This window comes from Chanos chanos, chromosome 6, assembly GCF_902362185.1.
Source record: "Chanos chanos chromosome 6, fChaCha1.1, whole genome shotgun sequence".
NCBI classification, from domain to species: Eukaryota; Metazoa; Chordata; class Actinopteri; order Gonorynchiformes; family Chanidae; genus Chanos; species Chanos chanos.
The window spans coordinates 22,142,613-22,430,970 of NC_044500.1; the positions used below are offsets into that span (position 1 = coordinate 22,142,613).

The 288,358-nt window shown below is 40.9% G+C and overlaps 6 protein-coding genes and 1 pseudogene across 6 annotated transcripts; 2 read left to right on the forward strand and 5 right to left on the reverse strand.

Annotated features, from left to right (window-relative positions):
• Positions 1-35,972: 35,972 nt before the first annotated feature.
• On the reverse strand, positions 35,973-109,921 carry b3glcta (beta 3-glucosyltransferase a). Its single transcript, XM_030778621.1, is given in 16 exon segments — positions 35,973-36,440; positions 36,964-37,108; positions 37,676-37,795; positions 38,297-38,396; positions 39,419-39,532; positions 42,826-42,895; positions 46,444-46,575; positions 47,738-47,801; positions 48,426-48,562; positions 50,178-50,289; positions 50,565-50,641; positions 66,669-66,752; positions 66,754-66,779; positions 92,875-92,914; positions 103,940-103,986; positions 109,785-109,921. Coding segments are annotated over 16 exon segments (1,485 nt in total). The 5' UTR covers positions 109,834-109,921; the 3' UTR covers positions 35,973-36,272.
• A 4,725-nt stretch (positions 109,922-114,646) lies between these two features.
• Positions 114,647-135,600, forward strand: hsph1 (heat shock 105/110 protein 1). The gene is made up of 18 exons (XM_030778160.1): positions 114,647-114,753; positions 114,978-115,035; positions 115,170-115,310; positions 122,034-122,156; positions 122,477-122,576; positions 122,669-122,802; positions 122,883-123,127; positions 123,551-123,779; positions 124,748-124,854; positions 125,002-125,135; positions 125,428-125,639; positions 126,036-126,137; positions 126,416-126,553; positions 127,049-127,174; positions 127,954-128,061; positions 128,464-128,583; positions 134,551-134,712; positions 135,418-135,600. Exons 1-18 carry the CDS (start codon positions 114,647-114,649, stop codon positions 135,598-135,600), a joined length of 2,529 nt encoding a protein of 842 aa, XP_030634020.1.
• A 2,163-nt stretch (positions 135,601-137,763) lies between these two features.
• On the reverse strand, positions 137,764-170,469 carry wdr95 (WD40 repeat domain 95). Its single transcript, XM_030778161.1, has 30 exons — positions 170,233-170,469; positions 164,764-164,829; positions 164,164-164,394; positions 163,872-163,957; positions 158,988-159,080; positions 158,547-158,592; positions 158,404-158,450; positions 157,978-158,095; positions 157,703-157,784; positions 150,674-150,917; positions 149,867-149,972; positions 147,152-147,303; positions 146,774-146,876; positions 146,162-146,268; positions 145,999-146,078; positions 145,763-145,820; positions 145,621-145,666; positions 144,200-144,259; positions 143,943-144,108; positions 143,415-143,580; positions 142,953-143,151; positions 142,426-142,446; positions 141,909-142,026; positions 141,735-141,793; positions 141,329-141,467; positions 141,168-141,207; positions 140,955-141,043; positions 139,375-139,556; positions 138,105-138,208; positions 137,764-137,947 (listed from the first exon to the last, which is right to left on the reverse strand). Exons 1-30 carry the CDS (start codon positions 170,467-170,469, stop codon positions 137,764-137,766), a joined length of 3,429 nt encoding a protein of 1,142 aa, XP_030634021.1.
• Positions 170,470-178,782: 8,313 nt separating this feature from the next.
• On the reverse strand, positions 178,783-180,831 carry tex26 (testis expressed 26). The gene is made up of 6 exons (XM_030778162.1): positions 180,823-180,831; positions 180,565-180,718; positions 180,304-180,388; positions 180,017-180,179; positions 179,588-179,744; positions 178,783-178,811 (listed from the first exon to the last, which is right to left on the reverse strand). Exons 1-6 carry the CDS (start codon positions 180,829-180,831, stop codon positions 178,783-178,785), a joined length of 597 nt encoding a protein of 198 aa, XP_030634022.1.
• A 5,810-nt stretch (positions 180,832-186,641) lies between these two features.
• On the forward strand, positions 186,642-189,755 carry hmgb1b (high mobility group box 1b). The gene is made up of 5 exons (XM_030778622.1): positions 186,642-186,733; positions 188,167-188,326; positions 188,612-188,757; positions 188,850-189,024; positions 189,185-189,755. Exons 2-5 carry the CDS (start codon positions 188,180-188,182, stop codon positions 189,308-189,310), a joined length of 594 nt encoding a protein of 197 aa, XP_030634482.1. The 5' UTR covers positions 186,642-186,733; positions 188,167-188,179; the 3' UTR covers positions 189,311-189,755.
• A 65,384-nt stretch (positions 189,756-255,139) lies between these two features.
• On the reverse strand, positions 255,140-256,064 carry LOC115815199 (olfactory receptor 2AT4-like; annotated as a pseudogene).
• A 21,965-nt stretch (positions 256,065-278,029) lies between these two features.
• Positions 278,030-279,007, reverse strand: LOC115815201 (olfactory receptor 4Q2-like). Its single transcript, XM_030778164.1, has one exon. The coding sequence runs from the start codon at positions 278,999-279,001 to the stop codon at positions 278,030-278,032; it is 972 nt and encodes a 323-aa protein (XP_030634024.1). The 5' UTR covers positions 279,002-279,007.
• Positions 279,008-288,358: the final 9,351 nt, after the last annotated feature.

Below are 288,358 nucleotides of genomic sequence, written 5' to 3' on the forward strand. Positions count from 1 at the left end.
ATTTACTCAGAGTAAACTGTTAGCTTGTCCGCTGTGAGATGAGAGTTTACTCACAGTTTGAGCAGTTTGTGAAGCCCACTGAAAGCATGGACAGACACAGAGCTGATACAGTTATCCTGCAGAAACCTGCAAATGAATACTGTGGGTCAGTTTACAGGCCTGAGGGTTTGTTTTGCAAACCAAAGCTTTTTTTGAACTTGTCTTTTGTCTGTGGCTTCACCAGAGCTAGCTGGATTTGCAGTGAGAACAGTGAACTAAAAAGGAAAAGGAGATCCTGAGCATTTAAGGGAATCAACTTAGAAATGTAACCTCTGACCTCTGCCACTGCTGACACTGTCTCCTCTCTCTCTGAGTGTGACTGTGTGTGTGCGTGTGTGTGTGAAAGAGAGAGAGAGAGAGACAGAGAGTTAGAGGGGAAGCTGAAGGACTAATGAATGAATCAGAAATTGCCTGGCACAAATTTAGTAAGTGTCTGGGACAAGTGGAAATACACTGTCTCTGATATCTGATATTTCTCATGTTTCTGATTTTCTGATTTCAGACAGACAGCTCATCGCCTGTTCCAAATAGACCTGGAAAGGCTGGGAGATTATGGGGTATTGGAACATGTCATGAGCCTGAATGCAAACCACTGACGCTTCAGTGTGAACCACTGACGCTTCAGTTCACTCTGTAGTGTAAAGAATGCCTTATGGTTTAAATGGAAGCAAATTCTGTGGACCTAAGATTATTAACAGTGAAACAACACCCATGTCGCTTTATCTCCACAATAAATACAATAAATAGACAATAAATACATTCCCCAGTTTACTCTCATCATTCTTCAGCTTATTTTATGACAGTCCATCAGAATATAAATGACTTGTTTTTCATCTGAGAAGAGGACAACACACCACTGTCTGAGCTGATCTCTGTGAGCACATGCATTGTCAGATCTATTAGCTCTCCTTCATTCTTCACTTAATGAAGCTGTGGGATCGAGGAGATGCTAACATCGCTACTGAGACAAAGAGACTCTCAGAGCAAGTTTCCCACTGGATGACAAGTGAGGTGGAACTCATTAACAACTAGACTATGAAAATGGTACACATGCACACACATAAAACACATGTATTTAAATAAGATATAACTGGATCAAATGATTTATGCTCTGTTATTCTGACTGGTAAACTGAGTCAAATGGTTTAGGCTCTGTGTATCTGATCAGTCCACTGAGTTAAATGGTTTAGTTTCTGCGTTTCTGATCGGTAAACTGAGTCAAATGGTTAAGGCTCTGTGTTTCTGATCAGTAAACTGAGTCAGGACCACACCAACTCCATTACCTAGCTTGATGGCTAAAAAGCAGAGTATGACTAAGATTTCAAAAACATATTGTAAGTGGATAATAGGGACTCTACACCATTCAAAGCTCTATTCAAAACACTCTCTAAAATAAGTGTAGCCGGGTGGACATGGGTAGAGACTGTTCTTGGAGTGGTTAGACAGTAGGGAATGAGTACTGAAGAGTAGCTGTTTCTTTTTGTTGAGGTAGTACTGTCACTTTAAGAGCAGTTTAGGAGTAAAGCCCGCGAGAGCGCAGTCCTCCTGTGTTGCATCATGCAAAGCAGAGCGGTAGAACCGGAGTATGAGGGGTGGAAGTAACAAAAATTAACTGATAAAATTGGAGGCGATTAAAATGCATGTGAATTGAAAAACGGAGCGGTAAAAATGGATGTGAAATGAAAAATAGAGTGATAAAGTATCGAGCGATTTTTATTAAAACAGTCGTGATATGATGAAAACAGAGCCAAATTTCATCATTTACATGCATCGTTCATCATTAACCACACAAAATTGCCATTTATCATTTAAGGAAAGCAGCCTCAAGGGTGGAAGAAACAAAAATTACCTGGTAAAAATGGAGATGATGAAAACGCATGTAAATTGAAAAACAGAGCGGTGAGAATGGATGTGAACTGAAAAATAAAGTGACAAATTGTCACTTGATTTGATAAACTCGACTGACATTTATCGTTTACAGCAAGCATTTTTGTTAATTCCGTTTATCGTTTACAGCAAGTAATTTTTGTGACTTCCGTTTATCGTTTACAGCAAGTAATTTTTGTTACTTCCGCTCAAAATGTCAATCACAAACCACGCCCACTGACGAACTGATCGAGTTTCTGGCTCTCAATTTGCAGGCCTGCTTGCTCGTGATCTGCTCACGCGAGAATTTATATATCGCGGCGCTTCCGCCTCGTGTCAGAAGAAGTATGTTGACATGGCCGCGGCGGATCGGGAGAGGGAAGTGAAGGACTTTATTAGACTAAAACTTCAGTTCTGCAGGAACTCCATAGACAGCCTTTCTACTACTAACGATGTGCTTCACTATCACCTTGACTAGCTTCTATCATTTATTGAAAACGCGCAAGCAAGCGGTCTGGAAATACATCCTAGACTAATGGAGCTAGTTCGTGAGGCCGCAGCGGAGGTCGCCCTCCAAGACTTGCCTGATGAATGCAATTATCAATTCGACGTGTTACCTGATAGGAGAAGAGTAGTAGGGCGTCCACGCCTTTACATTTCTCCGGAAGACCTGGAGTGGTTTGTTAACTGCGGCTACTCTGCCGTGAGCATAGCCCAGTCCGTCGGGGTTCATCCCAATATTATCCGCCAACGACTGAATGAGTACCAGCTCGGGAGACGTCATCAGTACTGAAGCATAAGCGACGAAGATCTTGATCGTTTAATTCAGGGGATATTATCCCAATCCCCAAACACAGGATACAAAATGATGACAGGCCATTTGCACTCAGGGGGACACAAAGTGCAACAGCAAAGAATCAGAGAAAGTATGATCCGGGCCGACCCTGAAGGTGTGATACAGCGCACACTAAACCTCTCCGTGATTTCAAGGTGGCACTACTCTGTACCTGGACCGTAAGCTCTGTGGCATGTGGACGGAAACCATAAGCTTATCAGGTAATGTACCCCTGTAGTTGTATTTTCACATGGTTCTGTCTTGCTGTTAGATGTCAGTACGAACTCAGTCACTTACTACAGGCTGGTTTAAGGAGTAACTTATTAGCCTCTGATTATTAGAATCTCTAGTAGGTCTGTCCCGAATACCACTTTTGGGGCTCCGAAGCTTCGGTAGTAATCAACAGCGAATATTCGGGGGGAGGGGGGACTGGGTTAAACATAACTCAGGAAACACTCGGCACACATTTCTCCGTTCTCGGCTGAGTCGGACGGCATAGAGCTCCAACACGTGTCTTTCGGTTTAATTACAGGCATTTATTGTTAAGGATTCTGTTATTTCGTTCCAACCATTTCGTCTTGACATTGTCTCCCCTTTAACGGCCTCACGGTTCCGTCACCATGCGTTCGGCTACTTGGGTAAAAAACATGTTGAATTTTCTTGGTCAGTTCAGCTACTAGGCTAATAACTTGCGGAAGCCTGAAGGATTTAGGTGATATAAACTCAGGTCTCTCATTGTGGCCGAGTCTTCAACAAACGCCGGTAAAGTTAAGTAGTTAAAGCAAAAAAACGCCTCAGCGTTTCTTGGAAGTTTTACGCTATCTCCACATTTTAACAGTGCAATTAAAACGTATAAATATAGTACAAGAATGTGCTGACAGTGTGTTTTGCATTGCGCCCAATTTAACATTTATCCGACTGTTGTTGATGGCTTGCTAGGCTTCAGACAGGGCTACTTTGTTACAGCTACAGCCACACTTTTCTCAGAAACCTGACGCTCAGGCCAGTGAGGGAAATGAGCTTTATGGTATTTTTTGAGCTGACCCCAGAGTTGCATTACCAATAATGTGTTTTGTTTTGACAGATGGGGCCTGGTAATCTTTGGAGGTATAGATGGATTCAGCAGGAAGGTAGTATTTTTTCGAGTTGCAAACAACAACCGTTCAGACACTCTTCTTGGCATGTTTGAGAAGGCAGTTGAACAGCATAGCCTACCATCACGAGTACGAAGTGACAAAGGAGGAGAGAACCGAGGGGTGGCAGCATATATGATTGAAAGAAGGGGACCTGGGAGGGGAAGCCATATCACTGGCCGTTCTGTACATAATCAAAGGTACATAATCTGTTCTGTACATAATCTGTTCTGTACATAATCTATTCTGTACATAATCAACTTATAACATGCATTCTCAAACCTGTCTATTGTAGGACGTCATGTATCCTCTGGAAAAATAGATAATCACTGATTACCTTTCCAGGTCAAGCTGTGTTCCAATATTCAGGAATGTCTCCCTCTACCCACACCAGCAAAAAATCTGTAAGGAATCTGCGAAAACATTTCAAAGGGTCAATGAAGCTTACAAAGTTAGTAAAAGTAGATCAAGATAATGAAACCACCCAGAGTACAGAACAAATATGAAAGCACAAAATATCTATCTGGTTACTCTCACCAACTTATCCAATAGCCAACCTAACTACCATCCAGTTGTCTCTTCTTCTTCCAACTAACCACAACTATTCCACCTATCAATAGTCAACAGAATGCATTACCTATTTCTTATCTTGTTTGTATTGTTTTTATCCTGTGTCCTTGTTGCCGTAGTCCTGTGAAGTCCTCCAAAAAGGATAAAAATCCTAAAAATAAGGGAGACTCCCTGGAAAGAAGGGAGTGTGGACATTTATGTGTAATCTACTAACAAATTGCAAATCTTTAATACCTTAACAGAATCGAGAGGCTGTGGATCGATGTTTGGAAATGCATGGCTGGCCTTTACTACTGCCTGTTCCATCACCTAGAGGACCAGAACCTGCTAGACACTGACAGTGAGCTGCAGTTGTTTGCACTGAATCATGTTTATCAGCCACGAATTCAGCAGAGCCTTGACAGGTATATGAAATTGCAATAGCAGAGAATGTAGTTTGTATAAGTATTCAACCCTCTTGCGTCATTGTTGTTGAACAGCCACACAGGCATAAATTTGTTCAACATTTCATAAGATGCCCAGATGTCATCTTTAGATTGTGTATAGGCATTTTGGACAATATTCTCTGTTAAAATTTGTTTAAGTACACATTGATACAATATTTCTTAAACCCTTTATTCACAGGTTTTCCTCTGCTTGGAACTCACACCCATTGTCCTCTGAGGGTGGGAGGACTCCAAATCAGCTGTGGCTCTCCAACCCACCAGCTGTGCCTGAGACCAGTACCACTGAGGTATTTTCCCTGATAATGATACAATTGACATACACTAACAGCAGTACTGAAATGTGTAATCAAGGGTTATTCTATAGTAAACTGATTTATATTTTTGCTACAGGATAACACTCTTCCAGATTGGATGGCTGATCACTCTGCAGAGGAGCAGGTGCCATACCAGATCTTCATCCACCCAGCTGCCGTGAACTTGACTGAAGAGCAAAAACGTCTTCTCAACAATCTGGATCCTTGTCGCGAGTCAAACAGCCATGGGATAGACATTTATTTGGAGGTTCTTGATCTACTTGGAAACTGATCAAATGACAGCTGCATCTCCTTTTTTGGGGGAAGAGAATTTTTTTGTTGGAAGTATATGGCGCATCAAAAACTGCATTTCCTGTTACATTTTTGTTGAAAGTATATGGTGCAGGCCCCTTTTTTTTCAAATTTTTATTTGTTTATTTTAAACTGTAAGATGCTGTCTTTACAATGAAATTGTATTGTTTTGTTTGAAAGATTACTTTTATTTAAAAAAAAAACAAGCAAAGAGAGCAACAAGTGGAAAATTTTAAATTTTTGATTCAAGTCCATTGTGTCTTTACTGCTATTCTACAATATGGAAAAAACTTAAATGTGTGGGTCAGAATCTTAAGTCATTAACAAGTGAACATTGCTCTGTCCTGGAATGATTTTGCACATACTTTGTTCCAAGAGTTGCTATCACATAATTTGAACATATAGCTAATTCATAAATTTGCATTTAACAGCTGCCAAGCAGAACATTCAACATTTACTGGTTGTAAAAAACTTCATTAATTCCAAATGACTTTACGGGCCTAGAAAACACAAATTCTGAAGAAAATAAAATAGATCAATTGTCACCGTCATACTTCTGTCCATTGTTGTTGGCCCCTGTATGAGAGGAACATTACTGGCCAAAACCTGACGATTTTGTTTCAATTGTGGCCTTCAATGCCTTTAACATTCTATGTAACATGACTGACATGGAACGACCCCTTCAACAAAATAAATCACAGCAATCCAAAGCCATACTGATTGACATTAAGTGCCTCCAATAGCTTCTCTTTGAAGATGTTGAACTCCCTGTGACATAGTGGGACCATTAGGTGCTCAAAACAAGTTTGAGATGTGAAGTGGTCTTCTGAAGTATACACAAGGGAAAGGCTCCGTGGCAGCATCTCCCACCCTGTCCAGAACTTCAAAAGTTCATTCAGAACTTCTTCCCCAGCTAGAATATAATTTATACAAATAATCAGTAAGCAAAGTATTTAAGATATTGAGATATGTTTTAGTTTAAGCTAAGTCATCCTCTTACCTTCATTTATGAATGTTCTCATGAAGCCTGAGACTAGTGCGGCTTCTTCCATGTTGAAGTCTTGTTCATCATCTGGGGATGGCCAAGCAATTCTCTCCAGGAGGAGCTGGAAATAAGTGGACAAGATAAAAAAAAAAACACACACACACCAAGGTAAATGCAAGGGATGGGGCAGTTGGAATGGTCAAGGCTAGAGAAGCAGGGTTGTCTGAAGGTTGTCAGTTCAAATCCTGTGACAAGCTGGAAATATCTCAGTGGGGAAAGAAAACCCGTCCTCAACAACCAAGTAACACCCTGTCCATCTTCAATCACTATCACTTAGGTAACACTACAACTAAGGAACATACAACTAACCCCCATCGCATCATGTGGAACTGCTCAGTGACAAACAGGACTGTGGCTATAGTAACGCTTTTACCTCTCTGTCAATGATCTGCTCGGCAGATCTTGGAAAAGCCAGCAGGGACACATTTGGATTGGCCTTGATAAGTTCACTGACACCTGTCTCTTGGAAACCACACTTGAGTTGGAGTATTTCAGTCTTTCTTTTCTCAAATACCTTTGAGAAGCAGCAGAAACAAACGATTTAATATATACTATAAATAAATAAATAAATATAAATAAATGTACAAGTAAACTGACTGCACAATGGTATAAATATCTGAGCAAATTCTATTTTCTAAATTCTAATATTTGCGGAGGAAAAATTCAGATTACTAATATCTGCCAGCATTAATAAAAATTGACATTTACTTGTATTGCACCTGACTGTACAGCTTTCAAAACCACACAAAATGTATTGCCAAGAGGCTCTTCTTTATACAAGAGAACAAATTAATTTCTTTTTTTTCCTATAACTTAAACTCAATATATTAAGTCTTTCTGAGGTTATCATAATCCACAAGCATTGACAATATCGGTGAATTATCATTATCTATCATTATCATTATCTAAGAGAAGGCAATATAACATTTTGGGCAACTATTGGCAAATGACAATGGTAGCCTAATATATATTTTTTCGGCCCTAATGAATACCCAGTGCATAAGCATCTTCTCAGCAAGCCAGAGCCTATTCTCTGCATCAGGCCCTGGTAGACCACAGTTTGCTGCTTCCTGGCAGATTTGATTTTTTGTGTCCTCTGTAATAGAGTCTGTGCCCAAAAGCTGATGGGGAAACAGAAAGAAACAAAGAACATGAATTTTAAGTTAAGTTTAAACTTAAGACATGCAGAGCATTTTTAAAAAATAAAATGTCTGCCTGTAATTGGTAAGGTTCCAAAGCAAAGCTCACTATTCATACACCATAAGCCTGGGATAAAATTGTCGTCTTTAATTAAAAAAATTCAGAAATGTGGGCAGCATTAACTCAACTTTGCGACAGAAAAGCCAACACTCTCCCAAGCCAGGCAAGACCTCACTATTACTAATGATAACTTAGGGGTACGATGACCCTTGAGGAACACAGACTACACAGGGTAAGCATCTTTGTTGCGTTCAGCGTAGGGTGGAATCAAGCAGCTTTCAGCAAGCAAAGACATTTGAGTTGCTAGTCACCCTTTGAAAAAACTACAGCATGAGCCAATTCTGGTTACACTACCCCGATAACATTTTTTTGGTGTGTATGTGTGTGCCCATTGTTTCCTTGGGAATTAGGGGATTTATGACTGTTAGAAATATTTATCAGTAAAAGCTGTGTCTGACAAGGGAGGTTTACATTTCATCCACCAGCCTCCTACCTGATGCTAGTCATGGGCACTGATAGGTTTTCATTGTTTCAGTATAAACGCTTGCCACGGGTTAATCCCATTTCAACTTCAATATGGGGGGCTTGACATGACTACATTGTTGTCTTACTAATAATGCTCAACTTCTTTAACTGAACAGGGCACTTTCTCCACTTCCAATTTTACACTGAAAATGTAACAATAATAGTTAAAACTGATCATTTCAATCATGCTCCTGACATCCATATCAGGGCAATCTTCTGGGCTAACAGGAGCTGTCTCTTCATCCCCATCAAATAAAACATGAACAAGTGCACAGCTGAGGCCAGAGAGGCGGGGACCCTCATGTAAGATACTGTGGCCAGCAATGCGCCCTGCAACAATGAACAGGCAACTGTCTGTTAAAGCTTTGGAGGGAGTGGGAAGTCAATGGTCTCTTCCTCCTTCCAGTAGTTTGGTCTTGTTGCCAGTTCCTTCAAACACAAAAAAGCATGAGACTTTTGTACAACCCTTAGTATGCAGCCCAGAATCTACAGGGCTTATAAAGGATCATTCTGAACTCTCTCAAATCCCTTCAAGGGGTGAATATTTTATATATACGTTCTCAAAAGGCCTACATCTACTCATTACAATCAAATCTTTACTTACCACCTCCAAAATTAAGACTCAGTCCATTCTGTATGCAGTCCACTGCAGTTGACAAGAAGTGTCTATCCACCCCATCCCCTGTGGCCCCATCCCCTGAAGGAAATAAAAAAATCTTAAGGACATTCATCACTGAATACTTCTTGAATAATACAGGCAATAAACGGTATCAGTAATGTTCACCTCCATATAGGAAGACGTCAAGGGGAGCAGACCACTCTTGCTTCTTCTTGTAAAATGACACAATCCCTCTGTCCCTTTCCTCCACATCAGCAAGGTTGACTCTCGTTCTGAGAGGAGGATCATTGATGTGTTTATCCCTCTTATTGAAGCAAAACTCCTTGAGAGCTTGCTCTGCAGCTAGAATAGAATAATCTGGATCACGTACTAGACAAGAAAAACATCAGAAGGGAACTTAAACACTGATAGATGACCCCTTAATTTTCACTTGAAAACCCACTTATGCTATCAATACATTCCTATATCAAGATATATATCTGGCATCTCACATAAATCTTTCCTGTTAGCAGACCTCCAGAACCTTGTATGTTTATGGGTGCCAGCATCCCTAAGTCAAAGCATTGCATACATTTGTACCTCACCTTGAACTTCATTTTCATCTATCTCAGTGGTCTCAAGACGACTGATCCATGCTTCCTCGACAATATCTCGCTCCACCTCTACCTCTGTATGTCAAAAGTAATTGCATAATTTAATTTAACAATACAAGCAGTTATTCATACAAAAAACAGACAACGACGATGAATTAACATCGTACCACAACCAAGTAAAGTTTTACAATTGTCAGCTGACCTGCATGAAAAAGCATTTGCAATTATCCTCAGCATTTGTTTTAATGTGCTGGGAAAAGCTTGATTAGCTCTTGAACAAATGACATAACTGATAGCACCTTTGTAACACAATATGAACGCAAGACTTGTAATCCCCACTGAATCATAATACCTAATCCAGAGCCCCACTGACCTCTGTTCTGTTGGTCCATGTTGTCATTCATGTTTCCACTATAGGATAGAAAGAAGATGACCCCAAGTTTAATGATCTTAACTGATCCAAATTTCAACCATCGAGTCTTAATACTGACATGCAGGTGTTCTATTTGCACATACGTTTGTTGGTTCATTTGGCAAGTCGTAGCATGTTGGCGTATTGCATCTCTCGAGAAAGATTCCATGCAATGTATGCACTTCACTGTAGCAGGAGACTGGACCTAGTGTAATATTAATTAAAGCTTTTCAGTTACATTACAATTAGCACACTATATGGGTTGGACCAACTGCTAGGACCAAAGCAGAATGCAGAGCAAGATATTAGTCTAATGACAGATTAACCTGTGCAAGGCTGTGGGAGAGTACAGTAATATAGGTACACCAGTAAAATATAACACCTATTTGGCACCCCCTTCCCTATGTATATATGAACGTGTGCATGCCAACCCATACCAGGGCCACAGTGTTATCCAGATCTTGTTGAAGAGGGCGGATATAGATGATTCCAGATCTGACACAAGCCTGCTCTCTGATGTACTTAGCAGAGTATCCCGAGTCTGGATATTTGACAATTTCCAAGGCTTTGCTTTTACCACCAACTGATTTTAAGAGGTCGAACCCTCCCCCCTCCTTAAGTTTTGGAAACTGCCCTATGAGGGTTTCTTCAAACTCTGCTGAATCTCCATCCCTGTCTAAAGAAGACACAATAAAAAAGACAAGAGAGTGAGTCATACTTCAACTGTTCGCCATTGCTACTGGATTTTTTTTTTTTTTTTTCTGGATTTTTTGAGAGGCTATATTATATCAGCCACTTTGAAAACCAGACTACTATATACCTGGAAACACAATGCAGGCCATGCCCAATCCTGCCTCGGTTAGCTTTGCTTTCTCAGCAGATGAAGACACTGCAGAGGCTTTGACTGAAGAGGCTTTGACTGAAGCAAATGTGTGAACCCAAGGGATGACCCTGCTCTTGACCAGGGCTGATCTAGCCCTTCTCTGCTGGACCGGGTAGGGGTGAAACAATCTGCTCACTTCATCTGAATGAAAAAAAAGTTTACAAATTTGTTGTGATACATTTTTTCAATGGATTATAATCTTATTTGTTCACTTATAGCAATCATAATATTCAATATGGAATCCAGTGTATAGCATGTTATACAGGTTGAGTATCCCTAATCCAAAAATTCTCCCAAATCCTAAACTTTCTGAGCACCGACATAACGCCAGAAGTGGTTAATTCTACACCTGACCTCACTTGCCCATGTGGGACTCTGACGCTCTGTTGGCACCAAGATATCTCATTATGTATATTCAAATACAGTTGGTGCTAGATTGGATCAGCAGAAGGGATGGGAGTGACGCTCTGCTCCATGTCAGTAAAGCGTTTGCATGCCTCTGATTGGCTAACCCTACCATTTGGCTGTAATCATATCAGGTGTAACAAACATCTATAAAATAAAAACTCAAAACTTGAACTTGCTGACGAGCTAAGTTACTCACAGGCTTACTCAGTATTATACTTTATACTTGCATTTCTGGGTCTGTGGATTGGGCTTTGCTGTGTCCCACGCCCACGTCCAGCAGATGCAGATGGCCTTGGTGGTAGCTGGTCTCTCCCACCTCCAGCAGATGTCAATGGCCTCTGTGGAAACTGTTCTCTCCCACCTCCGGCATCTGTTGATGTCTGTGGTAAATGCTGTGCCCCATCTCCTGCAGAGTGGATGTCCACTTGGACAATCCTTATTGCTTCCTCCAACAGCCCTGCCACTCGTTCCCTGTTCATTGCTGAAAGAGAACACAGAAAATATTTTACAATTTATTTATTTTTTCAGTGGTGATGACCCTGACATTACTCTAGCATTACATGAAAGGGCTGTGAACATGAAATTGGGACAGGTATCATAATTGTATATAATTAAAATTTCTTTCCATAAGTGCGTTCTCTTGCTCTAACGTTAATAATCCTCCATCTGCAAATACAGTATACTTAGCTTAGCGTTTAGCAACTAGAAAATCATTTTTAAGCGACTGGTGAATTTATGTCTTTAGCAAGTCTGAAAAAAGTTGCGTCTCAACGTGTCCTTCTGCCACTGGCCATGGGTGTCAGAACCTAGCTTAAGTTGACTAGCTAGCTTAGTTATGTTGCTGATTATGAATTAACTCAATAAAAATAACTCCACTTGCTAGCTAACGTTACCCAGCTTGTTAAACAGGGTAACCACATTCGGTGAAACTGTTTTTATCCGATAGCTGTCAAACTTACAGACCGAACAACTGCTGAGTTCGTGGCCATGTTCGTGACGCCTGGCAGTGAGTTCTGGATGGAGGAAAAAAATTTCCCGCCTTACGACTAATTTATAGCTCTGCGTCGAATCTACACCGTAGGTTCTGCGCAGCCACGTACCCCCAGTTGTACCCTGACGCGCACCTCCCCAGAAATGAACAAACGATTCCTCCACTTGGTAGCATCACCCTTCTTCTGCCTCAGTCGGTTCAGTGGTCGTACACAAAATCTCGTGCGACGTTTTCTCTCTTCTCTCCATTGCAGTAATTTCAGTAAAAGTGACTGTTGTTTAACATTTATTAGCGCCAACTCCAACATGATCCAATTAATTTCACAAGCCCAACGCCCTCAGCTCCCCCTGCAATTGAGAGCCGAAAACTCGATCAATTCGTCAGTGGGCGTGGTTTGTGATTGACATTTTGGGCGGAAGTAACAAAAATTACTTGCTGTAAACGATAAACGGAAGTCACAAAAATTACTTGCCGTAAACGATAAACGGAAGTAACAAAAAATGCTTGCTGTAAACGATAAATGTCAGTCGAGTTTATCAAATCAAGTGACAATTTGTCACTTTATTTTCAGTTCACATCCATTTTCACCGCTCTGTTTTTCAATTCACATGCGTTTTCATCATCTCCATTTTTACCAGGTAATTTTTGTTACTTCCACCCTTGAGGCTGCTTTCCTTAAATGATAAATGGCAATTTTGTGTGGTTAATGATGAACGATGCATGTAAATGATGAAATTTGGCTCTGTTTTCATCATATCACGACTGTTTTAATCAAATCACTCGATACTTTATCACTCTATTTTTCATTTCACATCCATTTTTACCACTCCGTTTTTCACTTCACATGCATTTTAATCGCCTCCAATTTTATCAGTTAATTTTTGTTACTTCCACCCCTGATACCGGAGAGCTAATGGGTTGCTGAGATCGTAAAGGTGTTAGCTGTATGGGATCCCCACCACACTGAGGGCAACACTGAGCAGCGGGGCAGCGTAAGTGGCGACAGAGTATACTGGTGAAAAAAATCATCTAATGCTTATTGTGTAACTTTTAGGTCGTGCAATGCGTATGTTACAGTCATTCAGTGTTTGATGTTCGAAGCTAATCAACGCAAACTGCACTGTATTATACCGTACTTTTGAAAACAATCTGTTCATTTTGTACGGCCGCTGTCTAATTTAGAGGGGAGACAGAGTGCCATGCTAATGTCCGAGTGTGAGCGTCTTAGCGAGCAGGCTGCACACTGGAGCGAGAGTGAGTTCCTGATTCTTTTTCTGATAAATTGATACTAAGCTCATGGAAGAATGTTTGAAAAAGTATATTTTGTTCATGAATGTATGTTTCCCAGTGAACTAATGTACTTTATGGTAGGGTAACTGTACCAGTATAATTGATTGTGTTGTACTTCTATTTTCTTTCTGTATTTAGAAATACGCCACTACTGTTGTCTGTAGACCTATTACATTTTTAAAATTAATGCTGTACTCCGTTGGGTGCAGTCGGGGAATAAAAGAGCCACAAAAAAAAAAAAAAAAAAGAATTTTGTGTCCGGTCCCCTCATTCATGGCCAGGCCACATAAGTTTCCAGTTCCAGCTCTGAAAACGTAAAGTAACTTATACTGTGTGTTGTTTTAGTTGAAATGGATCTAAACCAGTGTGTTTTACTGACTTTCGAGCAATAGCATGAGTCTGATATAATGAGCCATAGAACAGGGCTGCTATAAAGTCAAATCTGCAGCAAATTACCACATCATAAAACAGTGCTAGATTTCTGCCAACTCAACTTTAATGAAGAATAATAGAATTCAGCTTAAATCTTAATATGTACCTCTTATTCCTGCTGAAAACAGCACAGTAACCATATGTTGGGTCTTTATGGAATTATGAGGTATGGCCAAAGATACTTAAGGCATGACAGACAAGGATGGATGGAAAGGTAATTTGTGAGTACTCAAAGTCTATGGAGTGAATTGTAAGTAGTGAAGGAGTCCTCACGAAGCTCCCAGATCTGGGTTACTCTTAAGGGACCTGTACAAGACACGACCGAGATTAAAATGCTCTTATCAAAAGAGTTCAGCAAAAATACCAAGATCCTGATTTTGGAAATGAGCATGTTCTTGCCTCAGATTAGAACGAAAACTGAAGACTGTTGCAACAACTACACAAAAAATTTGTGTAATATTTGATTGGACTTAAAGTTGTTTTTATTAAAGTTTGTTTTTTTTGAGTTCCTGTTCATCATTAGTAAAGACATACAAGTTCGTAACAATAATAACCAGCAGTACTAAAAATAACGAGTGGAACATTTAATGGTTGTAGAGGCCGTGATTTATGTGTGTGTAAGCTGGCAGTAATTCAGTGTGAAGCGCTGCATACAGAGAGGTAACATTCGGGGACAGCTGGGGGAGTGTGCCTAGACACAGAGCTGACACACTGGCACTGCTCAGGGGTTCTGCTGCAGATCTGTCATTAAACATAGACAAAACCAATCTATCAGTACAGACATCTAAACAAAAAAGGACAATTTAAAAAACAGACATTCAATTCTACTTCCATGGCTTACATTCTGTCAAACAAGAGAACTGAGCTTGTCACTCACAGCAGTCTGCGGCAGTGCCGTGTGTGTCATGTGAGTGAGAGCTCTTGACAGTCTTGTCAAAGTCTTGCCCAGCCTCTGTTGTCCCCTGTGAAGAGGCATCCTACAGCTGTCCAACACCACAGGAAGAGAGGTACTGTACACACACACAGAGGACACACACATATACAAAGTAGCACACACACAAACAAAATAAGTTTCCTCCACTTTATATGGCAGTAAAAGTAAAAGAATGCAATACTCCACTAATCTGAAAATGCTTTTCAAGTGGAATTGCAAATTTTGTCCCACTTTTGCTGTTTTATTTGAATCATGCTCATATTAAGTCTCACCCATGGCATGGTAATGCATGTTTTCTCTTCTCCTGTCCTGAAAAATTAAACATTTCCATATCAGCTCCAGACTCTGATATCTGACATTTACATTTCAATGCTTGATGACTAGTTGACAAAATGAAACAGGTGTGTAAGTAAGTATGTGTCTGTCTTACTCAGATTATGAAAAATAGTCATAAATACATATGCAGCAGACATTATTTCTGAGTGGATCATTTCTAAGAGGTCCTGTAAGTAATCGTTACTAACTGCTATACATCTACACTACTCAGGACTTCCCCTTAATGCATCTGCTATACATCTACATTACCCTGGACTTCCCCTTCATGCATCTACTACACACCTGCACTACCCAGGACTTCCCTCATTCATGCGATCCTACTACAACACCTGCACTACCCAGGGACTTCCCCTTCATTGCATCTACTACACACCTGCACTACCCAGGACTTCCCCTTAATGCATCTGCTACACATCCACACTACCCAGGACTTCTTCTTAGGGACACTTTTATACCCATTGCTACGGTGAACGCTGGCTGGGAGAGCTGGGTGTACTCAGCAAACTTGTCTGCTGTGCCCAATAGGCCCCAAGGACACCACATTCTTGCAAGCGACTACGCCCGTAAGGATGCATCGGAAGTGGTGTGACAGGACAGAGTAGGCTCGCTATCTGGGGAGGCGGTCTGGCTGTGTATGTAAACAAATTGTGTGCCAGGACACTGAGGTAGATTCCCAGCTCTGTTCACCACATGTTGAGTTCATGGCTGTGAAATGTGGACCTGTCTACTTGCCATGGGACTTGACATTGATTGTTATAATGGCAGTCTATGTACCCCCGACCGAGAAACTCTGGCTGACTGGGGAAGTCCACTCGCTGTTAAAGATCCAGATTGCCGCTTTCAGATCCAGAGACACTGCAGCGTACAGACTGGGCAAAAATAATCTGTACTGCGGTGTAAGAGAGTCGAAGAGGAAGTATGTGGCAGAATCTCAAAAGTCACTTTACAGACAGTCAGGACACACGCTGCTTGTGGCAAGGTTTCCAGACCATAATAGACTAAAAACCTGCTCCTCAAACATGCCATAGTGAACCCTCCTTTTCAAACATGACTCAATAATTTCTACATGCTTTTCGAGACCTTTAATAACACCACAGCACAGGACCTGACACCAGCACCCAGCGAACAGGTATTACAACTGTCTCCAGTCAGGATGAAGAGAGCCTTCTCTAATGTTAATCCATGTAAGGCTGCTGGTCCATATAACATACCTGGATGCATTCTCAAGGACTGTGCAGAACAGCTGAAGGATGTCTTCACAGACATCGTTAACATCTCCCTCAGCCAAGCAGTAGTGCCCACCTGCCTCAAGAGCGCAACTGTCATACCTGTGCCTCAAGAAACCAAACCCAGTCTGCATGAATGACTTCCGTCCCGTGGCTCAGACTCTAATGAAAGTGTTTTGAGCAACTGGTCAAGCAACACATTAAGGCCCACCTGCTCACAAATCTGGACCCCGTTCAGTTTGTATATAGAACTAAACCAGTCCCACAGACAACATAATATCCACCACCCACTACCTCACTCTGTCCCATCTGGACTCCTCATCGACTTCAGCTCAGCCTTCAACACCATCATACCACAGCAACTAGTGGAAAAGCTGAGGTTGCTGGAGGTAGATAACGTGCACCTGCAACTGGATCTTGGACTTCCTGACACAAATTGCCGCAGACAGCCCAGAGTCAGCAGCCACACATCAAGCACTATTTCAGTGTAGCACAGGCTCACTCCCAGGGCCTGCATCCTGAGCGCCCCTGCTTTTCACCCTCCTGACCCACAACTGTACTGCCAGATTCAGGCAACAACCACATCATCAAGTTTGCTGATGATACTGCTGTTTGTGGGTGTCATAAGCAGAGGTGATGAGTCCAGCTTACAGGACCGAGGTGAGGCAGCTGACAGCGTGGTGAACAGACACAACCTCTCCCTGAATCTTGACAAGACCAAGGAAATGATCATCGACTTCAGGAATGCCTGCACATGGGCACCACTCCCCTGCTGACCACAGACGGTGCGGCCGTGGAGAGGGTCAGTAGCATCAAGTTCCTGGGAGTGCACCTGGTGAACGATCTGTCCTCGACCACTAACACCATGGGCGATCGTCAAAGAAGGCCCAACAGTGGCTCCACCCCCTCCGGAGGCTCAAGCAGGCCAGCCTACCCACTCCGGCCCTCACCACCTCTACATGGGCACCATTGTGAGTGTTCTGACCTACTGTGTCACTGCCTGGTTCGGAAACTGCACAACCTCCAACCAGAAACAGCTGAACAGGATAATGAGAACAGCAGGGAAGATCATTAGCTATGGTTACATGCACGCATTTTTATCATTCGGACTGAAATCATTCCGATTGCTCATTCCAAATGTACTGTTTACATGAAAGCAATCGGATGGTTTGTGCGCATTTACATGTCCACAAGCGTAGAATTGGAATTAATTGTAAATGCGAAGAAAGAAATTACCTTGCGCCATCAAAAGACGCTTTACTTTCAAGTATTGTAAAGAGCCAGGGCAGCGATAGCTTTACTTCAGGTCAGTGATTTGATCAGTTTAATTACTTAAAGCAATTCTAACTTATAATTATAATAATTAGCCTACAACATCTCTGCATGGAATATTCTCCAAACTTCTTAAACAGCTCGTTGTTGCGGAATTTGCACCCATCTAGACGCTCGACTATTCTTAATTCTATGAGAATGTTTAACACACACGTGCCTAAATTCTCGCACTGTCTGCTATGTTTTTTTTAAACTCGGTCTGCATAGTGAAACGTCAATATGTCATTACTTCACGTATTGAACATTGCGTGAAAAGTTCCAAGTGCAGAAGACAATCTGATTGAGCGTTTACATGGTTAATATTTTCCTATCAAATGGATTATCAGAAAATCTACACTACGTCTTTCAATCCGATTGAATTCTTGATCAGATTGGGGTATTTCACTCCAATCGAAGTGTTTACATGAAGCATTTTCATCCTGGTTGAGCTTGAATCTGATTAATAAACGGAATATTAGGCTCCATGTAAACGCACCTATTGGTGCCCCTCTCCCATTCCTGCTGGATATTTTCAACCAGCACTGCGCCCACAGAGCCCCCAGCATCATCAGGGTCCCCGACCACCCCTTCCCACAGCCTAGTTTTCCCTCCTGCCATCGGGGAAAAGGTACAGAAGCACCCGTACCAGGACAACAAAGCTTCTAAACAGCTTCATACCCCAGCCTGAGAGGATCATGAACACTCCATGAGCACTCCTTGAACACTGATCCAATTAGCCCTCCATAGGATCAGACAGACACTTCTGTTACTAGTGGAACCCTATCACGCTGCACCTGGCACTTTTTGCACTTTTGTATAAACTAAAAGACAATTTATTTATTGACAGTGCATGCTGCTATTCCTCCTCCATATACACCTTAAAAGACATGCTGCTATAACAACAAGACATGCTGCTATTCTCCACCAATGCTTCAAAGACAAATCTACAGTACATACCTTATCGTAAAATATACTGTTAACTTTCTGCTTTCTTGGTGCACAATGTGGATTGAGTTGCACTGGGTATATATTCTGTGTGTATTATACACTATATAGATATATGTTGTTTTCATTCTCCTTTAATTCTCTTTTTGAATTTATGTACATTGTTGGTATAGGAGGAACAGTATTTCATTCTTGATTGTACGCAAGTGCATGAGAAAATGACAATAAAGGAATCTTGAATCTTGAAATTTGATATTGATATTCATGTTGATAACAATCTTCACACAGCAATAGCTTGTACTGAAGACTTGATTTTTTCTGTCTCTCAAACTGACATTTACAATTTTATTTATTTTCATTATTTTACTTATTTTTACCTAGAGGCTGTTCAGAATCCACAGCGTGTCTTTCGGACCAGTGTAAAAATTAACTGATCTGTAAGCCCATTTCAGCCGCCTCAAGATATTTTGGTTGAACTAGACAGGCCCTTTCAATAGCTGCTTCTCCCACCGCACCGCTACATAATATGTGCATACTCACACACAGCTCACGCAAACACACTGTGATAATGAGAAAGGAGAGAGGAGTTTATAAAAGTCATCCTAAATCAATTTTGCCTAAATGCAGACAATAGTGCCACTGACCACAGTAGTCTTCATCTCTCCATTTTGGCAGTCCTCATGTCCTTTACATTGTAGCTCCTGCTGCAGACAAACTGACACATTACGACAGGGGAACTGGCCCAAAGGACACTCATCAAACACTGGCTGCCTGGCACCCAACCCCATTGCTGAGAAGAGCACACACATCACCTCTTACACAACATCACATCAAATAAAGAAAATCAACAACGAGTAGTACATACAGTGTATGATACACACATCAAAGTCCTGATAAGCTATTATGCCGCTGATGTGCTAAAAGATTAAGTATTTGTATTTGTGTGACCTATACTAAAGTATAATTTCACAAGATGTTCCACATGCTCATTTTATAGCAGGCAGCAGGCTGCTCCTCTGATATTTCACCTCTAAAATAACACGTGGCCTAAAATTACGACTTTATTCTAGTTAAATAACAACTTTATTCTCGTTAAATATGACTTTATTCTCGTTACATAACAGCTTTACTCTCATTAAATTACTACTTATTCCCATTGCATAAAGACTTTACTCTGGTTAAATAGCGACTTTATTCATTAAAACTTCATTCATCATTAAATTACAATTTATTCTCGAAATATCAGATTTTTTTTCTCTCAATGTGGCCCTGATACTCCATCATAGAGCAAAACCTCATCATTAGCTGCTAAAATCTAGGCTATTACATAACATCTGTAACCTGTAACATCTGAAAGTCCGCTGCTGCCGACTTGAAATCAAACGTGTCTGATGCGTCTTTGCAGCTTGCAATACTGTCAATAGGCTGTTTTGCTGTCATAACACAAATGTCCTGTTTAGGGATAGCCTACGTTATAGCTACGTTCTATATGAGCATTATTACCGGACATTTTGACCAGCAACTTTTTAATTGATTGGGTTTGTTTATTTTTTTTAATTCAGTTTTACCAGGCAAAACTGGTAATCACCGGCAAACCCTGCAGCGAAGCTAATGTATCGTTCTGGGCAAAGCAGCGAAGCTGCTGGAACCCTATTATAATTGTTATAAATCTTAGGGCCCGAGCAATGAGTGGTGTGAAGGCTCTGTTGAAACTGTAGTGTTTATTATTATTATTAGGGGCCAAGCAGCGAAGCTGCTGGAACTCTGTTGTAATTGTTAGCATTCTTCACTCTCATTATTGTTTCCACAATGGGAGTCTATGGCAACACCTAGAACCGTATGGTAAAAAGTTGTGAAATTTGGCACATTGATAGAAGACAGTCCAAGATATCCAGGTCCCAAAATCCATGCGTCCCTCTAGCGTCACCAACAGGCCAAATTTCAAGGTACATTTGTGCCATAACTTTTGAACCCTTCATTTTAGATTTTGAAAAATTCCCGAAGCCTCTAAAACAGGAAGTGAGCCTATCTCAGTAATGCTTGCATGGATTGATGCCAAACTTGGTACACCTCATTGCTAGGTAGATTACTGAGTACCCACAAAGATTCATGAAATTTGGCCACATGGGGGCACGATACCAGAAAAAACATAATAATGTATTAAAGTACTCATTACTCCAGGACATCCATGCCCACTGATCTTGACCCCAAATGGGGGCAAACTTGGGCCTCTGCCTTGCTCCCGGAACGCTGGCTCTCCCTTGGGCCCTGGACACCCACTCTTAAGTCTGAGAAGTGTCATCTCCACGCCTAACGCGACTTACAGATGCCCGGCCGCCTGGTAGACCAAATTGACAAGCAGCTAAGCTGCAGGCACCTATTGTAATTGTTAAAATTTTTCACTATTGTTATTATTAGGGGCCAAGCAGTGAATCTGCTGGAACCCTATTGTAATCATTACAATTTTTCAATATTGTTTCCACAATGGGAGTCTATGGCATCCCCTAGAACCCCTTGGTGGATTTTTTTTTAATTTGGCACATTGATAGAGGACAGTATGAGGTATCCAAGCACCAAATTTGGGGTGAATCCATGCATCCATGTAGCACCACCAATAGGCCAAATTTCAGAGTACATTTTGCTTATGACTTTCAAACCATTGGTCTAGAACAATCATCTTTGATTCCCCTAATCCATGTCTTATGTGAGTGAAATGGACTATGTTGACCAAAACCACCATATTTATTTGAACTGTTCATAAACCCTACCTTTGGGAACTAGTCCTAGACCATTGATCCTATCACCTCCAGATTGGTACACATCATCTGCAGAGGAGCCTGAACAAAAGTTGAATAAAGAATTTTGTTAGAACATGGCTGCTGTTGTCCAATGAACTTCAATGTTAGAGTCTCTAAAACAGGAAGTGAGCATATGTCAGCAATACTTGCATGGACTGATTGCCAAACTTAGCACACCTCATTGCCAGGTGGAGTACTGGGTCCGCTGCAAGATTTGGTGAAAATTTGGCCACATGGGGTGCTATACCAGAAAAAACACATAAAAATGTTTGAGGTACCTGTTAATTCAGGAGGAATGCAGATATTTCAACCAAACTTCTTGTGCATCATTGCAGCAAAGAATCCTAGCTGAGAAGTTATGAACCCTCTATGTGGGCCATTTTATTTTTCAGTTGTCTTGGTATTATCATTTTTTAATTTTTGTCTATGGCAGGCCAAAGAAGCCTTAGGTGAATTTTGGTGGAATCTGTCACCCTCATAGGGAATACTAGGTTTCAGTGTGTCTGTTCACCCTGTGATGGGCTGGTGTCTTGTGCAAGGGTTGCTCTGATTACTTGTCTACCTAGATGTCACATCTTCGAACATTTAGGACTTTGAAGGAGGCGCTACTGACCCATATTCGAATTCTGAAATATTAATTTCTCGCCTGAAAAATGTTTAAAACATTTGGTGACGGAACAGTCGTAACACGAAACTTACAGTTATGTGGTAGCTCGCCTGCCCCCATTGCTGTTATTTTTGTGAAATTTGGGTGAAATGCATTCCGGGAAACATGACTCCCCAAGTCCCCACAGGTCACCTCCTGATGCATCCTTGATAAAACCCATGAATGGAGAACACATATTTGATCTGTTCTTGGCTAGGTGTGAACTTGAAATGGAACAGTACTTTGGCCGTGACAGTCCCTTTACCCATGCCCACACTATTCAACATATCAAAAATCCCTTCACAATATAAAATCACGACACTTGTGACTTCATGTACACCAAATCTGAAATGAATATAGTGAACCATCTAGAAGCACCATAGTCGACATGGGTTAAATAATTCTGCATCATGCATGGAAATAAAGAAAATTTGTGAGATGCATATTTACACAGCACAAAAAAGGGGTCATGGTACTATTGCAGGTTACATGACCAGGTGTTGTGTAAAGATGTGTTAGTGTATGCAGTTATTGGAAATAATGACATTTACATGTTGTAGGAGCCAGATTTGAGTTTGAACTTATTTCCCTTAGGAGACTCTTATCTTTGCTTAGATTCACTGGCCTTTGGCTGGATTTAACTTTTGGTCACTACATATGTGAAGGCTTTCTTTTTTTGGTAGTTGTATTTAGATTCATGACACTGATAGTCTATAATTGTCTAAAGACACACAATGAACATTAATTTAACAGTAAAATTTGTGGTTGTTCGCCAATACTTCAGCAAGTCATTTGGTCATATTTTGTGGTTTTGTGGTGTAGGTGGGGAGTGTTCAAAAACAATTGCACATAGTAATTTAGAAACTTTTAAAGGCAGTTACTTTCACTATGCATTTAAGCCTATGTATTTATACCTGCGTGTGTACAAAGGAAATGGTTAATCTAAAAAAAGCCCACCTGTTCGTGGTACTACTTTTGCTTGGTTCACGTGAAAATGATTGTGTTAAAAAGACTCGAATCCTTTTAGCTGTTGCTATGACCATGTAATTTGGCACACGCATCAGGATGTGAGTGCATTGTTGGATAATGACATGTCACAGATCGCGAATTGCCAGAGATGCGAGGGCCCGCCATAAGCCGCTGTGGCTATATTTGATTTTGTTTTAGCGTAATAATGGCAGCATAACTTACATTCTTCCATTGCTGCCACTGTTCTTTACAGACACACTGACTTATCTCCACTAAGAGCAAAGATTTATTCCCACCTCTCAGTGAATTGTCTTCCCTCTCCTTCAACTTTGTCTTTTTTGACATTTTAGGTTCACGACAAAAAAGAAAAAGATTATAAAAAACAACAAAAAAAACAACCGATAGTTTCCAGCTCTGTGGACTGTGTGTGCACAGCTGACTGAACTGGTTATGCATTTTGGGAGTTAATGAGTATATTTCTAATACTGTCCTAATCTAAAAATCTTAGTTGTGCCGTCTGCTACGGACCGTATCAGAATTATTTTTTGTTAAGTTCACACAGGCCACATGAGATAAGGCAGTGGGGCTTGAGTTTGACTCTGGTGCAAATATCAAGGGTTTCAGACAAATGGCAGTAGAGACTTATGTTTACCGTATATTTAGAGATATTTCTTGTTGGTTTTACATAAACTAAGGGAAGATTTCTCTGTAAGAGCCTGAGGTTAGCAGTATTCCAACATCCAGTGTTTAAATCAGTTGTTGTTTCTTGGCCCCATTGAATGGAGTTGATAGTTTCTGACTTGACTTGACAAATGTTATGAGATAATCAAAGGCTAGAGTCCAGTCAGTTAAACTTGACAGTGAAATGTTTTTATGTATGTATTTATGTATGTATGTGGTGTTTTCTAGGGGTCCTGGTACACCTGAGTCGGGGTGGTGCCGAAGTACAGATGTTTGCTCCTAATGTCAATCAAATGCACGTGATAGACCACAGCAAGGGCCAGCTGGCTGAGAAAGAAACCTGGTGAGTCTTCTCTTGTGTTCATGTGATCATCTCCTCTCTGTTACTTCGTCAGTTTTAGAGCACTGGCTGGACATTCAGCTTTTGGAGATGTTTTCCTAACCAAAATTACATTTATATTTCACTCTCAAGGCAACAGAAATCACAAAAAACATTTGAGAATTGATTTGATTGCAGTTTGAGTGTCCTCCCCATTATGACTAAAATATGTTAGGATTGGTTTTCAACTATTCCGAAGAAAGAGGCAAAATTTTGATGACAGGAATGGGCAGCCATTCTTATAAAGAGTTTTGAAGAAAAGGTTCAAGTGCACTGGTTTTATTTATGTTCTACTTGGTAAACATTTTTGTTTATCATGTGGAGCTCTTAATTCATTTCATCCTTTGGCATACCAAAATGGTTGCACGGTCATCAACATCTAAAAAACTTTGAATAAGTGACCTTCCGTATTGAATACCAACTTTCTGTATTCCCTCACTAAAATTAATTAACACCTAGTAATGCTATGCAAAAGGGTATCAAAGTGTGGGCAAAAATAGGCATGCTAATGTCATCTTCCTGGCAATGATTCCATAAATAAATAAATAACCTTTTCAAAAGACCGCTCATTATTAGACTCTTTGTTAGTTCTGACTTACAATCTCTGTGACACCAACACTCAAATGGATAACTAAAAGTCAGCTACTTTTCAAACGTGAATGTGTCCATTCTGTGCCCAAGTTTGTCACTGGCAATAAAAAAAAATCAGTAACACTCTGCTAGAAGTAATTTACGCAACATTTTTGTATGGTCATCACCAAGGCTTCCAAGAGTGGGACCAAAAAGCGATATTTTCCAAGACCCATTAGGAAATTTTTCTGTAGATTCACTGGATTAACAGCTGTGGCATTCAACACGGACCCTTCACCATGTCATGCTTATCATTTTTATAAAACGCTAAATAACTTGCTCTCTATTTACTAACGCACTTTCCTTTCCTATCACTTTCCCTTTACTATAAATATAGATCTCTCCATCTCCAAACTTCTGTCTCTATTTTTTTTTTTTTTATTGCCGGTACGTCACTGGTTACCATTGACTGGAGCAGGCCACCGTAGGATATAGGAAGGTGTGATTTCCTGCTGCTGTGAGGGAAATTTGAACCAGCATTGTCGCAGATATTCCCTCCAGTCTACGACGCATTTACTCTCCTTTTGCTTTAAGTAGGCAGTAGTTCAGTATGCGAATACTCGTTTTATACGGCTTTGAATAACCTGCTTCATACCGAAAAGGATTATCAGTGTGGAATCATAGTGGTTGGACTCCTCTGTGGATTGTTGCCCCGACTCCTCACTCTTTCTGCTGCCTTTTCCCTAGTTTTCCCAAGGTTACTCTCCCTCCGTTAGTAATTCGGTTTGCAAGGTTGGCAACCATTTCATTCATTGCGGATACTGTTGGATGAGATACGTGGATTCTTCACGGAGAGTCCAGTTTAGGAGTGATGAACGTTGTGGAGGTCGTAAAATCCGTAAAATTATGTATTGTGTTCTGTGTTAACCGACGTCTTGTTTGTTACCATTGGTTTTTTTTTTTTTTTTTTTGGTCTTTTCTTTTTTTGTTGTTGTACAATACATATTGTTACTCTTCCACCACGCATTAGACATTTCCACCAGACCAACCTTTATGACCCAATTGGACCTTTAAAAACCTGAAAAATATATTTAATTATTGGACCAAGGTGTTGTAATTTTCTCTAATCTGTTTTCATTTATTTTGGAAATATTGCTTTGAATTTTTGAAAGCTGTATGGTTACTGCCCTGAAATTGAGGCTAGCCGCGACAGGCTGCATGTGAATCTAGGCCTACTAGACAACATATGCCAGTCTGGTAGGGGTAAAAGTGGCTAAAATTTTTTCCTTCTTCTTCTCTCTCTTTCTCTTTCTCTGTGACGCTTTTAGAGGGCATCTGGCGCCTGTAATGACTTCGTCTCCTCCCGCACCGTCTCCAGCCATTCAGCGATCGGCGTCGCCGGTTTACTTATCATGATGAAGAGACGCCTGTCTCTTCATCATTCACACCTGTGTTCACTTTGCTTTCCCTGATTCTCACCTCGTTATAAACCTCACTGTTTCCTTTAGTCGTCGCGAAGTCTACACTTTCCCAATGTGTATTCCTGAGTGCTCTGAAAGATTATTCGTTCATTCCTAGTGTTGTCCTGGTTCTGGTTTACATTCCAGTCTAGTTTGCTTTTCTGTTTGTTTTCTACTAGTGTTGCCATCTGCATTTGTTTGTATTTGCCCGATTCACACTAAAAGATCCATCTCTGCACTTGCATCCGGTTTCCTGGTGACTTCGTTACAGCGCCCAACTAAAAACAGTCTTCACAGTCGGCCGTTTTTAGCGCTATACAGCTCGACAGATTTAAACAGATTTATACAACAGGTTTAAAACAATGGCCTTATTAGATAGGGTTTATTAAATATCAGGGTTTTACCCCTTTGGTTGTGGACATCCAGATCTGAAAGCAAAGCGATATAATGAGTATATCCAAGGAGAATGTTACGTCGGTTTTGACTGATGTCGTTGCGTGGTTTCAATCGAGTGGTTGGTCCGTCCTGGTGCGCACGCTCAAGGCACAATGAGTATTCAAGCGAATGAGTGCGTGAAGCCCGCGGTACATCCAAAATATCCTGAGCTGTCAGTAAAATATCCCTTAAATCTTGTCCGACTGACAGTGGCTGTAGATGGAGGAAGCTTCTAAACTGTAGCTTAGGTGATAATGAGACGTGCACAGAAACTTGGATACTACGAGGACAGTTTCAGCTTGTAGCAGTTCAGCAGTGGCTATAATTTCAGGTGTCAGGCCATGGCATTCTAGTCTAACGGATGCAGGACAAATGCTGATACAAATATCTTGGAAAATCAAACCCAGCACCAAGCAATCTGAAAGAGTTTTCTGGTGTTTTCTAGAACAATAAAAAAACCCCAATAACAACAAAGAAAAGAACACAGTCCACAGGGTAGTTAACTAATATTTACATCCAATACCCGTTAGACCAGAGGTAAGAGGTATTGTCAACTGCTCTACGTACGAAATAAAAGGCCGCCATACCAAATCAAACTTCCCCATTAATCCATTCAGTGTGTAGCTCATCTTTTCAATCTTAAGAAAGAAACATGATGTCACAAATCCACCTGCCGGGGGGGGGGCGTTCTTCCAATTTAAAAGAATGAGATGCCTTGACAAGAGAGAAGAGTAGGCTTTGCTGTTTAATTGTGCTGGGCAAGATCCTCTGATGGTGCACCAAAAAGTCCAAGAAAAGGACAGGGTTCAATTGTTAGACTTATGATTTCTGAATAAACTTAAATATAGAGGACCAGAATGCTGTTAGACTTGGGCATGGCCAAAATGTGTGGTAAAGACTGGCAGGAGCTTGCTTGCATCTGTCACAGTTAGGACTAATCCCAGGCAGAATTTTAGAAAGCTATACCTTAGACATATAGAGCCGACGTACAATTTTGAACTGGATAAGACTGTCTCGTACAAATGGATGAAGAGTGAATTCTTTTAAGTATTTTATGTCTATCCCCAAATCCGCCTCCCAGTTTTCCTTGATTATTGAGATGAACCTTCCATATCAAATATAGCTGTAGAAAGCCTTGTTATAATTCTCTTAACCTACAGGTTTGGTTTCTAGGATTGAATTCAAGAGATGTTTTGGTGTTGGGGAGGGAAAACTGAGTAAACTGATTCCATATAAAATGTCTGATTTAGTAAATATCGGGAAAAAATTATGGGCTGGTAGATTAACCCTATGCTTAAACCATGGTCAAACAACATGCAAATGTCGTCTTTATACACATCTTAATATTCAAAACTCCCTTTCTGAACCGCTGATCAAATGTATTATCTAAGAGGGAGGCTGGGAACCAGTGATTGGCTGCAGTTGGGGCATACATAGACATGGAGACTAAACCCATAGTGATTATCCTAAATTGGGACCAAATTTTTAAGGAATGTAGCACCACAGGTTCCGGCAGGTCTGGGGTGTATACAAGGGAATTGAATGAACACAAAAGAGCAGAGAGTGAAATCTGACTGCAAGAGCTGGATTCAATTTGTAACCAGGCAGGAAGGTCCAAGGTGGATGTATCCCATAGTCAATATAATAGGCTTTTGATATTTGCAGTGCAGTAATATATTTGAAAGTTTCGTAGAGCCATCCCGTCAGGCATCTTAGGCCTTTGTAAAAATAATTTCCAGATCCTAGGTGTTTTACTGTTCCAAATAAATTATGAAATAAGACTATCAAGCTTTTTAAAGAATGCTTTTGTGAGAAGGTATGGAATGAACTGAAATAAATACAGGAATTTTGGAAGGATGTGTATTCTCATTGTGTTTATTCGTCCGGCTAGTGATAAGGGCATAGTGGACCAGCGGCTAAGGTCCTGCTCAGTACATTCCAGAAGTGGGGTAAAATTGGCCTTTAACAGTTGAAATTGAGATTTAGTAACACACACAAGATAATTAAACTTATTATTTGTTACTTTGAAAGGTAATGAATGAAAAGAGATTTCACTGGCAGCTGTCATAATGGGTAAGAGTTCACTTTTGCCAAGGTTGAGTTTATAGCCCAAAAATCTACCAGATTCTTTCAGAGTATTGAGAATATGTGGGATTGATGAGAGAAGATCAGATATATAGAGCAGGACATCGTCAGCATTAGGCATGTCACTATACCAGAAATTTAGTAGTCAATACCAATACCAGTAAAATTTTGCGATTCTCAATACCCAATTTGATACCACGGTAAAAAGAAAAACAAAACAATAAATACACATTTTTTTCATTAAAAACATTTGAACATTACAAAAAACAACAACAGTGGCATGTAGCCTTCAAGTAGTAAAGAGTCTGAAAAGCTTCCCATATGGTTGGCGTGTATGTGTTGGCTGACTTTGCTCCTGCCTCTCCTGGTCGACATCCTCATCTGGCTGATACTGTGAAAGGAAAATTATGTTATCAAATGTAGCTCAATGACTGTAAGAAAACAGCGGAGGCTGCACACACAATGTACTAACACACATACACACCTCTATACACTCAGACCGCAAGCAGTAGTTTAAATTTACTGATATGGTGACGGAGCATTAGTCTGGAAATATTGATTTAAAATGTTAATATTATATTTTGATGACAGATGACAGACTGAATGGTAAGACTACTACTACAAACTATGGTTACATTACGTTAGCCTAAACACGGTAGCCTTCAGTGTGTAGCCATTGCAGACGTCTTATGGAACATAGCTGGCTACACAGCAATGCCAGCTGTCTCAAACAAAAATAATGGTAATGTGTATTCAGGATAAGGACAACAAGGATTACCCTTTGGATGCATTGTTAATGTAACATGAATTGAAATTCACTCACCCTGAATGCTTTGAATAAATCTGGATGTCTGTCTTTTGAGGTGCTTTGCTAAGTTGGAAGTGTTTTCCTCCTTTCGTCTGAAAAGTTCAATGGCAACGTTTGCATACTGGTTTATTGTCAATTCATTTTTAATCCTTGATGATCCATCTCGAACGCAAAGTACTCTTACTGTTTATCTTTTCGACTAGAACACTTGTAGGCGTATATGCTGGTCCCATCAGGCCTGGAAGAATTGCATCCCTTGTACCCATGGTTGGCCTACTGTAGAAAAAACGAGTACCGTCACGTTTTCATAATTTTGGTATCGACTTGGGCACCAAAGTATTGGTTTCATTGTGACATCCCTAGTCAGCATACAATGAGATTTTGTGTTCCTGGTTGCTCTAAAGACTTCCTTATGTCTGTACAGTGCCTAATGGATGCTAGCTAGTGGGCTCAGTAACCAATGCGAAAAACAATGGAGATAGAGGGCACCCCTGTCTAGTCCCACGCAGAAGAGGAAAGTATGGTGAATATGTGTCATTAGTTCTAACTGAGGCTAAAGGAGAACTATACGACAGTCTGACCCAGGAAATAAAAGTGTCACGGAAACCAAACCATTGGAGAACATAAAACTAATAACCCCATTCCACACAATCAAAACCTTTCTCAGCCTCTATTTTTGATCAATCCTGTTTGGCCAGAGGATATAAGAGTGGGCAAAACGGACTCAAGACGGAGAGCCAACGTTGAAGTCAACGTTAAGGAGACTTATCAGACTGTAGGAGTAGTAGTTAAGGGGGTCCTTGCCTTTTTTCAAAAGCAGGGATATCGATGCCTGACGTAGGGCTGGGGGAAGGCTCATAGATTAGATTCAATCATCAAATACAACTTTGAGTAAGGGGCTCAGTTTTGGAGACAATTTCTTATAAAATTCTGTAGGGAAGCCGTCCAGACCTAGACACTTCCCACTTTGGATGCATGTAATAGCCTTGTTTATTTTATCTAAAGTAATGGGGTTTTCTAAGGATTCTCTAAAATCTTCATGCACAGTAGGAATATCCAGGCCTTCAAAAAAGGTATCCATTAAACCCAGATCAGTGGGGTGTTCAGATGTATATCAATTAGAGCAGAAGTCACAGAACTTTCTGTTGATATCCAAAGGGTCTGACAGTAAGCCTGTCTCTGAGCTAATTTGGTCAATGACGTGAGTGGCAAATGTATGTCTCAGACTGTGAGCCAGAGCTCTACTTGGCCTCACTCTGTGTTCATAAAATATGTGCTTTGCCTTTAGTAGGGTCCATTCTGCCTGCTCTGTCGAGAGCATTTCACATTCAACCTGATGCATCACTTGTTCTTTATACAGCTGTGGAGTTGGGGTGATAGCATAAACTTTATCTACTTCTGAAATGAGCTTCAATAGTTCTATTTGTCTAGCCATCTGCGATTTATGGACAATCGCATTGTAGGAGATAATCTGCCCCCTCAAGTAGGCCTTGAGGGTCTCCCATAGCTCATTGTTTGAGTTCCAGAAATATGTCTATATGTGTATTAATAAAGGATAATAAAAGACTCATCAGACAAAAGAGGTAAGTCTCCAATGGAATCTATTGGATTTGCTGTTGGGGAAAGTCAATTCTAGCATTAAAGGTGCATGGTCAGATATTACTATACTCTTATAATTACACGACTGTAACAAAGGAAGTAAAGTCCTGTGCAGGAAAAAAATAATTTGTACGTGAAAAAGTATGATGGACAGGTGAAAAGAAAGAATACTGTCTCTTAGCAGGGTACAGAAATTGCCATGGGTCAGATATCACACAGGACTCAGAAAACTCTTTATGCACTCAGCCGTGTTTGATTTAGTGATTATTCTATAAGAAGATCTATCCAATAAAAGGTTAATTACACAATTAAAATCACCAGATAAAATCAGTTGATGGGTGTCTAAATGTGGTATAGTTGACAGAAATTTTTTTCTATGAATTTAGAATCATCCCAGTTTGGGGCATAAACACAAGCAAGTGTCACAGGTCCGTTATGAAGTTTACCCACTATGATAACAAAGCACCCATTAGGATCCAAAATGGTTTCAGATGCTACAAATGGTACTGATTTGCAAATCAAAATCACAGCCCCCCTAGCTGCCCTGCAATGGACTGGCGACCTGTCCAGGGTGTTTCCCCGCCTTTCGCCCTATGTGCGCTGGGATAGGCTCCAGCACCCCCCGCGACCCTAATCAGGATAAGCGGATTAGATAATGAGTGAGTGAGTGAGTGAGTGAGCCCCCCTAGCCATACTCTGAAAGTGTGCATGGTATACTTGTCCAGTCCAACCCCTCCTCAGGCTAATATAGTCTGAGCTATACATACGCGTCTCAGTAAGGAAGGCTATATCTGTTTTCAAGTGCTTAAGATGGGCAAGTATCTTGGAATGTTTAATAGGATTATTAAGTCCCTTCACATTCCAATTAGAATAGGTACTTGACTGCCCACTCCCCCTAGAGGGTGTACCTGAATTAGCCATGGTTTTCTAGATACATGATAGACACAGTATTATGCCCAGTTAATATCAAGTGTAATAGCAGGTGGTGTCTATGACTCTGGCGCAAACCCCCATAACAGGAAAAAACATGTACAAGTGGATGGAGTAAAAAACAGCAACAGAGAAAACAAAAATACAACATTCAACAAGAAAAAGACACTTAAGCCCCCATCCTGCAGCACTACCCCAAACGGTGCATAAACCCCAGGGCAAGGTGCCCAAATTCACTAGCTCGGGTCTCTAGCTAAACCTTAACCAACCAAAAACTCAGCAGAAAACAAGTGTAAAAAGATAAGTAAGCAGTGCAAAATACCATGTGCTATAAAAATAAAAAACCTTTGGCACTATAATGATTTTTTAAGAGGGAAGAGAGACATACTTTATATTGTTAAATAATACAGTAGGCAATACAGTAGGCTATCCAGCATAAGAAATACAAACATACCATGTGGCATGCAAATAACAGAGTAGTGCAAGAAAATTAGACACTGTTATGGTAAGTGTAACAGAGAAGGAGATTGTTTAACACTTTGTGATACTGAATAATACTGTGTAAAATCTTGTATATTGTTTGAACCGACAAATTGTAAAATGCATTGTGTGAACAGGCTTTTACATGGCCTACATCATACAACTGTTTGGCACCACGTACTAGATGCTGCTATACATAAACCACACTTGTGAACGTAAAGCCTCCAAATTCTCAACAATTATGAAACAGTAGGCTACAATCATTTTTTTCACATTTAAACATTTTTAAATGTCTAAACCAGACAAATCAACTTTCAGAAATAGTGATCTGGTTAAACCATAACATGTTACATATCAGATACATTTAGGGGCCTTGCCCTACACTTCGAATTGTTTCAAGGGCAGCTGTTTGAGTATCCATTTTTGTGCTCAACGGTTCAATCGGCATCATATTCCTCTCTACGGAATCCGGGGAAAGTACATCAACTGCGCTGGCTGCCTCATTGCTAGCAGTAGCTGCAACACTAGCTTGGCCAGTCTTTTTGGTCTTGTCACGAGAAGCCATTATTAAAGTATAGGGTTACTGTGTATATACGTTCTCCCCTCAGCCAATTTACTTCACTAACCTTGTTACAACACTATAAAAATGGTATATTAATGAATTTTTTGTATTCTGCATGCTAAAATTACGGTTTAAATAAAAATTGCATGCAGAGCTCAGGACCCCACAGCCTCACATTTTGAAGGTCAAGCGGAAGTGCCATTCGTTTCTTTTATCTGCAACCACAGCCTCGGACATGGAGGTGCTGATCCTCATCCCAACTGCTTTACACTCGGCTGCAAACTGCCTCAATGTGTGCTGGAGGCCACAGCTTCATGAGGCCAACAGGACCACATCATCTGCAAAGAGCAGAGATGCAATCCTGAGGTCACCATATCGTCACCATACCCTCCACCCCCAACTGTGCCTTGAAGTCCTGTCCATAAAAATCATAAACAGAATTGGAGACAATGTACAGCCCTGGCGGAGCCCAACATCCACTGGGAACGAGCTTGACTTTGTCCCAAGAATGCAGACACAGCTCTCACTGCAGTTGTACACGGACTGAATGGCTCACAGCAGTGAACCTGGCACCCCATACCCCCGCAGCACCCCCCACAGGACACCTCAGGGAGCATGGTTGTAAGCCTTCTCCAGATCCACAAAACACATGTAGACTGGATTGGTAAACTCCCACAATCCCTCCAGTATCTGGACAAGGGTGAGGATCTGGTCTGCTAATCCATGGTCAGGGTTGGAATCCACGTTGTTCCTCCTTAATCCGAGGTTTGGCAGTCGCCGGAGTCTTCTTTCCAGCACCCTGGAGTAAGCTTTCTTAGGGAAATTGAGCAGTGTGCTGTGCCCCTCCTGAGTCGCCTGACAGTTTGCCTGAGGCCAACTGAAAGTTCTTCTCCGTGGTCTCCCTGAACTCCTACCATACCCGAGTTTTTGCTTCCGTGACAGCCATCCCTGCTGCCCTTTTGGCCTGCCAGTACCTCTCAGCCAGTTCCGGAGTCCCCTGAGCTAGCCAAGCCCGGAAGGCCTCCCTCACCGATGGCATCTACCAACTGGTCCTTGGGTTGGCACCACAACAAGCACTGACAACCGTCTGGCCACAGCTCAAAGCTGCCACTTCAACAATTGAAGCTTTGAACAGGGTCCATTTGGATTCCATGTCCCCAACCTCCCTCGGGATCATTTTGTCATTTTCATCATTTTGTCCATCGCTCTGTTTGGCACGTATGACATCAGGGCCATTACTTGTAAAATATTTGTCCTCAAGAGGGTAGCGTGATACAGACCCTAACAGGCAATGCTGGCCTTGATATGTCACTCACAGGGGAGGGTGTCTGCCCCTGCTTCTCACTTCACAGTAAATCTAGCCAATAGTGTTCCAGGGCATTCAGACATGATGCTATGATTCTGGAAAGGCGAGATACCAAAGGGGTATACCAACAATGTCATTGTCACAAAATATTTTCATAAACATATCTGGATAAATACGATATTTAGTTGATTTTGTTCTTTTCACCTCTTGCCTTGCTTTGTTAAACATTAACTGAGCACTCAATGAGAAATTATGAATGATACTTTTTGTTATAGAGGAATAAGATTAAGGAGGGGGACATGTAATTACTGAGGACAAGTAAATGTTATTTATATATGTAAACACATAAATAAATAGATAAATGAATCTGATTGGCCTCCTTTGCAGCAAGCAGCTAAATGTTGTGATGTTGGAAACAAGCCAACGAGGTGCTAATCAACCTGCCTAAATTTCACATAAGCTTACACACACTCTGAGATTACTCACACTCTTCAGATTTCAAACTGGTTAAAAAACACACAGAAATAAATGACCAATAAAATAAGTTTAATTATCTGACAAAGAAAATATTCTTTTTAAATGCAAATGATTTAGTGGAAGAATAACACATTAAATGAGAAAGCATTGTAATTTCCAAAAACCCAGTCTTGCACACATAATGCAACCAAGTCTTTTAAATAGCATTGTCTGACACAGTGAACACAATAGACAGTGGTTATATAATCACATTACAACACTGACATGACTGTTGAGAAATTGTCTAGCTAAACTGTCTTGGTGCTTAGCTGAGTAACATTGGGGGAAGGGGGGGGGCAACAGGAACTAACAACGTTTCTTCCTCCTGAATTCAAACCTACCTCAGGTGCACATGGTCCTATAGGTTAACTTGAGTCTCGTCTGACAGTGCAGAGCCTTTTGGCAGTGGTGATGAATATGCCATGTGACAGCTGTGAAATCTTTTGTGGCTGATTAAATATGTCAAGCTTCTCTAGACAAGAGCAAATCCATGCTGCTCATTGCAGACTATAAACCATCAGCTCATACTAACCAAAGGCTGATTGTAGTATGAAAATAACTTATGAAAACCTAATCTGTAAGCAAACACCAGATGATGCAGCTCAAATTCACAAGCATCATTTTCTTCATGAAACTGATCAAGAAAACGGTTAATTTTTCAAACATTCAACAAACACTCAGCAAACAGCCTGCCCTTCTAGAATCTGTCAGGTTAGATTAGAGAGGCTCTTCATTTCACATAGTGTGACTGCTAAAATAAGGCAACTGGAGAGCTTGTCATTAATGGCACTTTTATAATAAAAATAGTACATGTAACCGTACAAGTGAAAGAAATTTTCCAAAAAGAATCTGAATCTTGGTGGGCTGAAAGCACTGTGCAAACTTTAGAGCAGGTTTCAGAAACAAGGTGCAGTAGTCTGTTCACAGGTGACTTTTCTCTCAGGAGTGTCTTTATTGAAACGCATGCAGTGCTTTTCATTAAACTTGATCTTCTCCAAAAGTTCATGTCTACTTGCTCTGCACTCTGCATACAAAACTAAAGCAATCACGCCTGTGAGTTAATCTTCATACAGACATGTGCTTTCAAACTCATTTTTTTACACATTGCATTCTGCCCCACATATTGAATGGACAATTCTTTTCCAACAAATATCAAATGAAACATGCTGTTCTCAGTAAAACTTGATAAAGGAAAGCCTTTTTGTATTCTAAAATAGAATGTGCAGATTCACATATTGCAAGTTTTTTTTGTTTTTTTTTTACAAAAATCAAAGATAAATACCAACAGTATTACCATCGCACACGCCTCTCTTTCTCTCTCTCTCTCCCACGCGCTTTCTCTCGCATGTGCGCATGCACGCAGGCACACACACACACATACATGCACGCACGCACACACAGTCACTATAACTCCTCCCTAATCCTTTTTTGTAGTCCATCTGAGCTTGTTCCATCGGTGTCATCCAACAGCCACTTGTGAAAGATCGCTATAGGGTCAATGTTCCAATGTTTGTGGAAAGAGATGGGAATCTGATGGGCCAGGAAGTCTCTAGAATAATCATCTGGTCGTGCCTGTAGTGCAGGTGGGAACAGAACAAACAAAGCTCTCCTTTAAATTTGGCACCTGAGGTTAAACTCATTGTGACACTTCAAATTCAGTAAAAATAAATCATGCAAACAATGGTTGAATCTGCCCTGATAGCAATTTCATTCTATATGCTGGCCAGAGGATGATGGGCTCCCCCCTATTGAGTCTTGGTTCCTCCCAAGGTTTTTTCCTCCTATTCACTTCATTAGGGAGTTTTTCCTTACCACTGTCTCCATGGGCTTGCTTACTGGGGGTTTAGGCACAGATCTCTGTAAAGCTGCTTCAAGACCATTTTTGATTGTAAAAAGTGCCATGCAAATAAATTTGAACTTGGAATGGAGCTGGATGAGAGAGAGGTATGGTGACAGCCATAATGTAATGATGAACTGTGCAGTAAAGGCATCTGCCCTTTCTCGTCTCATCAGCCTGACTGTGTTGATACACGGTCATACAAAAAAAAACCGAGATCACATGTGGCACGATTTTCAGAGGTTGTGTGTGTGTTACCTGGTGGAAAAGAGGGCTGTGTGTTACTGGAAGCCTAAGAGCATTAAGACACATCCCTAGAACCATGTCATCTGGAGCGTCGTCACTGTAGCATTTACAACCACTGGCCAATAGTTGAACAACAGCCTCTCTGCTGAAAACCATACTGCAAAAAAGAGGGGCAAACTTTAGTCATTTTAAGACACTTGCAGCAGTAGGACATTCCGAATATTCATGTGAAACATATGGCCTAAGGTGGCTACTGCATTACTGGGTTTTATCTTAAATATTTTTTCATGTACAGATCTGGCACACATCAGCTTATGACACTGGGGCCTTTGACTAATAATAAAGTCCACCATTTGGAAAATATGACCATGGTCTTGTTGCTAAGGAATTTCATGTTTGGTTATAATGCACAGGTCTTTCATTTACTTGAAAAGAAAAAAAGGAATTTTAACAATCTGTAAACTGACAGAATGTTCCAAGGAAAATCTTAGGGTGTAAGACATTGTTGATATTTTAAATTGTCCAGTTGCCAAATTTAAGCCCTGCTAGAAAACCGGTAGAAAGCCAGGGTAATTTTTAAAACATAAAAGGATTAGTAATAATTTCTTCACATTTTAAAATTCAATTTGTATCCATTTAGCTGTGCATTAGTACATTACGGACACATGATCTAGAACAAACAGACCTTTTTCAGTCACACAAACACATACAGCAAAATACTCACCCTCCTCCTCCTGTGATATAGCTATAGCCGCCCTGTCCTAACCCATAGCCGTAACGCTCGCCCAAACTCACTGGCTCTGTGGGGTCGTAACAGCTCAGCAGAGCCCCTAGCCTAGGGAGGCTGAGGAAAGAAGCAGTGTAATTTTAAAACTCACCAGGAATGACATTTAAGTCAGAACCAAAAGCAAGACTCCCTCACTTCCCTGTCCTAACAGCTCCCACACTGACACTAAGAGAAGCTGCTGTTTCTTCGTTGTTGCTGTTGCTAAGAATGATGCTCTACAAGAAAAACCTTATAGTGCATCCTCTGTACTATCATTACAGATTTGTAATATGCTGGAATTGATTAAAGTTAGTGCTGAAATTAGCATCCAAGAAAAACTACTTTGCCAGATTTTAAGAGCAATATTATGTTAGGTTTTTTGTTTTTTGCTACATTTGACTGTTACAACTGTGTTGGGTCTTATAAGTGCACATTACAATTTGACAATATTACTGTGAATATTAAAGCAAATTACTGCAGTTACTGTGCAGAATACAGCATCACTGTAACTGTGATTTATTTTATGAAAGTATATTTGTCTTTTTCGTTTGAGATGTGGTCATTACTGTTCCTGCTTACCTGATCAGGGTGTCATCATCCACAATTAGCAACCAGTTGGTTTTTGGAACGGCGTCACTCATGTACCTCTCAAGAATGGCAAATGTTTTTCCACAGTGGCCTGTCAGAGAAATTACACTACACATCAACACGTGGATCTAATATATGTTCAATTTCACACCATACCACACGGCATATTACACTAAACACTTGTCCTTTTCTTCTGAAGCTGCATAGTGTCCACCCAACATTTGTTAACCTTTAGTGTTCCTTTGTAATTAAAGTTGCAGTTGTATAAACTTTCTCTTTTCCCCCCTTCCTTATCTCTTTCTATCACTTTCAGTCAGCCTCTCTATCTCCATCCCCTTTGATCCCAGTTCTCTCTTTATGGCCCAGACCTCCCTGTGTTCAGGATCAATACAGAAACCCCTCACCGTAACACCCAACAGATACCAGGCTCGATGTTTTGGCACAGCAGCCCCCAGACCATTTGGTCAAATGCTGATAAAGTTTAATTGCGAGGGAAACTAGATCACCTCGTGAGGTTAGTTCCTGGTGAGAATGGAATTCGAACCACAGACCCAACCTGCATTTCTCCACTCGGGCAAAAGAAAACTTAAGACAAAAGAAAAGTTAAACTCATCAACGTAACCAAAAACAAAGGTGTTATTATGATTTGCCTTGGAAATCAGAAAAAAATTCACCAAATTGAGTTTCGGTAAATGCACAGATCAGAACTCCTTGACATGGACTCAATGTCCAATAACCAAACACATGAATAAACATTCAGGGGAACTACACAGGCACACCACGTACCCACAGACCTCTGTTACCTCAAATCAGAGAGAAAAAGAGCTGAGACAACAATTCATACAGGAGGTCAGCTCTTGGCAGGATCACTGAGAAACGCTATTAGCTACTTATAAACAATTAACTATTTAAATGTCAGTTCCTGATTGTGTATCATGTTCAGATAAAAAGGTGAGGCCTTATTCTACACCACGTGACCTTTTCAGTGTTTCTTTTGTGGTTTGAGATGTATGAATGAGAGACAAGGCATGATAAATTCAGAAGCGAATGCTAAATGTTTAAAAGTGTAAGGAGAGGGTCCTGTATCCGTTACCTAAGTGAAAACAGTCTTACCTCTGTCTGTGTTAGGTATACCCAGGTTAATGGTAGGAATTGAGGGATCTGCATGGTCGCTGTAGTATTCCAACAGTGTGGCGTGTTTTTCCCATGTCTGCTTCACCACAGGAACTAAAGCAGGAACATAGATTGTCAAAGTTACACTGTTAGTGAGTGATTCAGCCCTCTGAGGACCAAGGACAGGGCAACTTCAAAGAAACTCAACTCTCATTGTAAACATATATCTTTATCACCTTCTACCCCTTGGCTGAAGATTGGAACCGAACACATTGTTACAGAAATGAAATTAAAGGAAAAAAAGCTTATGGAAAGGGGGGGGGGGGGAGACTCCATTACCTTATGATGGAATGAAACTTTTAGCTTCAACTTTATATACAAAAATATAGAATTCACTATAAAACTACTAGTTATGACTGGTGTTCAGTCTCACAAATTAAAAGCTCCTGCGCTTTTGCCTTAGAAACATTCACTAATGAAGTTTCACTTATGAAGGTATTCAAAGCATTCTTGCATGCTTTTGTTTTTTTAGCTAGTGAACTGGTGCACCCTTCCACACATTTTTATAAAGAGCTTCTGATTTTCTGACAACAGAAAAAGATTAACATTACCTATTTCTTTGACATTGTGAAGGTTACTGAGAATCTTTGAAGGGTTATTGTGCTATAATATATCCACAGAAGATCTGCATTATGACTGACTTTTAATGTATGACAGTAACTGTAAGATGGTACACGTTAATGTCTTTCACCCTTGCAACTGAACATAAAGTTCTTTTAAGAGCCATTTCAAGAGTCTGGTGGTGTTGAGTATAGGTTTGCTCTTTCTTTGAATCTGATAATTAGTTAAACATTAATATAAATGTTTGGAATGATATTTACTTGTATTGCAGTTGCAGTTAACGAATTACCCTCCCTGCATCAGTAGTTTAGATGCATAGGATACCCCCTGTCTGATATTGTAATGGAACATTCCATTTCACGTTCTTGGATGTGAGTATTGAATTAACAGAAATAAGATGGTAAGGTTAGGAGTGACAGTTTTCTGACTGAAATTCTAATGAAACAACTGTAACTTGTAATTGTCAATACTGAATTGGTAAAAGTTTTTTTGCTTGAAGATTTTTGTTCTGAGAAGTTTTTCGCCTCATGCTTGTTACAAGTAACCTGCTCCGTAAGTGGCAAATGGAAATGAAAAGAATAGTCGCTACAGTTCTAAAGAAAAAGAAAAAAAAAAAAACACAAAAAGGAACTATACACCTCAATAAAAATGCCATAATGTCAGTCTGGAGAAACTGCATTTCTACAGCAGTATATTTTGAGAATTCATCTTCTCTTCCCCTTAATGCATTTAAACTATTTTAAGTGATTTGTGACAATAATTATGATGATCAGTGAGATCAGACATGAGAAGTATGTCAGTTCTATCCAAGCGTAGAAGGATTGGAAAATGGTTCCCTGAGTCAGAGCAGCAGTGCTTTATCTGTCTCATTAACTGTGAATTGACATCTGGTACTTAGCAGTTGCCCTGATGCAAACGCCATAGCGACTGGAGTTCTGCCTACACGGGCAGCCTTCCGAATGTTCTCCATCTGAAATATAGACCTGTATGAGGACTGCTGAACCCCCCGAACCTGCAAGGACTACATACCTGACCTAAAAGGAACAATTCTCCAAGCTTTCATCTTTTTGGCATCATGCTCTTGTCTTAAAGAGCTCTATAGACTGGTTCTCTCTTCCCATTCCACAAGCCCCCCATTTAGGGTTCTAGTCTTTACATCATTAACATTTTAAAGTTCAATGGAATTACTACATAATGATTTTAAACAGATCATATCTTATAGTGGGGGGACAGCGGCACAGTGGACAGCACTGTCCGCCCACAGCAGGATCCCTTCTGTGTGGAGTTTGCATGGTCTCCCCATGTCTGCGTGGGTTTCCTCTGGGAGCCTCGGACTCGTGAGCTGTCCAGGGTGTTTCCCCGCCTTTCGCTCAATGAATGCTGGGATAGGCTCCAGCATCCCCAGTGACCCTAATTAGGATAAGCGACTTAAGATATTCATTCATTTATTCATTTCCTATAGTGTTACTTTTCATTTTAACTGGCAGTAAAAATGCTGGCAGAAAAATTGCTAGCAGCATGATTCTTTAGTGGAAGGCTAGATAATAGTCTCTTATTTCAAACTAGGGATGCTAATGTTAGCATCTTATATTTCTGCTATCATAGTCAGGTCAAAGCATTGAGGACCCATAGAAATTCTATAGAAATGTCTAATGGAACCTTTCCTGTAAAACGGGGCAAAAAAGAGTTGTTGAGTTAATATCTACCGTTTCTGATCTAGATTTGCTGTGATAATACACTCAGGTGGAAATGCGGCACGACAGAGATACATTGTTACCAGTTGGTACCACACACTACAATGACCTGTAAGGCACTGAACACTTAGACTGGGCTCAGAAAAGGAAGGCTTAAAATCCACATTCAACAGCGTTAGAAATACTATTTTTACTCTCACAAAAGCCCATGGTGACAATGAAGGCCAGCACTGTGCTAATAAGATTCATGTCTATTGTAACACAGCACTAGAACTGGAGTATCAGGTCCTACAGGACATCCAAGCCTGACTCGTATCAGTCACATTCAAAAGGTGTGGCCATTGGAGAGGGCTTTCTGCTCTGTCCCATTTAATTATTGATACATTTAGGGATGTTGTCTACACAGAATATGAACATCATGCAGGACATGAAACTGTAAAATTAAAAGTAACTGAACTTTGTGTTGGACATTGTGCTCTGTTGTGAGATCATTTGTATGTCTCAGCTACAGGAAACAGTCCTGAGGGCCGTGGGCAGAGTCAGAACAGCATGTTAGGGGTTCACTTCATGTAGATGTCATGTTGCATTCATCCCCAGTCTATTATTTCTGGGAAAGGAGAATCTTGTTATCCTCCTTTGACAAACAAAGCTGCCATGTCATAGGCAAGTAGTGTCATTTCAGTGGTTACTTAGTTACTTAGATCGCAGAAAGTGAACATTCTATGACGCCTGCCTACACGAGACCGTTTTACTGAAGGCTCTGGCCTATAAACCAACCAGACCCCTGGCCCTGTGCAGGGCCTTTCATTCTTCTGTTACAGTCGGCATTCTGAAAGTCCCATCATCTTTGCATTTACTGTGGAGAGACACTAGTGGGCCATCAGCTTCCACACAAACTGTCTCACCGGATCAATGACACTATTACTGATGCCTGTTGGCTGGCAAATCCTACCCTCGGGAATGTAACTTCATAGAACTTAAATTCACAACAATGTTATTAAACAAATACCTCTGTTTAACAGACCAGCACCAAAGCTGTGCTCATCAGAGCATGTTGAGGAAAACACGACACTCAAAGAAGATATAACTCACCTCTCTCAGAGTGGAACTTCTTACATGTTTTCACAGCAACAAATATATCATCCCTGTTGACAGGCTTGCCCTGAAAGGGAAGGGATGAGTAGTCCAGGTTTGGTATGCCGCAGCATTAGAGGTAAGTCTAACTGAGCACACACATTCTTATGACTAATGCTCACACAAGGCTATGAAATGTTTCACCTACAGAGCAAGAATGCAAAGCTTCTTTTCACCGTTGTTCTTTGTTCTGTCCAACCTGAATACACAGCAAAAGGCTACTTCATAAGAACAATCCCTAATAAACCAATTGTAAACAAGTAGTTTATCATCATACAATAAATATACTCTCTATAAAAGTAAATGATTTGTGAATTAAAATATATTTCATTTAAAAAAAGAATGTGTGTGTGTGTGTGGGGGGGGGGGGGTGGTTGGTCTGTGGCACATGAGGGTTCTTCTGCAGTTACACAGCACATGGGGATCAGACACTCCTATAGACATTATGATACCACTGGAGTGGATAAAATACAAGACTGGATATGCATTATGCAAATCCTCCAGTCATTACTGCAGGCTGGCCTGGGTCACTATTTACTACTAAGAGTTTCCATACTTTATTAAACATCAGTTTTATGGCGGTATGATTACATTAGGCACCAGAGAGACAGTTTGATTGTGTGATTTTCCAGTAATCCAATACTTCCACTATTTCTCCTTGCACAAAATGTCAAGACATTAAAGAACTGCTGTAGCAGACAGCACTAGTGTGACTACTTGGGACACAATGAAGAGAAGACACGGGATCCAATTCAATTTTAACTTCTGAATTCTCTCAGTCTCTTCTAAAACTTTCCTACAGTCTGGTAGAAAAGGAGGGAGAGTGTGTGGAAGACCAACTGCTTCTTTCCTGAGTTGTTTTGTCAGTTTAGGAATATCAGAACTTTCCAGGACAGATTTTGAGCTGATTTGTTCCTACTGATCATAAATGGCAATTGTCTGAATATTCTGAACACAGATGTCAGATTTCTACACCAAGCTCTTTTTGTCAGACTCTCCTGTGGTTCTCAGTGCCTGTGCCTGAGAATGGCCTCAAGCTGTCACAGAAACCACTAATGAATATTGTCCGTTTTAATGTGAGCCACCTATCTCTCTCAAATAAAAGTGAAACCAGAGAATAATGAGGGTTTCTTTATAATAAAGTCTCCAGCTTTCTGACTTTAACTGTGTTCCTTCTTATTGAGTTATCACAAGAAACCTTGACTTATTTAGCAAGGGACATGGAAAGTAAGCCTCAATACCCGGGGATCACCGTGTAGTCAGTCAGATACAGACCACAGACATAGTCTACCTGTTTTACACATTATTGACTACATCATCAGCCAGTCACTTGTGCCATATGAAATAACTGAAGGAACCATTCTGGTGATTCAGTGTCAGATGAGAAAATACAGTGAAAATCATTTTTATAAGATAAACCTGACATGGAAGAGTATTCCTGTTTAAAGGCAAGATCTGGCCCAATCTAGACACAGGAGAGTTTACCAGCATTCAATGTTCAGTCTCACTCCAGTCATCTGGTCTTAGACACTGGATTAAACCTGGGTGAACATGCCTAAATTATTTAATCCGACGGTAACACCCCTGGGTTTCTTTACTGTAAATGGAAATGCCATGCCGAAACACTGCTGTATACTATACATATTTTGAGCTGAAGCACATGTCTGTAGAGCCTACCACTGCATGGTCAGTATGACTACATCTTCAACTGAGCTATTAATAACTTCAGAGTAAAAAATAACTAATATAACTAATTTAAGAGTAAAATAAATAAATAAATAAATAGTAAAGAAAATAGATAGATGTAACAGATATAACTTAGAGTAAAGAAATATATATAAATACTCTTTAGAGTAAAAAAAAAAACCCAAAACAATATAGATATAACTGAGTTAGAGTGAAAAAAGACACTCCTTTTAGAATAAAAAATAACCTACATAGATATAACTAAGTTAGAGACAAAAAACAACCAATATAGATATAACTCATTTAGAGTAAAAAAAAACAAAACAAAAAAAAACAACATAATGTAGATATAACTGATTTAGAGTAAAAAAAAATACTCTCTTTAGAGTAAAAAATAACCAATACAGATATAAGTGATTTAGAGTTAAAAACAAACAAACAAACAAAAAACTCTCTTAAGAGTAAAAAAAAATAACCAATTGCAGTGTAGCAGTCATGTGGAAGATAAAAAGTGCACCACTGATGTACAGAGTGGGGTGCTTTTCAAATGCCTTCATAGTCTAATATCTGCAAACTGCACTGAGGGACCTTGCCTGCGTAGACTGTAAAGTCAGTCTACCTAGAGAAAACTTCACATCTATCACAGAATTCAGCTCCACCTACCATGGTGTTCTCCACAAGTCTGGTAACTTATGTTTATTACTGTGTGAACAACACTTTCATATAACGCTTTTCTGATCATAAAACAGAGTCGGTGAAAAGTAGGTGAACGTCTTGACACTGTTTAATTGTCAGTAGTACTACTATAGCGTTTTCAGCCTCAGGACTGCAGTACTATTTCTCTTTATTTTACTAAGTTGAATGACAAGGATTATAGTAGAGAAGTGTTGGGGGATGGATAGAGCAAAGACACTTTAGTAACATCCTCACACTTCTCTAGGTTTACATCCCAATGAAAACAGGTACACATCTCTATGAAAATAGACCAATGAAAACAGGTACACACCTAAATGAAAACAGACCAATGACCAAATAAATAAATAAATAAATAAATAAAATAAAAAAGGGGGTACTAAGGGTACTAGATTTAAAAACCATTTGAAATTAGTGTTTCTTTTGGTATTTTCTGCAATTGTATTATCATTATTCCAGTAACTCAGTTTCATGAGAGCTTTCGTGCTCATATTAGGGAATATAATGTGGATAAACCAGGTCCGAGGATAACCAGCAGATGTGGATGACCATGGTCTAAATTGAGACTACAGGCAGTTGTTGAATGTTCAGCACAACCTTGGGTAAGAGTTGAGAAAAGAAATGGGGCTGCAGAACCGTAAACACAGAGAGGGTGACAGTGAAAGTCATTTTGTGCTACCATGAGGCTGTTATGATGCACATATTTTTAGGCATAAAGAGGCCATGAATGGAAAACTAAGTTGCATCCCAATTGTTCAGCCATTTGATTCTATGCTGATTAAATAATTTCCCTGGATTTGAATGTACCTTCATTATCTTCATAATGTATCTTCATTGACTGTCACTGCATCAACATTAGAATTTACAGCATATCTAAATATTTCGGTCATACACATCTTCTGCTTAAGTATACAGTGTTATCCTGTCCTCTCGTATTACCTGTAATGTCATGCTAGGAAGGCGTGATTTCACTTACATCCATATCTATATCACTCTCCCCCAGTCTTTTTATTCAAAGTACAGAGACTGGTTTACTGATATGTGTGTTAAAGAGACTGGTTAACGTATATTAAAGAAGGTGGCTTTTCATCAGGCATGTGCTAGGATTTCTTTTCTTTTCTTTTTTTAAATAAACAGTTATGATTGTGTGTCAGTGAAAATGTTCCGCCTGATCAGTGCCGTGCTGAGGTTACATACACACAGCGGTGAGTGGGAGCTCAGAGTGGTGGCACAGTTCTGGGCTTGAGGAGAGTTCTGCAGCTCTGTGCACAGCTCTGGGACAGCAGTTAACCGTGGCCCTTTTCCATCCTCCCAAATATACAAGGCCACCTAAAAACAACACACAGCTGTCATTCATACATCACAACAACATTCAGTTCACACAATCTCTCACCAGCTTGCATGAAACACTATAAACAAAGTTAGGGCTAGAGTGGTGCTCTTATCATGGGGTACATTTCACAGCACTCTGTCCACACTTGTTCATTTCTCAAGCTGATTCCATTATAGAAATTACATGACAAGACTGTCAACACTTTACACACTTGTTCATTTCTCAAGTTGATTTCATTATAGAAATCACATGACAAGACTGCTAAGTGTGAGAAATGCTTAAGAAAGCACAAATTTACTCTCAAAATGAATTCTCCTCTCTCTGTTATTTTCTCTGTTTTCTCTCTCTTTCTCCATGCCAAATGGTATTACCTTTAAAAAATATCACAACATTAAAGTCTTTTTTTTCTGTTTTCTGAATATGATCTGATGTCAACAAGCAGATTAAAAACTGGGAAAACAGAGTGATTCTGCAGCACTGTAAGTCTACGTGTATATGTATGTGTGATGTGTACGGTAGAAGTCTATAATATGTAATCTGTGAGGCAGAGAGTGGGGCCAAAGAGTTAGAATAGCCAAGACGGAGCAAATGTGTGAATGCTATTTTTTCCCTGAGTGGTGGCTGAATACACATGAGGAAGGGAGGGGTTTTTGTTGCTTGACAGATAGAGAGAGAAGCTACAGGAACAAAGTGTCTCTCAGCTTGCAATGTGAGGGGACTCAAATTAGCATTAAACAAAATAACGCTGTTTCTTTAGTTCTATATCTTTAAAGAGCACAAGACCAAAACTGTTTATGTTTCAGTCAAACCCTCAGACATACAGTGACATAAGAACATCTTAAAATGTTTGAAATATGTGTGCTGAAGAATTAGAGATTAATGCATAACAAGAGAACAACAAAATAAAAAAATAAATAATAATATAGAACTATATTTTAGCTTTGTTTACCACTGATGCATTTTCAGCTGCATTAAATGTGCATTAACAGTGTTGTATTGCGTGATTTACAGATAAGCTCTGAGAGGGTAATTAAATTACAGGACAGTGTGTTTCAGAGCCCAGCACTGAAACAATAAGTCTAAGTTTTACCACAAAAACCCAGTGTAATCTATAGCGTTTTTGTCTGAAGTGTCTGCACTGCTACATTGTTTACTCACCTCATGTTTTAGATCAATGGTGAAGTCAGATTTTAATGGCTCCTCTTTTACTTTATTTGCAAGCCTGAAAAATCAAGCCAACAAAATAAAAACAAACAAAACTGACTTCAGAGCAACTTTCAAATTGTTGTAGGTTTTAACAACAGTTAAACATTCAGAGTTATTTTTTTTTTCTAAACCTTGTAACCTGATTTTCACAAGCTTGACATCACCAACTACATTGTATTAACTCAGTGTAATGACAACTACTAGGAAATGTACAGCTCTTAATTATCTAGAGGTCTGATTGGACCAGTGAGTCCAAGAATCTGATTGGACAGTGAGTACAGGGGTCTGATCGGATCACTCCTTCTAGAGGTCTGATTGGACCATTGAGTCTAGGGGCCTGATTGGACCAGTGAGTCTAGGGGTCTGATTGGACCACTGAGTCTAGGGGTCTGATTGGACCACTGAGTCTAGGGGTCTGGGGCAGTTCTTGTAGCTCTTTGGAAGACAGAAGTTTTACCCTCAGTGTTAATAAAACAGAGACTCCATAAAATCAGGGGTAGCATGAGACTTTAGAAGGGAGGAGATGACCTCAGATGTCTGAATATTTTTAGAGCTCTTATGCAGGGACAGTTTACTTTGTGTTTGGCAAACTATAAGTGAAAAAGGAAAACACAGTCATGTTTTGGGGTTCAAATGTGACCTGTTGATGAGAGGGATGCTCATAGCCCAGCCTGCGGTGAAGTCAGGGTACTTAAACTCTGTCGGGTTCTCGGCAAAGGCATAATGGTGAATAATAGTAGACTCCTCATCGTGCAGTGGCTTACCGAGAAACCACTCCTGCAGACAGAGCGTAAGTATCATCAAGCAAACCGCTCACTATTTCAAGGCCATATCAGTCTTCCTTTCAGCCACTACAAAGGGATGAAGGAGACACACTCTGCAAGGTTTGGCACAGGTCTGATCTAAATTATCAGTATAAATGATAAATGAAGTTTCTACCAAACACGCACAATATTTTGAACTTGATAAAGTAAGAGAGAGAGAAATAAAGACTTTGGGGGAAGAGTTCTACTATAGCCTTGATGTTTTTGAAGGTATTTTTTAACATATATACAAGCATGATATGAAAATGTTATAGGCATGCACAAGGCAGATATAAGCATGTTAGCAATAACAAACGATTTGTACACTGTCGCAATTCTGAGTCATTTTACTACGATGTTAGGCTCTCAGTATATTTTTGTCACCAGTTTGCTATCCTACACGAGCAGCATGTGCTTGTTTGCTTTATTCATTTGCATATAACAGACGGCATCCAGAGTATTCATATAAGCAGATGTACCATATGTGTCCTGACTGCCAGACACAGTCAGGAATAATACACGAGACATTTCTCTAAAAAGATCTCCTCTAACAGTCCTGTTGGAAAAGAGAATTCCAGTCACATTTGTCACAACTTCAAACACAGCAGCAGTCAAAACATGGAAAAACAACACAACACTTAGATCTCTGATTTACTGTCATTCCTCAGAGAGGTTGTGTAACCATGTTTTGCAGACATCAATAAGCCAATACAAATTTTATAGGAGCTAACAGCTACTAAGAATCTGAATAACAGTAATCCTGATGCCAAACAAATCATATGCATTTCTAATAATCTAAAATTTTAGTAGCTTTCTGTTTGGATGACTGGTTTGGGTGGGTGTTTGAAAAACTGTGCAATTACCAAGAAACCCCCCCCCCCCCGCCCCCCCCACAAAACCACAAACTGTAAAGTACTTATTGATTTACAGCGTCTCATATCCCTGCAGTGCTGCACATAGTCAGATTAACACTGGCCTGTAAATCAATGCCTCAGACGGTCCTAAACTTCTCCCGCCCTGGAGTTATTGCCTTCATATAATTAACACAGATAGTTGCAGTTTGCACAGACGTTAAACAAACATAAGAACAATTCTTAAAATTTGCTGTGTAATTTAAAACCATGGACAGCTGCATTGAGCCCAGTTTGAGTCATCTGTTTATTCCAAATTAGTTATGCAAAAACGCACAGCGATGCCTTCCCAAAGCCAAAATCAAAATCACTGCAGAGTTTCTCTCACATCTGTGCTGTAGGTAATAAGAAATCATTAGTGCATAAGGGACCCCATGGAGAGGCAGTCCAAGTGTGAGAGCAGAGAGAAGGATAGGACATCTCTGCCTGCCTTGTAAGCACCGGCAATGAATGACCTCATTTCAGAGTACTGATCCACCTCCCCAGTCAGAGAGGGCCAAGAAACTTTAATCACTACGGAAGTTTTTGCATCCCTCACCATGTATGAATCAGGCATTGACTGGAACATTTAGATGGCTACCAAAAAACAAAACAAAACTAAACTAAACTAAAAAAAAAACTGGCAAACTTCACCACATTAATGATACATGAGTTTGATTGAGGAGTCATCTCACTCACTTTCTTCCGATCATACTTTTGAAGAGCCTGAAGAAGTTTGGCCACATTCACATTGGTCTCTTCTTCGAGGAATACAATCCAGGAGGAGTTTCTACCGAATGAGGACGACAAGCTGAAAAAACATAGGTATATTCAGGAGCTTGACAAGTCTTGCTTCAGATTCTAATTCATCCAGTATCAGAAGAATAAAAATCACTGAAGCATCACTAAAATTTATAAAAATAAACATTCAGATCTGGTATAGGATATATTAGCTGACCTAAACTTGTAATATTTTTATGTAAAAGATAAAACTAGCCTCATGCAGTAAAAACTGGGCCATCTGGATCAGAGCCTATTGTGTGTGTATCTGTCGGTCTGTGAGAGGATGTCTTCCAGGGCACTCACTAAGGCAACAGGGGCAGGATGCTCCAGTTACATTCATTGTCTGAGAGTTCATGAAGAAGCAGAACCACAGGAGGACCCTGAAAAACACAATCAATTGTCAAAACACATGTATATTCATTGTAGTTTTATTACCTCTCTTAAACACACTCTCATCCATGGGCTGTCACACTAAAACTTATGTTAAAAATGGATGGACACTTAGGTGAAAGACAGTAAATAATGACATAAAAGCAATAGTATTACATCATAGCATTATCAGCACCATCACGGCTGTAAGGTGTTCTGGTGTGAAACCTTGTTCCTTGTTTGAACAAGACAAGCATTCAGCTGCCTAGTAACAGCTGCCTAGTAACCTAAGACTTCAGTAGAACATGCAGCCAAGGGAATTTTTTCATATTCAGCAATAATTAAAATAATTAAAAACAACCTGGCAAAAATGGATGAGACAACAGAGTTCAGCGGAGCCATATTCAAATTGCCGCATTAGTGAAGCATATCATTGAGCAAAACCAAGAACACGAGAACACAGCATTTTTCATGCATTCTTACCATCTGAACATGTAAACATGTTAAATACTACTACTACTACTTATACAAGTTTATTTCGAGCCCAATATCACTATTTATAGTTTCAAAGGGCTTTATGTGTCCATAACAAAGTCAAATCAAAAATATAGCTGCAAGTAGCCATATGGGGGCCAAGCAGCCCAGCAGGGCACAGTCAACATGGCAGCTTGATCTGATCATGTAAAAAGCATGGCTTTAAGCACTACCAGCAAGTTTTATGACAACTGATCCAACATAAGAATCACTTTTGCTATAAGAGACACACATAAGCACTTAAGGGGAAAATATATTTTTGCTTATTACAGCGCCCCCCAGAGGTCAAATGACAGAAAATGTTTTGCACATCCTCAGCACAGAGACCTGAGTCGACATACCAAGTTTGGTGCTAGTGCATAAAAGCATTAATGAGATATGCCCGTACTTCATGGTTGGCGGCTTCGCCGCTGATTTTGATCAGCTGTAATGGGTTAATGCTTTCGTCAATTGAAAAGCCAATGAATAACTTTTGTTAGGCTTGCTCTGAAGATCATCTCTGCCAATTTTGGAGAAGACTGGACAAACTTTGTGTCCTGTGAAAAATGTTTAAACTTATCTATAAAATGCAATATGGCTGCGACAATTATTAGACTGACATGACAAGTTGCTATGTCTCAGCCTTGGTACCTCCCACAGTATCACCAGACATGTGAATCAGTTACTTAAGGCAAACATATCAACAGTTATTGGCCAAAATGCATTTTTGCTTATTGCAGCCCCCCCCCCATGGTCGAATGCCGCAAACTTTTTTGTGCTGCCTTAGAAGGGGGTCATGAGTCCATGTACCAAGTCTGGTTTTGAGACATCAAACCGTCACTGAGTTATGGCTATACTTCCTGTTTGGTGACTTTGCTGTCGAGTACGAATGCAGAACAGGAAATGGTAACGTGTCCAGACCTCAGTATCAAAAAAGGCATGACTTGAAATAACAATCATGATTTTAGACCAAAGATAGAAGGAGTAATGAGCAAAAACATGTTTTTTCTTATTATAGTGCCCCCAAGTAGTAAAATGGAGCAATTTGTTTTGGACTCCGTTTGGGTGGAGTCCTGAGTCAGTCCACCAAGTTTGGTGTCAATACATCAAAGCATTGCTGAAACATGAGCTCACTTCCCTTTGGCGACTTCGCCGCCGATTTCGATTGGCTGTGACGGACAAACACTTTCCTAAATTGAAAAGCAAACAAAAACTTTTTTGAGGCTTGGTTAGAAGATCATCTGTACAAATTTTTGGGAAGATTGGACAAAATTTGTGGCCTGTGAAAACTTTTGACACTGTTACAAAAAATCCAGTATGGTGGAAAATCCAATACGGCGCAAATTGATCTGACTGGGTGCATTAAACTCAGTTTGATCCATGGAATCCAACGGTACCCCATTTTTGAAAATTGAGCACGCGGTTCAAAAGTTGCTTGTGTAAATGCACCTCTAAATTTGACCTGTTGGTGGCACTAGACCGCTTGAGGTGCAGACATTCTTACTGGACTCCCCTTAGGTGGGGTCTTGAGTCAGGCTGCGAAGTTTAGTGTAGATACATCAAAGCATCACTGAGATATGGGCTCACTTCCTGTTTGGCGGCTTCACTGCTGAATTCAACTGGCTGTTATGGTCGAATGTTTTGGAAAATCAAAAATCCATCTGATAACTTTTGTGAGGCTTAGTCTGAAGATCATCCGTTACAAATTTGGTGAATGTTTGTCTGAGGAGTGGTGAACAAAAACACACTTTTTTACGAAATCCAAAATGGTAGAAAATCCAATGTGGCAGAAATTAACATCACTGATTGTGATGACCTCGGCTCGACGCAAATAATCCAGGATCACCTTATTTTTTAATTTTCCTCATATCCATCAAAAGAGTCATGTGTGAATGTGCCTCCAACTCTGACCCGTTGGGTGCTTGATGGGCAGATATGAAACTTCCTGGATAGAATCAGGGTGCCAAATTTCACAACTTTTCACCATACAGTTCTAGGAAATCGTCGTACTTAGTGTTTGGCGACTTTGCCGTCGAATATGATTGCACAACAGGAAATGGCAACATGCCCAGGCCTCAGAATCAGAAAAAGCATGACGTCAAATGACAAGCATGATTTTAAACCAAAGATATGAAGAGTAATGAACAAAAACATTTTTTTTTTTAGTATAGTGCCCCCAAGTGGTAAAATGGGGCATTTTTCTCTGTATTCCCTTTAAACAGAGTCTTGAGTCAGTGCACCAAGTTTGGTGTTGATATGTCAAAGCGTTGTTGAAATGTGAGCTCACTTTCTGTTTGGCGACTTTGCCACCGATTTTGATTGGCTGTGACGGACGAACGCTTTTGAAAAGCAAAAATCCACTGGGTAACTTTTGTGAGGCTTGGTCTGAACATCAACTGTGCCAAATTTGGTGAAGATTGGACAAAGTTTGTCTGAAGAGTTGCGAAAAATCACTTTTTGATAAAATCCGATATGGCGGAAAATCCAATATGGCAGATAATGACTGCATGAGTGCGCGTTGAACTTGCCTTGACCCATGGAATCCAATGTTGCCTCATTTGTGAAAATCGGACATACAGTTCAAAATGTGCATAAATCTACTTCAACTTTGACCCGTTGGTGGCGCTAGAGTGCTCAAGCTGCAGACACGAAATTTAGTGAGGAGAATAAGGGGACTGTCCTCAATCAGTGTGCCAAATTTCACAACTTTTTAGCACATGGTTCTAGGAGCTACCATAGACACCTTAGCCAGAAGAAGAAGATGATGATGGAGAAAAGGTAGAAACACAATGGGTGCCTACGAGGTTTGCTGCTTGGCCCCAAAAAGAAAAAGAAAAAGAAAAAGATGGAGAAAAGGTAGAAACACAATGGATGCCTATGCAGCTTCGCTGCTTGGCCCCCAAAAAGATGATGGATAACAGGTAGAAATACACAGCTGCTTGGCCCCCAATGATGGAGAAAAGGTAGAAAAATGATGGGGGCCTGCTCAGCTTTGCTGCTTGGCCCCCAATAAGAGGACCTTAAAATCTGCCCTTGCATGAATTGGGAGCCAATGAAGGGGAGCCAGGACAGGTGTAATGTAGTCAAACTTCCTTGTTCTGGTCAGGATTTTGGCAGCAGCATTCTGGACCAGCTTAAAACTTTTGGTAATAGAGGCAGGCATTCCAAAGTACAGAACATTGCAGTAATCGAGGTGAGACGTGACAAATGCATGAACAATGGTTTCTGCATCAGCCATACTTAGAAAGGGCCTAAATGCAGTGATATTACAGAGGTGATAAAAGGCAGTTTTGGTTGTGTTTTTGATATGAGTGACTAGCGAGAGACTAGAGTCAAAAATCCACCAAAATCACCAAGGTTTTAGCTGTAGAGTTTTGAGAGATGATGCAGTTGTCAAAATTTAGGGTAAGATCACTTAAAAGATGCGTATGCATAAGGGAGCCAGCATTGACCAGCATTTCAGTCTTGCCTGCATGAAGCATCGGGAAATTCGAAGACATCCAACCCGTAATAGCATAAAGACACATCTCAAGGTTAGCCAATTCAGAGGGGTCATTGTGCTTGATAGGTAAGAAAATCTGAGTATCATCAGCATAACAATGGAAGTTAATGTTGTAACTATGAATAATGTTACCCAAAGGAAGCGTGTAAATCAAGAACAGAAAAGGGCCAAGTTCATGGTACTCAGAGGTCACATTATTATGGTGGACACACTGCTTTCTCACAGAGAGAGATAAGATTTAAACCAAGAGAGTGACAGGCCACGAATGCCAATTTGATTTTCCAGGTGAACTAAAAATATAGTATGATCGACCGCATCAAATGCTGCACTCAGATCAAGCAGAATAAGAATAGAAGTAGCACCAGTGTCCATGGCTAATAAAAGATCATTAGTTACTGTAGTAAGTGTGGTTTCAGTAGAGTGAAAACACCTGAAGCCTGACTGAAATTCAAACTGACTGTTAGAGGATATATGGGATAAGCTGCTACATTTGTTATTAGAGATCAGCCTATAATTATTTAAGGCTTCAGGGTCAAGGTTCAGTTTTTTAAGTAAAGGCCTGTTCACGGCTGTTTTAAAAGCGGAGGGTAAAACACCAGATTTAAGTGACATATTTCGAAGGTTAAGCATTTTTGGGCCAAGCACTGAGAAAAGCTCTGTGTAAAGTTTATCAGGCAGGGGGTCAAGCAGGCAAGAGGTTGGTTTAGCACAGTGCACCAATTTGTATATTTAGAGAGATAGAGTTAAATTGAGTTAAAGGGAGCACATCCTGATTAATCTTAGGTACATTGATGGAAAGCGTTCAGGCAGGCTGATTTGATAGACTAATTTTAATATCACCATTAATTAAGTTTATTTTTCACGAGAAAAATTCAACAGTCATTTCCAGTAAGAGGGCTAGATTGCAGGGAGTGATTCTGGGTAAGTTTAGATACTGTGTCAAAAAGGAACCTGGGATTATTTTTGTTAAGATTAATGATTTTAGAGTAATAAGCAGATTTGGATGTGGAGAGGGCGCGTTTATAATCTACCAGGCTGTCGTGCCAAGCAACACACCTGCTTCAACGTGCGGGTATCATCATTAAACCAAGGTGTTGAGTGTTTACGCCTGTTTTTTATAGTTAATGGTGCTACTATATCTAATACATCAGGGAGGGTAGAATTTATAGGCTGCTGTCCGTCAAGTTGTTCAAAGACCCTTGCTGATCGCTGAAAGAGTTGAGAGCAGTAGGAAGCATGTCAGCGAGTGCAGCAGAGGTGGAAGCATTAATGCAATGACAGCTAAAAACTGTGGTAGAGACAACTGGCATGAATGGGAGAGGTACATGAAAGGTAATAAGGAAATGTTCTGAGATGGCAGCGGAGTATGGAGAGACGACAACGTGAGAGATGTGTAGTCCGCCAGCTACAATAGGATGTAAAGTGTTGCCACTGAAATGAGTGCATTCATGGACATATTGGTTAAAGCCAAAAGTGTCTATAACAGCTGTAAAAGCTTTATTAAGAGAATCAGAACTGTTATTGATGTGGATATTAAAGTCCCCCAGTATCAGGATTTTATCCGCTCTAGTTAGAATAATAGAGATAAATTGAGAGAACTAATCTAGAAATTGACTATAAGGCCCCAGGGGTCGATAGAGCACTACTATGAGGAAAGATGAGGTAGTGCAGAATTGTTTCATGGAGAGCAGCTCAAAAGAGGCAAAATTAGGTAAACTAAGGGTGTTAGGAGAAAATTTAGTATAGCAGATTAGAGCTACACCCCCTCCTTTCTTTGTTGCCCTAGCAGCATAATAAAAGGAATAGTTAAGGGGTGATGCTTCTTTTAAAGGGAGAAAAACATCTGGCTTTAACCAAGGTTCAAATTATGTCAAGGCTAAGATCATTGATCAGGTCGCTAACCAGCAACGCCTTGTGTGAAAGCAATCTAATACTGATAAAACCTAACTTCAGTGTTACCGGACTTACAGTGATCATATCGGAGGAGGGAGTCAGTTGAATTGGAACTAAGTTGCTACAAAATATGGTCTGTCTGACTTTAGACCGAAGTGAGCTACCTGGGCGTGAAAGTACAGCAATGGGAAAAATTTCTCCACTAACTGAATACCTAGTCATATTAGTTTTCTCATTGTCTCAGCCAGTACTCCAGCTCTTTTGCCCCACTTCCTTCTCCAGCGCTGATTACAAGGTGTAACAGGTAGGCTAAACAATTTAAATCTAAACAAATGGAAGTCTGCTGAGCCTGTTGAACACTTCTTGGCTATAAAATGCATACCAATTGTAGATCTGATGTCGATCAAAGTCCCTCTATCGTAGGTGATCATGGCGTTCAAAAATATAGCATAGCTGCTTAAAATAGTGTGAATAAATTAACAAAAAAGTTAAAGTTAAGGGAGAGCTCAGAGAATGAAAGCCATCTTGAGGGCGCATTACCATAGAGACTCCTATTTATGCTTTTCTTATGAAAACCTATTTATGTTTTAAGTTCAAAGAGGCAGAAGCTTGTATGTCAGTTTTAAACAGTGCTGGCATAATGATGGTTGTTATACTGTTTCAAAGATACCATGACAAGTTAAAACACACAGTATAGCTGCCATTCCAGCACAAGTGATGCGAAAACCATTTTCCATAGTCTGAAAAAAGGGGCAGATGCAGGAGTTCCAGACTATAATGCCATTTTAACTGTTCAGAAGGATGCCATCAATGTGTACTGAGACCAATGAACCATGCAAAAAAACCAAAACAAAACAAACAAAAAAAACTCAGTAATCTGGTCGGAGACAGTAAATAAAACGGCTGAAGTGGATATTTCTGCTTGACTGACTAGAAAGCAATGAAGCAATGTCTGCCAAATTGAATTCTCTTTGTTTGGAAAATGAGAGACCTTTATGAAGATTAATTGTGAATAAGTTGCTCTCAGAACAGTTTCCCCCTCATGTTTTGATGGCTAGACTATGACACTGTCACACTGTTTGTATTTAAGGAATCACTATATGACAGAGGGTTGACAAACACTGACCCAAAACAAGAGAGGCATCCCCAGCATCTGCATAAGATAACTGCCAAAGGCTTGGAGACAAAAAGAACAACATTCCTTGCTTAACATTAAGGTGTGCAGAAGCAAACCTCCCTGGGTACACTGCCACTGACCTGTGTCACCTGTCTTCTGCCACTGTTTTCGTTCTCATTAAATCTGGAGTCTGTGAAGGACCAGATTCCAGAAGGAAAACAGAGCGGTGGGTGCAGTACAGGGGCATTGAGGTGCATTTCCAAAGGTAGCCCAAAGCCCAGATGTGTTTGACAGGCCTGTGTTACATGGACAGGGAAACAAAGAGGAGAACAGCCACTTCATTAGTCCACTATCTCTTTTTCCATTCTATCCTCTCTCTTGATTTGACCACAGGCTACTAAAAAAAACTTGTGGATATGGTGAGTGACTGTGCCTTTTTAGTGCCCTTCCTTCTCTCCCTGGAGAAATGGGGCAGACAGCTGAGGGAGAAATGGGGCAGACAGCTGAGGGAGAAATGTCATTTCAGTTGGATGTCAATGAGTTGGTATTTGTGTTCAGTTTCCATATGGATTCACCTGGACACATATGAAGTTTAAAACCCAAATAAAGCTTAATGAGAAATGAAGTGTGATATGGCGGGTGTATGCCATCCTCCACAGGCTCTCTGGGCCTGTGTACAGGCTTTTGCTCCACCCTCACTTGACCACACCCAACTCAGCTAACCAATGAGCTGCTGAGCTACTGAATCGTATGACCAGGTCTGAGTACTCAACACTGGAACATAACTCCTCCATAGCTCAGTAAAGTTACACTGCTGTTAGAGTGTTACTTTGTTGAACTTTTCTCACAAAAAATAAACTTAATTCTTGATGATATTAAAATTAGTCTATCAAATCAGCCTACCTGCATGTTTGGGACATTGAGAGGGAATCACATTTGGGACACTTAGAGGGAATCACATTTGGGACACTGAGAGGGATATATGTTTGGGACACTGAGAGGGATATGTGTTTGGGACACTGAGAGGGAATCACATTTGGGACACTGAGAGGGAGACACGTTTGAGACACATTCCTAAAGTAATGCAGTGTTACAGAATGTCTTAGCACATGCACACTATTGCAACCTCTGTGTTGCCCTGCGAGATCTTTGTGCTTTTTTCTCTTTATACACAGCCTACTCACAGCATGGAGAATCTGTGATGATATGTCAAATGGTTGCTAGGTTGGAAACTGAAAACTGCAGCGCACACAGGTAGTCAAGAGAAAGGTTCCAGCAGAAAGAACACATTACATGACATTTATATTCACTAATTCCACCCATGACATTACTACATGATACTAAATATGCATTTGGATAATTTGATATAACAGAGATTCTCATGGAAGTACCTTTTCTCACTGAAAAATAAACAAAAGTTTTTTCTTTTTTTAATTTTTGGAATTCCAGGAAACTGAAAATCAAACCTGTGTCTTCTGCATGTTTCTTTTTGACAGTTGCAGAGGTAATTTATAAGTCCCCACAGACACCACTCTCATGTGTTACACTGACCTGTCCAGTCACCAGTCCCATTATACAAAGCCCATCATAAATTGTAATTATAATAAACTGAAATCTAATATCACCTCTACATAGCAAATGAGTAGCATGCTCTACATCATAGGTGTCAAACTCTGGCCCGCGGGCCAAATTTGGCCCGCAGTGTAATTATATTTGGCCCGTGAGACAATACCAAATGACTACTAGAGCTGGCCCGCCGGTATTATACAGCGCATGTATCGCTAATACTACTGCCATGCTCTGGGGCAGACGCCTTGCGAGCGTAGGGCGGTACGACACGATACCTACAAATCCCAGAATGCTCTGCTGGTGTTTTGGCGCGTCAATCACGACAGGGCCAATCAACATCCTCTCCTCTGTTGACAGTAGTCACAGTGACCTCATGCTACTACTGGCACCGTGCTACCCTTCCCAAAAATGGCAAAAAGAAAGGCATATAACCAAGGAGTACAACATTAGACGACACTATGAAACGAAACACCACGACAAGTACAAGGACCTGGACATGACTCGAAGATGCCAGAAAGTAGAAGAGATGAAAAGAAGTTTGGTTTTACAACAGACAATGTTCAAAAAAGGCATATCACAAAGTGAAGCTGCTGTAAAGGCTGGTTTTACTGTGGCAGCAGAGATCGCAAAATCAGTCCGGCCCCTCAGTGAGGGAGAGTTTGTGAAAAAGTGCATGATCCAAGTTTGTGACCTCGTGTGCCCAGAGAAAAAGCAAGCATTTTCAAATGTGAGCCTGAGCAGAAACACAGTAGCTGATCGCACATGTGATCTTGCCACCAATCTATATGACCAGCTGATGGAAAAGGGAAAAGATTTTGTTGCATTCTCCCTTGCTGTGGATGAGAGCAGCGACACATCTGATACTGCCCAGCTGTCAGTCTTCATCCGTGGAGTGGACTCAAATCTGTGCGTTACGGAGGAACTTTTGGGATTAAAATCAATGCATGGCACAACGACAGGACAGGAAATCTTTGAAGATGTTTACAAATGTGTAACTGAAATGAAGCTGCCGTTGAATAAACTCGTGCGATTAACGAAAGATGGTCGTTAATCCCGATGTGCGGTAAAAAAAGTGGACTGGTAAGCAGGGTTCGGGAGAAGATGCGGGAGGAGAACTGTGCAGGTGAGCTAACTGTTTATCACTGCATCATACATCAAGAAGCACTGTGTGGCAAAGCCCTAAAGATGGAACATGTTATGACCACAGTAACACAAGTAGTTAACTTTATAAGAGCCAAAGGTCTGAATCACCGCCAGTTCAAGTCTTTTCTGGAGGAGTGTGGTTCGGAATACGCAGACATGCCGTATCACACAGAGGTGAGATGGTTAAGCCGAGGAAAAGTACCGAACAGATGTTTCGAGCTGCATGAGGAAATATGTCAGTTTCTGGAAAGCAAAGGGAAAGACACAGCAAAGCTCCGGGAGCAAAGCTTTCTGTGTGAGCTGGCCTTTCTGTGTGACATCACAAGCCATCTCGACGCGCTGAACCTGCAGCTTCAGGGGCGGGGGTGTATCATCACAGACATGTACGCTGCAGTGAGGGCTTTTAGAACTAAATTGTGCCTGTGGAAGAATCAGATGCTGCAAGGAAACCTGGGCCATTTCCCCTGCTGCCAAACAGTTTGCTGAAAAACTCAGCGGACTCGGCGCTGAGTTTATCCGGCGATTTGCCGACTTTGATGTCCAGAAATCTAGGTTTGAACTCCTCAGTAACCCGTTTGCAGTTGACGTGGAAAACGCACCAACCAACCTCCAAATGGAGCTGATTGAACTCCAGTGTAGTGACACACTGAAGTCAAGGTATGATGCTGCTGGCGCCGCAGTTTCCACATTTCATCCCTGACACAAAGCCTCAGCTCCGCACCCAAGCTGCTCAGATGCTCTCCATGTTCGGCAGCACTTATCTCTATGAGCAACTATTCTCCTCGATGAAGATGACCAAAACATCTCACAGGAGACGTCTGACTGATGAACACCTTCGCTCGATCCTGAGCATTTCCTCAGCTCAGAGCCTGAGCCCAGACATTGATGAAGTAGCATCCAAGAGGAGATGCCAGGTGTCAGAGTAGATCAGTGTGTAGCAAACTGAGCTGTAATTAACGTTTTCTTTATGCACTTTTTTTGCTACTCCAAGGCATGGGCTTTAATGGTTGCACGTTCATTGAAGGATGTTATTATTAGTTAATTGGTTTATTGTTGTTATTTTATTTTTAGATTTTGTTATTTTATTTTTAGATATTATTAGTCTGTGGAAAAAGGTTACTGTTGAACTCTAAATCAGAAAGCTGCAAATAAAAAAGAGACATACGATTTTTATTTAAATTTTATTTAAGAAATGAATGCCATTGATGTTTTTTTTATTTGAAATTCGATTTTGCATGTGTGCAATATTAAGTTATTTTTTGTATAGTATTAAGTTTTGCTTGTTCCATATTCAATGTTTTAAGCCAAAACGTGTTTGGGGTCCATATGAAAAGGTTCATTGTTATATCTGGAGGCAGATTTTTTCAATAAATACCAATGTGGGCCCGCGACTTTGTCCAAGTTTTAAATTTTGGCCCACTGTGTATTTGAGTTTGACACCCCTGCTCTACATGAATGCTCAAACTACCTAAACTGCCACCATCTGACATTTCCTCAACATGACACTGCCTGACAGAATGTAAATGTTACTCTGACAGGTGTGGGACGATCTATTGAAACAAACTTGTGACATTTGTCAGACAAATGCTGACACCTTGTGGCAAATAAAAATAAGGCAAATATAAAAATCATCGAATATTTGTGTGTGGTGTGTGCCGGCGTGTTAGTCTGTGCGTGTGTAGTGGTGTGTGCGTGGGAGAAAGAGAGAGGAGAGTCTGCATGTATGTCTGCCTCTTTAAACATATATCACTAATGATTTCATCATTTTAAGACTATATCAATGAATGAGAGAGTTATAAGTCAGAGTGTTCATGAATTGTCAGGGAAACAGCTGGACCTTCATAGAAGTATCTGAAATAAATCTTAAAATCACTAAGTCCTTCACAGTCTTTAATAAAATCAGTAACTCTCAGGTAAGGGCTCCCTTTCATGTCATCATAATATCAATTCATCATATAATATAAAATCAAACAATATTAATATCAATCATAATATCATCAGTATCAACTGTACCATCTTATAATGGATTAGATATAGGTAGCAACATCAACAAAAATAGCGTAAACACTCAGCACCTTGGTCTAATAATGAAACCCGCGCGCTGAAGCAGGTAGTGTAGGAGATTGGAATGAAAATGGTGAGCCACTAAACTAGAGGTCTTCCACTCCACCTGGCACGACAACCTGGTAGATTATAAACGCGCCCCTTTCCACATCCAATCTGCCTTATTGCTCGAAAATCATTAATCTTAACAAAAATAACCCCAGGTTCCTTTTTGACACAGTATCTAAACTTATCCAGAATCACTCCCCGCAATCTAGCCCTTTTACTGCAAAGATTTTGTTGAACTTTTCTCACAAAAAATAAACTTAATTCTTGATGATATTAAAATTAGTCTATCAAATCAGCCCTACCTGCATGCTTTCCGTCAGTGCACCTGAGGTTAATCAGGATGTGCACCCTTTAACTCAATTTAACCCTCTCTCTTTAGATGTGCTGTCCAAATTGGTGCACTGTGCTAAACCAACCTCTTGCCTGCTTGACCCCCTGCCTGATAAACTTTACACAGAGCTTTTCTCAGTGCTTGGCCCAACAATGCTTAACCTTCAAAATATATCACATAAATCTGGTGTTTTACCCTCCACTTTTAAAACGGCTGTGATCAGGCCCTTTACTTAAAAAACCGAACCCTTGACCCTGAAGCCTTAAATAATTATAGGCCGATCTCTAATCTCCTGATTTCTTTCAAAATTACTTGAAAAAATTGTAGCTGCTCAACTGATAGCCCATATGTACTCTAACAGTCTGTTTGAAATATTTCAGTCAGGCTTCAGGTGTTTTCACTCTACTGAAACTGCACTTACAACAAGGTAACTAATGATCTTTATAGCCATGGACACTGGTGCTACTTCTATCCTTATTCTGCTTGATCTGAGTGCAGCATTTGATGCGGTCGATCATACCATATTGTTAAAGTGCCTGGAAAATCAAATTGGCATTCGTGGCCTGTCACTTTCTTGGTTTAAATCTTCTCTCTCTCTGAGAGAAAGCAGTGTGTCCACCATAATAATGTGACCTCTGAGTACATGAGCTTAAACTGTGGCGTTCCTCAGGGGTTGGTTCCTAGGCCATCTTCTATTCTCGAGTTACATGCTTCCTTTGGTGGACATTATTCATAGTTTACAACATTAACTTCCATTGTTATGCTGATGATACTCAGATTTTCTTTACCTATCAAACACAATGACCCCTCTGAATTGGCTAACCTTGAGACGTGGTCTTTATGCTTATTACAGGTTGGATGTCTTCGAATTTCCCGATGCTTCACGCAGGCAAGACTTAAATGCTGGTTATTGGCTCCCTTATGCATACGCATCTTTTAAGTGATCTTACCCTAAAAACTCTACAGCTAAAAACCTTGGTGTTTTTGGTGGATTTTTGACTCTAGTCTCTCGCTAGTCACTCATATCAAAAACACAACCAAAACTGCCTTTTATCACCTCTGTAATATCGCTACAATTAGGCCCTTTCTAAGTACGGCTGATGCAGAAACCATTGTTCACACATTTATCACATCTCGCCTCAATCACTGCAATGTTCTGTACTCTGGACTGCCTGCCTCTATTACCAAAAGTTTTTAAGCTGGTCCAGAATGCTGCTGCCAAAATCCTGACTAGAACAAGGAAGTTTGACCACATTACACCTGTCCTGGCTCCCCTTCATTGGCTCCCAATTCATGCAAGGGCAGATTTTAAGGTCCTCTTCTTAATATATAAAATTCTACATGGGCTTACGCCGGCCTACCTATCTGACTTAATGACAATCTATAACCCACCTCGCACCCTGTGCTCTCAAGATTCTGGACTATCAGTTGTTCCAAGAGTTAAAAAGAAGTCCACTGGCTTTTGAGCTTTCTCCTATCACTCTCCCTTACTCTGGAATGGTCTACAGAAATAAGAGAGGCAAACTCTCTTCATACCTTTGAAACTAAACTAAAGACTTATCTATTTTACTTTATGGGTAATATAATTTGATTTAACTTTGTTGTGGACATGTAAAGCCCACTGAGACTATAGATAGTGATACTGGGCTCTAAATAAATGTGTATAATAATAATAATACACATTTATTTAGGGCCCAATATCACTATCTCAAAGGGCTTTACATGTCCACAACAAAGTTATATAATAATAATAATAATAATAATAATAATAATAATAATAATAATAATAATAACAACTTATGATCGTTGTGTGACGATCTTGTTAAAATTTCAGATGCTCTGTTTCACGTCATCACCAGCAATGTTCTAAGCTGGGAGTTCATTTGGTGTTTCCCATGACCACCTGTGCCAAATTCTTCAGTGCAAGGTGACGGTGATATAAGGGTCTGCTCCTGGAGAGCTTAACAAACAGTATGTTATGCCATCACCAGGGCAACAGAACAACTTGGAATAAGCTCATTATCATCAAACAATGGCTCCCACCAACCCAGCTAACTGGGGGCAAAATAGTAGAGCAAGAAAGTTGTTTGACACAGATAAAAATAAACTGTCATTACATAACTCAATCATATTCTTTCATGTTGCCTCAAAAAATATATTCTGTGATAGAGAGTGTGACAGCTGCCTGCTCGTCATTGGCAGTAGAGAGGAAATGGCCTGGGGATAAGAGAAAGTATTTTAATCTGGATCAGAGCAAGAGCTCTGTCAACTGGAACAGGTCCTGCAGTTTTATGGCTTTGCTTGCCAGGAGTCTGGAATCAAAAGTACAGAAGTTTTTTTTATTTCACACCAAAAAAGAGAGCTGAATTTAGTGCTCAGCTTGGTAGCAATGAAAATAGATTGTTGCCGTTATTGGAAGAATCCTTGACATTGTCGGGTCTCAGAAACATGACAAAGGACCCAACACCACAGCAGTTACATTTTAATGGAATGCAAGAGCCCTCTCCACACAACACAGAGCAGCAGCTGTCTTTTTTTTTGAGGTGATCACCCATGCATGGAACTCTCATCACACAAAATAGCAGCTTTATAGCATAGTTTTACTAACCACAGACACAACAATTAAAAAATAAAAGTATAAAGCTCGAGGAGGAGACCTAAAGCCAGTCTATGTGGAGTCTTCATGGCTTTATGGGGCCTTCATTAATAGTCACACTGGTCCTCTCTACAGTCACAGAGCGCTCAAAACTGGGGAGAGCAACACACGACTCAACAATACAACATTTAACCACACTCAGTTCAATGTCAGCACACTTTACAGTGCTTCACCTCACTCAGTTAATACTTTCAGTTAATACTCAGTTAATAATTTCTTCAGCTTTCTTCAGCCTCAGCTCCTGTTTTTGAAAATAATTGCACTTCTGATTCTACATTTCTCAGGTTCTGAAAAGAAAGACAGTCTCTACCACAATATCATAACAATCCGAAGTGAAACTATCAGAGAGAGAGAGAGAGAGAGTGAGAGGAGGATGAGTGAGAGAGAGAGAGAGAGGACAGAGAGAGAGAGAAATTAATTGTAAAAGTACAAGCATTCAAAAATTTAAGCCAGTTTTAATGTACCTCAATCTGAGCATCCTATGATTTGCTTGCTGATGAAGTTTATTAATACTGTAAACGTAGATCATCAAATCAGCTGGAATTAGAGAGGTCAGTTCCTGTCAATAAATTCATCTCTCTTTTTCATCTCCATACAATTTTCATCTTTAAAGCCCTTTGCTCAGCTATGCAGAGAGTAGCTTTCCAGGACTGTGCAGTGTCAGATTACAGTTTTTTCAGTCTGTGCAGTGTCAGGGTACAGCTTTTCAGTCTGTGCAGTGTCATGCTACAGCACGTTTGCTTGTCTTAGATTATTCAAATATTCAGAACATTCAAAATTATGATTACATAGTTGTATGTAACATCAGATATGGATTGCAGATTGCAAACCCCTCCACTTCCCTCTGGGAGAAGAGTGGACAAAGAGTCAGATTTCAAGGAGAGACCACATTCATTGCTAAGAATTCAGATGACTGATACACAGATCTTTCTGTGTTTAATATTGTGTGTTAATTATGAATATGTGATATGTAAGACCGAGAGACACTACCGTCTCTACCACTGGGGGGCGTACATAGCAGGGCTATGACAGGTGCAACCAGTTGTATGATTATTGTCAGTAACTGAATGATGAGTTTTTCATGTGTTCTCTGTATCTAAGTACCCCTTATAATTGACCTCAAGTGCATCAGACAATAGAGTATGTGTGCTAACTGTCCACTACACTTGTCAAACCAGGATAATGATTGAGGGGGACTGTACCTCTGGGAAAGGCTGTGCTTGCAGGAGCAGGTCTGCTCTGCGTCTCTCTGCCTGCTGCACATGGAAAGAGCTCCTCTGGCATTGGGATGATAAACACTACCTCAGTCAGTGCTGAAAACAAGACAAAAATATTATTTTTAGACCAGAAACATATCCATTCACCACTGACACAACACCATCATATGTATAACCATACATCCAATCCTTCCTGTTCACTACAGACACTTAAACACACATATGTGACAAGTACAGACATGTATAAAAAATGCTCATCCCTGTTCTCAGAGTCATAAGCGCTTCTCAAGTTACACAGACAACACTGAGCAGCCTCCTCTTATGATTGGTACAACCTGTTCTGAGTTCCTCTGATTCAGATCTTTCTTCACATCTTTAGCGTTTAGAGCTGCGCTGCTCTTCTGGTCAAACTACAGATCGTTTCAAGTCTCCAGACTGGTGCCAGCATTACTAAAATATTTTATATCCATTTTACACTGAACATTTTCGCTAAGATATATTTTATCTAATTTACACATGAACAGTGGTGGCTAAGATAATTTTATCTATTTACGCTGAACATTTTGGCTAAGATATTTTATTCATTTCACTGAACATTTTGGATAAGATATCATGTTACTTGCAAGAATTCATGATTCCACAGACCTTAAAAAGTATTAAGGGCCTAGATGACGGACATCAGCCTTGTTAAGTCAAATACAGCCTGCAAGGCTCTTATAATGGAACATCCTCACCAAGGGCGTAGGTTTGGTCTCAACATTGGTAGGGACACAGCCACCCCCTGCCGTACACTGTACATTGCAAAATGTCTAATGTAAAACCAATGAATAGGGAGGGTGTGTGACCACGACAAAAAAACAAAACAAAACACAGAGCACTGTTTAATGCCAACAAACAAATGGTTTATTAACACATAAGATCTGTATTTACATTATACGATGGGGTATTAGGACCACATTGAGGGAACAAAAATATGAGATTTTGAGAATACAGTCGTAATATTATCGTAATCGTAATTTTACGAGAACAAAAACATAATATTTAGGAAAATATATTACTAGCAACCAACACTGGTAATATATTAGCAGAATGCTAGTGTTTTATGGGCAAATTCGCCTTCCCTGTAAGAAAAACGAAAGGACATTAGTATTTTTTCATTTGAATTCTGATATATAAATCAATACTATATTTGCAAAAACCAGAATAAAACTTAGGCCTTTTTGTCCTGAAGCAGGTGTAAATAATTATTTTAGCTGTTTAGCTCCATTCACTCCCATTCATTGAGGACTCTCTCGCGAGCGCCCTCTAGGTGAATTGCAGCCAGTTTCGGTACAACGGCATTAATAGGAAGTGGACAGGCTCTTTGTAGATGGGCTCTGTATGTGCCATGTTAAAAAGGAGGGTGCTGAGGTGAGTAAAGAGGCTGATTCAGTAAGCACTTTATTGGGGATTATCGCAACATCACAGCTATACTAAAGTGTAACTTCACAAGATGCTCCATGTTAATCAGTTTAACGCAGGCGGCAGGATGCTCTTCTGATATTTCCCCTCTAAAATAACACATAGCCAAAAATTACGAATTTATTCTCATTAAATAACTACTTTATTCTCGTTACATAACAACTTTATTCTCCTTAAATTACAATTTTTTTCTCAGATTTTTCCCCCTCAGTTTGACCCTAATACTCCCTCGTAACATTAGATCTGTATTTACAGTTAATAAAAACTATACCCAGTAACATATCAAAGACTAAAAGGAAATTAACAGACAAGGGACACTAACGTTTAGGGCTGCCACCCGTCCCGCATGTTATCGTGCTGTATTGAAAAATAAAATGCACTGTCCCTTATTGAATCAATACGAGATTTGTCCCGTATTTTTGTGCACAGAACTGTTAGTATAAGGATGGTGTATTCCTCACTTAGCCTACATGCCCATCTAGTTGACGGTACTGATGTGTCATTCGTGAACGATTTGTCCATTTTGAATTAGTCTTTTGTATGACTCGGGAGTAACAAGTCATCTAAGTGAGTGATTTGTTCATTTTTTTTCCCTTGGCCACACATGGGCGCCACTCAGGCTCAGCTTGGTTCATGAACAGGTCTTTCGGGTCTATGTCTTCCGTTTACTTGTCACATAACATTCTGTATTCAAATAATAAAAAAAAGGAAAAGAAAAAAAATACTTGTCACATAACCGCTGCGCAGGCTCAGAGTAGGAATGAGTGATTCGTTCACGACTCATAACTGTCTTCAGGTCCTGGGTCTTTCGTCACATGGCCGTTGTCGTATGAAATATGGAATGGCATGAAATCTGGAACGGGTGCATCTAGTTAGCCATTTTCACAGCAAATGCATCAAATTCTGTCTACAGTTACTAATGTAAATTATCACATTTGGAGGCACCAAACTGTGAAACGGCTGTTAAAGATACAGCATACTTACAAAAAGTAAAGTGTGAAAGAATGAAATCCCACTATTGTGGAGTATCTAATCCCTTTAAAGTACGTTTGGCTAACCGAGCCGCTAATACAGATAATCAATGCTTTGCCGCTATACCTTGGCTCAATAAACTAATTGTAGACGATACGATACATTACATGCCTATATGAACAAAATTCTTGTTGTGAATTTGTAGTTTGGTAGTGTGTCTAGCGATTAGGTATCGTGTTGCTTCTATATTTTAATTAATTGATTTTCCCACTTGATTTAGCAATGCACCGTTGTACTGTCGACAGACTTTGATGTATTTCCTGTGAAAATGGCTAACCGGATGCACGAAATGGTTAACCGGATGTACCCGTTCCAGATTTCATGCCGTTCCATATTTCATATGACACCGGCTCACTATTGGAACGAGGGATAACTATGGGTCTTCAGGTCTTTCGTTTATTATTCACGTGGTTACAGCAGTAACATGACCAATGCTATTATCACTGCTGAGGACAGCCATCTAATGTTAGCTGGGTAGCTAACATTAGCTACGTAGCTGTTGAATGGATGTTTAATTTGCCTTTCCGTTGGAACGAGTTCATACAATATGGGTCTTCGGTGACCAGGTAGGCTAAAATGAGTAGCTATCAGAGAATGATAATTTTTATTGATTGGCACAGCGCTTTCGTACGGGCAAATTAAGTAATCAGTCATTTCAACTGAATAACTCCGTAGGCTATGGTCCAAAAGGTTGCTTAAGAGCTTAACAAAAGTGAACTTGTGTATTGTACTTTACCAGGTGAAGCAAACCATGTTTCTCTTAGACTTTGAGAACCGTCTTTCTGTCATCACTCAGATGACATCTGCAGTGCCACACTAGTTCCAATGAACCAATGACTTGAAAAAAAATTTGTTTTACTGAACGAGATTCAAAGATCTGAGTCAGTAAAAAGATCCGAACTTCCCATCACTAGTTGACGGAGCTTTGGCGCTTCTTACAACCGGATGTAGCTACAGTCTCTCACATGTTAGCAAGAAACAGCAAAGCCAATCCTAGTCAATGTATTTGGTACTGTTTGTGTACCAAATACATTGACTAGACACTGACAGACAACAGTATTTATATTTACATTTTTTTAATCAAAATTATTGCTAAGGACACTTCAGTAGTCGCTGGATATTGGTAGGATATGTCCCTACCGTCCCTACCAAATTCTACGCCTTTGACACTCACTGATGGTCAAGTTAAAATGTCATTTAGCCAAATCTAGACACTATGTTTTTGTTGATTGATGTAGCAGATCCGCAACAGTAGGAACAAACCCCGAGTTTCACTGTGACCATCCTGGGTGTGTTCAGTGTCTCTGACCTTGTCAGTTAACCCAAATGTGATCACTCATTCTCTGGCAGATGAAGACATTTTACAGTAGGCACTCAGTGTCAAAATGCCCAGGGAAACTGTGAGAATAGTGGAGTGTCTGTCCCCCTGACACAGGCCACAGTGCAGCTCTAATCATATGGTCTATCTCTTTTCCATTAACATAATTTATATGATTATGAAAACACACAGGGCAGTTAAACAGCTTATGACACGGTAATGAAGATTCCAAGTTAATATCAGCCATTTTTTACCACAGCAAATTAACAAGGCATTTAATTAACATTTTGAATTATGCCCTTGTTTGGTGGCTCAGAACAACACAGAGGAAAGGAGAAGTTAGAGTTTAGCTGTGAATATTTGTAGAAATTCAATGAGATTGGCTGACAGGCCAGAGCAGAAACAGTGTTACACAGATCAGTGTCTCATAATATATCACTTATATTATTTACCAATATGACCATTGATTAGTATTGATACATGGTCTTGCATTATTTAACAATATGAATATTGATTTCTATTGGTTTATATGATTTAAAAACCAAAGACTCAAGCTGATATTAGCTAGTCTTCAACTCTAGAGAATGTCTGGTCATCAAACCTTAACTGTCTTTTTAATGAGAAACAAAGATGTCACACTTTAACAGTTCAAACATCACTGAAACTTTTAATAGAGGTACTTCAAATGGGGGGAGTCCATGCATCAGAAAGGAACAGTTGGCAATGCTCGAATGAGCCAATCAGCAGGTATAAACCTGATGCTATACACATATTATCCAGTAAGTGGTCAAGTCAAAGAAATCTCATAATAGCTTAGACAGCTACCACAATGAATCCAAATGATTTCCTCTATTAAAATCACCTGAACTAATAAAGGGGAGTCAATGGTGTTACTAACTGCATTAGGAGAAAAGACACGTAGCTTAACTGAGCTTAGCAGCTGACAGGAGGGTTCTTTATGATGAAGAGTCGTGTTTCAAGTCTTTATTGGGTCTCTGTGTTACGTGAGAGAGAGAGAGAGAGAGAGAGAGAAATTAATTGCACAAGTACAAGCACTCAAAAATTTAAGCCAGTTTAATGTACCTCAATCTGAGCATCCTATGATTTGCTTGCTGATGATGTTTATTACTACTGTAAACATAGTCATCAAATCAGCTGGAATTAGAGAGTCAGTTCCTGTCAATAATTCATCTCTCTTTTTCATCTCCATACAATTTCATCTTTAAAGCCCTTTGCTCAGCTATGCAGAGAGCAGCTTCTCTCAGAGATGCCAGGGAAGAGAATGAGAATTAGTTTCCTCAGTTATACAGAGAATTGTCTGACACTGGCATGTCTGGTTTGGTGAAACAGAATCACACTGGAACTGCAGGACCAGTTTCTTATGACCGAGTGACATGTTCATCCAGACATTCAGTCGTTTCCAGAATCTGTGAAACTGTGTGGGTATATACGCGTCGTCTGTACTATGGCAGTTACTTGCAGTTATAAACTGACAGAAGGCTGACATGAATACAGAGATTATTAAATTGAACAATACGAGGAAGTTAAATAGATAAAAGATACCTGCTCTTGGCACATAATCTGGGCCAGTCCAAATCTCGGTGCAATCTGCTCAGAGCCAATGAAAATGCATTCTGAATCTGTCTACACATCAGTACAAACTTTACTGAGTTCTGCAAAATGCGTGTGTGAGAAATATTAACAGGCAGAGAGGCATAATGTTGTGATCATATTTTTTAATAGTACAGCAACTTTATTACAAACCTGCTCCTGCATCAGTCTCAGCTCAGGAGACCTGCAGACTGTCGAAGCCTGCTCTCAGGATTCTCCACTCCTGGATATTTTTAATTAGCTTCTGAAGGTAAACTGCAGTCAGAACTGGTGTTGCAATCCAACATAAACTTTGATTACAAGTAAGTTTATCTTTTTTTTCTATAACGCTTCATTCAAATGTAACAGCAGCTCATTTTTCAAAACACAAACAAGCCAGAGTGCTCACAAAGCAGGCCACCGCTTCTCCTGCTGGAGTCAGCATGTAAGAGAGGAGCACAGGAGAGATGGAGAGAGTTGAAACAGGACGGTATGAGTGTAGTATTGCCCATATTCAGTTATAAAGCTTTCACTTTTGCCTCTCAGGGTTGTAATATTAGCACAGGAGTCAGGGATAGATACTGTTTGGCTGTCATGTTCCTTTAATTTAGTAGCATCTGCTGACTGCATCTCTCCTCTATCTCAAAGTCTCTTATTGAGCCTTAGGTGCTAAATATTATGAGCAGCCTATGTATTGTTTAGATCAGACAATGTCCAAGTTCAATACATCTAAGTCACTTCGAAAAGGTTGACAAATAAATAATCTCTGTGGCTTTGTTGTGCTCCCACAAGCTTTTGGTTCTGAACACATTTGAGAGTCCTTCTGCTGAGCCTGCTCTGAAAGAGCGTGTGCACCTCTGAGAGTGCATGCAAGACTGGGTGACACTGTCCTTGAGAGCTTTGATTGTATTTGTGTGTATCTGTGTGAGTGATGTGTGTGCACATGGAAAAATGAATACAGATGAAGGTGTACTTGTGCTATACGAGTCTGTGTGTGTGCATGTGTGTGAGAGAGAGAAAGTCTATGAGCAGCACACACACAGGTGTGAATGGAATGTATGTGTGTGTGTGTGTGTGTGTGTGTGTGTGTGTGTGTGTGTGTGTGTGTGTGTTTTGACACAGGATCTTTGATGCTCCTGGGTATGTTTCCAATCTCCTATTCCTCCTGATACAGCAAACTACAGCAATAGTAACGGTTGACAGGGACCAGATAAGCTTTGTGGCAATCTCTCATCATGCAGATATTGCAGGCACCATGTCACTGAAGAGGAGAAAGTATGAGGGTAAAAAAAGAAACTAATTAAGGGTGGAATTTAAACTGCTCTGGCCTCAGCACTAATGGGTTTCGATTAATCATCAAACAATGGAACCATGGATGGGTAAAAGGAGAATTCCTGTGACATTTCTCTTTTGCTCGTCTTCTTACCTCAATCACAATGACTATCTGCTCGTCCATTCCCTCATTTCAGAGTTCTGACCCACAATCGCCCTTCTACATTCTTTTTTCAAAACAGTTACTACAATGCATGCCAATGGTAGTGTACACATTCACACAGAGCATACATCGATTTTCCCTTCTGGGGGGTGGGGGGGGTGTCAAGTAATTGGTGGCACCGTGGCAATGTGTATGGAGAGGGGGTGGGTTAAATAGTTGACAAATCTGTCCACAACCACACAGCTATGTTATTGAACTTTAATACATAAACAGCTAGTCTTTAAGAAGACAACTAACAAATGCATTCATAGCCATTATGGCCAGATAATCATATTCCTTTCCATTCAAATTTTGGCCCTCAGCAATAAAATAAAAACAAACAAATACAAAAAGAGCTTAGTTTTTAAAACCTTTTACATAACACTGTTTCTTTTCATGGCCATAGATTAAAATAAATAAATAGCTATTGTGATGCTTTGTGGCTTGGAATGCAAAACTCCCTCTGCAGCAGTAACAGCACCTTCAGCAAAAGCTGAATCCCAGACATTTTTGGCGATTTCGAAATCCCGGTCGGACACACTTTTTAGGTCCCAAAAAGAGAACATGTCTGGGAAAAAGAGGACGTATGGTCACCCTACTATTAACTCACTGTGTAGAGAAAGTGTTGGGGCCTGGTCCAAATAAGAGATGAGTGGTTCTGATATAGTTTTAAAAGTTTTTGCAAATTTTGGACATGACCAAAAGGTGCAAGTAATCTAACCAGGAGGTAATGCATATTAACCAGAGGTTTAGTCTACACTGAGGAGTGATGTGGCAAACATTGCTTCACACAGATGAGTTCTATTCAATAATTTGAATTTCCTGAGATTGACATGACCTGTGAACCTGAAACGCTGAAATACTGAAACACTGTTTCTGTAACACTGAACCACTGAAACACCTGTCGGGCAGACACTATGCAGCTTTCAAAAAGAAAAGGACATTTATTAACTGTAAGTGTTCCTTACTAATTAAAGTTGCAGTTGTGTAAACTCTCTCCCCCTTTTTCACCCTTCCTTATCTCTTTCTGTCATGCTCACTCAGCCTCTCTATCCCCATCCACTTTGATCCCAGTTCTCTCTTCATGGCCCAGGCCTCCCTGCGTTCAGGGCCAATGCACACCAAAACAGAAACCCCTCACTGTAACACCTAAAAGACACCAGGCTAGATGTTTTAGTGCGGCAACCCCAAGACCATTTGGTCAAATGCTTATAACGTTTAATTGCGAGGGAGACAAGATCACCTCGGGAGGTTAGTTTCCCTGTGAGAATGGAATTCAGACTGTGTCACAGGCTCCATCTGCATTGCTCCACTCAGGCACAAACTATGCAGAACAAAAGAAAAATGAAACTAATCACAAGATATTATCTATTAAATACGCGTATCAAGCCATTACCATTCCTAAAGTCACAAAAGCGCAGTAAGAATTAAAAACCACCACGTGCCAAGTCACGAGCAGCTAAATGTATGACCATCGGTGTAACTGTGCTGTTTTTAATGATGAGGAAACCATATTTGGATTAACACTTTCCAAGTTCCAAAGAGTGTCTCCTCCCTTCAGGCAGAGATACCCCCTAAAGGATAGCAGCACCTCCCATCTGCAAATCAGATAAAATGCCAGACTCCTTGCTATCCTACAGTTCAGCTACGCTACAGTTCAGCTTTCGGTTCCAACACGCAGTTTGGCTTAGTGTCAGTTGGGCTCCGGTTGTATCAGCTGTAATGTAAGTCCGTCCATTCTGTCCTGCTCATCTCCATGAAGAATCGGCCCAGGCTCACCACTACGAAAGATCGACGATGCTAAAAGACTTTCCCGGCACTGACACGAAGTCTCGCTCACGGTCTCCTACTCCCAACCTCGGTAAATCCGGTCTCTCGTACCTGAACGTGGCTGGTCTACTCTTCTCCTTCCTCATCCTTTTTCTCGTCTTCCCTCACTACCCTTTTGTGTGTAAGTAACTACAATAGAGCATCACTCAGATAGTCCTTTTTGTTAAGCGTGCCTCTTCATGAGCAATGCCTCATACTCGCGTAGTTGTTTATTCATACATACTTTAGGGAATGAGGATCCTGTATTTCTCTACCATTAGTTGTTTGTCTTCTTGAGTAGCTTAGATGCTGTTGTATGTGTGTGTATAGCGGTGTAATAAACTTGTATGTTCGTATTCCTACTCTGAGTACGTTAGTTATTTCCAAGTTACTGAATGTAGTGATCCAGGAACTTAGCTAGAAGTATTGACTTCGAAGAGTATTAGTGTACATGCTACTTTAATGCTATTATTTATTATATGTACTGCTAATGAAGAATTATTTTGAATAATTTCTAGGTTCAGTGTTCAGAGTGCTGAGCTATAAATAGAGTTTTTCAGAATACCTGTAATTTCACTGGGTTCAGGCTCCGAAATAAGGTTATGGTCACAGCTAAGTGATATTAGTATTAGGTCTAATATTCACAGTGAACCATTAACTAGATTTTCCTCACACCATTGGCACAACACACCAAAACACTGAAACAGTGTTTAAATTAAACGCTAATTCTGAAACGCTGAAATGTTTCTGAAAGACTGAAATGTAAAAACACTGAAAAACAGTTTCTGGAAAACTGAAACGGTGAAATACTGAAAGTCTGTTTCAATTAAACGCTAATTCTGAAACACTGAAATGCTGAAATACTCAAACACTGTTTTTGTAACACTGAACCACTGAACCACCAAAACACTGAAACACTTTCGATTAAATGCTAATTCTGAAACACTGAAATGTTGAAACTTTAGAAAGCAGTTTCTGGAAAACTGAAACACTGTTGCTGAACCACTGAAACACTGAAATGCTGAAATACTGAAATACTGTTTCTGAAACCCTGAAATGATGAAACACTGAAAAGCAGTTTCTGGAAAACTGAAAGACTGAAACACATTTTCTTTCAGCCTATATCTCATTCTCCAGAGCGAATCTAATTTTGGTGAGAGGAGATGGTCCATGCATCAGAATGAGATGAAACAGTTTGGGTCAGAGTCTGACAAGGCAGTCTGCTATTTGCAATACATCAAACAGGTCATGAGATGATGATTGCAAGAATAATGTGCAATATTTCCAACAAAACGGTCAATCTGAAAGTAATGCGAAAGACGATTTCAAGGTGAATTAAATTTAAATGATAGTTCCACAAACAGGGCAAAATTGTCTTGGAACAGAAACTACAGAAACACCTTCCTTCATAAAATCACTCAGTTCTCAGAAGATTATTGTGTAGGGATTCAGTCATGGTTGAAACTGTCCAAACTTTTCAGTGCAGAAAGAAGAACTGGATCATCAGATGTATGCTGTATCAGGTGTGGGAGAGAGTGAACATATCGGTGCAGGGAAAGATGTCAAAGTGTAAGAATGTCCCTCTAATCTGAGCCAGTCTTGATCTGGATTATGCACCAAGTTCAAGAAATACAAGAAATCCGCTGACCAATACCAGTATAGTACCCAATACCAGTACATTAAATTATCAATTTATTTGTGAATTTCCCTAAACTGCAATTTTTAAAAACTAATTTATTTTTTATTTCTTAGATTATATCTTAGATTTCTTAAACTGTTTCTCTTTACCAAATAAGACTCAGTGATTTCAGTGAACATTATTAAGGAGGTTTATATAAGAAAGGAAGACACTGGAAGAGGAATTACACATCTGACAGAACATTTAATCTTTGAATTCATTAGAGTCCATTGACCAAAGAGAGGGGTAACCAAGAGCATCTCTGCAAGTCTGACTTAATCTGATTGACTAGTCTGTCAAAGTTACGTGAAGAGGTAAAAGAGATTCAGTAATATTTACACTCGAACAGTAGGAGGTTAGGGGTGAGAGGCAAAAAGGGTAGAGTTCTCTACTGAATCTGCCTTGATTTAGTTGAATGGACATCATTTGTTTTTGTTTACAGTTTATATAATGGGATGTTTTAAACTTTTCTATTATCTTAGCCAGCAAAAGTAATGTATAACAAAAGCATATGGTATGACAAAAACTTGTTGACATTTCTCAGGCAACAGAAAAAAGTTCAGTGGATAAAATGAATTCTCCGTAAAATACAGATGAAATTAAGACCTCAGAGTGTGCAGCTGATCACTGAGAAAACACAGCATTAAGTAGATGACATATGTTAGCAGACAGCTGGTTTGAGATCCTCAGCTCCCAGGTTTTGATGTCACCTTCATCACTCTTAGGAGAACATTAGCATAATTGGAGACTCTGCCTTTTGAATGCAGCAGCCACGAGGACTTCACTGTTTTAGGCTTCCTGGAGTGCTACAGTTTGTCCAACAAACAGCCCCAGTCACCACAAAGCTTTCCGCAAAAACCGGCAGCAGACTTCAGTAGTCCAGCAGGACCTTTAAACATCTCATGACAGACTCAAGAGCAACGCATGCAAGGTTGTCATTTATGGACCACTTCCTGTCTGAAACCCAGGAACTGAATCTTTTTGTGCAATGAACATCTAGTTAAAAACCCAGCATGCCTCTAAAGACCTCAATCTTACCGACAAGTTGGCCAGAAATCTTCAGTCATTTCATGTGTCTACAGTAAACTTAATTTTTTCAAAGTGCCATGAAATCACATAATGAATCTGGGTAGACTGGCTTTAGCCTATGAAGGATTGTGTCAGTGTTATCTAAGTACACATTACCTCTGATCGGAAAATCCATTAAAATATACTATCACCAGGAACAGCCCAAGTCTCTTTGAGAATAATGTCCCCCTCCCTACAAGTGACCTTGTCTGCCATAACACACCACTCAGATTATTTTTATTAATAGTTCATTTTAATGTTAGAACTTTCAAACAAGACCTTATAGACAATTTGACAACAGAACCTACGTTAGACTTTATCTGTTCAAAGCATGGCCAGTCCCAGACAAGGTAGAAATCTCTCATTGAAACTGCAACGCTTTTTAAGTCATTTGAGTATGTCTGTGTTCTGTATTCAATATTCTGTAATACTCTATTGTGATATTCTGTAATATTCTGTAACTGGGGGCCAAGCAGCGAAGCTGCGTAGGCACCCATTGTGTTTCTACCTTTTCTCCATCTTCTTCTTTTTCTCCTTCTTCCGCCATTGGAGTCTATGACAGCCCCTAAAACCATTTGGTGAAAGGTTGTGAAATTTGGCACACTGACTGGGGACAATCCCCTGATTCTCCTCACCAAGTTTCATGTCTGCAGCTTCAGTGCTCTATCGCCACCAACTGGTCAAATTTGGAGGTGCATTTACACACGTAACTTCTGAACCTGATTTTCATAAATGAGGTTCCATCACATTCCTTGGATCACGCCGAGTTCAACGCACACCATGCCATCAATTTCCGCCATATCAGATTTTCCACCATATTGGATTTTTTGTAAAAGTTTCAGAAGTTTTCAAAGGCCACAAATTTTGTCCAATGTTCCCCCAACTTGGTACAGAAAATCTTCTGACCAAGCCTCACAAAAGTTATTTCTTTTCTTTTTGATTTGTTAAACTGTTGATCCATCACAGCCAATCAAATTTGGCGGCGAAGCACCAAAATGGACATGACCTCATATTTCAACAACACTTTGATGTACTGACACCAAACTTGGTGTACTACCTCAAGACTGCTCCCAAAGGGATTCTAAAAAATATTGCCCCATTTTATCTCTTGAGGGTGCTATAATAAGAAAAAACATGTTTTTGCTGATTACTCTTCATCTTTGATCTAAAATCAAGATTTTTATTTCAAGTCATGGCATTTTTAGTGTTGAGATTTGGATATGTTGCCATTTCCTGTTGCGATTATATTCAACAGCAAAGTTGCAAAACAGGACGTATAGCCATAACTCAGTGACATTCTTGTGTTTCTCTTAGCAAAAGTGATTTGTGTCATATCAGTTGTCATAAAATCAGTGCTTAAAGCCACACTTTAACATGACCACATCAAGTTGCCATGTCGACTGTGCCCTGCTGGGCTGCTTGGCCCCCACATCGCTGCTTGCAGCTATATCTCTTTTTCTTTACCTTCTTCTGGCTAGGGTGTCTGTGGCAGCCCCTAGAACTGTATGGTAAGAAGTTGTGAAATTTGGCACACTGATTGGGGACAGTCCCCTGATTCTCCTCACCAAGTTTCATGTCTGCAGCTTCAGCGCTCTATTGCCACCAACTGGTTAAAGTTGAAATAGAATTATGCACATAGCTTTTGAACTGTATGTCCAAATTTCAAAACATGAGGTACTGTTGGTTTTCCTTGGGTCAAGGCAAGTTCAACACGCCCTATGCCGTCAATTTCGGCCATATTGGATTTGATCAAAAAGTGATTTTTTGCAACTCCTCGGACAAACTTTGTCCAATCTTCACCAAATTTGGCACAGATGATGTTCAGACCAAGCCTCACAAAATTTATCCAAAGGATTTTTGATTTTTGAAAGCTTTCGCCCATCACAGCCAATCGAAATAGGTGGCAAAGTCGCCAAACAGGAAGTGAGTTCATATTTCACTAACGCTTTGACACCAAACTTGGTATGTGGACCCGGGACACTGTCCTGAGGATGTGCAGAAAATTGTGTCATTTGACCACTGGGGGGCGCTGCAATAACCAAAAATGTCTTTTTGCATCTTAAGTGTTCATGTTTTATTCTTAGTAAAAGCGATTCTTGTGTCAGATCAGTTGTCATAAAACTTACTATCAGTCCTTAAGGCTATGCTTTTAACAAGATCAGATCAAGTTGCCATGTCGACTGTGCCTTGCGGGGCTGCTTGGCCCCCATATCGCTGCTTGCAGCTATATTAGTCTACTGTAATATTCTGTAACATTCTGTAATATTCTATTGTGATATTCTGTAATATTCTATTGTGATATTCTGTAATATCTTATTGTGATATTCTGTAATATCTTATTGTGATATTCTGTAATACTCAGTTGTGATATTCTGTAAAATTCTAATGTGATATTCTGTAATACTCTTAGAGCTACGTGGTACTCCTCCCAAGCTCTTACACTGTTTATCGATTCTTTCACTGTATCTGTTTTTCATTGTATATCCATTCTTACACTGTGAATCCATTCTTACACTGCATAATGATTCTAACACTGTGTATGGATTCTTTCACTGTGTATCCATTCTTTCTTTGTGTATTTATTCTCTGAAGTTCAGTGTTTCTCCATCTCTGGTGTACTATGGAATCGACTGGTGTGCTATGGAATCAACTAGAGGACAAAGTGTAAGTGTTTATTGTAAGTGGGCTAGCTGCATAACAGACACTGTCAGTGAACTTAAGTCGTTTGCAATGTAAGGCCAATCATATGTGATATTGCTCGGAAGCATAAAATGTTGAGACGAGTAGGCTAATATAATTGTACTATTACTTAACTGGAAAAAGTTAAGTAAGGACATCCAGGAATATATTATGGCCCATTCTTTACTAAAAGAACATTTTCCTTCCTTTGTGGCATGATGTTGCCTGGTAACTTTTACCTTCATATCTGCAAAGTTTTTGTAAGTTTGGTTTTTGTGACATAGCAGAGGAGTTTGCCGGCCCTACATCTGCACAGTTTGATGGCCATCACAGGCTCTTGATGACCGCCTTCACTGCTCTCTTCTCAGCCATTGGATGACAGCCAGGCTTTTATAAAGGCTTGGCTATGTTGTATTCGTATGATCCAGGTTGCTGCCTTTCAGGTAGTGCTATTAAATAGAGTAGAAACTGTGCCGCAACGGCATAACCAGCTCATGTGACGAGCAGGTTAAAGAATGCATCCGTGGGTTCTTATTTCTGACAATTGAAAACCAAATGACCAATGAAAATGAGGGACACTCTCTCAACATGTGGGATGCGGGACAAAGGGTCAAAATGCTGTGCAGTACAATGCGAAGCGGTACACCTGGTCACCCTACCTCAATACGGCATCTCCACATCAATTTAACAGAAAGAGGAGCATCTGTATTTTTGACGGTATTGAAAATCATACCTTCTGTATTTCTAAATACTCCAGTATACTGTAATACCTTGGTACCACCTAATGCTATAGTCTACATCTGCATTTCATTTGCAGAGAAGTCTGCCATTCAGTCACCAAACCATAGGGAATTTACAGGGTCGCAGTAAACAGAATGGCCTTTAGAGAACATACAGACACCTCACATCAAAAAAACAAAATGGCTTTAAAACATTGTTCTGATGAGTGACTCAGAACCAAATAATGGCCCTGAAGTCCTCCAGGCATCTCTTTAGTTTGAACCCTTGCACACATAAGTACACACAGGTCTGTAATAGGCTACGAACTGACCTTAGCTGGCTTCTACAGTTTACTTCCTAGACAATGAACGTTAATGCCAGTCAGATAGGTGCAATGTAGGGAAAAGCCCACACTCCTAACAGACATGTTAGATGTATTCAGCCAATGCAGTCCATGAGTCAGAAAGATCTTCACTGTCTGAATAACAAAAAGCAAAAATACAGACTTCAGCCACTTCATACTTCAATGCCTCAATTTGACTCAAATATTACACACAACACCCTCCACAGAAAACGCCACCACAGAGGAAACCTCTCCGAGACAAACAGCCCAGTCTCTCTATAAGCTCTCTCAGGCTGAGATGCACAATAAAATTGCAAAGATAGGGGAAAGAACAGGTGGCCTTCAAGACTGGCCCAGGTCAATCCAGTAGTTACTGGGTGATTTATGCAGTTAGGCATCGTTTGATTACACGGCCTTGGAGCTCATACGAGCTTGTCATGCATTTATCTGCTCCCACACTCTCTCTTCCCCTCACTCTGTATTCTTCACAATAGCCCAGGCTTCACAGATAAAAAGTACTGCATTTCTCAGAGCAGAGCTGCTCAGAGTGAGACGAGGGAGAACTGAGCCCAGGCTGGTTCTGATACTTTATCCATATAAAACACCTCCTTCAACCATTTGCCCTCCACCAGGTCCTCCACACTTCTCTCAGCTGTAAGGCAGACTGGTTGAACAAAACCATACATTAGTCTGTGTGAGGCACACACAGCTCCTGGTGTTGATTTTTAAAAGATGGAAATACTTCCGTACATAGGAGAGTCTGAATGGGAAGATGAAAATTGAACTCAAAAGGCACATTTAAGTCACAATAAACAGCCTTACTCAGGCAGCACATGCCATGGGTCTTAAACTTTGATTGCTGATGTGTGTGTGTGTGTGTGTGTGTGTGTTGACTGAATGTGGGAAGACTTGACAGATCACCGTATTGTCTCTTATTCAGTCCCAAAGGCCTGAGTTTTCCTGCACAGGCCTGGCAGAAAGCAAAGAGACTACCAACATCTAAAGCCTTATACAAAAACCATGATAGTTTTTGTGACTATTAATTTTATTTCAGGAAGGCAGTTCTACAAGTGGAAACAGTTTTATAATCTGTTTCCAAAAACATCATTACACCAAAATTTATACGACAAACTAGCTGGTTGTGTGATACTGTTATCCGACTGATGTAAAAACCAAAATGCAAGGTTTGATATCTGACTAAACACTTAAACAGGGTTGTTCCTAAAGACAGTGAACTGACTACTGTATGCCACTTCTGGATTAAAATTCTAAACAATGTGAGTGAATATCACCATTGATAAGACAAAGAGGAAAATGCAGATCTCCACACAAAACTACTTATTTCTTACTTATGTCTCCTCTAAATAAAGAAAGTGGTGATTATAGAAATTGAATCAAAGAGGCATAAGGAAGTACCGTAATTTCCGGACTATAAGCCGCTACTTTTTTCCCACGCTTTGAACCTCGCGGCTTAAACAATGAAGCGGCTAATTTATGGATTTTTCCCGGTTTCACAAGCTTCATGCCGCCAAAAAACTGAGCTCCGTAACATTAGACCAATGAAATTCCCGAACGGGTTATGGTGAACCAATGAAACTCTTTACATTAAATCGAGTGCGCTCCCACTGAATCATTCTGATTAAGGTAGTCATTTTGTCATGTACACGCCCTTATCATGGGAAAGACACGGACAAAATGCATATGATGCAGCTTTCAAGTTGAAAGCGATCGATCTGGCTGCTGGAAAAGGAAATGGAGCTGCTGCGCGGGAGTTTGGCCTTAATGAGTCGATGATAAGACGTTGGAAACAGCAGCGTGAGGAACTGACTCAGTGCAAAAAGACAACAAAAGCTTTCAGAGGGAAGAAAAGCAGATGGCACGAACTAGAAAAATGAGCTCGAAGACTGGGTCAACGCACAGAGAGCAGACGGCCGAGGTGTTTCAACTGTGCAGATCCGACTGAAAACCAAAACAATCACCACCGCAATGAAGTTTTAGGATTTTAGAGGTGGACCATCGTGGTGTCTCAGATGTATGAGACGTAAAGGCCTGTCCATCAGGGCACGGACGACTCTGTGTCAGCAGCTCCCTCCCGACTACGAGGAAAAAGTTTAAAACTTCTGCAAATTCACTCATGCAAACATAGCGGAGCTTTCCATCGGCCCGCACGACATCATAAATATTCTTGGTAGGCTACTGTTTTGTTACGAGCCGTGTTACAGGCACGGTCTTTCGTTAAAGCCTGTGTAAAGTTCATTTGTTTCAATGTAGGCACCTGCGGCTTATAGACATGTGCGGCGTATTTATGTTCAAAATAAATATTTTTTTAAAATTCAGTGGGTGCGGCTTATATTTAGGTGCGCTTAATAGTCCGGAAATTACGGTAATCAATTACAAGTAAGTGGCTTGGAGAGAACCTGTGAGTAGAATGAGTCAGACAGCCATGACTGGCCCCTCTACGGTCCTACTGACAGGACAACTAGCCACAGCCTCCTATGGTCTATATTATATTATATACATTGACTCACGATCAGTCTTAATGCACCCCCGTCACTGCAGTAATGAACTGGATGGGTGAATGTGTCTCAGGGGGCTGTCTGGAGCTTCCTAGTGTCTGAAAATGTTTTTATTCCTCTCCTAGTCTTCATCCGGCTCGTTTTCTCTCACTGTTTCTCTGCCCATAAGCAGAATACAGACAGAATTAATTACTCAGCAATGAGAAAATGATCCCAAAATCCATTTGTTCAGTAGAGAGCATGCTACTTGTAATTCTATCATGTTTTTACAGAAATGTTGCATTCAGACCAAGACAGTATGAATTTAAACTTTGAATCATCACTCGAAGCAAAAACTCATTGCGATTCTGTCACAAGCATTAACATCAACTCCGTGACTCTACATTACAGACTGAATCACAATGATTACTGCTGGTGCCTCTGAACAAGGCTGATCCCTTTGAAAGGAGAATTACACCTCAGGTTTTCTTCCCATGCATATATTTTTGCTTCCTGCTCTGAGCAAATGGACAGAACTCTGGTTGAAAGTCAGCGACAGGTCAAAGCCTCGGTGTGTGGGATGGTAGTTTCACTCTCAAACTGCCAGGATCCAGCACTACACAATACTTCTTGGCATAGGCTACGGCCGCCACATGAACATGCAGTGGGAGCAAAAACGAGAATAATGGGGCAGGAGATTGAATAGACACAAACGCCTAAATGTCAGGTCAGATGTTATGCATTGAGGTGTCTGTGTGTGTGGTGGGCTGGTCATGTGACTGTCCTGGCTCATTCTGACAGGTCTACGATGGGGCAGGTGAACCACCCCTGGCTTCGCCTGCTGAGGTGTTATCAGTATCAGAACTTCAGTGAACAAGATGAGCTCCACTCCAAACCTACCTTTTCCGTACATTTATACTTCCCTTACACAAAGAGGGCACTGAGAAGCAAAATGAAGAAAAATCTGGAAAACACTAATAGGGGAGAGTGGGGACAGTGTGTAATTTGAGCTGCCCCTTGTTCCTAAGCAACGAAACACCAAGCATTTCACCATCACCATGAAAACCGGAGGCACGGGAGAAATGTCCAGAGTGAAATTGTGATGTTAAGTGAGTTGTGTTTCTGCTGTAAGAGAACAGCAGATGTGCTGATACATTATAAAGATTGACCATTTGTTGTGGGAGGCAGGTTTGCTCAAACTGTGGCCCAGAGGGTAAGCTAAGCCACGTGGCATGAGCCAAGTTCTGCCAATGATTCATTTTTTGAGAGATTTTTCATTTTTGCGCTTTATATTTTCATGAATGAACCAAATTGCGATTTTTTTCATGACTTGTGGTCGGAGGAGAGAACAGGATAGGTGAAAAACAAGGTGCAGTATGATGAGAAACAGAGAAGGACAACAGATTTTCAGTGCGGAATGGATGACTGGGTAACCATATGGAGATTATAGTTAGTAATTTTGTAATTGTCAAATTTGCTGACAAAAATAAGATTTCCACTGGATTATAAGGGGCAGCTAGGGTGTTGAAATAAAGGTTAGGGTACTGAAATAAAAGCTAGATGTCAGATGAGAACAGACACCCCGTCTACACACTGGAAAACAACAATGCTGGCTCAGTGTTAGGTGAGTCTGTGTTGTTGATTGAAAAAAACGTTATTCATTCTTTACGAGGCAGTTACATTGGTTTTACAGATTTAACAGGTTTGGTGGTTAAACACTGAAAAGGTCAAGTACCTGAAACATTTTAAAAACGTATCTGTGGGGGGGGGGGGTTAAAAATTAGCTTTTCGAGGTTGGCATGGCGTGAGGGTGCATTCCAGAACCTCTGTTATTTTTTGTAAGGTGTGTTTCTATAAAGCTTTCAGAACCTGAGAGAGCTATTATGGGTTTCTTTTTTTCTAAATTTTAACGTTGATTTACATGAATTTCAATGAAATCGTGTTTGTTACTGAACTGAAATAGCTCACTCAATTTACCCTCTCCACATGTTCTCAGCTACACTGTGAAAACTGTTAATACCAGACGCAACTTATTTAATTGCAGAGAAAACCATCTTTCCGTTTATGTCAATGGCATTTTTGCATGAATTGTCTCAACTTGCTCTCTCCCCTGTTGGGAGCTGCAGAGAAGGAAATGTCTGTCAAGTATCATCAGGATATTTTAAGCTGAATAAAATGAAAGCACAAAACAAATAAACACCTTACAAATCCATCTGCACAATTCCAGTGAAGCTGTTATTTGATAAGTGACATGCAGGCTCATGTTCGTTAGAGGGAACAATGGAAGTGTCAGTGCAGATATGCTGCTCTCTGCACAGAGCAGTCAGGGGAGGCGAGAGCAGGATGTAGATAGCTCATTTTCATGTGCTGCAGTCCCGCATTCTTGGCTCTAATGCTGATTGTTTCAGTGTACAACCTGCTGTGCTCCAATGACTCATATCATTCTGCTCCCATATACCAAGCTATTCCTAACAACACTGTCTCTCTCTCTCTCTGTCTGTCTGCATAGCCATTTTATGCCATTTCATCACAGAGCACAGTGAGTAAGGAGTGCATCATATTGGGAAATCGTACCCATGACATCATGGCATTCAGCCCTCACACACTCAGTACCCACATCAGAGAGGACACTGGGGGGGTTCTCACAGGGGGCAAAAAAAAAAAAAAATCAGTAACTGCCATCCATTGGTTGGAATGAGACTCATAAAAACATGAAGAAAATTAACTTTGGCCTTACCCTGCTCCTCTGACTGGAGCCGTACGTCACTTAAAGCAGAGATGATTTCCAACCAGTTCTCAATGCCTCACATGTTCTTATTTTAACTGTGAAAACACTCAGACCAATGGAATAAGGGATGTGTTTAAACTTCACTCTAAACAACACATAATTGTTCTGTGGAAAGCTGACTGGACGCTTGGAGGTAAGCATGTGGACCCAAAAGACACTTAAATCTCATTCTATACATGTCACTGTCCTCATCCCTGTGGTGTCAGGACAGTAAGTCTGCGGCAGTTTTGGCCATTTTAAACTCCTCTTCTTTCATCAATAATTCAGTGCCCTGTGGGAGTTTAAATTTAAGAAATCTTCAGTCTCAACATTGTGTTTTACACTTCATTATTCTCTGCAAGAGAGCGCAAATGAAGTAACAATGCAATCTTATTAACCCTCTGTGAGATGTCGATATTAATATTTGTTTACAAGTTGTTCTTGGTCCCAGTGCACCATATATGTTATATTAAGGTTATGTGCTGAGCAGATTTTACAGGCCAAGTGCTTCCATCACATAATGCAACAACACCCCCTAAAACAACACATCAAAACTCTTTGAACATACATGTACATATTTATGCTTCATACATTTAACTGTGTGGCCCTCAGCTAATCACTTCATACACTGAATTCATACGCAAAAATTTCCTTCAGGATAAACAAATATCTATCTTATCTTATCGAACTATGTGGCCCTCATCCTTAGAACTGGAACTCCTGATGCTGCCTGCCGTTCTTCACTGAGGTGTGAAAAAGTGTTGGATTCCAGGCTGGGTTTGGATCAACTTTTCAGTCATAATTTGGGGCTTGGGGTGGGTTCAAGTTTGTTTTCTAGTAAGTGAAAATGAATTATTATTATTACTTTATGTTTTGACTTTTATGTTAGAGAATGCATAGCTCACTTTGCATATGTACAGCATCACTCTAAATCACTAAGCCCCTCTCTACTAACCAGTAATCCCATGGTTTATTATCGCTCTGATGTGCTGATGTACTCTACTAAGCGGTAATCCCATGGTTTATTATCGCTCTGATGTGCTGTGGGCCTTGTTAAGCCATGTTGGACATAGTTTGGTCTTATACCCACTATGGAAACAGCCTGTTGCAGAAGGATCATTATGACCAGGTGGGCTCATCAATTCCAAAAAAACATATGAACCATAAATATTTGTGTGCTGGTGTGTTGGCTTGCAAGACATTATGGTGTGGAAGCTGAAGCCAGTGAAGCCTGCCTGCACATTCACTCAGCTTACAGCACTAGCTTTTCAAATAGACCTGTTAGCCTACAGTGCCTAGCCGTTCCCCACGGTGAAAAATATTTCACATTTGTAAAGTACCAGTCTCTCTCAACACAGGCATCCACTTAGGCATACAGTAGCTAGACAGAGCATTGTAAAATCCATCCCCACGTGTGGATCTGTGTCCACTCGCCCTTTAAGGAAAAGAGAGAGGGAGCAATTTTGGGTTCGGGTCGGGTCCACTCTTTAAATTTGGAAGAACCAATTGGATTTAGTCAGGTCAGGTCTCAAAGTCTCTGGTGTGGATCAGGTTCTGCCTTCAATTTCATGCCCATGCAGATCTCTATTTCATGAGTCCAACATGTTAGAATTACAAGAGCACCTTTTTAATACAGAGCCTCTGTTGAGTGAACCCTGGGCTAGTGCACAGATGAGGACTGCAGCAGGGCCTTTAAAAACTAGTCCATCATTTTCAGGTCAATGATATGATCCGACATGAGATCTGGGCTGATTCATCTGGTTTGAGGCTTGACATCCTAGGTGCCTTCTCTACTGTGTGATCACATGACCACGGCACATAAATCCTCCTGTAATTATTGAAACCTGTCTTTGATTTGGTCCTTTGCAATACACAACAAAGCCAATTAAACTGCTTTTATCTCAACAGCAAGCCCACTCTGAGAAATGCTGGTCATCATTTAATTATCCTTTCTAAAGCTGTTGTTAAGAAGATTATTTTAGATTACATTTTATAGTAAAAAGCGATATTTCCTGCTTTTTTGAATAATGTGACACAATATTCCTAACTGCCACATCAGTTTTGTAGTGGTGATATCAGACCTGAGGGAAGATTTGGTGAATGAACCAATAAATGAATGAGTTGAGCTAATCATGGAGTGAACAAGTTAACTGAATGGGGTTATTTTGCATTCAGGAGGTGCTGAACAAATGAGTTACTTAATTTCTATTTCCAGTGAACTGTGAAAGGACTCAAGCCAGTGAAATGAATGACTTGGTCCATGACAAACGTGTATAATGTGTCTGAGGAGTATACATGAATATCTGAGGAGTGACACCAGTTTGAGAGTTAGTGTATGATCATCCTAAACGAAGGAGCGGTGTCACTACTGAGGTACAGGCGTGGTGTCAGGTTCCATGGTGGCAAGTAAACATTATCTTTTTCTACCAAAAATTTCATTATTTCTGCTGTGAATATCCACAGCATGGCATTCATTACCATGGCATTTACATGGCATTCATTATCATGTAAACCATACCATGTAAGCCACACTTTCCACAACATTTATGGAGCCTTTCAGAAGAGGATGTTTTGCAGAGGGGATTTAAAAAAACAGAGCAATCACTCCAGTTCAAAGAGAGGAAGCGAAACACAGAAAAGAACAAAAGGTTGATGCAGCAGACATGCAGAGGATGATTCTGCCATGGTTTCAGAGCTACAGGCCCAGACACATACTTTTGACCATCCTGTCACAATGTGGTGATGAAGATGTGCACCTGACTGAAATGTGTTTAACTGGTCCTTGCAGGTATTACTCTAGAGGTCTATGCTGCATTTCAAGCTCCTGTCAATATCAGCTTCACTTCTTCCAAGGCAGCAATCTGGAAAATGTTCATCTTTAACGTGGCACTCAGTCAGACAGAGAATCCGATATTACAGCAGAAAGAAGAATACCATGCTCTAATCAGATTTACAGAGAGAGTTGGCTGGTTCCACTCTAAGATGTGTAGCCCACTGGTGAACGTATGTTTCCTACTCACTAATGTACTATTATCATGAGACCTCAGAGAATAATGATTGGCTATTTCTGATGTCACTTTGGTTCCAGCTCACAAAACGGGTGATGCACTATCTGATTAGACCCTTTCCAAGCCAGTTATCTATTGGGACTCACACGGATGTAGGAATTAATTCACGTAAAAGTAAACATTTGACAATGACAGTAAATGGCCAAAGTAAAGGTAAAGCAAATACAATCATGCCTCTATAAATAATTTGTAAAAGAAACAAACTACCTGGTGGATCACTACCTGGTGTAGCTACGGAGGATATCCTTGGCATGTCACCAGAGGCATCTGATGGATGGTAATATAGCTGAGGTAATTCAATATGCTGTAGGTAAAGAGCACTGACATTGTGCTTTTAGCAACCAGACTTGTCTGAAGTCCATCCATTACAAGCCCATGAGCCATGGCAGGCTGGCCTAAATCTTCAGAGACTCAAAGACCAAAAAAAAAAAAGGAAGACTGTTTTTGGGTCATTCTAAAGAAACCACTGTTGAGATACTATAAGGGGAGAACCGGAATAAGCTGTCTATTTTAATTACTATTTATTCAGGACATATCACTACATATTTTGTTTCCTTAGCTCAAAAAGATTTTAAATAGCTCCTATTAGGTACGAGTATTTTGGGAGATGGAGCCCATCTCAGTGACCTTGCTGCAGGCCTTTCAGTCACATTCAGTGCTTTGTCTGTGTTCCCTGGGCTACTGCCATTGGTGGAGCTGAAATGACAAGTGTTCATATCAAAACAAACAATGCTGGCAAGGACATCAACACAGCCATGGGGAGAGAGGAGATAATAATAAAGGCCTTCTACAAGCTGAGGTCAGAGGACAGATGACTACTTCATATTTTCAAAAATGTCACCTCCCCCTGAATATCAAATACTCTCTCAGAACTACATTACTCTTCATTACTCACTGTGTACAGTCTTACACATAACTCTAATACATTACTCACTAAGTAGAGTCTTACTCTAATTCATTACTCACTGAGTACCGTCTTACACAACACTCTAATACATTACTCACCGAGTACAGTCTTACACATCACTCTAATATATTACTCACTGAGTAGTTTTACACATCACTTCAATACATTGCTCACTGACTACTGTCTTACTCTGCATACATTACTCACTGAGTACAGTGTTACACATCACTCTGATACATTCTAAGGGAGACAGCATTGTTGGATTGAGTGGGTGCTATATTTATGTGTGAGCTGAAATGATTAAGTTCCAATACTTCACTGAAGGTATACGTGATTGACTACTGATACCATAGGTTCAGAAAGAGCACGATAAACTTAGATTCCTGTGAATTCACTTTTGGGGTCACCCAGGTGAATAAAACATGTGTCAGTGCCAACTTACACTGTGGAACTGTGCAGAATTACAGATACAGCACTGAGCAGCAACAGACACGTGTTTTAAGCACCAAAAGAGACCTAGACAGTTGGAAAATGACAAGCTCACAACAAGAACAAACTTGTCACTGATTTTCAGCTCATTACACATCTGTCTGTCTGTGCTTACGCTGTTGCTCCTTTTTTGCCATATTTAATTATAGTGTGGGCAACACTACATAATATGCCTGTTCTGGCATAAAGTGAGTTTTAAAGCGTCCAAATCATACTCTCAATTCCACAGTGATCACTAGCCATGCGGATAGAACCTCTGCTTTAAAATCTAGTGCATTTTGACAGGAGATCTACACATTAAAATCTGTGATGTATGGGAAGCTTACAAAATCTGTGATGTACAGGAAGTTTACTAAATCAAAATAAAAGAAAATCTGTGATGTACAGGAAGTTTACTAAATCAAAATAAAAGAAAATCTGTGATGTACAGGAAGTTTACTAAATCAAAATAAAAGAAAATCTGTGATGTATGGGAAGTAAATCAAGCAAAGAGCTAGGATCAAGAATGATGCATGCTTAATTTAAATTATTTGAGGAACTAATATTCCTGAAACTAAAATTTGGTTAAGGAAGTTAATTAACGACCGTACCAGCTGTACTCTCTTTTATAACAGCTCTCTGTTTCACGATATTCTTTTTCACAAAGACTGAAGACTCTATCTACACAATCTCTCTACAGTGCCGACCTCTTTCGTAAAGCCCAAACTGCTTTCATATATAATTAAAAAACCTGCTACATCCTGATAAACCGTTTATCTGCTTTTATACCTCTCTCATTTCTCACTTCCTGCATAAATTCCCCTTTCTCTCTGTCAGCTGAGTGAATGGCTCGCCCCCTTGCGGTGTTTTATTGCTGCTATGCGCAACTGCTTGGAATTAGATCTGTTTAGTTCAATGACTAATGATCAATTACCCTCATTTGCATTGCCACATACACCACTCACACAGTTCATAATGACCCAGATTACTCAGATGTGGCCTTCAAATATACATTTCCTATACTCATCAGTACAGCTATATGTGTTATCAGCTCAAAATCCAGACGTTATAACTATCTGTAAGTAAGTGCACTGAGACTGTCTTGCTAGTGAGTGGTTTGAATAAAACAGTAGATGACTATGGCCAAGTTCAAAGTCAGTCAGTGTTGGTTTTAAATGGGTAGCACTTCAACTATTTATTTGAATAGGTCTGCTACTGCACAGCATGTTCAGAGGGAATTTGACTGTGAACAGCTCAGATTTGCCTTTGCTGGTATTCAGTCTGAAGTCACATAAAAGTTGTTTGAAGACTTACTGTGTTGGCGTTCACGAGGAGGTTTGTCAGCATCTTGGATCTAAAACAATATGGAGAGAAAGAGTGAGGCACCATTAGAAGATTGGAATCACTCTTCACAAAGGACAAAAGCATGGGAATAAGAATCCCACTGAGAGAAACTTCATACATCACTCCATCTGACAGGAACATCTCACATACCTCCCCAACATTTTTAAACAAAACAGATCTGAGATACAATTGAGATGAAGAGGAGACATGTATAACTCTCCAAGCAAAAACACATTAAAATGTGAAATGTCCATTTACACTGCTTTCTCTGTGAAAATGTCCATCAGCCCTTAAAGTTTCCACCACGGACTAAAAGTGGAAATGTCCTCTGGGTTCTTTGGGCCGGGCAAACATGATTCACCGTCATTAATTCCCTTTTCCTAATTGTGCTGCTCCACTGCCTGAAGCAGAGCAGAACTAGCTTTGAGCACTCCACTCAACTTGAGCATTAGGTGCCTAAACTCTCCAGAACTGTCAGTGCTCGCAACAGATCTCAAAAAGAAAAGTCAATCAACAGTTTTCACATTCCTTTCTACCCCTGTTTTTCCATCCTCTGGGGAGAGTATGAGTGCTGGAATCTCAGTGGGCTACAGGGCTCCCTACGTTCTGTCATGGTACAGCGTGCAATAATGAGATACCATGTCTGTTTTGATTTATGGCTTCTCCTAGACTAACGATTACTGAGCTCCTGAACTTTGTGCAGACCTCAGAAAGCACAGTTTAAACAAGTTGTAAATCCAGGTGCAGCAACCTATTACAGTTCCAGAAGGATAAAACTACAATATCCTTGCTAATTTGTTCTCTTTTTCTCTTTCACTGGCTCACAATATACATCACATCACTAACCAGTGACCCTGTCAAGAATATATCTGAAGAAAATGGATAACTGGGGGCTTGCCAGGAGTAAAGGCAGATCATTTGAACCCTCCAGGCTGTCTGAGAGTCATATGCACTTCCTGTTGTCAGACTTTGATCTTTGCACGAGCCGTGGAGACCACATCAAACATGATTTAATTTGGTGTCAGGGACTGGTAACAGGCATCGACTTAATTTCACTCCATAGCTTAGGCTAAGTCCACAGGTTCCCTGCTCATCTTCTCAAAACATCCTCTGTCCAACCAAAGCTAAACACATCTAGTCACAGCTGGCTGTACCATACAGGCACTAAACACATTATGTCATATTAGAGCACGGTGTATGATGGGGCAACCTGAACCCCGGTGTAGGGGTTCGGGTTGCCCCAAAACACAAAAAATGGCTCTGCTGCAGATAGCACTATAGTGCAAGTTGTTTTATTTACAGTGCCACAATCCACAATCCCCACCAAAGTGCAAAAAAAAAAAAAAAAAAGGCTGTCAAAATTGTAATATGTATATATACAGTGCAGCAAGTATTTACATGTACAGCATAAATAAATAAATAAATAAATAAATAAATAAAAAAGAACAAAGAATTAAATAAACAAAAAACTACTTTCAACTCTCAACTCTTACAGCTACACTCAGTCAATTAGTCTCCTTACTTTCCCTCACCCACACAACAACTGAAACCCCCTTTTCAACCATAGGCCCCTCACCCTGGAATATACCGGCTGCTCTGCTAATTTACAATAGTACTAAGGTTCTGTGGGGCCTAGCTGAATACTTTGACCGTCAACAGACCTCTTTGGTCTCTTAGTGAGGTGTAGTAGTAAAATACGATCACAGGCATATATTTTGTTAAGTGAATGGAATGTGTGGACATACTTTTTATCTTGTGTTAAACCAGTGTTTGAGTGAGAGAAGTGTATCAACCAAGCTCTCACACACCTGCCCCACAGTTTTAGAGAGCTCTCATTATCTATGGGCGTCAAGGCCAGAGGCCCTTGGCTGCACGGGTATATCTGTGTGTGTGTGAGACCTTGTCTAGTCTTCCACCATCGAGACTCAGTGTCTTCCACCACCAAGACTCTGTCTGGGTGTCTCTGATGACCTCCTCTCTGCTTTTGCTGTATACTGTACCTTTTGTTCAATAAAGACAAAAGAGCTACCTTAAGTCATCGTTGTGCCTGTTTATTATTTTCAACACTTTTAAAAACATTGATGCCCAACAGTTCAAAATAATTTAAATCCACAATCACAAATACATACACATACTGTACATTTATGAGATCATTATTGTTCATTTTCCTGTAGTTTCAGCAGATCCCAACATTTTCATGTGAAACCCATTTGCCGTTGGTGTGGCCTGTCCCCATGCTGCACCATGCATGTGCAACTCAGGTTGGGCACAGAAACTAACCCAGTGTAGGAAATTCTAAAAATATTTGGGGGGCAACTTTTGCCCCCACTGTCTAAAAATTGGGGCATTTACTAAATTTGGGGGATGTAACCCGCTGTGCGTTGTGTATGATACTGGACTCGAACCGGCGACCCTCGGGATGGGAGGTGGGCGTGCTAGCAAGGAGGCTAAAACTCATGGGCACTAGTGTCAGTCGCTAGTACGCCTCTTATTGAGTATAGGAAATGTCGGGGGAGTGAGGTATACTCACTGTACAGCACTCTCCTCGCTGGCTACCGTTACAGGGGCACTTTTAAAAAATAGCAATTCGGAGATTCAAGAGATTTTTTGGCACATGCTTGATTGTACAATAGCAGAATAGCACGTTGACAGCTGTGCAAACATGAAGCTAAATATCAGTATAAAATTAACTAAAGAAGAAAAGGGAAAAAAAGAAGAAAAAATAAATAATGCTACATACAGGCAAAGTAACAGAGAAACAATATAAGAATAATTAATAACAACATAGCTGCAAACGGTGATGGCGTGCCCTTGCACCTCCAGCAATTCGCAACCCATAACATTTCGTTACCCACCAATGCACTCACATCTGATGTGTGTGCCAAATTACATGGTCATAGCGACAGCTAAAAGGAGTCGGTCTTATCAACACAATCATTTTTACATGAACCAAGCAATCTGCCAAAAATAGTACTACGAACAGGTGGGCTTTTTTAGATTAACCATTTCCTTTGTACACACACAGGCATAAATGCATAGTCTTAAATGTATAGTGAAAGTAATTGCTTATAAAAGTTTCTAAATTACTATGTGCAATTTTTTTTTTTTTTTTTTTACATTTCCCACCTACACCACAAAACCACAAAATATGACCAACCGACTTGCTGAAGTATTGGCGAACAAACACAAATTTTACTGTTAAATTAATGTTCATTTGTGTCCTTAGACAATATAGACATCATCATCATGATTCTAAATACAACTACAAAAAGAAAGAAAATGACATTTACATGTCAAAAGGTTATGCTGAATAACTAACACATCTTTACACAACACCTGGTCATGTAACCTGCAATAATACCACAACCCCTTTTGTGTGCTGTGTAAATATGCATCTCACAAATTTTCTTTTTTTCTATGCATGATGCAGAATTTTTCAACCCATCTCGGCTATGGTGCTCCTGGATGGTTCATCGGATTCATTTCAAATTTGGTATACATGAAGTCACAAGTGTTCTGATTTCAAACTGTGAAGGTTGAACAGTTTCCGTATGGGTAAAGGATTACTTTGGGCACCTCTGAACAAATGTTTGGGTAGTCTGACGAGAGACAGGGTGTTTAACCAATCAAATGAATGAGTTGTAGCGTGGGTGCTGGTCTATAGGTCAAGGGTTGCCACCATGTTTGTTCGTCTTTAGAGCACGTTAGCGGTGTTGCTAATTCACCGAAGTCGGGAGGCATTTCGCAAACTTAGTAAAAGCAGTGACTTGCCTTTTCAAAAATAAAAGTGACAGCCATAAGCATACGCTACATAATGTAAACAGACTGGTCACACTCCTACTGCTTACAATTGTCAAGTACTGGAACAGAAGCTCATTTTGTAATCCGTATCACAATAGCCTGAAGACGTGGCTTTAACATAAGCCAGCTAACAGCATAGGCATAGTTTGTTGTTAGATACCATAGCAAGCTAATGCTACAGCCTCAGTTGTTTCATTTAGTACTCAATGTTTAAAGCACTCTGCTGGCTAGCATAACACAACATGCTAATCATTCCAAGCAATACATTAGCTGTAATGATCATCCAATCTGAATTTGATGTTATTAATCATCCATACATATTGTGTTCATTTAAGACAATGGTGTTTTATATTAAAATGTGTTGAAACTTAATCCACGAGTGTTTTGCATCGTGACATTAGGCTATATGGTCACAGCTGCAGCAAAAAGCATTTGGATTCATCAACAGAGTCATTTTTACATGGACCAAGCAATCTGCCAAAAATTCTACCATGAACAGGTGGGCTTTTTTAGATTAGCAGTATTTTGCAGTTCCCCTTTATTAATAGCCTACATTTAAGTGGGGAAAAACCCCGATTATTCAAATCCCAAAACTAAAACCGAATATTTACCCACCAAACGAATATCAAAATACTCAAATATTCGGGTCCAGCCCTAGTATTTTGGTATGAAAACCCGCATTTTAAATTTAACTAAACATCCTCTATTATAGACACATGTCTGGCATTTATAACAAACTAAACCGCTTGAACATCAGTTGAAAATTCAGCAAGTTATGATGATTTTAATTTTGGATAGACCTCCTGCCTTGATAGACAAATATGCATTAGGAGGCCTGGCTTCCCCTCACCACTATGTGATGTATTGCTCTAATGAACAGCAGTGGCCAATGCGGTATCTATGTGTATACGTCAATGGTGTTTGAGGGTCTATTTTGTCATACAGATGAATCAGGGGAAGTCAGGGAAGACAAAGGACAGGTATCACAGCAAAGGACAACAGGTAGAACGGCAGTTGGTGATCTAGGAACTCCAGAAAGTGGCCCAAAGCAGATGCTTCTCCCACAATACCTCCTCAGCTTGCTCAACAAAGAGTTGGTTTGAGCAGTTTAAATGGCTCGAGTACTCTGTAGCCAGAAACTCCACATTCTGCTTTTCATGTCATCTGTATGGAAAGCAGAACATTCGCACCAGTAAAGATGCCCTCAGTGGCTCCGGGTTATCAAATTGGAAGACGGATTTGGACACCTTCCAGAAGCATGAGAAAAGTGCCCTCCACATGTCCACCATGACATGCTGGCAGAGCTTTAAAAACACAAAAAGTCAAGGGAATGTAATTGAGCAGATGAAAACTGCTAGCGCAGCAGATATATCAGAGAGGCGCCAATACCTTCACCGCATTGTGGCAGTAACCACCTTTTTAGGAAAGCAGGGCATCCCATTCCAGGGGCATGATGAGCAGGAGTCTAGTCAGGAATCAAGGCAACTTTATTGAATGTATGAAGCTCCTCAAACAATTTGACCGATTTTTACAAAAATATACTCCCTCCTCTTATACCACCTACCTGTCTCCTTTCTCCCAAAATGAAATAATTAGAATTTCACAAGAAAATCACAGAAAGTATCATCAAGCAAATGAAGCTCTCAAAGATGTACTATGTGATGGCAGACGAAGCCAGAGACAGTGTGCATTTTGTTACACAAGAGGGCGTAGTGAGAGAGTGTTTTCTTGGGCTACGGAAGCTACAGGGCTTTGATGCACAGTCCATTGCAGATGCAACAGAGGAAATGCTACAGTCACACAACTTGGGTGATCTAATGTGTGTTGCACAAGTCTATGATGGTGCATCTGTCATGAGTGGAGCAGTGGGGGGTGTCCAAGCCCACTTCAGAGAGCGAAACCCTGAAGCAGTGTATGTGCACTGCTATGCACACGAGCTCAACCTTGTCCTGTGCTACACATGCAAAGCTATACCTGAAGCTACCGCATTCTTTGATCTACTGGAGAATGTGTACACATTTTTCAGCAGTTCCCTTGTGGACCATTTCAAGTTCATAGAAATCCAGAAACAACTTGGATTAAGGCCATATGAACCCGTGCAGCTCTCCACAACAAGATGGGCATGCCAGGTGAGGTCTGTCAATGCTGCCCTGAATAACCATTTTAACATGTTTCAGCACCATGAACACATCCATGGCCCTAGGAATCCGGTCACAGCTCTGCAAGCCAAAGACAGTCTACATGCTGGCAATGTTTTCCAAACTCCTTGGCATAACTGAAGGGCTACACTGATACTTGCAGGGGGAAAGTTTGGACTTGGGCAAAGCAGTTCAGTATAAGATGGCAATACTTCAAACTTTAACAGAGCTCCGCACAGACTCTGGTGGCGAAGATGTGTTCCAGAAGGCCATGGCCTTATGTGAGGCAAATGACATCCTGCTCCCTGTTGGTCCCAGGCAGAAACAAAAAAGATTTGATGGTTTTGTGGTGGAGTCAGCCTGTGGGTCAAATCTGACCACCTCAGATGATTTCAAATATTGGCTTTTTTATCCGCGCCTGGACAGGATGGTAGAGGAGCTCACCCAACGGTTTTCAGGTGTGGGAGAAGAGCTTATGCCAGGTATTCAAGCCTGCAACCCAACCACAGATACCTTTCTCTCTGAAGAAGCCCTCAAAAGCCTTGCTACCCATTGTAGGATTCAGCTGAAGCCAGAGTAACTCCTGGTAGCTAAAAGTTTCATCAAGAGAAGGACGGAGAGAGAGACAGTCCTTGACACAGCCACTGTGTTCCGAATTCTTGATGAGGATATGTTTCCCACCCTGAAAGCTGTTTTCCAAGTGGCCCTGACAATACCAGTCAGCAGCTGCAGCTGTGAACACTCCTTGTGCCTTGCACCGTCTTCACACATGGTTAAGAAGCACCATGGGCCAAAACAGGCTCAACGACCTGGGTCAACATGTCAACTGAAAAGGACAATCTGGATGCCATAAACCCTGACAACGTTACTGACAGATTCGCTCAATTGAAACCATGTTGGTACAGCGTTATGTTGCCACCACAAATATAGAAAGGGAGAAAAAAAAACTCCCTGACCCAGACAACAATAGGAGGGCAAACTGAGAGGGGATGGGAGACAAGGAATGGGGAGACAGCAGTTGGAAAGGAGTGCAAAGAAGAAATGGAAGAAAGAGTGCACATAGGGCAAGAAACAAGTAGAGAGTGAAGAAAGAAGGAAAGAGTGGACAGAATGGAGATGCTGAATATGCTAGTTACTTGGGAGGTTAGATATAGGCTATGTCCGAAATGGCATACTAGATACTACTCGCATACTAATTATGACGTAAAAGTAGTAAGTAGTAAGCAGTACGTGAAAAATAAAAATTTTGCAGTACACGACAGTTACCCATATGATGTACTACTCTGGCGAAAATTTCTAGTATACATCCCGAGCTCACTTCGCCGACTACTGCATTCCATGAAGCAACGCGGTGATTTCCAACTGTCAAAAAATTTTAAAAACATGGCGGACAGCAACAGAAGCAGCTTCAACTTCAACTGCAGCTGCAGTTCCGAATATAAATGTATCAGTTGCATATTTTGGTGTAATAAGTCTTCATACGCTTTCTTATAGGGCTACTTTTGATACATATTTGTGGTTGTCGTGTGTTGTTCAATTTTAACAGAACAGTTAGCCCAACCGATAGCAAACGTGTAGTACACTACACGAAAGTTCTCATAATTGCATACCATAATGTGTACTAGTGTGTGGAGTAGTGTGCAGTACGCAGTGTATACTAGGCCAGTATGCAGTACGCTAGTATGCCATTTCGGACACAGTCATAGAGTATTTCTGTATGGCTCTTAGCTTTTATATGTATATAGTTATTTGTGAAATTCAAAGTTTGTCAGTTTCCAATGATAGAAGAATGCACAGAAGAAAGGAATGAAAGAGAAAGAGAAGAAAATATGGAGGAGGGAGGAGGACATACATGAAGGAGAGACAAGGAAAGGATAAAAGTGTGAAAACAAGCCAGGAGGGAAAATGGCCCTGTTTACACCTTGCATTAAGATTTTGGTGATCTGATCACAAGTGGACAGCCAGGTGTAAACGGACGTACTTAGAGCTGTCCACTTGTGATCGGGTCACCAAAATCGGATCTTAATGCAAGGTTTAAACAGGGCCAATGAGTGTGAGAGTGAAGAGGAAAGGACAGGAGAAAACCCGTGGAGCAGGAGAGGAATCAGGACAAGAGGAGACGACATGATGAGGGGAGTGAGAAAGGAGTGAAAAGCAGAAGTTAAGAAAGGGAGAGAGGAGAAAAATGTGTGATGAGTCAGGAAGATAGGAGTGGAGAATTGGTGAGAAGAGGACAGAAGTTGAAGTGGAAGCCTAGATTTGAGGAGTGAGGAAGAGAGAAGAAAGGGAGGAGGTTTATGATCAGAAATCTTTTTTTTTTTTGCTTAAATTAGGTTTGTAGGCTGTTTTCCACTACGTTTGTTAGATTAAAATTAGATTTAAATCCACTGTGATGAGAGAAAAGAGAAAATATTCTGTGTATAGTGCTATGATATCTCGTAGCTTTAATTTCTTATCTGCAGATCTTTATACATTGAAATTTAGTAGTTCTTCATAGAAAATGATCTTGCATTGCCCTGCAAACCACTGAGTAGTTTTCTAGATGTTTTAATGCAGTTTAACATGTTGGATGGCACCACAGGATGAAATTAGCTCTAGTAATAAGGACTGAAATGATCTCCTGTATTCTTTTTGAATCACTGTTGGGTCATTAGTTGTTTAAATGAGGAGGAATTTGAATTGTGATTTAAGTTATGATGACTAAAATCTCTCCACATCTCAGTGCCACTTTGTCTGCCTGTTAAATGAGCAGTGATGAAAATGATGATCCAGGCCTGCTGTAGGTAAAGTGTGTGCGCAAGTGTGTTTACTCCTACTTATGGTGGGAAGATTATAGGGTGAGTATGCCATCTTAGACAAGCCAGACCAAATTGGATCTACAGAAAGTACAGTATATAATCAACATATTGGTAAATGTTTCAGGCAAGGTCACAGCACCAGAGCATCTGGAGGCTCCAGTGGACAAGCCCTTTACTCTGACCTGCAGTGTTTCAAAGGAATGCCCCCAGACCCCCAGAGTTTGGGCTAAGCCCTGAATTTTTACAATGTCTGGCTCCAGCCCTGACTTTGATCAATTATGTGAAGTTTGCGGCAGATTGGACAATGCATATTTGAGTTACAACAACCTAATGTTCTATGGCGAATCATCGGAATTCACCATACCACCATGGCAACCCCATTAGAGGAAAACTCACTATTTTCATAATTATGCATCATCAGTGTCTTAAGGCTTTTCTGACCAAATATGATGTGGATCTGGTCAACCTGCTAGAAGCAGTGCATCAAAGTCTAAAAAGTCATTTCTTGTTGCCAGTAGGTTGCACTATAACAATATCTGAATATTGGCCTGTAAATGTCTTCAGACCGGGACCCTTGTCAAATCTGTGAAGTTTGGGGCAGATATGACGATGTATGTTTGAATTACAGCAATTTCCTCCATGGCAAAACATCAAAATTTGCCAGGACTCCACGGACACGCCATGCAACTTTTCATCGCATATGTCTTAAGATTGCACTGTCCAACTCTGAAGTCTATCTGCTCAATTCTCTGGGAGTTCCTTGAAGTACATGGCCTGGCAATGGCAAAAATTGTGGCAAAATTGCACAGTAAATTCAAAATGGCGGATTTCCTATTGGATTTAGGATATGGCACCAAGAGACTTTTTTGTACATCTTGGTATGTTACACGTGCCTACCGAATTTCATAGGTGTTTGTGAAAATAAAGCCAATGGCAACCCTTTGTTGAAATTTTGTAGGGGGCGCCGTCGAGCCATTTTGCCACACCCATGCATGAGACCCATATAATACGTAAATTTTCACCAGGTCTGATGCATGTGCAAAGTTTCATGAGTTTTCGGGCACCTTTAGCTCCTACTCTAATTTGTTTGGACTAAGAAGAATAAAAAACATTCCAAGCATTGAAATTCATTGGACAACAGCGGCCGTATCCTTTGGCCTAGCAAAATTCTTTATACAACTTTTGGTTAGACTATGTTGTAGATTATATGTACCAAATTTGGTGTTGATAGGCTCAACGGTCTAGGACTGGTTCGCAAAAGTAGGTTTTTCGAAAAATTCAAAATGGTGGAAAATCTAATATGGTGGAACACAATGGTCCAATTGACTTTTTTGCTCATCAGGAGCTAGGGCATCTGGGAAAAGAGAATTTTGAGTCTAGGCCAAAGGGTTCAAGATGTTCACTGTGCAATAGTTATTCATAAGTGAAAGATTCTCTCTACAGGTGTCTGCTTGAGGACAGTAGTGAATTTTTTACTCTAGACTGAGGACATATTTTTATGGGCTGACTAATTCAGTCACCCAGTCAGACTTTTCTTTATAATGATCGATGTTTCTTTATAATGATCAACGTTTTTCACCATCTTTAGCGTGTTTTACACAGAGTCGAATCTAACCTGCTCAGACCTACAGAGAGAATTGGGTGTTAATGCATGGTTGCAAGAGTAGAACAAAATAGCAAATTTTAGATTAATTTCCCAAACAGGTACTCTTAATTAGGCAAAATACTGATTAATAAGAACCAATGGTCTGAGCTCCTGCTTAGAGTTAACAAATAAACCAAAGCCAGGCTCTGTGCCAAGGTCCCAAGGTTCCACTGGATTACTGTCACCGTCAAGAGTTTTATGATTCATGTCAATTCTGTTTCACCCCATGAGAAATTATCCTCAGGAGAAAGAAAGCATTTCTCAAAGTTCTCTGTTCTACTCACAGCAATTAAAGGGATTCAGTGCGCTCAATGTTCAGAGAGACCTGAAATTGATCCAGATCCAGAAAAGAAGGGAGAATTACGACACTTTCTTTGCGGGGAAGGGGGTATGGATTTTGCACTGTGAGGCAACTCATGTTAACATTTTGATTCAGCTGGAGGACAATTCATCAATTCAGTCAGAGAGAGAAAAAACCCCCCAGAAGATTCCCCTTGGTTGGTGCTCTTTACAATACCTTTACAATACTTGCATGAAATAAAACCTTCACAAAACTTGCATGAGAAGCATTCTAATCAGCTGATTTAAGACTGAAATAATGACTGAAATAATTAGTGATTTTGGTCACTAATGGAAAAAAAAGCAACTCTTACCTTTAAATCTTGTGCTTTTACATCTATAGTTGAAGCTGTCATGGGCACTGTAAAAGAAATAGATACTAAAATCAATCATTATATCAAAATAAATAACCAATCAAATCATTCAGAAAGCTGCCAGAGTGAGGAGCCAAAAATACCCCAATGATGTCTCGCCCTGTGACTCAGTCCAATAATACACACACACACACACACACACACACACACACACACACACACACACAGACCGAGCACTACCAGGAGTCAAAGCTATGAAAGATTATTTGGGTGAAAAGTGAAAGAAGACAGGGCTTGTTTTTCAGATGTGTGTGTGGACCATGTGTGCCTATGAACTGGGATCCTGAGACCACCCTGTGCTTCACTTGTTTAGTCAAGATCTGCAATTCAGGCAAAGAGAGTCACTCTCCAACTTGTCTACATCAGCATTAATTCAACGAAAATAGAATTTTTGCATGAATCCTGAAAATCAATACATGCAACCAAAACAGCAGTTTTCCAGATTATTTTTTCTAGTTGCTTTTTCCATTCAACCCAAAAAGAGCCCACATGCCTGGTGATGTTTCTCACAATCACAGCGATCGTTCTGTAATTACTAATTTCCGTTTGTACATCTCAGATGTCATTATTAACTGAATGCCATGCACTGATGAAATCTCTTGAATATTGTTCATGAAGGGCCACCAGCTTCCCAGCCTACTACAGGATCAGTGTACAGTACATAAAAAAACATTTACTCAAGCATTTTCTCTGCAGCTGGGGGTTCTGGTTAGAAATGAACACTCATTCACACTGCCTGGATGGGCCTGGTCTGTTAGACCTTCAGAGAATGTAAAAAAACTAATCATTTGACTTGTACATACAACTCATAAAATACAGCTAATTTCTAAAAAAGGTACCAATGCCTGATAGCTTACTGATACACCCTCTGAATCGTGGAAACTTTGCTTCTTCCTCTGTACTGAAGAAGCTTTTTACAGAATTCATTTGCATGAAAACGATTTTTCCGACTGTGAAACTTGGTTGCAAAATAGTTTTAAGAGATTTTATCTCAATAACTGAGTACAAACAGAGCACACATTTTTATGGCCAAGTGAACTGAATAGGAGCCCACATTTCCTCACTATCCGTATACACATCCTGCAGGCTCTCATTCTTACTTGAATTTTACATCACCACATTTGTTCATATGGTCGGCCAATCATATCAACAGACAAAGGCACTAATCTGGTGAACAAACGCAGGGCAATTCGGTAGAGATACATTAGAGCTCGTCCATTGCAGATATGACAATGAAGCACAATGTCTGTTTTTAGTTGTTACTATCTAACAATAGTTCTAATCAGGAGAAGGAACAAAGCTCATTTATGAGATGTTTGTGATCCATCCTAAAAGCAGTGTGGAAAACTCCAGTTCCTGAATGAAAATATGAAAGCACAAAACTGAAAGCCACATCCAGAAAATCGCATACACTGAAAACCCAGTTCTGGGCTGGCAGACAGGCATCGTTCTCATATGTTCTCACAGACTGGCAGGTTGGATTAAAAATGCAACATTTGGCTAGAAACCCTCTGCTTCCACTCCTTCAGGAATACATCCAAGTTCACTTGCTGTTCTGCTACATCTGTCAGAAACTTTGAATCTTTCCTGTGTGATTCCCCTGAGATGTCTGGGCTGCTGTCACTCCGTCCCTCAGAATCTGCATGATGCCCTCGCATAGCTCAGGTCACCGCCTTCACAGCTCACACCCTTAATTAGAGCAGCTGGTCTACAACAACATCTCCAGTTTTGTTAAACAAAAGAACTGATTCTGGTGTGTTTTTTCTTTCACTTGCAGGCTTCTTTGTGCCAGAAAACATATCTGCATGCCACTTACTCACTGTTATTTTTCACCTTTGTCCACTGGAAAAGCAAATAAGGAAAAATGAAATTTTGTGACTGGAGTAGGAGGAGTAACAAGCTCTAAATCATTCCCAGCGCTGGATATAATCCAGCCATGCCGTCACACCGGTGATGAAAGCAGAGGATGAAACACTATTCACCACAAGGCAACAAAACTCTAGAAAACCTGTTCCAACACAGGGACAATGACAAGTGCTGCATGAAAAGGAAGGCAATGAGTGACTGTAAGAAGCTAAAGTTTGATTGACAGGTTTCTGAAGAGTGGCGAGAGGCCGACATTCATGTTGATTACGTGAATCAAACAGTACACACTGGATAGCAGGGGCCAAATGAACCTTTTGGCAATTATGTCACATGTCCCTAGAACGTGAAGTATCGACCGAAGCCTGTACTATTCCCTCTGTATTACAAACACAAAGCAGAGAGGTTTTTCATGCCACTTTAACGTCAGTCATTTTGAACAGTGAGTTTAAATGGCTGTCAAGAAAATAATCTCGAACGTCCATGTCTCTCTTACTCATCTCCCTACATTCAAGACGATCATTCCAGAACAACCCGTCATTCAGAATTTAAATTTGAAGTGACCGTGGGTGTTACGGGTAGATGCAGAGTGTTAGCAGCCACAGCATAGCCAAAATAAATCTATTAAAAGCAGATATTACACGCTCAGACAAAGAGATGGCAGCAGAGAACTCTGAGCCAGCTTCCTCCAGCCTTTTAAAAAAAAAACATGATAAAATTCTATTATAGTGCAGTTTAGAAGCATATCTAGAATAGCCAGAATTTTAAAAGATCTGTCCCATAAGTTTGCGATATGTGCATGTAATATGTTAACCCATCAAACAATTCAAAGTATAATTAGTGTTTTCCCAATTGATAGAGTGCATGCTCTGCAGGTGACTATGATAACACTATTGTGCAACAGCCTTCTGGGGCATTAAAGCAATGGGCTATTAACTTTGTTTTAGGGTTGACCACGGAAAACGTAGTTCATCAGCTGGATAAAAACTGTCCTTTACTCATCTCACTCCCCCTGTGTTTTCCTAAGCTTCTGAACCTCAAACCAGATGCTAAAAACTGGCTTTCACAGATAAACAGACTGGTACAGAACAGAATATTTCCAGAACTAGAGCAGCCCTGTTCTAATTCTGCATTCTCCAGCAGCACTCCTCCAACTGGCCAAACTTTTCATTCAACGACTTATGACTCTTCAGTTTTTAATTCTTCTCTAATAAGTTATCACAATCACTGATCACTGTCAAACAAAGAGTTATTCTAATTCCCTGAAACCACTGTAAAACTAACTTACATACACTGACAATGTGAAATCCTTTGATTGCATTTCCTGCTCCTTTTCTTTGTACCATCTATGGTGAGCTACAGAGGGAACATAATACAGTTCTATATGCAGACAAAATGAGGTAACCTGTCTTACTCTGTCCATCATAACTACTATGGCACTTTGGCTCTAACTTAATGGAAATATCACTGTAATTCTAAGTTTCACTGCAAATCCTCAGAATCTAACATGGGAATGACATAAACATTAAGTCTCTGTTTGATCCAACTCCACTGTTTAAGGAAAGATCGATTTCCCAAAATGCACTGCACTTGATATACTGAGACCACACTTTTTTGTTCTAACCCAAATCAGCAATAATGTTCTGAATCACGCTACACAGAGTCAAAAAGAATCTGGACAAACTGGGCCATTCCAAGGTCTCCCCACTACAGCTCTCTAAATGATGTAAAACCACTCAAATTTTAAAAAGAGGCTGTCACAGATGACTGTCCTCTTTCATAGAAGCCTCTGTCCAGATACATCACGCTGTTCTTCATTCTCAAAATCACAACGCAGTGTAGGAAAGTAATCCCTCCTGCTGTCTGCCTTATGAAGGATCTAAACCTGCGTTCAGTATGAATGACCAGGCTGCCTTTTCACTGCTAATATATCAGTTACATGATCTAATTGTAATGCATTTAAAAAAATATTTCATGAAAACACTATTATTTGTACTTGTATTTCATGAAAACACTATTTCTGCATACACATTCACACTCATTCATATTCATGCTGTCTGTTTCTCACCTGAAGGGTCTACGCCATTAAAAAAAAAAAAAATCAAAACCATGAAATTTCAAAAATATTTAGTAAGAAATATCTTTGATTTGTATTAAACTGGCAGAAATAGTCAAACTGCCAGCAAATCTTTTGTTAAACTTTGTACATGAAGATATACTAGCTTTAGAAGCTCAACCTTGACTCAAATGCAGAACAGTTATGGTAACTTAAGCTAAATCACAGCTGCCTTCACACTGTAACCATACAAAAAACATCAAAAGACAACTGACAGTGTGTCACAATACACACATTACATTTATACAGTTAACCCGAACATTCTAATATATCTGATATGTAAGGGGCAAAGACGCTCACTGCATGAAACTCTTAAATTAAAATGCCAGTTATCCTTTCATACACAAGATAATCCACTCATGTAGCCTCAGTGAGAACAGGCTACGTGAATGCAAAACAAAATAAACAAAAATTAAAAAAAAAAAAACAAAAAAAAAAAAACATGGTTTATGTAAGGGAACTGACTGAAGAGTAACTGACCTACCAGTCTTTGTTAGGAGGTGTCTGTCTTCTCTAATAAACGGTTTTACCCATGTAGATTGATTCGCACTTCATAGTAACCTAAATCTTGTGCTTTTTCTGTAATTAAAAATATCATTAAATGTTTTAAACTTGTCCATATCTTTGGGATAGCCTGCATTACAATGACAATAATTAAGGCTATACACTGAGAAACTCCACCGCTATGCCTTATTTTCAGCGGTGTAATATTCTGCTACTCTGACACAAACCACAGCGCGTGAATGGTGTCCCGTAATGTCACTATTTTACGCTTACTCTTCTCACACATCAGTGTTACGTCAAATTTAGATCCTATGGAAAGGGGTCACTGACAAACACATCTTCCACTCCCGAGTAGTGACCTCTACTGGAACTATGGCTACATCTCACTCTTAAAGGAGTTCAGACTACCACCCACGGATGACACCCACTTCGTTAATTTCCCGATTCAGATTACAGAGCTCAAAGTAATCTTTCCTATTCATTAGTCTACATTGCTGCCTGAAAAACTCGCGCTATTCCACAGTAGTTTCTCCATAGCCTAGCGTTTTTATATCGATTCACAGAGACATCAGTATTGGCAGCTTGCACAAATATCGTTCATATATACTGATCCTTACATGTTTGGCGAAACAAACGGAGGCTTCGAAAAGAACCGAACAACAACACACAGTTTCCATGACTCCCGGTAACCTATCCTATCTGTTCTTGGTATTCAGTATGCCACGAAGCACACTCTAAGAATGCCTAGAGTTCACATTTGCAAAACTTAAAACAGCATTTTATCAGCACGACAATCACTCTTTGGATTCTCCTCAGAGCTTGCTTTGAGATCGCATTCCATTCCCTTTCTCAAACACTAAATATCGCCCGACTTTGGTAAATTATTGTGCGAAGTTTGTGCAACCCCGTACGCGGACGTCCCTCTATTTCCACATCCAGTTCGGCTTCCTGCTGCATGTTTATGAGTAGAAATCCACGGTGCATGTAAACGACTTATTTGGGTTTCATTTACACTGAAATAGAATATGACCACTGAAATAAAGGCAACTAAAACCTGCTTTTAAGCTTGACCAAGCCAAATCAACAGTCTACAACACCTTGCAAACCACATTACAACAGTAGCTACAAAAGCTCTGCTAGCTCTTCAAGAGGTAAGTGCTGAACTACTCACTCATGCTACACCGCCTACAAAACATGAAGTTGCAACAACACACACGTATAACTCATATACAACATGCTGAACGAGATGTCATGAAATAATAATGAGAGATTTCAGACAATATTTTAGTAAGAAATACTCACCAAGCAACCAAAACATGATATACAGTGGCACACTGATTCGTGGGACCATAATGGAAGCCAATTTAGTGAACTCGGTAGAAATCAGCTAACAGTCCGTACAGCTGGTGTGACAGCGTTTGAGGGCACGTTGTTGCCACCGTTCTACAGAAGTATCACTAGAATGTAAGAGTTTCAGAAGCCCTGCGGGCAAATTTCAAGCTGAGCCCCAAGCACCTCAAGTGCGCGCTCTTGTGGTCGTTTATCGAACACGCGTAATACATACGATATCGTCAGCAAGGTCTTAAAACATTTAAGATTTGACACTTCAGGGGGCGGTTCATTATTTTTGACATAGTATCTCATTGAAACGCATACCTCAGCGTATGTGCGCGCCTCAGGCGTTTTTGTAATTACCATTTCTCCTAAAAACGCCCATTCCGTTTCACTAAAAGCTCCGCAGCTACTTAGCCTACCTGTCGTTGACTGTGGTATCTGTACCACGACTGAAATTCCAGATAGACGATTTTTAGAATATCAAAGAATTAGGCCTACATTGTATTTCCACCAAGGGCTTTTCTATACAAAATCTTATACATATTGTTATCCTTTTTGTTCACACGAGAGGCGACATGAAGAAGAGCCTTTTACTGGTCTGCAAGGCGGAGTGGAAGGTTATTTTTCCTCTGTTGGCCAGCAAAAATACAGGACTGATGACTGAACTCCAGAATGTAACCAAACAAATGGTGAATGTCGTCAATTTTAAGAACAGGGCTAAGCAAGGTTTATGGACAAAATATTTCGGCTTTATTAATCAAGTACTATTCTCTTAACTACCATAATTCTCGTGCCTTCGGTGTAAGGCTCCTCCCTTAATGACACATTACCAAGTTATACATGAATTTGCACTGAACACAGTTAGGCGCCATATGATTGCGAGGTTACGAGTGGAAAGTAAGAATTTTATTGTACGGGGAAACTTGTTTCTAACTGTGCATATGACAGTAAACGCCCTGACTTTGACTTTTACTTGATTTACGAATGCACCGCACAAACGGCAGATGATCCGCTTCTGTGAAACTTGATGATGTCAGCTGGTAATCGCTCCGGGGCAGAGGATGAGAGAACTAGTCCAGAGCACATTCAAGTCGGTCTCAGAGCCACGCGATTGCTGCGTCGTTCTGTCATCATCAGAAAGGGCCGGCCAAAAAGGCTTGCACCATTCAACGGATATAAAAGGCTTATGCGCGCCTCAGCTGTTGCTTTTGTAAACTGCTTTACAGTGTACATGTTGATTTAAGACTCGTTTATTGTAATTCTAATTAAGATTCTAATTTTAGTGAGTTAGGCGGGCCCCTAACGAGTGGCTTCAAGGTTCCGGCAAAGACCATTTTCCAACTCGAGCGTCAGGTTTCAGCAAATCAGTTTCAGCTGTCAAAGTATTGAATTAACATATAAACATAAATATGAATAAGTATCTGTTGGTATCGTTCCCTTACACCTTTTCAATTCAACCCCTACAGCCAACTCTTAGACTCGAATACACATGATTTCCACATTTTCCCAAATATCTCCTTAAAATTCAACCTTGGCTATGTGTGGCTCACCTAAAAATAACGTGGCCGCATTTATGGGGTGAGGAATACGGGTTTTTTTAGGTAGCAGTGAGACGGAACGTTTGTGTTCGTTTTAGTTGCTTCGGGGTATCGGTAACAGAGTGTCCGTTTCCATGGTTTCCTTAGAAGCAATCTGGGACGAACTGGGCGCACCGTGTCCTCATTGCTCCTGTTTTTTTTTTGTTTTTTTTACCCGCTTAATACAGGTTGGTAAACTGTAAATAAATCATAACAGTCTACCTCATAAGATCAGACTTTATTAACGGGACTGTCTGCTAAAAGTTTAGAATATTGTGACGAATCTGATATTGTATAAGAGTTCGAAAGAAAGCAAGTCTGTCCTGTCGAAGTTTTCCTGAGGTGACGCTGTTTTGGGTTACTATAGTAACCTGACAAGTTCAGTTAACGGTGATGTGTTTCTAAGGGCTCCTGCATACTGTTCAAGATATTTAATGTTTCACATATTTAATGTTTCAGATATTTATTGTTTCGCGTATTTAATGCTAGATATTTATTGTTTACCGAGATGTCTATAATTAACGCACGACGCACTTTGTGAAAGTAAATTGAATGTCGGTTGTTATATCGTTCAAGATAGGGTGAGGAGCTCAGACACCGGGAGGAGCTCGGAGTAGAGCCGCTGCTCCTCTGCATTGAAAGGAGCCAGTTGAGGTGGTTCGGGCACCTAGTCAGGATGCCAGGGGCGCAATACGAGGGGTAAATTAACGCTCAGTCCTATTGTGATCTCTGCTTATGAGGTAATAGGATATGACTGATGCACGTATTGTAAGTCGCTTTGGCTAAAAGCGTCTGCCAAATACCAAATTGTAAATTGTAATGCCTCCTGGGTGCCTCCCTGTGGAGGTGTTCTGGGCACGACCAACTGGGAGGAGACCCCGGGGCAGACCCAGGACACGTTGGGAGAATTATATTTCTCGGCTGCCTTGGAACGCCTTGGGATCCCCCAGGAGGAACTGGTGGATGTAGCCGGGGAAAGGGATGTCTGGGTTGCTGCCCCGACCCGGTCCCTGATAAGCGGCAGACATTGGGTGGATGGATGGATATCGTTCTATAAACATTTTCTAGTTAACATATTTCAGTGGCCTGTAATTATTACAGAAGCTTAATGTAAAGTTTGGTATATATAAAGAGACACTGTAAATCCGTTTTGAATTACACTAGATTTGAATATTAGTGTGTCAACCAGTTGCATACTGTGAAAAGGTACTTGAATTACTAAAGATATATAGTGAATATTAACAAGAGGGTCTGGAATGCATGAGACAGAAATCTGTTATGTTGTGTTTACATTGTTTTGAGTTTAATAAAACAATCAGAGAAGCAATCTGGGACAAACTGGGACACACTGTGTCCTCATTGCTCCTGTTTTTTTACCTGCTTCATACAGGTTTCATTTTTGTTACGGTGCAACACATCCCTGAGACCCGAAACTTACGCTTGTGTACTGTCTTCTTGAGTGATTATGTACTTCATCAGATGCTATATGTAAAATGCAGCATGACACGATGTTATGTCATCCCCAGAGGATACAACGGTGGCCTTCTGTAGTTCTTATGGTGTAACAGAAACACGTAAGTCATTAAACAAATGGAAAAGAATGCAGCAATGTAAAATAATCTTTCTTTTTTTTTTTAACTCGACACTTTGATGTGCCAGTTCCTCTGCTTAGACCTGCCATTAATCCTGCATTGTAACAGGTTCCAGACCTCCGGTCTCTTAAATATTTGTTTCTGCCCTAACCTTCACCCGTTGCATAGCATCTTTCATGTCTACAGCTAGTCTACTTCAGCTCCTGCAATACAGCTACAGTTCTGAGTCCAGGGTTCGAATTACGGCGGGTCTGACCCTCCTAATTAAGACTTGGACCCCCCCGAAAAAGAGATAAAAACAATAGTTCGGGGGAGTCGAAACGTTTGTATATCCGATGCTATATAGCCCTGGAGAATAAGCTAACCTCCTCGATGGTCATTGTATAACTGTTTTTATACTGGTCTTTCTTTTAACAGCAAAGGAAACCCGCCGGACATCTGTTGGAAAATTATTACTCTCCTTTAAGCTAACCATAGTAACCATGATAAACAATGTAACCACAATGTATTCATTATTATAGGGGTGAATCAATGTAATCATTTATATTAAAAGTTATAACTATACAATCTTTGGTATTACAAGAAATATCAAGTTCTCTGTGTTCAAAAAGAAGAGGTCAGTGAGGCTCTTAAGGATTGCCTGTGAGATAAGGAAGGAGCCTCTGCCAGAGTGTTGTTGTCATTAACAACGCAGGCAGATGGCGAAACGTTCAAGGTCTCATGGTACGTCTTATACCACTAATAAGCAGGGCAGTAACTATTGGTGACCACTTGTGCTAGGAGTAAAAGGAAAATAAGAAATAATGATATGATGTAATACAGAGTTGAGAGGGAATCTGTGAGGCTGGGCCGGCAGAGGCGCCCCATTACAAAGAGATGAGGTAATGTGTATCTTTTTGGGGGAATTGATAAGAACATGTATAAGAATCGGTGCTTTGTGAGAATGCGTCAGTCACTCCCCGGGACCTGACTCAGTTTGTTGTATGCCTTTTGAACTATACAATAAACTTACACTGCATCTGACTCATTGTTAGACTCCTATTGTTTTGTCACAGAACAGGTATCGTGTGGCGTTGGGACTCAGTCTCATTTGGCCCAGGCTGAGAATTTCACCCACACATCCCTACTCTCCACTCCCCCCTTCCAGTTGCATTTTGCTAGAAATGAGGCTGTTAACTTGGTGTTGAACTTAGTGTTGTAGGACGCTGTAACTGCCACGTATTTAAATTTCAGATGAGTTGTTATCCTTGTTAGCCTACTGACACAGAGAATGTTTTATACACTCATGAAAACTTATACAAGTGGGTCTCCAAAAATACACTATAAAACATCCAATATTTTTCCGAGCACGTGCATAAATCGGCGTCCAGTTGCCAAAGCAACCGTGGCGAATTATTTCCACAGCCACGATGATGTGGTTCGGTAGTTAGACAGCTCTGGAAATACAAGAACTCCACACTGCGACTCAATGGTTTCTTGCCGCAATTACAGCAACTGTGAGAAGCAGAACTTTCCAGAGAGTTCTAAGAATGTCATATAAATGGGTTGAGCACGTCACTGCAGCTTGTTCGGTTGTATTGCGGGCTAGCATTGAAGACGAAAACGCATCTTTGCTTAGGGCTTGTGACACAGCCATCCGGGTGTACCGATCAGAGTCACTATGGCAGTCGTTGGGTTTGATGTCGGATATCAAAACAGCCTCATCGCAGTTGTGAAAAGCGGAGGCATCGAGATAATAACAAATGAATTCACAGACCGATGCACGCCGTAAGTTGATGTTCACAGTCGTGGTTCCTGAATGTTGCTTTGAAAAAAAGAGAGAAGAACTTACACCGTTTTTGTGCTGCAAGTGAAGTAAATGTCGATAATATATACATGATCTTTCAGCAATGAACACCATGCTACATTTTTTTGTTTTTATCTAAGTTATTTGGTTTATTTATGAGGCATTTAAGGTTTTAACTTTGGTAACGTGGGTTCGTGTTTCGTAGGGCTGTCGTATCATTTGGTCCAAAGAACAGAACCATCGGTAATGCTGCTAAAAATCAGGTGGGCGTATTCGTTTCCACTGCTGACCATTTTTGGTTTCCACTGCATGATGTTACCTTTCCCTAAGTCACTCTACAAATACTCCAACAGTTTAGATATTTGTGGGATCTTATTGTCCTTCGCATCTGTTTCACATGATAACAAATGCTGGAAGCACAGTGTGTCATTTTAAAAGATTACACGGCAGATTATTTCGTGACCGGGTGGTTCAAGATGAGAAAGCAAATTTGCCCTATGATCTTGTACCGCGATGTGATGACAGAGTCGGAATCAAGGTAAATGAGTGTTTAATGTATATTCCATTTTAGAACTGGACAGAGTGATTTTGTGGTACAAAAAGTCCCTGGCGCTCTGCTTCACATCAAGTCTCGTAACATGTTTTACCTGTTACAACATTCATAGGGTACAGGTAACTGTCAAAATGAAGAAAAAAATGTCCACATGGAGTGCACCCCACTAACCCCCCCCCCCTCCTCCCCCCAAAAAAGTCACCAGAACTCAGAACAGACTCAGTGCGCCTGGCGTTTTCCAGGTGTCAGGGAACTCCCTTGACAGAGAGGTGACAGCGTTCAACATGTTCTGTCAGTCAGAGTTTGGTTTGGGCCATGGCACCACCCCAGAATCTCCTTTAGGTTGAGATCTGGTGATTGAGATGTCCACAGCCTGTTCTTTATATTATTTCATTTCATAAATGCAATCAGTGACCACTCATGCCTGTGTCTGTGTTTCATTACGTTCTCTCAACGATTATACGGAAATAATGATCAAACCATTTCACCTGCTGATCTCTTATTTATTATTGTAAACAAAGTCGTAAAATCAAATGAGCCTGTCAAAATCCACCACAAAGAAACGTCCATATTGCCGTCAAATCAGTGTGTGCCACAGCATGCAGAGAACAGTCCTGTAGTTACAGTGTGCTTATTTAACAGCCAGAGGGATGATTAATCTAACTGTATGAGACTCTTTCCTGCAGTCATAGCATCACTTTATTCATTAATGGGTATTTTTAAGTGTAGCCTGAAAAGGAATTTGTGAGCTGAAACCCTATCACTGTATCCTTCTCTGTAAAGCGTTTCCCTCTCTGTAAAGTATTCCCTCATTGTGAGGCATTCGCTCTCTGTAAAGTATTTCCGTCTCTGTATTGCAGCTGTTTAACTCTGAGTACACCTCAGATTGCTGGAGCTCCAGGCTTATGCAGTCAGCTGATTTAGACTGACTGTCGCCTGTCTTTCAAAGCCACTGAGATCCTTGTTCCTGAAGCAATACTCAAAATAATGGGTAACAGAGCATGCCAAGTGTTTCATACCTGACCCAGGGCAGGGTGGGATGATCTTAGGGCTGCACGATTTGGGGAAAATATCTTGCGATTTTTCTGACATATTGAGATTGCGATTTGATTTGTGATATAATTTTTTAAAGTCAGGCTTCAGTTCAGTATTCACTGTGTAACAGATTTAAAATCATCAGCATTACCACATGAGATATCATCAAAATATGAACTGCTCTATATTCTAGTGCAAGGATGAGAACTTAAATATTTTGCTTCCGACATGTAGGCCTATTTATTACATTTTTTCATTACACGGCTTTGTTGAATACTCGATTCTGATTGGTCAATTACGGCATTCCACGGTCTGTTATTTCTGATTACCAGACGGCTGCTATGAATAACAAACCGTTGCTTTGGACGCAGTGCTGATCACTAACGGATTATTTTTTAGCAGAAGCAATAAAATAATTTTTAAATCATTATTTTGTGTAAAAGAATTTTTTGTTTGTTTAGTAAGTAGCCGTGAATAAGCGGGATAATGTACAGCGAGCTGGTCATTATTGTGTAATAAACTCCGACAGGGTGAGGACCCCGACGCGAATCATCTTGTCGGGGCTTATTTCGCAATAATGACCGGTTCGGTTTGCTGTACATTATCCCTTATTTAATTGGTTTAGAACATAGAACAATCGAACATAATTATCCCAACAGCTATGACATTGGCCCTGTTTACACTTGGTTTTAAAATGCGTCTTGGGCGATCGGATCACAAGTGGACAGCCGACACACATTGCCGTTTACACACCTGTGTCTGTCATTCGTCCCCAAGGTGTCCAGCTGACGACTTGTGTTCGGATTCTGTTACTGTTATGTCACTTTAGCTAGAAGGTTATTACGTCTGTCTCTGTCGGGGACGCATCAAGACGTTTACACTATAAAAGATATGTGGTCAAATGCATCCCCCTCACCTCGGCAAGTGGTTTGAGTGATCGGATCACAGTGCGTCTTGTATTAAGCGCTGTCCACTTGTGATTCGACCACGTGTAAACAGGGCCTGTGTTAAGTTACATAAATAAAGTAATAATAATGCTAAAATAAAAAAAAAAAGCCCAACGTTGCCTCTAGCTCAGAAGAGGCCATTGTTCTGTACCACGAATGTAACGTTTTCCTAAGGTTTCACGTGTTTGTTGTTGGTGGGCGTATACGCAGTCGCCTTGGGTCACTTCTGATTGGTGAACATGACTGGTGCATGAGAAGCACGGCACTTCTGATTGGTGAGCATGACTGTCACTCAACGAGAACGGTATGGATTCATTGACACAATTGCCAATATGCATACTCTGTTCCGTATTCAGAGTCAGCCAGCTGTCTCACTTCCGGTGCTCGTATCTTCAACGGACTAGCTATGGCGTTTTTCACTCGGTCGCTTCAAGACTTATCAGGACTTACTGTACGTTCACACTGAGCGCGGCGAGAGCGTCAAAGTGACCGGAAGTCATTCATTTTCAATGAGAGCCAGCATCTTTAAGCGGCGAAGAGCGTCGCGGCAAAGGGCGTCGCGGCGAGGGTGGTTTGGGCGTCAAAATACAGTTGAAGTTCGGTTAACTTTATGGTAATGAGATATGACGCGGTTGGGCTGCAACCAATAGAAACTTGGAAGTGCGCCGCTTTAGAGAATTGTAGAGATCACGACAGTATAAACTATTGTTCCCACAAAACTTTTGGTCCTAAGCAAAATGGAGGAGAAACTGATTATATCGGTGGTGGGTTTCCCCATGTTGTACTGTAATGTAGGTTATGCACAAACGTTAGCGTTAATTAAAGACCAAGGCTAGTAAACGTGTCCTATAAACTCCATGCTGGAATTTGACCTAGCCTATCATTAACACAAAAGACACACAACAACAAAAAGCTTTTAAGTAGTGTTTTTCATTAGTTAATTTTGTTACGAAATATGTAATTATCATTGTTTATTTATTTCTGTCATCGGTCGATTTCGCACCTTCACATTTAAAATATCTCATAAGGTTAACTTATAGCCTACTGGTGGTCAGTCAGCACAAAGATACCGCTCGACCTGTTAGTTTGCTTTATAGCCCCTTTAAAAACATTTGCATAACCAAGCTTTCCGAAGGAACTTGTACACGCCTATTTCATCAGCGGCAGAGCGTCCACAGTGTTCAACAGCGTCGTTGGCAGGGAGGTTTGGGCGACTCTTGACGCTCTCGCCGCTCTCAGTGTGAACGTACAGTTACTGTAAACGATGTTAGTCGCATTATTCAAGCCTCATCCCACACGTCTACAGCTAAAAAGGAGAAGGGCTTCAAACTATACGTTTCAAGCTACATCCACAATTACGAAGGTAAGATCCGAACGCGTGATGTTAGCCCTTAACATGTTTGTGCATTAGCTAAGGCTACTTTATGTCATGTCCCATGAATCATACTAGTGTGTAAAAATCTGTAAAAGTAATGGGATTCACAGAAACTAGATTGAGTTCTGTCACATCTTTTACTCACGTTCTGTGTACTCATGTATTCTCCTTTATAATGAAAGTTCACCAATTTATTGTTAATAGAAAGAACGCTTTAATGTTTAACTGTACTTGCAGCGCTTACCGTATGTATTGTAACAGATTTGTGTATGTTCACAGATTGTGCTTAGGGATTCCCATCCTGTGCAGCTACTAAGTTGCCAGTGTACCTGTGTGGCTCCCCCGAGACAAGGAAATCACAAAAAACGGTTAAAGAAAAAATTGACTATTTCTTTTTTTTATTTTTACCTCTACGCTTCCCTTGATACTTAGACTTAGATAGGACTGAGTTGTAAATGTGTGAAAAGCTTAATTACTTCTATAAGATGAAATTTAAATTATGGATTATTGTAAATAGTAGTAGTTAGTGGTATACAACTTAAACATGATTTTTTTATTATTATTATTATTATTGTTGTTGTTATCATAATTGTTGTTATCATCATCATCATCATCATCATCATTATTATTATAATTATTATTATTTCATATATGAATATATTATACCAGTGATCCTCAACTCTAGTCCTGGGGGCCCTCTGTCCTGTCTTTGTTTTAACTCTTCATTACCACAGTTAATTGAGCTAATCAAGGGCCTGATGATTAACTGATCAGTGGAATCTGGTGTGTCAGTCCTGAGTTAAAACAAGGATGTGCAGGACAGTGGGCCCCCAGGACTGGAGTTAAGAATCACTGTATTATACTAATGTCATATGTATGTGTATGTATGTATATATGTATATACATTATTATTATTATTGTTATTATTATTATTGTTACATTTCATGTAAGAATATACCATACTAATGCCATATGTATGTGTGTGTGTGTATATATATATTATATAATAATATATTAATATTATTATGATCATTATTATCATCATTATTATTATTATTATTGTAGTCATACATGAAACATAATAATATTATACTAATGTAATGTGTGTGTGTGTATATATATATATATATACCAGTCTCATATAGTAAATGACTAACAGTGTAATAAAGATGTGTTTTGGTGTCTTGTGTAAACTACGGTGAATGTTATAGAAAGGTAGGTGAACAGAATTGACAGATGGGTGACCAAAAAAATCCGACTACTAGTTAAATTGGACAAAGTGAATGTATTTCAGTAAACCAATATTCATTAACTTGAACAATATAAAACATTCATTCATTCATTTTTGAAGCCGCTGACCCTAATTAGGGTAGCGGGGGGGTGCTGGATTATATCCCAGCGTTCATTGGGTGACAGGTGGGGAAACACCCTGGACAGGTTGCCAGTCCATCGCAGGGCAGATACACAAACACGTTCACACACACATTCACACCTAAGAATCAATTTAGTGTCTCCAATTCATCCAGACCTGCATGTCTTTGGACTGTGGGAGGAAACCAGTGCTTCCGGGGGAAACCCACGCAGACATGGGGAGAACATGCAAACTCCACACAGAGAGGACCCTGGCCGCCCTGCCGGGAATCGAACCGAGGAACTTCTTGCTGTGAGGCGACAGCTAGAACAGGCTCCAGCACCCCCCGCGACCCTAACTAGGATAAGCAGCTCTGAAAATGAATGAATATACAGATAATTGCTATTTACAAGATTTACATTTTATCCTCAAGACAATGTACATCAATGTACAAGTGCTACTCTGGCTTCTTCGCCCAAGCTTTTACAAGAGGCCCATTTTCATAGTTTGTCAGGAGACATGCAACGGTATACAGTTGATTAATGTTGCCAAAAAGCCGGAGTGGAATCTTAGTGTCAAAGAACTTGTGTTCCTTCACTCTGTGTATGAGACGCTCCACATGCACCCTGAGGCGTGCAATGGCTTGGGTCTCCCTGACCTCACAGGCAGACATCTGGGATCTGCCAGAGAGAAATGCCGGCCTGTATATCTTACACGGCACAAAGTCATCAACAAGAAAACCTTGGTCGACCTTGGTGGCCATCCCAGGTCTCAAAAGGGACAGAATTCCAGACTCTCACATGATCTGTTTGTCACTGATAGATCCCCCGGTCTTGAAGGTGGAACGGAGAAATTGTTCCACTCAAACAATGCTGGAACAGCTCCCTTCTTTAAAAGTCGCCGCCCTCTGTCGGACTCGGGCTCACAAACGTCCTCTTTTTTAAAATGCCGACTATAAACTCAGGTATGGGGAGTTACTGCAAAGTTCTCCCTCCGGATAGCGATAATCCATTTTCACCTGGTTTCTGGATTGGCGAGAAATGTATGGAAACTTAGAACTTTGTGGTACTTACTGGAGGCTGTACACAAAGGCACACAACAGTGTTCAGCTGTAGCGCTATCAGTTCGTTGAAACTTAAATTTCTTTCTCTCAGACATTATCGACACTCAACAAAAATCCTAGCAACACTAATAACCTGATACTCTAATAGCCTAATAACCAATAACCTGATAACCTTGATAACCACCATGGCTAACGGAAGTGATTTAGCTGGCAGACATTTTACCGGAAGTACGTCAGGACCACCGTGTGCATATAGCCTGTTTAAACTCCTTTTGCTATTTGCTAATCTCATTGTCTCAAATCGCGATTTCAATTTGAATTCAATTAATCATTCAGCCCTAGATGATCTCCACAGCAGCAACTGGAAGCACTTAGTTTCAGTAAATGTTATATCCCTCATTTACTCTACTTAACTGCACTCTTGCCTCATTTGAAAAGGACCTTAATGAGAAGTGGTATGAAGGCTGGTGTATTAAAGAGCCACCAGAGCATCTGAAGTGAAACACCTAGGGCAGGCCTAGGGCATACACATTTATGGATACTCACTCATATTTCTCAAAACACAGTCACACCAGCGGTCCCACCAACAGTACTCTACCCATCATATTAGGCGATGTCATCAATTACATCATGTTTGTTAGACTTTATTAAGCCTGATAACATCTTAAAATTTCCATTTGGTGTTTATGTAGTGATGTGAAACAACTGGTTGGCTGTATTCTAACTGGTTAACTGTGTATTCTGAATGGTTGACTGTGGTCTAACTAGTTGACTGTGTATTCTGGTTGACTGTGTATTCTAACTGTTTGACTGTGTTCTAACTGGTCGACTGTAACCTGATTGTTCAATGTGAAGCTAAGGTCTTCTGGTCTGTTTCTTGTGCAAATGGAGCTGGCAGTTGACTGAGAGACTAACTGTGTGTTACTGTCTTGTTCAGGTTGCGTACCTTGGTAAAGAACATCTGTTTAGCATTGAGCAGGTTAGTGCCATGCTGCTGACCAAAATGAAAGAAAGTGCAGAGGCCAATTTACAGAAGAAAGTAGTGGACTGTGTCATCTCTGTAAGTTTCCTACGATGTTTTGTTGTTCCACACAATCTGGGCTTACACACTAATGTATGTTATAAGCAATATTTTATTAAGTCACTGTGGGAGGAATATTCCATTCTCCCACACACAGATCCTTCTTTTGTACGCATGCTTAGTCTAGATTGTACTGTGGAATGGAAATTTCAGGAAGACTTTTGATATTTAAGGCAAGATGAGTGAATCACAGCTAATCTTGGATCTGTTTGTGGTGTAGTCACGTGGCATACATATCAAACTGTGTTTTATTTGTGTGTGTTGTTTTTGGCCATCCAAATGATTTTTGTCATGCATAGATCCCTTCATTCTTCACTGATTCAGAGAGAAGGTCTGTGTTGGATGCTGCCAGAATTGCTGGCATGCATTGCCTGAGGCTTTTAAATGACACCACGGCAGGTATGCTTTGATTGGTTAGAGACCATTGTGCAAATTATGTCTTGATTGCAAGAGAAAATGTTCTGACAGTGTTTTCTCACTCTCCTTTTCAGTGGCTTTGAATTATGGCATATACAAACAGGATCTTCCAACTCCAGATGAAAAACCCAAGTTAGTGTTCTTTGTGGACATGGGCCATTCAGCCTTACAGGTTTCTGCCTGTGCGTTTAACAAGGGAAGACTAAAGGTAAAACTTCATCTGACACACCTGCTTCACATCTACCCGCGCAGTTTACAGGCAAGTTTGAATGTTCCCCTGTACTTCAGGTGCTGTCCACAGCTTTCGATCCATTTCTGGGTGGCAGAGACTTCGATCAGAGGCTTGTGGAGTATTTCTGTGCTGAGTTCAAAGCCAAGTATAAGTTGGAAGTGAAGTCGAAGACTCGGGCTCTGTTGCGGCTTCAGCAGGAGTGTGAGAAACTCAAGAAACTGATGAGTGGCAACTCCACAGACATTCCTTTCAGCATTGAGTGTTTTATGGATGACAAGGATGTTTCTGGAAAGATTAATAGGTATGAACTGACTGCTCAAGAGAGGTTACCATCTGACATGGCACAATGTGTATCAGACACATTAGACCAATGGACTTCACAAGTTTCCCACTGTTTTGGACTCTTTGTATGTTTTGTTTATGGCAGCATCTAAAATTGCATCTTTGTCCACGATATTGCTTGGCAGATATCTAACTATGAAAACCACCTACAGCAAACTTGAACTCTAACCTTACTGCTCCTATTACTCCATCAGCACATAAACTTCACATAAAAATCTCTCGCTAAGTCATTCATTTGAATCCTTGACTAAAACTGCTTTTAGTCAAGGATTCAAATGAATGAGTTAGCGAGAGATTTTTACGCGAAAACAAAAGGCACTTTACATTTCTAAATTTATTAGAAGTAAGATGTAAGCCATTCAGTGTTTTTATTTCCCCACAGGACCAAATTTGAGGAGTTATGTGCTGATCTGATAGAGCGTGTGACGGTGCCCCTGGTCGCTGCGCTGGAGCAGGCTCAGGTGCAGCTTCAGGACATCAGCACTGTTGAGATAGTTGGGGGAGCCACACGCATTCCTGCAGTGAAAGCACAGATCAGCAAGTTCTTTAAGAGAGAGATCAGCACCACACTAAACGCTGATGAAGCTGTGGCCAGAGGCTGTGCTTTACAGGTAAATAAAGATATAGTCTTTGATTTCTGGGTAATGTTTTACCCCTTTTGGTTTAAAAGGAACTACAAGAACATGAAATCTCAGCCAATCCCTGTACTCTGCCAAAAGATTTATTATGTGATTGAGAGGTTTCTAATTTTAGTCTATTTAAGGATTTACCCAAAGCAGATGTTTACCATGTTCCTGTCTGCACCATTAGAGTGATCCGGGGGTGCAGTTTGCAGTCTGTCTGAAAGGCGTGTGTGGCTGGATCTGAAGGAATTCCTCATTCTCAGAGCAAATTGATTTTCACGTTTAAAACAAAGAAATAAGAAATTCAAAAAAGTCTCTGGGGTTTGTGAATTGGACTTTTCATATGTTCAGAAAGTGTTGTTTTTCAGTAGTTTGTTTTCCAGTTTTTCAATAATTATACTTACAAACCTGCTACTGAGTCATATGTGGCTTGGATTATATTATTGGAAATATACAAAGATCTAGATGTTTCTGAGCAGTCAAACTAAATGTCCTGAAGAAACATGTCCAAATGAAAAGCACTATTCACGTAAAACTAAAACCAAACAAATCTTAGATATAAATCATTTTTGAAAAACAGTTTTTCATAACACCTGTGACGGACTGGCAACCTGTCCAAGGTGTTTCCCCGCCTCTTGCCCAATGAATGCTAGGATAGGCTCCAGCACCCCCCATGACCTTAATTAGGTTAAGCCGCTTAGATAATGAGTGAGAGAGAGAGAGCTTTTCATAACAGACTCGCTAAATCTATTCTCATTGGTCATTAAGAGTTAGCTGACTGAAGGGATCTGTCAGTTTTCTACTAAGGCGTGTTGATGTGGCATTGTTTTTGGCTGTGTTATGTTCTGCTGTGCTATGTTTAGCCAGTGTCATAATAAGCTGAAACATATCATTAACAGACGTAAGAAAACTGAAGCAATACAAATTCATTCATATCATCATGCTCTCCTCCACAGTGTGCCATGCTTTCCCCTGCCTTCAAAGTCAGAGACTTCTCTATTCTGGATGCCATTCCATTCCCTATCTCTCTGTCTTGGACCGCTGAGTCTGATGAAACCAAATCGTAAGCATCTTTCTGTGCTTTCAGCAAGCCAGCCCTAGATAAATATAACCTTATAACACCTGACTCTAGAATCCTTTGTTTAGAAATCTGGCTTGTTTATTTTTTGATGCACTGAAATGGTAAGAAACCAGCTCTTTCTCTCTGTAGGGTTCATGAAATATTTGGCAAGAACTATTTGTTTCCCTCTTCAAAAATGATAACATTCTATAGGAGCAAGCCTTTTGCTCTGGAGGTCTTCTACACAGACCCAGCATCGCTGCCCTTCCCAGAGGCAAAGATTGGTGAGCATCCCTTGAACGCAAAACAAATGTCAGTGTCTCTTTTTGCCTTATCTATAGGGTTCTGATGGATGCAAAGTCCCCTTTTCATTATGTTCAGGATTTTCCTAATTTAACATTTTTATTTATGAATAACTTAAAGGTTGTTGTTAAAAAAAACATGAAAAGTAACAGCTGCAGGACTTGTGATGGTGAAAAGTCTTTATCACTGTGGCTTTTAGATGACAATAATGACATGAGGAGACAATTCATCACCATTTTTTTCAGATAATTTATTACCTTTTTGACTTCACAGGGGAGTATACAGTACAGAATGTTCGACCTCAGGAGACAGGGGAAAGGTCAAAGGTGAAGGTGAAAATGCAGGTGGATGCTAGTGGGATTGTGAGTGTGACCTCTGCCACACTACTGCAGAAGGTCACTGCCGAGGATCCAGAGACCAGCCCTGAGAAAACCAGTCAGGAGGAAAACTGCCATCAAGACGTCTCTGCTGACCTGGAAGATCAGGTACATACCACACAACTCTCCTTTTAAACATAGTTTATACATATGCCAGTATGATGCATAAAATAGGTAAGGTAAGGTAAGGGTAAGGGAACACGATTGTACTGAGCCCTATCAGATTCACTTGTTCATTTCTTTGGTTCATTTTATATGTTTGGTGTTCTATACTCAGATGAAGAACATCATGGAGACATATGTATATAAAGATATTAAAACACATGGCTGCCCCAGTCAAGCTTTATTCTGTCTAGACTTGAAATCAGAGATGTGTGAAATGGAGAAGAGTTTCTATGAGGGTGACAGGGTGCACAGTTGACATGTTGAGGGCAGTAACTATGATGTCAGTGAGAAAAGTGATGTTGACGTGTAATAGTCTACTCCCTGGAACTGTGATTCTAGGACAAGGAGACAAATTGCCAGCTCTCGCTGGACAAAGATGCCCACCCAACAGCACAGTGTTTCCCCATGGAAAAAGAGCAAAGTCTTACTCAGGCAACGAGTGTAAGTGAGTTTGATCTCTCACTTACAGCTTAGTTAGACTACTCTATGTGTGTGTGCATGTATGTGCATGTGTGTGCATGTGTGTGTGAGAGGGTGGGGGGGTGGGAGAAAGAGAGAGAGAGAGAGATGAGTTCTTGTGTATCTTAGATGCATGGTATAGTTTATCATTGTGATTTCTTGGTAGATGAGTGGATGCATACATCATCAGTCATCTTAACTTAAAGAGATTTTGTGCAATGACGCTAATGTATGTCTTGCACTTTTTTCCCTTTCTTCAGCTGAATGAAGAGTTGAACAGTCAGCCCCCACATGCTATGAAAGCAAAGATGAAGGTCAGGCATGTGGGACTGCCTATTGAGGAGAAAAGAATGTTTCAGTTAGGGAAGGACCAGCTGGATGGTTACATTACACAAGAGGTAATGGAATAAAAATCTAAACACTTAGAGGGATTACATAGGATTAAGTGTCCTTGACTCCACATTGTGACTGAAGTGTTCCTGATGCTTACAGAGACTGGAAAGAGCTGCCCATTTGCACACTGTAGTGTGGGAATAAACTGCACTGACCTGCTCAACAGCAACTAGACCTATTTTAAGCATCACACTTTCAGACTTTTGACTTAATGATCATTAAAAAAAAAGAATGCTTAACTATAGAACTGATCTGTTAACATCAGTCTTTAATGTGGTTTTCATTTGTTACATCAATACAGCTGAATCTCTACATTGTAATCCAGAGGACGTTTCCTTACTCTCCTTAGAAAGACTATAGAGAGGACAAACATGGGGATGCAGTTCTTGTCACTGTCTCAATGAAACCACTCTATGGTCTTTGAATAGTAGCCCTGTTGAGCTTAACAGAGAAGCAGATCTGTTCTCAGCACTGAAATCTTTTAACACTCTTCAAACCAGAGCAAAATGGTACAGCAGGACCTCCAGGAGAAGGAGCGGAACAATGCCAAAAACGCTGTGGAGGAGAATGTGTACTATTTCAGACACAAACTGGAAGGGCCTTACCAAAAGTTCCTCAGCGTGGAGGTATAAATACTCACCCAAACTTTATCAGCACCAAACACTTCAGTAATCCAATGCTTGCCTTGGTGACACACTGTTAAAAGTTTCGCAGTGAAGCTGTGCACAGACTGAAATGCATTTTTGTGACTTCTTAACTGTAGTCGTGGATGACTACTGTGTGTTCTTACATGTTAACGCAGAGGTGTAATGCAACTACTGCTTAGATACACTCTGTTGTACTGCAGTCATTCTTTACATATTGATTATTATGGAGAGTTTGTGACACTTAAACATTAAATTCAGGTTAGTCTAACAGTACCAGTCTTGGCAGTGCTTTCACTGCACATTTGTAGTGTTTAGTCAAGGTTCTCTATTCTGGACCAGTATTCCTTTCAATCAAACATTAATGATAAGAACATAGTGCCTTTATTTTTGTGCATGAATTGTTAGTACAGGTTGAGTATCCTTTATCAGGGCTGTGTGGGACCAGAAGTATTTCAGATTTTGGATTTTTTGGGGGATTTTAGAATGCTGTATTTGAATATACATATTGAGATATCTTGGAGCCAACAGAGTGTCAGAGCCACACGTGGGCAAGTGAGGTCAGATGTAGAATTTTCTACTTGTGGTGTCATGTCGGTGCTCAAAAGGTTTTGGATTTTGGAACATTTCGGATTAGGGATGCTCAACCTGTACTGTGATTATTTAACAGGTGTGAGGGGGAGAAGAACTGTGATATGTTTGAACTAATCTCGCTGCTTTAACCAAAAAATAAACTTATTCAAATTTTTTTTGTTTAACAGGACCAGCGGAAGTTCTTTGAGCTGCTGAGTCTCACAGAGGACTGGCTGTATAATGAAGGGGCAGACCAAGACAAACAGACGTATCTAGACAGGCTGGCAGAGATCCATGTGAGCCATTTGTATACAAGTTTTTGAGAGCATTTGTTTTTAGCCAATTAAGCAGCTGGTCATCCCACTTTTAGGCTGCTAATTTCCTTGCTGTGTTCATTCATTTAAATTGTTTTCCCAAAGCAAAGAGGAAAGCCATAATGGCTGTCAGAGTGCTCTGCCCCTTTTAGCCTGGAGTCAAACTGTACCCCAGGGTCAGAGCTTTACTGCCCCAGCCTAGCCAGGCTCAGAGGGGATTGGACCTTAAATATTTAAATGCTTGGACTGTTTCTTTCTTTATTCCTGAATTGCAGATCTTAAGTGTGTTTCCTGAAGCCAGTCTAGTGTTTCACATTGACAAAAGCAGTGATGTAAAAAAATAAATAAGTAAAAATAAAAAAACACACTTGTTTTTCTCTGCAGAAGCTAGGCATGCCTGTGAAAGACAGATACCAGGAGTCTCTGAGGAGACCCAAACTGTTTGAAGAGCTCTCCACTAAAATCCAGGGCTATCAGGGGATCATGGAGGAGTACCAGAATGGGGTGAATATGAAACATTACATTTAAGAATTAGCATTTTGTTTTCCAGGGCATTTTGTACAAACTGTTTTGTTTGGCAGCCTAGGGAAACCATCTGGATGTCTCTGATGTTTGGTTTTGATACAACATGAAAAAAAGACTGAAAAGAGCATGAGAGCATAAAACCTGTAAAGAACTTCCACCTGCTGGACCAGAGCAGCCCTCACTCACGTAAGCTCAGTAATAGATCTGTATTTCTGTGTTTTCCCTCAACAAAAAATCCAAGATGAAGCTTGTCTTCAAGTTATTACAGCAAAACAATCCAACTAACAAAACAACAAAGGATGTTCAAGCAAGCTTTGAGTGCTAATTCAGTGAGAGGTTCTGCACTGCACCAGCTATGACAAGAGCATGAGATGGAACCCAATTAGAACACACAATATAGTAACATCACTGTACCCTGTCTATAGTTTTTGTATAGTATAGTATAGTATAGCAGGGTTGGAAATTAACTTCTTTGATTCCAAAATTTACCAGCCACTCAATTTTTTTACGAACCGCTTTCTTCTGTTAACTGGCAGTGTGTAAGTGCATGTGAAAAATAATACAAGACTTACAATATTCAAGCATAATTATTTAGGTAAATAGTCTATTTTATTTCATAAGGTAAATATTTAAACTCTTAAGGAAAGCACTGACATTCTTTCTCTCTCTCATGCAAACATGTAAGCTAGCACACACACAAACACACACACACACACGAACCATGAACTGATGGAAGTTATTTGAATGATTCGTGGTCTTTTACGGCTTCCAATTTGAGGTTTATAGTCCCAGCAATGAAACTATTAGTTCTCTTATTGGCATCCAAAGCGAGTTGATGACATGCCGAACAGAACATTAACCGTTTCTCAATACGGAGTACGTCAAATTCGGACTCCCATTCTTGGGAGTTCGGACTACCAAGTTCAGCTCGGGAGTCCAGACTCCCCATGACAGGAGGATGTAGTATGCTCAATCTACATTTGGAAGAGCAGCGTTCTTGTTGACATCACAGCTCAGCTAGAGCTAGCTTGGTCTGCTTACAGGTCACATATCCGAACATTTAAAGGGGATGCTGTATTTATTGACCCATATTCTAAATATGAAGTATTACTTTCTCGCCTTAAAAATCTTAGAGCCTACAACTGGTGACAGAACAACAGGCAAAATGCAAACCTTAGTTATGTGGTAGTTCCTCAGCCACCATTGCTGCTACTTTGTGTGAAATGCATTCTGGGAAACTTGACTACCCAGGTCTACACAAGTCACCTCCTGAGAATACATCCGGGTATTTGATCTGTACTTGGCTAGATGCGAACTTTGAATTGGAACAGTACTTCGACCATGACTGATGATGTTTCACAAGTCCATGAGAACGTAAGTATAGAGAAGAATGCATATACTTAGAAACGGCTATTGTCTGGCTTGTCTCGTCGTAAACTAACCAATCACGGGACTCTCCATTGTCGGCTTTTCTCCACTTCTCATTAAAAAAAATGTTTTTGACCTTCGCCTCTTTAGGCTGTGTCTCTACCTGCAGACAACTTAACTACGACAGAGTAGTAGGGCCACACTGAAGAGAAAAAAATTCTGAGATTTGGAGAACAAGATTGTAATATTACGTAGGGTGACCATACGTCCTCTTTTTCCCAGACATGTCCTCTTTTTCGGACCTAAAAATGCGTCCAGCCAGGATTTCTAAATCAGCAAAAAAGTCTGGGCTTTGGCTTTTGCATTCCACAGTCAGCATTCATTGCGTGTGCATTTGCATTGCTTTGACCTTTTTCTTTAGGTCCCGTCCTCTCGCACACCACCAGTGGACGGTCATGTACACTATCATGCCATAAACACTGGTTAAACTGCATCTCATTCATTACCTTTAACACAGTAGCAACAGCCAAGAGACCTTAAGAAAGCCGTAATACCTCCAAAACCTGAATGGAGAGAAATAAGGTCATCTTGCCATTGTTATTTTGTTAGCAGTTATTTGTCTTATTAAAGCCGGCTATTGTGGCAGTTCAGTACAGATGCAGCTTCACATTGCATTGTCAACCATCAGCCTTACATGCGCAACGACAGGAACCAAAAGTGACATACACTAAATTTTCCCAGTAAGTTAGGAGGGGAATGCATCATGTTTTCTTTTTCTTTTTTTCTTGTTAAGACTTTATTCTCACAATACTACGACCTTATTCTCGAAATCTCAGATTTTATTTTCCCTCAATGTGGCCATAATGCTCCATCATACTTAACCCCTGCGATGTAATGCCACATTGTTTTTTTTTTATTTGTTTGTTTGTTTGCTAAAACGTTAGCCTAGGCCCTAGGCTACTTGACCTGAGGTGATTCTTTTTAATCGCCGGTTGCTAGTTAGCATTCTATGCTCAAGGTGCCTTGGTAACTCCCAGTGTCTCCTCCTTAAAGTCTCAGTGAAACAAGCAGATTTGCGATTCAGTCTGCGTTGTGGAATGTCACAAATCACTCTGTTACAATTGCATTATTTGTTTGTATATGCTACTTTTATTTACCCACCACCATGGCTGGTAGGTTGAGTATATTCACTCACCACTACACAGAATCACCTGCATTTGGCGGGTGGTAATTTCCAACCCTGAAGTATAGTATAGTATTTAGTTCTATATGGACAGGGTTATCAACCTAATATTTTGGTTTTAACTGAGGAGTCATTTTTACTGAGACCTATGGCACAGCGTATAAAATCATAGGCTTTATGAGCTAGGTTTGCAACTGTGTCTTCTGATATTTGAGACTGGAAATGACCACTTGTGTATGTGTGCATGTGTGTTTATGTAGGTGTGTGTGTGCGTGTGTGTGAATGCATGTTGTGAAGGACACAGACCCTTCACCGTGTCATGCTTATCAGTTTTTATATTACGCTAAATAACTTGCTTTCTATTTTCTAACACACCTTTCTTTCCCATCTATTACTTTTCTGTCACTATTCCATCACTTTCCCTTTACTATATCTTTGATAAACATTGATCTTTCCATCTCCTAACTTCTTTCTCTATTTTCTTAATTGCCGGTACGTCATTGTTTATTCACCATTGACTTGAGTAGGCCACCATAGGATATAGGAAGGCGAGATTCCTGCTAGGGAGAATCGGCAGTGTTGTGGATATTCCCTCCAGTCTACGAGGCATATATTCTCCGTTTTCTTTAATTAGTGCATTCAGTATGTGAAGACTCGTTTTGTACGTTTGGCTTTGGATAACCTGTCCTTACCGAAAAGAATTATCGCAGTGGAATAGTGGTTGTTGGACTTCCCTGCGGATTGTTGCCCTGACTCCTCTCTCTTCCTGCCGGCTTTTCTCCAGTTTTCCCCGGGTGACTCTCCCTTGCATCTTAAACTCTCCTGTTTGTTACTCTCCTTCCATAAGTAATTCGGCTTGCATGGTTGGCAACGATTTCATTCATTGCCGATGCTATTGGGTGGGATACGTGGATTCTTCAAGGAGAGTCCAGTTAAGGAGCGAACTTTGTGGAGATCACTTCTCTCTTTTCTTTTTGTTTGTTTTTTTTCTCTCTTTCCCTTATTTCTTCATGGTAAAGGAACGCTCAGTTCTGCCCTGTGTATATATGTAAATAAGGCCAGTGAACTGAATCAGTACAATTATGTATTGTATTCGGAACTAAACTGTGTTAACTGACGTCTTGATTGTGTTCATTACCATCTTTACCATTCCTTTTCTTTTTTTTTTGTACAACCAGAACGTATTGTTACTCTTCCATGCAAGCATTTGACATTTCCACCAGACCAACCTTTATGACGCTTCTCAAATTGGACCTCTAAAAACCTGAAAATATATTTAATTATTTGACATGTGTTGTTAATTTTCTCTAATCGGTTTTCATTTTATTTTGGGAATATTGCTTTAAATTTTTGAATGCCTTATGGTTACTATCCTGAAATTTGAGTTAGCTGCAACATGTGAATCTAGGCCCTACTTGACAACATATGCTGGTCTGTTAGGAGTAAAAGTGGCATAGTGTAGACTTGTGTCACGCTGGTGGAGTGGTGCAGGACCCAAGTGCAAGACACGATGATGGAAGTGACAAAACGGAGGACTTTACTTACGAACTGAGGATCAAAATACAAGTGCCAACTAGAACAAACGCGACAACAAAAAGGTGCAGCATAACAGTGTGTTCCAAAACACAAACAAAGATAGACAAGAGACAGGGGAAGCACAAGGGCTTAAATACAAGAGGAAAACTAAACAGGGCAAACATGATTGGACGAAATTAACAAGGGGGGAACGAGGTTAATAAATGAGACAAACAGGAACAGGTGAGGGGCGGAGACAGACACAGAACAGGAGCACAAAGACATATCAAAACAAGGTGCAGGCTGTGACAACTTGCCTATTTTCTTTATTTTTCCCTTCTTCTTCTCTCTCTCTGTCTTTCTCTGTGACGCTCCCGGAAGGTGTCTGCCGCCCAACTAAAAAGTAGTCCCTTTACAGTCGACCGTTTTTACCTCAACAGTGTGTATGTGTGCGTGTGCGTGTGTGTGAATGCATGTGTATGTGTGCAGGTGTGTGAATGCATGTGTATGTAGGTGTGTTTACTGGTATAGACAAAATATCACTGGTATTTAGACTGCTCATATACTTAGTTAGGGCAGCACAAATAATCAAAATAAGATTGAAATCGCCATATGGCCTCCTGCACTCACTAAACGGCAGCAGACTGCGATTTAATGAAATATGTTTATACTGTAATCACAGAAAATACTCATTTCCGATTGGTTGTCAGGTGTCTATGAAACTCACATGTGGGGATACCTCAAACATAGATCCCGTCTAAAGTTTAATCACCATTCTAAATCAGAGATCCTTAGACATTAAAGGTGTATAACCAGAACAACAGTAGTCATGTCATCCAAATAAAATGAAAGAATTTCCATATCAGTTGTAATTTGTTTAGGGAACTCAAAATTCACTATAATTTAGTTTAAGTTTTGAATGCAGTAACCCAGTTGAAGCACCCCACTAAAATGTGATGGAAATATCGTTTCTTGCTTACTGTCAAGGAATTAAACCATGCTCCCTTGTATCGGAGCATGAAATTCTTTTCAGAAGTATTTAGTGACAGGGAGAGGATGTTAGGCAACTATGCTGTTACAAGCAATTTTTTACCGCTTGTAAAATGAGATCATAAGTCAAATGTTTAACATATTGCAGTTCAACAAATTCGCAATTGCAATATGTGTCAAACCCGTCGTGATACACCCAAATCATGCAGCCCTGTACCTACTTGTTGCAAGGCAAATAACTGATTTATAGGTTTGATGCTGTTATGGTATGTTTGTACAGGGAGACCATTTTTATTTATTTTTACAGGTTTACAAAGAGGCTTTATTTATTATTTAATGGGGTGTCCATAAATTTACAGACAGTTGGCTACCCTGGTTATGGATATCTGACAGTTCCACATTGGATATTGTTCAGAACAGTTCTCAGAAATCTGAATCACTCCAAAAAGTCATAATTTCATCACATGGATGGTTTCTCTAACTATGATACATTTCTTTCATATCACAAATGATGTTATCATTTTCATAAATATCTTTTAGGCATAATTATAAGTGATAATATCATTTTACATGGTGTTTGATGGACCATTAATGATTGAAGACATTTAGGGACAGTATATGACAGTATCTTATATAGTCCCTTGAATTAAATTAGATTAATCCTCATTATAGCCAAAGCGTAATCCCGACAAAAGGTTTCTAACTTGGTGTGAATGATGTAGTTTTTGACAAATTATTAATATTTACTGACAATAATTGTGACAGAATGTGTATCGTAATGAATATATTGTAAAAGAAGGTGTATGTGTGCCCTGCAGACTCAGTAATGAAATCCGTGCCATGTACTTCGTGAAAAAATGTCTGACTGGATGTGTCTAACTGCCATGCAGAGTGAGAACTATAGTCACATTGACAAACCAGACATGGAGAAAGTGAGGAAATGCATTCAGGAAACACAGGAATGGATGACTAACATGAACAAATCTCAAGACAAATTGAGCCCAGATCAGGAGCCGGCTGTGCACAGCTCTGAGATCCACAAGAAGGTCCAGGTGAGGAGAGATTCTGAGCCCCCATATACTCACACGATTAACACATCAGCCAGCTCACTGGGACACTGTGGGAGTGTCAAATCAACCAGACTTCAGCCAGTCAGATGGGGATTTATGTGTCCTCCCTGCAGTAAGATGTGTTTTTGTGTACTTCTCATTTTGACGGGACAGGGAAAAGGCCTGCACATTGCAGTGCTTTGATGTTGATTTTTTTTGTGGACCAGCTGGAGTTTTTCTGAAGTAATCCGTCTGTGCAGTAGAATTCAGATGGGCTTGTCTGGAACAGTTTGAGGCTGAAGCTGAAATGTAATGCTCTATGGAGCAGTGGTTTTGTGAGTGACTGTGTAGCCTGTTTCATCAGAGTGCTGTTACTTTAGGTGAAGGTAAACCAACACAGACAACTCTTTGGTTTACAGTATCTCACTGGTTCGTCATCGCCACTGTGATGCTGTCAAATTTATCAGTAGGGTTTTATGGTCCAGTCCTGTCACAGTTTAATGTAAACTGTAATGTAGTGGAAAAAATGCATCGTTTTATGGTTTGAATCAGAATGCTAGCACAATCCAGCCCATGAAATGAGTTTATTTTCATGTTTTGTATGGTCATATTCATTAGTTTTGTCCCGCTTTAATACCTACACATCCACTCAAGAGTCAAGCCCGGTAAGAATCATTGTCTTTATTTTCTTTATCCTCCATTAAACAGGAGCTGCACAACATGTGTGAGGAGATTGTTACAAAACCCAAGCCGAGGGTGGACTCCCCTGATGAGGAGAAGATGCAGACAGAAAAGACTGCCCAGAGGAAGATCCCAGAAGATGTGACAATGGAACAGATAGATGCTCTCCAAAACAGTGAGAGCAGCACACTCAGCTCTGAGCTGGACTAGAAAACCACGTTGAAAATATGGATGTGCTTCTGTGTCTGAGGCCGCAGGACGTTACAAGATTACATCAATGGAAAACTTTATGTAGACATGTAGACCATTTTTGTGTGTTTTATTCATGGAAATGTCCTCACATGTTTTCCACAGCTCTGTCAGTTCAGTTTTAGCTGTTCAAGACAACAAGGAAAAAAACTTGTAGATCTGTGTCAGAAAACTGGATGGGAGTCTGGTGGCAGTAATTGTACTCCCCACTAAGATGTGCTTGACGTCTACATGGTCAGGCCTGGTCGGAGCAAAGAGTGCTCTTGTTTGATGATCTGAATCTATTCAGGAAGTTTGTGCTGTGCTTTAAGCTTGGATGTGCTGAAGGAGACTGACTACTTGGTAGCAGAAGAGATCCAAAGAACCAAAACCATGTACATGTTCAGCCTTCAGGAAACAGGCTCTGAAGTCAGTCTAGTGTGCAGCTTACCATGAGGATGAATATTAAAGATGACTAAAACACTGATGTAACCTGAAAAGAATTCTGCTGATTCACTCCTGGAAATGTTATTTTCATAACGCAGTTATCAAGCATTCAAAGTGACTGTTAAAAAATTTAAAAATCAGATGAAAAAAAGATCAGATAAAAAAAGATTAAAAAAGCAGTCTGTGAGTAAGTGAAGAGTTTTATTTTATTTTATTTTATTTTATTATTTATTTATTTATTTGTGTTTTTTAAATTATTTTTTCTTTGTTTTCAATCGTAAACTGTGGAGTTGCTCTGCTGGGTAATATTATTCTGTAGTTTCTTTATCTCCTTCTGCACTTTATTTACTGCACAGGCCCTCAGTGTGATGTTGCATAGTTTACACTGTAGTGTTCCCTTTGTTTAGCAACCAATGTAAGCTAAGCAGTTCACTCAAAAAAATCCCCATGCACAAATCCCTGATTAATATTCAAAGATCACAAAGCGTCAATCACAAATTGTGTCTTAAGGACTATATTTGCAAATAAAGAAATAAATAAACAAAAGATATGTGTGTAAATATGTTTAAGGCCTTTTCACATTAAAAGTCTGTTTGCTTTAGGTCAAATTAGAAAACCATTGGTTATTACCTTGCAGTTCACCAGGGGTTTGGTTGTGTTTCATTTCAAGCTTATGTGTTTCATTTCATGTGTTTCATTTCAAGCTTATCAGAGTGTTGATAAACACGTCCTGAACTTTTTTCACTGATAAGAATTTTTGCGGATGGAAACCATCCTTTCCTAGGAAAATTCAATATGTTCATCTACAACAGCTGTGCTTGTGGACTGTCACAGTTATAATAATAGTTTGGTTTATTTACCAAACACAGCTCTGTGAGCAGAATGCTGACTACCCAAGGACTTGAAAGTTGCAACTAAGAATTTCATTGTCCTCTGTCCAGATGCAAATGTTTTGTTTCTACACTACAGAGAGGATGTGTTGCATCCAGGTGACAGTCCAGAAGAGGGCAAGCTCCTCTGAGGGCTTCAGTTATGCTTCTTACACCGCAGACAAAGACAGCTGGATCAGACTCGTGTCAGATAACACTGATGCCTCAAACGTACTGCCCCAGGTGCTCATTTGGAACCGGTCAGAGAACCAGACCATCTCAGTGTATCCAGTTGTTTTGGTCTACACTGGAGTGCAGTTAGCATGTTCGCATGTACCCACATGGACCAAACAAAGGAGGAAATTGGTCCAGGGTTCAAAATAATGGTTCTAAATGATCTGGGTGTGAAACCCTGGTCAGGCTGCTCTACCCATTTTAGACTTGGAACAAACAGAATCCACACACATGCATTACTGTCTTGCTTCAAAGTAAATGAGGATCACTAGTTTACTGAATAAAATGTTTGGGCATTTTCACACACGACATCTAAATGAGTGAAAAATCCAAGATTCAAACACTTTCTCTGTGTGTGCACCATCTAGTCTATTTATATTTCATCAAAACCTTTTACGAAGTCAAAGCTTTCACACCATTAAGATTAAGGCAATGCACTGAGCTGAAGCCAGGCACTGATAAATGTTCTATACACACTGGTCCAACAACCCTTAAGCCTAAACCTAATCCTATCCCTAACCCTTACCCAACTGAACCTGGGGGCTGATTAAGGATAGGCCCTGGACAAACTCTCCAAACCTGCCAGAGCACACTGTCATTCAGCAGGCTCTTCTTTCACAAAGCTGGATATGAAAGGATCAATCCCAGCAAGGGAAAGATCAGGCCTCTCAAAGGGAGTTGGAGTGTCAGCTATATCAAAATACTTCGGATTGTAGTAGGCTTTGGTGTCCCCACAGCTGAGATCTTTGTTGGCATGTTTGAATATTTCATGACGCAGTCTGCAAAAGAAGAAGATATTAAAACTGGAATGGTCTCCACAGATGAATAACCTTTCACAAGGGGGACTACAGCTCACGCTCGGCAGAAATGGCTAAAGATAATTCTATTGTTCTTTCTCTGGAGGGTAGGCAGGCTCCAAGAATAACACCAACTCACCGTGTCCCTTGTTTTGGTGGGTAACTAAAGTTGTTCATCTCTTCCTCTATGTCTCTGTCACTAATACACAGTGGAGGGTGTCGAAGCTGACTGTGCTTCTCTGCCTGTAATCACAGCTCAAAAGAATGAGTTCAGAACAGAATATAGGTGCTCCTCAACTTACGATGGCGCTACGTCCCGATAAACCCATTGTACATCGAAAATAACGTAAGTCGAAACATGCATTTAATGCAGTACATCTAACCTACCCAACATTATAGCTTATTGCAGCCTACCTTGAAAATGCTCAGAAACGCTGGCAACACAGCGTATCCGTTGTTTACCTTTGTAATCGTGTGGCTGACTGGGAGCTGCTGTAAATAACCTCCGATTAAGTTATATTATTATTTATGTTGAGTGCCCTTTTTCGTGTTAACGTATATTTGTTTATGATAGCGTCTTATTTCTTAAAACGCACTTTTAAGTTGAAATTCGATTGTACTGCCTACTGCTCACGCGAGGTTGAGCGCAGTGTCCGACGAAAATAGTCACAGTAAGAAGTGTTCGGCGTCTCAGAAATGTACTTTAGAATGTATTTTGTATTGTTTAGCACTTGGTTGACAGGAGCACAAGGTCAGTGGATTTGTGTTTGATTTTGGCTGTTTTAAGTGAAGTGTATGTTTCATACTTTGAACTATGATACCGCTGAATTGTTTTCTGCGTTCAGGTCCCGTTAAAAACAAATAGCGGTGTGGTTTAATTTGAATTACTATTCTAAAGAATTTAACGAACTTGTGTATGACTATGACAATAATGTCTTCTGTACATTCTTTTTTTATACAGTAAGATATGGCTTTCAAGTGCATTTTCTTGGTGTGCTGTTGTAAAGATATTCCTGTTTGTTTCCTTCCTTCAGGTCTTACGGTGTGTTTGTGAAGACTATATTGTTAATAAAGCAACTCTTTATAAACCATCAGTTTAATAAGACTAAGAGCATTAATCAGCCGGGGATGCTACAGCTGCGGCTCACTGCAGCTGCCTAGCGTCATGAGAGAGTGCTGTATTGCCACATATCGCTAGGCCAAAAGGTCAAAGCTCGAAGTGCGAATTCGAAGTTTATACTGAATGCCTATCGCTCTCGCAAAGTCGAAATGTTGTAAGTCGAACTATTGTAAATCGATTACTACCTGTCCAAAATAAGTGAAAGGTAAAAAATAAAGACTGATTATTTCAGGCCCAGAACATCAGTAGTAGAAACACTGAGAGGTGAATAGTTAATCCATACTCTTACCTCGGCACCCATCTGATCTCCTGCCCAGGCAGAGCTGGTACTATCAGCCAGGCCCGCTGGTCCAGTTAGAATGCTATGAGAGGGCATGCTTAATGGATCAGTCAGAACCTCGTAGGGAACAGCAGGATGCTTCCAAGAGGACCTTGTATGGATGCTCCATCTCTCAGTTTGTCCAAAGGTACCTGTGATAAGAGATCAAATGACCGTGATAAGAGATTAGATTCCTGTGTTAAGACATTAGATGCCTGTGATAGGACATTAGGTACCTGTGCTAAGACATTAGACGCCTGTGATAAGACGTTTGATGTCTGTGATAAGATATTAGGTGCCTGTGATAAGACATTAGGTGCCTGTGATAAGACACTGGGTGCAGTGCTTTCAGAAGACTTGTGTGATGGAAGGCATCCTGTCTGTTTAATGAGAGCTCAGGAGAACTGTTGTCACAGTAGTCTACAGTCACTCTGTAGTTGATGTGAAAATATCATGCTACACTGGCTGTGGTGTGATTTAACCATGGAGTACCAAGCTGTGGCCACAGTGAGACTTACAATGAAAGAATTTAATTCATGCACTCTGGTCACTGTAGTGAGAGGAGTGTCTGAGGCTGGTGGTGTGATGTGTTAGACTCAGCTCTTTCCTGTTTTCATTCCTTTTGAAAAGGTGTGTAGATTGTCACACTGTCCCACAGATGTGGAATAAAACTACCATAATTCTTATTCCAAACATTTCTACACCTGAGAGAATTAAATGATTATCAGAGAACTGAATGTTTATCACCCAGCTGTCTGACCCAATTACATGTTTTGAAAATATCAGGAATAATGTAACAGCTCAGAGCTCATCCTTCTCAGATCCTTATCAGTTTGCCTGTCTTTTAATTTAATCTTTAATCTTTATCCGTAGGTCTGAGTGTGGAGTCAAGGGTGCATTATTAAATAAGAGACATAAACATTTACACATGCCTAGATTGTACATAAGATTATTATTCAATTTCCTGTTGGCTTTCAGTACGCTACAACCTCAGATTTTTATGTGTAAGTTACACTATATGAACATAAACCTCCCCTGATGCTGTGACTGAATCACTGTTTCATTCCTGGAGTCTAAAGTGTATTGAAATCCCCATCCACTATTGTGGCATTATACAGTGGGGTTCATCAAAGATCTGAGTTGTTCCCTGTACTGCTTACAATGTACACCAAAAAAACAGAGTCAGTCTGTGAGAGCTCTGTGGTTATTGAGAGTACAGATGACACATCAGTGGTAAGGTCAGTTTTTGCAGACAATGAATTAATACATAGAGAGGGGCAACAACTCGATTAATTGTTGTGACATCTATTAACTGCTGCTAAATGTCAACACAAAGAAAGAGTTAAACTGTGTTTCTCTGGTGCCTTTTAGTTAGGCTCCTACACAGCTCTGTTAGTCCATCGATAGCTCAGACATATTTCATTAAGGATTTGTTTCATGAAGGAGGGGTACCTTCCCATCCTAAAGCTGGTGAAAAACTGAATAGTGTCATTTTTCCAGAGGGAAGCGCACTGGACGCTTGATGCGTTTGTCATCTAATAAATGTTTACCTATGAATTCTCCATGTACACTCCACAAGCGAACGGTGTAGTCCACGGAGGAGGTGAGCAGCACCTGCTCTTTCTCTATTATCTGCAAGCTGCAGAGGCAGCAAAAAGCAAACAAACAAAAAATTAATATGTTGTGCAGTAAAACGTGAAAGTATGCACTGAAATGACAACAGTGTGAACATTTGTTTCTGATATTCAATGTGTCATGCCTACCCAGTTATGCTGCTAACGTGTGCCCGCCAATAATTTACAGCTAAAAAAAAACCCAAACAAACAAAAAAAAGAAGTCTTTGGAAGGGTACCTTTAAATAAGTATTTAAAAAAAAGTTTTATTTTGTGGAATTTTGTTGCATTTGAATAGTAATTACACATACTTTTTGGTGTTTTTTTTTCTAGACTTTGTGCATATGACTTTATATCATAGACATAGATATAGCCCACATGGTCAGCAGTGAACAGCGTGCCCTCATCTGTTGTCACCGTCATCTTTGTGATCTGCTGCTGACATCTGGACTGAAAAACAAATGGCATTTTTTATACTTGACCGTAGCTCATGGGTTTGACCATAGCTCAGGGATTTGACTGTTCTGCACTAAGAAGACTGCCACCCAGTCTGCATCTAACATCCCTGACTGTGGCTAATCAACATTTAACTTTAATCAACTTTACTATTATTAATTAACTATGCTCAATCGGGCAGATAGACTGCTGATGTTTAACTGCAAGTGTTAAGTACAGAAATACAGCAAAACACAGACGGAGAACACTGAGGTTACCTACCGCTGCAAAAGAAGCCACAAATTTTCCCCCATTCAGCACGCTCCAAAAATGGATGTAGCCTGTTTTGAACAAACAAAAACTAAAGCATGTAAAATCTCAGATATCAGTTTTGCATAATTTGTTTGATCATAATTACATAATGACTATAATTCTGTTTTGTAAACGGATACTCACCTTGTGGTCCAGATGATATTAGACAAGTTGTAGGGTGGGAGATGACACCCTGCACCCCAGATCGCAGGAAAACCAAGCTCAGGACACTTCTGTCTAGGACTAGCAGAGGCACAGCAGTCTGTTATATGTCCTGGCACATCACAACATGCACAGCACATGCTGTTATACTGACAACTTCATTACTTTGTCAAAGGCTACCAGTCTGCACTGGCCACTGGTGCTGAAATCAACTTCCACAGTGCCAAGGGTACAACTGTTTCCTACTCAGACATATTTATATATAAATTACATACAGTACCAGTCAAACGTTTGAACACACCTTCTAATTCAATGGTTTTTTATTATTTTTATTTTCTACATCGTAGAACAATGCTGAAGGCATCAAAACTTTGAAATAACACATATGGAATTATTCATTAATTCGTTCACTCATTTTCTAAGCCGCTTATACTAATTAGGGTCACGGGGAGTGCTGGACCCTATCCCTGTGCTCACTGGGCAAAAGGCAGGGAGATACCCTGGACAGGTCACCAGTCCACTGCAGGGCAGATACGCAGACAAACACATTCACACCTAGGGGCAATTTAGTATCCCCAATTTGCCTGTCTTTTCACTGTGGGAGGAAACCAGAGCTCCCAGAAGAAACCCACACAGACACAGGGAGAACATACAAACTCCACACAGAAAGGACCCTGGCTGCCCGGGCCAGGAATCAAACACAGGACCTTCTTGCTGGGAGGCAACAGCACTACCCACTGTGCCTCCGTGCCATCCATAAGGAATTATGTTGTAAGCGTAAAAAGTGAAAAGTGTAAACAAAGCACAACGTAGAAAATAGTAAAAATAAAGAAAAACGCTTGAATGAGTAGGTTTGTCCAAACCTTGACTGGTATTGTGTGTGTATATAGGTATATATTTATATGCATATATACATATGTCAACTTCGTTTATATCTGCCCGAGTAGGAAACAGTTGTACCCTGGGCACTATGGCAATGGGAAACAGTCATACCCTGGGTGCTGTGACAGTAGGAAACAGTCGTACCCTGGGCACTATGGCAGTGGGAAACAGTCGTACCCCGGGCACTGTGACAGTGGGAAACAGTCGTACCCTGGGCACTATGGCAGTGAGAAACAGTCGTACTCTGGGCACTATAGCAGTGGGAAACAGTTTTACCCTGAGCGCTGTGACAGTGGGAAACAGTCGTACCCTGGGCACTATGGCAGTGGGAAACAGTCGTACCCTGGGCACAATGACAGGGGGAAACATTCGTACCCTGGGCGCTGTGACAGTGGGAAACAGTCGTACCCTGGGTGCTGTGACAGTAGGAAACAGTCGTACCCTGGGTGCTGTGACAATGGGAAACAGTCGTACCCTGGGCGCTGTGACAGTAGGAAACAGTCGTACCCTGGGCACTATGGCAATGGGAAACAGTCATATCCTGTGCTGTATGGCAGTGGGAAACAGTTGTACCTTGGGCGCTGTGACAGTGGGAAACAGTCGTACCTTGGGCGCTGTGACAGTGGGAAACAGTCGTACCCTGGGCGCTGTGACAACGGGAAACAGTCATACCCTGGGCGCTGTGACAGTGGGAAACAGTCGTACCCTGGGCACTGTGACAATGGGAAACAGTCATACCCTAGGCGCTGTGACAGTGGGAAACAGTCGTACTCTGGGCACAATGACAGTGGGAAACATTCGTACCCTGGGCGCTGTGACAGTGGGAAACAGTCATATCCTGGGTGCCATGACGATGGGAAACAGTCATATCCTGGGCTGTGAGGCAGTGGGAAACAGTTGTACCTTGGGCCCTGTGATGATGGGAATCAGTCGTACCCTGGGTGCTGTGATGATGGGAGACAGTCATACCCTGGGCACTATGGCAGTGGGAAACAGTCATACCCTGGGCCCTGTGACAGTGGGAAACAGTCGTACCCTGGGCGCTATGGCAGTGGGAAACAGTTGTACCCTTGGTGCTGTGATGATGGGAAACAGTCGTACCCTGGGCCCTGTGACAGTGGGAAACAGTCGTACCCTGGGCCCTGTTGCAGTCAGGGGAAAGCGGAGGGGTGAGAAAGTGACACTGAATGTGCCCAGACACCAGATTCCACACGATGATCTCTCCATCTCTGCTGCTGGTGGCCAGGAGAGAGGGCGGACATGCCGCAATACACAGAATGTCTTCTTTATGCCCTTTTCTCTATGAACAGGAAATTTCCCTTGAACAAACTTCATTAGGAAATGCATATACATGTTCTCAGTGTATGTGTGTTTGTTAATCATGATATCACCATATCATCCGGCCAAGAGGACTGTGGTCTCTGAACGTGATGGGTGTCATCTGGTGAATCCTTAGGGAAAACCAACAGAGGAGGTCTCTGAGAGCTGGAGTCAGTCATTACTTTGAGTTTCATAATAGATCACAACACCGAAACTTATAAGGTACTTTTGAGACTTCAGCTGCAATCAGATGAGACAGTGAAAATGTATATGAAATTATTCTTTCTTCTTTTTTTGACACTGTGGAGTTTATTAATAGTAAACAATAATAAAAACAATGATAAACTTTATTTATAATGCTCTTTTCTCACACCCACAGTTGTAGCTCACAGTGATACCATTTGGCCAACTGAAAATCGCCTAGCTTTGCCATGTTGTTCTTGATTGAACAAAACCTGCACAAACCTGCTTTGAACAAACCTGCAGATTTCCATTGAAAAGTCCTAAAAGCAGATTAATATAATTTATATGGCCATTTGACTGTGGTAAAACAATAAAGGTTTTTTTTTACTGGTGCAGAATACAGAAATATACTCTTGACCAGAATACAGAGAGATAGTGGGGTTGTTCACTGATTACTTTGACTGGATGTGAACAGGCTTTCACAATATAAAGAAAATAAGTACATTCAGGTAAAGTCATAAAATTTAGTCATTTATCCAAACTGTGTTCATCTGCTCTGTATTAGTAATCATCCACCATCAAATTCTTGCCTCAATTACCTATTTGGGAAATGACACCTACTCAGACCAGAGAATATTCTGGAACGGTTTTATCATTAAGCTGCATAGCCTATTGGTAGACAGCTTTATTCACTTAATTCTGAACTATGATTGACTGTGGCTGTGCAGAGCTGACACCTAAACCACAAAACCCTGATCCAGGACATGCCTCTGTACATCAGAACTGTGTCTTCGCTGTGGGTAGTCCACAGTCTTAATGTGCCATGTCACTGTCAAAGTCCTGAGGTTTGAATCTTTGGTCACACAATAACTGAATGCCAAACTACTCTTCTTAAGTGACCGAAAAGACCTGAGCCCCCGAAGGTCTTGAGCGGAGAATTACTAAGGTGATAAGGACATGAGACTCTTGGTAACTACGGCCACCAAGCTTACAAACTAAGAACCATCTCACTGAATGATTGCTATCAAATCCTTTGTATAAATACTCACACCATACACTTCCACCATCATAATAATGCAATATTCACTCAGAGAAATAGTCAAGCTAGACTCTTTCAAGAACCAGAAATAAAGAAATGAACCAAAAAAGGAAACCAGTGAACAGAATAATAAAAGGGAGTTTTATTACATAATAAAAGGGTTCACGGAGAAACACTGAAAGAACAGGTCACTGGATTAAGTTTATGAAAGGGAAACTATATGTACATATAAAACTGACTGGCCAGTTTATGTCTTACGTCTGTACTCACAAAGTAAATGTCAATTCTCCGAGCCCAGCCAACAGACATCACAAACCTACCAGGACAAACACAAAACAAAATGAAACTCTCTGTCTGAACTGTGATTTCAACCAAAAACCTACATAAATAGTACCTAGAGAAAGCAACTCACGTGTTCCTGTGAACTTTTAAATAGGTACAGTCACAAACCTCAGCACACTTGCCAGCATCTGAGAATAAAATATGCTGTCAAGAGCAGAACAACAGTAGGCAATGACTTCAGAATCCGTTATACCCAAAAGAAGCTGTTAACTCTTCTAACAACCCTGTGCTTTTAGCCTTTGTCAGCACACTTATAATATTTAACAGTATAATATTTATCAGTAGGACACTGATCAGCTTACTTACCTCTGCTGAGAGTTTTAAGACAATGTCCATTGCTAAAGTTCCAGATTTTAAGGCAACCATCTCTTCCCCCAGTCACCAGTCTGCACACCGTAAAAGATATATCAGAGCTTACAAAAAGGGTGTGCAGTTCTTTGCACTTCAATTCCCATAAAACTACACAGACCGTCTGCCAAGCAGGTCAAAGGCCATGCACGTGATGGCTGCGTGTCCATGAGCACCTCCATATTCAAATACTTGCTGTCCCGTGTCCACATCCCACACTTTCACAACCTGACAAGACATCAGATCAGTGCATTAACAGTCATCAAGACATGAAGATCGTTTCAGTTCATCTTGATGTTGTGGTATGATTCTACTGTAACTCCAAAACTGTTTTTAAAGCTGTTTAAACAGAGAGAGTGAAAGATATCTTCATTTCCCCTCATGCTGTATTGTGGCATTGGCTCCGACTAGACCAGAAATCCAGACCCATGCTATGATGTGCTATACTGCTACACCAGTCCTCATCACACTGTATTAGTGTAAGATAACCATTTAGTTTATGTGGGGATGCTCTCCCAGTATCTGACTGCACTGGGGAGGGGAAAGTCTGATGTGGAGCACCCAGCTAGCCTACCTACAGCACTTTGTTCAGAAGCAGAATAAGAAAAATATATTAAAAATAGCCACAGGCAAGGATATTACAGACAGAGTTAACAATGAAAAAAAAAACACAGTTCCCATAAAAGTAATTTGTCAGACGTGATTTGTTAATGAGGGAGTTTAAGAGACACACTGAGCCCTCTGTGCAGCTGACCACCTGTCGAAAGGCCTCTGAGTAACCACAGCACATAACCGACTCCCCATGAGACACAGTCACACGGCCATGATGCAGGGACCTGAGAGGGAGAGAGAAAAAAAACAAACAAACAAACAATATTCCATATAATATTCTTCAGCGGCTTGATGCACACTATTTCATAGCACCAGAGTTTATATTTCTCTCCTGTTTCTTCCCCTCAGTACTGAGGTATGCTTCACAAAGCATCTCACACTGGACTCCACCACAAACCATATCAGATTAGAATCCACCCAGTCACTGCTTCCGTACTGCTACTGCTATTTAACCGGGACACCTTGGCTATTTTGCTACTTTGTGCACAGTGTTAATCACCTTGTCTTTAGGGGCAACACAGCGAGGGAGTCGGTGGCCACATAGAGTCGTTTGACCAAGGGAGAGTAGAGACATGCTGACAGATCTCCGGAGATTAGGCTGGTTCTAGGGTGTGCAGTGAACAGGCATGATTCATCATGGATATCCCAGATCTGTAAAACAAGTCAATAATCAAACCCTCAGAATCATTTTTTTAACTGACCTCACGCAGATGATAAACACATATCCTAAATAATCACAATGTCAATGCATCTTGGAAATAAGCAACACAAACTACCAAACAAACATTGCCCTCTGTTCTCCTCAGTTTGCAAATATACCACAGATTAATTTAATAGAACATGCTTTGCTAGTACAAAAAGGAAATTAATTAAAGGAAATTAAGAGGAAAAAACAGGAGTGGCGCAGTGGGTAACGCTGTCGCCTCACAGTAAGGAGGTTTCGGGTTCGGTTCCCGGCCGGGTGGCCAGGGTCCTTTCTGTGTGGAGTTTGCATGTTCTTCCCGTGTCTGTGTGGGTCCCCTCTGGGAGCTCTGGTTTCCTCCCACAGTCCAAAGACATGCAGGTTAGGTGAATTGGAGACACTAAATTGCCCGTGAGTGTGTTTGTCTGTGTGTCTGCCCTGCGATGGACTGGTGACCTGTCCAGGGTGTTTCCCTGCCTTTTGCCCTATGAACGCTGGGATAGGCTCCAGCACCCCCCGCGACCCTAATCAGGATAAGCGGCTTAGATAGTGAGTGAGTGAGAAGAGGAAAAAATGAAGCATGCTTTACAAACACAAATACAATGTGCTCTTCAAATTCCAAATCTGATTTTCTAACATGCAGAATAATTACAGAAAATATGTCTATTCCTTTTGTGATTCATGTGACCGTATTTGAGGGATAGTCAATTATGTATCTCAAAATGTATCGAGTGTCACAATCCAGCCTGGACCTTCCACTGTCTAGCCACGTTTTCCCTCTCTCCCATTTGTGTCCTGTTCCTGGGTTCCACTCCACGTTTTTGCATTCACACCGATCACCAGCCTTCCCTCAAACTCACCTGTTCACCATTTTCTCATTAGTCTGTGTTTAAAAGCCTTGCCTCAGCCCTTCCCAGATTATCTTGTCAGTTTTTGGAAGGTTCTCTTGTGGTTTCATGTATGTTCTGATTTTTGCTTATGTTTTTGATTACTTCCTGTTTCTTGGATCTCTGCTATTGTCAAGCCCTTTTTGTTTTGTTTTTTTGGTGAATTCTCTGGACTGTTTGCCCCTGTGTTTTCTCAACTTTGCCTGTTGTCTGTGAGTACTGTGTTTGCCCTTTTGTGTTCCTCTGATTTTGGATTTTGGACTGATCTCTGGTTATAGAACTTTTTTCTGGATTTTGACACGATTTTTGCCTGTACCCCTATTTTTTGCCTTTTGTCTGATCACCTGTGTGGCGACTCTGGATTTCCCTTTTTGACTACGAACACTGCCAACTGTTTTCTCATTTGCTGAATCTTTGATCATTAAAATCACCTTTTATAAAATCTCTCAAGAGTCTGCTTTTGGGTCCATATACCGCATCTCAGGCCTCACAGGCCGTGACTTCGAGTTTGTTAGTGACTTGGTGGACGTGCAAAACCTGTTGGATTTAAGTTTTTGAACTTAATTTCATCTTGGAGCTGTAAAATACAGAAATGAACTGGCTTTACAATTCCTCACATCATGTTAAATAAACTACTTGGCAGAATATTTTCAATCTGCACCCTAAAATGAAGTCAGTTTTGAAAAGGAACCGAGCATTTTTTGAATAAATAACTTTCTTTTAACAGTTGCTAATGTGAATCATCCTTGAAAATAAACCAGTTATTAATGGTGCCTTGTTGCTCTTTGTGTAAAAATGTAATATGTTAAGGAATCAGGAAGGTTATAAATATGACTGCACTGTTTTATTACAGATCCATATAAATAAACTTCACCGACAGGATTCCTGACAGGCCAGTGCAGATCTGTGATGCTAACACTGAGGGCTTGGGGTTTGGACTGTGATATGTATTTGACAGTATATTCCAGTTTTAGCCACTGATTTAATTTTAATAGCATTTTTTTAATTAGCATTTATTATCAAGTTAATCTTTTTTGTACTCATTAAAGCGCATGTCTGTAATTATTATGATTTGATCAGTAGTGGTTAAAATGTAACCATATTTGATTGTAAGACTAGACTGTGTGATACAGAGTCTAATCACTCAGTGCTTGTGCACAGAGATGTTGTGAGTAAGAGTAAATGCTAGAATGGGACACACGACTGCAGCTGCGGGACAGGGAGTGGTTCTGATCCCCAGCTGTGTTTAAACATACAGTTTTAGTGCTCTTTCCTAATCCTTTCCTGAAGAAATTATAAAATATACAAACAGACAATCAAATATAAGTGGGAGTTTTACTTTCCATTTATGGATAATCACAAGCGTGGTGTTGACGTTGACCTGTAGCTCACACTATTGCAAATTACAGATTCTCCACTTCTCATGAACAGAAGAGGTCTGCACTCTGGTCAGCAGAAACACCTTGTCAGTTGCTTATCTGATCACTTCAAGTGTAATGGACTATTCTGCAATGGTGCCAATAAAAAAAGATAAAATTTTTAAAAAAGCCCCACCCATATTAAAATAATAAATGTTACCACTAAGTGGACTGTTTTCAGTTCATCTTTCTCATTGGTATGATTTAGTGGGTGTTTAATCCCTTACTTTAACAGAATTATCCGTTGAGACGGAGACGATGTGCTGGTCCTCTGAGGAAATGAAGAGGTAGAATACAGGAGCAGTGTGCCCCTTCAGTGTCCCTGCTGGCTTCCTGTCATTTCAAGAAGAGGTGGAACATTAGGCTGTTAATTAAGTCCATCTGAGCACCAAATCTCTCACAGATTTAGTCCTGTCACATACTCCAGTAAAGCTCCATTTTATCTCCACTACAGTGCATGTTTCAGAAAGCTGGTACGGTCAAAACGAAACTAACAGGCCAGATCTACTAAAGGTTTGCTGGGATTTTATTGTGTGTAAAACTGCCAGTGTGATTAAAAAAGCCCATGAGCTGATTTTTGTGGAAGATGTTGTTTGGCTTTTTTAAAATCCCAGAAACAAAATGAATGTTGTCCCTTACAGGATCCTTGCACTTGTGAGCACCACCTGTTTTTTTCTCCTCCACTCCATATTGTAACTGTTCCCGGCCACAACAACAGACACTCCCACAGGAATGCACAAAGTTACATACTCATTTATGTATTTACACAAAAATTCACAGCTGACACAGATCAACAATTAAACATCAGCAAACCTCCGTCCACCATCTTAATAGAACAGATGACTTTCTTTTGTGCTCACAGCTTTACACAAATCAAAATGCCAATTCAGCCCATGGGCATTTCAGAGAAGAAAAAAAAAAAGTAAAAACAGATAGAGCATTATGTCGCTGACTGGATGCAGGGGATTCAGCAGTGTAAATGTTGATGGTGAGGGAGGAGATCAGTAATACCAGTTTTCATTGATGTCACATACCCAGGAGTATATGGATTCCACAGGCGCACATGTCTATCCATTCCTCCTGTCACCAGGAGATTGTGCTTTTTACAAAGGTCAAAGGTCATAACCCCTTTGCAAATAGAAAACACTGTCTGATTACTAGCTGCCCTCCGCTGAGGAGTGCCGAGGATGGGTGTGACCTTCTTGAGTTTGCCCTCATGACAGATTTCCTCGATCTCCCGCAACTGCTGTTGGATGTTGGTCGATGGAACAGCGCAGCCTGTAGGACAGAAAAGACAATTGTAGACTTAATACACTTAAGTGTATTCTATTTGGGATTTCTGATTATGCAAGACCACTGAATAAAAATACAGATAACAATGCAGACAGGACCAAAATGGGAGCATCAGAATTTCCAGTGAATTCCAGTGAATTCACTTGCTATGAAGTAAGAAATACAACTAAACATGAAGAACCTTGTAGTTATTGCAATCATTTTGATTTTAAGAACTAAACTCAATGCTGCCTTCATTTTTAAATATAAAGTAAAACTGGGGAAAAAATATGAGCTATTTTCTTCTCATTGCATTAATTTCTAATGAGTCAGAGCTAATGATGATTAGGCTAGGGATCTGACGCTGAAGCCACAGAGAGCCTCCTACTGGTAATTAAGAGTAGATCAGTAATCTGTTTTGTTGTTGTTGTTGTTGTTGTTGTTGTTGTTTGTTTGTTTGTTTGGTTGGTTGGTTGGTTGGTTTTGGTTTGTTTTTCCAGTAGGAGCTTGAATTTTCAGGTTTCCCTGGTAACATTACTGCATCATCAGACTCTTAAGTTTTAACTTTATCAAATATATAAAACCAATTAGATTCTTCTGGAGTACAAGATGGCTCCTGAACAAAAGATGAATAAGGTGCAAGGTTATCTAAGCCATGGGGAGAGAACACTGCATTTCCAAAGTTCAGGGAGGTATGTATACTGGACTGGAAACTAATGTCAAAGCAACACATCACAAAGCAGTGGGTTACCCAGTTAAAAATACAACACATGTTGTCAATGACGCAAAAATCTCATTGCCTCAAAATTCCTCATTCCTGATGTTGTGAATTTGAATCTTAGCGTCATACCCTGGACAGGTCAGAGGTCACAAGTGTCTAAGGGACATTACTGCACTTCGGAGACAGTTGGGCACCTGCACAGTAACAAGCTAATACCAGGAAATATCATGGGTCTAAGTAAAATTAACTGAAAAAATCTCCTTTTAACCCCTGTCCCCTTAAAGGACTGACCTTTCCCTTCTAACTCTGAAGAATTGCTCTGTAAATGCTGGCTAGAGCTTTTACTACGTTTACTACTCTCGCTGCTTAAAATTTCCATTCCCTCTCCCTTACTCATCCTCTATGTAATGGTTGGTTTGTTCCCTGTTTCATAATCATCACTATGATCTTTTATATGATTTTACATTTTATATCTCCTGTTGCATCATAGGAAACATTACAAGTGTATTTAAGGAGATGAACCATTTCATTTACTTTTGATATGAAGACAGTGGTATGTTGTAGTGGATTCACTAGAGAAAGAAATCAAAGGCCTGAAAAATGAGCATAGTGCAACTTTGGATATTATGTTGGAGCTGGAGATCACTCTTATCAAGTCTGAATAGCACTACTGTGAATGTAGGAAGACTCTGAGCTTGGTAGATAAGAAAGGCAAAAACACACAGAGCAATACAGTAAATGAAACTACAAAATAGGGCTTTTAAAAACTGTGACATAAGCCTCTATATATTTAATGGGGATCCATAAAGATGTGGAGATCTGGAGAGATATTAATTTTTCATGAAGAGAAGGAACTACGTCGCCCACTCCCACATTTTGGTTTTTTTTTGGTTTTTTTTGCTTTGGCTATAGCCAGTACATTGGCAGTAGCCACTGGGTCTCTGTCCCAACTCCATGGAGCTTGTGTTGGAGATCAGAGCATCTTATTACACTTTGCACAAATGATATTATACAATATTTATCACAGCCTGAGCACTCCCCTCTTACTGGAAGTGATAGTCTGAAAATGAGCAGGACAATCTCAAGTTATAAAGTTAATTTAAGCCTCTCAACATCACAGCAACATGCAGTCTGATTCAAGACGAGCCATTCTCCTTAGGGGACAACTTGCATCTGCTACTATTTTCTCAGTGGTTACTCATTCTCAGTTAGCTCATAAACACTTTTGGACAGGCCTTCAGATGAAACAATGACCTTATATATCCACACCACATGGCAGTCAAACCCAGCCAATGGAACTCCTCTAGTTTACAGAGAATTATTAAGTGGAGAATGGGTGAAAGGTTTGATGGCATCCAAGCACTCTGGTCTGCAAATCAGGTTTGTCTCAAAGGTCAGAGATTTCATATACTGCAGCACAATGGCTACTCCAATTTAGTCTATGGCACTGAGCCTATCCTTCTCCAAAAAGACTCGATAAAGTTAAATTATAGATTCACTGGTCACTTTATAAGAAACCTGCACCACATTTTAGGGATGCCCCGATCCCATCTCAAAGAGCAAGGCATTTTTAACTGATCGGTATCGGCTTTACTGAGCACCACCCTAAGCCTACGTCGGCTGTCCCGCCGGTGTCCTAAACGGAAAGCGTAATATGTGGCAGGACGCGGCTAAAATGTCTGCAGTGTGGATATGTTTTAAATTGGGAAACGAAAGCAGTCCAACAGCCACTTTAATGATTGCAATGCGACCATATGAGAGGCGGTAGTAACACAGAGCTGCGTTCAATAGGCTACCTACCACTTTGATATGGCACCTAAAAAATAAACACTCAGCGGAATACAGTGAGTTCACTCAGGTAACACAGGCAAAGGCTGCTCCAAAGCAAAACACATTGGAGGATATACTTTTAAAAGGAAAGAAAAATTTCGTTGAGACAGCGACAAGGCCAAAAAGATTACCGAGAGCGTAACTGAATTAATCGCTTTGGATGACCAGCCCATGTGGTAGCGAATACAGAGGTGCATTCAAATTCGGCAAATTGAGGCAAACAGGTTTTCTTTTAAACTTTTAAATTTGAACGTTTTTTAGGTCAGCATACTCCGATGACGTTAATCCTCAAGGCTACTAATAACAACCAAGGTATCATTTCAAAATTGAAACACATAACGCTCTAGCTGTATGAAATGTATGCGAGTTAGCCTAAACTAACGACAACAGAGAGCAATTCAGTCACGTAACTAACGCTAAAGATTGATAACGATAGCATACACAAAAAAAGAGGCTTTAAAAAAAGTATCAACGTAACTGACAATTAGACAACTTAACCACTTGAATTATTGTAAGATTGAATAAAATCGAACACTTACGTACATTTTCTGGTGTAACTCCCACAGTACACCTTAACCCTCTTGACACGGCATTTCAGACACCGCTCTACCGGAGCTTTACAAGAAGGTTTACTTTTTTTATTTTGTAAAATAAAAAAGTAATAAAAAAAAAAAATAAGGAACAGCTTTGCCGTAGCCAATTTTTTTCGTAATGCATTTGCTACTCAGTTGTCAAGCATATACATTGAGTTGGTTTTAATAACTTTAATGTACTTGAAATGTGCACTGTGCAACTGTATTACCTGGGAAAATACAAGTATCGGATCGGGACTTGGTATCGGCAAATACGCAATATTTAATGACTCAGACTGGGATCGGGGGCAAAAAAACTTGATCGGGACATCCCTACTATATATACTATAGGTGTCCAACTACAGACTGTAGTTCGTCTGTTGTCATGCACAGTTTGTCAGCCACTCTTTACCCTGTTCATCAATGGTCAGTTTCTCTTTCCACTGTTGACTGGATATTGGATATCTTTGGATATTGGATTCTGGATAACTTTTTTTTTTTTATTTCAGTATTATTTATTTCCTACATGTCTTACCTTCCTAATTATTACTGTTGTTGTCACTTTTTCTGTTTTATTTTAATCTTTCTATTTAATTTTTACTGTTGTAGTTGCTTGACTTTACACACACACAGTACCAGTCTAAAGTTTGGACACACTAAATCAATGTTTTTTCTTTATTTTCATTATTATGTGATTCCATTCAAGCGGTAACAGGTCCGTCCTAATGCCTAGTAGTGTGCTTGTATTCAGCTAATTGATCGGTCCACTAGTTTCTTTTTAATTGCCGTTTTTAATCGTTTTTTTACCCTATTTTAAATGCATTCGAACGTCACTAGGACCCAGCGGAAAACATGACGTAGCACATCGTTTGGCTCCTGCTGTAATGATTGGTGGATGCGCTAAACTTTACGCTGCTGTGATTGGTTGTTTCGCCGTCAGTCAACTGCTGATGCTCGGCCTTCCAAACTGTCAAGGTTGGGTCTAGCGTTAGCAACTTAGCTTGCTAGTTAGCTTACTAATTTGATCTAAGCCCCTTTGTTTACCACACTTCAGATGGAGACAGATCGAGTATTTCTACAGTTACGATTTCATCTCGCGAATTGTATGTAATCTTCAGTTTCGCATTTCAGGTGAGACAAGACAATCTGGGTTAACTAACAGAAGAAATCTCGCACTGCTATTGTAGCTGAATCGCTTGTGTTGTTGACTTGCTAAACTAGTAATTCGTTCTCTTAGTGTGATTGTTGACTGGCGTTTGTTTGATCGATCCACTCGTTTCTTTTTATTGCCGTTTTAAATCGCTTATTTATCCATTAAAAAGGAATGAATAGTTAGATTCAATGGTCTTTTGCTCCACTAAACGATTGGTTATGTTTTATTTAGAGGTATTAATGTGATTGTTGAATGAACGTAGCCTGACGATTGTCAGCAACCGGACTTAGCCAGCGCGTCGCTGCCTGCGGCTGAGAATCACTGGTTCTTTGCAAAAGGTGCAGAGCTTTTAATAGGAATATTGCTCACGTTTTAAGTATTATGGTTGTTGACTGGTGTTAGTTTGATCAGTCCACTCGTTTTTTCTTATTGCCGTTTTTAATCGCTTATTTTCCCATTGAAATGAATGGGGAAAGTTTTACGGCTCTACGACGAGGGTTTGCACACAGCAGCAGTCAAGAGTTAGATTCCATGATCTTTTGCTCGCGAAACGATTAATACCTCCGAAACATTTTATTCGGAGGTATTAACGTGATTGCTGAATGTAAGGAGTCTGATGATTGTCAGCAAAGCTGGTGATCTGCTTCGTAAACAACCTGACGCGCGTCGCTGTCTGTGGCTGAGAATCACTGGTTCTTTGCAAAATGTACAGAGCTTTTAATAGGAATATTGCTCTTGTCCTTAAGCACTATGATTGTAGACTGTTGCTTGTTTGATCGATGTACTCGTTTTTTTAGTTGCCAAGTGAATAATTTATTTTTCCCGTTGGAAGTAAGAAGAAAGTTTCATAGAAAAGTGCACTGCCTACGGTAGCGCAGCGGGTAACCCTGCCGCCTCACGGCAAGAAGGTTTCGAGGTCGATTCGCGGCCAACTCTTTTCTGTATTGATGATGCTGCGGCGCAATCACATTCGCATTTTCTGGCGGAAATGCATCTCTAGTTTTTATTTTTTACATTGTAGAACAATGCTGAAGGCATCAGAACTTTATGGAATTATTCACTAATTTGTTCATTCACTTTCTAAGCCGCTTATACTAAGGGTCGCGGGGAGTGCTGGAGCCTATCCCCGTGCTCACTGGGCAAAAGGCAGGGAGACACCCTGGACAGGTCACCAGTCCACTGCAGGGCAGATACGCAGACAAACACATTCACACCTAGGGGCAATTTAGTATCCCCAATTCGCCTGTCTTTTCACTGTGGGAGGAAACCAGAGCTCCCGGAGGAGACCCACGCAGACACAGGGAGAACATGCAAACTCCACACAGAAAGGACCCTTGCCGCCCGGCCAGGAATCGAACACAGGACCTTCTTGCTGGGAGGCAACAGCGCTGCCCACTGCACCTCCGTGCCATCCATAAAGAATTATGTTGTAAGCAAAGTGTAAATAAAGTACAATGTAGAAAATAGTAAAAAATAAAAAAACGCTGAATGAGTAGATGTGTCCAAACTTTTCAGTGGTACTGTACACACATACACACTCACACATGCACACACACATACAGAACACATGCACACGTGCACACACAGATTTGAAAACCATGGCCGACAGATGACTCACATCCTTTTCTCCTTGCCCTCTGGCTTTACCGTGTTCATCAATAGCCAGTTTCTGACCACAGGACCGCTGTTGACTGGATACTGTTTGGGGTCTGGTTCTTTTTTATTTTGCAATTGATATGTTTGGGTGAATATTAACATCACAGAAACTGATTTGAAGACCAAAGCCAAAATAAGCAAAAGCAACTAAAAATATGGTACATTCAGTTTTGCAGTTTAGAATGATCTAGATTCATTTGCAGTTTGTGGGATCAAACTAGACTATCTCTTTAAGACTCTCTCTAGACTCTCTTTAAGTGCATCCACTTTTATAAAATGCTATTACAGAGTGACAGATTAAACGCACAAACACACGTACGCACGCACACAGACTTGAAAACCATGGCTGACAGATGACTCACGGCCCTTTCCCCTTGCCTTCTGGATTTCCAGTATGCTATTCAGATCAGATTAACAAGAATTTCATCACAGTGAAGTCTTTGACAGATCCTACCATTAAGTATGTTGGATAAATTGCTGTTTTTCTCTCTCTGCACAACCATACAGGTCTTCCCTCAGTGGGAAACAAAATGATTCATACAACTCTATTTTTAAAGAGGTGAAGAGATCCAGATAACATAATAATGTGTTTTATTCTGATTCTACAGTCTGCATGCAGCTGAGGCAGTTAACCCTTCCTGTAAATTACAAAAGCCTGCAACTGACACAAAGGAAACTGTGGACATTACCAAATAACAACAGACACAAAGGAAACTGGAGATTACCAAATAACAAGACACAAAGGAAACTGTGGAGATTACCAAATAACAACAGACACAAAGGAAACTGGAGATTACCAAATAACAAGACACAAAGGAAACTGTGGAGATTACTAAATAACAACAGACACAAAGGAAACTATGGACATTACCAATAACAAGAGCAGAAGCTTCATCGTTTGATGTGGACACCACAGCTCCAATATTTTGATAATATTTAACCTGAAATGATAAAAACTGTCATTTAAGAATATCACATGACTGAACATGATCAAACATATGTTAAACACACAATGTACCTGTCTGTTGCTTTGAATTAATTTAGTATGTTCAAATGGACTGTAATCTGCCGCCTAAAATGATCTGATTTAAGATGTTACACTCATGTCATGAAGTAAGGTATTTAACTTTTCACCTTTGTGACCCAGCCCTCGTGGACTTTCCATCGAATGTATGTCACATGTGGAGACAGCACTGCATTGTCAATATCTATGTTTGGTATGTTTTCAACCTTTGGCAGCTTCTTCCACATTCTATAAAAACGTGATTTAAATATGAAACATATGGATAATGTACGTGCTGCTGTATGATATCAAATAAAACATAGCTGAGGCAATTCCTTACCTCAAGGTGAAAATAAATGTCTACACCCTAGTAATCACATTAGTGCTAAACCAGATGGCGTGGTTTGTAAAATATTACAGTGTTTATAATGTCAGTTATCTCCCAAAAGAAGCAACAATTTAGAAAAACGACTAAAAAGACAAATAAGAATAAGCTGTGTACAAATGGCTAAACACTCTCCAGGTAAGGAGTGTCATTCATTAAAAAGCTTGTTTACCGCAGAGTCTCTCCGGCGGCTGTCATTAGGATGATGCTGACACAGCCCTGTGAGGCCAAAACCTTCATAATTAATAAGGCACATGGCATTCAGAAGTAAGACTGTTGTTAAACTGAATCTGTTCCTGTTGAGAGACATTGTACCTGAACGTCTCCATACAGAAGGATGCATTTGTCTGGACCTGTGTGACTATGGCAGTCAGGAAAGAGGAGACAGATATAAAAAGGTAAGATACTTGCTTCCTTTACAATGTGTTGTTATTTTCATAGTGAAGACTCTTGAGACATGCTAATACAGTGGCATGGTGAGTGAGACCATAGTTTACGTTCCCCTCCAATTTCTTAACAATACAACGCTCACATGGTTAAACTTGGGTTGAGCATCATGTTTAAGGACAGAGAGTAATGGGTGAGACATGACAAACAGTCTCTCTACAAAGTCCAGGTTTCCCTGGCATACTGAGGACACAAAGGTATGACTCTGTCATTCTCAGGTTTCTGCCTTATCCCTTAACACAGCCATACCTAATAATTAATGACCATAACATATTTACTTGGCCCCTTATAAACACACTACATGCTCACCAGTAGTCTAGTGTGAGAGGGACAGTGTCCAGTGAGTTCACTTGGCAGTAGGGCTCCAGAGAGGACAGCTCATACATCTGGATCTCCTTGTCCCTGTGAAGAGTGAGAGATAAATGATAAACCAGTTTAGTGAGATAGGTGTGATACAGCTATACACCACTGGTCCTGAAGGTTCAGTGATGTTAATGACTGACTGATTGTAAATGGAGGTACTATGCCGAGTGGCTGCGCCCATTTTTACATCCACACAGTCTGGTCCTAATGCAGTGCAGATAATAATGACTTAATAATGCATAAAAAATATACGCTTGTCTATGAAGGAGTGAATAGAATCATTCTGTGCTCCTAAATCAACTTCATGTTTGGTAACAGGGGATAGTTGGGTTATTCCAGAATTGGAGGACAATTTAGGCATCAACACTTTTGAAAAACTGACCCTTTATTTGATCATTTTCTGTTATGTATTTTAGAAAACCAGGTAATAAACCTTCAAATAATTAGATTCATCCAGCTCAGATATCAAAGGTACACTTTTTATGAGATGCTTTATTTGTTGTGTGCCAACTTTTTTTGTTGTTGTAATTTCAGTATTTATTTTCAAATATTTGCAAATATTAAAAGGACAATGAGTTAAACCCTCATGAGCTGAGAGAGTCATTCAAGATTATTTTAATAATGATGATATGGTATGGTATCTTTATTTTAATAAAGATGATATTTAAGATGATAGGGTTTAAATAAGAGTAACAGGGTTGTGCAAAGTAAAATGGTAGAATGGATACATTACGTTTGATTGTAGATTGTGACATAAATGTGACAAATAAATACTCAGGACCACAGGAATGTTGTTTAATAACATTTTATATATCTTTTCAATGAAGGATTGCAAGGGTAACAGTTACAGGGTTGCAAATCAATGCTAATGTTAGCTTTTTTTCAGGAATATATGCTAACTGTGGAATGTAACGATACTGTCAAGGTCAAGGACAAACATAGTTATATAAATAAAGAAAGAAAACTTTGAAATTCATTTGTCTTATTCTGATAATCTGAGTAACAGTGTTGCACTGGTTAGAGTGACACACTCGATTAAGGCTGAAAAGATTGGAAAAATATGAAAAATAGAAGTGAGGACTTACCTTTGGCCTACCCATGGAGTTAGCAAATGGCTTGATGATGGCATTTTCTCTGTGTCATGTAACTCACTGTTTTTTATCTTCCCCTGCTGGGCTAAATGGGTTTCGGTGACAGGGTTTTGTGCATGTTGTCGGACACAACTTCAGTGCATAATTGCTATTATTTAAAATGTGTTGCTGATTAAACAAACTGTTTTAACAATAACAAGAGACATATATCAATAAAATCATACCAAAAAAAGCTGCCTTAAAACTTATTTTATCTGTTATATTTGATATGCAAGTTGGTCATCAAGATGGTGAGGCAAGAGAAAAATTTTAGGGGGTGCTCGAGAGCTATTTGGTATTTTAAATAATATTTTGGAACCACTTTTTTTCTACAACTATATACATTTTGTCTCAGGACAAGTATAATTTACACAAGTATATGCATTAGTATTTTGTGCATGGATTATTTGAAATTTCATGGGTGGGACAGAAAATGTCCTCCAATTCTGGAATGTCCCAGTTTCAGAAGCTCACAGTGAGAGAGAGAAAAAAAAATAAAACAAGATTGGCAGAATTGAAGCTCTAGGCAGTAAGACTGGCAGAACTGAAGCTCTAGGCTCATATAAGCCTCTTTGAAAAATACAAGCTCAAAAATGGGATGTGTTAGTACATCCCTGGGGGATGTCCATGGAACAGAGGGAGTAGCACAACTGTCAGGTGTAAAAAAGGATCACAAGACAGCAGTGAATGCGGTGAGGAAGGACAACAACTCAGTTTCAATAACCAGGTGAACTATTTACAAGACAAAGACTATATACAGCAGACTGCAAAGATATATTAACTAGAGTTAGAGGGAACTAAGGCTAAGAACTCTGACAGTGACAAAGGAAAGAATATGATAAAACAAACTAACTGATTTTGCATCATAATACCTAATAAAAATAATAATAATAAAAAAAATCAAAATTCCAGAGAGCAAAAGGACAGAGCCAAAATTGTTCTCTATGCTACAGTAACCAACGGAAACAGAAATGCAGAAATAACTAACAGAACAAGAGATGCACCACTGGAGTAATGAGCCAATACAGTACAAATTAACAAAGTGTGTGGAGAAGTGTTTGGCAGCTAGACACACTCCCCAACAAATGAAATCAACAAACAGTGAAATTTTAACAAGGAGCCATAGAGACATTCACACAGGAAAACACTAAAAATACACAAACCATTCGCAAGCAACGCTAGTACACAAAAGAACTGCCAGCTCCCACAGGCTAAGCTGCTCCACAACCTGCATAACAAAGTAACACCATCCCTACAAAAACAAAACAAAGCAAAACAAACGAAAAAGACCAAGCAAAACTTTGCAAGAAACACTTCTGATGAGTGACTGGCCAATGACAGTGAGGCGCTTGTTAATGACATCAGGTGGGTGTTCCAGAAAGCGGGTTTAGTGAGAACTTTGAGTTAGTTAACTCAGAGCAAGTAGTAAACCTCCTAATAGAAGAGCCCTATGGCTTTGTATTGCCAGGGGAATGAAGCCATAGGGCTCTTCTATTAGGAGGTTTACTACTTACTCTGAGTTAACTAAAGCCCCTGTCACACATGCACTGCAACCCTAATATAATTGGGATTCTAACCGGGGGGGGGGGGCGTGGGGGGGCTGTATGTGTGAGCAAAAATGTCTGAATCAGTCGACTCGGATTCTAAACGGACTTTATTCTACCAGCCCTCTAGTACAAACTCCATTTTCTCTTCGTTTGGGTCTATGTGTTGTAATGGTCACCCATTAAAATATATATAAATATATATGTTTTAATATGTCTATTTTTTTTTTCGTTCCTTCCTTGTGTTCTCATTTAAATGTCTGTTTATAAAATTGTCATAATAATAAACAGACAGTCGGAGGATGGGACTTTCAGACAGCGAGCATTAAAAGAAAAAACACAGGAAAAGGACTAAGGTCCCATCTATTGGCCTGCCAATCAGTTGGAGGTGTTGGTGGGATGGGACAAGTTTTTTTAGGTACTGCCAGCAGGTTAGGTTGGGAGGAGGCAGAAGCGGCACAGGCGAGAGGCGGCATCACCTTTTGATCATTGTTGGACAACAACTGTGTTGATACGTGTCGCACATGAGAAGGATTACTGTTTTTGTTGGCGTGGACGCACGCAATCGGTCTTTTTCCACCTTTTGGTCATTTTTTTCCTCTGTTACCCTTTTGTGGGGCAAAAAACCCTGGAAGCGGTTGCCAACTTGTACAGACGGGTGAGACGCGGGGTTTTTTAAACAGGACCGCCGTGTCCCATTCGGAGAGGTGTAAGCGTATCGTTGGTCGGTACGCTGCCGCGAGTGAAACTATTAAAAAGACCTGTGCGCTTTGCGAAGCTGGGACGTTCGATGTATATAGTGGACTTCTTGGTGGGGATCTGTGGGATTGTATATAATGTAAATCATGAATTTTTTGTGTTGTTTGATTGTATGGTGATGTCTGTTTGTCTGTCCAGTGCACTTTATAAATAACGTGCGCAGTCTTTGGTACGCTCTTTTTTCTTTCTTTCGGGATAAATGTATGGTGGGGGATTAATTCGATTCTGTTATAAATACGGACAGTTCAACGGAGGTTTGTGTGTATAATAATATGTATTGTGTCCTTACTGTGATCTTAAAGAGGACGGCATAGTTTTTTTTTATCGCCAGCAGCTGTAGTATAGGCAAATAGTCCGCCCAGACCTTTTATGCGTTTGTAGCCCCTTTCTATTCTGAGAAATAGAGAGCGTTTGTTACAGTGTTAATAGAGCAGATTGTACTCTGGAGCATGCACAGCGGGCAAGTGGGCGTGTTGAGGCCGTTTCTAACGTGCGACTGGCGCGAAACCGGAAGAATACAAACATCTGAGGGTGAAGAAAAAGGGTCATTTACACGAAGAGGCCAACGAAAATGTCTAAGTGGAGAGACGACGAGATTCAGGAACTTCTGTCGGTAAGGGCAGATGCCGAAATCGTTAGACAAAAGTCGGTGGCCTCGTCCGCCTTTTTTCAAGATGTTGTAAACAAAACACTGCGATTTTCACAGAGTACTTTTTGCGTCATGTCCTGCCTCCTGCATGCCCTACCCAGGCGCCACCCCCCGCCTAAACCAAACGAGAGTGTTTCAAGTATGTGTGAACGTGTCTGACCCGGACTATCTGCTGCTGTGTGCTACATGTGTGTAAGGGCAGCTTCAGACATAATGCGAACCTGATTCTGCGGTTATAGTCTGTAGTGCATAGTCATAGTGCAGCTTAACTCTGAGTTTTCACTAAACCCGGGGAATACTCCAGAAAGCAGGTTTAGTGAAAACTCTGAGTTAGTTAACTCGGAGCAAATACCTAATAGAAGAGCCCTATGGCCTCATTCTCCTAGCAAAACAAAGCCATAGGGCTCTTCTATTACGAAGTTTACTACATACTCTAAGTTAATTAACTGAAAGTTTTCACTAAACCTGCTTTCAGGAATAACCCCCCCTGCCCCCGCTTTCTGGGATGCCCCCCAGGATGTGAAAACCAATCACAAACGCAACCAATCAACGGCTAAGGATGGATTCACTCACCTGCCAACAAACATACATGCCCATGCAGACACACACACAAGGCACAAACACATATGGCCACACCGACGCAGAGAGAGAGAGAGAGAGAATAGCCCACACACATGCACACAGACACAGCCCAAAACCAAATACTGACAGTTCCACACACAGTATCCATGGTCAAAACAGTGTTTACCCAGTCCCAATGATCAGTTTATTGTACTGAGCCATTATGACGAAGTCAGTCGCCCATTTTGGTTTCCGAGTGATGGGTCTTTCATGCTTGAAAAAAATAATAAAAAAAAGAAAAAAAACAGTCACAGCGCACACCTTCAAACACATTTCATTGCAGGCCCCTTGTTTAAAAGTGTATATGAAATTATCCTACACAATCCTATGTGTACTTCCACAGATGAATTACATAATGTTAACCATATATAAAACTGTAACAAAGAGAGAGGGCAGAAATGTCACTCAAGATCACTCACAAACACAGTCTTGCTCCTCTTTAGACAGAGATCAGGGCTCCAGTAGTTGACAGTCCCATCCTCCCTCACTGTGACTATGTTTCCGTCGGAGGCAGGATGGATTCTCAGAACGGGCTCACCATGGCTCAGTGCTTTTCTGTCTGCAGGCAAAGTAAAGGCCGCCTGTCTGCTGCGTGACACTGACTCCTCTTTCTCTGTGTACTCCAGCTTCATGTAAGTGCAGAATTCACCCTGTCGCATGTGCAAAGTCACATCTTACAGGAACCGGAATCCAATCAACATTAGCAAGTAGACAGCATTTTGCTTATAGCTCTGATCAAATGCTGATTCTGCAAATAGTCTTGTTTGGTTATTCATTAAACATCACAGTTTTGATTTTGCAAAGTTTAGTTTATATTGCAGTTTCTGTTTCAGTTTCCCTTGTTTCATGTTGACTGGCTTCTCTGTCAGGACAAGTGTTGTACATTGGAATTACCTCAGTTATTTTGGTTTCAGTTTCAGAGGCAACATACAATAAATAACTATCTGTACATAGATGACTGTATTCATTTTAAGTTTGTGAGGGGTGTCACTGAAAGAGAACATTTTAATTTTGCGTACCCATTGAATCCGACCTTGCCCAGAGTAATCAATCTTCATGAACAGTTCCTGAATTTGAACATCAGTCTGTGAGATTTGGCAAAGACATAATAGCAAGAGGAGGAAATAAACCACAGAACAGAGATACTATTGCCAATTCACAAACAAACACACACAAGTTCGAGAGATCCTTCTGGTCTCTATGTGGCAAGTTTGAACAGCCAAAAATCACATGCTATCTGATTTTTACAAATCTGTTTCAAACCACATTCGTATGTGGTTTGAAATCCTATTCAAATTGCATTTTTGCAAATCTGTTGAGGTCTGACTACTCTGATTGGATTTCAGGTAGGTTTTCTTTTATGTTTGTGAATTTTGATGTAGTTCACGTTTACATCACATGTACAGGAAACAAGAAAGATGAGGGTCTATCTGCAGTCTCGCAGACTACACGGCACGCTCACTTCAGTACACGACACCCCTCCGAGGATGATGCATATTACGCGCATAACCCTAACCACAGCCCTAACCATATTCATAGTGGGCATGTCATGTAGTAGGCGTGTCATTTAGTACTGCGGGTCTGCAGTTAGACCTACTTGGGGGGACTGGTGGTGGAGGGAGGCATTGATGAGCAGTTGTAGGTCATTAGACATGATACTGTTGGTGACGGGTGCATGAGACAAAGTGGCAAGCCTCCTCCGTCTCTGACGCTGTCTCATTATTCTTTATAAAACTTGCATGGCGGCTCCACATTGCCATGCTGTAAATAAGCAAGCCCATTTCCAAACCCTCCACTTTAGTTTGTTTATATCAACTACTTCTACTTCTCTAGAACTTACAATGTTGGTCAGTCCCAAAAACTTCTTCACAATGAGCCTAAAATCAGTTACATCAACTGATCTCGTACCGGCCATTTCAAACTCCTGTATGTGAAGAGACGATAGTTAAGTGTGTTATAACAGAGACATCAGTGTTGACTCAAAAAGCCCCTTTAAATCCTCAGTGTGTACACAGAGTACTGTACAGTGTTGACAAAACTTACCTTAAAAGCCTGTTTAAGTTTTGTTAGACCCTCCAAGGACACTGTCTCCTCAATCTATTTGGGGAAAAAAGAAATTGTCAAACAGGACTACATACATACCATTCAGTCGAATTCATACTGCACTTAGACTGGCCTTACACAGCATAAAACAAAGACTGGCCTTACACAACATAAAACAAAGACTGGCCGTACCTTCTCATAGGTGTAAATGATAAACTGATACATTCATTCATTCTCAAAGCCTCTTATCCTAATTAGGGTTGCGAGGTGCTGGAGCCTATCCTAGCGCCCATTGGACAAAAGGTGAGGAATACACCCTGGACAGGTTTCCTGGACAGTCCATGGCAGGACAAACACACAGACAAACACATTCATACACACATTCACACCTAGGGGCAATTTAGTGTTTTCCAATTCGCCTGACCTGCATGTTTTTGGACTGTGGGAGGAAACCAGAGCTTGTAGCACCGCCACATAAGGGTTTTAGGATTCATTTTAATTATAGGTTAACAGTACAATGGTTGACCACTATTAAGGTAATCCCTATAATCTAATATTCCATCCTGTATGTGTATTGCCCTATGGTTGTTTTAAAATATTCCTGTCTTCCCCTCCATTTACATTTGTTTTGTTTGTTTATTTATGGTTAGCTGTCACAGCCTGCACCTCCATTTTGGACTTTTAGTTTGACCATGTCTTTGTGCGCCTGTTCTGTGTCTGTCTCCGCCCCTCACCTGTTCCCGTTTGTCTCATTATTAACCTTGTTAATTTTAACCAATCCTGTTTTGCCCTGTTTAGTTTCCCTCTGTATTTAAGTCCTAGTGTTTGCCTTGTCCATGGTCTATTGTTGTTTGTGTTTTAGAGCACACTGTTACGCTGCACCTTTAGTTACTGGTTTTTGTTCCTGTTCTGCACGTGCATTTTGATCTTCAGGTCAAGTAAAGTCCTCCGTTTTTGTCACCATCATCGTGTCTTTGCACTTGGGTCCTGCACCACACCACCAGCGTGACATTAGCAGAATCAGCTGGCTGTCAAATCCACGAACTTTTGAAATGGTTTTCAGGAAGGAGCACGTAAAAAAAAAAACTCAGGGAGCCTGCAAAAGACCTGGGTGCTTGCGAGGAATGAAAAGTACACTATAATTGCAAGTTGGAGAAATTTATGGAGAGTAACACTCCCAGGGATACAGGACTAAGCACGGGGGTCCTCTTTTCCAATCATTTTCCAAAGTCGAGTCTGCCAAACCGGTGAGGTTTTTGTTTTTTTTTTTTTGCTGCTTCAGGTAATGGATTGTATTTTTGTTTTCTGGTGGATTACCGGGACTTTTGTGGATTTTGGTTTGGTTTTTGTGGAATTTATTTTGCGTTCTTGGTGACTTTCCTTCGGCGTGCGTAAAGCGCAGCGGGCTTTTTCCTGCTGGAACATTTTGAACTGTGTTTGCTGTGTGTGACTGGGAATGTTGAATCTTTGTGTTGGACTGCATTAATATACTATAGTCTTAAATCGCTGCCGATGGCTTTTTAATCTTTACAATTATTTATCAATCTGAATTAGACACTGGAAAAAGAAAACAAATTTGAAAAGAAACATATCAATATCTTAAGAGAATCAATTTTAACCTGTTTTTTGTAGTAATTGCTATTTGTATAGCTAATTGCTACAAGCTTCCGGAGGAAACCCACGCAGATGCGGGGAGAACTCCACACAGAAAAGGACCCTGGGCCCCCCGGCCAGGAATTGAACCTGGGACCTTCTTGCTGTGAGGTGACGGCACTACCCTCTGCGCCCCATAAAGTCAGTTTTAAATACCAACTTTTTTTAAGGTGTGTAAAGGTTTTGAAAAACACAACACACGCGCACACACAAACACAGAAGCTGTGACACAGGGAACAACTGATTAAGATGTTCCATTTGTAACCTTAAACAAATGACCTGTCTGTACATGGCAAAGGAAAACAATTCCATCTAAGACAAAGATGTACTGTCACAATTCATACTCTCTATGTAAGCACATGAATGCGTCCTCTTAGATTTGACATGGTTTCCTAACAACAAAGTTCTTACTCCACACCAGCTCTCTTCATTCACTAATCAGCAGCACTGCCCTGCAGCCTACTTTTGGTAGTGTGAGGACAACCCCACATCCATCAGGTCGGAAAAGTGGAAGGTTCCAATAGTCAGTGTATGAATGAGTATGAGGTCAGCTGGATAAGAGAGGGGATTAACAGTAGTGTATTTAAATAAAGACTTAAAGTTGGTGCTACTTAATTCCTTAACTTAATATCCATAAAATTTCAGGGTCACTGTGGAGCTGTGCCCTTTTCATAAAAGGATCAGAATGTTGCTTGTCACTTGGGTTTCATTTCATCATGTAATGATATTGTATTTTAATTTGGTTTAATGAGTTCGATCCATTCAGATCAAACCATAATTCCTCAACAACAAAGAGTGGGAAAAGCCAAAAACATCACCTAAGGCAACTAAATGCTCAGTAAACCTTTTTCATGTGGCCTGTCTTTGGGCCCCAGACCACTGAATGCTGCGTGTTTCACCAGCTCATTCTAGGCTGGGGTCAGACTGTTTGCAGACCAACTACTACACTTAAGCCATTACTGTATGTCATGATCTATTCTGTGTTACCTGCCCCAATCTAAGGCTACATAAAGTCTAGTGTGGCCAATCTACTGATCACTGGTCTGATCGGTTCTAGTACTCAATCATTCTGTCCACCTGTTTGTGTCAATCAAGCCAGGTTTTCTTGCTGGTTGTCCTCTGTTTCCTTTGTGAAGTTTTGTCCCTACCTGACGCATGTCATGTTGCTGTCTCCTGTGTTTTGAAAGCCACTGTGAACTTTGCTAGGAGCTCGGTATCCTGCCTGTCTACCTGTCTCCTGTGTCCCTCCTGCCATGTGGTGTGTGTATATATTGCCCTTTTCCTGGCTGGTTGTATACCCTAGTCTGCCTTGTTTGATCATTTTTCAGTAAACTGTACATGCATCCAGGCTCTCAGCCTGTTACAGTTTGTAACGTTTCCTGAGGTCAAGGCATTACGTAGTATTTAACGCATGTGTCAATTTTATAAATATTTTTAAAGTGCAAGGGGAAGAGTTTCTCTGCACCATACTACTCTATATCTTGTTGTTACTAGGATATATCATTCCATTCCAGCATTTCAGGAAACATATAAGAATACTGAGTGAAGAAGAGAATTTCTGCTAAAGAATACAACTGGACCATCTGGCCCCAAACGACTAATGTAGTTAGGGCAGCAGAAGTCATTGTTACGTGACTAATGTTAGTTAGGGCAGGAGAAGTCATTGTTACATGCATTAAGCCAATGCCCTATGCCTGTGCTAAATCTTTTTCACCACATCAGGCAGCAGGTGCTTGTAAAAGATACAATAACTCAATGAGGTTTTGAGGTAGTTCTCTTAATAGGTAATGCACTTTATCCCAGTTGTATGTGACAACAGGTTTAATGATGAATCTAAACAAAGCCAAACTATGTGATCTAAGACAACATTAAAAAACAATCATATGAATGTCCAGGCATTGGCAATAATTAATGTACATTCATTTATGTGTATACATAGTTACATTCTACAGCCACATTGCAAACATATCACACTCCATATTATGGACTACTCTGTATTCACTTCTGCTGTGAACAGTTGATGTGCATGTGAATGCATTCCAACAGACAGACATAGTCCCAAAATACTATATAAACAATCATGTACTGTAACTATTACAAGATTGTTGATACAAGCCAAAGCTGATATGACATGCCCACTTGTGAGAATCTGTTTTTCTGGGCATTACACAGGACATAATCCACATCCTCAACAGCACTTCCTTCATGAGTCTGCTCACTGTGTGTGTCATAAGTGCCAGAGGAACAGGCAGTCTTCTACAGAAATGATGAGACTGTATTGTGTGAACTGTACCTACTCAGTGGTCATGACAGACCTCCCTCACTAGCTATCTGTTCAAAGCTGTGTCAGCTAGTGAAATACAGGATTCTGCACCAGACTGAAACATACATCCGCTAAGTTACTCTCTGGTAAATACTACCCTCAAGAAAACTCTTGGAATGTGGCAGAGAGAGGATTTGAAATCCTAACTGAAACTTCAGAGACACCCAGAGGTTCAGTAAAGAAAAATTTTGTTTGTTTGTTTTTTACTTTGGGAAATCATCTGATACACAAAAACTGTCAGAAATGCTAGAGAAGAGAGAGAAAGACTTCAGTATGGCTGTGACTTGTGTTTGTTTATGGAGAGGTGTTGGAAATGTGTTGGGGGAAAAACAGTGAGAACAATGTTTATGATAAGAAATAATAGATATATTGGCCAGCTGATGTTTTCAAATCACTGTAATAGTGCTTAGAATAAATATCCGGAAGAACAGTGCACTGTTCAAGCCAATTTCAGTATGAAATACTGTACCTTCAGTTTGCAGAGAGTGTAATCAGGATTAGACATGCATTGCTGCTGTGTGCTAAGTTTAGCTCTGTCTCCAAGGGCAACGGAGTGACGCCGGTGCTCCTGTCTCAGCAGCTCTCTCTCCAGCCACTCAGGGGGCTTCACAGTCTGTCCAGCCCTCTCATCTGTCTGCCTCTGTTCTCCAGGCTTCTCCAGCCCACACCCGCCAGGCCTGGCCATACGTCCCAGCTCAGCGAACATACTGACAGGGAATGGATTACACCAGCTTTAGGACAGCTGAGACATGATGCTTTACATTCGCATATATGATTTTGTTTACATGAGGACACCACTGTGAAGGCACTGAGCACAAACTACACACAGGTATAACCACAAGTGTAACAACCCTCATATATTCAGACAAACTGAACTTGTCTCACTAGCAATTGGTGCAGAAGAGCTGGCAATGTTAAATGTACAGGCTATGCTGTTTAGTACTCGATCCACATTCATTCATACACAGCACACAAAACACGCCCCATCCCATGTTGGAGGATTATATTCTGAATTCTCAATAAGCCTATGAAATACTGCCCTCCTCCGTGTTTTTCACCTAGTCCTGACATGTGTTTATTCAAGGTGCACAGTGGAAAGTGTACAATATCAAATCATTCATTCATTCATTTTCTATTCCACTTATCCTAATTAGGTTCGCGGAGGGTGCTGCAGCCTATCCCAGTGCACACTGGGTGAAAGGTGGGGAGACACCCTGGACAGGTCGCCAGCCCATCACAAGGTACACGCACAGACAAACACATTCATGCACACATTCAGCACATTCACACCTAGGGGCAACTTAGTATCTCCAATTTGCCTGACTTACGTGTCTTTGGACTGTGGGAGGAAACTCATGCAGACGCGAGGAGAACATGCAAACTCCACACACAAAGGACCCTGGCTGCCTGGCCAGGAATTGAACCCAGGATCTTCTTGTTGTGAGGAAACAGCACTATCCACTGTGCCACCCAACATCAAATGAACTTTTCTTTAATTATAGCCAGAGAAAAATAACTGACCATAGCGGCAGAGCACAGAGGGTATCTAATGGGACTGTGACAGTGTTGTTCTGCGGCTGTGATAAGCTATAGATAAAACAACAGCATTGTGAGACCTTCTTCTACCCAGTACCTTCACAACCACATGTATTCACTGTGGCTTTCACGTTCTGCACCTCAAGGCAGCTACAACATGAATTGTATTAATATAATTTTGAGTTTAAAATGGCAGTTTATTTCTGGCAGTGAACCTGAGAGCCCTAGTCTTACATTTAGCCCCTCCCCATGCTTGACAAGCTGTTTTGGGGATAAGGTCATTATGTAAGTAATTCATGGAGAATCTAGTGAGTCTGTCCAGTGCTGGGCCAGAGTGCGCCTCAGGAACCATGCACATCTTCCTGTGCTTGATTTATAGTCCGAACAGAAATTACAATAACATTACATTGTTACATTACAGCAGGACATGGCTGACAGAATTAACAACAATAGCTTAAAATCATCCTATAATTTGTCCATTGAAATGTAAAACAATTAGTCCGTAAGAGCATTTCCAGTGTAAATGTTGATTACTACAACAATATGCTAGCTCTCCAGAGTTTATCACGTCCCTTGGCAACCATAAACATTCCCCACACAACAAAGCCTCTACAAAGACCCGTGTAAAGCAGAACCATCATAAATGTCAGAATACGTGGCCAGAGTTTGTCATCATGCTGAGATAATAAGAAAGAGCAGAATAGCAGAGCAAACTTTAGTAAATACAGCTATACAGTGGAAGTCATTTGGAAGCTACTGAGAACCACAGGGATGGCAAACTTCAAGATGAAACAAGAATCTGCATCTGTTCACAGCAGAATACCTGGGTACATTCTGGCTCTCTATTCTGCCTTCTGCTGAGGTGGGGCGTTGTTTTTTGCCCAGTGGCATTGCTGTTTAAGGCTGGATGCAGCTCCTGTCCCTAGAACCTATCTTCACTCCTTGGACGTCCTTGTTGTGTTGTTGGTCTGACACACAGCTATGTTTCCGGCAACCCAACCCACATAGGACATGGGTCTTGTTTGCTGAGATCTCATGTTACCTGACACTAGAAGCCTTTGCACCTGTATGAAAGAGTGGCTCACAATGAGCCCAAAGCTAACTATACCCATTCATTTCCAATGAGCCCGAAGTTAACTTTACCTATTTAAAACAATAAGCCTCAGCTAAATTACAATTTCCCTCTTCAAATGGAATCCCAGATCTTTTAAACTCTTTTCATTTATATGTGCAATTTGAAATAGTTCCTAATTTCCAGAAAGCATTTTCACTAAGTTTATGGATCACCTAATTTTCACCCATTTCCATGTTCTTGAGAATTTGTGCACATATGAATTCATCAGAAATGTCTAATGTTGTATACTTTCAATCTTAGACTGTCATATGCTGTAAACTCTAATGTTTCTTGGCTGAGTTTAATTTCATGACCTGTTTGTATCAAATTGAGGTGGAAAGGTTAGATACACTTTCTTGAAAGGATTCAACAAGTATGAAATAACTACAGCTAATCAAAGGTACATTTGTTCTCTGCACAGTAATTCTCACAGTAATTTCAATAATAAAATAAGAATATGTTTCAGCTCATCTTTATAGATAATATTTTGGTAATTCAAACTGTAATGTGTTTTGCCAAAGGTTTTGATGTTTGTTTTTCCGGCTCAATATGGCAAAAATGTTGTGCTATACGGAGCCGTGGTCGGTTAGAGAACTGGGCTTGTGACTGGAGGGTTGCCGGTTCGATTCCCAGGCCCAACATCCATCCCAGGCTGTGTGCCCTTGAGCAAGGCACTTAACCCTAATGCTCCCCGGGCGCAGAGGAATGCTGCCCACTGCTCCTGCGTCTGCTGTGTGTTCACTACTGGTGTGTTGGATGGGTTAAATGCAGAGAACAAATTCACTGCTCACTGTTCACAGTGCGTGTGTGCAATCTCTGAAACTTAAAGTTAGCATGTCAGGAGGGTATTTCAGAAAGCGGGGTTAGTGAAAACTCTGAGTTTGTTAACCCTGAGATGAAGGAAACTCTGGGTTTCCGTTTCAGAAAGCGAGGTAACTCAAACTCTGGCTCAGTTACCGTGGTAACTGACTCTGTGAACCTAACCTGCTCGCTGGCAGGTTTTCTTCAACAAACCCTGAGTTTCTCCCTAGCTCCTCCCTCCGGCTGAACCTGAAGCAGCTGTCAAACATGGCGTCTCCTTTCGTCGCTAACCCGATCAGTGTTGAAGCTAAATTAATTCGCATAGCCTTATGTCCGGAGAGGTTTTTGAGACCCTGATTAGATGTATTATCATTCCCTGATCACTACGTAATCGAGCGTTACCGTTTTTCATCACAATCTATCATTTATCCGAAAAACTCCGGCCTACATCTCTAATATTAGACAACGTGGACTTCTTGCTCTCAGATCGAAGCAAATTCTTTGCTTTTCATTTTTTTTTTTTTTTTTTTTTTTGCTGACGGGAGTTTCCTTCACAACACTGGCGATGCCGAGTATATCGGGAAAGTAGCTGTTTGTAGAGCCGTAAAAAAGTGTCCCTTGCACTTAAACGGCTACTGCACATTTTCGTAGTGTCAGACCTCTAAGGACCATCGAGGAGGAATTAAATAGGATTGCAGGTGACTGATGTAGAATCATTCATTTAAAGGTAATGATATTTTAAATTATATCGTGTTCATGACATTCTGCTGCGACCTCAGACTGGGATCAGTCGTTAGTTTTTATGTTGCAGGGTTTCCCAGTGTCATGGGCCGCATCGATGGCACACACAGATCCCTATCACTGCTCCTTCAGTTAATGAAGTAGAATATGTGAATAGGAAGTCTTTCCACAGCATTAATGTGCAGGTACACTGACTATTGTCTTACAGTAACAAAGCCTGTACATCACAATATACTGCAACTAATATTTCTCATTCTCTGCACTGTCAAGATCATATGTGATGCAGCGCACTTGATCACAAATGTTGAAGCCAAGTGGCCCGGCTCTGTGCATGATATACGAATGTATCATTAGTGTACCCTGAGCAACAAATTTGCACATGGTAAGTAAAGCTTTGCACAAATATCATTGCCTTGTCTCCCTCTTTTAACACCATTAAAATGTATCCACTGTATAATTACAGGAGCATTTGATGGCCACCTGCTTGGTGACAGAGAGTACCCATGCCAGCCCTCTCTGTTGAGCCCTTACCGTGACCCTGAGCTGGGCCCCCAACAACGTTCCAGTGTGGCCCACTGCAGGACTAGAGCCCGGGTTGAGATGACAGTAGGCATGCTCAAAGCCCGGCTCCAGCGTTTGCGTAAAGTCAGAGTAACCCCAGAGACGGCATGTGACACTATTTTGCCATGTGTTGTTCTCCATAATACTGCCACAATTAGAGGAGAGCAGCACCCTGCTGCACAAATGAACAATCCTGAGGAAGACAGTCCCATCCACCCTGCAGATGTCCTGGATGGAGGAGCCGTCCGAAAGATAATTTTCCAAAAACATTTCACAGATTAAGATACCACCACCCCCAGCAGTCAAATAAAGAAAAATCAGTCACATTTGATTTGGTCTTCTTTATTTCCTACAAATGCAAATGCAACAATTACTATATTTATATTGTTCCAACAATTAACAATTCACCTGTGACCATGCACCCACCTCTAACTGGTGTTCCAGTAACTGAATTTCAAGACAGGCCATTTAATCTGCCACTGCAAGTGCATCATTTCTCAGTCAGTTTTAGCCATTTTCCTCCTTAATTCATAACTGAGAAAACATAAGGATGACATTAAATTCTACAGATCTACATGCAGAATTAACCTGGCATTTATTGAACATCTCACTGTGTCAGTCTGTGCTGTGGAGGTTGATGGACTCTCCTCCTGGTAATGCCCAGTCATGCTCTGTTAAAAAGGATAAGAACGTGTCATCCCTTCAATGTGCATTTTAAACTCAAAATTCCACACAAGAATGTAAAAACATTTTAAGAGGGAGAGAAATATCAGTAGCTACCATACATAATATTAATGTAAACCACAGTAGGCCTTTCTGAATCCCTCTCTGTGGCAGCAGACAATGTGTCTTCATCATCATCCTGTGATGAAGAAGAGCTTTCTGTTTCAGTATACTTTAAACTACTATAATTGGCAAAATCTCTGGGAGTATTTACAGCCCAAATGTTAATCTGCTAAGCAGGATATGAGGCGAGAGGACATTTGTGTGTCTTGAAACAGCATTCTGTTGGGGGTTAAAGCTACACCAAGTTGAAATAGCCACTGAATGACATTTACTTTGTTTAATATGTCAAATATGATTAAAACCAAAATGAGGTACAATCATAAGCCTATAGGCCTAAGCAAAATGTCTGACCTGTTTGAACTATGTTTTTATATTTCATTTTCAGCAGCTGCCAAGTGCGCTGTGTGCCCATGAGATTGCTCCTAAATGAAAATAGAATTTTATTCAATTACATTCCACCACTCCCACCTGTAACATTAAAAGAAAGTGTGCTTACATGTTAAATGAATAGACTTCTGCATTCAGACTTACGCATTGACTCGGGCAGCAATTCTGTCCCAGGCCAATTGTCTCGCCTTTGCCGATGCAGTTGTGTTGCCCCCTTTTTTTTTTTGGAAAATGTGCCCATACTCGCCATAAACACGTATCAGAATTTCTAACTGCAGCAGGGTGAAGTAAAACGACTTTTGTTTTTGCCAGTTGCCATGGTGAATCGTAGTATCGGAGCTCCATTGATGATGGCTTTTTATAATTGTCATGCACGCGCTTAACTCGGAGTTAACATATTCAGAGTTGATCGAACCAATTCAGATCAGCTTTTCTGGAACTGAAAACTCAGAGTTTCCCATCTCAGGGTTCATCAACTCAGAGTTCAGGATTAAACTCAGAGTTTGTTAAACCCGCTTCCTTAAATACCCCCCAGGTCTGTGAGAAAGTAATGCACTTCCTAAAGGATATTTACTGTCCAGACACTGGGGCTCTGCCAACTTGTTAACAGTGCCAGCTTCAGGGATCTGTCACTGCAGCCTGGAGAAGTGTACTGCTTCAGAGAATGTACCACCAAAATCTAACACTAGTTACAGAATCTCCACTCATTACACATGTGTGTGTATCACTGAAAGAAACATCCAGACCTCACTACTTTGTGCATCAGAGGCTGTTCATTATTTTAAAATAAGATGATCAATTATGTAATTAGCAGTGACACACCCCCACACACAGAGCTGTAACTCCTTGGCATGGTTAATATATGTGATGCATTGTGAATTCATGTAATAATAATAATAATAATAATAATAATAATAAAAGTTTATTTAGAGCCCAATATCACTATTTATAGTCTCAAAGGGCTTTACATGTCTATAACAAAGTCAAATCAAAATGATATTATCCATAAGTTAGAGAAAACAGATAAGTCTTTAGTCGGGTTTTAAAGGTATGGAGAGAGTTTGCCTCCCTAACTTCTGTAGGTAAACCATTCCAGAGGAAGGGAGAGCGGTAGGAAAAGGCTCGGTTGCCAGCTGACTTCTTTTTAACTCTTGGAACGACTAATAGTCCAGAATCTGCAGAGTTATAGCATCTAATTAAGTCAGACAGGTAGGAAGGTGCAAGCCCATGTCAAATTTTGTATATTAATAACAAGACCTTAAAATCTGCCCTTGCATGAACTGGGAACCAATGAAGGGAAGCCAGGCTAGGTGTAATGTGATAAAAACTTCCTTGTTCTGGTCAGAATTCTGGCAGGAGCATTCTGGACCAGCTGAAGGTAATAGAGGCAGGCAGGCCAGAGTACAGAACACTGCAGTGAGCGAGGCAAAACGTGACGAATGCATGAACAATGGTTTCTGCATCAGCCATACTTAGAAAGGGCCTAATTTTAGCGATATTATGAAGGTGATAAAAGGCAGTTTTGGTAATGAGTGGTTATTTTGATATGAGTGACTAATGAGAGACTAGGGTCAAAAATCACACCAAGGTTTTAGCTGAAGAGTTTTGAGAGATGATGTAGTTCTCAAAATTTAGGATAAGATCACTAAAAATATGTTCATGTGTAGGGGGACCAATGACCAGCATTTCAGTCTTGTCTGTGTTAGGCATCGGGAAATTCGAAGACATCCAACCCTTAATAGCACAAACACACGCCTCAAGGTTAAGCAATTCAGAGTGGTCATTGTGCTGGGTAGGTAAGAAAATCTGAGTATCGTCAGCATAACAATGGAAGTTAATGTTGTAACTACGAATAATGTCACCCAAAGGGAGCATGTAAATAGAGAATAGAAGAGGGTCAAGGACTGATCCCTGAGGAACACCATAGTTAAGCTCATGGTACTCAGAGGTCACATTATTATAGTGGACACACTGCTTTCTCTCAGAGAGATAAGATTTAAACCAAGAGAGCGCCAGGCCACGAATGCCAATTTGATTTTCCAGGCACTTTAACAATATAGTGTGATCAACTGTGTCAAATGCTGCACTCATATCAAGCAGAATAAGAACAGAAGTAGCACCAGCATCCATGGCTAACAAAAGATCATTAGTTACTCTAGTAAGCGCGGTTTCAGTAGAGTGAAAACACCTTCAGCCTGACTGAAATATTTCAAACAGACTGTTAGAGGACATATGGGCTATCAGCTGAGCAGCTACAATTTTTTCAAGTATTTTTGAAAGAAACGAGAGATTAGAGATCAGCCTATAATTATTTAAGGCTTCAGGGTCAAGGTTTGGCTTTTTAAGTAGAGGCCTGATCACAGCTGTTTTAAAAGCGGAGGGTAAAATGCTAGATTTAAGTGACATATTTAGAAGGTTTAGCATTGTTGTGTGAGAACTGAGAAAAGCTCTATGTAAAGTTTAGCAGGTAGGGGATCAAGGAGGCAAGAGGCTGGTTCAGCAGAGTGCACCAATTTGGACAGCGCGTCTAGAGAGTTAAGGTTAAATTAATTTAAAGAGTGCACATCATGATTAATCTCGGGCGCACTGACAGAGAGCGTGCAGGCAGTCTGATGTGTTAAAATGCACAGTATGCATGGGTGCCCTGTCCAGACCGATATCCTCACTAGTGTGGAAAAGGCTTGAGTGAAAACACTAGGACTCTTCACTGTGTCCATTTAACTAGGGGGATGGGCACTGGGAGAAAATATCTGCACTCCCTCTCCAGTGGCCGAATTAAAAGAGATACATGTGACTGTTCTTCCACAAGTGCTCTCTAGCAGAGGCGCTGACACCATGTGACAATTATCAATGAAGCAAATCAGCTCTTTCCATGCTCTCCAGCACTGTTACAGTCCGAAATGGAAAGAGAGCCTAATTAAATACATCCCGTTGAAATTAATTAGTGAACAGGCCTGTTTCTGATTGGTCAAGTGACTAAGGAAAGCACAAATAGAGACTTCACCCTTTCAGACAAACATTTACATAACTGTTAAAGCTTATGGGGCGTCAGAGAGTTGAGAACAGAGGAAGGTTCACATAATTGGTCCAACGTCAGTTTCTACTGATTTCTACAGTGGGCTCTGTAATGGACACAGGAGCAGAGAATCATTTAAGAGAAGCTGCTTCAAATGTGCTGTAATTCTAATTTTTCATATTATATCTTATTAAATATCCTCATGCATAGTTTAATTGGTCTTTATTTCCAGTGAAGGAAGCAGAAGGTCTTTGGAGTCATCATGCTTTGAAAGCAGCGTGTGCACTGACACACTCACAGGTTTAGAGAGGGGGACAGAGGACAGAGGTCAGATCCAGGTTTGAAACAAACCAAAGCAGGGCCATCACAGGAGAGGCTAAAGTGTCCAGCTAGACAATTTTAGGCTTTTGAACTGAATTTTCAGCAGCCAGCTTTTGGCCTCTACAATTTCCTGTCACAGAGGTTAGAATACAAATTAGTCACTAATTGGCTGAATTTATTTCAGTGTCTCAATTGGCTGAATTTATTTCAGAGGTTCATTTACCATAATTCATTCTATTTGACGTAATCTCTGCTTACCTATCCCCTTCCCAAAATGACATTGAGTACAGCCATGTCGAGATGCATTTGCCTGCAGTATGAGTTTGGGCTTATCACAGTCATGCCTTATCTCAGTGAGGGCGGGCTGAGTGACATGTCGCTTCCAGTTCAGAGACGCACACACTGCACTGTTCATCTGAAACCCTGTAATTAAAAAGTACATGAATGACATGAAAACAGCTGAAGCTCAGAGACATATTTAGCATTCACTATATGATACAAAATACACTGATGAGGTGAAAAAATCAACAGGTATGAATCACTCTAAATAAGATATTCTACCTTGAGGTAGGCCCAGCCAGTCACTCCTGTAGGTAGAACGATACTGTGCAGCCAGAGCATCTCTGATTTCATTCTCAGAAGGTGGTCTTCTCCATGGAGACCTGCCATCAACGGGGTTTTGATCCTGTCCCTTGGGTAGTCTCCACACCATGAACGACTATATTTAACAAAGAAAAAAAAAACTTCATGTCAATGGTAGAATTGCAGTGGAGGTCACACGAAACACAGAGAAGCATGTAAAAATCCTGTGCATGAAAACTAAAACACAGATAGGATCCCTCTCTCTCTGTCTCTTTCCATCCCTCTTCCTCCTGCTCTCTCTCTCTCTCTCCTATCCCCTTTCTTTCTTTCTTTCTTTCTTTCTTTCTTTCTTTCACACACTTACACACACACACAAAGTAAAGATGCGAAGAAAAGTATAGACACAACCTGGCTTGGATGTGGGTTATTCCGTCTGTTTCCACTGGTTGATCCAGTACGGATGCAGAGAGGTTTAGAGATAGGCTTCCAGTTAAAATCCTTCCTATATACACTTGAATCCAGATGACTAGACAATATATCTGAATTTCTAGATGTTTTGGAGGTGGGGGGTCTTTATTTTCAGAGAAAAACAGAACAACATAAACATGAATATAAATACTTATGACCAACAAAAGGTTTAGTATAATATAAACCCAGACAATCCTTTCAAAATATGAACAGGACAGTGGGCCTACCTCAAAATGGGATTTGGTACACTGGGTCTGTAAACAAAATCCCTTTTCTGGGAGGTCTCATATGGGTTCCACCTCTTTTTGTCATCTTAGAAAAAATCATGAGATAAATTACCCCAAAACAATAAAAAATAATATTATACACCAAAACATTAATATTTTTGTTTCTACAGCTATAATAAGTTGCACCGTTAAAAACTGTTGACTATGGTTCTAGATTAACAGACCCATTAAACAGTTGGCTATGGTTCTACATTAACAGACCCGAAGCTGGCACATCTGTCATGGCTCTGGACAGGGAGCTCTCCGGAAGTAAAATGGCGTGGTTTGTCGGACGATACCTCGTTGTGATCGATAGAGGCATTAATTTGTGGTCACCACTATATCCGATGGGCGAAGTGCCCTGGGTCTTACGAATCTGCAACAAGAGGGAAAGAAGAGAGTGCCACGAGCGTTTCCCCCAACAATGTCCACAAATGTAATTAGGCTATAGAATACACTCATTGTGATGCCTCTTGTTACGTTTTTCATCTCATCCGTTTCGATGCACCGATGCTTTCCACGCGCACTTGAATGAACTGTGAATCTAAGTTATGTCGGGTAAACAGACTTGTTACAGGAGACAGTTTCGTGCTTGCTATGTCAGAGATGTGAATTGGGTTTTATGTGCAAGGAAGCAGTTGTATGTTACTTTTCATTTTCAACAATGTGCAGCTACGGTCATGTAAGATAACAAAATTAGAACATGACATCCATTAGCAAAACATCCAAGTACACCTACAGTGTGCGGAGAGAAATCGTTGCATTTATTATTGTTTGGCGCCACTCCGCGGTGACTGCTAGGTAACACATTTCATTGGCTGTTCAGAATGAACTGACATCGGCTCACTTGGGCTAGCGCTATACCAACTCCGTATCCCTTCGAAAAACTTGTCACAAATTTTCTTTACAAACCTGTAGTGGATGTCTTTCTAACTGTTCAAATTAAGCGGAATGAGCATTCTTGGTGCGTTAAATTAATCGACAGTCTGCAGTCGCTGATTCGTGCATTTGTTTTAGAGTCAGAAGGCCCTTTAGGGCACCCCTCAATAAAGTCTCGTGTATTTTCACTCGATACCACTTTTTTTCAGCAGGGTGTTTAGACATTACATTGTTCAGAGAACTTCTAACACCCCAACGCTAATCATAGAGAAATGCACGAGAAATGGCAATGCCAACATGAGATCAGTGCTTAACTTCTAGGTCTCTTCAGCCAGCTCTTATCCATTTATGTCAACCTGATAGATTCCGTGTTTGTGCGCTCCCTCTCAGCTCTCTGAAGGAAGCCCTAATCCTTATACTTATTGGTTCTGCAAGCCAAAATATCTTCTGAGTCTTTGTGTTTGTGTGCGCTTTCCAATATTTACCCCTCTATTATATGACATACCACATACAGGGCAGATACGTTCGTATGCCAATCGTTCTCTGAAATCAAAATTAGACTGCTGATGTTTACAACTTACAATTTTACAATTTTGTTATTTGGCAGACACTTTTAGCCAAAGCGACTTACAATCAGTGCATCAGTTGGATTACTAATACCTCATGAACAGAGATCACAATAAGACTGAGTGTCAATTTACTCCTTCGTATTGCGCCCCTGGAATGTTCATTTTTTTAACACAATAATTCCTCCTAAATAATTACACTAATTATTTCTGGTTATAAGAACACAGAGGCGTACATGTAAATTTACATACAGTTAAGTCTACGTGAAGAGAACAGCAAGGAGAATATTTAAGTTACAATATCAAATATAGCTGCAAGCAGCAATGAAGGGGCCAAGCATCTCATGGCTGCCAGATAGACAAGTAATTAGAACAACCCTTGCACAAAACACCAGCCCATCACAGGGTGAACAGACACACTGAAGCCCAGTATTCCCTTTGAGGGTGCCAGATTCCACCAAAATCCACCTAGGGCTTCTTTGGCCTGCCATAGGCAACCATTAAAAATGATGATACCAAGACAACTGAAAAATAAAATGGCCCACATAGAGGGTTCATAACTTCTCAGCTAGGATTCTTTAGTGTAATAATGCACAAGAAGTTTGATGGAAATATCTGCATTCCTCCTGAATTAATGGGTATTTCAAAACATTTTATGTGTTTTTCTGGTATAGCGCCCCCATGTGGCCACATTTCACCAGACTTTCAGAGGACCCAGTACTCCACCTAGCAATGTGGTGTACTAAGTTTGGCATCAATCTATGAAAGTGTTGCTGAGATATGCTCACTTCCTGTTTTAGAGGCTCCACCATTGAAGTTCATTGGACAACAGCAGCCACATCATTTGTCCTAACAAAATTCTTTATTCAACTTTTGGTCAGGCTCCTCTGTAGATGATGTGTACCAAATTTGGTGGTGATAGGATCAGTGGTCTAGGACTAGTTCCCAAAGGTAGGTTTATGAACAGTTCAAAATGAAATATGGTGGTTTTGGTCAACATAGTTCATTTCACTCAACATAAGACATGGATTAAGGGGAATCAGAGATGATTGTTCTAGACCAAATGGTTTGAAAGTCATAAGCAAAATGTACTCTGAAATTTGGCCTGTTGGTGGCGATACATGGATGCATGGATTCACCCCAAATTTGGTGCTTGGATACCTGGTACTGTGTCTATCAATGTGCCAAATTAAAAAAAAAAAAGAATCCCATTGCGCAAACAATAGTGAAAAATTATAATGATTACAATAGGGTTCCAGCAGACTCACTGCTTGGCCCCTAATAATAATAATAGTGAAAAACTTCTAACAGTTACAACAGGTGCCTACAGCTTTGCTGCTTCGCCCCTAATAATGGTGAAAAATTCTAATAGTTACAATGGGTGCCTGCAGTTTAGCTGCATGTCAATTTGGTCCACCAGGCGGTTGGGCCTCTGTAAGTTGCGCTAGGTGTGGAGACGATGCTTCCTGGGTTTAAGATTGGGTGCATGGGGCCCAAGGGAGAGCCGGAGCTCCAGGGAGCGAGACAGAGGCCCAAGTTTCCCCCCATTTGGGTCAAGGCCAGTCGGCATGAATGCCCTGGAGTAACGAGTACTTTAATACATTTTTATGTTTTTCTGGTATGGTGCCCCCATGTGGCCAAATTTCATGAAACTTTGTGGGTACTTAGTAATCTACCTGGCAATAGTGAAAAATTCTAACAGTTACAATAGGTGCCTGCTTTGCCCCTAATTAATTTATATGTCTATCCACACACACACACACACACACACACACACACACACACACACACACATCTGCCAATAGATAGATAGATAGAGAGATAGATAGATAGATGCGCACGTGCGATTTGCACGAGTTAGTCGTTCACAACAAACAAAGTAGAGGACTGGCTGTTACATGGTGCCCCCCTGCCAGGTTAAATGTACAGGCTGAACGTAGTGGTTTACAGTTCGCCAGTCTTACATGGGCCAGACTTTCCCATTTTTGTTCCATATAGGATGCTGCGTTCCTCTGTAGCGTCTAAACTTTGAGTGAATTTCAGTTTTTTACATCCTTATTTATCGAAGAAAGTCGCCAATTAAAAAAAAAAAACACAAATACATATAGCGACAAAGGTATGAAAAAATGACTCAATAATTAAAGTCTTCTCATATGTTGTTAACAGGCCGTGATTCAGCGCGATACCGATGGTGAATAACAGAACAGATTTCATCGCCCCTGGAGGCATTTATATTGAAACCACGTCTCCGCCCGCAACTGCAAACACTTCCTTGGCCATTTATTTATCTGATTTTGTCTTTCTGTCTGGTATTCAATGAAAATAAAACTGGAGATGCACTGCAAAAAGATGCTGTTTATCACCCGCTGAATCCTTAATAGTTAAAACGAGCGCCCACTATCGTGCCAAGACTTGCTGCAACCGCGTGCCATTATAACATTAAAAACGTTGCTATTTTAGGCACTTGAGCGATGAGGAGATATTTTGTTTTAATACATACTGGAAACATGTTTTACTAATGTGATGCCAAAACATATATGGGTCTAAAATTGGCGCGCTGTTTACAAGGGCGATAAAGGGTGTGACGTGGATATGTGTATTCAGTCGTAAATAGATCTCTACTGCTTCTGCACTGCTGAAGGAAATGGCACTGTAGAATCAAGGGCAAAACGCAAAGCATGCTTAAAACTATTGATTTATAAACCAGTTGAGGACGTAGCCATAACAGACTGCCTGGCCAGAAGTAGCCACACTCAGCAGTAAAAAAGTTTTACTTGAAGATTATTAACATCCTCAAATGAAGTTCCCTGAAAGGAGCATTGATTTAAGCCGGTCGTTGCTTTAACCCAGTTCGCGTTAAAACTTGGAGGGGACAACTAGGCAACTCCTCCAGCTTTTTTTTTTTTTTTTGGTAAAATAACATCCTTGAATTTACAGGCCACTTGGAGAAAGGCAGTGGTGGAAAGTAACGAAGTACAAGTACTTCGTTACTGTACTTAAGTACATTTTTCATGTATCTGTACTTTACTTAAGTAGATTTAGTTGTGGGTACTTTTGACTTTTACTCCATTTTACTCCATTACTACATTTTACAGCAAGTATCTATACTTTCTACTCCACTACATTTCTACAATGCGTTGCGTTACACGGTACAGTCACATTGCGTTTTCTTGTTTGTTTGTTACTTTTAAAGTAATCAATGGCGAGAGGGGAATTGGTCCACGGAACCAATCAAAGCGGGAAGGTAATGTTAGACCCTCCTTCAACAAGAGCGGGGCGCGCCCGCAGCAGCAGCATCAGCATCAGCAGCAGCACTAACCGGTGATAAAACACCCAAAATGGATTCGAGAGAGGCCACCGCGGAGATTCAGCCATTAGACATGCGCCACCCATGGCCTTTTTTTTTAAAAGAGTTGTTTGAGATAACCGGTTCTGAAAATGATTCATGGAGATTCCGGTGCCATCTTTGTCTCCCTCGAAAACACGAGATACTAGCTTTCAAAAATTCGCCGTCAAATTTGAAGAAACATATTGAGGTAAATTAGGTTGCTTAACGCTACCTGACTTTTGCATGTTAAATTAATTTAGGTTAGTGAAGTCTTATGTAACCTTAGCTAGCCTCTTGTTCAAATGCACCACTAGCAACAAGTAAACACGATTAAATTATTATAATCTAGCGTTAACTGGCAAGTAACACATGCGTGTTGCTAACGCAATGTAGTCTTGGTCCTGGGTGTTTGCTCGGATGCTAGATCCCGCGGTGGTTATGTTGCTTGTGTGGCTAGGGGCTCTTTAGCCCTGTGCTCCTTCAGAGTTAAGGTTTAAAATTAGTTGGTATATTAGAGTGACAGGATTAACATCGTAGTAATTACTTTAAAGATACCTCTGATTTAATTACACTAAAATGGAATTTAAAAGTCAGACTGTCAACCCTACTTGGCATGCTCAGATTGAGCCAAATCAAATTTCCATCTCCTGTAAGAACAGTCTGGCAAAAGTATAAATTTTGTAATAGATAATATGTTGAAATCCTTTGTTAGGTGTGTTTAATGCCCCTTTTTCAGGCAGACAACTTTGACTTGAATGTGTTTACTGCAGTCAAATAAAATAAAACCAAACACAATATAACACAATGCAAAACCATTGTGTTATATTGTGTTTGGTTTTATTTACAGTTAAATAAAAACTTTCAAAGGTATAATCAGTCCTCTTTCTTATTTTGCTTAATGGCATTTAACTCTGCAGGTCACCCCTGAAATTCTGATTCACAGAATCGTAAGTCTAAGTGTGAACTGTGTCACAGAGGGTAAACACAATGAAAACAATAACCTTTCAAATAATTAATAAGAGATTGTTTGCCAGTGTTATCAGTAGCATCATCTGCAGCATTGTTAATTAAAATGGCACAGCCCATACTATTGATGTATTAAACAAAATATACATACAGTAGAAAGGTTATACCACATACTTGTCAGGCTACATCATGTAAATCAAAGCCTATTTGAGGAATAACTCGGATGTTAAATCCTTGGCAAGATTGTTGATTTTGCAGTTCGCCCCCTTATCTTCTCGTTCTCACTAATTTCCAACTCTAGCGTCTAAATTTGCTGTAGAGTAAGTAACAATCGCACAAAGTATAATTAATAAAATGTGTAATGTTGAGCTCTCTTTAATGGGAGATTTTTTCATATAAACCCGCCACTGAAAAATATGACGTTTCGTTGAAAAGCGTCCAACCAGCTTTTGGCTCTGCTATGGGCTATAGACACTGAGGAACGAATCAGCGCCTGTCAAGACTTGGCGGTAGCCAATAGGAGTCGTAACTGTATAGCGTTAATGCTTCCCTTCAGTAGAAGGAGCTACAAGCACTTGGAAGACCGCGCAACGGTGTTATTGTACTTGCCAGTCATTATCTACCTTTGCTGCAAATAGAAGGCTAGGGTTTGGTAAGTATGTCGAAGTGTATTTAATAATACATTTAATGAATATCAGTCAGTTAAGATCTTATTTTTGCACATTCAGCTTGCCGAAATAAATTCCGTAATATTCACATAGTCGACCCATCTTTGTCGGATACAATTCACCGTTAAGCTAACCAGTCAGCCTGTCTGTTGTTAGTGAGTTAGTCGTCCTGATTTGAAATCCTTGGAAGTTTGATTCGAATATTGATTTTTTTCACTCGAATATCCAGTCATTAGACTTATTTCATTCATATCTACCTTCCCTCTTTAATTTTGCCGTTCCGCGAATTTGATAAGCATAGCCACCAAGAGCTTCTAGCCATCTAGCTAGTTAGCCCTTTGAGCTGGAGCTAGCTTGACAACGTTAGCTACCTGCAACTGAGCAAGCGAACCCCATCTAGCAGTGCAAATGTCACTTATAGCAAATCCTGTTTCGGTTGCCCCAGTTTGCACATTTTTGAAAAACTAATGAATAGCCTTGCAGTTTAGAAGGATTTTCCCCCATGTTGAAAACGTTATTGTAATAAATGTTGTGTAGTCGTAGTTAGTGAAGTAATATGGCTGGCTGCATTTTGAGATATGCAGCGCTTTGCCTTTATAGTGGCGGGGGATGGGTCATCTACATTTGGAGCGCATTTCAATATGCTGAATTGTGCTGTAATGTATTGTAAACAGCCTTTGTCGCTTATAGTAGAAACGAATGCATTTTTATTTTTACGAATTTATTATGGATTTGTAGTTCATAAGGAAGGATGTCGATAGCGTTGAGGTTCGGCCTGTTGGCTAACAGTGGCCCGTGTACAAGACTAGACATAAAGAGGGAAGCCATATTGGGGAGAACAGTGATGCTAGCTTGCTAATTTAGCTTTGGTGAACGGCGACGGCCATTCGAAGCACAACTCAAGCTAGCGATAGCGAACTCCCATTGCAAACTGCATATAGTTCAGACACTATGTAGGGACCAGCCAACTTCTTCATAGATGTGTTAAAGCTGAAGGGAGTCGTGGTCGTCGGAATCAACTTAGTTGATTTATTTGCCGCCTCGAAATAGCTCAGGAAAGTGGGAGGAGACAATTGAAGGGGACTTTCTCTCATGAAGACGGCTTTTTCAAAATGGAAGAAGAAATATTATTGTTGTAACCGTTAGGTGGTTTGTCGGCCACCTCCTCGATAGAGACTTGAACATAGTGGCGCATTATGTAATCATTTGAAATATATTTATGTTGAAACATTTATGACAACGTAAATTGCTTGCAGTTTCAGCGCGCACGTATTATTTTTCAAAATAGAAATTATATAGAATTGATGCAATCATTCTGACCCAGTTATGGCATCAAGTATTGATGGCTGTTAATTTCTTATCACTTAAATACGTGTGTGTGTATATATATTTATATATTTATTTATTTTTTGTACAGACGTAGTGTCAAGATGGGTAAAGATCCAAGGAAGCCCAGAGGGAAGATGTCCTCGTATGCTTACTTTGTGCAGCACTGTCGTGAAGAGCACAAGAAGAAACATCCAGATGCTACTGTCAACTTCTCTGAATTCTCTAAGAAATGCTCAGAGCGATGGAAGGTACTGGACAGTTTTTCATAAAATGAAATAAAACATAAAAAATAAGAAAGAAAATCTTCCCCCACCTGTAAAAATGCACTGCTATTTAATGATGGCAGTTGTGTGGGTAGAACCTAAGCACCACCTACAGGGTAGATTATGGTACTGATTCAGCTGGTCTGTAATTCTGGGTTTATACGCATGTTCTCAGGAATGTTCTAATGTTCGTTTGATGCAACACTTAAATAAAATCAGTGTCTACTGTATATGCTTTATATGCTTTAGTAAATTATCTTTCTATGGCAGACTATGTCTCCCAAAGAAAAAGGTAAGTTTGAGGATATGGCCAAACAGGACAAACTCCGCTACGAAAGAGAGATGAAGAATTATGTCCCACCCAAAGGGGAGAAGAAGAGACGATTTAAGGATCCCAATGCTCCCAAAAGACCACCGTACGTGCTTATTCCCATTTCAAATATTAGTCTCCAGTTCCTCTCAGTTTATTCCAGACCACATAAGGTGAATTGCTCCTATTTTCGTTTAGGTCTGCATTCTTCATCTTTTGTGGTGATCACCGCCCAAAGATCAAGGGAGAGAATCCTGGGCTGTCCATTGGTGACATTGCTAAGAAACTAGGAGAGATGTGGAACAGCTCCTCTGCAGAGGTGAAGCAGCCCTATGAAAAGAAGGCAGCAAAGCTGAAGGAGAAATATGACAAGGTGCACTCACATTTGTTTGATTATAGTAGAAAATAGATTTGTCTTTGATGTTATAAAATATTGGTGGTCATTCCAATTCCTTCTGTGCTCTTTAGTCCATAAAGTGGCAACAGGCATTTCTTGTCTGACTGAAAATCAAACATCTTAATCTTCCTGTCAGGATATTGCTGCCTACCGTACAAAGGGAATTGCAGGATTGTCCAAAAAGGCAGCAGCTGATGACGAAGAGGAGGAGGATGATGATGAGGAGGAGGAAGAGGAGGAGGAGGAAGAGGATGACGAGTAGATTAGCTACTGATGGAGCCTAGATTCTTGTTCATGCCATAAACCCAATTGTACACGATTCACATCTTCAAACGTAATGCAGCAGAGACAAGAATTGTTAGGCTGTGTATATGAGACGTTTTTAAGATGTACAGTGTTATTCTCCTTTTGTAAAGTTAACACTATGTGTCTTCAGTCCTTTTTTTTTATTATTATTAGTGGTAGTTCTTGCCCGAAACAGTAAGGGGGGGGATAATAGCGAGTTGGAAGTAACTGTTTCTCTGAAGGTGCATAGCACAATTATCTGGTTTATCTGTAGATCTGTAGTGCATTATCATATTAGTTTTTAAAACGTTTTTCGTATTTGCCGTCATAAGGTCCTTTAACTGTACTTTGAATACCACTCTAATTACAAGAATGCAGCTTTGGTTGACATTCAAGAATGTGTCTGAAATAAACATTTCTTTTTTTTTTTTTTTTTTTTTAGAGAAATGTGTTTTGGTGTGTTTAATTTTTGTCCAGTTGCACCCTGCGTAAGTTCAGTGTATGATAAATTCATGCTTTAACAAACCTAAGTAGGTTTAATATCAGTTATGGAAATTTTAAGTTCTTGAAGGTGATCTGAGGTGAATTTTGGCAGAAATAAGTGTATATTGCTTATATATATATATAAATGTAAAACAGTTATGTTAATGGTCATAATGACTTGAATTGGCAGTTCTGCTATCAAAGTAGTTTTTGTGGAGCAGCAGGTAAGTGTGGCAGTTGAACCACGTCACAAAGGTTATTGTCAAAGTTACAAACGAGTATGAAGCTGAACAAGAATATACACTGAATGGTGTTAAAAGCTGAAGAGGTGCAGCACATCTGAACTTATTTACCCATAATGTTTGTTATGTGTTGGTACAAATGAACCAAATAGTGCAGTGTGTGGAGTAGCGTGTACTCCAGATAGAAACAAAGCATAATAAAAGCATGTTTAGCAGTGTATTTGCTATAACAGTAAATGACCTAGGAAGTTTTAGAACAGGACAAGCAATAAATGGATAACAAATGATTGTTTTATTTGCGTGTAGAGAGTGATGACAATTTTCAGGTCATGATAATTGCTGTGTTGTGACAATATGAGTGACAAAAATGTACTGTATGAAGGTAAATGGGAAGACCATGCCAGAAATTCATCTCTATAAAACATTTTAGCAGAGAGGTGCGCACATACACATATACATATACACATAAGAGGTGTCCCTAAAGTGCACCTTGGCATATGCCAGTATTTATGTCTGTGTTTTCTTATGGTTATAACAATGTTCTTTAATTAGAAATTCCATCAATTGGTGTTTTGGGGACAGTGGTTGAAAATGCTTCTTATGCACCAGTGTAGGTTGTTCAGTATGGTTGAAGTCTGGTGACAGAGAGATGGAGCTAATCATTCACAATGGCCTTGCATTTGTTGGAGTTCATCTTGTCCTGCAAGGCACTGAGTGGGCCTAAAACTAACCACTCCTGTGCAGAACCCCCTCACTGTGAGAGCTGGGCAGTCAGTCCTGCGCTTCACAGGCCTCATATACTCATTTACCTCTTCTGAGCAGGGAAAATAAGCACACGTGACCACGTTATCTTTTGTCTGCTCAGTAGACCAGTGTTTGCTGGATCATTTGTCCAGTGGTTGGTGTGTGAGTGCCTTACTCAGCATGACCTGATCACGGAATCCCCTCGCAGTGAAACTCTTCACCACTCACTCTTCGTGAAATTTGTCATGCCCTAGATATATATTTGCAGTCCATGACTGACTAACCAGCTGACCCTAGTTTCTGTCCTTCATATTTCTGTCTGAATTTAAGCTTAGCCACTATTTCTGGTGAAGCAAATTAGGAGTCCTCTGTCATTAAAACTCTTTACAGAGGTTTCCAGAATGATCATGTAAAGAAATCATGTCACCATGTTAGGATCGCTAATATCTCTTCCTCCATCCATGGCAGCCAAAATGCAAAGGAATCCTGGCCTGCTCACCCAAAGCAAGAAGGAGGCTCATTACCTCATCAACTGACCCAAAGCCAACTGCCTAATTACCTTGGGAACAACACTTATGTGGAGGAGATTTTGTACATTTTGTTTATGTTTTATTTACTTTGGCAGTTTTCTGTATTCAGAAACAAGTAAAAAGTTACATGGGGAAAAGTTTAGTTTTATTTTTTATTTTAATTTTTCCTTAAAAAATGTGACAAAATTATAAACACTGTTGTACATTGGAACTGAATAATGTCATTTGATCATATGAAATAATGCTGTCATTTGATTTTGTGAAATAGCTGGATTATGTAATTCTAGGGGGGAAAACAGTATCAGATCTGTTCAGTAGTTAAAGAAATCTTTCCAAGTCCTGTCCTTTTTCCAAGCACACAGAAAAGTGTTCACTGGATTTATAAAGAAGTAAAAAACTTTGTTTGTTATAAGGATATTTTACAAAACACCTTTGAAGTTGGACTGAAAACGTTTTTGAGAATTGTCTGAATTGGTTTTAGAGTTCTGGAAATTGCTATGTGAAGTCCTCAAAGTGGAATGTCTAAACAAGCAATAATTAATTATAATAATTACCCGACTATGGATTTGAATAGAATAATCATGAGTAAGGATATGAGTAGAGTACATAAAGACTGAAAACAGCATTACTTCCCGGTTTTATAGAGTGTCGGGTGCAAATGCATAAGTCTTTGGTGCCCTCTTGTGTCTAAAAAAGTAACTGTATTTATAACTTCTGTCAAGGAGCAGTTTTAATCTGTTTAGTAACCATGTAAAGATGGTATAATCTGAATTTCTTAATGATTACTCAGTTTATTGTGAAGACTCCACTTATACAATCTGCAGTCTAAGATAAACCTGTGATACAAATTTAAATTCTAGCCTACAATCTGCAGATGTTCCTTTGTCCTTCAGACGAGACTGATTGATACCTCAGCCAACTCAATCAAGTTAATACTCATCATAAATTCAGCACCCATATATTCATTGCCCTCTGTCAGTTTAGGTGCAATTTCACACATGAAATAAGACAGACAGGGTTGTATTGTATCTGTATTCCATGAAATGAGACCCTAGAACGGTTCGGTCCGAAAGCGCCTTATGTGACCAAGAGGGCCCATGATGCCATGAAAAGGTTTATTTTTACAGATAGGACTGCCAGATCAGTGGTTCTACCACTGGCTTGCGCTGCAGACATATGAAAGGAAGAACATCCAATAATAGGAGTTTCTACAGTGTGTTTCCTTTCCTCTAGCATTCACGCCTCTATTCAGATCAGATTAAACCAATCAAAAACCTTGTCTGACATGGCTGATTACCGCTGTGTAGTAGATTTAAATCTGTTTATTAATTTCCTTGTCATTTCGTTATTCTCTTTCGAGACTGGGGTGCTGGTGCTGGCATTTGGTGGACTTTATAAACAGATTGTCTTTACCCTCTGAGTGAAGGCTGTATGAGCTACATGAATGCACGTCCGAAACAAGGGTTCTGCACAGACCAGTGCTACACTGCATAAATAGCAAACATGGCGCAATACCAATTCCAGACAGTAGACACGCACAACAGACCTCACGTAAGCACTTCCATGTACTTTCATCATGAATCAAACTTGAAATATATCGTTCGGCATAAAGTAACCTAACATAATTACGTTATTAGAGCTAATTAGCTCGATTTTTATCTACATTGGACACAACTGAATTTCACCTCATTGGCACCTACTTGTAGGTTACGATCCAGAGAGAAAGAGTTTACAAACACATGCACATAAATGAAAATACTTATTTTGTATGTGAAGCTACTACTTCCTCTGCGCGCTTTTCTTTCAATACCAAGAGGCGTGAACTCTAGCGCAAAGGCTTAGATCGGCGTTTTTGGAAATGATCTGTTCCTCAACAGGTATCATTGTGAACTCATTTTGGCCTCGGTTTCACAGGGAGGTGTCAGCGTATCAACTGCTGTTTAACAAACATATTTACTGAAAAGAACAACCAAGCGTTTTTGTTTAGGCTTACGTCACCTGTGTGGAATAATTTCCATCTATGTTTGGAGAGTTAAACAAAGATGAACGGAATGGATATTTGTGGATCAAGGATACGTGTTACATGTCTCATCTACACGACTGTAAGTGATTGCCTAACATTATGCGTTTTATTGATCAAAGTTTGATACGTGCCGGGGTGTTTGTCCGATTCGGTTCCCCAAATGAGCCCTAAGTGTCGAGGCATAGGCAAAGTATGTAATGGTAAAAAAAAAGAAGAAAAATATGGATAAACTGCAACGAACACGTCCGCTTACTTTCTCAAGAAAAGAGCAAATCCAAATGCAATAAACATATGAAGCGGAAGATTTCACCATGTAGTTTTAGTAAAATAAGTTATAACCGCTTACACTATCATGTCATGAGTGTTAACTTATTTGATCAAAATCTTTTTATCGCCGTTGCATTAATGCCTTGGGATAGGTCAACGTCTTTGTATACATTTCGATAAACGAAACAGTCAGGCTAATTAAATTAAAAATGAGTGACTTGATGAATCTGTATGTCTGCCTTCACACAATCAAGTTATTTGAACATACACGTATAGCCGTGGCTTAAATCCAGACAACGTTTGAATAGGTCGGCATACGCACCTACCATCAGCGAAATTGTGTTTCAATTTGTAGAGATAGCTCTGAGAGTCAGCGGCAATGATGATTTTACTGTGCATGAATTATTTGTGATATAACTTTATACACTTTCGTATTAAATATTATTCCAGTATTTCGCCAAATTAAATCGATTTTCTTATCATTCCGTTCATGTTGGGAAATAAACTGTCCCATCTGTGATCCTTCATTTCGTATGGTTGGGTCCCGCTGAATCTTTACGAATCTTTTAAAATATGACGTGCTCTTGTGCTTTTGACATCCGTCGAACAGAACAAGGCCCGTCTGAGGACGAGAAAAGGCAACAGATGTGAGGTTCTTAGTAACAGACATGACTGCGACACTAATTGTTGGCTTGCGACAGGTTCTCAAGTGCTCACTGGTGAAGTCGATGCTGCTAAGATCATGTAGTTTGAGAGATCACCAGATGTGGTATCTCACGACGACAGTGCCCCGAGCTACGTCTGTCTCAAATTGCTTAGAGGATTTTTGTATCTTTGCAAGCTACCGAGCATACTTTGTTTAAACATACTTTTACATCGACAGCAAAATTATTATTATTATTGTTGTTGTTGTTGTTGTTGTTACTATTATACACCTAAAATTCCTCAAAGCCTGAATTAGTGACAGTCTGCAAAAGATTACACTAAAAGTTCAAAATATTAGAAATTCATCAATATGCTTAAACTGGAAATGGGTGATCTCTTTGCCTTAATCCAACAAGTCTAGAGAGATTTTTTAAATTCACACTGTAAAGGAGTTATTACTGAAAATACACAAAAGTGTTGCTTTTGGTAATGTAGTACCACCATGATGTTGATTTGGGCCTAACTGACCACCAAAGTAATGGAGTGCATTAGCATCACACCTGCCAAGTTTCATAGCAAAGACAACAAAATGAATAATAGCAAGAAATAATGAATGAAAACCTAAGGAAACCAGTGCAATGAGAGAAGCAGTGTCCAAGCAGTAAAGTTCCTCAGATGCCTAATTAGGAGACCAACAGGGAAAGAATGCGGTGTTCCAACAGCCTCCAGCAAGCATCATGGAGATCTGTCAGCATGCTTGATGAACATCAGTGCTTTGAGCCCAGCAAACAAGAAAAATAAAAAGAAATGTGGAAAAACCAATGAGGTCCCAGATGCTCTGTTGCTTTATAAATGCTTTGCATTGTAATTGATGGAAATTAATTGGAAACAAAACATTTCTTGTTAAATCATTATTTATTCTTTACTATATTAAATGTCCTTGGCTCCTTGAATTAGCAGGACCAGGTGACATTTGGGATTGGACAGAGGAATTTGTCAGGGAAGGAGAGGTTTGGGTTTGAGTAAGCATTGAATAAAGACTCTTATTCAAGTTGGTTAAAGATACTTAGAAAGGCAGTGAAGACAAGAGTAACCATGGAGAACTGACTTCACAATTCAAGGTATAGTGTTCCTGCTTTTGGGAAAGGTCACTCACAAAGACCTCTTTTATCCTTTTCATGTTAAGCTCGGTGAAATGCTGTCTAACTTTCTCACCTCTGGGAAAACTTTTTGTCATAGGCAGACAGTTGCACTGGAAACCAACTTTTGTTGGTTTATTGGTCTAGTCTTTGCCAGAATCTGAATCTTATCATGATTTCATAAAACAATTAGTCTATATAAAACTAGGGATGCACCGAATCTTGATTTTTAAAGTTCAGCCGAATACCGAATCCTACTCATTTCAGCCACACACACATAAATACAGTAGGCAAAAGACCAAGAACGACCATAGAATAAATAATCACAGATAAATGTTTATTGCAATTATCATTTTTAATTATAATAAAAAAGAGTGGGTTACCTATAACTTTTGCTAGGTGTGGTAGCCATTTTCGTTTTACACACTGAATTAAGATTTATGTTTAAGGTATGAATAATTATTGAATAATTGTTCTTTTTAAGTTTTATTATCATTATTATTATTATTTATTTGTTATGATTATTATTGTTGTTGTTGTTATGTGATTGCGTCAGTCATATGTTTATTTAGAGGTATTAATGTGATTGTTGAATGTACGTACCCTGCCGATTGTCAGCAACCTGACTTAGCCAGCACGTCGCTGTCTGTTGCTGAGAATCACTGGTTCTTTGCAAAATGTACAGAGCTTTTAATAGAAATATTGCTCTCGTCCTTAAGCACTATGATTGTAGACTGTTGCTTGTTTGATCGGTGTACTCGTTTTTTTAGTTGCCAATTGAATCACTTATTTTTCCCGTTGGAGGTAAATGGAGAAAGTTTCACAGAGGAGTGCACTGCCTACGGTAGCGCAGCGGGTAACCGTGCCGCCTCACAGCAAGAAGGTTTCGATTTCGATTCTTGGCTGTGTGCCCAATTGCCGATAGGCACTCGCTGTTGCATTCTGAGTCAGCCAGCTGTCTCACTTCTGGCGCTTGTATCTTCAAAGGACTAGCTATGGCGTTTTTCACTCGGTTGCTTCAAGACTTATCAGGACTTACTGTAAACGTTAGTCGCATTATTCAAGCCTCATCCCACACGTCTACGGCTAAAAAGGAGAAGGGCTTCAAACTATACGTTTCAATCCACAATTACGAAGGTAAGATCCGAACGCGTGATCTTAGCCCTTAACATGTTTGTATACTAGCTAACGCTAGCGTAGTGATACTGCTAACGTTATGTGTCTATGTTTCAATCACTGTTAAAATTTTCCTAACTTCATTGTCAATCTCAGTTTCAGACAAGAATTCAAGTACAGGAGAGGTAACCATTAGGGCTGAGTGCCACAGATCAATGAGGAAAAGCCAAAAGCCTCACAGTTTGAGCGTAAGGGGAAGTTATCCTGCAGGTTCAGTGCAGGCTGGTTCATGAGACAGGGACCTGTTCGTCAAATCAAGTTTCTGTGAATCATATCAGTGCTATGAATCTAATAGCCTACTGCTAAAGGCTACTTTAAATATGTATTTCATGTCATGCCCCATGTATCACACTAGTGTGTAAAAATCTGTAAAAGTAATGGGATTCACAGAAACTAGATTGAGTTCTGACACATCTTTTACACACGTTCTGTGTACATTTATTCTCCTTTATAACGAAAGTTCACCAATTTATTGTTTATAGAAAGAACGCTTTAATGTTTAACTGTACTTGCAGCGCTTACCGGATGTATTGTAATAGATTTGTGTATTTTCACAGATTGTGCTTAGGGATTCCCATCCTGTGCAGCTACAAAGTTGCCAGTGTACCTGTATGGCTCCCCCGAGATAAGGGCTGCGTCCAAAACCGCATACTAACGTACTAAATAGTACGTCAAAACAGTACGCCACCATTAGTAGTACATCCAAATACATAGTATGCATAGAGTAGTATGTGAATAGTACCCGGATGACATACTACTTCCGTTGGAAAAACGAAGTATGCGAACACTGGACACTTTTCAATCCCATAAGGCCATATGGAAAAAAGGGGCGTTTCCGATGCGGTGTTTAAATGTACAGCTGTTTCTGTTTACAGGTAGTCGTCATTAAACCGTGATTATAAAGCTCACGTGCAAAATGTGGCGCATTTTGATTACCTCATTAGTGCGTCCAAATTCTATACTTTCTTGTCTAAAATCTTTTAGTACGTACTGCGCATTATGTACTTCAATGCAAGTTTAGTGTGCAGTACGTTAGTATGCGGTTTTGGACGCAGCCAAGGAAATCACAAAAACAGATGTAACCCATGTGAATTACTTCCATACTCTGTAAGCCAGTGATAGATAGTTCCTTTAGAGGGCGCACTTCCGAAAAGAAAAAAAAAACGGCAGCACCCTATATATGCACAAGTTGAACTGATCTCGCACAGACACGAGTGAACATTCCAGAAGAAAGCCTGTTAGTATGTCATACAGGAGTCAGTCAATTGATTCAGTCAGTTTTTTTATTTCATAATTCACAATAACTCTGTGTTAGAGCAACGTGTAGAGTAACTTTTCTCACGTCTGCATTTGTTGAGCGAAACTCCGATTGTTTTTTTTTTTTTTTTTAGGAGACTTTTACCACAACTAGACGGTATATTAGATGGCGAGCCAGACCCAGCGGTGAGCGCATGCCGAGATAGTGTGAGAAGTTCCTGTCGTCAGACGCCTTCCGTCAGCAGGGGTGGACAGTAACGAAGTACATTTACTTGAGTACTGTACTTAAGTACATTTTTCGAGTATCTGTACTTTACTTGAGTGTTATTTTTTTTGGAAACTTATGACTTTTACTCCACTACATTTGAAATACAAATATTGTACTTTTCACTCCACTACATTTCTGTGAAGGTTCTCGTTACTGTTACTTTAATGCATAGCTTTGAAGTCAGCGGACGAATTTTCTTTTCTAAAGTGCGATAGGCCATATTGTGTTCATCACAGGGGAAAAACCAATCACAGTAAACTGCTCCAGTGCTGTCAGTCAAGTGCGTGCTGCATTTTTTTTTAAACAACTGAACTTGGCGGTTTTACTGATGGCTACTACAATGGAAGATAAAGATGATAAAGATAAAGGTTCCTTACCAGAGCAGCCATGGCCATATCTTAAGTCCATGTCTGAGATTTTTGAAATCAACTGGGGGATAGGTGAGTTCTGAAGAGGTGGGTTTTCAGTTTCTTGTGGAAGATGGTGAGGGTTCTGCAGTCCTAACTGTATGAGGGAGGTCGTTCCACCACTGAGGGGCAATGACGGAGAAGAGGCGTGGTCGGGAGGAGCGGCTGCCGGGTTTCCGAAGTGAGGGGACCGTCAGCTGACCAGAGGTCGTAGAGTGGGGGGGGGTTCTAGTGGTGGTATACGGAGTTATTAGGGACTGAAGGTATGATGGGGCGGAGCCTCTTGTTGCCTGGTAGGCCAGTACCAGTGTCTTGAACTGGATGCGGACAGCTACCGGAAGCCAGTGGAGCACAGTAAGCAGTGGAGTGACATGAGAGTGCTTAGGGAGGTTGAAGACCAGGCGTGCAGCGGCGTTCTACACGAGCTGGAACGGCCTGATGGCGCAGGTCGGTAAGACAGCAAGTAGGACGTTGCAGTAGTCCAGGCGGGAGATGACAAGCGCTTGGACCAGGAGCTGGGTCGCCTGTTGTGTGAGGAATGGGCGGATTCTCCTGATATTGTATAGGGAGAATCTGCAGGATCGAGTGACTGCTGCGATGTGACCGGAGTAGGTTAGCTGGTTGTTGAGGGTTACGCCAAGGTTTTTGGCTGCTGTGGTGGGGAACACCACAGATCCCTCGATGGTGATTGCAGTGTCAATCCTTGGGGAGTTCTTTGCGGGAAAAAACAGAAGCTCCGTTTTCTCCGTGTTGAGTTTGAGGTGGTTAGCAGACATCCAGGAGGCAATGTCAGCTAAGCAGGCTGTGATGCGAGGCTGAACCTGAGAGTCAGAGGGGGGGAAGGAGAAGAACAGCTGTGTATCATCAGCGTAGCAGTGGTAAGAGAGACCATGGGCGGAGATAACTTGACCGAGTGATCTGGTGTAGAGAGAGAAGAGGAGTGGACCAAGTACCGATACACGTAGAACCCGATCCCAATATGACGAGGGGGGCGGGAATTAAGCGGTGACGATGGTCATCCAGCTGTTTCACTTTTCAGACAATGCTATGTAGTAGAAGTAAAATTAACCTAGCCTACAACATTACGACGTGTTTATCATTTTAAGGCCAATCTGAGTTATAAGCTATACACTTCTTTTATAGAGGAAGCTTTTGGTTCTACAGGTTCTACAAGCAAGTCAGTGCATTCAGTAGGTTGTTTCAGAGTCATTACACTCTGTAAATGCATTGTAACAATACAACAATGCGATGACATTAAAAAGAAAATGTACTTTTGAATACTTAAGTATTTTTAAAAGCAAGTACTCCAGTACTTTAACTCAAGTAAAAATTGAACTGAACAACTTTTGCTTGTATTGGAGTAATATTTGACCAGGGGTATGTATACTTTTACTCAAGTAATGGAGTTGTTTACTTTTTCCACCTCTATCCGTCAGCTAAGAGATTCAGACAGTGCACTGCTACTCTATCTTTTTTTTTTTTCTACACACGATCACATATACATTTCCACATACACTTGGACTTGTGCCTACAGCAAAGAAGCCTACCCGGGTAGCAACTGTGGGACTGAAAAGAGTTATTCTTTTGTATATTTTTTTGTTTGTTTTTGTTCCCTGAGGCCTCATTGTCAGTTTTGTAACCTGTTATGCAATTCATGCTTAGAAGTGAATATATTATTTTTCCTTTAATACATACTTACCTGTTTTCTACCAAACCATATTCTTGTTGTGCTTCTCTGCCCGCTTACTAGCCTCCTTCCTGAACCTAGAGACATGGTGTTAACGTTGCTGTGCCCGTTAGTTATCAATTAGAGAAGAGACCACCACGTTACACAGTTAAAGAAAAAATTGACTTTTTTTTATTTTTACCTCCACGCTTCCCTAGATAATTAGACTGAGAGGAGTGAGTTGTAAATGTGTGAAAAGCTTAATTACTTATAAAAGATGAAATTTAAATTATGGATAATTGTAAATAGTAGTAGTTAGTGGTATACAACTTAAACATGATTTTTTATTATTATTATTGCTGTTGTTATCATTATTGTTGTTATCATCATCATCATTATTATTATAATTATTATTATTTCATGTATGAATATATTATACCAGTGATCCTCAACTCCAGTCTTGGGGGCCCACTATCCTGCACGTCTTTGTTTTTTACCTCTTCATTACCACAGTTAATTGAGCTAATCAAGGGCCTGATGATTAACTGATCAGTGGAATCCGGTGTCAGTCCTGAGTTAAAACAAGGATGTGCAGGACCGTGAGCCCCCAGGACTGGAGTTAAGAATCACTGTATTATACTGTGGGGCCTAGCTGAATACTTTGACCGTCACCAGACCTCTCTGGTCTCTTAGTGAGGTGTTGTGGTAAAATACGATCACAGGTATATATTTTGTTAAGTGAATGTGAATGGAATGTGTGGACATACTTTTCATCTTGTGTTACACTTCTTTCACTCAAACACTGGTTTATCAAGCAAGCTCTCACATACCTGCCCCACTGTTTTAGAGAGCTCACATTATCTATGGGCGTCAAGGTCGAAGGCCCTTAGCTGCACGGGTATATCTGTGTGCGTGTGAGACCTTGTTATTATGTCTCTTTTCCACTACGACAGTGCTGGTGCCTGTGCCGGTGCCGGTGCGGGGCCAGTGCTGCCTTGGTGCCTTTTGTGAACCGGCCCGCATTTCCACTGGTTTGGGAACCGAACGCTACATAGCGAAAGTTTGGGTAATTTCCGTGGGGAAAAAATAATGTCGGACAGAACGCATTGCTTGCTCTTTATAAATTTACTTTTACGCTAGGCTTCCACACAGCGAAACACCTCACGAATTTTGTCCCAGAACTTTTCGCTCTGGGGGCAAAATTCATGAAAATAGTAAGTCTGTCACCTAGCTCAAAAGTTAAAACGAGTGTTTAAATGAAGGTCTGCATGAAGTGGTTTAACTGCACCAGCCAGAGCCGAGAGAGAGAGTGTCTTTTTCTACCACTCTGGGTCCGACTACGTTCATGTAACATGTAAACAACAGCCCGTATTGATGTAGACACAAATTGTTACTCATGCATCTTTTAATCATATACATATTTTCATGCTACAAATATCCTTTAGCCTACCGCTACTTGGTCAGACGTTTTTTGTTACTCCCACCTCTCTAAAGAACGTCACGTATCAAACGCTGAACTGATTGGTTCTCGCGTGGTTTTTATTTGCATAGCCTCTGACGTCAGCGGTTCCAACTTTTGGGACCAGCATTTCTGTGGTGCTGTGCCGGTGCCAACTTTTCGGCTCTGGCACCAGTATTTTGTCAGTGGAAAAGCGCGGGTGCCGGTGCTCGATCGGGCACCGGCACCGGCACCGGCACCGCGGCAGTGGAAAAGGGGTATTAGTCTTCCACCATCAAGACTCAGTCTTCCACCATCAAGACTCCGTCTGGGTGCCTCTCTGCTGACCTCCTCTCTGCTTTTGCTGTATACTCTACCTTTTGCTCAATAAAGACAAAAGAGCTACCCTAAGTCATAGTCGTGCCTGTTTATTATTTTCAACACTTTTAAAAAACATTGATGCCCAACAATTTGATGCCGTGACCCGGATGGAATAGACGACTGTCGAACGTAAAGGTGCGGAGCGGAGGCGGTTGATGAGTAACTCTTCGGACAGCACGGGGAAATTCCATGGACTGCAGCCATCGGGGATTGCCCTCCGGAGAGACAAAGCCAACGCCGCAAGTGTGCGCGTGAGTCGTTCTCAGTTCTATCTCCATTAAGCTGTAAACTCATATGTGGTTGGTCTCCTAGTAGTCAAAAAAAGTTAGACTATTAGCAGAAGTCGTGCACGCAGTTTACCATGAGTTATACAGAGAAAGATACCACACAGAAGGGAGGAGTATTGCCTCCAAATGTTGCATTGTCTGATGTTAAGGATGAACTGGTTAAGTGGTTTGATTCACATTTTGACTTAGCCGATACTGAGAAAGTAATATGTGCAAAGTATGGCATTAAACCTCGTAAGAATGATCAGTGGCATCCTGATAATAGTAAAAGGGCATGGGGTAGAACACAATGCATGAAAGATGGCACAGAAAAAACTAAATGGCTTTTGGTGGCTCTCTCTAAGCTCAGACAGCATGAACAAAAAATTGAATGAGATAAAAGTCAACATGAGATTGGTAAGTTAAAATCCACCATTGATTTTTTGTGCTCTGAGAATGAGAAGCACAGAGAGAGAGAGAAAAAGGTCCATTTCGCTAATGACACTGCAGTTGGCAATCTGCCAGCTCAAGACAAAGCCCAGACTCACTCTCACTCTGAGGTGAGAGATAGCCATAACCAAGGCGCCTCTGCAAGGCCAAACTCAGAGTCAACTTCCATGTTATCTCCCTTGTACCCATGGGAAGATGTAAAACAACTGGCAGAAAAAGTGGATGACCCAAGGGCTTATAAAAACAACAAGGATGAGGGGGAACGGGAGGAGGTCAGCTCTAATGATAAACTGACGGCTCTGAGAATAGTGAGAACTAGAGAAGCGTGAGGCCTTCAGGAGAAGAAGTTACAGATGAGGACGGAAATGCATCTAGGATAAACATCCAGACGAACATAGGAAAGACAGCCAATGTCTACACTGATTCCAGGTACGCCTTTGGGGTGGTCCATGACTTTGGAGCCCTGTGGAAACTGAGAGGGTACCTGACGGCCACCGGCACACCCAAACGCAATGGCAAAGAAGTAGCTCAACTGCTAGACGCTCTTAAACTACCAGACGTTGTAGCAGTACTCAAAGTCAAAGCACACTCCAGACAAAAGGACGAGATCAGTAAGGGAAATGCGGTAGCAGATGAAGCTGCTAAAGCTGCTGCAAGGAGGGGTGATGAAAAATCATTAATGTCATATGTATGTGTATGTATGTATATATGTATACATATATATGTAGCATTTCAGGTGAGTCAAGACAATTTGGGTTAACTAACAGAAGAAATCTCGCACTGCTCTTGTAGCTAAACAGCTTGTGTTGTCGACGTGCTAGACTAGTAATTCTTTCTCGCAGTATGATTGTTGATGTTACCGGCCCCAGACCTAGGGGATATCTGGACTGGCAGCAAGTGATGCACAGGCTGGATAACACTGTGAATCAATGAAGAGAGACGACATTCTTTAGTGTCTAACTATAGCCAGCGCCATTTTATTTTTTAACAGCAGAAATGTTACTTTCTCTAATTCAATCTTTGTTTCAGTTTGTATCAGCGTCTACATTTTAACATGAAGAAAAATAAACATTTTAAGACAACAGGACAACAACGAACGAATTCTCTTACTGTACAAAAAAAAATGTTTTGGTTAGAACGTATCATAACACATTGGATGAAAGTATACACCAAAAAAAGAAAACAGGTGCAAAATAATCAACAGTTACCAATACTCCGGTTTGCTGATGACAAACATAAAGGCGATCAGGACACCTGCACTCACGCGCTTAACTGTACTGCGTTAACAAGATATATAAACTGGTAGATACAATCAGAAATCGAATGACTAAACGGAACTAACATGGCATTTCTCTAGTTTAACAATTTGAATTACATTCAGAATAGTAACACATTTGTGATATTAACATCAAATCTTCATGTGTGACAGAACATACCGTGTAATGCTGAAATTTACAAACACACTTGGTACAGTGAAAAATTTCTAGCTAACGTAGCTAACATTGCTATTTCAGGAGTAATGCGGCATTCGAAGCACATAACCAAATAACAACTACGGACTGAAACATTCTACATGTCTCGCAATCACACCAAAACACTTCAAAACATGTACATAAGACTTCCGACACTGTTTCATAAAAGGATAAAGTTACTTTTCCGTACCTGTGAATCAATGAAGAGAGACGACATTCTTTAGTGTCTAACTATAGCCAGCGCCATTTTATTTTTGAACTGCGCGGGCTTAGAGCTTGAAGCTATGTCTCCCTAGCTGACCCACAGGAGTGCGGAACGCCACCTACTGTCTGGATGATATCACTCCCTGAGAATATAACCTCTTCACAAGACAATTAAAATAACTAGGGGGGTATCTGTTATTAAATGAAACTATAAATAGAGGCAATTTCTCAGTCCTCTACATTGACTGGTGTTTGTTTAATCGGCCCACTCGTTTCTTTTTATTGCTGTCTTTAATCGCTTATTTCCCCCATTGAAAATGAATGAACAGTTGGATTCAATGGTCCTTTGCTCCGTGAAACGACTGATTATATTTTATTCAGAAGTATTAATGTGATTGTTGAATGTACGTAGCCTGACGATTGTCAGCAAAGCTCGTGATCTCTGCCTCACTTAGCCAGCGCTTCGCTGTCTGTTGCTGAGAATCACTGTTTTTTTGCAAAAGGTGCAGAGCTTTTAAGAGGAATATTGCTCTCGTTTTAAGTATTATGATTGTTGACTGCTGCTTGTTTGATCGGTCCACAAGTTTCTTTTTATTACCGTTTAAAATCGCTTCTTTTCCCATTGAAAATGCCTGGAGATAATTTTTGGTCTCTAGTGGTACGACGACGGATTGTACACATCGTCATTCGATAGTTGTATTCAGTGGTCTTTTGCTCCTTGCCTATACTTCAGCTGTACACAGATCCAGTATTTCTACAGTTAAAATTCGATGATGCGGCGCAATTGTGATTGATGGTTATGCGTTTATATTTATGTTTCACGTGCCTAATGTCGTGTTTGATGCCAATGTAAGAGGTCAAAGGCTATAGGCCTATGACGTAAGGCGCAGCTGAATTTTGGGGTTGAGCCAATGGAAAAGGGGTAGCTTGTTTAAACACATTATTTTTGACCACATACCTCCTCACTAATTCATAAGCAGTTTTTTGTTAAGTATGTCCAAAAAGACTAATTTGCAACCACGTTTCATTCATCTTTTGTTGCTATCAACGGACAAAACAGATTATATTTTCAGTGGTACCCGAGGCAAGGGAGCAGTGTGCGTTAATTCAGCTAGGTTTCTGCGTTTTTCACGTCATGGAACGAATGCTCGGCACACTCGGATTTTGCACTTACTAACTAAAAACAGCTGAATGCTCACTCACAACACCATAATGTTTCAGCTTGAAAGTAAAGTCATCATTTCCTGCAGGATAGCCTACACGTTTTCTTCATTCATACTAAAACATTAAGTAGCCTACAATATTGAAAGAAACATTAACTGAAAATTTTGTCCCACGAGAAATCTGTCAGATCTCAAACCCTAACCTTAATACTATAGGCTAGATGGACAAACACATGAAATGAGCGTTTCCTTTTTAGGAAAATAAAATGCTCCGCATTTAATGGTCACAGTCGGTTGTGACTGTCGGAGCCAAATGTCCCCAGCGTAACAGTCTCTCACTTGGCACAGAGGTTGGCAGTGGGCACAGGTAAATTTAATTTCCTTCTTTTGACCTGAAATATTGCCAAACAATACTTTTTTTTGGCTTGCCGCTCCCATTTTTACTGTCCGACTTTACTACTGACCCATCAAAATGCAAACCGTTTCCCATCACCACTTGCATCCACTCTCATTATGTCGTAGTGTGTAGGGTTTGGTTCAGTCAATAAAATGGTATAAGGTTCGGCTGAATCTGAACCCCTTCACAAACGAGAATATTCGGCTGAATCCGAAACTGAATCTTGGATTCGGGGTATCCCTATATGTAACACTGTCTGTGTAACACTGTCTGTTGTTAAGTGTGTGTGTAATAGACTTTCTGTCCCCTTTGATTCTTAGATTCTCCACAACATCGGTGTGAGCTGCCTATTGTTCTCAAATGTATCAGATACCAAGCAGCTTGACAGTAATGGGCATAAGTGCTGGAATGTCTCTGTGCGGTCTCCTGGCCCAACCTTGCCTCTCTTCCAAGCCAAAAATAAGGCTAATCGAGTACACCCTCAGAACAGGTGGCTCACTCAGCTTTCCTTCTCCAAGTCTATATATTCTTTTGAAGTGAGAGAGGATACATCCCCAGGTACCCTAATAATTCATTTAGCCTTGATGTGGCCTTCATCATCATTGCTACTATGCAAAGCGGGTGTTGTTTTCCTGTGAAACTAGTCATACTTTATTTGGTATGAATCATTACTATGTATTTTGATATATGCTAAAAGTCAGAGTAAGGAAACTCAAACTCCCACTGCTTTCCCTAGATGTACAGTATCTCCTTTATGTTTTTTGTCACACACATGTTTATTCTGCTCTGAGATTTTCCCCATCTGTTGGGATAGGAACCAGCGTGGGACTTGTGGAAGCGGTACACACAGAGGAGCATGAAACAGCGATATATTCAGTAATGGAGGATGATGGGGATGGACTTTTCCTTCTCAGCCCACACTCTGGGGAGTTCCTTTTGTCCCGTGCTCTGGATTTTGAGAGCGAGCAGTTGTACATTCTTACTGTGGCAGTGAAACATGATAGCAGACAACTGGCCAGGGTGAGAGTATACTTCAATGTGATTGATGTCAACGACAGCCCACCAGTTTTCACACTGGACACCAACTTAGTCTCTCTACCGGAGGACACCCCTGCTGGCACATGCTTCTTCACTCTTAATGTCACAGATGCAGATGATGGTATGAAGGGGTGATTTAACATTTGAGTGACAGCTCTGGGTGGGATAGTCCTGTATTACAGCAGAGGTTCGCCTGTCAGCAGTATGACCTTTTCTGTATGAAACATCACTGAATGAATGAACGATAGAAACAGATGTCAGAGGATATATGTTTATCTTTATTCTATTTTTACTGTCAACTCAGACTAATCCGGACAGGTAATATGAGCATAGTCCACTCCTGCACTACATTCATTTTCCTTCAGTGCATATGTAGGAGTGTTGTAGTAGTGATAGTCATTGTTGAATGTCATTTTTCGTTTGGCAGTGTCAAAGCCACTGGGTTCAGAAGCTTTAAGGTGTGTAAGAGGGTTTGTGGGGGCTGTCGGGGTGGGAGGTATGGTTTGAGGCAGTCTCATTAAGTCTTACCACACTGGGCTTTTGTGAGTGTATAGAGAAAACTGAATAATGGAGCCATCTCATGGGACTTCTTGCTACTGCAAACAATAAAAAGCTGTGTCTGCCTCTTTTGCTGACGATATGCTGAAAATTCATTTGTAAAATTTTGCATATTAATTATTAATTAATGTTTTATTAAAAAGGAAAGTGTGTTCTATTAAAAACAAATGCAAACTCTGCATTTATGGTTCTGCAACATGAAGATTTAATTAATCACATGCAATCACTGAAAAGATACATCTGTGTATTCATGTCTGGATTGTATGTGCTTTCACTTATTTTACTCAACAGGTACAAATGGAGAGGTGGATGTGTCGATAATATCAGAAGGCAGTGATGATAACTTTTTTCTGAACCAAGAGAATATTTTGTGTCTGAGAGAGGATTTAGACAGGGAAAGGAAAGTGACCTATAGTCTCATAGTCCAGGCCACAGACTGTCCACCTACAGACACGCGTCTCTCCAGTACTGTTAGAATTACCGTTCAGGTCGAGGATCTAAACGATAATGCTCCACTTATCACATCAGCCAAGACTGTCAGCTGCGCTGAGGACTCTCCCCCTCGCTCCGTGGTCACAGTTATACACGCCGTAGATCCTGACTCTGGATCCAATGGGAATATTGTATACAGTTTAGAGACATCATCAAGAGGAGTCTTTAGGATCAACAGCACAACTGGAATAGTTTACCTACAGGAACCACTGGACAGAGAAACTGAGGATGTGCTGATGGTGACTGTGATGGTCAGAGATCAGGGTGTACCCCAGTCGTCCAGCTCGATGAACCTTACAGTCCTTATTGAGGATGTCAATGACCATGATCCAGAGTTTTTTCAAAGCTTCTACAGTCTGGATGTACATGAAGATGTCCTCAAGGGAACACAGCTGCTTCAGGTGAATGCTCATGATCTTGACACTGGGATGAATGGACGAGTACGATACAAGATTGCCCAGAGTGAGTTTACGGTGGATTCAGTGTTGGGCGTTGTTTCGGTTTCAGACAGACTGGACCGTGAGACAGTTCCCTTCTATTCTTTAACAGTCACAGCTGTGGATCAGGGAGATGTTCAAAGGTCTGCCACAGCCACCATCAATATCACCATATTAGACATCAATGACTGCATGCCTCAGTTCTCTCCTACATCACTGATGATACATGTGTTTGAGAATGGCAAGGATCTTTCACAGACCATTCTGCAGGTATCAGCAACCACTCTAGATTATCAGACATTTATTTTTAACCCAGCTTTAGAGAGAGAGTAATTGTTTTATTAAATTTGTCTTAAAATGTGTCATAATGTAAATGTTTTGGTGCATAAAGAGATGTGTGTTGTCCAGGTAACAGCTGTTGATGAAGACCTTGGGATGAACAGTCAGCTGGCACATTTCATTGAAAGAGTAGATGAGGGTGAGGATGGTCTCTTTTCAATCCATCCAAATGGAACGTTCCAAATTCTACATGACCTGAATCGGGAAGAAAAAGACTGGCACATGGTAATGCTGACAGCTGTTGACTCAGGTAATAATCCTTCATGTTCCATACTACAGTTGCTACTCACACAGAAGACTAACCCAACAGACAAACCCAATAGTGTTTTAGCTGCTTTCAAGTTACCCTGTCAATGTGTACATTAACTGTTCATGTAGGTGGAGGAAAGTATTGGAAATGAACTATAATCAGTCATGTGTTCCCTTATTTACATCAGTCAAGTGATACAGTGTTCACAAAACTTTGAAGTAGAAGTTAGTTAGTTTGGTACCTGGCACATGATCAAACATTTAATGCTGAGTCTGAACACATTCCTGTGTAATAAATACATCAGATCTTTGGGCTGGTGTCTGGTATTGTTTTTAACGCCCACGGTCACAAATATGTGACTGCGTCTGAGTGGTCCCCAAAGCCCATGGTCACAAATGTGTGATTTTGGAATTTTGGTAATTAGACATTCTATGCTGACATAACAATGGGTAGGCTAAGGCTCTGTCCACACTAACCCGGGTAAATTTGAAAACGCATAAATACTTCTCCAGTTAGCCCTTCAGTCCACACTAAAACAGCGTTTTATGGCATTGAAAGTGATATTTTTCGAAAACGCTCTCTGACCTGCATAAATCTGAAAATGCCATTGTAATGTGGACAGGGAAATGTGAGAGTTTCAGAAACGATTTAGTATGGTTGCCATGGCACTGGCGAAAGTTTGTGTGGGAGACACCAAAACAAATATGACGGGCGAAATCTGTATTTTCAGTTTTACTTGGCTTCAGGAATTTAATTTAAACAGAATGGAACTTGATTTTAGAATGTTGGCAACTCGCGTGCAGAAAAACTCGGGGTGTTTCAAAGAACTTGAGCGTCAAAAGGTTAAATTTATTTCTGTGCCTCTTCCAGTTGCATTGTAGTTAATCTCTTTACTGGTTATTTAAAAGCAAGTTAATTATCAATATGTTATTTAACTTGCATTGATGGTTAAAAAATCAGTAACTGTGAATGTTATTGTAAATGTCTTTTTCCTTTTTTGTCTTCCTTAGGTTTACCTCCACTGACAGGGACTGGAACCATACTGATTTCTGTGGATGATATCAATGACAATAGACCATTATTTAGTGCTTCTACACTTAATGCTTATGTATTGGAAGATGCCCCCTTGGGGACCGTTTTTGCTACATTAAACGCAACAGACAAAGATGCAGGTGTCAATGCACAAATAAGGTAAAAAAATTACCAATACTAATGAATCGTCCCTAGCCTGGCATTATACAGACATTATGCATATATATGTGTACATGCCCAAATATCATGGGCTACTTTATAAAACAATTAATCACTCATTCTCTAAGGGTAGCAAATTGAGGCTCTATGGAGGAATTGCCATGTGTTCTTATACATAGCATATAATATTCATGGGATGACTTCCTGAGACAAAAAAGTTGCCTCACAATAATATAATATAAAGGACATTTTATAGCCACCAGTTTCTACCACTGAAAAATAAGGGAGACAAATAGACCACAGTATGTATTTTGTTGGCCATTCATACTGACACCATCATGGCTCTCAGAATGGGTATTTGCCACTGTCATTTGTGAGGCTGTGGTGTCCCGTTTAGTTCCTTTAGGCTAGACCAGTGCCTTCCCCCCTGTATTGTCTCTCTATATTGTCTTTCTGAATATAGTTTCTCTCCTTTTCGCTCTCAGGGGCAATGAGGTCCTGACCTCATCTCTGACCTTAGAGATTAACTTAGACAGTGAGAAGGTTACAGTGCATTGTGGCAGTTTGTCTTATAATGGATAAAGTGATATCCTGCTTTGGGATGATCTTGACTGTTGTCCTCTGTGTTGGTCTTCTGTCACCGTAATTCTGCCCTCCTTCTTTTACCCAAACTGGTGGAGTTTGGCTGTTTTTCTCTTATGTGTTCCAGATCTGGTATGTTCATCACAAGATGTCATGCTCTTTTTCTTGGCATTTTCAGCTGGTTCTTGCTGATTTGTTTTATTTGCACTAATTGGACATTAGTAAATGCATTCAAAAGCAGACAACATTTTAGCATATTAACAATTTGGACAGGGCGCAACCCTGGGATGAGCCCGTATTTGAGACCTTGATGAATGGACATATGTCCACTCACCATGGGCAGCTATCTTGTGAAATTCTCTGATGACACCACCCTATTATCTCTTCTTGAGGGCTTGGAGTCAGATCTTGGTTGTGCCCTACCTGCCTTTGTTAAATGGTGTGATGATTCCTTGACCTATAAGTATCAAAAACTAAGGAATTGATTTCAGGCAGAATAGTGACAAACCAAAAGCTAGCATTATATATGGTGAAGATGTTCAAATTGTTGACACATATAAGTACCTAGGAACAGTGTTTGACTCTCGACTCAAGTTTGATGTAAACACAGAGTCGGTTGTCAAGAGGGGACAGCAAAGAATTCACTTAATGCAGAAGCTTAACTCTTTTTGTGTCTGTGATACTATTTTATGTAATTTTATCAATCATTCATTGAAAGTCTTCTAACTTTCTCATTTATTTGCTGGTTTATTGGGTGAAGGACAGAGTAGCCTTAATGATTATTCTGCCCTCGCTGCAGAACAGCTCGGCAGATGTCTAAACTTGTCTACACACTCTTGTAATTTGAACGGTTTCTTTATTACAGCTCACCATTGTCGGGCAGACACTGTGCAGCTTTCAGAAAGAAAAGGACATTTGTTAACCTTAAGTGTTCCTTAGTAATTAATGTTGCAGTTGTGTAAACTCTCTTCCTCTTTTTCACCCTTCTTTGTCTATTTCTATCACCCTAACTCTGCCTCTCTATCCCTATCCACCTTTGATCCCTGTTCTCTCTTTTATAGCCCAGGCCTCCCTGCGTGTAGGACCAATGCATACCAAAGCAGAAACCACTCGCGGTAACACCTAACAGACGCAAGGCTCGATGTTTTAGCGCAGCAACCCCCAGACCATTTGGTCAAATGCTGATAACGTTTAATTGCGAGGGAGACTAGATCACCTCGGGAGGTTAGTTTCCCTGTGAGAATGGAATTCAGACCATGTCACAGGCCCCATCTGCATTGCTCCACTCGGGAACAAACTATGTAGAACAAAAGAAAAATGAAACTAACCATACGATATTATCAGTTAAATACGCATATCGAGTCATAACTGTTCGTATAGTCATAAATGCGCGGTAAAACTTAAAAGTAGCCAGGAGCCAAGTAATGAGCAGCTAATTGTATGACCATCGGTGTAACTGTGCTGTTTTTAATGGTAAAGAAACCATATTTTGTCTTGTTCGGGAGCATAAAATGCGGTAGATTCGAGTACGCGGACGTAATTTTACTATTCTTTAATGGGAAAAAGTTATGTAAAATTATTTCAACCGAGCTCAAATGAATACTTCCCAAATTCCAAGGAGTGTCTCCTCCTTTCAGGCAGAGACACCCCCAAAAGGATAGCGGCACCCCCCGTCTGCAAATCAGATAAAATGCCAGACTCTCTGCTATCCTACAGTGCAGTTCAGCTGCGCTAAGGTTCAGCTCCAGCTGAGCTCTCGTTGTATCAGCCGTAATGTAAGTCCGTCCGTTCTATCCTGCTCGTCTCCACGAAGAATCGGCCCAGGCTCACCGCTACGGAAGATCCGCGACGCTAAAAGACTTTCCCGGCACCGACCCGAAGTCTCGCTCACGGTCTCCTTCTGCTAACCTCAGTAACTCCGGTCTCTCATACCTGAACATGGCTGGGCCTGCTCTTCTTCTTCCTCATCCCTTTTCTCTCCCTTCCTCACAACCCCTTTCTGTATGTAAGTAACTCCACTAGAACATCACTCAGGTAGTTCTCTTGGTTAAGCGTGCCTTCTTGTGAGTAATGCCTCATGCTCACGTAGTTGTTCATTCATACATACTTTAGGTAACGAGGATTTTGTTATTGTCTACCGTTAGTTGTTGGTCTTGTTGTTAGTAGTTTAGATGCTGTTGTACGTGTGTGTATAGCGGACGTGACTTAATTCCACCTGATTTCCAATTTATTCAACATTAGATTGATTCTGTACCGTTTGAATTTGATCGTTGTAATAAACGTGTACGTCTGTAGTCCTACTCTTTGAGTTCGTGATAAATTTCCTAGTTACTGAATGTGGTGATCCAGGAACTTAGCTAGAAGTATTGAATTCGAAGAGTATTATTGTACCTGCTACTTTAATGCTGTAATTTATTATATGTACGGCTAATGAAGAGGTATTCAGAATAATTTCTAGGTTCAGTGTTCAGAGCGCTGAGCTATAAATAGAGTTTTTCAGAATATCTGTAATTTCACTGGGTTCAGGTTCCAGAATAAGTTTATGGTTACAGCAAAGTGATATTAGTATTAAGTCTAATATTCACAGTGAACCATTAACCAGATTTTCCTCATACCATTGGCACGACACCATCCAGAGGAAGAGTGCACCAGGAACTCAGTAAAGTATGTAAATGAAAACATAAACATACAAACATAAGTAAAAATAATTGCAGATGAGTATACAATGAAGTAAAAATGTGTTAAATGTATCGTCTTGTGCTAAATGTTTCTAACGGCAGTAGGCAATATACTTTTAGAGCGTTACATGCAACCATGGCAACCGAGCTACACAGCTGGGTAGACAGTGTCGTATGAAATATGGAACGGCATGAAATCTGGAACGGGTACATCCAGCTAGCTATTTCGTGCATCCAGTTACTCATTTTCACAGGAGATGCATCAAATTGTGTTGACTGTTACTAATGTAAACTATCAGAGCCACTAAAAAAGTAAAGAACTATCTCTATTAGCCTGCTAATGCAGATAAGCGATTCTTTTCCTGTATACCTTAGCTTAATAAACTGATAGAAGACGACAGGATGACGTCGTCTACCATCAGTGTGTATTAAATGTCTATACGAACAGAATTATTGTCATAAATTTGTAGTGTGGTTTACGAAAGATTAAGTATCATGTGGCATTTATTTCAGAGATGTTTTTGTTTATCCTGTAGACTCATAACATGAATTATGTACCTACCTATATTATAATTAATTGATTCTCCCACTTTGTGTCACTTCTAGCTGCAGATGTTTAAATGTCTCAGGTCATCAATAACATGCTATCAATGAATTTTATGCTACATATTATCTATGCACAGCTTGATGGCTGAAAAAAAATGTAAACATGCTTTCAGTCATTTTCTTACAACTGAAGTCGTATGCTGTTTGAAACACAGATGTTAAACGTATATTAAGATCAATGAACTGTTGTACTTCAGGAATAAATCATTAATTATGATTCCTAATATGAGGCATCAAATTTACGCTGAAAGGAAATGAACGTGTGCATGGTTGTACCAAAATGGATATTTTGTTGTTTTGGACTATATTCCCAGTTTTGCACTTATGCACCATGGAGACTTGTTCACAGCATTGTCCTTTCACATTATTTGGTGCCCTCGGTTAAGATGCGCTGAAGGTCCTGATCAGAGATTTAGTCCTAAATACTTACACAGTGTTTTACAATGCTACGACACTTTATAACACTATTGTCTTGAAATACTACACTTCACACGGGGTGTTTTGACATGGGGAGTTTTCACACGGCGAGTGCAATACAGACAAAAACTGGGAAACTCAACGTCCAAAGAGGTCTCGTGCTGGTCCAGTAACCTACTGTGAAAAAAGAAGATGGAAATAAATAGGACAGGATTAAGTTTGTTAGTCATACAGAATATTGGTGAGTGGTTTATTGTTAATGCAAAAGTACTGAATTAAAAAAAAAATATATAAGTGAACCCTTCATTGTAAAAACAAATTTCATGTGAGCAGGGAAAGAGAGAGAGAGAGAGAACAAAACAGACAAAAACTAGGAGAAACAGCAGAAATGCTTCATAAAACAACAAAACAAAACTGTCAGTGTCCTAACAGGTCTCATGTTGGAGTCCAATAACCTGCTGTGGAAAAAGAAGAGGGAAATAAATAGGTCAGGTAGTGGCTGGAAAACATCACTGCCCAGCCGGTGAAATCAGAGTTCAAGGATAATGTGACAGTTAAGATATCAGATTTTTAAAACTTTGTATTAAAGAAACATTTCTCCTTTTTGCTTACCAGGCATGCTCTTAAGAGCACATTATGCCAAAGATGTGGCATGTTGACATCTTAAATGCCACAATTCTGCCTCTTTCAATGCTCGTGTTTCCACTGCAATTTCTTTGACCTCCAGTTCAGCCATCTCATGAAAGATTGAAAGTGAATGTGAGCTCATTTTATAAAAAAGTTTAAAATAGGATTTTTCCAGTGGTTAAGACAAGTGCTTGATTTTTAATTTACAAGGTAATTTTGCGAATTCAAGGTCATACAAAGTAAGAGACTTATGGTATAAACAAATGCCCCGCAGATCTGGCCATCTGTCTGAAGCCATTGTGGTGGGTAGGTGACCGCCCAGCTGCCTAGGTCCCAAATGTTCCTAAAGGCATTTTTACAAAGATCATTTTATTGTAATGGAATAGAAAGTGCAAGTAATGTAGTTGTTATACTTGTTAATGCAAGGATTATCTGTATCTTACAAAAAGTACGGTCATTTTTGGTTCATGGCATTTGTGAAGTATAAGGTCACACAGAACATCTGAAATACCTAAGCAAGTCAAGATGTTCTGGCTGGATGTTTGGATTCATTCCCAGTGAATCATAGACCCTCATTGTCTTCCTGTGACCATCAAAGACCTTTTGGAAAGTACTCAGTTAAAACAAACATTCAGTCATCAGTAAATTAAAAATAAATGTGTTAAATCAACTAATTCTCAAACAAACCCAAAGGATAAAATAGTTGGTAGTACTTAGGTTGTGGCAAGGGTGGATCCCTATTCCCTCATTTTGACTGCCCTCTATCAGAGAACTACTGTGCATAGAACTACTTTGTGCACTACTTAAAGTTCAAAAATACACAGATAAAATAAATTAATAAATTAATTAAAAGGCAAGTGTCATCTGCCAGCTAGCAGATGACACTTGCCTTTTTCTGAATGCTGAAATTCAAGTATTTGTAGTCCTAGAAGATTGTTTGAGATTAATTTGAACTTCTCCTCTTTGCTTCTTCTGTGAAAAGGAAGACAAGACCATTCCTCTCTTATTTTAGTTATCCTTTCTCATATAGTTTTTGGATGGATGTTGCTGCTTTGTTATTTTTATGTTCTGACATGTTACAGATGTCTGACTGCATTTTCTTTAGAAACTCAGACAAACAATGGCAGAGCACTAAATAAATGGCAGAGCACTAAATCTGAAACCCATATTACCTATTTCACACTTTTTCCCCCATATAGAATTCCTTTTTTACTTACATAAAAGTCATCATGGCCTCAGATAAGGAAAGCTTTGTCAACTTATAATATACTAAAGGATGTCTTTAGTAAACTCTGTGTTTGGACAATTTCACATTGTATTTGTAGCCCATATTGTAATGTCCCTGTATCCCTAATGTTTATTTGTTATTATTGTATTTCATTTAGAAAGAAAGAAAGGATATATATTATATGGAAACTCTATGGTGCTACCTTTTTGCACTGTTAATTTATATATTTCATAAACCAAATGAATGAATTAATGAATGATAACGTTAGCATGAGCTAAAATTATTTCAATACAACTTCGGTATTTAAAGTTCTCAAAACTTAAAAGTGATTTTTTGTATGTCTTCCGATGGTGTTTTTCTTCAATATCGTTGCTTAGTAACAAGAAGCTCACAATGCACAGCTATATTTGTCTACACAATTTGGCGCAGCTCCTGTGAAAATGGCTAACCAGATGCACCCGTCCCAGATTTCACGCTGTTCCATATTTCATATGACACTGGCTGTATATTTAAAGAATACAACACTTTCATCGAAATTATAATACAGTGTAAATTCCCAAAATAATTATTAAATAAACTTATGAACATGTTTGATTTACTTACAGATGTTACTTGAATAATGATTGCAGGTAGGATGAAACATGTAAACTTCGTCTGATGTGTAATAGAGTGATACAGTGACAATACTTTTTTGCTTGAGAACATTCACTTCTTCTATTCTTAACGGTTATAGCATCTACGTAACAGGTAGATTAAACTGCTCCCACTAGTGGTGAGTTCAAATAAACTTAGTCTAGGACAGAACAATGGTATTGTGAGAGTTTGCCCCAAGATAATTGGAGTCCAGCAAAGAGATTTGTGCTCCCTTTGGGAGAAACAGGTGACCCAGAGAGCAAGAAGAATTCCAAGGCCTGCATTATAATGTGCCCCTAAGGAGAACAAACCGCTACTCTTAAGTCCTTCATTCCTTGTGCTATCGGGCTACTACATGCCGACAGCAGTCATTTCAAATGACAGTTACATTCTTTTTAAACTCAGTTATTTATTTATTTACATTATTTATTTATTTATATGAACTATAACAAATATTTCATTTTATTTTATTTATTCTATTCACTGCTGCTCATTGTTCCCTGTACTGACCTATGTATGTTGATCTGTTGCTTCTGACATATAACTGTCTTATCTGTGAGTATGGAAGTTGTGTGTATGGTATGGCATGGTGTGGTATGGACTGGGTAAGCTGCAACTGAATTGCCCTTCTTGGGATCAGTAAAATTGTCTGAATCTGAATCTGAGTAGTTGGATTCCTTTAAATGTATACCTTAAATACATTTTGCTAAGCCATGGCCATGCATTAAAACGGGAAAGCAAATGTGGATTTCACAATTGGTTTATTTTGGGCTTTTAGGGAAAAAAAACATGCTCCTTTCCCTACCACTAAGTCTAAGGCTGTGTCCGAAATGGCATACTAGTGTACTGCATACTGCACACTGGTCCAGTATACACTGTGTACTGCACACTACTCCCCACCCTTGTATACAGTATGGTACGCAATTATGAGAACTTTCGTGTAGTGTACTACACGTTTGCTTCGGTTGGGCTATTTGTTCTGTTGAAAACTAACAACACACAACTACAGCAAATATCTATCAAAAGTAGCCCTATAAGAAAGCATATGAAGACTTATTACACCAAAATATGCAACTGATACATTTATATTCGGAACTGCAGCAGGAGTTGAAGTTGAAGCCGCTTCTGTCGCTGTCCGCCGTGGTTTTTAAAAATTTTTTTGACAGTTGGAAATCACCGCGTTGCTTCATGGGATGCAGTACCCGGCGAAGTGAGCTCTGCTTGTATACTGCAAATTTTCGCCAGAGTAGTAACTGTCGTGTACTGTAAAATTTTTATTTTTCTTGTACTGCATACTACTTACTACTTTTACGTCAAGATCAGTATGCGAGTAGTATGCCATTTCGGACACAGCCTAAGTCTATTGTAAAGTTGCTTGTTATGTCCAAGATTCATAATTTTTGGGAAACCCACAGTTGAATAAAGAATGAAAAATGCATGTTTTCTCTCTGCCCATCAAAAATAGTTGATGGCCTCTGCAAACCCTTTATGTTTTCCTCTAACATAAATATTGTAAAAAGAGGTTCACTTTTTTATTATTTTCAGTAGTTCAAATTGCTTTCTGATATTTCAGTCGGCAAACCCAGAGGCAGTAGGTTCCTGAGGAGATGGCCCAGTGTTCTGACCATATCAGTTCACTGGATGTCTCTCTTGATCTGTTAAGACTGAGTTAAAAATAATGTACTCAGTAATTATTTTTTGAGTAAATCTTACATTATCGAATGCTTCTACATTCTTGGGACATGAAGTTGCACAGTCACATCAAGTAGACAAAAATGTTATACCAAGGTTTCATAGTGATTTGCTACACATTTTGAAGTTGGAACAACTGGTAAAAAGAAAACATTTTTTATACCACATTATTCAGATGAAAACAACTTTGAGTTTTAAGTAGAGGTAACATTTACATTTGATCTGCTAATGGAGAATCACCAACCAAGAGCAAAGACAGCACTTTGAACCAAAACCACACTGGCTGGAATACATCTGAAGTTAGCTAGCTCTACTCTGCAGTGGAATGGTACAATACATTGTGTTTGTATGGTGCAGAACTTCCCCAGGTATTTTACAACTGGCTCATATTAGTTCCACTTTGTTCATTCCAGGTATTCACTACTGGAAGTAAACACACCTTTTTCCATCAGTGAAACATCTGGAGAGATGTTCATCAGTGGAACTCTGGACAGAGAAACAGTGACTATGTATCACTTAACTGTAGTTGCAAGTGATGCAAACCCCACTCACCCCCTGTCCAGCTCAGCCACTGTTTCTGTGCATGTGAGAGATGTGAATGACCAGAGGCCCCGTTTCCTGTATGGGCCTTATGTGGCGCATGTTCCTGCTGAGATGTCTGCTGGTGAGGCACAGCATACGTGAAACAGTCTGTTTCTCTTCAAAAATGTCACAATTACACATACTGCTTATAGTGTCTTTATGGGCCTCATGCACTCACATGTTCTTTAAATATTCTTAGATTTCTTATTGAGTATGGAAAAATATGGTGTTTATTAAAAACCACCACAGGATTCATGAAGTCTGAATCCTGTCAGATAATTTGCAAACAGAAGAAATTAAAAAAAAAAAGGCATTTTAAGAATTTTGTAGAATTCTGTAAAACAGAAATGTGTATGTGTAAAAATAAATTAAGCATAAAAGAAAATCTGCTTTAGTATCCCAGTATTGGACTGTTTATCAATCCTGCTAACACTGCACTTTTGATATGGAACCTCGATGGACATGACACAGCCATGTTAGGTTAACTTTGCTAACCTTGTACCAATCGGTCTAGTATCCTTAAGTTAGCTGCATAATCTTTTAATGATGTAAATAGCTTATTTAATTATAAGGGCTAATATAAAACAAAACCTGGCTTGTGCTTGCAGTCTTCTGCATGGTCCTTATCATTTAGAATCTTTTTTCTGGCCAAAGAAAAAATGTCAGGAAAGAAAATATTGGTCACCACTGAAATGTTTCTTAAAATGCTCTTACACTCACTTTATAATGAAATCTTAATGCAAGCAGAATTCCCAAATGGGGCCCATTCTCTGCAAAATTGTGGTGAAACCATGATGGAAGATTTAGAAAATTCCGTACCAATATCTCTGTGTAACGAGATACTGAAGATCAAGAAAATATTAACAGTGGCTTAGCTCTGTTGTGTTTGGGTTGAGTCTGAGGCATTATTTTCAGACCTTGATTTTTGTATTGCTTATGATTCTTTTTCAGTCTCTTCATTTTCTAGGTTCAGTTGTATGTGCAGTGATAGCTGAGGATGCAGATGAGGGAAGTAATGCACAATTACGTTTCTCTCTGCATGGACCAAATGCTGATCTGTTCAACATCAATTCATTTCATGGTACAGTGTTTACCTCAGATTCTCTCAACGGCAATGATGACATTACTATCAGTGTTCACGCCAAAGATGGGGGACAGCGCCCACAAATGGACACTACGACACTGACTGTCAGATTTCAGAATATTTCAGACTTTCCTAGCATCAGGGTGCAGGTCCATACAGACACAGTCTCAGAGGACGTACCTCCAGGCACTCTGGTTGCCATGGTCACAGGAGAGAGTCGCAGAAACAGTCCAGTTTTCTTCTACCTAGCCAGTGGTAACTTTGGAGATGCATTTGACCTTCACCAGAGGACCGGCAAGTTAACAGTGAAAAGCCCTTTGGATTTTGAGACCAACACAAACTTCAGTCTGTTGGTTGAAGCCAGAGACTCAGGCTCTCCACCCTTTTCATCATATGCGGAAGTTCGCTTGAGGGTCTTTGATGTAAATGATAACTACCCTGTGTTCACACAAGAGGAATACAGATGTGAAGTGTTTGAGAATGGACCTGAAAGCCGGATGTGTGATGTGTTAGCAAATGATTATGACTCAGGACTGTATGGTGAAGTGGAATATAAGATTTTAGCTGGTAATATTGATGATGCTTTTAGTGTTGACTTAAATCATGGTGTCCTGACAACAAAAAAGAGTTTAGACAGAGAAAGAATACCACATTACACTCTAACTGTTGAGGCCAGAGATAAAGGCAGTGATAATCATACTGCTGTTGCAGTGGTGCTTGTAACTGTTTTGGATACAAATGACCATGCACCTCGTTTCTTTCAGATTTTCTTGACGGAGATTCCAGAGGATACTCCTGTTGGCTCCACTGTCCTTTATATTGCCTCAGTGGATGAGGATATCGGTGTTAATGCTATCATTACATATGCAATTATTGACCAGGGAGACAGACTACCTTTTAGGATTGATAAAAATAGTGGCATCATTGTGGTTGAGCAGTGTTTGGATAGAGAGAATCAAGACCTCTATGTCATCAAAGTTAATGCCAATGATTCAGCTTGGGGCATTAGCACTGATGTTACAATACAGATCACAGACATCAATGACAATAGACCAGAATTTTCTCAGCCATTTTATTCTGTAACTGTTACTGAAACTGAGGCCCAAGAGGTTTTCCTTCTTAAAGTCAAAGCTATGGATAATGACCTTGGTCTGAACGCTCAGATTGTTTACTTCATTGAGCAAACACATGAGATCTTTATTGTGACTGCTTTCACAGGGGATATTTCAACAAAGCGGTCTGTTTCTCTCAATGAGGCAGAATCTCAAAGCTTTAATTTCACAGTCATAGCAATTGACTGTGGCCTTGTTCCTCTAAACAACTCGGCAACAGTCTCTGTAACTTTCGTACGTTACAATCACTTTCCACCCTCTTTTCTACCCCATAGATCTCAGTTGTATCTTCCTTTAACTTTGGCTGTGTGCACAGAGGTGCTCCAGTTATTGGCTGTAGATCAAGATGTGCCTCATAAGGACAATAGTATTGATTACATGGTAAGTGGAGGAAATGCATCACTTTACTTTGAGGTAGAAATTACTGGTGGGGCAGTACTGTTGAGCAGACCTTTAAGGGAAAGCCAAAACAATTATTTAACACTTTTAGTTACAGCAAAAGACAAAGGCTTTCCTCCCCTTTCCGCTCAGACAGAAATCAGCATTGAAATAACACAAGAGAACCAGTTTGCTCCACATTTTTCTAGGCATTTTGTTAGCTTCTTTGTTCCTGAGGACTTACCTTTGGGTTCTGTCATTGGTAAAGTAGAAGCCAAAGATGAAGATGATGGTATAAATGGTCTGATCACCTATTCTTTCAGAGGGGGAAATGAAGATGGATTGTTCTCCATGAGAAGTAACTCAGGTCTGATTATGTTAGTTGAACACCTCGACTTTGAAAAGACTGAAGTGCATGATCTTCAAATTATGGCCCTAGATGAAGGATGGATGGCAAAGACCGGAATAATCAATGTGACGATTAGTGTTGCTGATGTAAATGACAATGCCCCAGTTTTTATTTCAGCAGAGTACGTAGTTTCATTTCCAGAGAATTCCCTGATTGGATCATCAGTCTTTCAGGTGAAAGCCTCTGATAAAGATTCTGGAATCAATGCACAGATTTTTTATTCTGTGATGTCTAGGCATGTAGATATGTTTGCGGTCGACTCAGTAAATGGCACTATCACTTCTTTGGAAGTGTTTGACTTTGAACAACAGCAGTCTTTCAAAGTGTCAGTCAAAGCTTTAAATATTGGTAATCAGCATTTACATGATGTATGCCATATTCACATCCAAATTACAGGTGTCAATGAATATATTCCTGTATTTGAAAGACATCTTTACAATTTCTCACTGTCCGAGAATTTACCAATTAGCACTAAGGTTGGAAAGGTAGTTGTTACAGATAATGACTTTGGCCTTGATGGACAGGTGTTTTATTTGTTAGTTGGATTAAGTAAATGGGCAGGGTTCGACATAGACAAGCAAAGTGGAATGATATGTACCTCTAGAGAGTTAAAGAATCAGGACCAGGGCCATGCAGTCTTACATGTCTTGGCTAAAAACAGTGGAAGCATTACTGGTTTTGATGTTGATGAGGCCATTGTTCATGTGTATGTGATTGATGAAAATGATCCTCCTGAATTCCACTCAAAACTTTACACTGTGGCAGTGCTTGAAGATGTCTCTATTGGGACGTCGGTTACCAGAGTGAATGCCATAGACCAGGATGTGGCTCTGGAATGGAATCGTTTCTCTTACAGCATTGAGAGTGGGAATGACAACTTCTCCTTCAGAATAGATCCAGTTAGTGGGGTCATATCTGTTAATTCCCACCTAGACAGAGAACACTGTCTATTTTATAACCTCACTGTCACTGCAAAAGATGAGGGTTCCCCTCCAGCCACGGGTAGCACAAATGTAATCATAACCATCATTGATGTGAACGACAATGCACCAAGGCTAGTCTTCACAGAGGGCTATGTGAGGGAAAACCAGCCCCGTGGCACACTTGTTGCTACTCTGATTGCCAGTGATGATGACCTCCCTCCAAATCAAGGCCCCTTCATGTATTGGCTCACATGGTCTGACGCAGGGAACAGTTTTTCTTTGACGTCTGATGGCATTCTTTTCACCTCAAGGCCCCTGGATCGTGAGCAGAATCCACTTATCCCTGTGCACGTGGTGGTTCAGGATGCTGGTACTCCTCCATTGTCCTCCACAGTTTTATTTTACGTGAAGGTCCTAGATGAGAATGACAACCCCCCAACACAAAGAATCATCAACATTGAAGTTAAATATTATGGTAGCGCTTTTCCTGGAGGAGTCATTGGTAATGTTAGACCAGAGGACAAGGATGAATCTGATTTGTTCAACTGCAGCATTAGAAATGTACCAGACAAGATGTTCAGTTTCCCTTTTAGGATGTGTGAATTGTGGTCCTCTCCATACCAAGGGGAGGCAACATATAATATCACAGTTGAAGCAAACGACCAGTTTCACCCGTCAGTGAACAACAGTGTCTATGTCAGTTACAAAGGCTTCACAAATTCCTCCCTGGATAACTGTGTGTTATTCTATATCTCCTCCTCTACCCTGGAGGAGTTCCTATCATTGAAGTATTTGAAATTTGTTAAAGCTTTGGATAGTCTGTTTAATCTACAGGCATCTAAAACTCACGTCTTTGGAATGAAGTTACAAGGGGATAAAATTCTTCTTTTGGCTGATGTGAAAAGCTACAATGGACAGCACCTTAGTGGAGAATTGGCAAGTGGTATCTCTGGCATGCACAAGAGATTACTGGAAGCTCAAAGTAATGTGACAATATCCCAAATAACCAGTGATCCCTGCTTCCTCAACCCATGTCAAAATGGGGCTACGTGCAGGAAAAACATTCACATTAGTTCAGATGTTGCTGTCTTGGAGAGTCTGGCTCTCATATTTGTTTCTCCCCAGTATGCTGAAATTTTTAATTGTTCTTGCCCGGCTGGATTTACTGGTTCAGTGTGTGAATCAGACATAAATGAATGCATGCATGACCACCCATGTGAAAATGCTGGCACCTGCCATAATACACCAGGGGGTTTTCTTTGCCATTGCATGGTGGGCTTCTCTGGACCACACTGTTCTGCTCTGGAGGACAAATGTCAAACAGTAATCTGCCAAAATGGAGGTACTTGCTGGAACATGCAGGGAGGCTTCCTGTGTGACTGCAGTCCTGGTTACAAAGGTAATCTTTATTTTAGTTTGACAATGCTAGAGTTCAGTAGATCTCATTCAAAATTGAAAACCTCATGATTTCCTTTACTTTTCTGGTTTAGGAATATTTTGTGATATCGCTGTGGATCACTGTGCATCATCCCCTTGTCTTCATGGCTACTGCTCTAATGTCTTGACCGGATACAAATGTCATTGTCCGTTTGGTAAGACATGCCCTTCACAGTTACACAGAGGTCCATGTTTAAAATGAGCTGTAAAAAAGGGAGCACATCATGCATTTTTAACATGGAAGCTAGAAAAAGAGAGTTTGTGAATATATGTGAAGTTGGTGTGAAAAATCATGTACCGTTGAACACCCTCGCCTCGTCATCCTTTACCATCCCCAGTATTGCCTGATATTGTAATGGAACGGTAGTAACTATTCAGCAGTTTTCAAACTCTCAAAACAGCCTTTCTTTCCACAGTAATCCATCTATCAAAACTTACATAAATGATAAAAACTCACTTAAATTATTCACACATCCGCTCACATAATACACACACCTACCACTGTACCCGCATATACACATGCTGAAGATATGCCGGAAACACATAGCACAATCACTGGCAAGACACACCTATTTTACACAGAATGCTAAGAGTTACATACAGGATTGTCAGCAAGGCATCTGCAACAATTCCCCCACTGTTAAAATAAAATAACTACTCAACAATTCCCCCACTGATAAAATAAAGTAACTACCCAACAATTCCCCCTCCGTTACAGTAAAGAGTCCCCGGCAGTCAGTATGCTCTATGTACATATCCAGAGCTCTTAAAAGTTCTGTTTTACAGTGTGAACATTCAACAGTTCTTCAAATCAGTCAAACAACTGCCTCTTTCCGCTTTGACAAGTCTATTAGAGCCATGACAAATACAAAGGCACTACTGACAGCACAAACATTACACAAACCAAACATACACATACACACAATTCCATATTATACAATAATAATAAGATTTTGAGTTGCACTTTTTTCACACTTAAGGTGTCAGTGGAATTGCCTGTGAGGAGAACAGCTATGGCTTTGAGGAGTTGTCCTATATGGAGTTTCCTTCATTAAATCCCAGCCATAACCTCATCACAATGGACTTCGCAACAGTGCAGCAAAGTTCATTGCTTCTGTACAATCCTGGGGATCCAACAAGTCTAGAATTTCTGGCAGTTGAGATTGTGAGGGGAAGACTAAGCCTGTCTTATGATCTCGGAGTTGGAACTGTAAGAGTGGAAACAGACAAACCAGTGGCTGATGGGACATTTCACAGCATCACAGTTAGAAGAAATGGAACTGTAAGTCTCAAGCATCTCCAGAATAGCTTTCTGTTAACTGTCAGTAACTCTCTGGAGTGGAATAAATATGCCAAAATTTGACAGCAAATTATGTTATAAGCCTTATTTTGACTGATAACTGTTATACTCTCTCTCTCTGCGTCTGACTCTGTCTCTCTGTCCCTTTGTCGCTCTCATGCGACCCCCCCCCCCCCCCCCCCCCCCCCATGCGCATCTCTCTCTCTCTCTCTCTCTCTCTCACACACACACACACTCAAACACATGCATTGAAGTTGTCAATTATATCTTACAGATGGCCTCTTTGGAAGTGGACAGCTGCTCTGCTCATGAACCCAAAGGGTTTTGTTTTGCTCAAAATGAAGACATTGGCACTCAAAGGTACTAGGAGATTACAGATACATTATGAAATGAGCGTCAATGAGTAATATTCATAATTCAGTGATTAATACGCCATCTGGTTCGTCCTCTCCTAAAAAAGTCAAAGGTTTTTAATGGTCATCATGAGCCACGCAGACAGTGTATATGACAGGTTTTATTGTGCCTAAACTGAAAAAGCAAGTATTGTGCAATCTAGTCTAATGTGTTTTTACAATAAATAATTTTGGCTTAATTACATTAATCATTCCAGCCAATTTACACAGCTTTAATCGAAAAGATATGTGAGCATCGTGTAGGTCAAAAAAACTTCACTGAGAAATCAGCATTATCACCGGACTAATCTGAGGACAGGTTTTGAAAATATCACGACTGAAAGGCTATTGATGTTTAATGGGGTAGTAGTGCAGCATAAATAGGATCAGTACAGCTCATTTTTGGTCTCCTTACATGCATAGGTTTCTTGACATTGGCACTATGCCCATGATGCTTGGGGGAGTTAGGAACATTGATGTCATTCTGGAGAGGCCTTCTCAAGTTAGAACCCACAACTTTGTTGGATGTATGAGAAATGTCACAGTGAACAATGTTACATTAAATGCCTCAAAGGCCCTTGCATCCTACAAACTACTGGAGAGGTATGTATAAATGAAATATCTCACGTTCCTATGGAATATATCTATTGAATATACCATGTCCCTATTGAATATCTATCTGCTGATAAAAAAAGATGAAAAGTGAGAATTCTACAACCATTTCCCTGCAGAATGGCAACTATGTGCAAATATTTCTCACATTTATGTCATCACATCAGTAACAGAATATGCACCCATTCAGCACTTTTATGGACAATGTTGACAAATATGTGAAAGCAGATTTAGCCTTCCTGTTTACACTGTATGTATTTACACATACTGTCGTATATAACATAAATATTGCTGGATTTTCACACTCCCAAATAAAGCAAACAAACCAAAAAGCAAATAACTCCAAAAACCACACAGTACAAGCAATAATAAAGGTGCTGAGATCCTTCCCATCCTCCAGAAACAATAGCAAATAGTTACTATGGTAACGCGCCGTCAAGATGGCTGTCGTTGTCTGAGATCTTCCTTAAATTTAACTTTTTTGTTAATTTATTCACACTATTTTATGCAGTAACGCTATATTTTTGAATGTCATGATGACCTACGATAGACAGACTTTGATTGACAACAGATTTGCCATGGATACGCATTTTATAGCCAAAAATGATTCAACAGATTCCGCGGACTTCCATTTGTTTAGATTTAAATTGTTTTACCTACCTGCTAAACGGTGCCAGAAAGGAAGCAGGGCAAAAGAGCTGGAGCACTGGTCAGGCAGAGACAACAGAGACAACGCCCTCTTCGAAGTATCCTTCTAGCCAATATTGTTCAGCGTAATGAACATCATAATGCTATGTGTTACGTCCCCGCGAGTTAAATCTAGGGACTGTGGGAGGTAACAACAAAAAAACTAAAAAAAAAAAGAAAAGATGGGAAACAGAAATATGTGGTTTTGAATTTATTAAGTCAAGAAAAGAGAGAAAAAAAAGGGTTACAACAAAACAAAAAGTAATGTCCAAATCTATGTAATCGCCCTCATCCGATTTAAACACACAGTGTAACTGCTGTAACCAGGCAATATACACACAGAGATAAAATACACACAGCGATATATCCCTGTAATAGTTACAAGACACACACGCGCGCGCACACACACAGCGTTAACCCTGCCATCTGGCCCGCTGGCCCCATCTATCGGTCTCCCCAGGACTTTTAAAACAGACGGTTCTTCACGCCCAGGTAGCTCACTTTGGTTTAGAGTCAGACAGACCATATTTTGTAGCAACTTAGTTCCAATTCAACTGACTCCCTCCTCCGATATGATCACTGTAAGTCCGGTAACACTGAAGTTAGGTTTTATCAATATTAGATTGCTTTCACATAAGGCGTTGCTGGTTAGCGACCTGATCAATGATCTTAGCCTTGACATAATGGGTTTGTGTGAACCTTGGTTAAAGCCGGATGTTTTTTTCCCTTTAATGAAGCTTCACCTAACTATTCCTCTTCCTATGCTGCTAGGGCAGCAAAGAAAGGTGGGGGTGTAGCTCTAATGTATGATACTATATTTATACTAAGTATGTTACTTAAATCCCCTCTGCTTTTAAAACAGTCATGATCAGGCCTTTACTCAAAAAAAACTGAACCTTGACCCTGAAGCCTTAAATAATTGGAGCCAACATAGACTTCGAAGTGCTGAAGGGCAAGTAGCATGGCTAAGGTTTCCTTTTCAATAGTAGAGTAGTTCAGCTGATGACGTTTGAACTTGACCGAGAAATAGCATACAGGATGGCACACATCACCGTCCCCATCTTGCAGTAACACAGCACCGGCTCCAGAAACATTTTTGTGAGTGAAAGCAAACTCATCCACCAGAGTGGCTGCCTGCTGTAGTGTAGTTACTTTCTGTTCATTTAAATAAACCACAGTACGCTCAGGCACACAGTTTTTAAACTCCACTAACAATACCAGCTCATGCACTGAAGCCAGATCTTCAGCCTTACATGCTGCACACCACCTGTTGAAGAGAATCCCTTTCTCTCTAGCAAAGTCAGCATAAGTCTGGCTTGAACTTTTCCTAAGACCTCGGAAACGTTGTCTGTATGCCTCTGGCACTAGCTCATACACTCGCAAAAGTAGCACTTTTTACTCTCTCATAGACAAGACTGTCTTCAACAGAGAGAGAAGAACAAGTCTCCTGAGCCTTACCAACCAGCTTACATTGCAAAAGTATTGCCCAAACATCTTTAGGCCAATGCAAAGCAGCAGTGATGCGCTCAAACGCGCCAAGATAGGACTCAGATTCTCGAAAAACCGGGACCAAAGAAATATTTTTACTCACGTCAAATGTAGCAGCAGGATCTGATGAAAACCGTTCCCCCACGTTAGAAATCATCGCTGAGGTAGGCCTAAAGTCTGTTTCACCCCTCTGCAACTCTAACTGACGCATTCTAATAGCTGTGTCCGTCTCCAAATTCCTTATCTCTAACTACCTCCGGAGTTGAAATTCGCGCTCTTCTCTACGAGCCAGCAACTTTTCCTGCGCCTCCAATTGAAGACTAGCTAGACGCACTTTTAGCTGGGCATCTAGCCTAGAGCCAGAAGATGAGCCAACAGAGAGAGGATCAAACCGCGGCAAAGTGAACGGCTTTCCTTCCACCTCGCTCTTCTCTAAACCGGGAGTAAGAGTAACCGGCTGCGACTCTGTCGCTTGTCCTTCCTGAAATTCAAAGAAGATTTCACCCGAGGGTTCCACCATACTGATGCGGCCCTCGCCTGTGGACACCGCTGCCATAGCCCCAGCCACCGAATCGTCCTGTGAAGTGATGATACGTTTTTCCATTAACCCATTTAACACAACAGCTTTCAGTTCCTTCTTAACAAGGGAAGTTGAGAAAGGAATACCATAGTGATCGGCGATTATACATAAGTCAATTTTCCGACAATCATCAAGCTGACTTAGAGTAGGATTAAGCACAAACGAAATTAAATGCTGCCATACTCACTAAGAAACGAAACCGAATACGTAGACCAAAGTTAACAAAACTAACGCCAAGCTAAGCTAAAAACAAGTAGCCTAGCTAGAACACTTCATCGATATGGGTGACTTTAACTCACTTCCACCTTACTTCCATGCAATAACACTATTGTCAGATGCCACACACACAACAGACAAATACCAAGCCAAGCCTTACCGGAAAAAACTGCCCCCCAGATCCTGCCTAACCCAAACTATACCTACCTATCTTCTGGAGCGTGCCGGGCTCGAGGCAACTTGAAAGGCTTAACATCAGCGGCCGAAGCCCTGAAACGCCTACCCCTGCCGGAGAACTTTATCCCCGCCCAGGATTTACCCCGAAAATAAGAAAGGCAAAATAATAAACGAGTGCCCGATGGAGAGGCTGGTACAGCCTAGCTGGACGCTCACCTACCGAGGGAGCTGTTTCAATACCTAACGAAGGCTAGTCAATAGATACAATATTAACAGTAACAAAAACACTAATTCAAGAAATCCGCTCATCAATCACTTTCAGTTTCCCGGAAGAGCCCCCAAATATGTTATGTCCCTGCGAGTTAAATCTAGGGACTGTGGGAGGTAACAACAAAAAAACTAAAAAAAAAAAAAAGATGGGAAACAGAAATATGTGGTTTTGAATTTATTAAGTCAAGAAAAGAGAGAAAAAAAAGGGTTACAACAAAACAAAAAGTAATGTCCAAATCTATGTAATCGCCCTCATCCGATTTAAACACACAGTGTAACTGCTGTAACCAGGCAATATACACACAGAGATAAAATACACACAGCGATATATCCCTGTAATAGTTACAAGACACACATGCCCGCGCACACACACAGCGTTAACCCTGCCGTCTGGCCCGCTGGCCCCATCTATCGGTCTCCCCAGGACTTTTAAAACAGACGGTTCCAGTGAACAATTAAGCACCGGCGCTGTTAACCATTCATGGTGACGATGAGGACAGGGGAGAGCGGTACCTGGAGAGGGACATGGAGAAAAAAAATGTGACTATGTATTCAGCTAGTGGAGAAATTTTTCCCATTGGTGTACTTTCACGCCCAGGTAGCTCACTTTGGTTTAGAGTCAGACAGACCATATTTTGTAGCAACTTAGTTCCAATTCAACTGACTCCCTCCTCCGATATGATCACTGTAAGTCCAGTAACACTGAAGTTAGGTTTTATCAATATTAGATTGCTTTCACATAAGGCGTTGCTGGTTAGCGACCTGATCAATGATCTTAGCCTTGACATAATGGGTTTGTGTGAACCTTGGTTAAAGCCGGATGTTTTTCTCCCTTTAATGAAGCTTCACCTAACTATTCCTCTTCCTATGCTGCTAGGGCAGCAAAGAAAGGTGGGGGTGTAGCTCTAATGTATAATACTAAATTTATACTAAGTATGTTACTTAAATCCCCTCTGCTTTTAAAACAGTCGTGATCAGGCCTTTACTCAAAAAAACTGAACCTTGACCCTGAAGCCTTAAATAATTGCAGGCCGATCTCTAATCTCCCGTTTCTTTCAAAAATACTTGAAAAAATTGTAGCTGCTCAACTGCTATCCCGTATGTCCTCTAACGGTCTGTTTGAAATATTTCAGTCAGGCTTTAGGTGTCTTCACTCTACTGAAACCTCACTTACTAGAGTATCTGAGCGCAGCATTTGACATGGTTGGTCACACTATATTGTTAAAGTGCCTGGAAAATCAAACTGGCATTCGTGGCCTGGTGCTCTCTTGGTTTAAATCTTATCTCTCTGAGAGAAAGCAGTGATCCACTATAATAATGTGACCTCTGAATACAGTAAGCTTAACTACAGTGTTCCTCAGGGGTCAGTCCTTGGCCCTCTTCTATTCCCTATTTACATGCTCCCTTTGGTTGACAGTATTTGTAGTTACAACATTAACTTCCATTGTTATGCAGACGATACTCTTACCTATCCAGCACAATGACCACTCTGAATTGGCTAACCTTGAGGCATGTCTCTGTGTTGTTAAGGGTTGGATGTCTTCAAATTTCCTGATGCTTAATGCAGGCAAGACTGAAATGCTGGTCATTGGTCCCCCTTACATATAAACATCTTTTTAGTGATCTTACCCCGAATTTTGAAAACTATCATCTCTCAAAACTCTGCAGCTGATTTTTGACTCTAGTCTTACACTAGTCACTCATATCAAAACACAACCAAAACTGCCTTTTATCACCTCTGTAATATCACTAAAATTAGGTCCTTTCTAAATGTGGCTGATACAGAAACCATTGTTCACACATTCATCACGTCTCGCCTCGATTACTGCAATAATGTTCTGTGCCCTGGCCTGCCTGCCTTTTTTACCAAAAGTCTTCAGCTGGTTCAGAATGCTGCTGCAAGAATTACACCTGACCTGGCTTCCCTTCTATTTCGCTCCCAATTCATGCATGAGCAGATTTTAAGGTCCTCTTATTAACAGAAAATTTTACATGGGCTTACACCGGCCTACCTATCAGACTTAATTAGACCCTTGTGACGGAGCTGTCTTAGGCAAGGAGGCAGCAGGAGTCAAGATTATGATTTGTGGCCGAACACCCGGTGCATTTATTTTTGTGCCAATAATAAACAGGAAAAAAAATGAAAAAAAAAACAAACAAACCAAAACAATAACGTATTTACACTATTTACACCGTTCTTGCCGGAAAACAAACAACACATAAATTCTGCCAGACTTTCAATAATTATCTTCTCACGAAATACACTCCTATATACTTCCACAACAACCAACCAACAACATCCCACCCCGTCTAAAACAAAATGGAGGGCTTTTATAGTTTAAAACAGATGTGACGTACGCGGACCTCCTGTGGAGTTTGCGGGACTTTTCTTTTAAAATATCTGAGGCTGTGATGTACCAGTTTCTTTGAAGTCACTGCCGCCAATCTCACCTCCGGGAAGCATCATCCAGGTAAGCAACAGCTCTTACAATTAACAATCAGTAATCAACATTTATACATAGACAACATAACCTAACGTAGCATTTTTAACAGTAATCTGAGGATACTGGAATATGCAAATGGATTTGTTGGCCAACTTAATCGGAAATGTTATAGAATGCTATAGAATGCTAACGTTAGTCTCTTTTCTCTATAATTTACAGATCAGTAAAAGAAGACATTGGAGATCCCACACACACAACAAAATCACAATAACAACAATCAATAAATATTTAACTTGAACTCAGTCCGTGTTATGTGGTGAATGTTTACGTTTGTGCGGTAAATGTATATTAACAGTTCGTGCCTGCAAACAGTCCATACGTGACGGAGAGTTGATCCGTCACAACCATATAACCCCCTCTTGCACCCTGCGCTCTCAAGATTCTAGACTATAAGTCATTCCAAGAGTTAAAAAGAAGTCTGCTGGCAACTGAGCCTTTTCCTCCCTTCCTCTGGAATGGTTTACCTGCAGACATTAGAGAGGCAAACTAACCATACCTTTAAAACCAGACTAAAGACTTACAGTGGGGGAAAAAGGAATTCAACGCATCAACAAGTTTTTAATTCAACATATTTCCATTGCAGCTATTCACATGAAATTTAGGCCAGACATTGGTATTAACTCATTGAAACTACATAGCTAAAGAAATTGTAACACTCCAGTCCATAAAAAAGGTATAAAGTTATAAAGTGCAATAAAGGGGAATGGCATAGGAAAGAAGTATTGAACATGTTAATTGAAATTTATTTAATGCTTGTTGGAGAAGCTTCAAGACTTTTCCTGTACGAAAAAAAAAAATCTCTCACAGTGATCAGGTGGGATTTTGGCCCATTTGTCAACATAGGCAGTCTTTAAATTCTGAAGATTCCGAGGGGCCCCACTGGTGAATCTCTATCTTCAGTTCCTTACACAAATTTTCTGTTGGACTGGGTAGTCAATCGCCAGAATTAAATCCAACACCTTTATTTTCTTTCTCTTGAACCAAAGAGTCTCTTTTGGAGTATGTTCTGGATTGTTGTCCTGCTGGAAGATCTGTCCATGTCTCATCCTCATTATCCTGGTGGGTGGCAACAGATTCTTCTCAAGAATTTCCTGGTACATGGCTCCATTCATCTTCCTTTCAATAATTTGGATGCTTCTACCTCCGAACTTCACTGTAGGTATTGTATTTTCAGGATCATAGGCAGAGCCATTTCTCCTCTAAACATGGCAGGTCGTATTGTTGCCGAAAAGTTTTGTCTCGTTCGATCAGACTTCATTCTTCCAGTAATCTATAAGCTTCCCCAAATGTTCTGTCCAAACATGCCTTTTCTTTGGTAAAGGAGTCTTATGGGGTGATCACGAATGGAAACTGTGGTGGTGGAGTGCATTGCCTGCTGTTTTCTTTGTGATAAGTGTACCCACTGCTTCCAGGTCTTTCTGGAGCTCTGCTCGAGTGATCCCTGGCTCTTGGGCTATTCTTGTGACGAGCTTTCTGACTGCCCCTGATGCCCTCTTGTGAGGAGCTTCTGTGCGTGACCAGTTGATGGTCAGGTGATGTTCCTTCCACTTGCAGATAATGGCCCCAGTGGTGCTTATGGGAACATTTAGGAGTTGAGAAATCCGTCGGTAACCAGTGCCATTACTATGCTGCTCAACAGTCTTGTTGTGAAGGTCTTGGGAGAGCTCTTTGCTTCTACCCATCATAAGATGTTCCTTACAGGAAAGTTTGGTGACAAATGATTTGTTTACTTGCATTCAGAGTGGTTATTAGAGTTATTAGTGGCATAAGCTGGTTTAGTGCTTTTTCTTACTGTGTTCAATACTTTGTCCTTTCATTCCCCTTTATTGCATATAACTTTTTTATGGATTGGAATGTTACAATTTCTTTAGTGTTTTATTGAGTTAATACCAATGCCTGGTCTAAATTTCATGTAAATAGCTGCAATGAAACTATGTTGAATTAAAAACTTGTTGATGTGTTGAATACTTATTTCCCACCCATCTATTTTCTTTAACTTATGGATACTATAATTTTATTTGACTTTGCTATAGACACGTAAAGCTCTTTGAGACTATAAATGGTGATATTGGTCTCTAAATAAACGTGTATTATTATTACTATTATTATTATTATTATTATTATTATTATTATTATTAATAATAATAATAATAATAATAATAATAATAATAATGATGATGCTAATAATAATTATAGTAATAACAACAACAACAATAAGAATAATAATGATAATAATAATAATATTAAATATACCTGCAGGCAGCGATTAGGGGACGAAGCAGTCCAGCAGGGTAGAGTCTTCATGGCAACTTGATCTGATCTAATTAAAAACGCTGCTGTAAGCACTGATAGCAAGATTTATGTCAACATGACACAAGAAGCACATTGAGCACATTTTCTTATTGTAGTGTCCCCCAGTTGTCACATGACACCAAATGTTTTTTGCACAATCTCAGGAAAGTGTCTTGAGTTGATATAGCAAATTTGGTATCAACACATCAAAACCTTGCTGAGATATGCCCTCACTTCCTGTTTGGCAGCTTCACTGCAAAATTTGTTTGGTGGTGACAGACAAATGGTTTCAAGAATAGAAAATCCATTGCAGAAGATCATTTGTGCCAAATTTGGGGAAGATTGCACAAACTTTGTGACCTGTGAAATTTTTTTGTAAACATTTCAATAAAATCCAATATGGCGGCGACGATTATTAGATTTACATGACAAGTTGCCATGTCTCAGCCTTGGGACCTCCCCCGACATGTGAATCAGTTATTTAAGGCAAACACATCAATCGTTATTAGCCAAAACGCATCTTTACGTATTATAGCGCCCCTGAGTGGTCATATGACACAGAATTTTTTGTGCTCCCTCAGAATAGGGTCCCGAGTCAACATACTGAGTCTGCTTTTGATACATCAAACCGTGGCTCAGTTATGATCTCACTTCCTGTTTTGCAACTTCGCCATTGAATATGATTGCAGAACAGGAAACTGCAACATGTCCAGACCTCAAGATGAAAAAAGGAAAGACTTGAATAGGCAATCATAATTTTAGACCATGAATATGAAGAATAATTAATAAAAACGTATTTTTTTTAGTATAGCGCCCCCAAGTGGTAAAATGGGGCAATTTTTTCTGGACTCCCTTTGGGTGGAGTCTTGAGTCAGTCCACCCAGTTTGGCGTTGATACATCAAAATGTTGCTGAAATATGAGCTCACTTTCTGTTTGCCGACTTCGCCGCCAATTTTGATTGGCTGTGAGTGACAAATGCTTTCGAAAATCAAAAATCATTTGGATAACTTTTGTGAGGCTTGGTGTGCGCATCGTCTGTGCCAAATTGGTGAAGATTGGACAAAGTTTGTCTGAGGAGTAGTGAAAAATCACTTTTTGATAAAATCCAATATGGCAGAAAATCGAATATGGCAAGTAATGATCTCATGAGTGCATTTAACTTACCTTGACCCAAGGAATTCAGCGGTACCTCATGTTTGAAAATCGGACATATGGTTCAAAAGTTGTGTGCATAAATGTACTTCAACTTTGACCCGTTGGTGGCGCTAGAATGCTCAAGCTGCAGACATGAAACTTTGTGAGGAGAATCAGGGGACTTTCCCCAATCAGTGTGCCAAATTTCACAACTTTCTACCATATGGTTCTATGGGCTGCCATAGACACTCTAGCCAGAAGAGGAAAAAGAAAAAGATGATGGAGAAAAGGTAGAAACACAATGGGTGCCTACACAGCTTTGCTGCTTGGCCCCCAATAATGTTAGCGGCTTGGCCACTGGGAGATTCCAAAGAGTTGTTGGTGGGTTAATGCATTTTGCCAAGGGTTGGCCACTGTTCTGAATGCTATAATAATGTCCATCAGTGCCCTTAAAAATAATAGGTGCAAAAATTGTCTACAATATGCAGAGGTTTAATAAATGTAATAAATACTTAAAGATAGTCATTTGATACAAAACATTTTACAGTGACAGAGGTGGAAACCCTTAAAATGTAACAAAGAGTAATTTTGATAAAGGAAAGTCAATAAATGGATTATAAACATTTATAAATGAAATGGTGAATAGTGTGATCTTTATATCAAGAGCTGAACAAAACTCGCTTTTTCTTTTCTTCTCTTTTCTTTTCAAATTTTTATATATTATCTATATCTAAGCAAATCAAATCCAGTCAATACATTAAAATGACAACAGGTGGACTACAGTCTGGTCTGACCTTATGAGGAATCAGGATGCATGGTTTTGTATTTTTAATTACACCTATAAACATTTCCAGAATCTTGCATTCAGTAACAAAAGTAAGAGAATTTGCTGCAAAGATGTAAATAATGTCCGAACATATACTTAGGCTAATATGTTTACAACTTTTTTAACAGATGCCCTCGATCTGATTTCACCCCTTGCACCTCTGATGCATGTTTAAATGGAGGGATTTGTCATGACCATTGGTCCTTCCATTACTGCCAGTGTGCAGATAATTTCACTGGAGCTCACTGTGGGACCGGTAATATTCATTCAGTTTTCTACTGTTTTGTTTGTTGAATTCCCATTATAGGGCATAGTTCAGCAGTGATAGTAAAGTTTGTATAAAAGGACAGTGGCAGAACCAGTTGTTATTTCTGTTTGATAGAGATCTCAGAGAAACATGCCTTGCCCCTGGATGGAGAGGCATACATTGAGTTTGTGATTAAGGAAAGTTACAGAAGAGCCCAGTTGTTGCGAGCTGCTTTGGATGGCACCCATGGCAACATTCAGAAGTTCCACATTATTGAAGTAAAGATAAAGACTGTTCGAAAGGATAGTGTTTTAATGCTTTGCTTTGGAGGAGCAGCGCATATTAAACTTAAGGTGAGCATAAATAGAAGTGAACTGTTATCATGACGTTAGCAGTGGTTTACTCTGAAAGTAAACAATGGGCTGATTACATAAAATCAGATGGTCAGAAGCCATGTTGTGGCGTATAAATGTGTTAATTGGAAATATAGTGGAATCTCTAAATATAAATATATCTAAAAAAATTCAAATAAGCCAGTGACATCATGAAAAAATCATTGAGGTCAGTTTGAAGTTACCAGCATACACTTAGTGTCACAACATAGTCGCGAGGCAGGACGCAAGTGCGGAGATTCAGGGGGTTTATTGAAGTAGGGGAGAATACAATCACCGAACAGAAAGAGGCAGGTAACAGCGAGACTCGAATGGGCAGGATTAGACAACGAGAGACAGACTGAATATAAACAGCTATGGGAACAGGCTGACGATTTAAACAGGTAAGGTCTTTTAACAAAGTAATGCTCAGCATACACAGTAGCAAGTGTAGACTTCGCAACTGAGAATGAAACAAAGGGGAAATATGTAGTGGAGTAAATGAGACAGATGGAGAACAGGTGTGAGAGATAAGATGTGAGCAGACCGGTGATCAGTGGACTGGTGATGCTGACTGCAGAATGGCTGGAGTCGGTGAGGGAGGAGACGAGGTCGTTACACTTAGATGAAGTTCAGCTTACAAGTTAAAATGCTGTGATCACAGGGTGCATTTTCACATCACCTAAGATGACTAAAGTTAAGCATAAAAGTTTTCAAAACCAGCACATGTGGAGGTCTGCTGGGAACTGAGGTGGTTTCGGTTTGTTCATTCTATGTTACTGCACAAACAAATTAGCCACTGTATTTGGTCTTCCTAATAAATCCACCCTTTCGTTTTTTAGGTCTGTAGACTACTCAGTCCAGTCTTCTCATTGGCTCCATTCTTCTATCACTCCCCACCCTCCTTTTACCCTTCTGTCTCTCCGTTTATCTATTCATTAATCCATCCATCTATCTGTGCTATTGCATTTTAAATAGTATAAACTCTCTTTTCAACATATTCTTCTGGTTTGTACATAAAACACTCTCACATTCCCGGTGTTAGGTCCATCTTCTTACCCCTCTATGCACACTCACTCTATTCTTTCATCTTTGCATATTCCATTTCTTGTGTTATTTTGTTGAAAATTCTCTATAGTGTCTACTCAACAAATTGTTCTTACATGTTACTTTAATCATATTCATTTCTTTTATACATCTCCAACACCTGCTTCTCTTGCCCTTCCTCCAGACATCCAGGCATCTGTTCATCCTTGAAGTTGAAGAAAGACCTCAGTGCTTTTACTTGTTACTACTAAACTCAGTATTTACTGCTTATTTAAACAAAATCTTGGAGGGTTACTACAAATGTTACCTTAGCTACTATTAGTTGGAAAACATTTCTACCTGCTCCAGGCTTTGTATTTCCAGCTTCAAGTTTCTGATCTAGTTACATTTTTAAAGGTAATAGAAATTAATGAGATTATTTCTGAGGCTGAACTTGTATTAGATTGTTTGGAAACCACAGATAAGCTACGTATTACACTGCAACCAACCCACCTAACATTGTTTAATATGCTGTACTGTTTACATGCAGTGTCTGAAACCCTACAGTGTGGTATTTCACTTCACTCTGTCACAGTTCACTATGCTGAATACATAACAATAACACACCTGTTTGGAACATAACATCCATATTCTCTCATCAGGTATTTGAAGGGACACCTTTGTTTGTCGTTACCAATATCTCAACCGGTCAGCAGTCAGAACTCAGGGTTGATCAAAGTGTTGCAGATGGACACTGGCATGTGCTTCTCTTAAAGACAGATAGATTAAGAACCATTTTTCTCTTGGATGAACACCCAGTCACAAGCTCCACCAATGCCACTATAAACCATATACTTCTCAATTTAGATACAATTGTCTTAGGGGCTGGGCAACCTCAAGATACTCCAGAAACTCCAGGTAAGAGATGAACTACGGTTTTCAGTTCAGCTTTCAGTGCATTTAATTTCAGTTCAATTTGCCTTTGCCTTAAACTTATATCTATATGAATTGTAAAAACAAGTGAAATGAACTAAGTCAGAATCTGTGTTCCCTGCATATTTAGTTTGAAAGCTCAAAGTTATTCAGAATTTGCATCAAATTGCTTAAAGTAACTTAAAGGGAAAATTATATTGTTTACACCTTTATTTATTATTTATTTTTTATTCCAGGGTTTTTGGGCTGCATTGAATATGTCAGATATGACGGACATGTCTTGCCTTTCAGTGGGTTCAGTGAGATTGCTGAAGTGCGTCCCAGTCCATCTCTGGTCCAAAATAGCTGTTTTTCTTCAGAGCACTGTGTTCTGACACCCTGCTTAAAGAAGGATCTTGCCTCTGACACATGCCTGTTCTTTACCTGCCAGAATTACAGCAACTGTGGCACTTCCTCCACAATAAACAGCGTGTGCATATGTTTGCGCAATGTCACAGATGCCGTGTGTGATTCCTGCTGGCCTATGGAGGAAAACAATGAATGTTCTGAAACCAAAAGGAGCACCTTTGTGTGGATCGTTGTTGTTGTTCCTTTAACTTTCATTCTGTTTATGCTAGGATTGTATATTGTGCTTAAGAGGCAAGCCAAGAGGCGACAAAACAAAAAGGATTCGGTACAACAAACCAAAGAATATAGAGTAGACAATATGGCTTTCAGCTTTGACAATGTTGACTGTATTCACCAGGATATCTCAGACATAGGGAACATACAAGCTAATTTCACAGCCACTAGTGGATCACTTTGTGCTGAAAATTGCTATGGTGTAGCCAGCCCAATGCCATTTGCAGGCAGCGAGCTGGAACACTATGAGATTGACAAAATAGACTTAGCTTTGCCCCCTGATGCAGCATTCTCACTGCCCGGCCCTGTGTACAGCATTAATTCTGAAAGCATACATCTCAGAGGAAAAGTTGTGAAACAGTCAGATTTAACTTACCCAGTTTCCTCAATGAAGAGAGACCAAGACCAGCAACAGGGTTCAAAGCCAACAAATCCAGACTGCTCACAAAACAGGAAATGGAATCACTGGAGAACTTTTATGGGGGCTGACAGACATCATGAGTGTGATGAAACACCACTCCACCTTTGCTCCAAAAAGATTTTGATGCCTGATCTGATTGAGCCTCCTGAAAATCTATCTGTGGATGAAGTTAGGAGACTAAAAACCACCTTGGACCAAAATAAGTACCTCTGTCAAGCCCATACTATGCAGCCTCTCAGATTGGTCTGCTCTGCCAGGATAACAGAGACTTCGTCAGAAAGTGAGAGCAATAGCCCCTTCACCTACTCAGAGTATGAGTGTGAGAGAGAGCTCTCTCATATCAGTGTACAAGGCTTTTGGCATGAACCAACATCCAGAGGTAAAGGTAAGAGAAAACTAAAATGAAATAATCATCGTGGTTTCATAAAGTCTCTTAGGTATTTCACTAAGGCTGAATATGAATTCAGTCAAAATTTAAAGGATTTTCAGATTTTGAATGCATTTAAAGATGTAATCCAGTGGTACAGACCATTGGATAGGGATTCAGACACTATCTTGACAGATATCATCACCATACTTTGTCGCACAATCACAATCAATCTTTAATGGAATTTGTCGCATATTTTACTAATTTTGACTCTTACTGTACCCTGTCATGCCCTTTCCTGTAGTTATGTCATGTCTGACTCTGTATTGTAGCCCTGTAAATGCTAGTAAAGAAGTTTAACCATATTTTACCTTACTCCTGTTTCTATTCAGTCCATCATCAGTTTATAAGTGAAATTGTCATGACAATGCCACAGAATTATCAAGTTATCGCAGTTCTCTCTGTTTCTATCTTTAGAGTTTCAACCATACTTTATCAGAATGTAGCAGACAGCTTTAGGAAACATTTAAATGTCTTATTAAACCATAAACCTTGTCAAGCAAACTGTTCAATAATCATTATGAGTAAATGTGTTTTTATTACATGACACACGTATGGTTTGAATCATTGCTGCTTCCTTCTCCAACCAACCTAACAACTGAATGTGTGCTGTTACAGTTGTAACAAAGTCTTTTTTTGTCTCTATAGCACCTCCTAGTGGTGTGCTTTGGTAAACATTTAGAAATAAATGTGTAGTGATGTCACAGGAAGTCAGATCCAGGAAGTAAGGATCACCAGCATGTTTGTTCAGTCAGTACAGTGTGACAGTACAATGTTGAATGCTCCTACAGATCCACTTACATCTGCTCTCATCTTCCGTCTTTTGTTACGTCGTCTGTATGTATATCGTTTATTTCTTACTTACTTATGCATTTTGTTGGTGTTTGTAATATTTATGAAGTTTATATAATGTCATAGCAAATAACTGTCACATGTATCAGGTGATAAACAACAGTGCTTCAGACCATTAATATTGAGTTTCATCTTTTATTGTAGTTTCACATTTTCTACATTAATAAACCTGTGGACAAGAAAAGAACCATCCTCAGAGTGTTAATGGAAGAAAGGTGTTGACACTTGCTGCCAGTTCCCCTTCTCATACATACAAGGAGGGAAAGACAGTGCAGAATGTCTTCCACTTGCTGTGCTGTTATGTGGTATATTTGTTCTACTGTTGTGTACAGTTTTTACACAACAAATTATGATGCATTCTGGTTCATACGTAGTGAATTATATAGTTAATGAAATTGTCTGTGGAGAATATCTGAATTTGCAGAATGGCTGTGGCCTGACATGATGCTCTGTATTAACACATGAAATCAATGAGTGATTTCAGATATACATTATCACTGATAGTTACTTCTGTTTGTTTGCCCTTTCCTACACACACACACACACACACACACACACACACACACATTTATTCTACTTAACTTTATTCTCTGTGACACATGTAGGACCTCATGTCCTATAACTCTGTTCTCCATCTCTCTGTTTTCATTATCTTCCCACTTTCTGTTTGTTTCCGTTCATCATTATCTCCACTGTGTTTAACTTCACATCTGTCGTCTCTTGTGTCATCCTATTTTTGAATTATTTGTCTGTTGTTTTAATGTCTTAGAGGTGTTCACCAGTTAGCATTCTTAGTGATGTTCACCCTGACATGTATTTTACAGTGCAATTGCTCTGGCTCTATTTGTTCATTGCTGGTTTAACAATACTTTCCTTTAAGAGTGGATTTTCCAAACACACTAAAATATGAAATGTTTCAGCAGAACAGCATGCTTCTCCAACACTGCATGACATTTGTGTTTATGGAAGGTTATTAATAATGGTTTCTTCTTTTACAGCCCCAAACTGGTCAAAGAAAGAGTGCTGTCAGACTACTCCATCCTTTAAAGATGTCACACCTGCGCAAGACCAACGCCAGTTAAACTCCACCTACTCTGCAGGACTCCAGCAGTGGGAGAGTCTTCTAAACCTACAAGTTCGTTTTGACACCTATGCAGATATGTTTGAGGATATAGCCTGTTTACCTGCTGAACCTCAGCAGGACTGTGGTTTGCAGAGTGCCGTGGAGGAAATCATATGATATGATGGTGAAAATGTGATGGTGAGAGATCGGACATTGTATGTAAATATGAACATTTGAAGTCATATGAAACATGGAAATAGCATAAACACACTAACGGGAGAGATTTCTTATTCTTTAAGATACGTAAATGAGGACCTAAAATATTGGAACTTTGGGGCTTAGCTGAACTTAACTGCACTGATTCTTTGTAATTACAGAATGCTCCCAGTGTTGAGATAACGGTGAAGACATATGCATATGTTCACACACTGCTTGTATAACAGTATGCTCACGTATACATCTTAAACATGTGCATATGTTCACACACTCCTTGCATAATGGTATGCTTACATGTACATTTTAAGCATATGTACCATGTATGGAAGTCTCATCAGAATGTACACCTCTCTATCTTGTGCATTATTCCATGTAAGGCATATTGACCCCACTCTCAGAGATGGGTTAAAGGTATTTGCTATCTATGGCAGACAAGGTCAAAGGCCTTGTGGAGCATGGGTATATCTTTACATGAGAAATTTGTGGGTCAGATGAGGGGTCTGAGTGTTTAAAAGAAACTGAAAATGGAAGGGGATATTTGTAGTGTTGTGCTGTTTTCTGTCTCTTCAAGAAATAAAGTGACACCACACTGGCTATTCTACCTGTTGTTTTTTACATAGCTGGGAGCCTACATTGTGATATGTAGTCCCATTTAGAGCATTGGTAATCCAGATTAGTAATCTTGAAAAGTTTGTATCTGGATCAGGGTGATCCAATGTAATGTTGCTTTGAAAAACTGGCACAAAAGTGAGATGGATTACCTGATCCTGGATAGCAAAACATGGGACTTCCAAATCTGGATAATTCTGATCCAGACTAAACTTTGTGAACAACTGGGCCCAGAAGATCAGAAGCAGGATAATGGAGAGAATGCTGTTGATAGGTTAAGTCAGCTGTCAATCTGGGAGCTACAGGAATTGCATGAACCTGGAGTTGAACACAGAGGAACAGAACACAGACACAACTGGGAGAGAGGACAAACATGGCTAGGAAGTAGAAGGACTGAGTTGGATTGTGACAGGAAGACAGCCTGATGGAGGTGGAGACCAGGAAAGCATGGGGGTCCACATTGATATCCACTCTCTTGTAAACAGGATGAATGAACTTAGGGCCAGGATTACATCCCAACAGGAAATCGGGGATTGTTGTGCCTTGATATTGCCACTGAAAAGTTTTTAACTGATATGCAAGCCTGTGTGTACGAAAACATACTAGACTCAGCAGTACAACTGCAAACTCATTCTGTCTACCGCAGGGACCGCACTTGTGCATCTGCTAAGACCAAAGACAGGGTTGTCTGACTATTTGTCAATAGGCGAAACTGTAGCACTTGACCTGCTTCCTGACACCAACAATGCATGTGAAACAGCACACCAAGATGCTATATTTATCATCTATCCTACTTATGGACTGTTTTGCTCAAATAGTACCAGCAGATATGTATTCTCACAAGGCAACGTCACTGTATGAGGCACTTTCAAAGAACTGGATGACTACAGATTAGTGGCACTCACTTCAGTGATCACAAAGTGCTTTGAAAAAATTGTTGCATCCAGAGCAATGCACCAGACACACTAGATGCCCTGCAGTTCGCTAATCACCTTAACAGGTCCATAGAGCATGTCATCTCCACTGGCACACACATAGCCATCTTTCACATGAAGGAAAAGGACAGTGATGTGAGCATACTATTCATCGATTACAGTTCAGGAGTCAACACAAACATCCCTTCCAAATTGTCAGACAAACTGCCTCAGTCTGGACCCCACACTCTGTAACTGAATATTGGACTTTCTTATGGGCACAGCCCAGTCTGTCAGAACTGGGAACCACACCTCCAGTGCACTGATTATGAACACTGGAACCCCTCAGGGGAGTGTTCTCAGTCCCTTTTTGTGCACATTCCTTACCAATGATTGTGTTGCTGCCCATGACAACAACACAATCCCCAACTTTGCTGATAACACAGTCATAGATCTTATCACTGCACAAGAACAAACTGACCTACAGAAGAGAGGGGAAGACCTTTTGACATGGTACAAGGGCAGCAACCTAACCCTCAGTGGCAACATAACAAAGGCAATCATTGTGAAGAAGGGGGAACGTCATATTCTGGCATACATCAGGGAGTACAACAGCTTTACTTTCAGAGAAGACTGAGTAAATTTGGTATGCTTTCAAGACTTCTCCTCAGTTTTTGTACATGCCCCTGGACCATGCCCTCCACCCTAGTGTTTGCCATTTTCGCAGGCTGATGAGACTCCTGAGAAGAACAGTCCCACAAGGAAAAGATGCCGATGTCCTGCCAATCCACAGTAAGGTTCCCTTACACACCTTTGAATAAGGTCCCTGCTTTGAAGGGTACCACACTCTTAAATATTATTTACGGTAAATTTAACTTAAAAATAAACAAAAATAGTGTACTTTGTCTTTGTCTCTCTCCCTTCTCCCTTTTCTCCCCTATTTGTAAGTGTGTACCTGTTCATTTGAACAAACATTTCTCTCTTCTAACTGTTCACCTGGAGATGTGTAAAGTACAGTAGAGAGACACTCCTGGACATCGGCAAAGTTCGACTTAAACTTAGCTTCAGTCTCTCGGACTTCGATTTTCTTCTGCACTCGGACTCCAATGGCTACAACCGGCAAGGCCCAGCAACACCGGCCTCAGAGGGTCAAGGCAGAAGCATGGCAAGAGAACCGAGCTACATGCTAGGCTAAAGGCTAGAGCTACAAGACCGCTGCTACCTAGCCTACTTCTAGCTAATGTCTGCTCCATTGAAAACAAGCCGGACGAGCTGCGAGCTAGGATTACAACTCAGCGTGAGATCAGAGATTGCTGTGCTTTCATTCTCACGGAAACATGGCTCTCGGACAGCATGCTAGACTCAGCGATTCAGCTACCAACTCACTCCGTCCTCCGTGTGGACCGTACAGCGGCATCTGGAAAGAACAGAGGTGGTGGTATCTGCATCTAAAAACACTGCTCAACCGACATAGAACTGCTGATGGTGAAGTGTAGACCCTTCTATCTGGCGAGGGAGTTCAGCCCAGTATTCGTACTGGCTGTTTACATACCACCAAGGGCGAACTCCGCGATGGCGCTGGGGCTGCTGCACGACACGATCAACAAACAGGAAACTGCACACCCGGACGCCGTGTTCATCATAGCTGGCAATTTCAACCACTGCAACCTAAGAACTGTCCTCCCCAAGTACCATCAGCACGTGAGCTTTCCGACAAGGGAGAACAACATTCTCGACCAAGTCTACAGCAACATGAGGGGCGCCTACAAGACTTCACCCCGGCCACACTTCGGACAGTCCGACCACATCTCCGTGTTCCTCTACCCATCCTACCAGCAACTACTCAAGCAAGCTCCACCAGTAAGTAAAGCTATTAAAGTGTGGAATGAAGAAACTCATCTGGTGCTTCAGGACTGCTTTGAGAGTACAAACTGGGATGTGTTTAGAACTGCTGCTTTGAGAGAGAACTCTACTGTTGACCTAGAGGACTATGCTTCTGGGGTAACTGGCAACATCAGTACCTGCATTGAGAACATTGTTCACACTAAACACTACAGGAAATATCCCAACCAGAAACCTTGGATAAACAGGGAAGTCCGATCCATGTTACGTGCTCGCTCCACTGCGTTTGTCTCAGGCAACGCTGAAGAGTACAAAAAGGCCAGATATGACCTGTGTAAATCTATCAGAGAGGCCAAGAGACAATACAGACTGAAGCTGGAGGGATACTACACCACCGTGGACTCCCGGCGCATGTGGCGGGGCCTGCAGCACATAACAGACTACCAGCAGAGGAGCAGGGCGGTCACAACCAGCCACACCACACTGCCAGATGAGCTGAATGAGTTCTGCGCTCGCTTCAAGGCCCTCAACACAGATCGGCAGAGAGAGGCCATGGCCACGGAGAGCACACAGAGCCCATCACTCACCGTGTCAGCAGCAGATGTGTGTGTGGCTCTGAGGAGAATAAACCCAAGGAAGGCAGCTGGCCCAGACAACATCCCAGGGCGGGCACTCAAGGTTTGCTCAGCAGAACTGGCTGACGTGTTTACAGACATATTCAATCTGTCCCTCAAGCAAGCTTCTGTGCCTTCCTGCTTCAAGTCCACCACCATTGTGCCCCTCCCAAAGAAAAGCACCGTGACCTGCCTGAATGACTATCGCCCTGTGGCACTCACTCCAATTGTGATGAAGTGTTTTGAAACGATAGTCATGACTCACGTCCAGGAGATCATTCCAGACGCTTTAGACCCTCTACAGTTTGCTTACCGACGGAACTGGTCCACTGATGATGCAGTCAGCACTGCCATACACACAGCCCTCACACACCTAGAGGGCAAGGACACGTATCTCAGAATGCTGTTTATCGACTACAGCTCAGCATTCAATATGGTCATCCCCCACAAACTCTTTGAAAAGCTCTTCACCCTGGGACTGGCACCCACCCTCTGCAACTGGGTACTGAACTTCCTAACGGACAGACCGCATGTCAAGCACAAGACCTGTAGGCACTGGGACCCCCCAGGACTGTGTGGTGAGCCCCCTGCTGTACACACTCTTCACGCATGACTGTGTAGCCTCCCAGAACAACACCAGCATCATCAAGTTTGCTGATGACACAACAGTCATTGGACTGATCACTGGAGGGGACGAGACAGCGTACAGGAGGGAGGTGGCAGACCTGGTGGCCTGGTGTCATAACAACAATCTCTCCCTTAATGCAGACAAGACTAAGGAAATGATTGTTGACCCAAGGAGGTGAGGGGAACTGCACACACCGCTGCACATAGGTGAGACTGAGGTGGAGAGGGTGAAAACCTTCAAATTCCTCGGCGTACACATCAGTGAGGATCTCACCTGGTCTTACAACACACAGCACATCATCAGGAAGTCCCAACAACGACTGTACTCTCTAAGAAGGCTGAGGAAATTTGGTATGCCAGCCCAAATTCTCGGCAACTTCTACAGGAGTATGATCGAGAATGTCTTTACCAGCTCCATCACAGTCTGGTATGGAGACTGCACTGCTCAGGACAGGAAGGCTCTCCGGCGCGTGATTAAAACTGCACAGTCCATTTCAGGAGCAGCCTTCCCCCTGCTGCAGGACACTTACAACACTAGGGTCATCAGGAGGCCCCACAACATCATCAGGGACAGTACTCACCCCCAACATAACCTCTTCACACTTCTACCATCACGCAATTGCTATAGAAGTGTGTAGTCCAGGACATCAAGACTGACAAACAGCTTCTATCCACAGGCAATCAGGCTTGTGAATGACTCTTTCACACATGGCCCCTTCCAACCTCTTTGACTGGAGGACCACTGACTGACACACACATTACTTAATGAACACTACTCAACTCTGCACACACAACACAGCTGTTAGTGCTGCTGTCACACTACTGTCATCGTGCAATTTTGCACAGTGCACTTTATGACTGCTGCTCTCTGCCTCCTTGCACATACTGCGCATGCAACTGCGACATTGCACATCCACTGTAACAACTGCACATGTAACTTAAATGATAATACTCCAATACTAAGTCACTTTTCATAGATCTACCTCACTTGTCATGGATCTACCCCAGCTGTATTTTTCTCTTGTTTTTTTGTCTCTTGTTTTCTTTATAAGATTTTTTACTTATTTATATTGTCTTCCGTATAAGATTTTTTTACTTATTTATATATTGTCTTTTATTCATACTTGTCTGGTAACGGAGGATTAGCAAAGTAAGAATTTCATTATACAGTGTAACTGCCTGTTTTGCTGTGCACATGACAATAAAACTCTTGAATCCTGAATGAGTGATTCATGAGCAAGGTTTTAACTGTGATTAACACTCTAATAGCTAGCTTTAGAACAACTAGCTGGGACAAGGAACAGGATGATCTGGATAATGCTGATGGAACTCCGTGACGAGACTGGGCTGCAAAATATCAGAAACATAGCACCACTCTTCAGGACTGCATTCCTCCCAGTAAGGTGCTGAATCTGACATCAGCGTCTCTGGGAATCTAGCAGGGTCTGACCAGAGTGGCTAGGGGAGCCCTCTACTTCCGGTGAAGGTGGGCAATCATCTAACTGTGGTGACCAGGGGACCAGAAACTACCTCCCTAGGGACAGATGGGTAAATGAAGTTTGAGGTCTTTTTTGGAAAGCAAAAACCTGTCGCAAAGGTGGTAGATGGGAGCTTCACTATGATGGCAGTTACCTTGGAATTTCTGACGTCAAACATATCCAACAAAAAATCAATGACAATTTGATGGATAAGAACACATGATCTTTGGTTGATTAAACTAGAAGTTAATGAGAAAAAGTTATCATTTCTTGCTTTATCTAAAAGGTATTATTCTCTCAGTCTATTTTTGTATGCTTGATATTGTCTTAAATGGTATTACATTTTTCTGAGAAATATCTGATGACAAATTCATTAGAGAACCTCTAACGAAACATTTATAGCTATATAACATACTGTATAAACAATATGTTCAATTTCAGTGTCCTAACTGTTAACCTCAACTGCATTTAGAATGTAATATCCAAAACCTTCAGATCATGGATTCAGGGATCAAAACCCCTGATGAGGATAAGATGAGATACATCAAACGTAACGTAGGGTAAGCCCAAACAAAGAACCAGGAAAACCAAGGAATATTTATACAAAGCTAAATAGGGCTAAGCGAGTCTTGACTAACTAAAGACGAGTGAAAACAATAATTGAACTAACAGAACCACACCAAAATACAGGAAGAAACAGAACTTAACCAAAACAGAGCTAAACCACAAAACCAGGAAGTAAATAAAGACTTAATCCAACACTGACCACTAGAGGGAGGAAAACAAGATAGTGACAGAACCCCCCCCCCCCAACCCGGTCACACACACACACCCGACGTGTGGCTCCTGCCGTGGAAGGTACCAACATAGGAAAAGAAAAAAAGAGGAAAGAGGGAGGACTAGGAGACTTGGGGAGGACACCAGGGGTGGACCAGGGGATACACAGAGGACATCAGACACCAGGAGTCGGGAAAGAGACAGGGCTGGGTGGTCCGGAGGCTTTGGTGGTGGACCAGGAGACGGAACTGGGCAGTCTGGAGGCAGAGCAGAAGTTGAGACAAGGTGATCCGGAGGCTCTGGACGTGGAGCGGGCGACAGAAGGTCCAGAGGGTCGGGGGCTCTGGAGGTGGAGCAGGTTATGGTGGGTCCAGAGGGTCAGGAGGTTCTGGAGGTGGAGCGGACAACGGCAGGTCAAGAGCCGGAGGAGGAGCCTTCGTGGCAACAGGAACAGGAGCCGGGGGGCCTGGAGGTGGAATGGAGGATGGAACTTGGTGATCCGGAGGCTCTGGAGGTGGAGCAGCCAATGGTGGATTCAAAGGGTCAGGAGGCACTGGAGGTGTAGTGGGTGACAGTGATCCAGAGGACCAGGAAGTGCTGGAAGCGGAGCATGCGACAGTGGATCCAAAGGGTCAGGGGTTGCCGGAGGTGGATCCCTCGAGGCAACTGGGATAGGAGCCGAGGGTGGAGCCTCCAAGGCAACTGGAGCTGGTACAGGAGCTGAGGGCGAAACCTCCGAGATGACTGGGGCAGGAGCAGGAGCTGAGGACAGAGCCTCCAATACGACTGGAGCAGGAGCTGAAGGAGGGACCACTGAGGCGACTGGAGTGGAAATAGGAGCTGATGGAGAAGCCGAGGGAGGAGCTTCTGAGGTGACTGGGGCAGAAGCCGAGGGAGGGACCTCCGGGGCTTCTGGGGCTGGAGCTGAAGGAGGGGCCTCCCATGCGACATAGGTGGGAGCTGGAGCCGAAGGAAGGACCTCCAAGGCGACCAGAGCCAATGGTGGAGCCTCTGAGGCAACAGGAGAACAGGAGCCGAAGGAGGAGCCTCCGAGGTCACTGGGACTGCTGCCAAAGGAGGGACCTCTGAAGCAACTGATACAGGAGCTGAGGGTGGAGCCTCTGAAGCGACAGGAGCGGGACCAGAAACTAGAATTGGGACAAAAACCAGAACAGGGACAGGCACCAGAACAGGGACAAAAATCGAAACTAGATCTGGAATGGGAACAGGACCAGGGACTGGAAACCTAGAGGTGAGCACAGCCACTACAGTAACAGGAGCAGGATTAGGATTAGGACAGACTGGGACAAGATCAGGAGCAGGTACGGGAAACCCAGCGGTGTGTATGCCTCTGCCGTATCAAGAGTAGGACCTGGAATAAAAACAGGGGGAGGGACAAAAACAGGGACAGGACCAGGGGGCCCTGGAGCAGGCTGGAGGCCGGCCGGGACTGGAGCAGATTCGAGATCCGGGTTAGGATCGGACTCGGGATCTGGCACAGGCACCGGAGCAGACTTGGGATCAGGAATGGACTCAGGAGCAGACAAATCAGCTGGGGAGCTGAGTAGCAGGACGTCCATGGCGCTGGGCAGTGGAGGCTTGACATCTTCGAGTGTCATGTTTCTGTTTGGAAGACTTTCCAGAAGGTGGCTCTTGGGGATCCGGGGGACCTTAAACAGGAGCAGGACCAAGCTCTGGAGCTGCAGGACTAGGTGGAATGGGTGTCTGGAGCACTGAGTTGGCTGGCAGCAGCAAGGAGGCATCAGGTGTTGAGTGTGCAGAGGGCACCGCCCGAGCTGGAGTCGAACCCTGCTCGTCTGACTCCTGGGTAGGGGTGGGTGATATTTTGGGACTATAATTGTCTATGGTATTACGGCATGCCACACCGTGAATTTTGCAATACCGTCAACACTGGGATATTTTTTTAAATAAAGCATACTAATTTCCCAGAATTCTGGCTGTCAGAGAATTGATTGGGCGGCACGGTGGTGCAGTGGGTAGTGCTGTCGCCTCATAGCAAGAAGGTTTCGGGTTCGGTTCCCGGCCGGGTGGCCAAGGTCCTTTCTGTGTGGAGTTTGCATGTTCTCCCCATGTCTGCGTGGGTTTCCGCTGGGAGCTCTGGTTTCCTCCCACAGTCCAAGGACATGCAGGTTAGGTGAATAGGCAACATGAAATTGCCCTTAGGTATGAATGTGAGTGTGTTTGCCTGTGTGTCTGCCCTGCGATGGACTGGCGACCTGTCCAGGGAGTTTCCCTGCCTTTTGCCCTATGAGCGCTGGGATAGGCTCCAGCACCCCCTGCGACCCTAATCAGGATAAGCGGCTTAGATAATCAGTGAGCGAGGATTGATTGGTATAATCAGTGATTGCATCGGAACATCTGTAAAGCAAAGGGATACATAATAGTAAAATGTCCAACACACATGGAATGCCTCTTGTTCAATCAAATTACTCAGAATTAACTGTTGTAAAAGGCTAGTTTAAAATCTAAGTGCTATAAAAATGATTGTATGGACTGGGTATCATGTCGAATTTTTTATCTGCTTATTTTCGAGTGATCAGAAGTAGGGTGACCATATTTTAAAACCCCCAGACCAGGACCCTTAAGTGTACGGCATGTTCAGGCACTTGCACATGTACTGTATGCGTTTATGCACGCACCATAGGTATTTTCATTAATGTGAACTTTTATGTTGGCATTTCCACTGTGCGTGACCGAAAATGTAGTGTGCAGAATACAGCGTTTACATTGCCAGCTACTTCACGAAGAAATGGGTGAGCCTTCTGAAGGTCTTTAGAAAATACTGACTTTCTTTTCGGCATGATGCTAACTGTTAGCTTATTGACAGATTGTGTCAGGCAGAGCCACAAGTGTCATAGCAACAGACACACTGACGATGACACCTTGATTGGCACACAAATTAGTGTTGAATTCAGACGTGTGTTGCATTGTTGGTGTTTTTTGATTGGGTTAGGTAATACTGAGTGGAACAGAACATGATAAATGTCTATGTAAGCCATGAAAATAAGTATAATGGTATTGTTATTATATTAATTGTGGTGAAAGCCGGGAAAATTTGGTAGTCCCTAATCCCGAATGCTGTACCTGGCCATCCTTGCCACAAGTTCCCCCTCTGAGCATGCTTTCAGCTGGTGTTCCTGGCAAAGATTTTTGAGGGCTAGTTGTTAATGTTGATGATTTATCATTGAAGTTTTAGTTTCCTGTTTTGTGTTATGTCAGTCCTACACAGGAAAAGATGGTATATTGTTCTAGTAAATAGGGGCCTCATCAAGATTATTGCTTTATTGTAATTGTTCATTTGGAGAAACAATTACAATAAACCAATAATCTTTACATGTCTATAATGTTAATTAAAAGATAGTTGTCATACCTTAATCTTTCTTGATCTCCCCCTTACTCTTTGAAAAATAAATATTTTTGAAATGCATAATTTTGGTGCTTTTGCTTCAGATTAAATAGTATTAAGTGTATGGAATTGAAATAATTAACACCGTGATATACTACTGATACCGTCCATACAGTTGAAAATACCGTGATAAAAATTTTAGTCCATATTGCCCACCCCTACTCCTGGGCAACGAGTCCTCTGCTGAGCCACCCTGGTGGGAGAGGAACCCAACCTCCTCTCAACCTGCTTGCCACCCCAGGCAACCGAGGATGATGCCTGTTCACTTAAATTTCTCGGATCCCCATGCAAGTACAGGAGGCATTCTTCAATAAACTCCCAGCACTTCTCTGGGGATCTGTTGTAGCACCCCCGGTTTCTGGTCCAGCCGGCGCTGGCCTGCTGCATCCACTTTATGGTCTGGCTTTCTGTCACGCTTGTTCAGAGAGGCTGGATGCATTTGCAGGTCTGGTTTTATTTTACTAAAATTAAACATCACAGAAAGAACTTACAGGTCATAGATTCAGGGATTTCAGAAAGGCAGGTACATCAAACGTAACATAGGGTAAGCCCCAAACAAAGCCAGACAAAAAAGCAGGAGAACCAAGGAATATTTATGCATAGCTAAATGAGGCTTAAGCTAACTAAAGAAAAGTGAAAACAATGATTGAACTAACAGGACCACACCAAAAAAACGGGAAGAACAGAACTTAACTAAAACAGGACTAAACTGAGAATCCAGGAAGTAAATAGAGACTTAAAGCAACATTGACCACCCTCTTTTTTCTGTCAGGTCACTGGCAGCAAAATCATTTTGATTCTTAATGTATGTTATAATTACACTCTATTGAAAGGATGAAAATATAGACATAAATTCTTGTTTATAAATGTTAATAAACAAGATAATTAAATAAATATCTCAAATAAATGTATTTATTCATAGAGCAAAATTTTTAAAATCCCACATCTGTAGGTTACACAATGAACTGTAAATTTACTTAAAATTCCTTAAAAATAATAAAGGAATAACTGTCAAAGAATTGAAAGATTTATTAACTTATTTTAAAAGATGCATCTAGATTAAGATGTAATGAAACTTAATTTTGATCTCATTAGAATATTATCATTGGATTTTGGGTTTAATTTTTTCTTTTGTTTATAATCATTTATTTATTTAGAGAGTTTATGAAATGCTTAGTGTTCACAGTTATCTTTGCTTTATAATTTTGCAAAGGGATCTGTTCAGTAGAAAAGTGGCCCTATCAACTGCTGGTTAATCTAGCTCATTAGGCATGTGACTCCTTAGCATTACTCCTTAGATACAAACTACAAACTACATTCAGTTCCTGTTTTCTCTCCTTGGGAAATGATATGAATTGTAAAAGTGAGAGTAGAGTTCAATTTGTCAAAAAGGATATAACTTTGTGAGAGCTTAATTTTTACATGATCTAAATGTCTGTGATATTCTTTTAACAGTTACACTTATCCCATTGAAAAAAAGACCATTAATTTGTTTAAAACTAAAAGCAACTTTTATGTTCAGTCTAGCTCGTCTGCTATTAAGTCTCTTGGTTAATACATCTTGATTTCTTTCGTACGGAAGCAGTATAACATTGGATTAATGAGAGCAGGGATTAAACTGTACAACATAATTAGTGCAAATACGAACATTTATACTGAATTCAAGTGGGGAAACTGTTGGTTATATAGACAAAACATCTAGGTATATAATACAGGCTTATAAATTAAAAGCTGTGGGGTGCATGTCGAGAAGGTTTTGTATCGTCCCTCTCTAACTAGAGATTTTCATGACTGAAACAATGATTGAGATTTATGAAAATATTAATGAAAGATAAGGGGCAAAGAAGTATGAACATTGCATGTAATTAGGCCGGGGAGTAATACTTCATATACATTTCCACATGTCAAACTGATGATTGAGGCATGATCACAGTAGCACCGGGTTATGATATTTGGACCACAGAACGGTGCTCTGATAGTTTGTAAGACAATACCTGTCATCTGCAGCATATTGAATATCCACGAAGAGGGCACAAAGTATTGCCACAGTGGAATTTTTAATAATTGTAGGATACCTCAGAGGATAGTTATTGCAACAAAATCGATCCAGCGCCATTACTGCCATGAAAAAATGAACTGCAGGCCCCTAAGAAAGTGCACAAAAAAACATTTGTAGAAAGCACAAGTTAAATGAGATGATCACGTCTCCACTCCAGTAATCGTGCAATGATTTTTGGGAGAGTGACTGTATCCAAATGCAAGGTCACACATTGCCTGGTTACAGAAGATAAAATAGGTCGGTTTCTGAAGGCTTCTTCACAGGCTACAAAAGGATAATGAAAATATTTCCTGTGGCAATCATTACGTAGATAAAGAAGAAAAAGGTGGCCATTAGTCCATAATACTGTGGCAAGAGGCCCGGGAATCCCAAAATGATAAATTCAGTGACGGTTGTTGTGTTATTAGAGTTCATCATGGTTTCCATAATGTTCTTCCACAATGTTCTCTACAAATGTGAAGAGAGAATGATGTTAAAGATTAGTCACATAATGATTGCTTTGCAAAGCCTGGTTATGTCAAGCTAAACCTGGTTTAACTTTTCAATTTGAAAAAAAAAAAAAAAGAATGATTGGAATGATGTTCCTGAATCTCAGCACATGGATCACTAAAAATTGAAACAACGATAAATAATGACAAACTGGTCATAAAGAAACAGTCTGGCAAAATAACATAGCAGAGTATTAAATTTGTTTGTCTAAAAATATCAGTTTAAGTCTTGCAAATCATTCAAGTGGACAGATATTTAAAAACAGAGATATGGAAAATAGTAGAATAAGAAATCATCTCCGACAAAAACTAGATGTTCACAAATATAAGCAATTGCTAAAGACATTTCTTCTTCCATCTATGTACATTTAAGTTTTAATGAGTTGTCTTACACCTATGAATTAGACAGTTGCTCACATAGCGTAACAAGTGAAGATTTTTATGTTGGTCTAGGTTTTTAAACACTTACCACTGGGACATAATTACTGTTTGTCCAAGGTCAAATGTAAATTACGCCAAAGAATACCTGATATATTGTTATTATGTAAGACTACATACATATTATTCAAATGAATATTCATCAGGGGGTGGTAGACTTACTGTCATGTCAAAAAGCAGACCAGATGATTGCTCTACATAGTGTTTTAACCACCGCAAGGTTCAATATCTTGCTTTCACTTTTGGCTCTATTTTTAGTTTCAGACATATTACAGTCTCTTCGTTTGCAGGAAGAGCAAATGTTTTGCGTCATCTTGTTCATTAGATAATAACAAGACCATATGTTCTCACTTTTTCAGTTATATCAGACCAAAACGTATCTTAATTGTTAAGCAAAGTAAATAATAATAATAATAATAATAATAAATTAACATTAACATATAAATTAACATATAATGCCTGGCAACACAAAAAGTCGCCGTTCGGATTTGGAGCCTTTGAACGCAGTGTTATGATCTGGGGTTGCTTCAGTTGGTAACAGCATAACAGCAATGTTATGTGGCAATGAAATGACGTCAGCTGAGCACCCGAATGTACTGAATGACCAGATTATCCCAACAATGGATTTTTCTTCCCTGATGGCACGGGTATATTCCAGGACAACAATGCCAAGATTCATCGGGCTCAAATTGTGAAAGAGTGGTTCAGGGAGCACGAGGTACCATTTTCACATATGAATTCACCATCACATGACCTTAACCAAAGTCTTAATCAAAGGCTTTCCCTGTTGAAAGTCTTTGGGATATGCTGGAAACAGGGTTTCTACGCATTATGGAAAAGTATGGAATTTGATTTTAGTAATTTACAGGTCTGGCTAAGTATGGAAAAAAGAAAACAAAGTATTGAAAATATTTGTGCTTCCAGACTGTTGCCCCTATTCTGTTTTCTAAAATATAAAATTCAGAATTTCTAAAAATGAATTGATCATACAAGCAGAGTGTTTTTCATGGCATTTGGAGCAGGCAGCCAGCGCAGCTAAAAGTCCAGCAAAAGGACTTACAGCCCTTTTCCCACTGACGTGGTACTGGTTTCGGTGCCTAATCTAGAACCGGTTCCGTGCATTTCCACAGAAAAAAGACAGTACCAAAATTGCTTGTCCAAAAATTGGAAGCACTGACATCATTGGCTATGCAAATGAAAACCAATCAGTTCAGTGTATGATGTGTTTGGTACATGACATTCTCTAGAGAGGTGGGAGCTCCCTGGGCTTCTCCCTTGTCTCTTGGGGGTAAATTGGTCTCTCATAGCCACTGCTATGGAGAATTAAACACAAAAATCTAAATTTCAGCCTCTGGTCCCCTGGTAACCTAAAACATGATTTTTTCTCTCTTATTTAAGAAATAATTAATGTGCCAGGCTATGGAACTCAGGGCAGCTCCCCGAACATTTGGGGATAAACTGGTGTCTCATGCCCCCTGGTATACAGTTATTTAAATTTACATGAAAAAACTGAATAACATTGCACTGTTTTAGTATTGCAGTTTGAATAAAATTCTGTGCATTGAACTTTTCTGGGTTTGGTGTTAATTGATTTGTGTGAGATACAGTACCTGGCTACAATCTTCTGGCAACTGTTTGGCAACATACAGTAATAGCATACATAATCAGACTGTAACATACATGTTAACAGTTGGATTTTAAAACCATTTATTTACATAATAAACATCTAGCTATTTGTACTCAGATGTCAAATATGGTCTGAAAAATCTACCAAGAAGTCTGGAAATCTGAGTCTGTAAAAGCATGGAATTTTGAAAGGGAAAATGTGTAAGAACCCTGTGGAAAAGACTTTACGGAGTCTGACGGATCAACTCTCCCGTCATCAAGATATCAGCCAAAAATTAATGCAACTCTGGATGGAGATAAATATTGAGATGTTGCATAAGGTTGTTGAAACAATGCCACTTCAAATGCATGCCATAATCAAAGCTAAATGTGATCCAAAAAAAATTAGAGTGTGTGACTTTTTTTTTTGGCCAGGCAGTGTATCTGAAGGCTAAGGAGTTGTGCAGTAGCATGCTAGCTACATTGCACGTATATAGAGTGTGAGCCTGCATAGCTATGTGAGAACAAGAGTTCATGTGTCTGTTTGTATCCTTGGTGCATATGTGTACATGTGATTCTGACAGAGCAAACCCAAGTGAAGGAGAGCAATGGGTAGAGATAGAACTTAAAATAGACAAAACACACAACATACAGAGTCAAAGTGTGACACTGAGTTCCGTTTTCTTGTGTGTGGTTAACAAAATAGACTGAACATTAAATTATAAATTATAACTCCTCCTTGGTCTGGAACTACTCTCTACAACCATGGGTGCTGGACCAATGTTAGCATATTATCACAGACTGCACGGGGAGCTGGACACATGTGCGTAATGACAGGACTTTATTTGGAGACAAGGCAGGATACAAATGGGAACCAGGCAGGACACAGACGGAAACCAGGCAGGATACAAACAGAGCACAAAGAGCAGACTAGACTGATGAACTAGACAGGATTCCAGTCAGGAACATAGAACAGACATAGAACAGATAGGCAGCAATTTCCCAGAAGGAACTTCCCGCGGGGACTTGGTAGTGGCACAGATTGAACAGGACCTGATGTACCGCCTCACGTCAGAAGCTAGGGTAGGTCACCAGTACTTTGCAGAGAGGACTGAGCTGAATAGAATGGGTGATCCCAGGATGACCATGAGCTAGAGAGGTGTGTGCCAAGGTGATAAACCTGTCCCGAAGAGCAGAAGGGCCATAAGTTTTGTCCACTAGTTGATGAGGTGGTGCTGGTTCCCTCTTTAGGCCCCTTCAGATGTCCTCTTCGATGTGCCACAGGATGAGAGCAACAAGCAGTGAAAGGGTGATGATGGTCTTGTTCCGAGAGGAATCCTCACTCGAACTGTGCTTTTGGGACAGGGCATCAGCTTTTCCATTCTTGGAACCTGGGTGGAGGGATATAGAGGAGTGAAAACGGGAGAAGAAGAGGGCCCATCTCGCTTGACAAGGGTTTAGCCTCTTTGAAGCTCTGATGTACTCTAGGTTGTGGTGTCAGGATGAGGAATAGTTCCAGAGATCCCTCCTGCCAATGTCTCCACTCCTTGAGTGCCAATTTCACCGGCAGCAACAAGGTTACTTACTTCATAGTTCCTCTCGGCCGGAGACAGCTTTCTGGAAAAAAAGGCACAAGGATGTAATTTAGACGACTCAGCATGTCTTTGGGACAGCACTGCTCCAATACCAGCATATGAGGCATCCACCTCGATGATGAACTATATCTGTGGGTTCGGGCAGTTTAAGTTTGGGAGCCGACGTGAAGCGCTCCTTCAGGTGGTGGTAGGCCGCCCTAGCCGCGTCGTTCCACTGGAGCTGTCTGGGCTTCCCTTTGAGGAGGCGACGGAATGCAAACGGAAACACAGCTCTGTACAGTAAGGCTCGTGGTGGTGGCTTGTGCATTTACATCAACATGAAATGATGTAAGAACTTGGTGATTGTCTCCAGTTACTGCTTGTCGCTGGTGGAGTTCATGACTGTAAGATGCAGACCTTTTTGTTTACCACAGGAATTCACTGCTGTCCTTATAACAGCAGTATACATTCCCCCTCACGCCGTAGAGGCAATCTGCGAACTGCATAGGGCTATTAACGAACTGCAGAACATACACCCTGATGGACTGTTTATTGTCACCGGAGATTTCAACCATGCAAATCTCAAGTCAGTGCTCCCTAAATTTTACCAACATGTGGACTTTACTACGAGAGGGGTGAATGTGCTGGATCTTGTTTACACAAACATCCCTGCCATCCCTGTATCGGGTAGAGCCCCGCCCCCACCTCGGCTATTTAGACCACATCTCTGTTATGCTAATCCCATCATACAGATTGCTCGTCAGATGCTCCAGACCGGCTCTGAAGCAGGTGAGAACCTGGCCAGCTGGAGCCATCTCTGCTCTTCAAGACTGTTTTGAGCACACTGACTGGGAGGCTGCATCTGACAGCAATTTCATCAATTTGGAAGAATACACAACATCAGTGACCAGCTACATCAGCAAATGCATTGATGATGTCACTGTCTCCAAGACCATCACTACATGTCCCAGCCAGAAGCCGTGGATGACTGCGGAGGTGCGTGCACTGCTGAGGACCTGAGACACTGCCTTCAGAGCTGGAGAACAGCAAGGGCCAAACTGTCCCGGGCCATCAGAGAGGTAAAGCACACACATGCCCAAAGAATTCACAACCACTTCCAAGACAGCGGGGACACACGGTGCATGTGGCGGGGCATCCAGGCCACCACCAACTACAAGACAACACCAGCCGTCTGTGACAGTGATGCCTCCCTTCCAGATGCGCTGAACAGCTTCTATGCCCATTTTGAGGCACAGAATGATGCAGTGGCAAGGAAAACCACCCCTTCTCCCGGTGACCAGGTACTGTGCCTAACCACGGCTGATGTGAGGAGAACTCTATGCAGAGTCAACCCACGGAAGGTGGCTGGACCATACAATATTCCTGGCAGAGTGCTCAGAGGATGTGCAGACCAGCTGGCGGATGTTCTCGCTGACATCTTCAATATCTCAGCGCCATTTTCCCCATGTGCTTCAAGACCACCACCATCGTCCCCGTGCCAAAAATATCTTCTGTGTCTTGCCTCAATGACTACCATCCCGTTGCACTCACAGCAATCATCAAGAAATGCTCCGAGAGGCTCGTCGTGAGGCAAGTCAAAACCCTGTTGCCCCCCACACTGGACCCTCTGTGGTTTGCGTACCGCCCCAACCGCTCAACAGATGATGCCATCACCACCACACTGCACCTGGCCCTAACCCACCTGGACAAAAGGGACACATACATTCAAATACTGTTCATAGACTTCAGTTCAGCATTCAAAACAATCATCCCTCAGCACCTGATTGGGAAACCTGCTGGGCATGAACACCTCCCTCTGCAACTGGATCCTGGACTTCCCGACTGGAAGACCTAAATCAGTCCAGATCAGGAACATATCCAACACCACCCAGGGATGTGTACTCAGTCCACTGATGTTCACTCTGCTAATGCAAGACTGTGCAGCAATGTACAGCTTGAACCACGTCATCAAGTTCGCTGATGACATGACTGTGGTGGGTCTCATCAGTGACAACATTGGGTGTCCATTCTCTGCTTAACATCAACGGCCCACCTATGGGTTCCATCACCAAGAAAGCCCGACAGTGTCTGTACTTCCTGCAGAGGCTGAGGGAAGCCTATCTCCCTCCCCTTATCCTCACTACATTCTACAGAGGGACTTCTGAGAGCATTCTGAACAGCTGCATCACCACATGGTTTGGATACTGCACCGTCTCCGACTGCAAGACACTGCAGGGGAGGACAGCTGAGAGGATCATCAGTGTCTCTCTCCCCTCCATCACAGACATTTACACCACACGCTGCACCCACAAAGCCACCAGCATTGCAGAAGATCCCACCCACCCCTCACATAGACCTCCCACCCTCCTGCTGTCTGGCAAGAGGTACTGAAGCATTTGGGCCCTCACGGCTAGACTGTGTAACAGCTTCTTCCCCCAAGCCATCAGATTCCTCAATGCCCGGTGACTGGACTTGGAACCCCCTACCTCATGCACACAACACACACACACACGTGCTTGCATACACACATAGACACCTACACATACACTCACACCCAGTTGAACACCATTCCACTCAATTGATATGTCCATTTGTACATTCCTATTACTGCACTGTCCACCCTTGCTGCTAATACTGCACAACCTGTACTTTACTCCCAATACTGCGCTTTCTGTAAATTATTTGTATCTGTTTACATTCTCAGGAGTTACATTTACATTATATATTACATCCATCCATCCATCCATCCATCCATCCATTTTCTCCCGCTTATCCGGGACCGGGTCGCGGTGGCAGCAGGCTGAGGAGGGTCGCCCAGACATCCCTTTCCCCGGCTACATCCACCAGCTCCTCCTGGGGGATCCCAAGGCGTTCCCAGGCCAGCCGAGATATATATTTCTCCCAACGTGTCCTGGGTCTTCCCCGGGGTCTCCTCCCAGTTGGTCGTGCCCGGAACACCTCCATAGGGAGGCGCCCAGGAGGCATCCTGACGAGATGCCCGAACCACCTCAACTGACTCCTTTCAATGCAGAGGAGCAGCGGCTCTACTCCAAGCTCCTCCCGGGTGTCCGAGCTCCTCACCCTATCCCTAAGGGTGCGCCCAGCCACCCTGCGGAGGAAGCTCATTTCCGTCGCTTGTATCCGCGATCTCATTCTTTCGGTCACTACCCAGAGTTCGTGACCATAGGTGAGGGTTGGAACAAAGATCGACTGGTAAATTGAGAGCCTTGCCTTCTGACTCAGCTCCTTCTTCACCACGACAGTCCGGTACAACGACCGCATGACTGCCGCCACCGCCCCGATCCGCCTGTCGATCTCCCGCTCCATTTTACCCTCACTCGTGAACAAGACCCCAAGATACTTGAACTCCTCCACCTGAGGCAGGAACTCAGTCCCAACTCGGAGGGGGCAAGCCACCTTTTTCCGGCATAGGACCATGGCCTCGGACTTGGAGGTGCTGATCCTCATCCCGACCGCTTCACACTCGGCTGCAAACCGCCCCAGTGTGTGCTGGAGGTCACAGTTTGATGAGGCCAACAGAACCACATCTGCAAAAAGCAGAGACGCAATCCTAAGGCCACCGTACTGGACACCCTCCTCACCCCGACTGCGCCTTGAGATCCTGTCCATGAAAATTAAGAACAAGATCGGAGACAAGGTACAGCCCCGGCGGAGTCCAACACTCACTGGGAATGAGCTTGACTTTGTGCCGAGAATACGGACACAGCTCTCACTGCGGCTGTACAGGGACCGAATGGCTCGCAGCAGCGAGCCTGGCACCCCATACTCCCGCAGTACCCCCCACAGGACAGCCCGGGGGACACGATCGTAAGCCTTCTCCAGGTCCACAAAACACATGTAGACTGGATTGGCAAATTCCCATGATCCCTCCAGTATCCGTGCGAGGGTGAACAGCTGGTCCGTTGTTCCACGGCCAGGACGGAATCCACATTGTTCCTCCTGTATCCGAGGTTCGACAATCGGCCGCAGTCTCCTTTCCAATACCCTAGAGTAGGCTTTCCCAGGGAGGCTGAGTAGTGTGATACCCCGATAGTTGGAGCACACTCTCCGGTCCCCTTTTTTAAAAATGGGGACCACCACCCCCGTCTGCCACTCCACAGGCACTGTCCCTGACTCCCACGCGACGTTGAAGAGGCGTGTCAGCCATGACAGCCCAACAACATCCAAAGCCTTCAGCATTTCAGGGCGGATCTCATCCACCCCTGGCGCCTTGCCACTGTGGAGTTTTCTAACTGCCTCAGTGACCTCTGCCAGAGAGATGGGTGACGACCCTCCTGAATCTTCTGGCCCTGCCTCCTCTATAGAGGGCGTGTCAGTCGGATTTAGGAGCTCCTCAAAGTGTTCCTTCCACCGTCCGACCACATCCTCAGTTGAGGTCAGGACCTCCCCGTCCCTGCTGAGAACAGCCTGGACGAGGCCCTGCCTGCCCTTCCTGAGTCGCCTGACGGTTTGCCAGAACCTCTTTGAGGCCAACCGAAAGTCCTTTTCCATGGCCTCCCCAAACTCCTCCCATACCCGAATTTTGCTTCCATGACAGCCGTCGCTGCTGCCCTTTTGGTGTGCCGGTACCTCTCAGCCAATTCTGGAGTCCCCCGTGCTAGCCAAGCCCGGAAGGCCTCCTTCTTCAGCCTGACGGCTTCCCTCACCGGTGGCGTCCACCACTGGGTCCTTGGGTTGCCGCCACGACAGGCACCAACGACCGTCTGGCCACAGCTCAAAGCTGCCGCTTCAACAATGGAGGCTCTGAACAGGGTCCATTCAGACTCCATGTCCCCAGCTTCCCTCGGGATCAGGGAGAAGCTCCGCCGGAGGTGTGAGTTGAAGATCTTCCGTACAGGGTCCTCAGCCAGCCGTTCCCAGTTCACCCTCACTATGCGCTTGGGTTTACCAGGTCTGTCTGGCAGCCTCCCCCGCCATCTGATCCAACTCACCACCAGGTGGCGATCAGTTGACAACTCTGCCCCTCTCTTCACCCGAGTGTCCAGCACATACGGCCGCAGGTCTGATGAGACGACTACAAAGTCGATCATCGACCGTTGGCCTAAGGAGCTCTGGTACCAGGTACACTTATGAGCTACCTTATGCTCGAACATGGTGTTCGTTATGGACAATCCATGACTCGCACAGAAGTCCAATAACAAAGCACCACTCGGGTTCAGATCAGGTAGGCCGTTCCTCCCAATCACTCCCCTCCAAGTCTCTCCATCATTGCCAACGTGAGCATTGAAGTCTCCCAGTAGAACTACAGAGTCCCCAGATGGTGTCTTCACTAGGACACTTTCCAGTGTATCTAGGAAGGCTGGGTACTCTGAGCTGCCATTCGGCGCGTACGCCGTCACGACAGTCAGAGATTTCCCCCCTGCAACCCGAAGGCGCAGTGAGGCAACCTTTTCGTTCACCGGGACAAACTCCACCACGGCGGCGTTCAGTCGGGGGCTAACAAGTAATCCCACACCTGCCCGCCGCCTCTCGCACCAGGCAACTCCAGAGAAGGACAGAGTCCAGCCCCCATCCAGGAGTTTGGTTCCAGAGCCAAGACTGTGCGTAGAAGTGAGCCCAACTATATCTAGTTGGTATCGCTCCACCTCCCGCACAAGTTCCGGCTCCTTCCCCCCCAGAGAGGTGACATTCCACGTACCAAAAGCCAGTTTCTGCACCGTAAGTCCAGTCCGCTGGGGCCCTCGCCCCATCCTGCCACCCGTGTGGCATCGCACCCGGCCCCTATTTCTCCCCTCGCAGGTGGTGGGCCCACGAGAGGGCAGCCCCACGTTGCTCGTTCGGGCTGAGCCCGGCCGGACCCCGTGGCAGGTCCAGCCACCAGGCGCTCGCCGACGAGCTCCCCTCCCAGGCCTGGCTCCAGGAGGTGGCCCCGGTCTCCCTATTCCGGGCGAGGTGCCTGTATCTTCGTGTGAACTGATCATAAGGGCTCTTCTGAATCGCTTTTTGTCTGGCCCCTCACCTGGGACCTCTCTGCCTTGGGTGACCCTACCAGGAGCTTAATGCTCCAGGCAGCACAGCTCCCAGGATCACAGGGACTCACAAACCCCTCCACCACGATAAGGTTGCGATTCCAGGAGGGGATTATATATTACAGTCTCTGGCAAACACTACAGCAGATGTTGCTTACACTACAGCCAATATTGTAGCTGTCTGTCTTGAAATTTTTGCACTATATTTTGCACTGTCTTGTCCTAGCATTTCTAGCACTGTTTGTGCTGTTGTTACACGTTATACATGTTTGTACATGTTTGCACTTGTGCATTTTGTGTAGCCTTATGTAGGCCTGTGTATCTGTGGTAGTTCTCTGCCGTCTCATGTGGTTCTGTGCCATTTTGTGTAGCACCATCCTGAGGAACATTGTTTTATCTCACTGTGTACTAGCTGTATATGACTGAGATGACAATAAAACCTATGTCTAACGTCTGACGAACACCATGGGTGCCTCTAGCTGTGAGATTCCCATGAGATTCCCGATTTGTGAGCGGGGAATGACATGGTGACCTCCTCTGAGTGTTTGCTGACAATCACAGATGATGTGCAAGTCCACCTCATATTTCTCCTCCGATGAAATGCTCTTCATTTGGGCTATGTCTACTTTTCACAGCTACCATTACAAAGAAGCCGTAAAGGAGGTTGGTGTCGTCAAATCTTTGCCTCTTGTTGTGCAAATATGCGTATAAGGGACATGTGATTGATCAGCTAATGCACAGAATTTTAAATTATATCTTTTCAAGATACCCCCCCAAAGGATCACCAAAACATCAGTCCTACGCTAGCTAGTTCATGTTAGCTGTGGACAGCAGCAAGTTCAAAATGAGTAAACGCTCCCTCAATCAACAAATTTGTTAGAAAGCTTGGAGAAGGAGAGTAAACTTCAAATAGGCCAGAATTAATTATTCATTAATCAGTCAGTGGCATTTCTCTCTCAGCTCTCTCTCGAATGTGTCTATGTGTGTGTGTGCGTGGTCAGGTTTCTGTGTGTACCTTATGATGAAATTTTGCAGGTGCCCCTGGTGAACACTATAACTTTTTTTCACTGCGTTCACTGCCTTGGCACATGCACAGACAAAGGTCCCTGTGCTATCATCGCAAAATTTGAACACTTTCAACAAAAAGAACTGGTGAAAAACAAAGGAAGGGAGTTGAGGGGCACCAGATTCGGCCTCTGACCAGTTCCCTCTGGAAATAAATGAGCACCATAAAATACTATGGCCAATTCTTAAAAAGCACAGGGAGGAGGGCAGGTGGACGTCCCTTGTTGTGGACAAACTTTACATTGATGGATATCTATTTTGAGACTGTAACACCACACCCTGGCATTTCTGAGACCCCGGTAAGACCAACAATGCCGGCTGCTAGCAATTAACCCTTCTACTGCTTTGTAATTGATTCAACCGCTGTCTTGATTGTGCAACCTCTTCCAGAACCACGATATCTCGCTGCTTAAAAATCCTGATTTTAACACTTTCTTCACAGAAGAATGGACATCCTTCATGGAAATGATTCCCCAGAAATCTCACCCTCATTACTTTGGGAAACTGCTAAAGTAGTACTGAGAGGAAAAATCATATCATACACTGTGTGAAAAGAGGTGTATCCAGACTGGAATACTCCTGTAAACTCCTGGATACTCCACAGATAGCCTGATGTATCCGGGAGTTTGCTGCCCTGTTACACGGACTGGAATACTCCTGGGGGGTATTCCAGAAAGCAGGTTTAACAAACTCTGAGTTTAATCCTGAACTCAGAGTTGATGAACCCTGAGATGGGAAACTCTGAGTTTTCGGTTCCAGAAAAGCTGATTTGAGTTAGTTCAATCAACTCTGAGTATGTTAACTCTGAGTCAAGCGCGTGCAAGATGATTATAAAAAGCCATTGTCAATGGAGCGCCGATACTACGATTCACCATGGCAACCGGCGAAAACAAAAGTCGTTTTACTTCACCCTGCTGCAGTTAGAAATTCTGATATGTGCTTATGATGAGTATGAGCACATTTAAAAAAAACAAAAGGGGGGCAACACAACTTGCATCGGCAAAGGCGAGACAGTTGGCGTGGGAGAGAATTGCTGCCCAAGTCAATGCATAAGTTTGAATGCAGCAACTGCCAAATACCTGCAGAGAGTAAGGCAAGTCCTGAGAAGCTGAATGGAAAAACAAGGTCCGGGCTATCAACACCTACGCCCTGCATGTCATCAGATACCCTGCTGGAGTAATAAGTTGGCCAAAGGAAGAGATAGAAGCCAGTGACATCAAGACAAGAAAGCTCCTTACAATGCATGGAGGATTTCACCCCAAATCCAGCATCCTGAGACTGTACACTAAGTGGAATGAAGGAGGCCGAGGACTAGTGAGTGTCAGAGTCACTATTCAGGATGAGACAATAAAAATCCAAGGCATCAGGAAGATGGCCCCAAGTGATGAAGAGCTTAGTGAATACCTCAGGCATAAGAGACCTCAGAAGGAAGAAGAACAGGAAGAGGAACCATAATGGAAGGACAAGCCCCTGCACAGCATGTACCACCGTAAAATAAAGGAAGTGGCTGACATCGAGAAATCCTACCAGTGGCTGGACAAGGCTGGATTGAAGGACAGCACAGAGGCACTGATCATGGCTGCACAGGAACAGGGCCTGAGTACAAGATCAATAGAGGCCGAGGTCTACCACCCCAGGCAGGACCCCAGGTACAGGCTGTGCAAAGACGCCCCTGAGACAATCCAGCACATAACATCAGGATGTAAGGCACTAGCAGGCAGGGCGTACAAGGAACGCCATAACCAAGTGGCTTGCATAGCATCCAGAAACATCTGTGCTGAGTATGAACTGGAAGTCCCAAGGTGAAAATGGGAAACACACCTGAAGGTGATGGAGAACGACAGGGCTAAGATCCTGTGGGAATTCCAAATACAGATTGACAAGCTGGTTTTGGCTAATCAACCAGACATAGTAGTGGTGGACAAGCAGGAGAAAAAAGCCGCAGTGATAGACATAGCAGTCCCAAGTGATGACAACATCAGGAAGAAGGAACACGAAAAGCTCGAGAAATGCCAAGGGCTGAAAGAAGAGCTAGAAAAGATGTGGAAGGTGAAGGTGACAGTGGTCCCTGTGGTAATCAGAACACTCGGAGCTGTGACCCCCAAACTGGGAGAGCGGCTTCAGCAGATCCCAGAGAGAACATCCGAGATCTCTGTACAGAAGAGCGCAGTCCTAGGAACATCTAAGATACTGTGCAGGACCCTCAAGCTCCCAGACCTCTGGTAGAGGACCTGAGCTTGGAGGGGAAAGAAGACTGCCCACAGAGGTGAGGGGTGAATTTACATATATATATATATATGGTTTACAGAAGGTTCCTATTTTCTTATTGGAATTGCTTTATTTTTTATTATTGTTACTTTCTTTAACTTAACACAGTCACAGCTTTTGTGATAATTGTTCCATGTTCAATTGTTCTGTATTCTATACCATTTAATAATATAAGTTATTGAATGGTATACAAATACAAATTTAATACATACATGTTTAGAAATTTAATACAAATTTAATAAATACATGAATATTCAATATCAGTGTTCAACATTCACTGTGTAATAAATTCAAAACATGTGATGGACCATTACCACATGAGATACCCTCAAAATATTAACTGTTCTACATTCTAATGCAAGGATGAGAACTTAAAGATATGAACTGCTTCCACATGTATTTATTAAATACAGCTACAAACATTTATAATGTTAAAATGCAAATGTTTTACAAAGCGGATAAACGTATAATAAACGGATGTTCATGTACATGGTCATAACTAATTGTTATGTGCTATAGATAGTTTGCAGGAATTTTTCAAATGGCAATTCATTCAATATAATAACACCCTTTGAGGGCAATTGGCAGGTGATAAAAGAAGATGACTGTGTGGGCAGAGCTGTTATGATCATTGTATTTGCAATAGCATTTCTGAGACATCAAGAGCTATAAATTAGTCCACAGGTATGTCTACAGCATCAATGTGTAGTTAGGCAGCTACACGGTTTGGGCGGTTGCACAGTTGCGCGGTGCATTATTTACAATGATTCGGAGTGTGTGATATATGAGATGGGATCGGAGGGCGAACAATGTGAGGTGTCGGATGGGGATGATGAGAATGAGTGCAGAAGTGAATTCAGTCTGAACCTTGAATCTGATTCAGGAGAGTGCAATATAATGAGAGAAACCTCAGGGCCCACATGTTATGCCAAGGACAATATTACAAGTCCACTGAGCAGTTTACTGTGTTTGATTGATGAGATATGATGTAACCAATGATCTCGAGAACCAACGGTTACCAACTCGCAAAAATGGTTTAATGTAAATTCTCAAATAAAAGCCAGGTCTCAAATTATAGCCGGGGATGCCGCCTGTTTGGGCTCATAAAGGCTTGTCTCAAATACAGGCCGGGTTAAAAAAAAAATACAGAAAGGCTCAGATAGTAAATTCATCATATTTCCACAGCATTATTTACAGCTGTACAACAACAAACGATAATTATGCTCACCACCCTGTTGCTATTAGTTTCACTTTTTTACAAAAATACCATACCAATAGTGTTCAACTCACATGGACCGTGGGCGCTGTAGGACTGTGTGTTAATAGCCCATTATTAGTATTCAGGTACATCACTGCCAAAACCCTCTCCTTCTTATTTCCTATGTGTTATTTCATTATTTCTATGAGTTACTTCATAAAACAGCATGTCTTAACGGTGCTTGGTCACGGAAGGGAAAAAATGTCTGATTTTAGATGGCGTAGGTACAATAGTATAGAAAATGATTACCACTTTCATTTTGTGATAGAATTACTGTTCTTTGCAAACAGTTGCATCATTTGCTATATCCACGGATGATTTTAAACCTGTCGATAATTGTGCGCTTCGTTCTATCTCTAAATTCAGGTAATACTGGTACATTAAAATGATCTGTTAGAATTCTGCAGTTTGAATGCTTGAGAAACATACACTTTGGTGCAGTCTGCTAAACTTTATTGTGCATTGCAAACAAGCTGATGCAATATACAGATTTGTATATTGCATCAGCTTAATTAAACAATCTCACATTGTAGCTTTCACAGTAGCACACAAACTTAAAACAATCTGCGCTTTTTCATCTGCATTATGATCCTGCAGATAATAGTAATGCATTAAATAATGGCCTGTCTCTAATAATAGTCTGTCTTAAATAAAGGCTGGGTTCTTTCTTCAGTTTAGGTAAATAAGGCTCCAGCCACTATTTGTGAATTTACATTAACCACCGGTATGTAAAAGGAAAGATGAAAGCCTTCTTTGGAACAGAGGAAGTTAAATATGAAGTTTCTGTACAGTGGATTGTGCTACATGGAAATAAGTATACTTGTGGGAAATTGTTGATTATTATGACATCAATAATACTCCAGGTTTTGGACTTTAAACATATTGTAAATGTGTCAGTGTATTGTTTTGAATCCCAACCTCTGTAGTTTTTGTTTTAGCCATGTGGTGTCCTCAGTCTTTGTTTGTGCCTGTTTAGTTCATCATTGATGTATTGTTTTCACCTGTGTCTTGTTCTGTCTGTCTATTTAAGTCTCTTGTTTTCTTCAGTTCTTTGCTCAGTCTTGAGTTGCTACTGAGAGTACAATTCCTGATCAAGCCTAGTGAGCTTTGTGTGTTTTCTTGGATTGTCCCCTGTTGCCGAACCTCTGCTTTTGCCTGTTTTTTGGACTAAGATTCTGCCTGCTGTTTTCTCTGGATTTGACACTGGATATCTCTGCTTACTGGTTTTGACTTCTGCCTGGAATTGTTTTCTGATTTTGCCTGACTCCCTTGGATACCTCTGCCCTGATTCACCCATTAAAAGAATCACTTGCTCTGCATTACTTATTGTCTTGCTTTCTGTAATTGGGTCTTGCACTTGGCACCAGGGTAAGGCTCTGGGCTTTCAAACTAGAACCCCGGGTTCAATTCACAAGTCATACGTCACACAATTGAGTGAAAGGATGATTATTTAGCTTATAAGGTAAAAATTCCCTACCGAGCTCAAGCCACTATTTTTGTGGATACTTAAAATCTTGTTGATTATACACCATATTACTATCTGACCCTCAACAACAACAAGAACATTCCAGTGAAGTGTGATCTCACAGATATCATTGCATATCACTCACTTGATTCAAGTCTTTCAGTCTGAATAGAATCTAATAATTTTATGTGTAATGTAATATAATGTTGTCGTGGTGCCAGAACATAAAAGACTGGGTAGTTAGACTGTATGTGTATGATGAGTTGGGTAGAAATTTTTATTATTTGATGGAATGCATTCGGGACTGTTGAAAATTCAAGATTGAGATTTTCCATTAAAACTGATTTATTCCTAAGTTAAGCAAATGTCTTTCTTGCAACAAGATGATTAATCTACAAATAACATAGCATCTTAAAAAACCCCTGACAGCAACTACTCAGCCCCCCACCCCCCAATTATACAAGATCTAAAAGAAATTCCAGAAGCCATGTTTTTTCCTCCAACATGGCACCACCACCACAGCAGCCATCTTTGCATGTTCCTCTCATGACTGCAGCTATTTATTTTAACTTTGATTATAACTGTAACTTTTCCAATCTCTCGGGCACTCATCTTGTATGACTAACAAACCCTACAGAATATTAGAAAAAATCACCATGAAATAACTTTTAGCCTAGCTAACCTGAAGTGACTTATGCACCTGAACTTAAGCTGATATGGCTCAGCACCACCATTTGCAAAATGAGAATGCAGCTGGAAGAAAGCCTGATAGAGGTGGGGACCAGGGGCCTCGTGTACAAAACCTTGCGTAGAATTCATAATAAAACATAGCATATGCACGAAGCTGGAAAGCTGCGGGTTTCCACGCCCCTTTTCTTTGTACATCTCAATCAACGTGAAATTGAGCGCACATGCATGAGCACCACACTCTACCCTCTCTCCTCCCTCAATTAGACGGATTGTAATATGCTAATAAGTATATAAGCCTGGGCTCCCCTCTCTTCAAATTCAGGAAGAATGGCGAAAGCAAGTGGCAAATCGGCAAAGGAAATAAATTTTAGCGAGTGTGAGGTAGAGGTGCTATTGTTGGAGGTAGAGGCCAGAAAAGGCATTTTATTTGGCACTCTGTCCTCTGGCGTTAATAATAAAAGAAAAAATAATGGAGTGGGACAGTGTGGTGGAGACTATTAATGTGGTGGGGTCGGATAACCGCACTGTAAATGAAATTAAAAAGAAGTGGTACGACATTAAGATAAACATAAAGCGGGGGACTGCTGCCCACCACTGAAGTGTGGGCAGAATGGGTGGAGGTGCAGGAGTCGAGGAACTCGTACCGTTTGAGCGGAGAGTTGCCTGTATTATCGGAGAAACTGTTCTTATGGGGGTATTGCTGGCATGTGAGGAAGACTCTAAATGCGTACAAGATTACAGTGAAGGTAAAAATAATTTCCATATATTTGGGTACCCTTCCTATAGACTACTAGACTGACTTTTATGCAATAGCCTTTCCCAGAACCTACCAGATAAAAGTTTACGTAAAGATGCAATGATGCCAAATAGGCGTTCCTATTTTCAATGAATAGGCTGCAACATATGTGCTTTGGTTTTGATGTTATTCCTTTATTTTCAGTCAGACGGTGCAGCGGCAGGAGACTCCAGTGGCACGCACTCTGAGTCTGTCCCTCCTGAACAACCCAGCGTCTCAGGTGTCTCCAGTGTTGCCAGTGCGCCGCATCCTTCAGGTGCTGAGGCCCCCCCGACTGGCTGCCTCCTGACGAACGCCGTACTAGAATCCCAAAGAGAGATTGTGAGGGCATTCGGGGAAATAAATAACTAACTGCAGAAATTAACAGATGTTCTCACTGACATAAGCCAATCATTAAAAGAACTGGTGAAAAAATTAATTTGTCTTCATTTACCATTTATATTGTTGCAATTACATGTAGAGGAGCCTAAATGGCCTCTGCATTTGGTGGAACATTAATGGGTCCAGGGTCTGGGTCCTCAGGTAGATCGGGCACCTCTAGCAGTGGTATGCTGTGCCTGTGCACCACATTGTGCAAGACACCACATGCCAAGACATGCCAGGGAGCGCCACCGACTTTTTAGCTGGCCGATTGCGCTCTCAACAACTGACCGAATGTGGCAATGGAGGTCATTGTACCTCCGCTCTTGGTCAGTCTGGGGGTTGGCGAGGGGGGTTAGCAGCCATGTCTTTAGTGGGTAACCACGGTCTCCTGATGGGCAGTTGAACAATATATAAAATAACTGCATGCATGATCAATTTAAGTTGATTTTAATTGTTTACCAAGAAGCCACCCATCGCGCACCCTGCCAGCTTCTACCCTGATCCCAACCAAGCTGTTTATTAGGATAAATGAATCATGGGTTGGTCCAGGCCACCTTGCCACAATATTTGTCAGTCGCATTTGTGCATCACATATTATTTGCATGTTCATTGAATGAAAATGCTTTCTATTAACATAGGCAGATTCATCCCCTGATGGTGCCTTTATAGCAATGTGTGTGCAGTTGATCGCTCCGATTACATTGGGGAAAGTGGCTCTCGCTGCATATTGTGCTTTGATGTTTGCCTGGTCAACCACACCACGTGGGAACTTTATATACCTGACTGACACGCGGATGATCCTGTACCATACAGCTGGCTTGGCGGGCTCAAGGACGACTGGCACGGTCCTGACCGGTCTGCCAGTTCCATCTGGAATGACCCTGTGGCCAAGAAACCCAGCGTGGTAAGCACTTGTAAGGGAACAGGTAATGTGTGCCTCCTCGTCGTGTTTCTCTCCAAAGCCGGACCCAACTCAGCATAGAGTTCCAAGAGGATAGCTGTCAGAAATCTGAAATGGCTGATGAGCCAGTCATCGTCATGGGCCGAAAAATCGGCGTGGTCTCTAAATACCCGTTCCCTTCTGATTCTTCCATTGGCAATGTCTTCTAATAAGGCCAAGGCTGCCATTGTTATTAGGCTATGTATTGCATCCTTTTGTGCACGCTTTTATGTCCAATTATTTAATTACATACACTTCGATGGGTTACTGTTTCCAGTAAGGCCCATGTGTCAACACTGTAATAATTTTGAGGAGTAATTGTTTTCACATGTGGTCCAACAGACTCGTAAACAAATTCCCAATGTTAGCAGTTTTGCTACATAGCCTCTAAGTGTCACCAGCGGACAAAAACATTAGAAATGTGCATACACCAGACATGAAGTTGGCGTGGAGTACTGCACATTCTCACATTCATTTCACTCTTGATACATCTGACCGTGAGTGTGAAAGATGGAATATGCAATGTTTGTACATAAGGCCACTGGAAAGCGGGGGGGACATCATGCTAGGCTAAAGGCTCGGGTGAAACAGTCCCCTCTGCCAAATGTCTTGCTGGCTGATATCCACTCTATCGTGAACAAGATGGATGAACTAAGGGCTAGGATTACATCCCGACAGGAAATCAGGGATTGGTGTACCTTGATATTGCCATTGAAAAGTTTGAAAACAGCCCAGGCTGTGACGAAGACAGTCCTCCCACCCTTGTAGAACACTTACTGCACCAGGATCTGTGGGAGGGCTTATTCTCTACGCAAATGACAGTAAAGGAATTCATTCATTCATGATTCATGTCATCCGCTAGATTTTGACAATTTGGTATTTGGCAGACGCTTTAAGCCAAAGCGACTTACAATAAGTGCATCAGTCAGATCCTATTACCTCATAAGCAGAGATCACAATAAGACTAAGTGTTAATTTACCCTTCGAATTGCGCCCCTGGAATACATTGACAGTGAATGACAAACACAGATACGAGACAAGGGTTTTTTTTTTTGTTTTTTTTTTTTTTTTGTTTTTTTTTTGGTAAAGAAAGGGAGGCTAGGCAGTGGGGGACAGGTGGGTTCTGAAGCGGTGGGTTTTCAGTTTCTTGCGGAATATGGCAAGAGATTCCGCAGTCCTAACTGCATGATTGAGGTAGTTCCACCACCGCGGGGCAATGGCGGAGAAGAGGCATGGTCGGAAGGAACAGCTGCCAGGTTCCCAAAGTGAGGGGACCATCAGTTGACCAGAGGTCGTAGAACAGAGGGTTCTAGTGGGGGTATAAGGAGTTATCAGGGACTGAAGGTATGATGGGGCGGAGCCTCCTGTGGCCTGGTAGGCCAGCACCAGTGTCTTGAACTGGATGCGGGCAGCTACCAGAAGCCAGTGGAGCGCAGTAAGGAGTGGAGTGACATGAGAGTGCTTAGGGAGGTTGAATACCAGGTGTGCAGCGGTGTTCTGAACTGGAGCAGCCTGATGGCGCAGGTCGGCAAGCCAGCCAGTAATATGTTGCAGTAGTCCAGGCGGGAGATGACAAGCGCTTGGACCAGGAGTTGGGTCACCTGTTGTGTGAGGAGGGGGCAGATTCTCCTGATGTTGTAGAGGGAGAATCTGCAGGATCGAGTGACTGCCGCGATGTGACTGGAGTAGGTCAGATGGTTGTCAAGGGTCACGCCAATGCTTTTGGCTGCTGTGGTGGGGAACACCACAGATCCCTCGAACACCACAGATCCCTCCACCCTAGTGTTTGCCATTGACAGAATGGACTTGCTTCATCAACTGGTGGAGGAGTTCCAAACTCCACAATGGTCATTATGTGTGGGCCACTCTTACTGGACAATGCCATCCACCCTAGTGTTTGCCATTTTCCCAGGCTGATGAGGCTCCTGAGCAGAACAGTCCTACAAGGAGAAGATGCCAATGTCCTGCCAATCCACAATAAGGTTCCTACAACAAAGAAAGACCATCAAATACACAAGCATTTTCTGGAACACACCTTTGAATAAGGTCCCTGCTTTGGAGAGTACCACAGTTTATAAATATTTACAGTAACCTGTGGCAACTTAAAAATAAACAAAAAGAGTGTACCTGTTCATTTGAATAAACATTTCTCTTCTAACTGTTCAAGTGGAGTTATAAGAGATTCAATGACAATCAATGACAATTTGATGGATAAGAACACGTGATCTTTGGTTGATTTAACTAGAAGTTAATGAGAACAGCTTATCATAATGATTTTTCTCTGAATTTTGACTTTTTAATCCCCAAGTTTTATTGGCTCACTAGTCCTGTTCCACCAGCATTTCTTGCTTTTTTCTGAGAAATATCTGACAACAAATTCATTAGAAAAGCTCTAACAAAACATCTGTAACTATATAACATTAATACTATGTCAACAATATGTCCAGTGTCTGTGTCCTAACTGTTAATCTCAATTACCTTAAGAATGTAATATCCAATATCCTAAAAGGCAGTCATTTTAAAATAATCAGCACATTTATCTGTTTAATGAATTCCTAAGACTAAGATTTATCACGAGAAGAAAGAAGTATGCTTTTTTTAAATATTACATATATAATAGATATTAAGACAAATTGAACACCCTCTTTTTTTCAGACAGGTCGCTGATAGCAAAACCATTTTGATTTTTGATGTATGCTATAATTACACTAGTCTGAAGGATGAAGATATGGACACAATTCTTCAATAAATGTTTTTATTCATAGAGCAAAATTTTTAAAATTTCACATTTGTATATTATACAGTGAAATGTAATTCTACTTAAAATTCCTTAAAGTAATGAAAAATAACTCAAAGAACTGAAAGAACTATTTTTTTAAGAGTATTTAGATTAAGATGTATCTAACCTATTTTTATCACATTAGAATGTTATTATCACTGGATTTGTTTTTTTTTTCTTTTTTGTTTATGACCATTTATTCTATTTAAGAGAGCCTGTGAAATGCTTAGTGTTCACAGTTATATTTGCTTTATAATTTTGCAAAGGGATCTGTTCAGTAGAAAAGTTCCCTTCATCTGCTGGTTAATGTAGCTCATTAGGTGTACATTAACCATTAGATACAAACTACAAACTACACTGAGTTAATGTTTTCTCTCCTTGGGAGATATGAATTATAAGTGTGATAGTGAAGGCTTTTGGTTATGTTGCAACAAGACTGAATGACTGATTAACATAGCGATGCCAACAGAATGAACTTCAATATTGTGTGCCACATCTCATTACTTCTCAGTAGCTTTCCCCCTACGTTCCATGTGGAAATATAGCAGCTAAGAGTTCAATGGCAAGAGATTAATCTTCATAGTCTTTAAATGTCTGTGATGTTCTCTTAACAGTTATACTTATCGCGATTTTTAAAAAAAATGCATGACCATACCCATTTGTTTAAACTAAAGCAACTTTTATGTCCAGTCTAGCTCGTCTGCTATTAATTCTCTTGGTTAATACATCTTTGATTTCCTTTGTGCGGAAGCAGTATAACATTGGATTAATGAGAGCAGGGATTAAACTGTACAACATAATTAGTGCAATACGAACATTTATACTGAATTCAAGTGGAAAGCAGTTGGTTATATAGACAAAACATCTAGGCATATAATACAGGCAAGTAATCAAAAGCTGTGGGGTGCATGTCGAGAAGGTTTTGTATCGTCCCTCTCTACTAGAGATTTTCATGACTGAAACAATGATTGAGATGTATGAAAATATTATGAAAGATAAGGGGCAAAGAAGTATGAACATTGCATTAATTAGGCCGGGGAGTAATACTTCATATACATTTCCACATGTCAAACTGATGATTGAGGCATGATCACAGTAGCACCGGGTTATGATATTTGGACCACAGAACGGTGCTCTGATAGTTTGTAAGACAATACCTGTCATCTGCAGCATATTGAATATCCACGAAGAGGCACAAAGTATTGCCACAGTGGAATTTTTAATAATTGTAGGATACCTCAGAGGATAGTTTATTGCAACAAATCGATCCAGCGCCATTACTGCCATGAAAAATGAACTGCAGGCCCCTAAGAAGTGCACAAAAAACATTTGTAGAAAGCACAAGTTAAATGAGATGATCACGTCTCCACTCCAGTATCGTGCAATGATTTTTGGGAGAGTGACTGTTCCAAATGCAAGGTCACACATTGCCTGGTTACAGAAGATAAAATAGGTCGGTTTCTGAAGGCTTCTTTCACAGGCTACAAAAAGGATAATGAAAATATTTCCTGTGGCAATCATTACGTAGATAAAGAAGAAAAAGGTGGCCATTAGTCCATAATACTGTGGCAAGAGGCCCGGGAATCCCAAAATGATAAATTCAGTGACGGTTGTTGTGTTATTAGAGTTCATCATGGTTTCCATAATGTTCTTCCACAATGTTCTCTACAAATGTGAAGAGAGAATGATGTTAAAGATTAGTCACATGATGATTGCTTTGCATTGCTTGATTATGTCAAGCTAAATCTGCTTTAAGCTTTCAACTTAAAAAATATTAATTCGAATTATGATCCTAAATTTTAGCACATGGATCACTAAAAATTGAAACAACAATAAATAATGACAAACTGGTCATAAAAAAAACAATCTGGTAAAATAACACAGCAGAGTATTAAATTTGCTTGTCTAAATATATCATCAAGTCTTGCAAATCATTCAAGTGGACAGATATTTAAAAACAGAGATATGAAAAAATGATAGAATAAGAAATCATTTAAGACAAATCTTGATGTTCACAAATATAAGCAATTGCTAAAGACATTTCTTCCATCCATGTACATTTAAGTTTTAATGAGTTGTCTTACACCTATGACAGTTGCTCACATAGCGTAACAAGTGAAGATTTTTTGTTTGTCTAGGCTTTTAAACACTTACCATTGGGACATAATTACTGTTTGACAAGATGTCAAAAGTCAAATGCAAATTATGTCAAAGAATACCTCGCATATTATTGTGTTAAAGTACATATTATTCAAATGAATATTCATCAGGGGGTGGTAGACTTATTGTCATGGAAAAAGTAGACTGGATGATGGCTCTAGATGACGCCTCCGTGCAGACATCGTCCTATACAAAAGGGAACAGTTTCTTGACGTTTATATTTTCCAACCAATTTGCGTATCTGGCCTTATTTATTTATTTATTTTTTAATGGTCCCAGCTAGAATCGCTCATGGCTTGTGTCACCCTTGCTTCAGAAAACTTTGGACAACCAAATCCATCACATGCCTGTTGCACTCTTGATAGACTGAGGGTAACACTTTGTAATGGCATTGCTTGATGGGCTCAGCAACTTTTGTTGGTACGCCGCAGTACTGTCACTGGCATTTCTGATATTGCAACTGCCATCTTCTCATTAACCGTGAATAGACTGCACAGATTAGCAGTGAAAGATGCACCTCATCTCCTTTCCTTCAAAAGGCTAGCAAATCTGGACAAATCACCTTTGCTTAACTCTCTCACTCTTGTAAGGGCAGGATTATGCACCAAAAGCTCCCATTTATCACTTTAGCAAGAACTGTCTGATTCTGAGTGTGTGGCAAACACATGACATATCAGGGCAGTAGGCAGCGAGGGGCACGCTGATGTTGGCCTGACCCATGCCTAATATCTACTTTTGCCCAGGGATAAGGAAACAGCAGCCTTTATCTGTTTTCTCACTCCAAGGGGTGGGCATTCGCCTTCTGCCACCTCACTGCCCTAACTTAAATGTCCCTTGATACACCTCTAGTCTCCTTTGACTTCCTATTCATAATCAGGTCTCAACTGACATGACCAAATCAGCCTGCTTGATTAATCCTAATGCAGGAATGATAAGACTATTAGAAGCTGTCAGCTTCACTCAGCTAGCATCTCTCAGGTGGGCATTTTCTTCAAAATATTCATGGAAATGGGAGGCAGATATGGTCATATTCTTAGGTCCAGTGTCTATGAGGCATTGTCTCTCAACTCCCCCACTTACAGGTTCTTTGACTAGGCAGGACCTAAATTATTTGCATTCTAACTTTATTTTTTTGACTCTGTCAAAAATTGCATGCAATGCCTTGTGAAAAATGAAGTTTCTCCATCCCTCTTCATCACTGGCAGGAAGGTCCGCACACAGCTCTACTTTAAGTTAGAATTAAACACTAAAGCCCCTTTCACACACGCACTGCAACCCTAAAATAATCTAGACTCTGACCAGAGGAGCTGCATGTGTGAATGCAAATGTCACAATCAGTCGGCTCAGATCTTAAACAGAGTTTATTCTACCAGCCCCCTAGTACAAAGTCCGTTGTATGTTTGATTGAGTCCATGTGCAAATAAACCGGATTATAATCCAGAGTATGCACAGCAAGCAAGTGGGCGCGTTGATGCCATTTCTAACGTGTGACTGGCACGAACATCTGAGGGTGAAGAAGAAGTGTCATTCAAGCAAAATGCCAACAAAAATGTCTAAGTGGAGAGACAACAATATTCGGGAAGTTCTCCTGGTAAAGGCTGGTGCCAAAATCGTCAGACAAAAGTCGGTAGCCTGGTCCGGCATTTTCAATGTGTTGTAAACAAAGCACTGCGATTCTTGCAGCATACTTTTTGCATCATGTCCTGCGTCCTGCACGCTCTACCCAGGTGCCACCCCTTGCCTAAACCAAACAGAGTATTTCAAGTGGTGAGAATGCATCTGACACTGACAGTCTCCTGTTGTGTGCTACATGTGTGAAAGGGCAACTGTGAACAAAATGCGAGCCTGATTCTGCGGACGTAGTCCATAGTGCATATGCGAAAATGGCTTAAGTTGGCAGTATATGGAACTATGCACAAAGACATGGGACTCCAGGATAATTAAAATTGATACAGTTGGTGATTTATTCATGACTGGAAGACTGAAAATGATAACAAAGCAAGCTAAGGTCATTAACTTGAAACTGTTGTCCCTTTGTGCAAAGTGTCTGTTTTCGAGCTCGTAAGCCACTTTATGCTACTTGGTCTATGGGATCATGTATGATGCTGTGCCATTGCTGCCTGTAGTAAGTTACTTTACATCATCAAAAGGTGGAGGATAGCCAGATTGCGCATGGCTGGTTTAATTTGGGTCTTATTTGACCACTATTTTATGATTCTCAAATACGTTGGTCAAATTTTCTACGTTACCTAATATGGGAGGTGATTTGAATAGATGACCTCCATGTGACATATGTGCCAAAACCAGCATCGCGAAATACATAGGATCTGCTATAAGCATCACTTTTGGAAGACCTCCAGCTTCATCACTGCTGTCCTTAGCAGAGTGTATGATTCTGTGTTGTATAGCAGCATCAGCTTCCTTTTCCTGAATAATGGAACCAAATTATTTGATCTGCTCTTTTTGCTGCAGCTGAATGCTGCCAACGTAAATGGTTCCTTTTGAGCCATCGTGACCCAAGATAAGAACCTTGGTCTTCTTTACATTGATCGATAGGCTGAATCAATGTTCTGCCAGTTGGATATTATGGACAACTGCTGAGGCCTCAGCGTCATTGTCTGCAGATATTACACTTCTATCAGCATACATCAAGTGCGTGACAAATTAGTCTTGAATGAAAACCTTTTCACGATCGTTTAGATGACTATGTTTAGTAGTAATGGCAAAAGACAGGATGTAGTCCTGACTTACTCCAATGCCTACAGGCCATTCATCTGACAGTACCCCTTTCAAACCCATGCAACTGCTTGAGCATTTGTGGATTTATTGTAGAGGGCATAGAATCTTTTAGGGCACACTATGAATTCCTTCCACATGGGTGTGTGAATGTAAACTGTTGAATGCTATGGTGAACTCAGTGAATGCTAGCATGAGCCTCTTGTCGCACCTGATATGCTCTTCCAAAAGCTGTTTCAGTACAAGTAGCAAAAGTTTCTGCCTTGATGGAGGTCTGATTGCCATTCTTGCACTGTTTCTGCTTTTCATTGTTGTCACTATTGCACAACGACTCTTATGAATACTTTGTATTACAGTTAAAAGAAGGTTAACACTGTTGTAGTTCCTGCACTCTTGGCTGTCACCTTCCTTGTGCTTGGGATTTACTCAATGTCCTGAATTAGCCACAGCTGAATTAGCCACAGTGAGTGCAGTTGTCAAATTAAAGAGTCGTTGCCAGCCTTTAATGCCTTGAGAAGCTTTTAAGCAAAGGTGATGCAGAGTTGTGTAGAGGGTGTGATATTTGTTTCAATTTCCTCACTTTGTTGTGGTGGTCTGATAGGAGTTACATCCAACAGAGTGTTTTCACATAACTTGAAAGTGCTCCTTCCAGCAACTGAGTTTTTCCACATTCAGAACATGTAAAACTGCCATTTGTTCCCTAGAGGTTGTCATTTGTGCAGTGAATTTTCTTGGCAAGATGAAACACAGCAAATTAGGATTTTTCCAATACAGTCAACCACCCCATGTTTCAGAAGAAAGAAAGAAAGAAAGAAAGAAAGAAAGAAAAGACAAAAGAGTTTACATCAATAGGTTATACTACTAGCTCCAGGACAATATCAAACGGAATGTGTCATAACAAATATCAACTTCTAAAACAATGACCATTACAACAAAATAAAATGAAATACAGGTATTACTGTGTTAAGACTAACAAGGGACAGGACCCGGCAGGAGACAAGGATACTAACAGAATAATGGATGGAGTAACTCCTCCAATCTTCCGCAGTAGGTTCTTAACACCACAGAGTTCACCTGCAGAGTGCGTTTAAGTCATTTCTAAAGGAGATCTACACAGAAAACCTTATACTGCATCTTGCACAGCACAGGGTGCTGCTGCTGCACCAGCACTAATCAGTGCTCCTATTGGATGTTAGGCCTGGCATCTGAGGGGTTGCAAGAGACGTTGGACAAGGGAAAAATGAGGTAAAAAGGAAGACCCCCCCCCCCCCCCCCAACACACACACACACACACATGGTTGCTATTTTTTCCAATATTGAAGATGGAGTCAGAGATGTTCACAGCTGCTACTTTATTCCCCTTACATGTAGTACCACGGCCGTTGGGAAGACACTGAAAAACAATGAGAGTTCAGTGAGCTTCGAAGACTCCTTCTTTTGTGAGAGCTTTTATATCCTTCTTGCCACATACTTTGATCCCAAGGACAACTAAAAACCAGCTTGCTCTGTTTACTTTTGTAAAACATTTGTCCTCATGGCCACTCACCTTCACCCTCTCCTTGACCTTATGTTTCCCAAATTCCTCTTTTCGCAAGGTGAACAAGTCATAAAGCAGAGAGACATAGAATGGAAAATCACTAGAGGCTACATTCTTCAGAGATGGAGGGCTTTGATTACATCTCCAATACATTTGAGCATATTACTTAACACATTTGCACGTTAGAGTCATATTGTTTAAAATCAAAACCCACATTTCCTTCTTTGATCATTCTATGATCACTCTATATCAGTTAGTATTAACTGAGTTTCTTCATCAGATGTAGACTACTTTTCTTCGTGTGGCTGTCATCCTCTTCCGGGGCACTACCCTGGCCCAATGTTGGTGCTGTTGGCTGGGCACTTTCATCTGTGGAGCAGCTATTATCACAGTCCTGCTGGTGTTTGGACTAATGAGCTATTGCTCTGTATTTGAAGAAGACGGGGTGTGGACGTGTTTGGAAACGGGTGTATTTATTACCATTTGTGGTATGAGAACTCCTATGTGACAAGTACCGTACTAGGAATGAGAGTCAGTGGATAGAGTTGAGTATGCACTTGGGCCACCAATCCAATATTAGGTTGTAAATTCCAGGTGGTAATTTCCATGAAAGCATGGACAGAGCTGTGCACTGGATCGCAGTAAAGTTGTTGGTGACACAGTAGTCCTGGGTCTGACTGGTGTTGTTTGTCATATTGATGTAATAGTCGCATGTCAAGACACCCATAAAGGTAGGATTGTTTCTTGCCTTCAGCCTCCTGAGGCAGACCAAGCCCTTCATTATTTACTGGTATGGCCCTCAATTATGATTGGAGAGAATGACACGCATGGACCTGTGGCGTTCGTGCCGTTTACCTTTTATGCTCATCCAACTGACAAGGTGCAAATGATGTTTTTTTTGCATTTCCATTTCTTGTTTCATTCTTTCATGAGGGTCTGTATCTGTCATGCTGCCATGGCCCTTGCTGGTCAGGATAAACAGTAGGGAGAGGAGAAGAAGAGGTGTAGATGCCATCTTGACTAGGAATCCGCAGCTGGTGCTGGTGCTTATCTCCAATGACTGGTGTGGATCTTGATCTGGATCTAGACATCTCGTTCCTCTACCTTCACCACAGTTGGGGTGGTTAGCAGAACCTGGAGAGAGCCAATTCACCTAGAGGCACAACTTTTATCTTAGGTTGCAAATTAGGACCCAGTCACTGGGCTGATGTGGACAGCCGTAGTACTTTGCTGCTGGTGTGTGGGCCTTTGTGACCTGCTGACAGATACTATGACAGACAGACTGCAAATCTATACAATAAAATATCATTTTGTCATCAATATTCATAAGGGTGACAGGCTGTAATGAGGAGACTCTCATGGTTCTTTTAATTATCACGTCATGGGGAGACAGCCCTGTCTCCCAATGGGTCTGTTCCTTCAGGGACATGCGGGCCAGGGGAAGCGCATCAACCCAACTAAGTTTACATTGTTCACACAGTTTTGCCAATTTCAGTTTCAGAGTTTAATTGCCTTTTCTAATACAGCTCCATAGGTGGGGTGTAGTAGGCACAATGTCATTTTGAGTAAACGTCTCGAATTTTCCCACTTCCCCAACAATTTGATTCACAGAGTGCAGCCCATTGTCACACATTCTACAGTGAATTCCCAACATGGGACTTTCTCCCTCATTTGGCTTATTGCCACACTTCTGGCATTTGCGTACTTACATGGGAATACCTCTGCCCATTTGCTAAACATGTCTATTATTACCAGACAGTATTTGTACCATTTCAATGAAATCCATTGTTAGATAGTCAAAAGACACCTGTGCTGTGGGTTGCACTCCACTGGTGACCTGTGTTCCTTTCCCAATGTTATTTTTTTAAGACAAATCATGTATTTTTGACATAATTTCTTGGCAATCACACTAAATCACTTTACACAAAAGGTCCTATCTACAAAATCATCCATTCCCCTCTTAGACACATGATCAGGGCCATGTCCCAGTTTGGCAAAAAAGGGGAAACAGGACTTGGGGGAAAAAGGTAGTTTAATTACATTATGAATCCAGAGATTAGTCACATAGGTCCCTATTGTTTTTTGGATGGCGAGTTCCTTCACGTCAGTGTCTGTCTGTAGGAGAGAGACATCATTAGGAGTGAACACCTGAGATGGACATTATAAAAGAGGAGAGAAAGGAGAGAGAGTGAGCAGCTGCTTGGCAGTAGAGCATTTAGGAAGTCAGGGTCGTCAAGGGGCACGTCAGTTAGGGGTCGTTAATGGGTAAAAGAGTCACAAGGTTAAGTGTAGAGTGATATTGTTTAAGAGTGACATGAGACATGGTCAGAAGGATGTTTTGATACTGCAGAAGGTGAGCTGAAGTCAAGTGGGCTGTACGTACCTGTATGAGTAAAGAATGAACAGCATGAGGGACATAAACCGTGAGTGGAGACATTGCAACTAAGTCAGAGCAAGCTAGGACAGCTTCAGTGGCTGCTGCCACTGCTCTAAGGCAAGGAACTAAGGCATGTGCCACTGAATCTAAGCGTTTGGAATAATATCACATTGGACGCTGTCTGCCTCTGTGGGCCTGGGTTAACACAGCTGATATGAATCCATCTCGTTCAGAGACGTAAAGGGAGAAAGGTTTTGTGTGGTCCAGAAGGCCTAGACATGGGGCAGAGATCAGTGCAAGTTTGAGTTGTTGGAAAGTGGCCTCAGGTTCCAGTGTCCAGGCAATAGGATCTGTTAGGAAAAGTTTGCCTGCATGGGTGCAGTCACTAAGGGGTTGGACAATTTGAGAAAAGTCAATGATCCATGGTCAACAGTAATATACCGTTCTGAGCATAGATATAACATCACGCTAAGTAACTGGTTTTGGTGATTTGCAAATAGCCTTGATTCTTGCTGAACTCTCCATTGCACACCATCGTCTCCATTGCACACTAATAATATGTCCTAGATACGTGATCTCAGGCAAGACCAGCTGCAGTTTAGATTTGGAGACCTTGTGGCCATTGTTTGCTAGGAAGAGGAGTAAGGAGCAAGTGTCTTTCTCGCGGGACTGTTTGTTTGGTGAGCATAACAACAGATCATCGACATATTGTACTAAAACAGAGTCATCAGCATGAAAGGATTCTAAATTTCAAGAAAACTCTTCAGATAATATAGTGGAGGCATCACAAAACCCTTGCAGCATGACCGTCCATGTCCATCTTTTTCCCTTAAAGGTGAAAGCAAACCAATACTGGGAATCAGGGTGGACAGGGATACTGAAGAAAGCATTTCCAAGGTTTGTTACAGAAAACCACGTAGCATCACTGTGACTTCCTACCAGTAGCGCCGTGGTGGTTTTACCTATCTATAATGCAGCTAGGCGGTCAAAATTTGCCACAGACAAGCTGTTTAGTTGTCTGACAGACATCATAAGCTTTGTTCCCTGAACGTCTGCCGACTTGAAACAGTGAAGAAATTGTCTCGGCTAGTTTCTTTGCGCCACTGTCAACCGCAAATGTCTGATGCATTGTGCTTATAATGACTGCATCATGAATTGTTTGATTTGCTCACCAACTCAAGCTAAGTTCCCTTCAAACTGTGCTCGGGATGCGTACATCGCTTTATCAACATTCCAAGCACAGCTTTTGTGTGTTCTTTGAGCATTTGCCACAGACAAGTCGCTTACATGTCTGGCAGATGTCACAAGGTTTGTTCCCTGAACATCTGCCGATTTGGCACTGTCTCCTTTTCGCAGGCAGAGGAGTTTCAGGCAACAGTCGCTTGCGTGCTGTCGCCCCCGTCACCTTTGCCATTCTCTGGTGTGCACATAGCTCTTTTACCAGCTCAAGAATAAATTTCCTTCTGCTTATGGTGACGTTCATGCACTGTTTGTACAGAATGTGCATTAATCGCAGCCAGGTCTAGGAGGTTGTAAAACTCAGCCACAGGCCAACGTCAGCTACCTCCCTTTACTGAATACAGCCATGCCATTTGATCCATTACATGAATGCCAACGTTAGTGCTATTGTAGTAGGAAATTGTCTCAGGCAGTTTCTTTGCGCCATTGTCAGTTGAAACTGTCTGATACATTGTGCTCAGGATGCAAACATTTTTCTTTGGCATTGCCTGATAAATGGTGAGTGTAACATTTCCAGCCCTCAGCACCTTGGTGGAAAATCTTTCAGACTGTGCCTGTGTACAAGGGGGCATCTCTCGTCTGTTTTTATTCATTGTGCCAACAATTGTGATTGTGTTCTCCAAAGATTGTTTGCCAGTGCCAGTGAGATGAAGAAATTGTCTGTCGTGACATTTCTTCCTTTCCCCAGGAAAGGCTCCATGAGAAGTATTACAATACTGTCCGATAGCCGCCGGCCTACTGTCATCTTTCCCTAGATAGGGAATTGCATTCAGCGTGTATTTTGTTTCAACATCAGCGGCCACCCAGAATTTGATACCAAATTTGTCCGATTTATTGGCCATGTGCTGTGTGAAACAACAGCGCGACTTGGTCGGGAACAGTTGTTCATTTATCAAAAATCTCGAATATCATAGCCAATTTATCTGTCACAAGGTGGGCAGCC

Bases quoted from the DNA above. Each gene is read 5' to 3' on its own strand.
- hmgb1b (XM_030778622.1), top strand. From the start codon at position 188,180: ATGGGTAAAGATCCAAGGAAGCCCAGAGGGAAGATGTCCTCGTATGCT. The intron at 188,758-188,849 runs GTACGTGCTTAT...ATTTTCGTTTAG, and splicing joins AATGCTCCCAAAAGACCACC to GTCTGCATTCTTCATCTTTT. The intron at 189,025-189,184 runs GTGCACTCACAT...TCTTCCTGTCAG, and splicing joins TGAAGGAGAAATATGACAAG to GATATTGCTGCCTACCGTAC.
- hsph1 (XM_030778160.1), top strand. From the start codon at position 114,647: ATGGCAGTCGTTGGGTTTGATGTCGGATATCAAAACAGCCTCATCGCA. The intron at 114,754-114,977 runs GTAAGTTGATGT...CGTGTTTCGTAG, and splicing joins TTCACAGACCGATGCACGCC to GGCTGTCGTATCATTTGGTC. The intron at 127,175-127,953 runs GTATAAATACTC...TTTGTTTAACAG, and splicing joins AAAAGTTCCTCAGCGTGGAG to GACCAGCGGAAGTTCTTTGA.
- LOC115815201 (XM_030778164.1), bottom strand. From the start codon at position 279,001: ATGATGAACTCTAATAACACAACAACCGTCACTGAATTTATCATTTTG.
- wdr95 (XM_030778161.1), bottom strand. From the start codon at position 170,469: ATGTTCGCTGAGCTGGGACGTATGGCCAGGCCTGGCGGGTGTGGGCTG. The intron at 142,447-142,952 runs GTACGACTGTTT...TCTGCCCTGCAG, and splicing joins CCACTGCCATAGTGCCCAGG to TGGACTGGTGACCTGTCCAG. The intron at 141,794-141,908 runs GTGAGTATCCGT...TGTTCAAAACAG, and splicing joins AATATCATCTGGACCACAAG to GCTACATCCATTTTTGGAGC.
- tex26 (XM_030778162.1), bottom strand. The intron at 179,745-180,016 runs GTTGTGTCTATA...TGTTAAATATAG, and splicing joins ATAACCCACATCCAAGCCAG to TCGTTCATGGTGTGGAGACT. The intron at 178,812-179,587 runs GTAGAATATCTT...TGTCCATTACAG, and splicing joins CTGGCTGGGCCTACCTCAAG to AGCCCACTGTAGAAATCAGT.